Source organism: Leptodactylus fuscus, chromosome 2 (assembly GCF_031893055.1).
Source record: "Leptodactylus fuscus isolate aLepFus1 chromosome 2, aLepFus1.hap2, whole genome shotgun sequence".
NCBI lineage: Eukaryota > Metazoa > Chordata > Amphibia > Anura > Leptodactylidae > Leptodactylus > Leptodactylus fuscus.
In genome coordinates, this window is record NC_134266.1 from 210,843,562 (window position 1) to 211,131,919 (window position 288,358).

The following is a 288,358-nucleotide window of genomic DNA, read 5'->3' on the forward strand; positions in this document are numbered from 1 at the left end:
CTCCAATTCCGGTAAAGATCCAAGGGACATGCATTGAGATAGTCAGGACCTATAAGTATCTGGGTGTGCTCCTCAATAATAAGCTGGACTGGGCTGATCACCTGGAGGCGCTGCACAGAAAGGGCCACAGCAGGCTTTACCTGCCCAGGAGGCTGAGGGCCTTCGGAGTCCAGGGGACACTTCTTAGGGCCTTTTTCAACTCTGTGGTTGCTTCAGCCATCTTTTTCGGTGTGGCCTGCTGGGGGAGCAGTATATCAACCAAGGGCAGAAATAGACTTGACAGGCTGATCAGAAGGGCCAGCTCTGTCCTGGGGAGCCCCTGGACCCAGTACAGGTGGTGGGTGACAGAAGGATACTGTCTGTGGTGACCTCCATGCGGGAGAACAAATCCCACCCCATGTATGGGACCTTGACGGCACTTGGCAGCACTGTAAATGACCAACTGCTTCACCCCAAGTGTGAGAAGGAGCGCTATCATAGGTCCTTCCTCCCAGCCGTGGGCAGGCTACATAATCTACATCAGACCAAGCAAAGAGAGAGAGCTAAATGATCCTGAAGTCTTCTTTCTTTCTTTTCCTTAGGGCGAGTTCACACCTGCACCCAGTCTCCGCTTTCAGATTTCCGTCTTCTGCTCGAGAAACTGGACAGAAGACGGAAACCGGCAGTCACTTTTCAAACCCATTCATTTGAATGGGTTTACAAAGTGTCCGCCCGTGAGCGTCTTCTGGTCTCCACGGCAAAACCATTTTTTTTTTAACGGACACAAAGTTGGACATACAGGACTAAATAAAAACGGTTTTTCTGCGAAGACCACAAAACGCTCACGGGCGCACACTGACTGCAGGGTTTCCGTCTCCTGTCAGCAGAAGACGGAACCCACAAAGCGGAGACCGGGCAATAGGTGAACCCGCCCTTAGCTGCTTTTGGTTCCTAGTATTTTTCTCAGCTTATGTGTGTCACCTTCTGTAACATATTACTGTTTATCATCCTGTATCTTTAAAACAGAAAAAAGTTGTATACTCCATTATTTTCTATGGGGCTGTGTCAAACTAAACTGCTAGGACATTGCAGTCAAACCTTCTGTGTGAATAAGCACTTATGGAGAGGAAACCTAGAAAACTCCATGTGCTGACAGGAGCTAAGTGGATGAAGTGAAGGAGCTCTCCCTACTTACATTGGATTTGTGCACTGTGACTAGTACATAGAAGCTCACAGCCCTCTCATGTAGTGGTCACTGAGTGTCAGGGCACAGTGTGGATGGAGGGGGAGACTGGCAGGAAAGCGGGCAGACAGTGGACGGGACTGGAGCTGGGCGGGGAGGAAGAGTAGGAGGGAAGAAGCTGCCGCCGCCGCTCAAGAGTAGGGAAGATGAGGAGAAGTAGTGTCACTAGTACACTGGAGGAAGCTGCGGAGGAGCGGGAAGCACGGAGCGGGGCTGTGATCACCCAGGAGGGGACTGAAGGAGCGCTGTGCCCGGCCGGCTCTGCCACCAGTGCTGTGTCCAGCTGCAGAGAGCCCGGGGCGGCATTAGGGATTGTGCCTACACGCAACCCGGGACCATCGTCCTATCCTTGCTTCTTCCTGACATCTTCGGCGACTTCCTGGGGAATGATGGAGCACACATATCCTTCCTACAGCGGCCGGAGCCCGGTGTGGGAGGAGATGGTGGGTACGAGGGCACGGGATGGTGGAGGAGTGGGGTCCGGCTGGAGGAACTTCAGGGGCCGGGGTAGGGAGGTGGGCAGCTAGTGCCAGGCTGTGGGGTACGGGGCACCTACTTGTATGAAGAGTGGCGGATGTGCCACTTCCTATGTGCCCCAGCTGTGGTACAATGGCAGGCATGGTGCTATGTAGTAGTGGTGATCATGCTGCACTATATGGGGTATACACTGTGTACTGTGTATTCACATGACTGGGCTGTATATATCCAAGGGAAATCTATTTTCAGGATCCTTCATAGACATGGGTCAACTGAGGGATTTGTAATAACGGCCTGTGAAATACCGAGTGCTGTTATGTAACGGAATAGTCACACGGGCAAGAAGAAGGAATGGTTGTGTGGATAGATCCATTATCTTATAAGGAGCCGTGTGCTGTCCATTAGGTCTAGGACACAGCCGTGAGAGCCTGTTGTGGGAATAAACTCTTACAGTATTGTTTATTGCTCATACTGGACTAGTACACTATATAGATTGTACTTTAGTTATATGGCTATTCCATATTGGTTACGTTACAAGTATTGTGCATGGGTTACACTGGACTGGTACAATATAGCTGTGTCTTGGCTACAGTGGACTGATAGATACAGTATGGCTGTTCATAGGATACGGCGGACTGGTACAGTATGGCTGTGCCCGGGTTACAGCGGACTGATAGATACAGTATGGCTATGCCTGGGTTACAGCGGACTGATAGATACAGTATGGCTGTGCCCAGGTTACAGCGGACTGATAGATACAGTATGGCTGTTCATGGGATACGGCGGATTGGTACTGTATGGCTGTGCCCGGGTTACGGCAAACTGATAGATACAGTATGGCTATGCCTGGGTTACAGCGGACTGATAGATACAGTATGGCTGTTCATGGGATACGGCGGATTGGTACTGTATGGCTGTGCCCGGGTTACGGCAAACTGATAGATACAGTATGGCTATGCCTGGGTTACAGCGGACTGATAGATACAGTATGGCTGTTCATGGGATACGGCGGACTGGTACAGTATGGCTGTGCCCGGGTTACAGCGGACTGATAGATACAGTATGGCTGTTCATGGGATACGGCGGATTGGTACAGTATGGCTGTGCCTGGGTTACAACGGACTGATATATACAGTATGGCTGTGCCTGGATTACAGTGAACTAGTACAGTATGGATGTGCCCGGGTTACAGCGGACTAGTACAGTATGGCTGTGCCCGGGTTACAGCGGACTGATAGATACAGTATGGCTGTGCCCGGGTTACAGCGGACTGGTACAGTATGGCTGTGCCGGGTTACAGCAAACTGATAGATACAGTATGGCTGTGCCTGGGTTACAGCGGACTAGTACAGTATGGCTGTGCCTGGATTACAGTGGACTGGTACAGTATGGCTGTGCCCGGGTTACAGCGGACTAGTTCAGTATGGCTGTGCCCTGGTTACAGTGGACTAGTACAGTATGGCTGTGCCTGGATTACAGTGGACTGGTACAGTATGGCTGTGCCCGGGTTACAGCGGACTAGTTCAGTATGGCTGTGCCCTGGTTACAGTGGACTAGTACAGTATGGCTGTGCCGGGTTACAGCAAACTGATAGATACAGTATGGCTGTGCCTGGGTTACAGCGGACTAGTACAGTATGGCTGTGCCTGGATTACAGTGGACTGGTACAGTATGGCTGTGCCCGGGTTACAGCGGACTAGTGCAGTATGGCTGTGCCCTGGTTACAGTGGACTAGTACAGTATGGCTGTGCCCGGGTTACAGCGGACTAGTACAGTATGGCTGTGCCCTGGTTACAGTGGACTAGTACAGTATGGCTGTGCCCTGGTTACAGTGGACTAGTACAGTATGGCTGTGCCCGGATTACAGTGGACTGGTACAGTATGGCTGTGCCCGGGTTACAGCGGACTGGTACAGTATGGCTGTGCCCGGGTTACAGCGGACTAGTACAGTATGGCTGTGCCTGGATTACAGTGGACTGGTACAGTATGGCTGTGCCCGGGTTACAGTGGACTGGTACAGTATGGCTGTGCCTGGGTTACAGCGGACTAGTACAGTATGGCTGTGCCTGGATTACAGTGGACTGGTACAGTATGGCTGTGCCTGGATTACAGTGGACTGGTACAGTATGGCTGTGCCCGGGTTACAGTGGACTGGTACAGTATGGCTGTGCCCGGGTTACAGTGGACTGGTACAGTATGGCTGTGCCCGGGTTACAGCGGACTAGTACAGTATGGCTATGCCTGGGTTACAGTGGACTAGTACAGTATGGCTGTGCCCTGGTTACAGTGGACTAGTACAGTATGGCTGTGCCCTGGTTACAGTGGACTAGTACAGTATGGCTGTGCCTGGGATACAGCGGACTAGTACAGTATGGCTGTGCCTGGGATACAGCGGACTAGTACAGTATGGAGTGCCCTGGTTACAGCGGACTAGTACAGTATGGCTGTGCCCGGGTTACAGTGGACTAGTACAGTATGGCTGTGCCCGGGTTACAGCGGACTAGTACAGTATGGAGTGTCCTGGTTACAGCGGACTAGTACAGTATGGCTGTGCCTGGGATACAGCGGACTAGTACAGTATGGCTGTGCCTGGGTTACAGCGGACTAGTACAGTATGGCTGTGCCCGGGTTACAGCGGACTAGTACAGTATGGCTGTGCCTGGGATACAGCGGACTAGTACAGTATGGAGTGCCCTGGTTACAGCGGACTAGTACAGTATGGCTGTGCCCGGGTTACAGCGGACTAGTACAGTATGGCTGTGCCTGGGTTACAGTGGACTAGTACAGTATGGAGTGCCCTGGTTACAGCGGACTAGTACAGTATGGCTGTGCCCGGGTTACAGCGGACTAGTACAGTATGGCTGTGCCTGGGTTACAGCGGACTAGTACAGTATGGCTATGCCTGGGTTACAGTGGACTAGTACAGTATGGCTGTGCCTGGGTTACAGTGGACTGGTACAGTATGGCTGTGCCCGGGTTACAGCGGACTAGTACAGTATGGCTGTGCCTGGGTTACAGCGGACTAGTACAGTATGGAGTGCCCTGGTTACAGCGGACTAGTACAGTATGGCTGTGCCCGGGTTACAGCGGACTAGTACAGTATGGCTGTGCCTGGGTTACAGTGGACTAGTACAGTATGGCTGTGCCTGGGTTACAGTGGACTGGTACAGTATGGCTGTGCCCGGGTTACAGCGGACTAGTACAGTATGGCTATGCCTGGGTTACAGTGGACTAGTACAGTATGGCTGTGCCTGGGTTACAGTGGACTGGTACAGTATGGCTGTGCCCGGGTTACAGCGGACTAGTACAGTATGGCTGTGCCTGGGTTACAGCGGACTAGTACAGTATGGAGTGCCCTGGTTACAGCGGACTAGTACAGTATGGCTGTGCCCGGGTTACAGCGGACTAGTACAGTATGGCTGTGCCTGGGTTACAGCGGACTAGTACAGTATGGCTATGCCTGGGTTACAGTGGACTGGTACAGTATGGCTGTGCCCGGGTTACAGCGGACTAGTACAGTATGGCTGTGCCTGGGTTACAGCGGACTAGTACAGTATGGAGTGCCCTGGTTACAGCGGACTAGTACAGTATGGCTGTGCCTGGGTTACAGTGGACTAGTACAGTATGGCTGTGCCCGGGTTACAGCGGACTAGTACAGTATGGCTGTGCCTGGGTTACAGCGGACTAGTACAGTATGGAGTGCCCTGGTTACAGCGGACTAGTACAGTATGGCTGTGCCCGGGTTACAGCGGACTAGTACAGTATGGCTGTGCCTGGGTTACAGGGGACTGGTACAGTATGGCTGTGCCCGGGTTACAGTTTTCAGGGTACATACTAACCACAGGTTATTTTGGGCTGATACAGTATAGATCACTTACAGAGTACACGGGTTCTTAACTGAATACCAATCTTTATGTAAGTATCACATATCACCCAGGTCCCTCAGGATGTTTAATGCTGTCAACACGGGTTTTCTTCTTTAAACTGGCTGTAGAAATACTGGAGAAACCTTCCAATATATATTTTTTGAAATGTCTTATTAATGGAGTCTGTGCACCTGCACCACCACTTATTTCCAGAAAAAAGGAAACCAATGGCTATAAAAAATCTGTATTATATAAACTGTATTATAGCCACATATCCTGTCCCAACCATGGGTCTAATGACCCCAACTTGCAGAATGATAGATCGCTATGTTGCTGTAACTTTGGCTCATTAGACCTGCAGCCAGGATAGGATTTGCTGCTGTAATAAGGTCCAATCCTCGGACATATTACAGCCCTGTGACTTCAGCAGAGGGATACAATAAGCATACAGACTAGTATACGATCTGCAGACACATCTGTATGGAGTGTCACATCTGTATGGTATGCTAACACATGTTTTAGGTGGATTTTTCTAATAATAAACCAAAAAGATTGGCAACCAGCAATTAAAAACTGGAAAAAAAATATGAAAATAAACTGGATTCATGTTAGAACTTAAGAATATGTTGCATATGAGGAGCTGCAACGTGTGTTATTACATTACATTACATATCCATATGTATTTGTTTTCATATGTTTTTCCACAAAGTGCAGTAAAATCACTGCAAAAAAAATCGATACACCCTAATGGAATTTATTGCTTTGAATGATCTTAGTTTTTGGAATTGTTTATTGAGAGACCACATTTAATGGCTAACAAAAAAATGCAGTTTTAGTTTTGTGGTGATGTTTATGTTGGATCTCATTGTCTGTTGGGTTCCACGGTTTTCAGAAGAGTAGCAAGGATTTTCTTCCTGTCAAGTCTGATGGAATTTTACACCTTGAGGGGAGTTCACACGGAGTAACGTGCCGTGTGATGTGGCACGTATACGGCGTGTGAGACTTTGAGCGCCATATACGCTCCCATTGATACGATCCCGGCTCCCATTGAAATCAAAGTCTACGCCGTATACGTGCCACATCACACGGCACGTTACTCCGTGTGAACTCCCCCTAAGGCCGGGGCCCCACGGTCCAGAAACGCTGCGGAAAAATCACTGCGTTATACAGTACATGCAAAGTGGAAGGGATTCATGCGAATCCCATGCCCAGTTTGCGGTTAAAACCGCAGTGCGGACACGCTGCGACTTTCAAAACCAGCACAATTTTAGAAATCGCAGCGTGTCCATTATATCTATGGAAACACCAGCGGCTTCCCCGTAGATATAATGGTAACAGAAAGTCTGCAGAGGAAAACTCCGTGAACTTTCTGTTCAAGGCGCTGCGGGAAGAACCGCGATGCGTTCACACCGCAGTTGTTCCTGCAGTGCTTTAGCGCTGCGTTTTCGGCCTGTGGGGCCTTAGTCTAAAAGAGCCTAAGGTTGGGGTAGGTACTGGACTTGGAGTAGTTGCAGTGCACCAGATTATTTACAACTCAGTGGGGTAGATTTACTAATCCAGCCTAAACCTAGATTATGCAAGTTTAGACTAAAAGCATGCTAGGTTCATCATAGCGGATGATCAATTTGGGGCATCTTTAAACTTTCTAGTTGGTTAGTCCAAGCCATCTTTTAGCTCACTTTGCATCAAAGTTTTGGCACATATTTTCACATCTTCAACCATGCCCATTTTCTGGTATGGCAAGCCACCTTATCAGTAGAGCTGGAACAAATCTAAAGCTAGGGGCATATGGATTACTTTTGCAGCAGGTAAGTCATGGCAGCACAAAGTATATTGAAATGTTTTGAACCTGCAGCATGTTAGTTATTGCTGCAGGTTCAGCAGTGGATTTCAATCTGTAAAATCTTCATTTTACGGTACCGGCAATGTGAACAGGATTGTATTTAATTTCATACATTGCAGAAAAAATGTGCAATAAATAAACTGTGTTTTCGAGAAAACGCATCATGTTCATTTTAGCTATGGAATCACAAGCGGTCTTTCCCTATATATTTTAATAGGAGAATAAAAAAAAATGCAATGAAAATGCTGCGATAATATATTTATTTTTTCAATTTTTACTTCATTTATTTCCTCAGTGTTTCTTAGCTACATTTCACAATGTGGGAGCACTAAGCTGATCACCCACTTGTCCGTGTCTATGCCAGATTTACCATCCTGTGCGCTATATTGGGAGATGGACTCCTGGCATTATAGTTATCTATGATAACTGCCTGTAGACCTGCCTAACCGCTACGTACTGTTCTATTATGTAGTGGAGAGTCCATCTCCGTACTCGAGTAGTGTAAAACCAGCCTATGGGTGTGCTCACAAGTGGCGTATACACGGTGGGTTAATCACTGACTGTTTAACCTGGGGCCATATGGGGACATCATGGGCTAACTTTGTGTTTTCTACAGTAGCAGCATAATAGATGAAATTTATCCACATCTGCTATGACTAAAACCCGCAGTGCAAAGTGACCTGTAGCATGTATACAGCATTTGAGTTGGAGCAAAAGCCACACGATTTACGGTATGGGACATTATGTCGCTGGGAGGCAGGGACTCCTTTCACGGCTGAAACTCTGCCATGTGAATTAGTAGGTGTGCGATGCTATTATACGTGATTTAATCTTGACCATGATAATTCCATCATGGTCAGGAAAATATAAGCACGGCTGTAATATGTGACAAAAGCTCCTAACAGGCTTTAATGCTGATGTGTTTGATGTGTTTGATATATGTGGATATATTGTTTTAGGTTTCAAGGTGAGTGATATGAAAATAGGGCAGAACGTCAGAGTAACCCTATAGATGCGTACATATTTATTTATTTTTATTTTCTAATTTTTTTTTTATTTCGGATTAAATTTGTTTTTTTTTCTCCAGTTATTAATTTTTTTCTTTTAAAATGCATTCCTAGGATATTAGGAGTTTATCTATTAATTTTGCTTGCAGATGTTGTCCTTGGCTGGATTTGACCCTAGGATTCCAGTGCTGCCAGTCATCAGTGCTATCCACTGAGATTGCTTGCTTATTTTCTTATGGAGTATTTTTGTAAAGTTCAATTCCTCATGGTTTTCTAGATCTCTGCTTGTTCTTTTTTTTTTTTGTTTGTTTGTTTACTTCCAGCGGATAAAAAGCAGTCCATGGTCATGTGATGTACACCTAGGTGCATGGTCACAGCGCAGGAATTAGACATCGGTCTTGTAACTAGCTGTGCACCTGCGTGTATCTAAGACTGATGTCTGATTACTGAGCTGTGACTACATTGAGCCATGACCATAGATAGACTGTATATCACATGAAACTGGACAACACCTGTAAGGGTTTTCCATTGAAAGTGACAGAAAGTAAAAGACAACACATTTCAGACTTCAGCCCCCTAGACAATTGCCCAAAGTGCCATTCCTGGCAAGCAATTAACTTTTGTCTGGAAAAATTGTTTCTAGCCAGGTAGATCTCTTGCGACAGCCATTGCAGGGTAAATGTAGTATTGCAATACGTCAAGGTAGTGCTATGGGTAAATTTCTGTTTTCGACTAAGGAGGTCTCATTTGCATATAACTTACCCAGAATTCTTAGCAGGGCAGCGGGAGCCGAGACCGTGACAGTCGTGGCAGGTGGGTTTTGACTCGAGAGTGACGCGGCTCACCTGCCGAAATCCGCTATACCGCCCCCCCCCCCCCCCCCCGTGTGAACTTACCCTAAAGGGGTTGTTGAACAAATGATCATTCTCATTTCTTGTACTTTCTGTATCAATTTCTCCCCCCCCCCCAGTGTCATTGCTAGCTGTCATTCTGATATATATATATATATATATATATATATATATATATATATGTATGTAACTTTTTTTGTTGTTTATAATTTCCAATGGATAAAAATCAGTCTGAGTGGCCATGTAACCATGTGATGTAGACACCCCAGGGTCATGTGATGTAGACACAGATGCACAGTTTGTTACCAGGCAGAGGTCTGATTGCTGTGCTGTGACTGTAATGAGCTGTACACATGTGTGTCCATCACATCTGACCATGGACTGTCCTTCACATCTGACCATGGACTGTCCTTCACATCTGACCATGGACTGTCCTTCACATCTGACCATGGACTGTCCATCACATCTGACCATGGACTGTCCTTCACATATGACCATGGACAGAATTTTATCCACTGCAAGGAAGCAGAATGACAGCAAGTAGAGCTATAGAAAAAGGTGAGGGATTGATACAGAAATTATATTGGAATATTGTATAACTCTTCATTATACAAACAATAACATTTGTCTGACCCTGGCCATTCCCCTTAGGCCTTGTATAGTATGTTGGATGTTGACAGTTTGTCTTCATTTCCAACAAACTGAGGCTGAGAAACATTTGTTTGCTCCTCTGCTTCCAGGCAGCATGCCGGTGGTGACATTATGAGCCCTCTGCTATTCATGGTATTATATTGACTTGTTATATCCTTGTGATGAACGCTGTGTTCCTTGGCTTTCGGAACTAGAACAGTTATCTTTGTACTTTCGATAGGGATGTAGAAGATCACTAACTCCAGGAGAATAAACTGAGTACATGTTAGGTACGGCTAAGCTTCAATTTTCTTCCTTTGATAAGATGTATACAAGCCTCAGCTCTGTGCTTACTGACGGGTCAGAGTGAAATCACAAGAGGGTCTCAGGACTGTGCGTCATGTGGTCTCTGTATTTGGCAGGACCAGAGAGCTGCAAAGGTAAAATCTTTAAAGGATGAAGCCCATGTTAATGCTCCACATCCTCTATCTTTACATCTATGGCATATAACCATTAGCTTAGTGTTCCCAATGTAGGATGAAATTACGCATCTACATTTTTTTGGAGCAGTTGTCAATGCAGCTTTTTTTGAGCCAAAGGTAGAAGTGGATTGAGAGGGAATGGGGATTACAAAGGGAGGTCTTGGAGTCAAACGGTGGAAAATAATGAAGGAATTGAGGAGAACTTCTCTCTGATTCATTTTCCAGTCCACTGGCTCTCCGAAGCAAAATCTATTGCCTCGAAAAACTCTGTGAAAACCGTGTGTCTGATTCTAGTTAATAGAAGTGTCAACTGTAGGTAACTGAATGCAGAGTGTAGGGCAATTGGTTTTCCACTTTTTCTGATTTTGTACAAAGATTTTCTCCAACAATTCTTCTAAAATGACTTGAGATAAACTATATTGCAGAGAAATTATTTACACGTTAGAGGAGATATAGAACCCCTAAACTAAACCCCATGTGACCGCCCCAGGGAAACTAATAATCTGGTGACATCTTCCTGTCTGCTAGTAGTGGGCGGAATAGGTTAGCTAGGGTGACAGGGGAGGGGCAGGATCGGTAGGCTAGAGAGACATGGGAGGGGCTAGTAATGGGCGAGATCGCTAGGCTAGTGAGACAGAGGGGGAGTGTAACAGAGTGAGAAAGGAGGGAGGGGGTTGAGTGAGAGGGAACTAGTGTAGAACCTACTCAGGAAGCTACACAGCAGGAAGCTAACACCATGTAAACAAACGCAGAGGATAATAGCAGCTGCCAGAGACAACCTGAAATCACTCCAAACACACGAACCCCCAACCATGGCAATACCAAATGTTTTTCTTCGGTTATGGTAATAAAGCCCATTTGTATCTTGTATCATTGCTAAAGGTATATAGGTGTACTTATTAACCCATTACTAGCACTAACAGACCTTTCTTTTAAAAAAAAAAAAAAAAAAAAAAGCAAAAATAAAATAGATTTTCTGCCTGGAAAACCCCTTTAACTTTAGGCAAAACAATAAGAAACAAAATCCTGCTCATCTATGCAATTAACTAAACAGTAATTAAAGGGGTTGTCCCACGTCGCATACTTACTGATCTTCGTTTCTGTGAATTCTTCTGTCTTCCGGCTTTGTCTCGTCATTGGTGGGCGGGGTCACATATGCAAAGCCAAGCGGCGAGATGCCGCCGGCCCTGCGTGCGCGCTCATAGACCGTCTAGCCTTGTGAAGGCTAGACTGGTGTATGAGCGCGCAAGCTTGGCTTTGCATATGTGACCCCGAGCGGAATAACAACATCGCTTCTGCCGCTGCTGGCTTCATGCAGGGCAGAAGCATAGCGATGTTGCTGGCTCACCTGTGCCGGCGTAGTCCCCAGCATCCGCCTCTCTATTACAGCGGATGCTGGGGAGTGTTAGACGCTGGCACAGGTGAATCCAGCAACGTCGCTATGCTTCTGCCCTGCATGAAGCAAGCAGAAGCTTTTTCTTGTACAAACTGCATTAAATAAAGGTGTTGGCTGCACAAATGAATCAAATTGTAAAAAAGCAAACAAAGAGTAGTCTAGTGTGTCAGCGTACCGCTCTGATGGTTCTCATATTTGCATTTTACAGTATGATATATTCTTGGAAAGTGAATATATAAAGAGCCCGTGGATCATATTCTGACAATAAAAATAATCTGTAGAATAAAATACATGTTTTCTGTAAAGCAATATGCATACAGATATTTCTGTTAAAGGAGTATCATAATTATAAATGAACTTTACCTATGTTATTTTTTATATGATGCGGTCATATCTCAGGATTATGACTGTACTGTATGAATACATCCTACAAGTTCACCAGTAATAAACTATGGTGGTCAATCCCCTGACAGTACACCAGAGGTTCTAGACTCATCTGAGTATCCATGCATGTGCCCTGTTCACATCACTTCTGTTCTCCGTTTTCAACCATTGGTATTGGTACTTACACCATGGCAGTAGGAGAAGCCAAAGCACACTTTATTGGTTACATAGCACAGGCCTGGGCAGGTGTAGGTTGTAGGTAGAGGTTTGGACGCCACATTCTTTCTACTCCTCTTCCTTGTAGTCTTGGCTGCTGTCTGGCTTTATGTATTTGTTTAATTTTTAGTGTTGCGCAGTTGCCTGCGGCAAGCATTAGCCAGCCAGTAAAATAACGGAACAATATTATGCTGTGCTCTATTGCTAGGTGTTTCATTTGCATTGAGGTTAGACTTGTACAAGCCTGTTTTGGTGGAAGGTTTTCTTTCCAAGTCTTAGACACAATGGAGCTGCACTACAGTGTCTTGACTTGTTGAGCTTTTTAATGATGTCTAATCTTCAATGTTGTGAAATTCTTTGCTAAATCCAGTGTGAATGAGCCAATGTGTAAGTGCTCAAACACTGGGGCCTTTATTACTCAAATGCCATAATTTGTGTTTGAGCTATGTGTAAAAAGTATACTTCCTGTAGAGTTCTTGGATTATGATGAGAGACATTGCTGAAAGGGGTCTGTCCACAAATTTAACTTAAGCCTTATCCATAGGATATGGCCCCCATCAACCATGAGAATAGGACAGTCACATCATTCAATAGGGAGAACTGCTGCTTTATTCATTTTTCATACTTTGCTCCCAGCCACATGCGTTTACCTTTATTTGCCATAATGCTCCTGTAGTGGTAAATGCATGCAACTGGTTGCAAAGTGATGTAATACCTGTAGGATGGTGACACACTATGTCCCCAGATGCTTCATCCAGTCCACGGCCCCCAGTTCATTCACTTTTCTGTAAGTGAAACGTGGATTAATTTCGGCCACATTTAATTCCTGGTGGTGCGGTAACGGCAAAACCACAGCCAGTAATGAATGGGTGTCACACATACCCCAAAGTGACAGCACTAGTGCCTGGGTACTGGATTTGGCTATAGTCGCATTGGGGTACATAGTGTGTTACCACCCAAAAAGAAACACTCTAAGGGAACCTGCACACGGAGTTATGCTCCACTCATTTTGAACATAAAATTCGTTCAGAATGAGCGCGTAAAAACCATCTCCCGTTGATTTCTATGGGTGACAGCATACGTGCGTATCACATTGAAAGCAATAGGGAAAAAAGCTTCCCATTGATTTCAATGGGGAGTGCTCGTATGCTGGCACCCATAGAAATCAATGGGATCTGTTTTTTACGCGTTCATTCTGACTGAGTTTTACGTTCAGAATGAGTGGAGCGTTTACTCCGTGCGAAGGCTCCCTAACGGAAAGTGCTATACAAAAAAGTCGTGCTTGTCAAACCTGCTAATTCGGATTAATGATGCTAATTTTAGATGGACCTGTCCTTGTTAGTGAAACAGTTTTTGCTGCAGCGCTATTCACAGAAAGTCTGCAGAGGTTTCCGCTGTCCTTTACATAAGTAAAATTGACATGCTGCGATTTTTCAAGACTGCAACATGTCCGCTGCACGTCTTTTTTTTCGCAATGTGTGCATGGGGTTCGTTAGATTTTGAAGACTGTAAAACGCTGAGGCGATTACGCCATGTGGGGCCCCGGCTTTAACTTGCTTTTTGGGCAACAATGTAGTTTCTGTTTTTTTTAATGTACATCTATATCATTAGTATTACATAATGTTCTTATTACATCAGTTGAGAAGTCCATCATTTCCACTGCATGCTGGCTTGTATCAATTGTGTACAGCAATGTAGCTCTGACTTTCATCGTTCTATTAAACTTGTTGCTACTTGCTGACAAGAACTGTCATTCTGAAGTATTATGTTATACTTCATGTGTATACTGTGTAAATATACGTCTGTGTATATAGCAATTCCTCCTTGTCGCAGTGGCGTATGCTAATTAATACTGTACAAGGTGATCTTTACTGTTATGATAGTAAACCCCTGTTGTGTCAACATTTTCGGTCTTCATAATGCCCTGATCCTGTGTAGCACAAACATCTGTTACTGATCCATCTGTATCTTGTGCCTACTGTATACATAGTTTGCGATGACTGCAGTCATCTTTTTGCCCACACCCTTAAAAATATTTAAGTAATCCACACAGATGTTTATGGGATGAATACAGTTTTTCATGGGACCCTTCTTATCAGGTTTATGTGCCCTCACCCACTGGGTGCATGATAACAGAAAGCTGTGCATATTATGGATACACTGGACTCGCTTCAATGAAGAAAGGGGTTTTTAAGGTGTTAGTCACACTAAAATTGCAAAAACCCTCCTGAAAGTGTCACTTTTTTTTATTATTGCAGATTTTGAATTTATGACTAAAGTAAATATTATTGACACATAACGCCAGAGCCTTATGTGCATTTTAACCCTTTAGCGTTAAACCAGTAATATTTTATCCCTCTCTGCATTCCTATATTCAGTATAAGGAAAATGTTTGTTTTTGTACTGTGTTAGCCAGTGGGTAGAAAATATAAAAAACAAAAAACTTGAGAGTCTTCAGTAGTTGATACCTTTTTTAATGCCTAACTCATAATGATGGCAGATTACAACGTTTTGAAGCTCTCGGTTTCTTTCTCAAGTAAATTTATAAATTTCTGAAGGCTGCATATTTATGTACAAAAGGACACTGGGAATAGAATTTTAGGAGGGAGGGGGGAAGGGGGAAAGAAGGTTATTGGTACATACAAGTAAACAATTCCACAGTTCCCAGGTTCTTATCAGTTCACAGAGTGTCTTTATAGCTGTCTCAGTTCAGTGATTTCTGTAGGATGCCATGAACACGTGACAGATTCATCCTTTCCTCCAGTATTTGTAGCAGGGTCATTAGCTTGTACTCATAAATCCTCCTCTCTTTCCTTGATTTAAAATTCTCTCTTAAAACCAAAATTTTCATGTCATTGGTGATATTATCAACTACTGAAGACTCTCAAGTTTTGTTTTTTTTTTATTTCCTTCCTATATTCAGAACTTTTTACATTTTATTTCAATATAATTTTACAAGATCTTTTATTTTGTGGGTCCCTAAGATTTTTAAATCAGTATTTATTACTTTTAGAGAAGTGAAATGATCAAAAAAGATCAAATCTGGCATCTGAATTTTAGAAAAAATGCACTTGAGCTTCTGCATGAAATCTGAGGTAACTGTATAAGGGCTAGTTCACACGTGAGTATCAGGGGAGGTTTTTGACAGCGGATTTCGCGTCCAAAACCTCCCCTTATAATGGTGGTCTATGGAGACCGCCGGGCTTCGGTTCTCCGCTAGCGGCGAGCTGCTGCTAGCGGAGAAAAGAAAGGACATGTCCTTTCTTCAGGCGGAAGCCGCGCGGGACAGCGATGGTCACGGTGGGCGGGTTTTGACAAGAGAGAGACGCGGCTCGCCGCGTCTCTCTCTGTGTCAAAACCCGCGCGGGCAGTTCACGTGTGAACTAGCCCTAATAGAGGTGATATGTATATGAATTGGAGCACAGTTAGGGGCCATTCACACTATCATTGTTATCATCTGTCAGAAAATGTTAACAAGGGACACTAAGGGTCCATTCACACAGAGTTTGTTGGCGCTGATTTTGACGCTGAATCCGCATCAGAATACATGTGGAAAAAAGCCTCCCATTGACTTCAAAATCAGCACCAAAAAACTCTGTATGAATGGACCCTAAGGATAAGTGCATACGGAAATATTCACGCTGATTTTGACGCTGAACCACTAGCAGAAAAAGGAACCCATTGAAGTCAATAGGAGGATTTTTTTAATGTGGATTTTCAGCACCAAAAAAACTGTGTGAATGGACCCTTAGTGTCTCTTTTCACGTAGGCCTGGATCACATCTGCGTTCGGTATTCCATTCGGGGAGTCCACTTGAGGATCCTCCAAAAGGAAACCTATATGCATTATGCTTCGTTCACACTTGTGACTGGTGTGTGTATTCTGTCGGGTTTCCGTCTTCAACCCTGGCGAAACTGGCCAGGGGACAGAAACCCAGTGGACATGCAGGACTTTGTGTCCAGCTGAAAAAAAAACCTGGTTTCCCCACGGACTGGCTGCAGGTAGACACCGGTGGTCACCTTTACAAACCCATTCAATATTGAAACATATATGGGTGTATTTGTCTTTTCAGTGGTTACATTGTTTTTATGGAGGGCAGAGGAGGAGGATGAGACTCTTGTTCTTGACTTCACTGCTGTTGCTCAAATTCTGGGTCACATGACAGACTCCATTCTACTGAATGGATCTTTGGCCTGAATCACAGGGAAGTTTGTGATATCAGACTCTGAGTGCTTGCAATGAAGACTAAGGAACCAGTGTTCCAGCCCTCTAAAAATAATAAATGGAGATCTGGAAGATCAGAGTGTACCTTAATAATAAAGCAAATGCACTGGATAACCCCTTTTAGTGTACAGATGGATCCTGTCACAAGCTTAACGTCAATGGAAATGATCACATGCTACCAATGTGGGTTTTCCTTGACGGAAGCCCTCCATCAACACCAATTAAAAACAAGCACTTGTCTCTTTGCAAAAGGAAGTAAATAATTTTGTTGTGCATTGCAAAGGAACAGGAAATACTGTGTGCCTACATCAGAACAAAGCAATGCTTTTTACAAACTGCTCCATCTGTAGACTTGATAAACTATGAAAGAAAACCATAAAGAAACCTAGGTGAGCAATGACTGCAAACATGAGATGCACAGACATTATCTTTTCGTTTTTATGGGTGACTGCAATTATTCATTGCACTGTTTTTCTTTTTTTTTTTTTCTTCTTTGTTTTCCCTGTGGTATTCTATACCAGGCTTTACTATTTGGTCCTATGACCAAGTGGCTTTTGAGAGGAATTTATCAAGCCCTGCACTCCACAAGTCTGGGAACAAAAATGTTACAAAAATAGGGTTGTCCTCTTTATTTTTGCAAAAATTTTGAGACTTTTGCATGTATATACCAACCACTTCAGTTTGAAGATGGGTGAAATCGAAAAAAGGGAGATGCATCTGGGGACAGAAGTGTAAGGTAGGGTTCACACTACTGTTGGTGTCTGCTCAGAAGGTGTTTGTTTAAATTAAAAAAAAAAAAAAAAAGACTCCTATCATAATGGACACAAAAGGAAGTATATGTCCATTGCCATAGACCTCAATGTTAAAAAAAATAAAATAACTGACAGTTGCTGTCCGTTTTTTTTCAGACGGACAGAAAAGTCCTGCATGTAGGATTTTTTGTCTGCTTGAAAAAACGTACATGGTGGTAAACGGACACTAAAGGACACAAGATAAAATCCCATTGAAATGAATGGATATTGTAATCGGACCAGCTAGTGTCTATTGCTAAAACCTTGTACGGACAATAGCCACAGACACTGCTGAGCAGACACCAACAATAGTGTGAACGCCCCCTAAGGGTGAATTCACACTGAGTAAACGCTAGCTTATTTTGTAGAGTAAAATTACACTTGTAAATTTTGCTATCCCATTGACTTCAATGACATTTTACAGGCGTATTTTTACAGGCGTATTTTTTACAGGCGTATTTTTTACAGGCGTATTTTTACACTTGTAAAAAAATATCATTGAAGTCAATGAGATAGCAAAATTTACAAGTGTAATTTTACTCTACAAAATAAGCTAGCGTTTACTCAGTGTGAATGCACCCTAAGGGAGCATTCACACTAAGTATACGCTGAGCTGATTCTAAACGTAAAACACGTTCAGAATCAGCGCGTACAAAGCAGATCCCATTCATTTCAATGGGAGCCGGCATACGAGCGCTCCCCATAGAAATGAATGGGCTGCTTTTTCCCTATTCCTTTCAATGTGATACGCGCGTATTACATTGAAACCAATAGGGAAAAAAACAGCCCATTCCTTTCTATGGGGAGCGCACGTATGCCGGCTCCCATTGAAATGAATGGGATCTGCTTTGTACGCGCTGATTCTGAACGTGTTTTATGTTCAGAAAGAGCTTAGCGTATACTCAGTGTGAATGCACCCTAAGTCGTATAAAACAACTTGAGGCCGGGTCTCCACATGGTGTAAACCCTGAAACTCCACAGTTTGCCTGTGGCAGAAATGCCATGGGGAAAAAAAAAATGCGGCACGTTACAGTCACAACAAAGTGCATTAAAATACGTTCTGCGGACATGCAGCAGTTTTCAGAACAGTTGCAGTTTTGGAAATTACAGCATGTGAGCTATACCTACTGAAACGCTGGCCGTTTCCCTATAGGTGTGATTGAAGCAGAAAGTCCGCAAAGGAAAACATATACAGTCCTATGAAAAAGTTTGGGCACCCCTATTAATCTTAATCATTTTTAGTTCTAAATATTTTGATGTTTGCAGCAGCCATTTCAGTTTGATATATCTAATAACTGATGGACACAGTAATATTTCAGGATTGAAATGAGGTTTATTGTACTAACAGAAAATGTGCAATATGCATTAAACCAAAATTTGACTGGTGCAAAAGTATGGGCACCCTTATCATTTTATTGATTTGAATACTCCTAACTACTTTTTACTGACTTACTGAAGCACAAAATTGGTTTTGTAACCTCACTGAGCTTTGAATTTCATAGCCAGGTGTATCCAATCATGAGAAAAGGTATTTAAGGTGGCCAATTGCAAGTTGATCTCCTATTTGAATCTCCTCTGAAGAGTGGCATCATGGGCTACTCAAAACAACTCTCAAATGATCTGAAAACAAAGATTGTTCAACATAGTTGTTCAGGGGAAGGATACAAAAAGTTGTCTCAGAGATTTAACTTGTCAGTTTCCACTGTGAGGAACATAGTAAGGAAATGGAAGACCACAGGGACAGTTCTTGTTAAGCCCAGAAGTGGCAGGCCAAGAAAAATATCAGAAAGGCAGAGAAGAAGAATGGTGAGAACAGTCAAGGACAATCCACAGACCACCTCCAAAGAGCTGCAGCATCATCTTGCTGCAGATGGTGTCACTGTGCATCAGTCAAAAATACAGCGCACTTTGCACAAGGAGAAGCTGTATGGGAGAGTGATGAGAAAGAAGCCGTTTCTGCACGTACGCCACAAACAGAGTCGCCTGAGGTATGCAGAAGCACATTTGGACAAGCCAGCTTCATTTTGGAAGAAGTTCCTGTGGACTGATGAAACAAAGATTGAGTTGTTTGGTCATACAAAAAGGCGTTATGCATGGCGTCCAAAAAAAACAGCATAAGGGTGCATGCACACTACGTAACGCCGGGCGTGTATGAGAGCCGTACACGCCGGCGTTACAGCAGGGCTGCCGAACACTTCCCATTCACTTCAATGGGAGCGCTCGTAAACGCCGCTGTTACGAGCGCTCCCATTGAAGTGAATGGGAAGTGTTCGGCAGTCTGCCGTAATGCCGGCGTGTACGGCTCTCATACACGCCCGGCGTTACGTAGTGTGCATGCACCCTTACAAGAAAAACACATGCTACCCACTGTAAAATTTGGTGGAGGTTCCATCATGCTTTGGGGCTGTGTGGCCAATGCCGGCATCGGGAATCTTGTTAAAGTTGAGGGTCGCATGGATTCCACTCAGTATCAGCAGATTCTTCAGAATAATGTTCAAGAATCAGTGACGAAGTTGAAGTTACCCCGGGGATGGATATTTCAGCAAGACAATGATCCAAAACACTGCTCCAAATCAACTCAGGCATTCATGCAGAGGAACAATTACAATGTTCTGGAATGGCCATCCCAGTCCCCAGACCTGAATATCATTGAACATCTGTGGGATGATTTGAAGCGGGCTGTCCATGGTCGGCCACCATCAAACTTAACTGAACTTGAATTGTTTTGTAAAGAGGAATGGTCCAAATTACCTTCATCCAGGAACTGATTAAAAGCTACAGGAGGCGACTAGAGGCTGTTATCTTTGCAAAAGGAGGATCTACTAAATATTAATGTCACTTTTCTGTTGAGGTGCCCATACTTTTGCACCAGTCAAATTTTGGTTTAATGCATATTGCACATTTTCTGTTAGTACAATAAACCTCATTTCAATCCTGAAATATTACTGTGTCCATCAATTATTAGATATATCAAACTGAAATGGCTGTTGCAAACACCAAAATATTTAGAACAAAAAATGATTAAGATTAATAGGGGTGCCCAAACTTTTTCATAGGACTGTATTTTAAATTTCCGCTGGCCTCCACAGGAGTTGGCTCAATTCTTAGATAACCTGAACTCCTAAAATAAAAGATAAAAATCCACTGTAAAGATAAGTTTGGTAAGAATGTGCATGCAGGCAACCATATGGTGGCAGCACCGAGATCAGTTTCTTTCTTTGGTCATCTTACTTTCCTTTTTGGTTTGCTGTGTTACAAAGCAAGACTAATTTGTGAATTTATTCTCAAATATTATATCTAAAAAAATACTCCTTAAGTATTATACACACAAATCCTTATTAAAGGAGTTGGTCACGTTCGGATCAATATTGAGAGAGAAGTCTTATTGTTTGTATAATAGCAAGCAGAGATCTAGAAAACTATGAGGATCTGATACAGAAAGTACTCCATTTGGGGTTTCTGTTTCTGAATCCGCTTGAAAAATTTCTTTTCTTTCTGCATTTTTCAGGTGGAAACCCAGTGGACCTCATTTTAGTCCATTGGGTCTGTGTGCGCAGGTAACTGCTTTTTAAGCGGATTAGGTTTCTGTTCTAATGGTCCCCAAGTGGACCCAAAGAACAGAAACCCAAAAGCAAGTGTAAACCTACCGTTGTCTGTTTTTCAGAAGATGGACAGCGTATGGCTCTCTACTGTGGTGTTTTGCTTTGTGTTAATAATGTTGTATGCTTGGTCGATCTGTTTTTCACTTCGGCAAAATAAATATAGGTGGAGTTTTGTCTGTATGTGGGCCATGATGTCAAAATACTGCCGTAGAGTACTCTATCTCTTCTCGGGGATGTGGGGATGTCTACATGCAGTATGTGTAGAATTTGTATGGACATGCTAATAGGATTCTCATAAAAGCACAGGATCGTGTATGCAAATAGGAAGGGGGGATTATAAAGTTCAGCTCTGCAAAATTGTCGTAGTGTCATTCCAGTGTGGGGGGAGGGGGAGTGGCATACAAGTATTAGTAACTAGAGATGAGCGAACACTGTTCGGATCAGCCGATCCAAACAGCACGCACCCATAGAAATGAATGGAAACACCTGTGATGCCGGCCGGCCGCCGGCAAAGTCAGCATCACAGGTGCTTCCATTCATTTCTATGGGAGCGTGCTGTTCGGATCGGCTGATCCGAACAGTGTTCGCTCATCTCTATTAGTAACATTTCAGGATAGAAGCTCTAGATCAGAGGTGCCAATACGTCGATCGCGATCTACCGATCGATCGCAATGGACGTATGGGTCGATCGCGGGATGCAGCCAGGGATCCCCGGTGTGTGCATGTTCACAGTGCAAGCTGAGAGTCGACTCTCAGCCTGCGCTGTGAATAAGCACTGCGAACACTTGCAGGCCGCTCTTAGGGATGGAGGGAGCCGGGGTGCTGCTTGTTCACAGCGCAGGCTGAGAGTCATCTACGGACACTGGCAGGCGGGGCTGCCGCAGCCCCAGCCTGCCAGTGTCGAGAGATAACTCTCAGCCTGCGCTGTGAAGAAGCAAACAGCGGGGATCCCTGGGCGGCCACAGAACGCTGCTGTCTCCTGCTCTCACGATCCGCACGGCCCCGCCAACAAGAAGTGGGTTGTAGATCTTAGGGCTTGGTCATATTATGAAGTAGCTCACATGCTGACAAAGTGTGAGCACCCCTGCTCTAGATGGTTTAAGAGGAAGATGCTTGTATCCCGGTATCAGTATGCCTGATAACGGAACATCTGTCTTCAGTGTGAAGATGGTTAGAGCCCACACAAAAAACATAGAAGTCTATGGAGAAACTGAGGAGGAGCCCTGTAATGGAAAATCAAGCTCACCCAAGCTGCTACAGGAAACTAGTCCTAAGATCTCTAGCACTCTATAGTATGGATGGGTGATTATGATCTGAATAAAAGTTGCAATTAATCAGCCATTTTACCTTTATTCTGATTAATGGCCCCGAGTATAAGTAGTGCGCATTGAGCAAATGTTAAGAGTGAGAAAGTGTTAACTCTCCTTTCCTGTTCATCGGCGCTGCTCCAGACACCAGAGTATAACAGCAGCAATGGTTCACACGTAAATACAGTAATAAACTATAATGACCAATAATCATGTCTATAAGGGCGGGATCACATCAGTGCCCAATCTCCGTTTTGCAGGTTTCTGTTCTCTGGCTGCAGAAGACCGAAACCCGGCATTCAGTGTCCGCTGGTGAGCACCGTGAGCGTCTTCTGCTCTCCGCGACAAATTTTTTTTTTTTTTTTTTTTGACCAGACAAAGTCCTGCATGTCCGGTTAAAAAGAAGCAAAAAAAACCCAAACTGTTTTGCCGTGGAGAGCAGAAGATGTTCACAGGCGCTCACCGGCAGACACTGGGTTTTGGTCTTCTGCAGATAGAAAACGGAAACCTGCAAAACGGAGATTGGGCACTGATGTGAACCCGCCCTTATCTGGATTGACTGTCAGTTTTTGGTTATTGTTTGATTAATTGCTCCGCCCTACTTTATAGTGCTTATATAGCCGTTATTTAACAGGTCCTGGCAGGAGTTAGCAATAGAGATGTGAATAAGGCTCTGATGTGATGTAAGCCTTCCTATAATCTGCACCAAGGAACCAGTTTCTCTTCTGAAACACTCCTCTTCCTTCTTACCTTTTCCCTACACTTCTAGGAATTGTAGCCTGTCTTCAGTATAGACAGATCTCTCAGTGAATTTAGCAGTTCAGCTGGGGGGGAGCTGATAAGAGGAGACGGGAGGACTTTCCTCTGATAAGATATATTACAAAGGTTCTTAATTTCACTCTTTAGAGATGCACCACATCTATCAAACATCATACAAGATTTAGTTAAATTTAATGTAAATAATAGAAATGAAGACTCCATGTTAAAAAATATCTATGAAGATCAATCCCCCACAATATGTTAAAATGTAGAAAGTGTAGGGGTACATTCATACTACCATTAGTCAAGTCCTTTGTTCTGATCCATCAAGGGATCAGAACAACAGACTGGCACGCTAACAGAATGACTGACTGAAGAATCTTTATCTTCTGCTTGAAAATTAAAAAAAACTTCTGTCTTGTTTTATACTTTACAGTGAATGGAGTAGGACACAGATGGAGGGTGCACTATCTGCATCAATCATTCTCTCTTTGTTTCAGTCCATTGCTCTGATTCTATTATGGATCAGAACAACTGACTTACATGACAGCAGTCTGTACCAAGTCTAAGCAAACTTTTATATGCTGGGAGTTGTACTCTGTGCTTAGCAGCAAACAGTGGTCAGAATGTACTAAATCATTTAGGCCAGAAAACTGGCATAGATGGGTGTACATGTGGTACCTGTTTGTCACTTGCCTCTTTCTCGTGCCAAAGATGTGCCACTTTTACACCCATCTGTTCCAGGTTTTGTTCCTTCTTCATCCCGATTACCCTGCTGGAGTGAACTATAGTTGAAATTTACACTGGCTCCTGACTGCATAGCTTTTAAATCTGGACCTCGGAGAGTCTGAATTAAGAGGCCAGAGCCTCAAAATAATTCAGATGCATCTGGTGCCAACCAGGGATTTGATTAAGAATGGCATACAGAACGGTAGTTTTAATAAATTTCTCTCACTATAGGTGTCCATACATGTTAAACGATAGGCTTCCAACTTTCAGGACTGGTTGACTACTATGCATATTTCTGAATCCCCCTCAATGGCAAGAATTATGGGGGGGGGGGGATATTAGGGTAGAACAAAACATCCTGGCAAAGATGCATAGGAGCGTCCTATTCCCCTCTCCTCATTAATGGCACATGCATGCTCAGACAGTCCAGCGAAGGATTCTTGGGAAATGCGTGCAGTCTCGATGGTTGTAAAATGTATGGCCAGCTTTCCTGTACATAGCACATACCAGAACGCATAGCTGTTGTCTCATGTTCATTCAGCTGTGCAGCATCATGAAAGCTGTAATGTTTTCTTTATATTCTAGTAGGGTGAGGGTGAGCAAATAGTTTAGAATAGTAAGCCGTGTCCAGGACAATACATCCCCTGCCAGTAAAGATCATTTAGCCACCCTGACTATCTATCTGCCGTACAAGACATGTCCAGACTGCATTACAGCATGCACCCAAATCAATAGGAGATTTTACCAGCAGACATTACACAGGGCGAAATCAATACAAGAATCTGATAAAACTCTTATACATGTCCCATCCCAGCTCATAATCTAACCCTCTGAACCCACCACTTCGGAAATGACTGGTTTCTGCTAAAATGCTCTGTCTTCAGACACTGGAACGGAAAGCATACAGGATGATAATGGAAGTGGAAGCCGCGCAAAGTTATTAGCGGTTACATGATTTGTCAGAAACCATTGCATTGAAACCTTGTTGTGGTGCAGTATTTTATTCATACTGGACCGAACTGTGTGGTGTGTGAACCAGACCTGAGAAGGAAAGCCTTCACTTGTATAGTCAGTGTTAGGCCTCATTCACACATCTAACCCCCCCCCCCCCATATTGACATGAATGGGTATGTATGGCGTCCACAAAACCTGTGGATGTCATATGTACATGATATGCGGAGGTGTGAATAATGGCCAATTGAGATGTGTAGCGTTTTATTTTGTTACTAGCTCAGAAATGTCTTTGTCAGTGCTGTGTTAATAAGGCTTTTTACCTCGCTCCTTTTAGATTTCCTTTAAGCACTATGGGGGAGAATTACGAAGACTGATGTTGGGCGCCACATGGCCAAATGCTGTGGGGGGTGGGGGGGAGTGCTGCACTTCTGTAGCGTATTTCATAGAGTTTTCTGCAATTTTTCTCCCCCTATTAAATATATAGGAAAACCGCTAGTGACTCTACAGCTAAAATGAACATGCTGCGTTTTCAGAGGGCAGGTCTTTTCCTGAAACATGGATGAGGTTAAACAGAATCGCCTTCATTTTACTGGTACTGTGAAACAAAGCGTTTGTTTCTTTTCTACTATCAAGACAATGTATAAAATTCAAGCATCAAATGTAAAATGTAACTTTTAATTCTTTGTATAAAACATGTTTTTTGTTGATGTTTTATACAAAGAATTAAGTAAAATTTTACATTTGATGCTGGAATAGTGTCTGGTATTGATTCACAGTTTCATTGGAGAGAAGCTGCAATACCTGAAAGAAAGTAGCTGTGTTTTACTATAATAGCTAGATTTAGTATAGTATAGCTATTTCTGGACAAGAGCTTATTCCTTGCATAGAGGTGAGGGGATTTCTGGCTTCTTTCTTCAATATGGCTATAGTCACTTCATTGATGGAATGAGCTGTGACTAGTGTGTACATTAGTGATGTCTGATATGTAGTATCCCCTATAAGTGCACACTCGGTGTGACTGTGACTAGCCTGTACATTAGTGATGTGACATGTAGTGTCCCCTATAGGTGCACACTCGGTGAGCCTGTACATTAGTGATGGGACATGTAGTGTCCCCTATAGGTGCACACTCGGTGAGCCTGTACATTAGTGATATGACATGTAGTGTCCTGTGAGTGCACACTCGGTGAGCCTATACATTAGTGATGTGACATGTAGTAACCTATAAGTGCACACTCGGTGAGCCTGTACATTAGTGATGTGACATGTAGTGTCCCCTGTGAGTGCACACTCGGTGAGCCTGTACATTAGTGATGTGACATGTAGTGTCCCCTATAGGTGCACACTCGGTGAGCCTGTACATTAGTGATATGACATGTAGTGTCCTGTGAGTGCACACTCGGTGAGCCTATACATTATTGATGTGACATGTAGTAACCTATAAGTGCACATTCGATGAGCCTGTACATTAGTGATATGACATGTAGTGTCCTGTGAGTGCACACTCGGTGAGCCTGTACATTAGTGATATGACATGTAGTGTCCCCTGTGAGTGCACACTCGGTGAGCCTGTACATTAGTGATATGACATGTAGTGTCCCCTATAGGTGCACACTCGGTGAGCCTGTACATTAGTGATATGACATGTAGTGTCCTGTGAGTGCACACTCGGTGAGCCTGTACATTAGTGATGTGACATGTAGTGTCCCCTATAGGTGCACACTTGGTGAGCCTGTACATTAGTGATATGACATGTAGTGTCCTGTGAGTGCACACTCGGTGAGCCTATACATTAGTGATGTGACATGTAGTAACCTATAAGTGCACATTCGATGAGCCTGTACATTAGTGATGTGACATGTAGTGTCCCCTATAGGTGCACACTTGGTGAGCCTGTACATTATTGATGGGACATGTAGTGTCCCCTGTGAGTGCACACTCGGTGAGCCTGTACATTAGTGATGTGACATGTAGTGTCCCCTGCGAGTGCACACTCGGTGAGCCTGTACATTAGTGATGTGACATGTAGTGTCCCCTGTGAGTGCACACTCGGTGAGCCTGTACATTATTGATGTGACATGTAGTGTCCCCTGTGAGTGCACACTCGGTGAGCCTGTACATTAGTGATGGGACATGTAGTGTCCCCTGTGAGTGCACACTCGGTGAGCCTGTACATTAGTGATGGGACATGTAGTGTCCTCTGTGAGTGCACACTCGGTGAGCCTGTACATTAGTGATGGGACATGTAGTGTCCCCTATAGGTTCACACTCGGTGAGCCTGTACATTATTGATGTGACATGTAGTGTCCCCTGTGAGTGCACACTCGGTGAGCCTGTACATTAGTGATGGGACATGTAGTGTCCCCTGTGAGTGCACACTCGGTGAGCCTGTACATTAGTGATGGGACATGTAGTGTCCTCTGTGAGTGCACACTCGGTGAGCCTGTACATTAGTGATGGGACATGTAGTGTCCCCTATAGGTTCACACTCGGTGAGCCTGTACATTATTGATGTGACATGTAGTGTCCCCTGTGAGTGCACACTCGGTGAGCCTGTACATTAGTGATGGGACATGTAGTGTCCCCTGTGAGTGCACACTCGGTGAGCCTGTACATTAGTGATGGGACATGTAGTGTCCCCTGTGAGTGCACACTCGGTGAGCCTGTACATTAGTGATGGGACATGTAGTGTCCCCTGTGAGTGCACACTCGGTGAGCCTGTACATTATTGATGTGACATGTAGTGTCCCCTGTGAGTGCACACTCGGTGAGCCTGTACATTAGTGATGGGACATGTAGTGTCCCCTATAGGTGCACACTCGGTGAGCCTGTACATTAGTGATGGGACATGTAGTGTCCCCTGTGAGTGCACACTCGGTGAGCCTGTACATTATTGATGTGACATGTAGTGTCCCCTGTGAGTGCACACTCGGTGAGCCTGTACATTAGTGATGGGACATGTAGTGTCCCCTATAGGTTCACACTCGGTGAGCCTGTACATTATTGATGTGACATGTAGTGTCCCCTGTGAGTGCACACTCGGTGAGCCTGTACATTAGTGATGGGACATGTAGTGTCCCCTATAGGTTCACACTCGGTGAGCCTGTACATTATTGATGTGACATGTAGTGTCCCCTGTGAGTGCACACTCGGTGAGGCGCCTCACGGCTGTGACTCCTCTCAGACTATTTTTAGTCACACACTATTGACTTTTGCGATGCCGGATTCCGGGGATAGCCTCTCAATGGGAGTGGTGTCCACAGCGGGGAGGGGTCGTGCAGTAGGGGGAGGACAGTATGAGGATGATGGTAGGAGACAAGTGCTGGGTGGGGGTGACATTTGTCTCGGGTGCCGCTGTGTAGTATGGAGACAGAAGTGAAGTGGTCGGCAGACTCTTGCAGGGGCAGTCTCACAATGTGTAGGGGTGGTGGTGGGTGGTCGGGTGTGATTGTATGGGGAGGAAGGGGCGGGGCTGGTTGGTCGCTTGTGAGAGTACTGGGAGGAGGTCGCTGGACGGAGGGGCGGTGGTGGGTGGTCGGGTGTGATAGTACGGGGAGTAGTAAGAGGGGGCGGTGTCGGTGGAAGATGGCGGCCAGGCGCGCCACAGTGCCCGGCACCTCCACTCTACCCCCGGCCGGTAAGAGAGGAGTGGGCGGCCTGGCTGACACGGATTGGTTTGTTTTCCCCCAGCAGGAGTGTGACAAGATGTCCGGGAGCCACATGATGAGGGATCCTCCAGCCGGGACAACTTCAGGGACTGCCGCGGGAGACGAGTCCTCTGACAGCGAGGGCGAGCATGAAGGACCCCAGAAACTCATCCGCAAAGTGTCCACCTCCGGGCAGATCCGCAGCAAGGTGAGAGATGTCTGCCCGTCATGTCTCGTGTCTTCTCTGTGTGTGGTACCTGCATGGACTGCCAGCTGCCATCGCCACGTACAGCGTGTGAGCTGCCTGTCAGCTGTGCGTGGCATCACCTACTAGTCAGCCCGGGCTGTCACCATGTGCTGGCCACTGGACTGGTGACACCTCTACACTATTACTATATAGCGGGCACTGTGCTCTGCCAGCCTGGACTGACACTCACCTCTACACTATTACTATATAGCGGGCACTGTGCTCTGCCAGCCTGGACTGACACTCACCTCTACACTATTACTATATAGTGGGCACTGTGCTCTGCCAGCCTGGACTGACACTCACCTCTACACTATTACTATATAGCGGGCACTGTGCTCTGCCAGCCTGGGCTTACACTCACCTCTACACTATTACTATATAGTGGGCACTGTCCTCTGCCAACCTGGACTGACACTCACCTCTACACTATTACTATATAGTGGGCACTGTGCTCTGCCAGCCTGGGCTTACACTCACCTCTACACTATTACTATATAGTGGGCACTGGACTGGCGACACTCTCCTCTACACTATTACTATACAGCAGGCACTGTGCTCTGCCAGCCTGAGCTTACACTCACCTCTACACTATTACTATATAGTGGGCACTGGACTGGTGACACTCTCCTCTACACTATTACTGTATAGCGGGCACTGTGCTCTGCCAGCCTGGGCTTACACTCTCCTCTACACTATTACTATACAGCGGGCACTGTTCTCTGCCAGCCTGGACTGACACTCACCTCTACACTATTACTATATAGTGGGCACTGTGCTCTGCCAGCCTGGGCTTACACTCGCCTCTACACTATTACTATAAAGCGGGCACTGTGCTCTGCCAGCCTGGGCTTACACTCGCCTCTACACTATTACTATACAGCAGGCACTGTGCTCTGCCAGCCTGGACTGGTGACACCTCTACACTATTACTATACAGTAGGTACTGTGCTCTGCCAGCCTGGACTGACACTCACCTCTACACTATTACTATATAGTGGGCACTGTCCTCTGCCAACCTGGACTGACACTCGCCTCTACACTATTACTATATAGTGGACACTGTGCTCTGCCAGCCTGGACTTACACTCACTTCTACACTATTACTATATACCAGTGCGCTCTGCCAGCCTGGACTGACACTCACCTCTACACTATTATTATATAGCGGGTACTGTGTTCTGCTAGCTTGGACTGATATGTAGGTCTACACTATGACTATACAGCTGGCACTGTGCTCTGCCATTTTGGACTGACATTCGCCTCTACACTATTACTATGTAGTGGGCACGGTCCTCTGCCAGCCTGGACTGACACTCAGGTCTACACTATTACCATGAAGTGGGCACTGTGCTCTGCCAGCCTGGACTGACACGTAGGTCTACACTATTACCTTGTAGTGGGCACTGTGCTCTGCCAGCCTGGACTTGCACCCAGGACTATACTGTTGCAATGTAGTGGTGCAGTGCCACCCTGGACTGACACTAAGGAATAAACTATATTCATGTAGCGGGCACTGTGCTCTGTCAACCTACTAATGCACTTAGGTTTACATTGTTATGTTCTAGACACTATCCTCTACCAAGCTGGCGTGACACTCAGATCTTATAATGGGCACTGTGCTGTGTCAGTCTGGGCTGAGACTTTGGGCTACCTGATGTGTCAGGCACTATGTTCTGCCAGCCTAGACTGACAATCCAGACTGGCAGAGGACAGTCCCCACTACACAATGACCGTGTTGAGCTAACATTGAGGAATACATTAATAATAATTATTATTATTATTATGTCATGAAAACTGCGTGTTACCAGGCTGGACTGGCACTCAGGTGACCACTGTTATCATGTAGTGTGAACTGTGCTTTGCAAGCCTGGGCTGATTCATTTGGGTTATATTGTCATCCCTTCCTGGTCACTGTATACTCTGCCAGGCTGGACTGACACTGAGGTCTACTCTGCTACTGAACGGATTTCCTATCTGCTAAAAAGATGGCATTCTTGCTAGGCTTTATGATCAGTGGGGCTGTCAATACACAATTATGTCATTGAAGTGATGATCTGTCATGGGCTGGCCACACACCATTATCAACAGATAACCTAGCACCCAGGTTTGCCACAGCTGATTGTACTCTGTGAGGGCATAGTGACTGCATTCAAGTGAAAGGGGCCGATTGGTATGTACACTGCCAAGCAGCCAACGTGCTGACATGCTGGAATAAACCTAAAAGAGGATGCAAAGCTATACTCAGATCAGTAGTGGTCCCAAAGGTCAGATCTACACCCGCCATTGTAAATCATAAAGTGATGGCATATAACCATGGTATATATACATATGTATGGTACATAACCTTTACAAGATAAAAAGTATGCCAGCGCCGCACCTGTCTGCTTTGTGGCAAACATTGCCTGTTTTGGCCAATTGCCCTATTCATTTGTATGTAGTTGCATGTGACTAGCCTATGCCAAGAGTTTATTTGTACATGGTGGCTCGTGGTCAACTTGTGTGCTAGTGTGGCACTTTTAAAGGGATTATCTATCTAGCTACAGACCTTCCAAGCAGCTGATCAGGGGGGGGATTGCTAATAGTTGGATCCACACCAATTTCATAAAGGCCACTTACCCTAAGGGATAGGCATACAATTTTATAAAGTTGTATAACCCCTCTTGTTAGTGTTAGTTGACCTTTTATAATCAGTTATATGACAAGCCTGTTCCAAATCCCTGTATAGTAAAGTGTGGTAAAATCTCATCAAAGCTACACTTGGTTTATACTGGCAAAAGAGAAGTGCCATAGCTTTTAGATACTGGTAGGTGTCAAGTCTGTACCAGATCGTCACTCTTGTATAGTGGTACGTGGAAGACCTATGTATAGTACTAAAGGTGAGCCAGACTGGAGCCCATAGGTAGCAGAGTGTTGTAATAGAAGATTGACATGTTACTTGTCTGGAGGTAAGTGCGCCAATTTAAACTCTCCATGAGGGACAAGGCTGCAGCAGTCCTGGTCAGTGTTACCCCCAATTTCATCCTGCATGATGGTCCTTAGGCACTCTGGCATGTAATGTAGTAGTGCTGGTGATCTCTTCTCTGTGTGACGTGTGCTCTCTGGCCGCTGAACCTGTATTGTAAATGTTTGCCTTGCACTAGAAGTGGTACACTAGTTACATTATGTAAGTCCTGCTTTTCCATGCTCTGCAGAAGTTGCTTGTTTCATCGGGTTGTTTCCTGATTTCTGATATGTTGAGCGGATTACACACGCTGTGAAATCTAGCAGCAGGGCTGGATGCCCTTTTAAGCTCCGCACAGCATCCAGGGTTACAAGAATTAACGTAAGCTTGGGTAGCAGTGTTGATCCAGGAGAAAATCCAATTCACTGGATGATGGAACTGGATGATGGAAAGCACTTTGTGTTATTTTAAGTAAAATGTTTTGTTTTTTTCTTTTTCATAATGCTTTTAGGTGTTAAACGTAACAGATTAAATCTGCAGCATATTGATCTAAATGTTTATAACTAAAGTCTATACTATGTACGGTAGTATATAAATGGATATACTTTATGAAATGTACTGATGTTGAGTTACAGCACATCGTGTGTTCCAGAGCTGTATTCATAGCTCTTTTTGTTTTTGGAAACTATCAACAAGTTTGTTGAAAGACCCACTCCTTATTGTGCAGTGAAATGGTTAGTTGTGTGGTGGCGGAGTTTTTTTTTTTTTTTTATAGCTAGTTACTATCAAGTCTCTGGTATAACAATTGCGCTCTGCAGAACGTAAGGTAAGGTTCACGCTACTGTTGGATAAGGAAAATGTTTGTTTTTGCACCGTGGGTAGGTACTATTAAAAAAAACAAAAAAAAAAAAACCTTGAGTCTTCAGTAGTTGTTACCTTTTTTAATGGCTAACTAATAATGATGGTAGATTACAACGTTTCAAAGCTCCTGGCTTCTTCTTAAGGTATATCTAAAAACAATTGCATCCTTCAGAATTTGTTTTTAGATATACCAAGAAGAAGAAGCTGGGAGCTTCGAAACGTTGTAATCTACCATCATTATTAGTTAGCCATTAAAAAAGGTATCAACTACTGACTACTACTGGAGTTCGTTATAAAGTGTCTGTTTATAAAAAAACAAAACAAAAAAAACTGACACCAATCATAATTGACAAAAAACGGACGGTAACTGATGGCTATGGGGGCGTTCACACTACAGTCATTGTCCGACAGGTAGTGTCCGCTGCTAGTGTCCGTTCAAAATCTTGCACAGACATTAGCAGCGGACACTAGCTGTGTCCGTGACATTTTTCATTCATTTAAATGGCGATCGGGTGCGTTCTTTTGCACTCAGTACCTGTCCTTAACCCCTTCCCGACATTCGCCGTAATAGTACGGCGCTGCAGGGAAGGGCTTCCCGCAAACCGCCGTACTATTACTGCGGATGCATGGTGCGCACACAGAAACTGTGTGCGCACCATGCACAGCGGGTGACAGCCGTAATACACGGCTGACAATGCCCCGTAACACCCGCGGTCGGAACCGGGTCCGATCGCGGGTGTTAACCCCTGAGATGCCGGTGATCAACATGACCACCGGCACCTCCGGGGTTACAATGTCATATGGTGCCGATCGGCACCCCCCGCGCCGGTTTCGGGGGGTGCCGGTGTTCGTAGGGGGCAGCCCGGGGTCTGATCAGTGACCCCGGGTCTGCCCCTTCACTTACCCCGTCCTCGCGCCTGGCTGATCCTGCCGTAAACGAAGCTGTCAGCCTGTGCGTCTACACAGGCTGACAGCTTCCTATACTCTGCAATACACGTGTAACACGTGTATTGCAGCGTATCTCTATTGAAGCAGTGATCAGCCGATCACTGCTTCAATCCCCCCTGGGGACAGAAAAAAAAAGTGAAAAAAAGTCAAAATAAAAAAGTTTAAATAAGTTTAAAATAAATAAATAAAGCCCCAAAAATCCCTTTTTCCCCATATAAAATGTTTTATTATGTAAAATAAAGAAAAATAGAAAAAAAATTACATATTTGGTATCGCCGCGTCCGTAATAACCTGAACAATAAAATTAAAACATTATTTAACCCGAACGGCGAATGTCGTAAAAAAAAAAACGTAGAAAACCGCACAAAATAATGATTATTCACCACTAGAGATGAGCGAACACTAAAATGTTCGAGGTTCGAAATTCGATTCGAACAGCCGCTCACTGTTCGAGTGTTCGAATGGGTTTCGAACCCCATTATAGTCTATGGGGAACATAAACTCGTTAAGGGGGAAACCCAAATTCGTGTCTGGAGGGTCACCAAGTCCACTATGACACCCCAGGAAATGATACCAACACCCTGGAATGACACTGGGACAGCAGGGGAAGCATGTCTGGGGGCATAAAAGTCACTTTATTTCATGGAAATCCCTGTCAGTTTGCGATTTTCGCAAGCTAACTTTTCCCCATAGAAATGCATTGGCCAGTGCTGATTGGCCAGAGTACGGAACTCGACCAATCAGCGCTGGCTCTGCTGGAGGAGGCGGAGTCTAAGATAGCTCATCAAGCCAATACAATGCATTAGCCAGTGCTGATTGGCCAGAGTACGGAATTCGGCCAATCAGCGCTGGCCAATGCATTCTATTAGCCCGATGAAGTAGAGCTGAATGTGTGTGCTAAGCACACACATTCAGCACTGCTTCATCAAGCCAATACAATGCATTAGCCAGTGCTGATTGGCCAGAGTACGGAATTCGGCCAATCAGCGCTGGCTCTGCTGGAGGAGGCGGAGTCTAAGATCGCTCCACACCAGTCTCCATTCAGGTCCGACCTTAGACTCCGCCTCCTCCGGCAGAGCCAGCGCTGATTGGCCGAAGGCTGGCCAATGCATTCCTATGCGAATGCAGACTTAGCAGTGCTGAGTCAGTTTTGCTCAACTACACATCTGATGCACACTCGGCACTGCTACATCAGATGTAGCAATCTGATGTAGCAGAGCCGAGGGTGCACTAGAACCCCTGTGCAAACTCAGTTCACGCTAATAGAATGCATTGGCCAGCGCTGATTGGCCAATGCATTCTATTAGCCCGATGAAGTAGAGCTGAATGTGTGTGCTAAGCACACACATTCAGCACTGCTTCATCAAGCCAATACAATGCATTAGCCAGTGCTGATTGGCCAGAGTACGGAATTCGGCCAATCAGCGCTGGCCAATGCATTCTATTAGCCCGATGAAGTAGAGCTGAATGTGTGTGCTAAGCACACACATTCAGCACTGCTTCATCAAGCCAATACAATGCATTAGCCAGTGCTGATTGGCCAGAGTACGGAATTCGGCCAATCAGCGCTGGCCAATGCATTCTATTAGCCCGATGAAGTAGAGCTGAATGTGTGTGCTAAGCACACACATTCAGCACTGCTTCATCAAGCCAATACAATGCATTAGCCAGTGCTGATTGGCCAGAGTACGGAATTCGGCCAATCAGCGCTGGCCAATGCATTCTATTAGCCCGATGAAGTAGAGCTGAATGTGTGTGCTAAGCACACACATTCAGCACTGCTTCATCAAGCCAATACAATGCATTAGCCAGTGCTGATTGGCCAGAGTACGGAATTCGGCCAATCAGCGCTGGCTCTGCTGGAGGAGGCGGAGTCTAAGGTCGGACCTGAATGGAGACTGGTGTGGAGCGATCTTAGACTCCGCCTCCTCCAGCAGAGCCAGCGCTGATTGGCCGAATTCCGTACTCTGGCCAATCAGCACTGGCTAATGCATTGTATTGGCGTGATGAAGCAGTGCTGAATGTGTGTGCTTAGCACACACATTCAGCTCTACTTCATCGGGCTAATAGAATGCATTGGCCAATCAGCGCTGGCCAATGCATTCTATTAGCGTGAACTGAGTTTGCACAGGGGTTCTAGTGCACCCTCGGCTCTGCTACATCAGATTGCTACATCTGATGTAGCAGTGCCGAGTGTGCATCAGATGTGTAGTTGAGCAAAACTGACTCAGCACTGCTAAGTCTCTGCATTCGCATAGGAATGCATTGGCCAGCCTTCGGCCAATCAGCGCTGGCTCTGCCGGAGGAGGCGGAGTCTAAGGTCGGACCTGAATGGAGACTGGTGTGGAGCGATCTTAGACTCCGCCTCCTCCAGCAGAGCCAGCGCTGATTGGTCGAGTTCCGTACTCTGGCCAATCAGCGCTGGCCAATGCATTCTATTAGCCCGATGAAGTAGAGCTGAATGTGTGTGCTTAGCACACACATTCAGCTCTACTTCATCAGGCTAATAGAATACATTGGCCAATCAGCGCTGGCCAATGCATTCTATTAGCTTGATGAAGCAGAGTGTGCACAAGGGTTCAAGCGCACCCTCGGCTCTGATGTAGCAGAGCTGAGGGTGCACAAGGGTTCAAGTGCACCCTCGGCTCTCCTACATCAGAGCCGAGGGTGCGCTTGAACCCTTGTGCAGCCTCGGCTCTGCTACATCAGAGCCGAGGGTGCGCTTGAACCCTTGTGCACACTCTGCTTCATCAAGCTAATAGAATGCATTGGCCAGCACTGATTGGCCAGAGTACGGAATTCGGCCAATCAGCGCTGGCCAATGCATCCCTATGGGAAAAAGTTTATCTCACAAAAATCACAATTACACACCCGATAGAGCCCCAAAAAGTTATTTTTAATAACATTCCCCCCTAAATAAAGGTTATCCCTAGCTATCCCTGCCTGTACAGCTATCCCTGTCTCATAGTCACAAAGTTCACATTCTCATATGACCCGGATTTGAAATCCACTATTCGTCTAAAATGGAGGTCACCTGATTTCGGCAGCCAATGACTTTTTCCAATTTTTTTCAATGCCCCCAGTGTCGTAGTTCCTGTCCCACCTCCCCTGCGCTGTTATTGGTGCAAAAAAGGCGCCAGGGAAGGTGGGAGGGGAATCGAATTTTGGCGCACTTTACCACGTGGTGTTCGATTCGATTCGAACATGGCGAACACCCTGATATCCGATCGAACATGTGTTCGATAGAACACTGTTCGCTCATCTCTATTCACCACCTTTCCCTTACAAAATGTTCAATAAAAAGTAATCAAATGGTCAGGTGAAAACCAAAATGGTACCAATAAAAAGAAGAGGTCTTCCCGCAAAAAATAAGCACTCAACCAGCTCTGTCTAGCGAAAAATAAAAACGTTATGCCTTTCAGAAGATGGCGATGCAAAAACAATAGATTTTTTTCCCTGAATTGAATTCTATTCTGCACAAATAGCAACGCATTAAAAAATCATATAAATGAGGTATCGCCGTAACCGTACCGACCCGCAGAATAAAGGTAACATGTTACTTATAGTGTACGCTGCACGGGAAAAAAAATAAATGCTAAAAAGCAATGCCAGAATTGATGTTTCCTTTTACATCCCACCCAGAAAGAGTTAATAAAATGTAGTCAATAAGTTACAGGCCCCAAAATGGTGGCATTGAAAAGTACATCTAATACCGCAAACACCAAGCCCTCATATGGCCACATTGCCAGATAATAAAAATAAAAATCTAGCTTGTACAATGTGAAGACAAAAACCCCAAAAGTCGCCAAATCATTAGGACATAAGTGGCTGCTACTAGAAGGAAATGTGTAAGCGGTGCGAGCGTTTTCAGGGGACACCCCATATTTAGAGCTTATGAGAGATAATACAGCAGCGCTGATCCCCCAGAATGCCCCTCTTCCCCATCCGCGTCATAGGAGCTGGTGGGAAAATAGAATGGGATTTGGTGTACCCAATTTACTCCGCACAGCTTACATATTCACTTCGGGGTTACTAATGCTCACTACATCACTTGATAAATTCTTTGAGGGGTGCGGTTTTCAAAATGGGGTCACTTTCTAGAGGTTTCCACTGTTTTGACTCCTCAAGGGCTTTGTAAATGCGACATGGTTCCTGAAACTGATCACAGCCAGATCTGCCCTCTAAAAGCTCTTTGGCGCGCCTTCCCTCCTGCGTCTCGCTGTGCGTCCATATATTAGTTTACACCCACAAGTGGGGTACTATGGTAGTCGGGAGAACTTGCCTAACAAATTGTGGGATGCGTTTTCTCCTTTAACCCCTTGTGAATGTGCAAATTCTAGGGCTAAACGAAAATATTAGTAAAATAAATTCAAATTTGAAAATTTCACCTCCATTTTGTATTAATTCCTGTTAAGCACTTATAGGGTTAAATTACTAGGTATATGTTGTTTTGGCTTATTTAAGGGGTGCAGTTTTGAAAATGGGGTGATTTATGGGGGGCTTTAATACAAGGGTCTTTCAAAACGCTTTCATAACTGGATTAGGCCCTTTAAAAAATGGGTTTTGGAAATTTCTTGACAATTTTGAATATTGTTGTTTCACTTGTAAATCTTATAATGTCCGTAAAAATTAAAAGGGTGACTAAAGTTTGATGCCGACATAAAGCGGAGATCTGGGACATGAGATTTATGATATAATTTTGGCGGTCTGACTATCTGTATGTAATGTACATCATTTCAAACTTTATAAAATGCATATTTTTCAAAATTTCCACCAAATTTCCAATTTTTTTATAATTAAACACAAAACATATCAACCAAAATTTACCACTAACATGAAGTACAATGTGTTACGAAAAAACAATCTTAAAATCACCTTGGTAAGTTAAAGCGTTCCAAAGTTATTGCCACATAAAGTGACACATGTCAGTTTTGAAAAATCGAGCTTGGTCAGGAAGTCAAAAAGTGCCATCGGCGGGAAGGGGTTAAGTGTCCGTTGGTAAAGATTTCCAACTTTTCGAGCGGACAGCAAAACCCGACATGTAGGTTTTTTCTGTCCGCTCGAAAAGTTCAGCTAGTGTCAGTTGCTAAAATCTTGAACGTAAAATAGCCTCAGACACTGCTTAACAGACACCAGCGGTAGTGTGAACGCCTCCTTAAAGATTTTCTTGAAGTTTATATTAGAAGCCTCTCCTGGACTGTAGTATAGGCTGTGACCTAGGTTCTTTTTATGTAGGTCTTTTTTTGTGTTGTTTTTTTGCATAATTTCTTTTTTCTTCTTTTATTCCATTTTTCCATTTCCTGTCTTGAGTCGATTTTGGTCAAAACTCTGAAACTCCTTTCACACTCTAAGACAACCTACAGCTTGGCTGTTTCTAGCATTTCTAGGGGCTCTTTATAGTTTGTGACGGAGAATCTCTGGGAACTTTAACAAGAAAATCTCGCTCTTTAGGTAGATGGTTGTAGACCTATGTTATATCTAGTGTACATATATTAAGTTATTCCCCTTCCCATCTGTTTTCTGTAAATGCAAGTTTTCTCTTGCCTTGCTGAGCGAGTTATTCCTAGTGTTATGTAATAGATTAGTTATCCAGTCGTGCGGATATCTTTTTCTTGAGGTTATCATTGTTGTGTGCAGGTCAGACAGGGCACAATACTGGGTTATCACTCATGAGTGCAGTGCTTCATCAGAATTGACCTGTACTTGCCCCTATCCTGTCACCTGAGATTACTGCAGTCATATATACATTGCTATGTAATAGCGCTGATCGAAAAATAAAGCAGTTGTGTTTTTTTTTTTTTTATAAAAAGGTTAAACTCTTATTTATTGTTATACAAACTGTTCAGAATAAGTTAGTGTTATTAAAAGAAGCAACCCAGGTGCTGCTCAGCAAATGACATCTTAGTCAATCGCCGTCCACAGTACTGACCTGCCCAGCTTTGATAGTATATGTGTTGAGGTGACCTAGGAAATGGAGACCAGCAGGGGATCCAGGCAGCATTAGAACAAAAGCAATAGCGAATAAGGCCCGGTTCACAATTGCGTTCGGACAATCTGTTTCCCTCTCCATCCACATGAAAAATTACAGAGAGAAAAGTCCTGTAAGCAGCACTTTTCTCTCCGTATCTTTCATGTGGAAACCACTCGGACCCCCTTATAGTCAATGGGGTCCACAGGTTTCCTGAGGTAACTGCTTTTTTTAAGCAGATTAGGTTTCCTTTCGTGGGTGCCCAAGCGGATTTCCCAAATAGAAACCCATGTGAACATCTAAGGTGTTGCTTAACCCCCCCCCCCCCCCCCAACTTTTTCTGAGCAGTTAAAAACAAACAAAAAAAAAAACACCCTGGTAGAAAACTTTTTTTTTTTTTTGGAAGAAATGCACAATAGCAAGACCATAGTGTATTACGTCTAGTAAACTTGCCATGTTTTCTTGTACAATGCTAATCCTGTGGTGCACAATGACTTCTTCCAGGACTCTTCCATGTTAATAAGAATATCTTGTGGTATATAAGTTTTATTTGTAGCACGGATGAAAGGACTTCTTTTTTTTGCAGTTAGAGAAAATCAAGTAGTCTACCTGAAATAGCTGGTATTGATAACACATATGTTAGAAGGATGCACATCCTCTGGAATGAGGAATAAAGGAAGCAAAAGAATAAAACAGCAAACAAACTTCCTGAAAGTTTAGCTCCCTTCTCTCCCCCACCCCTCCTCCTACCGTATGTTTCACTGCACAGTTGTGTGTGCTAAAGGTTCACTCTCAAATCGTTCTTCATTTTCCATCTGTCTCCAAGTACTCATGTCTAAATAAATATTCCCTCGTTCTGTAAAGTTCCTTTTATTTTTCATTTTTTTCCATTAAAAGGATAAAGAATAAAATAGTTTATAAAAAAAAAAAAAGTTAAAAGCTGAAGAAAATGCTTATTAGCGGTGTAAGGGAAATTGCTATAACTACAGTAAGTAAAACCAGGACCTACAAATAAGCAGACTTCATCTATGTATAATGTATAACTATAGAAAATAAATATTCCAGACCTGGCCACTGTCCCCAGCCTGACTAACCCCCTCCCCACTGATTCACATTTGACTCTAGATATCTGTCGCCAGGTCTAATGTGACTTATCCCTAGTCTTTATACCATAAGACAGAGTATTGTAATTGCCATGTTACATTGCATTTGTAATTGCTTACCTTTTATTGCACTCAAAAAAAAAAAAACAGTTTTGAAAGAAAAAAATATTCTTTACAAAACTATAGTGATTCTATGTGAGATTGACAGGACGCACACCAATGGTAGATATAAAGTATCACAATATAAGGAGTTGTGGCCACACAATCCAGGAGGTGGGGAAGAAATTAGGGGGCGTTCACACTACCGCTGGTGTCCGTTATGAAGGTGTCCGTTTAAAAGAAAGCTGAGAGTGAGAGGGTGAGAAAGCTGTCCGGCCGTGAGTGGCAGTGAGCGTTTTGCGCTCTCCGCCGCGAAACCGGGTTTTTTAATCTGGACACAGAGTCGGACATGCAGTACTCTGTGTCTGGATAAAAAAAATCCGGTTTCGCGGCGGAGAGCCTAAAACGCTCACCGCCGCTCACGGCCGGACCCGGTCTATGGTTTCCGTCTTCTGCCATGCAGAAGACGGAAACCATAGAACGGAGACATGAACGCAGGTGTGAACCCAGCGTTAGCATCAGTTAGTGTCAGTTTTTTTATACTGTCCGTTTTTTCTTTTTGCTGTTTATGCTTTCTGAGCATGTGCAGAAAATAAACGGACAGAAAATAACGGACTGTAACTGATGGCCATCATTTACTGTCCATTATATGTCAGTTGCCCATAGACCTCAATGTAAAAAAAAAAAAAAAAAAAAAAAAAAAAAAAAAAAACGGACACTTTCTGTCCGTTTTTTCAAACGGACAAAAAAATCCTGCATGTATGATTTCTCTGTCCGCTTGAAAAAACGGACATGGTTGTTAACGGACCCTTAAGGACATAAACGGACAACAGATGAAATCCCATTGAAATGAATGGAAATTGTAACAGACACAGCTAGTGTCCGTTGCTAAAATCTTGAAGGACAGTAGCAACGGACACTGCAGTCGGACACCAACAGTAGTGTGAACGCCCCCTTATTAGTAATGCATGTATAAATATAAAGCATCAGTCGCTATACATATAAGGATATGTGTTATAAAACCAGCAAAAAAAGTAATGGAGAAGTCAAAAGCACCTGGGAACAAGAGTTTGTCCTGGGATAGCATCAACCCCAACACACATTTCGGTGCAGCCTTCTTCCTGGGGTTTGGTGTCAGCCCAGTACCACCAGCCCATTATACTCTGTGTCCACAATAGAAACCCTCATTGCCAGGGATTCGTAACACAGAAAAAAAAAAAAAAAGTGTTACACAGACTTCCCATAATAAGTGCTGCATCGTTATGTGTATGCGTCTGGTGTTGGACACGCACACAGGCGCATCGCCTCATTCCTACTGCAGTCACAGATTTAATACTTCAGGACTTCTAACCATCAAGATGCGCCCCCTATATTGTGTGCACTACCTACCATTGGTGTTTGTCCTGTGGAGGTCACCTATATCAGGCATGTCAAACATGCGGCCCTTTACAGGCATATCTGCGGCCCGCACAAAAGACTCAAACGTTGTCTCTAAACTTTAGAGACAACGTTTGAGACTTTTGTGCGGGCCGCAGATGTACAAGGAAAGTGAGCGGTGGATTGGGGCGGCCCTGCTGGACGCAGCGCTGCTCCAGCAGCCGCCCCTCACCCTTCGCAGAGAGCAGGTCTCCCTGCCCGCTCTGCCCCCTCCTCCCCACACGCCGGGTAACGTGGTCACGTAATCAGGCCCGCACCCGACGTGTGCCTGCGTCCTACGCGGTCTCACAAGACCGCTGCGCAGGCTGAAGAGCAGAAGCAGGTAAGCTTCTGCAGAAGAAATTGTGATTTTTCAAGTATTTAACCCCTATCCTACGGATTTATGATGATGGGGGGGTTGGAGTGCTGGGGGAGGGGGCTACTCAATGTAGCCTGCAATAGAAATGCCGGATTTTTGCGGTGCATGGTATTAGTGATCAGTCCCCTAGGCCCTAACCATTAGCTGCTGTGTGCGGCCCTCGCAACAACCTCTAGTTACTCATGTGGCCCTCGGGGTACCCTGAGTTTGACATGCCTGACCTATATCACTGTAGTTTTTATGTTTGTTTTTTTTATCTGTAATAATATATATATATATATATATATATATATATATATATAGATACTTCAGTCTAGTCTTAGTAACAAGTTTTCCTGGTTCATTCATGTATTCTGAGACAAATTATTGTTTTTGGGATGATTCTTTTGTATGATTCTTACTTGGTGTTAAATTGAGTAAATCAAGTAAATTAAAACCAATTGACCCCAGGTTTTTGGTCTACATCTTATTTATTTTTCTTACTTATATAGCACCATCATGTTCCGCAGTCACTGTCCCATAGAGGGCTCACAATCTACATTTCCTATCAGTATTTCTTTGTAGTGTGGGAGAGGTAACTGGAGTACCCTGGGGAAACCCATGGGGAGAACATACACACTCTTTGCAGATGTTGTCCTTGGCTGGAATTAAAAGCACACCATTATGTTAACACTATCAATACAAAAAAAAAAAAATCTCTGTAGTGTGTTTTACGTTTTTTTAAGCCTCTTTACTACCCCTATACAGCTCTACCCTTTCGTTTTATGTGAGAGTGTTACGTACTTATACCACGTTAGTATCACACATTTACATCTCCCAGGAGTACATGCCAGACGGGCTCTTGCTCTACGCCCAGTTGTGTGCTCAGTAGGGGAGCATGTAAGTCAATGTGATACATGGCAGCCATGTGTAGGGAAAACAGAGAGATGTATAAAATGTATCTACTATCACACAGCCACTGGTAGACATAAGGCTGGGTTGACACAGGGTTCTCTTTTGGACCGTATTTTGACGCAGGAATCTGCCTCAGAATCTGGTCCAAATAAACGCCTCCCTCGGCTAGTGCGACTGTCGCGGAATTCCGCTCCGGATTAGGCCCAAATGAATGGGCCCTGTTGGGAGGGAGTGTCGCGCCGCGGCAAGAAAGGGCAGCTCGCTTATTTTTTCCACGAGTGGGAAGAAACCGCTCGCAGAAAAAGGAAGTGAACGGCTCCCATTGAAGTCAAAATCCGGTCCAAAAACCCCCTTGTGAACCCAGCCTTACTATGGCAACTACAAATAGAAAGTACTTCACACCATGGTGTCATAAATTGAACTTAAATTTTGCTTTTTTTTTTTTTTTTTTTTAAATAATGGTTTATTGCACATTAATTGCTCTTTGACTGTTTTGAGCCACATTTCTTCATGTTGCGCCATTTCAACACTGTCTAAAATGACCCATAGTTCAGATTTTTTATTTTTCTCCACTGCGTGTCAAGAGTGAAATTGACTGCATACCCTTGAATTATTGTCCAGTTGGTGAATTGCTGCTCTTCCCTTGGTCTCACTTCATCAGTTCATTCCCCTTTTCTCCACTTCATTGTAAGCTGATTTGTCTGTGAATAGACTTCTGTGTACAGATCTGACCATTGAATTCAGCTATGACAGTGATCAGAGCTGGGGCAGGAGGAGGAAAACGCATATTACATATGGTATTCTAAAGAATAATATGTTTCTTCACGTTTGTTACCTTTACCTGTAGTATTTTAATGAAATTTAGTTCAGGAACTCTTTAAGCTGTTAATGCTAGACCCTCTCTGCATATCCTAGTGCACAAGCCAGTACCTAGTAAATTGTACCCAGGAAACTGATATTTAGATAAAGATCACGAAACACAGATCTCCTTTCATTTGGTGGGTGCTGAATGAATCCTAAGCAAACATTACCCTTCACCTCAGTTACAAGTTGTATCTTTTTCATGGAATTAATAAGTCTTGTAAATAATACACTTGCACTTTATTTTATAGCTGCCAATGCATTATTTAAGGATGTTTATTTTTAGGCTGACAGTTCCTGGTCATGGGTGGTGTATGTTTGCTATTGTAGCATAGGTGGATACACGAAACCACTAGTAAAACAAACTACGGAAGCCAAACAACATCTTCACTTTGTAGGTTTCTGAAGATCAGGTAACCACTTGGTAGACTTGTTTGGAACACTGTGCAAGAAATATCTTTTCGGAAGATTGCATGCGTAAATGGCTTGACTTGCTTGGGACAATTGCTCTATATATACCCTGTTGGGGCAGATTGACTTCATAAATGGGCAAGAAGGCTGGTTGTCCCTTGGATAAGATTAAATCAGAGGAAAACCAAAACGGGGAAATATTCAAATTCCATGTAGATGTTGTCCTTGGCTGCATTTGAACCCAGGGCATTAGTACTAACCACTGTGCTACTGAAATCTGTGTTCTACCTCCCATTGTTTTCAATAGCAATTGAATGAATTCATGATGTGAGAAATGTATTGACAAGTCGAGAAGTGGTTTCAAGGTAAAAATTGGGGTGGGTAGCCGTACGCAAATTGACCTTTACCAGGATGTAGATCTGTAGCAATGCAAACTGCAAATCCATAGCAGAAATCTGATGCTTTGCCTTTCACATCCGATGTCTGTTTTTTTAAAAAAACAGCCCTAAAATTTGGAGATGAGTTTACTATAAATTTTTTATTTTTGTTGTTTTTTGTTTTAAGTTTCCAGTCTAACAATTCTAATACTTTTCTTGCCATTATTTATGCTATTATTTTAACATGTTAAGCATCAAATCTTTTACTTTTACATATGGTCATGTTGGATGTATACGGGTAATAGACTGAGGACACTTATTGCATTTGATGGAGATAATGGGCTGTTCTGGCCAGACAGGCCTGCGGGTTGTCAATAGCGTGCATTAATCATTGCAAGTGTTTACTGTAGGCCAGCTCTTTAATAATTCAGTGTACATAGACGACATTCAAGTGGCTTGTGTATGAATAGTGCACTTGATGTGCTCTTTGCGTTTTATTTAGCGTTCATCCCCATTATTTTACCAGTAAGAGTTACATTGCCACTTCACACCATGGTAGCTGTGTTTAGTGTATGAAACGTGTGTGTCTATGTCCATTGAATGGTGGACACAAAAAAATAGGATAAAATAGGATTTATTTTTTTATTTCACTGAAGTCAGAGTCAAATCTACAGTGGTCTTTGTGATTTATTGATGTCTTATAAAACTCCATTCAGTTTCATTGTGCTTTGCTATTGTAATGTAGGTCGAAGGAGGTTTCATCTTAGATGTCACCTGGACAAGTTTTAATTGGGGAAGTTACTTTTAATTCTGTCATCATTTATGTTCTCTTTTGTCATAAATCACACGGTTTCAGTATAAAAACAGGAGAAACTGGACAGACCCTATTATAGTCTATGGAGCAAGTGTGAACCTAGCCTCAGCCATCGGTTCCTCTTTAGCCTCCTGTTATTGTTGTCTGACTCTTCAGAGCTCTCTTTACATTTTTTGGGACCCCAGTGGACCCTCTAGACCAGGGGTAGGCAATTAATTTTCCCATGGGGCTGCATAAGAAATTTAAACTTTTCTAGAGGGCCGCTTTGGCAAATTTAGCTCCACCCACTTCTATGTTGACTTCTCAATCATCTTTTCATGTGCCCCCACAAAGTATAATCCTCCTACAGTCACCCGTATATTATATGCCCCCACATTATAATGTTCCCTTCCAACTGCCCCACTGTATTACGCCCCTCTCCTGGTGCCCCAGTTTAAACTGGTGGTAACTAGGGGGGAACATTAAACTGGGGCAGCTGGAAGCAACAATTAAACCGTAGGTGTAACTGGAGGGTGACATTAAACTGGGGGCAACTAGAGGCAGACAGGTCCCCCTCCAGCTACCTGCACGGTTTAATGCCCCCTCCAATTGTCCCCAGTTTCATGTCCCCCCCCCCCTACATTTCTCTACCAGTTTCATATCCCCCTTCATCTGCCCCATTTCATGTCCCCCCCTCCATCTCTTTCCCAGTTTCATGTCGTCCCCCTCCACATCTACCCCCAGTATAACATTCCCCCTCCATATCTGCCCCAGTATAACATTCCCCTTCCATCTCTGCCTCTAGGTTACTGAGACACACGCACACATACTCTCCAACCTGCATCTCGCATCCCCCTCCCTCCCCTCTCAGTACGTTAGGACACACACCACACGTGTCCATCTTCTTGCACTGTTCTGCTGACAATAAGACTCCCTAGTCAAGCTATGCGGGCCGGACTGAATCGGTCAGGGGAACGGATATGGCTCGCAGGCCGTAGATTGCCCAGGTCTGCTCTAGACCTTTCACATAAAGTGTTCCTTGATCTTGCAGTCTCTTCTGCAGCCATTGTGTGTACCTCTTTTGGGATGGTTGGAGCAGCTCTCAGTTGTACTATGCTGGCCATAAACCTAACCATTATTATAAGACTCTAAATGATTTTACAGTAATTAATGGTATTTGTTTTGTCTATGATACTATTAATAACTGGTTCTTGTCAATGAAAATCTTCTCTGTTGATTGAAACTTTTAGGGCTATTTCATACAACAGTGAATAACAGGTATATGAACGCCACTTTTTTTGACCATCTCTTGGTCTATTCACATGTGCCATGTTTTTCTTGTGTGTGTGTGTGTTGTGTTTTTTTTTTTTTTTGCCTGTTTTTCACAGTCCTTAGCTAAAGCTAATCTACTAAAAATGGACATGTGAATAGACTCAAAACTGGGGGTTGTGGGTTTACAAACAGGCATCGGGCATGTGACATCGAGTCTGTGAATAATGGCACGATGGCATTCCTAAGGACTTGCTGATTATGCTTAAAAATTTTCATTAAAGGGTTTATCCATCTCCAAAAAGATTTTTCATACTGGTGCCATACAGTGGCTAGGTCATCAGTATGAAAAATAAAATTCCTTTAATAGTAAGTATTAGTTAAGTATAGAAACTTTACTATGAGCTAACAAAAGTGCATAAAGAAGGGTAAATGATATTCTCACCAAATTATATAGCAAGGAATCAAATTCATGCAGGTCTGAGAGCAGAACCTCGATATCCACAAGGTTTTTCTGCTCGCCACATTAACTGAATTTAGCCCATCTCTGCTTATACTTGCCGGATGAAAATTTTTTTTGCTTTTTAAAAACCATGATGCAGATACGTCCTATCCTGCAAATTTCAATATAACCCTTATTTTCTCATATACCGTACTTTGTAATATGGTCTTGCTGATCTGGATATGTCATACAGGTAGCTATTTGCTAATCCAGGCTTATGTGAATGGTGTCTCTTGTCCTGTTGTAAAGTTTGAAGTCCCAGCCAAGATGAGGCATGTTTCCTCCTTTCTTTGTATTTCTCTGAAGCTATGTAGTCTGCCTGATGTAAGCTGCCTGTATACAATAGATTTATAATGTCTGTATCTGTTTATCCTTGTGGGATCAACCGATCATCTAATGTGTATAAGGGCCTCCACACTAACTCCCCACACTGCAAATGTCGGGGGCAGAGAAGGATTGTGCTTTTGCATGTTAACATGCTCAATTCTTTTGTTCTTTGGGGGGTTTAAACGACTGCTAGAAGGCTTTAGGGCCATTGTACATGGCTGTGTCAGGGTTGAGAAACACTGCTGGTGTGACTGCTTTTTCGGATGGGCATTTATGTCCTAAAAATGGCGATTAGTCAGGCAGTTTACCTTGATTGAGATTAACGGTAATTATTTAGGCCATGTCCCTTTTAAAGTGTGAGTGTGTTGAGTGAACTAAAACTGCTATTATAATCTGGGGTTTCTTCAGACCCTAGAATATAATGAGTGGAAGCCTAGGGGAGGTGATCAAACATAAAAAAAACCCCCAAAAACCAATATTCCTTACCTCTACTGGGCTCTAGTGTGACTATCTGTCCTCTTCTGGCCTTCTCACTGACATCAGGGACCATTGGGGCCTGAAAATGGGCTTCTGCGATCAAGTGGCGTTTTGATGCATTAACGCCGTCGTCTCAAAGCTGTGTGATTCAAGTGACAGATGAGGTCCAATAATCTGCCTCAGTGATCCTTGACATCATTCTGAAGACAACAGGGATCTGCTGCAGAGTTCAGTGAGTAAGGGACTTTCACACCTGCACTCGTTCTCCGGTTTGTGCGTTCCGCCAGGTTTCCCTCCTCCGCCCAGGTGATCAGTTGTAAAACCTTTTTTTTTTTTTTTTTTTTTTTTTTTTTTTTTTTTTGTCTGACATGCAGGACTTTGTGTCCGGCTACAAAAAAATCCTGTTTCCCTGAGGACAGCCCGCAGGCAGACACCGACGGTCACCTTTACAAACCCATTCAAGTGACTGGCTTTCAAAACTGAATGCCGAGTTTCTATCCCCTGTCCATTTTCGCCAGGGCTAAAGACAGAAACTCCTGTCCTATCTGCTACTCATACTGTGGAGTCTGAAGAGACTATATATAATAATTAATTATCATAATAATAATTATTAATGATAATAATAATAATAATACTATAATAATCCTAGTTTTGTTTCAGATGTGTTCAAGCCAAATGAAACTGCAAGTGGAACCTCACAAGTACTGTCATAACTGAAATAACCATCATGAACAGTCACATCAGTTATCCAGGGTGACCGTTTCGGTTATTTTTAGGTTACTTGACCAGCCCCAGACTACCCTATTTTTGGTGATGATGATTAATATTTTTTATTTATATAGTGCCAACATATTCTGCAGCTCTTTACAAGTCATAGGGTTCATTTGTAGAGTGACGTATAGAGAAATGAATTGGTCACCAATTCGTACAATAGTTGTGAGAAACCTGCTCATAAGAGTTTGCAATCTGTTCATAATGCTAAGAGTTCCAGATTCGCTCTTGTTCTACTGTTGTGTAAGGCTTGCTTTCCTGTCTGGACCGCTGTTTAAAATGAACTTTCCTTTATCCTCTGTGCTGCAAAAAAGTAACTTAAATGGAGCCTTATAGATAGAGAAGCTTTCTGGTGCATGTGCTAAACTTAGTTGTTGTTTTTTTTTTTTTGTTTTTTTTTACTTAAATATCTTTTAATATACAGTTATGTTTAACATTTATGTCTTAGTATATTATGACTTGTAAATTAATTTCCACTTGTTTCTTGCTTGTACGAGACTATTATGAAGATGTATCATAATTTTTGTTACTTCATTGTCTTCAGAGATTTAGCATTTATTTGGTTAAGCATTTTTTTTTTTTTTTTAGGGGTCATCCACTTCTTAATAGTAATGGGCCATCAATATTTCATCTCTAAGCGTCTGACATCCAGATCCCCCACAGAACAGCCGCTCTGGGACTGCCCGGTTCCTGATAGCAATTACATATTGGGAGCCATGCTGTTTGCTCGCTGTACAAACTATAGCAGTGGCTTTTGGTACTGCAGTGCTGCCCCGTAGATTTCAGTGGGACAATGCTGCGAGGACTAAAACTGCTGCTACAGTTTGCAAACATTACCGGGTGCCACACTGTCCTCGAGCCGCTGTTCTGCTGGAGTCTCGGGTAGTCCATAGGGATAGGCCATCTATATTAGAAAGTGAATAACCCCTTTTATTTAAATTATGAGTTGTCTCCCGACACTGATATTGTGGTCACTTCATTGAGACCTAGTACCCCTTCTGACACACACCAATATCCTATCTAGACCCTACTGATTACTTACAAGAACCCCAAAACAGCTGTTTGCAGATGGATGTTAGTTTTTTTTTGTTTGTTTTTGTCTTGTTTTTTACCCACTCCCCTCGAAGACCCTTCCTGGTTTTGGTTATATTCCCATGTCTTGTCACAAATCTTCCCATGTCTTGTCACAAATCTTCCAGACAGTTGGGCATTCAATTATAGGGTACCTTCCAATAGGTGGCGATAACAGCATAGTTTTCCTTATTTGCATACTTTTTTCCCAGTATTCCTAGGTGAGCCTGTCTGGCTAATAATTCTCCTGATTCTAATACAGTGGAGACAGAGTACTCCTTCTGACCTAGTCTACAATGTTCAATCCGAGTAGCCATGCTGAAATCCATCCTTGTCTTTGTTCTTGTAGAAGCTGCACTGTAAAGCCTCTGGATTTGTTTGTGTCCATATAGCAGCAATGTTTGCTGAAAGTAGATGCAGACGCCCATCCATGCAAATGTTTGATAGCACTCTAAAATTATGCATATATATTGTACGTAAGCATATAGTGCCATTACTGTTAGGGCTTGTGTACACGGAGTTAACGCGAGCGTATTTTAGCATAATACACGTGTATAGAATACACGTGTAAAAATAACACTCCCATTGACACGTGTAAAAACGAGCCAAAAAACGCGCCACGTTTTTTGACGCGTTTTTTTTTACACGTGTGAAAGATTTCATTGAAGCCAATGGGAGTGTTCTTTTTACACGTGTATTCACTTTAACTCTGTGCCCCTTTTTTGGCTTCGAAACATACAGTTTGTAGATGTTTTTTAACTTGTAGTAGAGGACGTGTTCTGTATATGCAATGCTATGTTCACATTTGGGCTTCTTTCTATTGTACAGACCACTAAAATAGTGGACTCAAATGGTACAATCTTTTACGTTGAAGCTGCTGGATGAAAAAGTTGGAATTGCACAACTTTTTTGTCCAGTGATTTTTTTTTTTTTCCCTCCAATGCACACTGTGATGGTCTCCCCAAATGGAGACTCTAATGCAGACATTAACATAGCCTGAGTTTGCTGTCATTATTTTATTGCTCCAATTCCTCTAAATCAATAATGTAAATTTGTACCATTTTGAATTTACAGCTGCTTATAGATCATGGTTACAGACTACACAACACTGTGTGATGTGAACCTGCAATACTGCATACTTCTTTTCATGTTTCTATTACCTCTTGCTAGCAGGAAAATGTTTGTTTTGGTACCGTGTTAGCCAGTGGTTATAAAATATAAAAAACAAAAAAACTTTGCAAGTCTTCAGTAGGTGATACCTTTTTTAATGGCTAGCTCATAATGATGACAGAATATGACGTTTCGAAGCTTCCTCTGAACTTCTTCTTCAGATATAACTAAAAAACACTGTAGAGGCTGCATATTTATGACTGGGCACAGGTCTTCCCGTGCCAAAACACTTCTGCCAGGAAGATCACAACATCATCAATGACATGAAAATCTTGATCTTAAAAGGGAACTTTAAATCAAGGAAACAGCGACTGATTTATGAGTACAAGGCCATGGCCCTATTCCAGACATTGGACAATGGGATGAACATCTCACTTGGGTTTATGTCTTTTTATACAGATCATTAAGACAGCCATTAAGATAAGAACCAGGGATCTGGCAATTGATTGTTTGTTGTTATAAGTATATAGTAATAAGCCTCTTCCCCCCCCCTCCCCCCTCCTGTAATTCTAGCCCTGTGCCCAGTCATAAATATGCAGCCTCTACAGAGTGTTTTTTAGTTATATCTGAAGAAGCTCAGAGGAAGCTTCGAAACGTCATATTCTGTCATCATTATGAGCTAGCCATTAAAAAAGGTATCACCTACTGAAGACTTGCAAAGTTTTTTGTTTTTTATATTTTATTACTCTTGCTAGCATGAATTGGTTGGGTTTATTATAATAATAATAATTATATAATTTATTATACTTTTTTTTTTAAATTTATACCTTTTATACAGAAAGATATCTTCAAAAGTGTCAGTAGGGAAATCTCTTTTCTTAGTGATGGCTACATCAGCCATAAGTAGTATACTATTTTCCATTTCATGTCATCTTTGTCCTCGTGCACTGTTTGCAGATGCGACTGTCACATGTGAGTGCAGCGGATATTTGCCAGAAGACATGTTGGTTCGGCCTAGCCTTTAATCTTGGCTCTGCAGATTGCCCCTTCTGGTGAGCCCTTTATGTTTGCTTGTGATGGAGTAGAGCTGGAAAGGTTTGGGTCTGCAGATGGAGGAATAGATAAGGGCTGGAAAAGAGTTGTTATCTCCCTCATTTGCTGCTAGTTACAATTATAGCGGAAATGACAGGCCGTCTCTCTCTCACTAACAGTGCAATTTCCCATATTTCAGGATCGATCATATCTAATTACCAACACTGTCTGTCTGAACTGTAAATGGTGTAAAAGCTTGGTTAAGAAGAAGAGGTACATTAGGGAACTCTGGGTAAATTCAATTTGCAAATGACATTTACTGCGCAGATCAAATCTACACAGACCAGATCTAGACGTCAGATGGTGGCAAATTGGATTTGGCTACTTAAACAATACCCTTCTTGTGGGTAAAGCTACAGATTTGGGTTCAAGAGCAGAAACTTGGTGTTCCCCATAAGTTTCCCTCCAGATGAGTGTTTAGTATTCGCCTCTCTGCTCACGCTGTGACTCTAGTGCCTTCCCATCTTGGTCGTGTGCCAATAAACTTCAGCATGCTGGAGTCTCCTTCCCTTGTCTCCTCCATAAAGCACTTGGGCACTGACAAGAGTTCCTCATAGAGCTCCGACCCTGGGGCATGTGTAAATGTGGGATCAAGCTATACTCTTCTGGAATTCTTCCACCCAGACAGTAAATGTTTGTCTTGAGGTATGTATAGTGACTCGCTCTGGACCACCGATGGTTCTTTTACTAGATCTAGATATATTGACATGATAAATTCTATCTGGCTGGGGTGTTGTAGTTGTTTTCTTTGTTTGCATTACTGTAGTGATGCTCTCAAGTGGACTTAGTTGTGTGGATGGCGAGATGTCTGTTTAGATGTGCAGCAAACTGCTCTCATGCTGAACTTCTATGGACTATTAAGGAAACTATATGAGAGGAGGATTTTGTTGCTACTGCGGCTGTCATCTTTCCTGGAGCTTCTCGGGGAGAAACAAATTTGTTAATTGTATCCATCCATCTGTTACGTATTGTTTAGATATGTTCCGGCAGTATACAATTTCAGATTATTATTTTTTTTTTTTGTGAAGTTAATAGATTAATAGCTTATGCCCCATCCTCCTCTATTTTTCTAGAAGGTGTGGTTCAGATGATGAAAATAGAGAAAGATTGCCTTAGTACTGTATCACAAATCTCTGTAGAAAAACTCTGTTGAACCGTTGACTGTTTTACTGATATTGAAATTTCATCTAAGGTTCTACTTTGCTGGTTATTGGATTATATCCGGCTGTCATTGCGCGTGTATAAATCAATACTGTAATGTTATTACGCTCATGGATTCACTCTGGTATTGCTGCAGGACAGGCTGTATTGAGTCCCATACTACCACCCTGGATGTGGACCGTGTCAGGTTATAGATGGACCATGATAGATTTATATCGACTCTATTGAAATTTCAACTTGAATAGATCATACTTTTGTTGACCTAGAGGTTATAGTGCGTTTACAGTGTATAAGCTACTTGGAAAAGCAAGTGCAAAAAGCATTGAAGCTATTAACTTAGTTTTTATCGCAGGATTGTTCCATGTTTGGAAGTGTTTGCTGGGCGTATGTACTTATTTATTTAACTTAGAGCTTATTCTATAATCTATACATTTTTCACATTTTTACTCCTAAAGTTCTCTTTTTTTTAACAAATGGAGGCGAGTGATGAGAGGATTAAAAGTGGCCATAGAATTAGTTTGGGATGGCGGATGACAGCAACTGACATTAATAATGGAAGTGTGAATGTAGCCTTATACTCCCTGCTACTACTAGTGAAATTTTAACTTTGAGGCTATAGGTATTATGTGTTTAGTGACTTGAAATATATGTGTAGGTAGATAGAAAATGCCATATAAGATTCCCTTCACCAGCTGTGTCTCCTTAGGGAGAAGCATTGTTCCCTGAAATGAATATAAATTGTGAGAACTATTGTCATTTTTAGTTGATATATTGTGGATTTGCAATGTTCAGTACATGACAAGTTTATGGGGTTTTGCAAATAAACAGACTTCAGCTTCACAATAAAAATATGCAACGTTATAATATTGCACATCTACGTTCATAGGAAACTTTAGAAATTTAAACCCTACATTTAATCTTTTGCTACAAAATCTGATAACATCACAAAGTCTTAAATAAAAACGAAAATACAACTGAATTTGGTCTAGCTTTTCCAACTTCTGGAGAAAATAAACCCTATGATGCTGCTTTCAATAAGTATTTTGTAGACTTTTTCTATGTTGGGCTTTTTGTGTGATTTAAAAAAAAAATAAAAAAATCCATGTTTCCGTCGTCTTAGTGTGCTGTGATAAATACTGATGTATACTGTGCTTTGATACCCCCACCCCCGCCCCCGAACCCCTTGGATTTCAGCTACTTTCGGATAAACATCCAGATTTCTATTTAAGGAAGTAAATGGTAAAGTCATGGAAAACGACTAAAAATAGTAGCGACTAAAAGTTTTTCATCCAAATACAGATGAAGCTGAAAACTTCCTTTGCCTGGTGATCTATGGGAAACTAGATTTATTCTATAGTATGTTCATATATATTAGATAGATATGTTTAGTTCATTTTTTTTGGAGGGGGGAGGGTTAAATTAGAAAATGTTATGTAATGGCAAATGCAGATTTTTGGGTCGATGCCTGCGTGTAAATTTTCTCTTGTACTGTAATCCTATGGGACCTGCTGTGGTAACACTATCGATCTGTGCGTAGTAAGGTAACTTTATTAGTTTAAGAGACCGAATGACAGGCATTTCTATCATGTAAGCATTTGATGTACCGTATATACTCGCGTATAAGCTGAATTTTTCAGCACAGTTTTTGTGCTGAAAAAGTCCCCCTCGGCTTATACTCGAGTCAAGCAAAGGAAAAAAAAAATTATTTTTTTTCTTTCCGGGGGGAGGGGGGGGGGGGTGTCTATGACCAGCCGCAATAGTAATGTGTAGAATCTCCCGTAAAATAGTGAAAAAAATAAGTTAAATCAAAGTTCTAAACTTTCCCTAGAATACATATAAAAGTAGAAAATGACTGTGATACACATACACATTAGGTGTCCCTGTGTCTGACAGTGCTCCTGTTCCATCAGGAAGGGGTTAATAGGAGCACTGCAGATACCCTATATTCAGCTAGGCTGAATTTCACGTGGGGGAAAATAAACCCAGTCCTCAAGCTTAGGGAAGGGGCAGACAGACAACCAAAACACCCTTTCCCCTGTACCCAGCAACTACTGTACCCAAAAACTCCGACCATTTTAATTTTTTAAATTTTCCAGTAGCTGCTGCATTCCCCCCACCCCCCACGGCTTATATTCGAGACAATAAGTTTTCCCAGTTTTTTGTGGTAAAATTAGGGGCCTCTGCTTATATTCGAATCGGCTTATACTCGAGTATATATGGTATATATTTTTTTTCCTTTATTTTATCTAGTTAGATGATGGATGATGTTATACTGTAATATAATATACTGTAGTGAATGTAAATTTGCATGTGCAGAGGGGCTGAGTCTGATTTAATAGTGACCAATTGTAATCCATGTATCTTCAATTTATCAGTTTTTATGGCACCAAAGTGTGGCCACAGCTCTGAGTCCTTTATACACTGGTCCAGTTATGCCTGTGTTGAAAAGTTGACCTGGTACACAATCACTTACTGTGTCCTAGTATTTTTGGAGACTTTGGGGCAGTATTGTAGGGCTACAAAGTCACAAGGGGAGTTGATCATCAAGAAATCGGGTGTTTACAGCTCTTTTTAGTGTCCCCAATATAGTGGCACATTACCTTATTGGGGTATTCTTAAACACTTTTTTTTAATAATTATTTTATACTACTGCTGTGGGCAAGCCTCCACTCCCCTATCCTGGGGCATTGGTCTCAGGTGGTGGTGGGTCCATTTGTTTGTATGCAAGTCCCCTAACCATTTGTACCTGGTGACCACTGTAGCCATTCACAGGCCTCGCTAGTCACCTCTTCATAAATGGCACGTCACAGCAGTCTCATACCATTTGTGACGAGGCCACCACTGAGGCCAGAGATTGGCCCCCTCAAACAAACTGGAGGTCCTGTATACAGAAGAACAGAGCTCTTGCCGCTTTAAACCAAAGTTTGGGGAGAGGAGAGAAATGTTTTTGTATTGACCCCCAGCAGCAGTTTTAACTAATAATAAAGTCTTGAAACACCCCTTTAACTATGAACAGCCTAAGGTCACTTTCACATGGCTGAGTTTGGGCCATGTATCAAGCAGATTTACTGGCCTGAATGCAGATCAGTCAGACTTAGCATGTCTGAGCAGGGCCAGGTTCAGTAAATCATGCCGATATCAGCCATGTGAAACTGTTTTTTGCTCTTTTTTTTTAACATTGTTTTTTTTTTTTTTTTGGTTTTGGGTGTGATTTTTGTTTTTTAAAGCCATGGTTTTTCAAAGTAAAATTTGGCTGTTGTGTGGATTTTATCATCCATGTGATGGTCATTATAGTTTCATATTCCATACAACATATCTGTGTGTGGACGTACTGGCCCATCTGAAGCAGAAATCTGTTTCCACGTCAATTCAAATTAATGCTGCAGGTTTTTTTTTTGTTTGTTTGTTTTTTAAATCCATGGTAAAGACAAATTGGACCAGTGTGAACATACCCTTACATACCTATTGTAAAATTAGCTTATTGTTTGTTACCTGCTGACAAAAATGCTGTGACACTAGGAAATATGATAGACCCATAAACTAGACTAGACCTTCTGTTGCATCAGGCAATATTGGACTGTTTCTCTGATATCCCATTTTGTGTAGAGAAAAAAAAAAAAATCAAACCTACAGCAGTGATATCTGTAGAAAATGTGAAGCCTGAATAGAAGCATATGGAGCAGCCAGGGAACCATATTACTAGACTTCATTTGGTTTGGCTTCTCATGTTTGTTCCTTGACCTCGAGCCCTGAACTAAGGCTTCTTCTAATTTAATCTCTACTACCAAATGAATGTTTAGGGTTAATATACATTGTCTAGTTGAGCCATGTCAGTGTTCCAGGGGAATGTATTTTCTGCATTACACAAGCACATACGGTAATTACAGTAGTGGAATACAGTAGATTTCCATGATGTTTGCAGATGTCTTAAATAAAGAAAGTTGGTGATGTGCCTTTTCGTGTTTCCTTCCAGCAGTTTTATTCTCATGACTTATTTTTAGAATGGACTTGTTCAATACTTGCAAAATGGTTTAAATTAAATTCCTTGTGGTGGTTTTCTTTTTTTTCTCTTCCTTGGATTTTTAGTCACTTAGAAGAATATTCTTAAAGAGATCTTCCAAATCACAACTGAATACATGTAAGGCCCTATGTAGTGGGTTGCAGTGAAAAAGCACTGCAGGAAAAAAAAAAAACACGGCAGAAATAGATTGCGGTTTTTCCCACAGCGTTTCTGCAGAAAGTCCACAGAATTTTCCTCTTTGGACTTTCTGCTTCAATTATATCTATAGGGTAACCGGCAGCGTTTCTATAGGCATAACAGACACACTGCGATTTCCATAAACACAATGGTTTTGCAAATCACAGCATTTCTGCTGCATGTGTGTATGGGATTCGATAGAATGACATTCACTTTGCAGGGACTGTAAAATTCTGCAGCATTTACGCCACGTGGGGCCCCAACCTAGTGGTCCATGTTCGCAGAGTAGTAGCCGTACACTGCTACCAAGCAGGACATGACAGTACAGTATAACCATGCGTTCTGTGGTTGGCCATGCCGTGAGCATGCACCCTAAAAAGTGAAGGATATGCAAAGGTTTTCCTGGATGGGAAACCCGTTCCTATTCCTCTACTGACACCGTTTGAAAGGTTGCTCCCTATAAGTCCATAACAGATGTTCAAGAATCCATATGAAATGACTTTGGATATGAGCCAAAACCAGAAAATCCCTTCCAAAAAGAAGACCTCACAGGCCATCCACGGATAGCTGCTTAGACTTGTGTACACCTCATCTGTAGAAAGGTGGTTATTGGTTGGCTAGGTGAGAGGCTGTTGACATGCAGCAGAAGGGGGCGCTATGTCTTGTAGAGGCTGCTTTTGCAGATGTGTCAGATTATTCTTCTTGGCCAGTCTGGAGGGGACTGTTCACTGACTGCCATTGCACTCACCTAGTGTTATTAGGGCATCTGATCATATATAACTGATATATCCATCTTCCATAATCGGCCATGCTTGTGCGTATAAATTCTATTTGGTATGTAGAACTGTGTGTATTTCCAATCTTATGGGCAGTTCTTGATTTGTAACCTCAGTTTTTCTTGTCTTTTTTTCTTAATAAAAACGAAAAAAAAATTGAGTGAGCTGGCAAAGAGAGGGAGATGGATACATCTGATACAGACGTCCTTGTCCTACCACCCAAGTATTGACTACAATGAAGAAATTACTAAGCATAGCATGTGGCTGGATATATGAGACTTTAGGGCAGGGAGAAAACAAGAATCTTGCTTCATTGCAATGGGGGAACTAATTGATTTGGGTAATTGCACAGCCCTAGGACATATTGTATAAAGCATATACTCCCATTTTCATCTGTTTCATTATATAGCCTAGAATTTTTTTTTTTTTTTATATATATAAATACAAAGTGTTGGTTGCTGAATAAATCTTCAGTATAATAACAATGAGGCCGGTTCACACCAGAGTCATAAATTCTGCGGCAGTAGTTATTGCTATGACTTGCCTTCTGGTTTCTTCTGCAGATTCCCCAAAGTTTTCATCCTTTGCACTGCATTTCATGGCAGCTCATATGTTACACACTTTGTATGTGTATATCACGGACGGGTATTTACTCAATAGTATTGAACATATCACTGCAGGATGCGGTACTGTGTCCTACCAACAAGGGCGCAGGAAATGTGGTTTTAACTGCAGACCACATCGTCTCCCAAACATCATACTCCTGATGAGCTATCCATATACTAGAGAAACGCGTTGAGGAGAAGAATAGTGTAGGATCTATCCAGCGCACTAATTGGGACTGGTTACGGCGTTCATGCATTATCCAGTGAACGCCATAGGGACAATCGCATCTGATAAGCAGTGGGATTCCCCCTAGTTTTTACCACGCAATCTGTGGGGTCTAGTTATACTGCTATGGGCGAGCCATCCTATCAACTATTTACAATAGGACTGTAGGGATTATTATTAGTAGGTTGATCTAAGCCAAGAAGCAGGCTGATAATTGTGGATGTAGTGAGGAGATAAGATAAGATAAGATATTCCTTTAATAGTCCCACAATGGGGAAATTTCAGTGATACAGTTTCATAGATGGTACAGTAGTATATAACAAGAGAGAAACACATACAAGCTCATGGCAGATAGAGAAATCCTATGAATCATAGCAACTAAAACGAAAGAAACACAGACACACTGCAGGATCATTTAGTTCTCTGTGCGGAGTGATGTTAATAATACAGCCGAATGTGGTTGGAGGACACAAGGAGGGGGGGTCACAGCATGTAGATATAACAGGCAGAAAAACATTTTTGCAGAGGTGGGGGACATATGCAGCTATCATGATAACATGTGGTAGTTCTTTGGTACGTAGTGAGATCTCCTGCTCACAGCTGATAGTTCGGTATCTTTCATCAGCACTATTGTCCATTAACCACAAAAAAAAAAAAAAAAAAAAAAAGCCCCAAATGTCCTTCATTACAAGCCCTCCTCCTCCTTACCACTGTGTTCTACTTCCCTAAAGAAGTCTGAAGCCATCCAGGTATACATGGTGCTGTTCTCTTGTCAAGCTTCCATAACTCCTGGGGTAGGTGGGTGATGGTAGGTTTCCAGGCTGTAGCAGAGTCCCACGTGTACACAGTAATAGAAAGAAATACCAGTCAGCTGTAGGCATCCTCACACATCAGCAATAGACGCCAAAAATCATCTCCTTGAACGAAGAAGTCCACACTTCCATGTAGGTTTTCCTCCATGCCGCATGGTGTCCTGGGGGGATGGTAATAGGCACATGTGTAGACACAGGGAACCAACTGAAACCAGGTATTGAGTCCATGCTTTACAATAGAAACAAAAGGAACAAAAAACTCCACAGGGTCTTCCATTCGATTTATAGTTGCTAATTCATAGTGCTAGTTTTCTTGGTTACAGGATTTTTGAAGATACAGAGAAAAAGAGTGAGAAAGGAAAGATAAGGTTGCTCCCAGCTTGGAGCCCTGTATCGAGGCAGCCACTAAGGGCGCCAGGAAGAGGAGTGGAAGAGAGATCCAGCTCAAAGTAGTTTGAGCATATGAGACAATATATAATCATCAAAAAAACCCACGTCTGGTGATTATCAACAAAATCAGTGGGGTACATATATATGGTTACCGGCGGGTTGTCCCATCTACTTCCCACCACCTACTAGGCTGACTGTCCCACCAGCTCCCTATTACCTACTAACGCCCAAGAATATATGGATGATTAGTAGTGTTGTCCAAACCAAAACATAAGTGGACAAACTTTGGGAACTTATACTGTGGGTAACTGCATCAGAAGGGATCTTTTTGGTTATCAATTTAAGCCCTTTACCAGTGAGGTTTTCCTACAGTTTTTTTTTTATATTTTTGAATCTCATAGGGGTATTTTAAAGAAAGCAAAATAAAAGTTTTATAAATATTTATAAATAAATATTTATCTTTACTCTTACACTTTGTATGTGGATTCACGGAGTATTATGCCTGTGGTGTTTGTTTTTTGCTTTTTCTTTTTGAAGGCATTTTTATGGAAAATGACAATTGACTTTGTTTCATAAATGGATGTATGTTGCGTCTGTAATGTTTTTCAATAGGCCTCTTTAGATAGGTAATATTCTTGCTTTCCCCCAGATTATTGTCTGCAAGTCCCAAAATATTGCTCAGTTACTAAGATGTTGGCCATAGCAAGATGGACCGTGGAAACCATTTTTATTTTATTTTCTGAACAATTATTCCAGTATATGTAGCCCTTCATTATATTTAGTATTGCTTAATAATAAGGAAATGTTATTATTTGTTTGTACGAGAACCCTTACTCTTCGGGAACAGATGTCGAGCATTGCTCTTGCTACATCACGGTTGAGCTTTATTATGGTTAACTCTTTTATAATGGAAACAATGTAGGTTCTCCAGTTTATTTATAGCACTGTTTATGGCGGCATAAATTGTGTAATCCTGTTTATTTTTAGCAGCTATTATGACATTAAAGTAATAGAAATCTGCCGGTTCTGCTTATTCCTTGTCTTCCGACTGCAGGAGCAACTACTTTTATCTTCAGCTGTAGCCAGCTTTTCCGCCTGTTTCCTTTCTTGCAAATATGCCCAGGCAGTGTGACAATCTCTGACAAACATACATGGCTGGCTGGGTCCTCGGACTGAGAAAAGGCTATCTCTTGTAATGCACAATGTGGTGGAGGGAAAACACTCCAATGTGCTGCTTCTGTGCCCACAAAGAGATTTCCGCGTGTCAGGAGGCCGGCAGAATCGAGACCATTTTTAGGGATGTGTATTTTATCGCTCAGCCCCAACACGCCACACTTTGTGATTAATTTAGTTTGATGTGAAGGAAATTAATTGTACTACTTTTCCTTCCAGTTTCTCTTATTGTCAATTTGGCAGACTACCAGGGACTGAGGAAGGGAGGTTGCCTAGGAACAGGTTGCAAGCTGTAAATGTTAATTCTGCATTCTTAACCCTTTTCCGGCTGCTATATATTTTACATGAAGGTGGGGGAAAAATATATGTATATGTACATATGTAAGGCATATGTATGGGTGTGTATATATAGGGTGTATAATCAATAAATAACACTGCTCAAAAAACTAAAGGGAACACTCAAATAACACATCCTAGATCTGAATGAAATATTCTCATTTGTTCTGTACAAAGTTGAATGTAATGACAACAAAGTCCCACAAAAATCATCAATGGAAATCAAATTTAATAAACCAATGGAGGCCTGGATTTGCAGTCCCCCCCCCCCCCAAAAAAAAAAAAAAATAAATAAAAATAAATAAATAAAAAAAAATAAATAAATAAAATAAAAGTGGAAAAACACACTACAGGCTGATCCAGTGTTGATGTAATGTCCTTAAAACATGTCAAAATGAAGCTCAGTAGTGTGTGTGTGTGTCCTCCACGTGCCTGTATGACCTTCCTACAACACCTGGGCATGCTCCTGATGAGGTTGCTGATGGTCTCCTGAGGGATGGCACATCAAAGCGATCTGTGGAACGAAGGTTTGCTGTGTCTGTCAGCATAGGGTCCAGAGGCTGGAGGTGATATCAGGAGACAGGCCAGTACACCAGGAGACGTGGGGGGGGGGGGCAGCCGTAGGAGGGCAACAACCCAGCAGCAGGACCACTTCCTCCGCCTTTGTGCAAGGAGGAACAGGAGGAGCACTGACAGAGCCCTGCAAAATGACCTCCAGCAGGCCACAAATGTGCAGGCGTCTGCACAAAGACTATGGCAGAGGTATGCTCCTTTCTGCATCTAAATGGAATCCAGATTATCCCTTATCTGGAAGATTTTTTGATATCCGCTCCATCAGAGATCCAACTACTAACTCATCTGGATTGGATAAGGCAAATTTTTACAGATCTAGGGTGGTTAATAAACAGGCAGAAGTCCAGTTTGGTTTCCAGCAGGCAGAAGATCTTCTTGGGTATCCTCCCAAGAGACTTAATTTCTTCCCCAAGAAAAAAGGGCACCCTTCACGTAAGGATCTCCTCCTTTTTTTTTCGGCACGATCAAGTTTGGGAAATAATGCATTTTCTGGGTTCCTTGACGGCCACTATTCTAGCCATACAAGGATTTTGCAGAGGTTTCTTCCCTGGACAACAGGATTGTGATTCTGTAGAGAATCAAGAACTCTCTGTTGGTGGCAGGTATGAGAAAATCTTGAGAGAGAGGGGTTCTGTGGTGACCCCACAATCATATAATAGTCACCATTGACGACAATAGTCTTTGCTGGGGGCTGTTTCACCACAACATCTTGGGTGCAGGGCCGCTGGAATCTCCTCATGAGAAAGGTATCTTCCACCCTGAGGGAACTGTCAGCTATCCAGGAGGCTCTTTTGGCCTTAACTCCCTTCTTGCAGGATTGCCATGTAAGGATGCACTCAAACAAAACATCAGCTGTGGCCTACATGAACAGGCAGAGGGAACAAGAAGCCATTCCCTGTCTGAGGTCTCCTCAAAAACACATTGGCAGCAGTCCACATAGGAGTCTCACCAGGTCCTCCTCTCTCCCCAGGAACTGCTCAGGAGTAGGGGCCTGCCAACCTTTTATAGGCCTTTTAATGAGGCCCAGCTCCCACCAGTGCTTGAAGGCTCCTCCTTAGTAGGAGAAGAAAGGGTTAACAGAAGAAGGTTTCTCACAGCCAAGGTTTTACCTAAACTGTAACCTCACTACCACATGTAAGTGAGGAATCTGGGGGAGACATGGCAACCTGCCAGAATCTTACCTGTCTTCTTCTCAGAACTGGTAGAGCTTCCGAAGTTTAAGGGGTTCATTACAGGGGCTTCTTGGTTATGTCCCTTTTGTTTGTCCATCTGTACCTCCTTGAGACAATCTGGTGTTATCAGTTTTATCTGGTCCTCCTTTTGAGCCTCTCTCGGACATTGCTCTCTGGTGGTTGACTTTTAAAATTACCTTACTGTTAGATATAACCACGGGCAGACGTGTGGGGGGAATTTCAGGCCTTCTCCTATAAGTGAAAGAAAAAATATGTGTCTCAGCCCTACGGTTTTGTTATGGTCCTAGTGCAGACTACATACTTTTGTCCTGCTAATATGGTGCACGGAAAACTATATAATCCTGCCGGTGCAGGTACCAATACTAAATTCAAAAGACCAATAGTGATCCAGCGACCAAATATGCATTAAATTAAAACTTTTGTTTATTAGTCCATTTGTTTAAAATTTCTTTAGAAAACCAGTGAAAAAATATAAAACGGACACAGCACTTACATGAAAAAAACTGTTTCGGATTACATGGAACAATGGACACACGATGCTTTAACCGCCTATGCGTTTCAGGGTCAGAGCCCCTTCCTCATGGCGAAATTTTAAACAAATGGACTAATAAACAAAAGTTTTAATTTAATGCATATTTGGTCGCTGGATCACTATTGGTCTTTTGAATTTAGTATTGGCTTCTCCTATAAGGCCCCTTTTTTGACAATCTTGGATGACTTGTATTATCCTTAAACATCACCCTCCTTTTAAGTCTTTTAAGTTTCATTACCTTCAGGAGGTGATCCTTGCGTAATTAATTACTGCTGCTAGTAAAGGTTTGATTGCCCGATGGATTAGTCGAGCCATGTCTCCCTGTTATGACTTAAAGCAAATTCCAGTCCCGTCTGGTCTCAAGGCTCATTCTACTCGTGCAGTAGTCTCCACTTGGGCTGAGGGGGCCTCGACTTCAATTGAGCAAATTTGTCAAGCATCTACTTGGGCAAATACTTTGCTCGTTCTACTAACATTATAAATTGGGTGTGATTTCAAATAGAGATTTACCGTATATACTCGAGTATAAGCCGAATTTTTCAGCCCAGTTTTTGTGCTGAAAAAGCCCCCCTCGGCTTATACTCGAGTCAGCAAAAAAAAAAAAAAATTAAAAAAAATTAATCTATAGAATCTCCCATAAAATAGTGCAAAAACAAACAAACAAACAAAAGATAAAAATAAAGAAAAAAAGAAAATGACTGTGAAACACATCAGGTATCCCTGTGTCTGAAAGTGCCCAGTCTACCAAATATAGGGGATCTGCAGATACTCTATATTCAGCCAGACTGAATTCCAAGTGGGGGAAGAAAAAACAGTTCTCAAGCTCAGGGAAGGGGCAGACAGACAACCAAAACACCCTTTCCCAGCACCCAGCAACTACTGCACCCAAAAACTCCAACCATTTTAATTTTTGAAATTTTCCAGTAGCTGCTGCATTTCCCCCCCCCTCCCCACGGCTTATACTCGAGTCAATAAGTTTTCCCAGTTTTTTGTGGTAAAATTAGGGGCCTCGGCTTATATTGGGGTCGGCTTTTGCTCGAGTATATATATTTTTACCGCAAAGTACTCTCTGCTTGTTTTTCTCTGTGTGGAAGAAGTAGCTACTACTACACAGCACAAAACAGATTCTGCCCTCCCACTATGTCCTACAGCAGCATGTAATGAACAGTGTTGATGTGCACTTGTGCTTCCAGCGCTGTGGTGAGATAGAACTCTTAGTAGATGCTGCAGCAGTGTGTACGTATGTTTGTATGTGTTTATGCATACGCCCCCCCCCCCCCAGTACTCGTCTATGGACGAGTACTGTCAGGAGTTGGGGAAGTGGCCCTCACCACTCAGCATCATTGCTGGGCGGTAAGGAACGCCCCCCTCATTGTACAGCGCAATAGACACTACTCTGAGGAGGGGTGTTCCTGACAGACTGTCAGAAATGCCCTTCTGACACTGAAGAGCTACGGTAGCTGCACCGATAGCTCTTCAGCAGGGGCACAGAACGGAAAGCCGATAGTGCGCTGAATTCAGTGCACTGTCTGCTTTCTAGTGGTGTATTACACAGCATGTGCCTGAGAAAATGAAAGGTCCTCTTTAATGGCTGATCCAGTGTGCTGCCCATGTATTGCATTTTTAGGGTGCATTCACACTGAGTAAACGCTAGCTTATTCTGAACGTAAAACACGTTCAGAATAAGCGGCGTCTAAAGCAGCTCCATTCATTTCTATGGGAGCCGGCATACGAGCGCTCCCCATAGAAATGAATGGGATGCTTCTTTCACTCCGAGCAGTCCCATTGAAGTGAATGGGGAGTGCCGGCATATACGGCAAGCTCTGCTCATGCCGGAGCGTACACGCCGGCACTCCCCATTCACTTCAATGGGACTGCTCGGAGTGAAAGAAGCATCCCATTCATTTCTATGGGGAGCGCTCGTATGCCGGCTCCCATAGAGATGAATGGAGCTGCTTTAGACGCTGCTTATTCTGAACGTGTTTTACATTCAGAATAAGCTAGCGTTTACTCAGTGTGAATGCACCCTTAGAGTGCCTGGTATATGCCCATAGGGATCAGTATTATTTCTTAAGATAGAAAAGTTTTAAACAAGGCCAGATGTCATGTATGCAAAATCTCCAGTGTCTAGAATGTAGCACAAAGAAGGTTCAGAGTCCTTACTGGTACAGTATGACTATGACAGTGCATATACTATTCCTGTTTATTTATGGGGAGGCTTGGCACCAAACATTTGAGCCTACAGTAAACAGAGCCTTTTGTTCTACTTAATCTGCATGGACCTTTTAGGTAAAGCTGCTATTTATAGCTGTGAATTCCAATGACATTGGAATGGAAAGGGGTTCAGTAAAGGATATGATCCAGCAGAGAACGTTAGTCTGTTCTTCTTGGTTACACTGAACGCCTGCAGACTCTTTCCTGTCATTACGTTAGAACAGGCCCTTTGTAACCCTTCAATTTTCAGACCTCACACTGTGGGTAGGTCTTCAGTATCCAACTTTGCTAGGTCTTGGAGAGCCCTTAAAGTGAGTCTGTCAGCAGTAAAATGGTTATGGACGTAATCCTAGTAGAGATAATTCTACAGTTTCCATATAAGGGCTAGTTCACATGTAGTTAGGTGTCAAGGAATTTGGTCAGAAAAAATCCACTTCAGAATTAGGAAATTTGTTTTTTGAAGCTTTTTTAAATTTTTTATTTGGCATGAGGCATTTTTGGGAGTGTTTTTTGAGGCGTTTTTAATTTTGTTTTTTTCCTCCAGCACAGTGTATGGACCTTGAAAAATCCACTAACGGTTTTTGAAGTGGGTTTTTTGCCAAAAACCACGTCCAAAACTGCTAGCGGTTCTTCTGCCTCCCGTTGGTTTTTACAGGTGGAAGAAAGGTTGCTAGCAGAAAAAAGAATGCTAGCGGTTTACATAGAACTCTATCTGTGAGGAGGCAGATTTTGAGACTGATTCCACGTCAAAATCCGTGCCATTTTGCCCCGTGTGAACTGTAGATAACTAGGTATCTTGTAGCAAACATTATGGTGCTAGATTTCAGGACTGCATTTAGTTGTTTTTGTTGTTGTTTTTTTTTTTTGTTGTTTTTTTTCTTTCTCTCTTTTTCATTGCTATATATATATATATATATATATATATATATATATATATATATATATACACACACACACTCACCGGCCACTTTATTAGGTACACTTGTCCAACTGCTCGTTAACACTTAATTTCTAATCAGCCAATCACATGGCGGCAACTCAGTGCATTTAGGCATGTAGACATGGTCAAGACAATCTCCTGCAGTTCAAACCGAGCATCAGTATGGGGAAGAAAGGTGATTTGAGTGCCTTTGAACGTGGCATGGTTGTTGGTGCCAGAAGGGCTGGTCTGAGTATTTCAGAAACTGCTGATCTACTGGGATTTTCACGCACAACCATCTCTAGGGTTTACAGAGAATGGTCCGAAAAAGAAAAAACATCCAGTGAGCGGCAGTTCTGTGGGCGGAAATGCGTTGTTGATGCCAGAGGTCAGAGGAGAATGGCCAGACTGGTTCGAGCTGATAGAAAGGCAACAGTGACTCAAATAGCCACCCGTTACAACCAAGGTAGCCAGAAGAGCATCTCTGAACGCACAGTACGTCGAACTTTGAGGCAGATGGGCTACAGCAGCAGAAGACCACACCGGGTGCCACTCCTTTCAGCTAAGAACAGGAAACTGAGGCTACAATTTGCACAAGCTCATCGAAATTGGACAATTGAAGATTGGAAAAACGTTGCCTGGTCTGATGAGTCTCGATTTCTGCTGCGACATTCGGATGGTAGGGTCAGAATTTGGCGTCAACAACATGAAAGCATGGATCCATCCTGCCTTGTATCAACGGTTCAGGCTGGTGGTGGTGGTGTCATGGTGTGGGGAATATTTTCTTGGCACTCTTTGGGCCCCTTGGTACCAATTGAGCATCGTTGCAACGTCAAAGCCTACCTGAGTATTGTTGCTGACCATGTCCATCCCTTTATGACCACAATGTACCCAACATCTGATGGCTACTTTCAGCAGGATAATGCGCCATGTCATAAAGCTGGAATCATCTCAGACTGGTTTCTTGAACATGACAATGAGTTCACTGTACTCCAATGGCCTCCACAGTCACCAGATCTCAATCCAATAGAGCATCTTTGGGATGTGGTGGAACGGGAGATTCGCATCATGGATCCCCACCGGCCCCGTACCTGTGAAGTTGCAGGCCGGCTCCTGCGCGGCGATATCGCAGGAGCCGACCTGTTCGGGTGACAGCCGGGAGCCTAATGAGGCTCCCAGGCCTGTCACTGCTGTATTAGTATTGCGGCTGGTCTCTGGGGGGAATAAAATAGTAAAAAAAAAAAAAAAAAAAGCTTTAAAAATATGAAATAAATAAAAGTTCTAAATCACCTCCTCTCCCTAGAATATATATATATAAAAGTAGAAAATCATATATCATAAACCACTGGGGTTTTTTTTCAATAAAAGGTGATCTAAGCAATAGATATTCCCCAAAATGGTATAACTAAAAAGTACTTCTGGACCCGCAAAAAAAAAAACACTCTATGCATCCCCGTACAGCTGCAGGGTCTTGCAGCTGTTGCAAAACTACAACTCCCATATATTAAATATTTTACCAGTTTTTGCTTCAAAATTTTTTTTCCCTATTTTCTTCCTCTAAAACCTAGGTGCGTCTTATAGGCCGAAAGATACGGTGTGTGTGTGTATATATATATATATATATATATATATATATATAGATATATAGATAGATATATAGATAGATGCATATAGAACTGTGTATATATATATATATATATATATATATATATATATATTTTTTTTTTTTTTTCCGTAGGTCACATGCATATCTGTCTCTTTCCCGCGGTGAAAGGCTGAGGTAGAAAACCTAGTTCCTAATTATAGGTTTGATGTTAATTTTGAAGTGTGAAAATACCGGGTTGTCATGTATAGGTTACACGCGACACTGCGATCTGACAAGATATAATTGCTAACGTGGATTCTTGCTTTCAGCGATGAACACTCTTCACAATGTGTTTTAGGGTTGCTCCAGAGAATAGCGTCTTCTGTCAGATTCTGTTGTGTCATGGTACTTTTCAGGTTTGGCTTCAATAAATTTGGGAGGTAGGTGTGCTTACGTTATGTTGCCTTGCGATGTTACTTTTATGCATTGCTTTCTAACTAGTATCTTTTTTGCTAGAATACGTCTAAAACTTCTCATCCTTCAGTGGCATCACGTAGGTGATATGTTTCTGATTATTGCTGCAAGCAAATGATGTAGATACTTTGATAAAGGATAAAGAGCACATTTTGTGGACTAGAATTATTTCTATGGTGTTTTAGTTGTAATGTTTGTTGTATATTAGTAAATAATCACATCTTACGTGTACTGGTGTATAATGGTAGCAGTATTGGTATGAGTGACTGAGTATATGCCCCTGAACTACAGGAAACTCCGCTGAGTTAGGCTTTTAACTTGGTGCCTGTGGATGAGTGGGCATAGAGCAAAGTGTATTTTCTCTTGTTTACTATGGCATTCGGACTCCGAGTTGAAGCCTTGAGCATTCCCTGGAGTCCAGACTCCTTATAAATGCATACTCACTGTCTCATGTTACAACAGGTCACATTGCAACCTTGGCTCCCTGCTTCCTGTGACCGCTGTGACTTCAACAGCAAAGTGAGGATGTTTTATCATCCTGTCATATCCCTGCATTGCTGGCAGACCTCCAGCCATGAAGGATCTGCTTCTAAAAATAGACTTTGCTGGGGTTTGTTTCCCCCACCAGGATATGACAGCATCGGCTAGGTCATGCCAAGCTGTCACTCTACTGAAATGTTTTTATTCACATTGTCCTAATTAGAGGGAGACTATGGCGAGTCCTACTGATAAATAGCAGGATGCCACTCCATGAGCGCTGGCGGGGCTATTCTCCGAATTCCCTCACTCAATGGCTTACTGATATTTTCATCGCTAAACCCACCATGTCTTATGTATTCTCTTTTAATTACTGCTAATTATATATCCAGTGTACCAGATATAACATCAGCATTAAAATTTATTACCGTATATATGCTGTGAGCGCTAATGATATCCGTACATGGAGAGCACACGACTAACAGTTGTTTCCTGTGCAGGAGGCGAAAATAGACTTTTCAGCAGATCCTTGTATTTGTCATAAAGTATAGAAAGAACACATGATCTAATAATGGGTCACACATGTCTTATGAATAGCATTGCTCACTATATGAATGGACAGAACAGTGCTTGTGTAATTATAGATGGAGAATTCTCTGTTTACTTTTTATTTCTATTTTATGGAATTATATTTTCTCCTTTATTGAAAGAATGAAACTTTGGGGCGTTGTAGTAGTATTTGTTGTTGTTGTTTGCTGTACAAATGTTTCAGATTATTTAAGGCCCAAAATTTAGAAAAATAAATTGCCATAGCGCCTTTTAAAAAGGTTCCCTTACCATTAGACAGCATTTTATCTCACCAATTTTTTTTTTTTTTTTTAAATAAGTTTGCTTACAAGACCCCGCTATCATTGCAGACACGGCCTGCTACTTCCAGTTATGAAATAGGAAGTGCGTAAATTCTGACGTAATGTGGATCTCTTGCCACTGCTTGCTTTTGTATGTTTTTATTCGCCCCACCCACCCCCAAATTCAGTCTGTGCATATGCAAAGATGCTCTCTTGCAGAAAGTTTGAGTCAGACATATGGCTTACCAAATCCCTGGCCCTGTTTTCAAGAAATTCAATCCATAGTTTAATATGTAAGTATGTGATGTGCCTTCTAATATAATAAGATAAAGAAGTAGCACTTAAGGGTATGTTCACACATGAGCGCTATTTGAACATGGCCTACTGAAACAATACTGTGCAGTTATATGGACTACATTTTCACTCATGTTCAGTTGTCAATAACTATTGTTACACTGCTTTGGAAAATCTACTTTATTAAGTCTGTAGCTGATAGTATGGACATATATATATATATATATATATATATATATATATATATATATATATATATATATATTATATTATATTAGTAATTTTTTATTAAAATGTGTATGTTTGTGTGTGTGTGTGTGTGTGTGTGTGTATATATATATATATATATATATATATATATATATATATATATATTTAAATAATGAAATAATTTGAGCTTTTAAATGAACGTGACCTTCTGCAATGCTGGAGGAGGGAACTGTGGCAATATGCACGTTGCTTTATTTAGTATTCTATCCCTGTATCTAAAAATACGCGTAATTCAAAACATCTGCTTTTTCTTGTTTTTGTGGCTTTGTTTTCCAGATTTAAGCAGCTACATTATGTACAGTGGTTAAGGATCAAAATACCTTCCAGACACTGCAAGACTCCCTCCAGGGTAGACAGTGTTTATTCTTGTTTAAAATATTTCCTTTTTTTTTTTTTTTTTTTTATGCAAACGATTTATGCTGTTACATCTCTGGTTTGACCAATCACTGTTAAAGCTTTAAGGGAGTCTGTCACCAGGGTGAAGCTTATTAAAGCAGCTACACAGATAGTTGGGTCAGGCTCACCTACATGTAACTCCCTTCTCACTATAACAGTACATGTCTCTTTTGAAGAGATATTCATTTATTTCATAGCAGTCTGGAATCCTCAATGTCAAATCTGCATCAGATTCCTACATATAAACTCCCCTAAGGGTCCATTCACACGGCGGAAAATGGTGAGAAATTTGGAGTGGAATTTCAGCACTGAAAAAAAGGAAGCCGTTGCAGAAAAAGGAACCCATTGAAGTCAATGGGAGGCTTTTTTTTTTCCCAGCTCTGAAATTCCCCACCAAATTCCTCACCATTTTCCTCCGTGTGAATGGATCCTTTAAAGACGCAAAAGAATTGAGCAATATTCTATCTATTTGTGACTAGAGGTTGCAGTCTCTGCATTTTGTGACTTGTCTACTAACATTGGTGAAGGAGTTGCAATGTGACCTGGTGATCTTTTTAATTGAACGAAAGGAGTCTTGACTAAAGTCACTATGTAGCCCTAGCCTCATTCAGCACAGAGACACAACTGCTATACAGCGGATGATCCCATGTGTTTCCAGTACCGTCTCTTATATGGGTTACATGGGTTCTGATACCTGGAAGTGGCTCAGTGGTTAGCACTGTTGCCTTGGTTGAATCTGACCATGGACAACGTCTGTGTGCAGTTTGTATGTTCTTCCCGTGTTTGTGGGGGATTCTGTTTTCCTCCATATGCCAAAAATATACTGATAAGTAACTTGGCTTCTGGGAAAACAGCTGACCTTTGTGGGTGTTGGAGATTTGTGCCTGTATGGCAGCCATTTTGAATAGTTTGTTAGATATTTACCTTCATAGGAATCAATAGTTATTTTGTGAATTTGAGGAGTTTTGCAGCTTCTTTCCAGCCATTGCTGCCAGCAGGAGTCACATTGTGCATTGGTGGATTAGCCTACCAATTCCAAGACCCTATACCTACTCATGTTACCAGGCTGTTTAGTTGGACAAACCTAAATATACAGGGTCACTAAAGAGACCTTTTTCTTCCTTTTTACATAAGCATTGTTTCGAATACCTTTTTTTCAGGGAGCATTGCTTTTTATGACTATCTATGGCCTAAAGGGGATCCATTGTCCCGGGTTATAACAATAAATGTATTCCACTATTTATAAATTGTTATGGCTATGAGGACACATGACATGGCTGTGTTTAGTGATTTGCAACATTTAAGCACTTGAGGACAAATCCATTTTCCATTTGTACTTTGCCCTCCGTACATTCCAAAATCCAAAACTCCCCCCCCCCCCCCCCCCCCCGTGCAGAGTTGCATGAGGGCTTATTTTTTGCAGGCCAAATTGTACATAATGGCCTTTAATATTCCATATAATGAATTTGGAGTAAAATGTATTTATGTATGGTAAAAATAACACATTACCTATATTCTGCTGAACAGTATGACCGGTATTTTTTTTTATTTTTTTTTAAATTATAAACATTGAAGAAAAAAAAAATTCTTTGCATCGCCTTTTTTCAAAACCTAACCTAATTAAAATAATGATCTCAAATGCTTTGGTTATTGATATCTGATCACAGGCACTGCCGCTGGGTCCATGTGCCTGTGCAAAACAGCAGAGATCTGTTGGCCATAGTACCTGCTGAAATCTGGCGCCATATTTAAGACCTTGGCATCTTCTGTAATAGAATGGCCCATATCCTTAAATGGTTAATAAACCTTTATTGTAAAGTGTTTAAAAAAAAATTACAAATCTTAATGTACTGATATACTTCTACCTGTATGACTAAATATGTATGAGCAACCAATAGTAAGGAGAGCTTTTAATGGACCCTAACCTGCCTACGACTACCAGTTGTATCCCACAGACCCCTATGGATTTGCTATTAAATTAATTGGCACTGAGCATAAGAGCTATAAATAGTTGCACTATAAGTGGGTTGCTAAATATATTACAAGTCTCAATTCCTTCTTAGAACATTATATTTACAAAGTATATTCTTAAATTATCACCATTCTAGCGTTGGCAGTTTCATCCTGTGGCGTATAATATCTTGATATCCATCAAAATTCATATGTTAAGTTCTGATAACCTCATGGAACGTTACTTATCTGTGACTGTTTTGTGTAGTCAGTTTTATGTTAAATGGACTGATAAGTCCACATCTAGTTTAGCGCTATAAAAAATGCTGCAACATGGAAGGGATCTCCATTCACACATAGAAAAAAAAAAATCCACTGCTAACGTGCTGCTATTTCAAAAACCATCTTGTTTGTAAATCACAGCATGTCGGTCATGTGTATGGAAATACAGGCATTTCCCTTTAGGTGTAATAGAGGAAGAAAGTCCGCAAAGGAAAACTCTGTAGACTTTCTGTTAAAGAAGAAAGCTGTTGGGAAAAAAATCCTGATGCTTATCCGCATTATTTTTTGGCTGTGGCTTGCTATGTGGGGCCTTAACCTAAAGAGGACCTTTCAGTTACCTGAGTTTTGTTTTTCAGTTCCTGATCTGCTAATTAGACTTTCTACTGTCAAGTGGGTGGTCTTTGGCCGGAGCTGGCAAGGGGGCGTGATTCTGAGCTCTGACACCACTCTCTTTGATTGGATAGAGTCTGCTTTGGGCCACCTGACAGTTTTAGTGTTCTAAGCATATCAGGCAGCAAAACTAACAGCACTGATTACTCAGGAAGAGTGGAGGCTAGAGAATCAATATTAAAGGATACATACAACTGGAGCAACTTTAGCACAAGGTCTTATTATGCAATCGCCTTATTGAAAGTCTTAGACCCACATAAAAAAAAAAAAAAGTTTGGTATAAAGTCCTTGATAACGAAGCATGAATGTATAAGGTATGCCTCCACTTTTAGAGATCTAATGGATTCTCTCTTTACTTACAGCATAGTTTAGGTTTATTGGTCCTTTTAAGCACGGACAGCTGTCTTCTTAGATGTAGCCGTCAGCAGGCTATCCACAAGAATGACCAATGAGCGGTATTCCTAGTCTGAGGTTAATGTGTTACAAAATCTATGAAGTGTTTCTTTAAACATCCTATTACAATTTATTGGGCAGTCGTAGATCCGTGGACTCTCAGAACTTTGTGCCAAGACACTTCACCCACTGTTGACAGCTTATGCTAATAATATTTGACTGAAATTAAAACATTTATAACACTTGGGGCAGGGACAGTAAAGAGGCCTTTAATCTTAAAATGTTAGCTGGCTTCTATTCCACTCCTGTTTATAAAGGCGAGCATCAACACAAATTCTCGCACTAATGTCTCCCATGACCTGCTCATCACTTTGTTTGCCCAAACAGCCCTTCTTATCATGTGCTAGATGTAAGACTTTGGATGGAAACTGGGTAGATGGAAATATACCGAGGTTTTGCTTTCCCACACAGACGGCTCTAGATGAGCACCCGACGTTCCTAAACAATTGAGGTTCCCAGGTCAGCTTTTAAGTGTCTTTGTGTATCCTCTGATCTCCATCCTGAATGTTTTCCACGCTGGACACGTCTTCATCTTCACTTGGTTTATTTTCCTGTCTATAAGTTACGCTTGCACAGAAACACCTGCAACTTTTACTGTGGAAAGAAGTTGATGTGCACTCGATCATACCCCATCTTGTTGCTAGGGATACAGGGAATAATCTGCTTCTTGTCTGCCCGGTGTTTCTGCCTGGCAACATAGATTAAGTATAGCACTTCATTAGTACGGAAAGTTTATCCAGTTTGGAGTTTTATTAGCGGTACGAATTGTGTACGATCCTTATTAGAGATCTCATTGTAATTAATGCAGAACGTTGCGAGTATACATGACATGTTGCTTATGTTTGTGACAATTGCCTCTTCTGCTACCTAGTTACAAACTACGGCATTTAAAGGGGGTCTCTCACCAGAATACTTGATATCAAACCAGTCACAATGCTTTGTAGGAGACATTACGCTGAGCACCAGTCCAATAGATGCACCGTCTATCTGAAAATGCTGTTTTCTCAAATCTGTAGATGAGGCTCCAGTACTATGGATGTATGCTGGAGGCCCCATCTAGATAAAGACCCCTGGAGGCTCTGCCATGCTTGTATTACCCTTGAGCCTCATATGAATTTTTATAAAAATAGCTTGTACAAAGAAATGGCGCACCTATTGGACATTCTAAGATTGTACTCAGTCCGCTGATAGAAACTGACAAAATGGCCAATTTTTTTCACGACTGTTAACATCCGTCTGGGACACGTTTTCACCGATCACTTGAGTCTATTGATGGATCTGTGAAAACTGTCTATTTTGATGAAGTTGTTCATTAGAAGACATGGATTACAATGTGGCTATTCTCGGCAGCTACATGCAAAGCTGTCTGTTGGCCATTTTTGTCCTCCCCCTACAGTGCACTGTGGCTAGTGTAATACTGAATTTCCTGGTGACCGACATTTAATGAGTCATTAATAATGACATAACGTTGGTAAGCTACGATACTTATCACTATGTGCACAGAGTTTTTTGGCTGTTTGGACATATCATTTTGATTGAGACTGAATTGAGACAGATAAGGCCATGGTGATGTTTCCAGTTTTACGGTTCTCAGTTTTGCCATATTGGTTTGTAATAGTCATAGCACATGTATTGTGTGAATGTAGCCTTAAGGGAAAAGGAAGTGACAACAAATCTGTCCTTCTTTCTCCATCAGGAAAATAGTTGTCACATGGGGAGGCAAGCCAGTTGAAAACCTTCTTTTAATATGGCCGCCATAACTATGTGCACTAACTAATCTTCTTATCAGGCGACGGTTACGGTTAGGAGCGCGGGTTTTGTACTGAGAGCAATAGCCGTCTTTCCCTCTCTTTGCTGCCATTATTGAGCTGTCATTTTTTGTGTCTTTTTAGCATTCATTCTCTCTGTGTCTTGTTTACACTTGTACATGGATTGCCATTGCTAATTTGGCACAATATAGTCCCCGTTCTCCCACCCTGTTGGCAGTTATTGGTACTTGTTTGTCTGCGGGCCATTTCTAGAATGTTCTAGCCGACATAAAGCATGACTATTTTCTGCTTTTCTGCTCTGTACATTGCATGCATGAGGCATTTTCAAAGATTGCAGACTATGGCTCACACAAGAAGCAAGCCTGTGTGAACGAACACAAAGCTATCCCTGTGGTCATATGAAGTATTTAGTAATTAGGTGTGAAAGCGTCTGTCTCCCTCCATTCCTGGGACAGTCATGAAGGCCATTACATCTGGCTCAGGAAATGCGAATATCGGAATACGCTTAGAAGAGGCTGTGGTCAGACTGGATTTACTGTGGTTTTCTGACTGGTGGTGTTTTTATGTGAAATACCAGATCATGTTTGTGCTTAAGATGATTAATCTAGAACCAAGTGATTCCTGAGCTCTGATAAGTCAGAGGGACCCCTTGGACTATAGGCTCCATCCCAATGTTTTGCACTTTGGAAGTATTTAGTTCTGAGACTTGCTTTCTGGGAACAGTCTTGGCTTCGTTTGGAGTGGAATATTTTTGCAGTGTTAGCATTGGGGTCTCCACAGTCTTAACCATCTGGTTTATCTAAAAATGTTATTTAAAGGTAAGGACTTATTCACATGGCAGTTCTATCCCTGCTTTAGTATGGAAATGTAAAGGCTCTGTGCACTGTGTACTACCATAAGAGGTTATTTCTGCTGCTGCCATGTACTGCCAGGGTGCAGTCTGAACCATATTGTAACGAATGGTGCCTTACACACTTAACTCATTAACTGCCTTTTTTTTTTTTTTTTTTCCAATAATATGGGAACTGCACCATGAAAATGACCTCGTGTGCGCAAGGCAATGCATGCACGTGATCTGTTTAGGTTTTCTATCATGGGTGACATCCTGCTGGAGCACGTGAATGTCCTGTTTCAATTCCTCAATGACAGATGGCATTCGTAAGCGGGTTAAAGTACCCGATCCCCAATTGGGGATCATGGCAGTTAATGGATTAACTATGGTCCATGTGGGAAAAAAAACTACAAAAACCAAACTTTGAGCATGTCCTATTCAGTTTTGTTTTCCCGACCAGATGCCGGCATACTGACGACAAATAAACCGGTACCAAGTTTTTGATAGTTTTTTGTTACTGAATCTGGTAGAAGGAACCTCTGCTTGCCTCCCATTTCTTACATACAGAATATGCTTCAGGGACCTCTAGAGATGTCACGTTTACTTCTCTTTACGTGATGGAGCTGTTACCTGGCAGTGTGCATGAGGCTTAAATGTGCTGCAGTGTAACATTGTATGTATTAATGAGGACCTTTCTCTAACCTACTCAAACTCCAGATCCTTTCATCCTCTAATAGACGCCCTTCCATTGATTCGGCGCAGTTTCCTAGCCTGCTCCTTTCGCAAGCAATCTGTGCATTTAGATTTGGTGCCCGTTAACCCTTGTAGGACTCAGGATAGTTTGGACGTTAATGCTCGGTGGCTTTTTTCATATGCTCCTTCTGTTTTGCACTTTAAGAATAGTAAGGCAGCTCTGTCCAGCGGGTCATTACAATTACAGTGATACCACATTACATTGGTTGTATTAGGATTTACCATGTTTACTAATAAAATGTCATTAAAAATGAATGATTTTTCTGGCGTCAACTTTATTCTGATGCCTATAACTTTCTTTACTGTTTAGTTTACAAAGGTATGCCAGGACTCTTTATTTGTGCGGCAAGTTGTAGTTTTTTACCAATGTTACGTCCTTATGAACTTTTGATTACTTTTTTTTTATTGCTATTTTTTTTTTTTAAGGGGGGGAAGCGAGGTCAGCAAAATACATTAATTCGCATTGCCGAATATATACATACATATTTCTGAGGCTTTTTTTTGTTCCTTTTTAATAAATGCTATTTTGGGATATACGCACATGGGAATATCTAATATGATATATATTTATTACACACACATATGTACAAGATACCGCCGCGCAGGAGCCGGCCTGCAACTTTACAGGTATGGGGCCGGTGGGGACCGGCCCCGGGGGAGAAGAGGCCGCTGATACAGACTGCAGACCTGGCATCCGCCTCTCTAGTACAGCGGGAGGGATAGACGCCGGCACAGGTGCCGGGGCCTGAGACATCGCTGCGCTCCTCTGCCCTGCATGAAGCCAGCAGCGGGAGGAGTGATGCTATTCTGCTCCTCCGTCCTCCCGCCGCTGGCTTCATGCAGGATAGTGGAGCGCAGCGATGTCTCAGGCCCCGGCACCTGTGCTGGCGTCTATCCCTCCCGCTGTACTAGAGAGGCGGATGCCGGGTCTGCAGTCTGTATCAGCGGCCTCTTCTCCCCCGGGGCCAGTCCCCACCGGCCCCATACCTGTAAAGTTGCAGGCCGGCTCCTGCGCGGCGGTATCGCAGGAGCCGACCTGTTCGGGTGACAGCCGGGAGCCTAATGAGGCTCCCAGGCCTGTCACTGCTGTATTAGTATTGCGGCTGGTCTATGACCAGCCGTAATACTAATAGACAGAATGTCCCATAGACGGCAATACAGTTGTATTGCCGTCTATGGGACTTGCAATCAAGTGACCGCAGGTTCAAGCCCCCGGGGGGGGGAATAAAATAGTGTAAAAAAAAAAAAAGAAAATAAGAAAGCTTTAAAAATATATAATAAAAATATGAAATAAATAAAAGTTCTAAATCACCTCCTGTCCCTAGAATATATATATAAAAGTAGAAAATCATATGTCATAAACCACCGGGTTTTTTTCAATACAAGGTGATCTAAGCAATAGATATTCCCCAAAATGGTATAACTAAAAAGTACTTCTGGCCCCGCAAAAAAAAACAAAAACTATGCATCCCCGTACAGCTGCAGGGTCACCTGTCAATGTGGCCTTGCAGCTGTTGCAAAACTACAACTCCCATATATTAAATATTTTACCATTTTTTGCTTCAAAATTTTTTTTCCCTATTTTCCTCCTCTAAAACCTAGGTGCGTCTTATAGTCCGAAAAATACGGTATGTGTGTTTATTACCTCATACTCCGCAACGTATCAACTCAAACTGAGCCTTTTTCAAGCCTGTTTGCATGAGCTGAAACTACCTGTCACTTTTTCACTAGATCTACAGAGTGCTGCCTATTTTCTTTGATATTACTGGGATATAACCTATATCACGGGCTGGTTCCCGCCGTTACTGGTGCAGTCTCTATTTGGACATCTATATTGGCTGATCCTCAGTGCAATAGACTGCAATACATATGCTTAGTACGCAACAGTGAAGGGTTAATCTAAAGTGGTTGGTGTTGGTTGATAGCAGGTAAGGGGGGATCAAAGTTTCCTCCCCTCTCCACCTTTGATTGGAACTCCCACCCGCCTGCTCCAGCCCGACAACACCTACTTCACATTGACACTGGGATCAGTGGAGTGGGGCCTATTAAATGATGAGCAGAGCTTGAGTCGGTGAAGGAGGTGAAAGGTCCTCTGTAAAGGAGATTTTTAGTATATAGTTCCTCTTGTAATCGATTGCTATTGCACCTGCTGCATTGCCGCATGAATCCTTTTGTGTCGCAGTCTTTGGTTCTAAGTGTTTCTTCTCTCATGGAAAGCATACACTTAGCATATTTTTCTGGTAGAGGTCTGGTCACTTCCTAATGTTGAATCAGTTTTGCATGATTTTTAATTCATGTTAATGACACTTCTGTGTTTACGGCGGTAGAGTCTGCGCAGGCTAAGCTATCCTAATTCCAGCATCAAGTTATTAGAATGGAAATTGCCAGGACCATATATGTTTTACTAGTCTTTGTGTAGCCTGAAAAATACAAAGTAACGTTGCAAATCTTTAAAAGTTAAACAGGGATCTATAACGCTATTCTCTGTAAAGTTGTTTTATCCATATGTGATATGAAAAATGTATTAGAATTTTCCAGTCAAAACGACAGCTATATTTGGAATAATAAAAAAAAAAACCCTCCACATAGTGATATATGCACACTATACTGTTGCTAAGAGACAGAAAACGTTCCATGCTGGCTCAAGAAACATTTCATTTTTCACCAGCACATAGTACAAGTTCCAGGAGCTATTGCAAAAGTATTTACCTGTCCCAATTTCATGACAGGCTATAAATAAATATGATCTTTCACAATGACTCAACCCAACAATGGAAACTATCAGAAAGTTAGTAAAACTCCTCTCCAGAACTCTCTAGTAACCTCCTGAATTCTGTTCTGAAACAATACTGGGTAGCTAAATCTTTGGGCAAAATGTTTGCCGTAGAGTCTGTTTTAACTCCTTCACTTACCTGGCTGTGTAGAAGTCAACTTTTTAAGTTTAACATGGGCAGGAAAGTATTGTGTGTGGTTTTTTTTTTTTTTTTTTTTTTTTTTATTTACTAGTCTGCTATATGTAGGGTGTATGTATGAATATCATTACTAACTGATTTGTAGAAGGATAAGTATGGGTTAATACCATGATTCCTTTATATAAGCTATCAAAGAGATTCCTTTATATCTAACCTATTACACTTCAAAGGAGGAGAATCTGTAAAGCCATCTTATTAGTCCAGCGGATGGTTAATGAGAATTTGTTTTGCATCATGTGGGTGTATATGAGATGCTGTTCTGTTGTGGCCAAAAGTACCTGTTTATATGTAGAGAAGGTAAACTTCACATAGAGGTATGAGCAAAACTGAACGTTTTATTCTCTTAATTTGCTTCTTTTCCATGGTGTAAACCATAAGGCAAGAAATAACAAATATCCAGTGTCGATACTGTATCCAGTACTGGAAAATGTTATAAATATCAACTTTATCCCAGTACTTTGTACTAGTGAAATAGAGGGTTGTAATAGTGTGAAATGGAAGCCCACAGAGCAGGATGTTGTAGTGGTGAAGGTGGGACATGATGAGCGTACGTTCTACCCATTTTATTGACTTGGTTGAGGAAACAGTGGATTTGAAAAATTCTTTCAGGTGTAGGAAATGGTGAGGGTTTGGAAATTCTGTGTGTGTGAGAGAGAATGAGAGGGAGAGAGAGCGCGAATGAGAGAGGGAGAGAGAGAATGAGAGAAAGAAAGAGAATGAGAATGTATATCCAACTTGTTAAACCATCAATGGTAGGGTCTTAGCTTTAGGGTGCATTCACACGGAGAGAAATGGTGCTGAATTTGGCGCTAAATTCTCCAAAAAAAAAAAAAAAAAAAGGCGAGGCTTTTTTCCACACATTTTTTGACTGAGTTTTTTTTTTGCCTGTTTTACAAAAAAAAGTCAAACGCATTGTGCAAAAAAACGCACAGAAAATACGGCTCACATTTTTTCAGCACGTAAAATTCAGCGCCATTTTCCTCCATGTGATTAGACCCCTAAAGTGGCATTGAAATCAGTGTGACTCTATAACTGGAGAGTCTTCACCAACAGAGAAAGAAAGTGGTGGGTGGAAGACACTAAATGTTAGGTTAATAAGGAATGAGAGAAGAGGCATAATCTATAATGTCAAGACTGTAACGGAGGTAGAGATACATCTAGAAGGAGCCAGTCGGCAGGTTATAAGTGACTTTGGATTCCACCGTGCTACTGAAACCACCTAAACCAAAGTCAGATTGATGATGGTCAAAACCGTTTATAGTGAACATGCTCCAAGAGGAGTTTTAGTAATATCTGGTCAAAGAAAGCAAGACTTGGGATGGCTTCTTAAGAATGGGCTTGATGGTTGCCTGTTTAAATGTAAAAAGATAGATTCCAGTGGTTGGTTAAAAAGATGGCTTCATACTGGGATTAACCCTGTACTAATACTGAAACTGCCCGTATGTTTGTGTTGGACAGTTTATGGTGGATGAGCACTGAGGGCCTGCAGGTTTAAGCGTTCTCTAATGTTGTCAGTCTTGTATCTGAAATCTGTGGCGTCCCCGGTAAGATGAGAGATTTGGGAAGGAGTAGGTTGTTGAAAGCATTGAATAATTATAGACACAGACTATGACTGTAGCAAAGTCCTGTTTTGCAGAAGTGAGAGTAGACTTACAAATAAGCAGTTCTTGATGATATCTCATGTGATTTTGGTTTTGTAGATTTTGTTCCAACTTCTCTTTACTTTTTTTTTTTTTTGTCCATTTTCTTTTCTCTAGACTTTTTGCAGTTTCTTCATTAATATTTTTTTAATGGAAACTTTTAAAACTTTGCTATGAAGGTGGACAAAGCCTCTTGGGTCACAGAACTGACTTTTTTTTTTTTTTTTAAACTCGCTACCTTTTTACTTTGTTCTGTCATTAAAATCTCCCTGGTTTTATCATTTATGCATCAAACCTGTGTTGCATTTACGACCCGGGATGATCCATGCAGTGGTTCTTTTCATGAAACAATTGTGCACTAGTTCCCCTGTCCTTATTTACCCCAGTACTGAGAATGAGATGTTCTAGATGTCTTGTGAACTTTACCTTGTTATTAATGACCTGAAGCACCCAGGGTGCACTTTGGGAGTATGGTGAGGTTTATGTCTTTGTTTGGCTAGAAGTTTGCACAGGAGCTTTCCATTCTAGTTCATGGCTGTGCTATGTGAGCGGTGTGGCAGCTCCCCATCACTTATGTGAGCAGAATAAATGTTATGACACACTCCTATTTAAGCTAATTAGAAGCGCCGCTGTCGGCTCTGTTTTTAATCACAATGAATAATAAAATCATTCTGTTTGTGACGGTGCTACGTTTACATATTTGCTGTATGAGTTGTTTGATGTCCTGCACACGTTATTGAAATGTTATGTGCATAGCTTACTACTCTCTAAGGTAAGGACGGAGTCGTCTGCTCACATTGATTTATCTAGCTTTTTTTTTTTTTTTTTTTTCAAGAATTTTGACCTCCTATTTTCGGGCTTTGTTCTTATGGATTAGAGTTGTCTGCAAACCAGAGAAAGCCCATGGACCGGAATGATACTGTTTCATACCCAAAATGGTTTTAGTCATATAAACACCTTTTGGGCAAAAAATCCCTTGGCATCTGGTCTTTCACTAGCCTGGAGCACTCAGCACAATTCATGATAACATGATACAAACCTTCTAGAAAGAGATTCCACAATGGAGCTACAGCATGCGTTACATATAGTCTAATAAGCAACGTTTTCACTGTATAGCAGACTGCTTGGATCTTTTTGAGATCTAATTTATAGAATCTGCTTTTATACAGAAATGTATATTCCAGATAGTCGAAATTATGGCATTTTCAACAATTGGCATGTTTTTGCATAATACTTTAAGCATCAGTTTATATGTGAAGGCACAGATATGTGCATATAGCCATAGTCTACTTCCATGTACCTTACTTCATATAGCTAACACACTCCATTATACAGTATGTTACCATCCATTGTGATTATGGAGCATGGTGTTTCAGCAAAAAAGCACAAATCCATGTGATCTCAAAAACATTGTGCCCCATTGTGAATGGGAGCAAGGATGGGCCAGCATCCACCAGGGGTTTGGCTGCATTCACAGTCAGTGTAAAACACCCCGCTTTTCAGGATCGGTGGGGATCTCAGCAGTCAGACCCCTACTGATCAGCAAGTTATCGTCTATCCTAGGGATAGAGGATAAATATTTTTCTGTGGAATAACGTTTAAATCTTGTACGGACATGGGATGCCAACTATTCCACAACTACAGTGCTATTCCTATGAAATCAAAGAAAGCTGTGCCAAGATGCAGTATTGTAGATCACATAAACTCGTAACGTAAAAAAATAACCTATCGTTTTATCATTTACTTCAGTGAGATGTAAACTGTCTCTGGATGTGACTTGAGCACATTAACTGTGTGTCAGGAGCTTTATGAAATGGATTTCCATCATAGAGGAGATACATAAAAGTCTAATATTGCCATGTACAATGTAATTCAGTAGGCTGGAATAACGGACAACAACACTGGTCTCTGGAGCAGTGGAAATGTGTTTTGGGGTGACAAATATGGGTTTCGCGATGTCAAGAGAGGACAAAGATTTAAAACAAAAATGTATTCTTCCATCTTTTTGGCAACAATATTGGCAAGGTCCTTACCCTCGTGTCTAATACAACGGTTTTGGAAATGACTGACAGTTGCACCTAAAGTCTGTTTTGATGTGAAGGACCTTGAGTTGACCGAGCAAAGCCCTGACCTGAACACATTTTGGATGAATTGGAATAATGATTGTGAACAAACCATCTCTTCCTAAATGCACCAGTCCCTCAGTGACAAGTGCCTCAGTGAGAATGTGGGTAGGACTTAAAATGCGTCAACTTGTATAAAAAAAATTTGGCACAAAATAAGCCAAGAAATTTGGTACACCTTTAGTTAACATCTATCATCCAGCATCTATAGACAGACTGAATAATAGACGGGATCAGGAATTTACCCCATTGTGTATTCTAATGCTAATCTGGTCACCTATATTCCACTAGATGTATTGCAATCCAATATGCAAACAGTAGCAGAACATGTTCCAGACCTATTCTCTTATGTAGTGTATTTAAGAAAAAATAGTTTTGTGAGATGTAATGATGGAACAGGGTGACCTTAATAAAAATGAAAGAAAGAATACTTGTAGTTCTTTTGAAGGGATACCAAGGAAACAAGCCTTCCATGAGATATATATATATATATATATATATATATATATATATATGTATATGTGTATATATATATATATATATATATATATATATATATATATTTATACACACACACACACGAGTATATTTTCTTCCTATAGCCCTTTAAGCAAGCAATATTGTTGTGTTCACCATTGCTGTTCCAGTAAGGCTGGTGTTCACATTATTTCACAATACTAACTCAATGGAGGCAAAATGGACGCCAAAGGTTATGCCAGGTGTAAATAAACTAATTGGCATTCAAGGCATGACAGAAGTTGCGACTTTTTTCCGTTTTCAAGCCTGCTCACTTGTGAACAGAATGGAGCAGGGACTCTTCTGCTCAACAGGTACATTATAACTTGAGACAGAAATTGAGATCTATAGCTATATTTGACTAGTGTAAACTTTATTTTAGAACCATTTGATAAGAGGTTGGTGTCTGTTAATAATTCTGGCGTAACTCCATGCTTAAAGGGGCTCTATCAGCAAAATCATGCTGTATGAGCCCCACATATGCCTGAATAGCCTTTAAAAAGCCTATTCAGGCACCGCTAATGTTATTTTAAACATCCCCGGTATTAAAATAAAACTATAAAAACATATATGTAAATCATACTTATCGTGGGCGGTGATGTACGATCTGACGTCATCTTCTGGCACGCCTTCCTCTTCTTTTTTCTTCTTTCAGCGACGTCCTCCGGTCCTGGCTCTTCCCCGTCCTTCATCGTCATCTTCTTCTGGCGGTTCAAATCCGACGCATGCGCACTGCCATTGAGTAAAATGGAGCTGGAGCGTGCGCAGTAGCTCCGTAGGGAGCGCTACTGCGCACACGCCGGATTTGAACTGCCGGAAGAAAACGATGATGAAGCTGGGGAAGAGCCAGCACCGGAGGGCGTCGCCGAAAGGAGAGGAAGGCGTGCCAGAAGATGACGTCGGATTGCACATCACTGCCCAGCATGCACAATAGGTATGATTTATATGTATGTTTTTATAGTTTTATTTTAAAACGGGGGAGGATGGGGTTAAAATTAGATTAGCGGTGCCTGAATAGCCCTTTTAAAGGCTATTCACGTATATGTGGGGCTCATACAGCATAATTTTGCTGATAGAGCCCCTTTACTATATTAGCTCCTATGCTCCTTTGCTTGAACAAAGCCTAATCTACTACCTGAGAATGTCCAGTTAAATGTTACCTTTTCCCCCCATCAGATGTATGTACTTCTTGTAGAAACTTTCCCATTCATTTCTTTCATAATTATTTGCAAATATTTTTCCCCCTCCTTATTATATACAGCCTCTTTGTATATGAAGATTTATTCCTGCTTCATCTGCAGGATTCCCAAGAGAAGCATCTGAGCCCAGACCTGAAGTAGCAAAGATCCATTATGTGTCTTCCAGCATCCAGTAATGGATAGTACAGACTATATTTCATAATTAATGCTTTCTGTCATTAATCTTTATTTACTTCAGCCCTTTGATCAGCTGCAATAGCATATATGTAATAAAAATCTAGAAGAAGAAAAATACCCTAGTTTGTAAAGTATATGTGTAAAGATGTAAACAAGGTATGTTTCGGCATTTTCTTTACAGTTTATTATTAGACTGATTTATTTCTTAAGAGAGTCGTCCCAAAAAAATAAATATGAGCTCACCCCATCTTCTGTGCCCAGTCCTGGTTGTCATACATGGTCACTAGCTCTTGCAGATAGGTAATAGTGACCATATGCTGTTGTGCAGGCCAGGATTGGAACACTAGAAACAGCGTCTCTCCAACATTAGATACATCATGTGGTCTGTTCTGGGAGAAACTCAGCAGGGGTGCACCATATATATATAATATACTGTGACTGCTCATTACAGAAAGAGGAGCTATGGCACATGGTATAGCACCACCTGGTGTTCGGATTGTATAACAGTGAGCATAACCACCTCATAAGCTCCATGTTGGTGGACACACGTGCTCAGTGAGTTCTCCTCACAGTCTGGTCTCTGCATAGTGATCCTTTTTGTGGTGGAGAAAGCTAAAATAGCTTCTCGACTGCAAATTGAAATGCCAGGAATACATGTCACTGCGTTTAATATTTCTATAAGCTATCATTCCAAAGATGGGTGGGCTCACTTGTTCTAATAGGTTGTGTATTTCTGCTTTCATGACTCCTCTAACTATAGTTTAGGACAGTGGTTCTTAGCCCACCAGTTTCATATGCACATTCACCGAACCCTTCTTTAGTGATAAATCAAATATGATTTATTTTCAAATTCAAGACATAGGTATATGTTTTTTTTTTTTTTTTTTTTTTTACTGGTACACAAAATGAACCGTGCATAGGGCCTAGGGTTCGATCGAAACCTGGTTAAGAACCACTGGTTTAGACTATGGTCATCAGATGACACATGGATATCTCCATGCTCATGGACATCAGATGACTCCTCCATATGTCCATGCTCATGTTGAGATCTGGATGTGTCTCCTGACTGCTTGAATTGGTATACTCTACAAGAACTTCGATGGCATTGCTGAATGCAGAAAGCACAAAGTAGTTTTCTTTCTTTATTACATTATTTTATGACTTTAGAAGTAAAATAGGGGAAGAGAATATCATTGAAAACAGATGCTGTGTAAGTTATCTGAGCAGGCTGCTAGTTGTAGGGCAGTTGACCAGAATACTGGGCCTCTATCTGTTGCAGAGATATTGGAGGTTTTAAAGGCAGTCTGTGGGCAACAAAATGGTTATTAAACCCGCCTCACTACCTTAGTACATAGTGTTGATATGGAATTGATGTAACTCCTGCCATACCGGGCTCATTCTTTATCTGTTTTACTACATCAGACACAAATACCCTAGGTGAAAGCTAAAGGGGGCTTCTTGGTATGTGCAGTGGTATTTGTTCTTCTGACACATACAGTATTAGCAACTGCTTTGTAACCAGATTTCAGGGAATATGTGGAAAGTGTTATCTTAGATAGCGGGGAGCGCATACTATATGTTATAATACGCACTGACCACTCATGCTCTGGAGGCAGAAGAAAAATGTGCTCATTCCTTTTTGACAATTGTGTTTTTTTTCTGTTTACTTTCCAGACAAGTATCAAAGAAGGATTATTACTGAAGCAAACCAGTTCATTTCAGAGATGGAAAAAACGCTATTTTAAGCTCCGGGGCAGAACCCTTTACTATGCCAAGGATTCAAAGGTAAGAGAATTGACACTGAGTATTTTTTCCAATAAGCACTGTTTATACAGCGAGAACTTGGCTGTTTAATCCCATCGCTTTTTCAAGCAATTTGTCAGCTGCTTTTGTTAGAGCGTATTAACTTTTATTACATAGTTAAAATCTACTAAACATAAAAGTATAAATGATGGGGGGTTTAGCTATCTGCTTCCCGAAATGACACTATCACATTAACAATATAATTTATCTCTTTCGTGGCCGGAGGTGTTTTATTCCTTTGTGTCCTGGGAAAATGACACTATTTGGAATGCTGCATTGTAAGGGTGAACTTCTTCTTTCCTTCTTCTTGGGGCTGGGAGAACAACAAAATATTTCATATTCTAGTGTTCAGTCCAAAAATGAATTGTCAGATTCTTCCATGCGTAATGATGTCAAATATATGGGCATTGTATAATGGTTTATGGCATTATACCATGGAGAACAAGAACTCTATTGTAACTTTATATGTTTCTTCCTTAAAGGGATTCTACCACTAAAACACATTTTTTTTCTAGTTAACACGTCGGAATAGCCTTTAAAAAGGCTATTCGTCTCCTACCTGTGGAAGTGCTCTCCGCCGCGCCGTTCGTTCAAAATACTGGTTTGTACCAGTAGGCAAATTAGTTCTCTCGCAGCGATGGGGGCGTCCCCATCGCAGGAGCAGCGATGGGGGCGTCCCCATTGCAGCTCGAAAACCGACCGCAGCGCCACCTCTCTGGTCTTCGGTGTCCTCCCCTTGCTTCTTCAGCGTGTGTCGGACGCCTGCGCAGTACGCTCTGTTCGGCGAAGATTGCCGAACGTACTGCGCATGCGCGAAATTGCGGTCCCAGCCATAGTGCGGGCACCGCAATTTCGCGCATGCGCAGTACGTTCGGCAATCTTCGCCGAACAGAGCGTTCTGCGCAGGCGTCCGAAAGACGCTGAAGAAGCAAGGGGAGCAAGGGGGGAAGACCATAGAGGCGGCACTGCGGTCGGTTTTCGAGCTGCAATGGGGACGCCCCCATCGCTGCTCCTGTGATGGGGACGCCCCCATCGCTGCGAGAGAACTAATTAGCATACCGGTACAAACCGGTATTTTGAACGAACGGCGCGGCGGAGAGCACTTCCACAGGTAGGAGACGAATAGCCTTTTTAAAGGCTATTCCGACGTGGTAACTAGAAAAAAATGTGTTTTAGTGGTAGAATCCCTTTAAAGGGGCTTTATCATTGGAAAAAGTCATTTTTTACTAAGCACATACATGCATAGCCTTTAGAAAGGCTATTCCACACGTACATTTTGTATGTAAATTGCGTCAGTATCTTTTGAATGAGCCTGCTTTTATTCATATGCTAATTAGCTTCCAACCAGCACAGGAAGTTCCCAGCAGCCTCCTCTCTCCTATTATCTTCTATGTGTGTGAAGCAAACAGGAAGTCGTCATCAGCAGCAGCCTGTGCTGTACACATACATAGGAAAGAATAGCACAGAGGGTGCACAATGAGACTTCCGGGGTGCACCAAGAGGCTAATTAGCATATGAATAAAAGTGGGCTCATTTAAAAACCACTGAGGTGATTTACATACTAAAGGTAGGTGTGGAATAGACTTTCTAACGGCTATGCAAGGATGTGCTTAGTTAAAAATGACTTTTCCCAATGATAGAGCCCCTTTAAGGTGCATTCTACTTTTTTTTTTTTTTTTTTTTTTTTTTTTTTTTTTATTGTGGAACAGCTTACAGAAAACCCACAGCCTAAGTTTCCTGTTGTCCCCGCATACAGATCATTGAAGTACTGGTAGCTGCCCATTAGGTTACTGTTACCACAGATTTGTATACACAGACATGCAGAGAAGACCCACATGAATCCCCTTTGACATAATTACTGATGTCGTATGTAGTCCTTAGCATCCAACCTCATCAGAACCAGCACATTCACTAGCACATTGTTCAATATGAGCACTATGCTCATGTGATCCCCTGTCACAGCAGAGCGTTGGGCAATGTAGGAACCTTTCTAATAGTAATAGAAACCTAGCTTTGTGGTCAAAAATTGATGAAGTGATGCGGATATAATCACCTTATTATAGGTATACACATTGGCCTGCAGTGGTGTTCTAGATTTGTAAGATTTGCTTACAGACAGCTATATATAATGATGTAGACAAACCAGGGCCAATGCAATTGCAGCTTGATTTACATATCCATAAAAAACTTATTATCTCTGTATAGCTTCACCAATTTATGGCCATAAATCTATGTTTCTACCCCAACATGGCGCTAGTATTGGTTTGATGCCAGGAATGATTGTAGACTGACACAAAAGTATAGATGAAACTTAAAGGGTTGGTTCCATTACAAACATTTATGCCCTATCCCCAATAATATCCAGCAGCCCCATGGATGTGAATAGAGCACTGATCATGCTAGTGCATCGGTGCTCCATTGACAGGGAGGCGTCATGGGGACTTTCCGGTACCCCCATGCTCCTGATTGCTGGAGGTCTCTACAATCGAACCTGCCGCTATTTGACACGAATTTCCTATGCTATGAATACGGACTAAGTGTCTGCAATGGCACATCCCCTTTAACAATATATAATAAATACGAATATAATATATTTAATGAATACTAATTTAGACTCTTGCATCAAGCTTTACAATAGACTGCCTTCAGGCTGTTTTTATCTAGGATACTACTATAATATCACTATTGTGAACAGGAAGAAATAAGTCTTTGTTATATCGACTGGCTAATAAAAGTACAATCAAGTCTTAATAGCTCACTAAGAGGTGATGACTTTTTTGTTTGTTTTATTTTTCTTCTTCCTTTACATTTCCTTTTAGAGTTGGTTTGAAGTTTGTGTGGAATGTGTAATGCCAAGTGGGGAAGCTGTTTACATGCATTAAAACTAGTTTGGCGCTAGGTTCACGCTAGCGTTTAGATTCCCATTTTTTTGGATCTGCTTGGGCACACGCACAAAAAAACAAAAAAACGGAACGCTAACCCGCTGAACAAAAAACTGTTACCCGCGGACCCCACAGACTATAATGGGGTCCGCCTGGTTTCCACTGGAAAAATGTGAAGAGGGACTTTTCTCTCTGCATTTTTAAGTGGGTTCAGGGACAGGAACCCCGAACGGAATACAGGCGCAGGAGTGAAGCTAGCCTGATACCTCCTATAATTTTTGGAGCAAAGTATAAAGAATAAAAATAGATAACAGTAGATGATACCTTTTTAATGGCTGTTGAAACAATGGTAACAAGTAGCAAGTTTACGAGATGACTTAGTCTCTTCCTCAGACCTGGAGTTAGGTCATTAAAAATATATATAATTTTTTTTATTTTTTATGAAGGGAATCTGTGTATAGAGAATACACTGGAACTTTGTATACACAGTGTGACGTGGTGATTTGCTTGAGGCTGTGTTCACGGTGTCACACTTTAATATGATTTAGCTTCCACAATACTGCGGACATGAATATGCGCTGAGCATTCCAGTTTAGAATCGTCCCAGTTCTGGGAGGCTTGGAGAAGCCGCACATTTTTCAGGATTTCTTATTTTAGTATCTTTTTATGCAACTCCTATGGGAAATGTTATTTTGGCAGCACAATTGCAGATTACCACACACAGTACAGGGACATAGTGTTTTTTATTTGAGGCAGAAACCCACACTATTTTTATTCTCACTGTTTGACGTCAAACAGCACTGTAGAGCTGAATTTCGTTTCACAGTTTTTCAGCATTAAACCAAATAAGGCATTTTAACCAGTCTTTTACAGTGTGTCTGTACAGAGGGGCTAATCCCTAAAGATGTAAATGACGAGCTCTACAATCACCCCTTTCAGGACCACGTCGTCTTACCTTACAATTTCACGATTTTAGAGGTTCCTTTTGTTTTGGAAAAACTCTCATAATGTTGCTAGGTGTTTTAATACAGAAAGCATTTAAGTGGTTGTATTATATGAGAGGTTGGATGCAGTCTTCCCTTTTGTACCCTGTTCCATCTCCCGGTAGGGGGAGTCCAGATGCGATATCTATTCCAGAAATGCGCTATAGTTTTTTCATTGTAGTCAGCACTCACTTAATTTATAATGCAATCCGTGCGTCCTACACTAAAATGAATTGTTAGGGCGTGCGGTAAGACTACTTTATTTTTGTCTGACTTCTAGATGCTCTCTTCTATTGGATTTAGGGACAGATCTGAACCTGTAGAAAACTGGACCTCCAGTGAGGCTTTTCATACATACACAAGCACACACATAAAAATGCTCTTTAATACTAGCTTATTATATTAAATATACTAGCCTTTGGTTGCCAAGTGTACAGACTTACAAACAGTGCAAGACGACTATTTGTCTATAAGGAGCGTCAAAAAAAAAAAAGGGGGGAATTTAGCAAACCGTGCACTCCAGAATACTATTGTAAAAAGGCGACAATTGGGGATTTGCAATTTTTGACCTTACTAGCACAAATAGTTTGCAATGTTTTCCATTTTTATACCATTCACTTTCGACAGTGGATGGAACAGTGGACCTGGTTAGTCTATACTCCAGGCTTCTCAAGTGTAACCTTTTTTTTTTTTTTTTTTTTTTTTATATTAATAATTGATCCAATTTCTCTGTAATTAGAGAGTGACAGAGAGGTTGACTAATATCTTAGGACAGAAGTGTTGGGCTACTTGCACACTCATGATAAATCTCCTCCAACTCTCCTAGTAGCCAAATGCTCAACATTTTTTTGTTTTTTAATGTAGATTGTGAGCCCGTTATAGGGATCATAATGTACGTTTCTTTATCCTATCAGTATGTCTTTGTAGAATGGGAGGAAATCCATGCAAACATGGGGAGAACATACAAACACCTTGCAGATGTTCCTGGTGGGATTCGAGCCCTGGACTCCAGCGCTACAAGGCTGCAGTGATAACCACTGAGCCACTGTGTTACCCCTCAACTCAACATTTTTTGTAATTTTAACTACTATGAATTTGGGCTTATAGGTGTATATGGCACTACAAGAGTTTTATTATGCATTTGACAGGAAAAGTACTGAATATTTTCTGACCTATATTCACTGGGCAAGCACTATGTTGCCTCTATATATCCAGAAAAAAGCAGATAAAAGTGAAACTTGTCTACAGTATGGAAAAAAAAAGGGGGTCATGTCAGATTTGTCTTCAGCGCTGTTCATAGTTAGCTTAAAGACTAGAACAACAACCAATTCATATCTTTGACATGATTGATACCTATTTTACTGGACAACGTAGACCTGCATGGTGTAATATTTTGTCAGACATTAAGTACTGTAGAATATGTGACTTAAGCTTGTAATGTAGATGTGAATACAGCCTTATACTTTTATGGGACTTGGAAAAAAACTGAGCCATAGATCAATGTACCGTAAATGGAGGCTAAAGTCTATAATAAATTACTACCAATGCAGTTGTGTATGTATTATGGATGTCCACACTATTTCTGGAGGTAGAATAACGTAAGCAATCCGATGACCACTTTTTTGTAGCCATCAGAGCTGCATTTATTCACAGCCATTTATTATTCTTTTATACCGGTGAAGGGTGAAGAATGGGGAAATGCAATTCACATTCTACTGACTTGTGCGAGGCTGTGTTGTTCTTGGACGTACTTTGTGTGTTTGGTGCTATATTTAGTTTATTGCATGCAAATCCCTAACATACGTTAGATGTGTTATGTTTACCAGCATTTCTGATGTGGTCTTGTTATAATGTGAGGTTCCAAGCATCTTATTTAAAGAAAATATCTGTGCACAATACATATTAATAGGGATTCAAAGTACTGGCATGTAAAACCGGTCTATGATGGATTCGGACGAATTGCAGTCAGTATAATGAGTGTTTGGCTGATAGCTATGGATAAAGGTGTATGGCCGGCTTTATCCATAGGAGAGGCTGTTCTCTCTTATTTATTTTTTTAAATCTGAACATTTATACTTGCTTAGAGATGAGTCCAGTGAGCCTTATCGGACTCCTCTTTGGCGATCCCGGCGTCTGCGTTAGTTCTTCAGAGAAGTCAAGGATGTACACCCTGTCTTTACAGTGCAAGTGCCAGAGGTGACTGAAGCTGAGGTGTCCTCCTCTGGTGTCAGTATTGGACAGCTCCGGCACGGGGAGTACAGTGGCAGATTAACTATGGAACTTTATTATTCTTGAGGGCACGGATGGCTTTATTTCAGGACAAGTAAACCCATGGTCCATAAGGGCCTGTGGGTGGTTTAGTGTCCCAAATCTCCTTAACAGATTCCTTTTGAAGGGGATTTCCCTTGAACATAACCATATTTAAAAAATCTAATTGTCTGCAAAATATTGAAAAATCTCTATGTATAAATTTTTAAATACATTTTTCCAACCATCTTAGTAATGACAGTTCGTTATCTTTGTCAGTTACCAGTGGATACAACCATGAATGGAGGAACTTTCCATGGTTTGAAACTCAGCCATGATTTCCTTATTGCGGCAAGTTCTCTTTTAGAACATATAGTGTCTCTACCTGATAACTTATCAAAAACCAAGTCATGATTTCTATATTGTGACTATATTACCGGTAAGTATATTTCTATATTGTGACTATATTAAGTTCCAGACCATCGAAACCTCATGGTTGGATCCATTTGCAACCTATCAAGACAACAGACTGTCACCAATAAGATGATTAGAGAAAATCTGTGAAATGTAAAGTAAAAGGAAAGATGTCTCTTACTGTGACTTTGGCCTGGCCCACCTTCTGGATAAGTTCAGCTGTCCATACAGAGTAAATAATGATAACATCAGCTGATGGAAGAAAGGACTCTGCCTGCTAGGTGTTACATTGTAATAGGAGGAAATATTTTTTACCATTTCAGAATATGCGGACAAGCCATACTATGGATTTGCCCGTCCGTCCTATGTCACTTGATTATTGTTTATGTCTTTCTTGGCACTGTGGCATCAGGATACCATGCCTGAGCAGATCACAGGCTTGTGAACCTAAAATGCTACTTTTTTCTTTCTCTCCACAGTCTCTAATATTTGATGAGGTTGACCTGTCAGACGCCAGCGTAGCAGAGTCAAGTACAAAAAATGTCAACAACAGCTTCACGGTAAGATGCTACTGTGAAATATATGACACTCGAATCTGGGAACCTATTGGTATAAGCTTGTTTGTGAGAAATCTTATAGCTATGTCTTTTATATTGAGTTTTCCAGTATGCTGTCACACACAACAAAGATTTTCTGTAAGAATGCAAAAGTTAGTTACTGAAGGAAACATTTGAGGGCTGAACCTTGCTGTCTGTCATTTCCATAGACTTGGATGGGAATGTCAAAGAGCAGGCTCGACTGCCACTCCACTGAAACGTCTCACTGCTCGTCCACAGTTAGGCACATGGCGCCTGCTGTGCCACTGTTTAGTCGGTGTCCCACCAGTAGAGCCCTCTGCAATCTTTATTTTTACCCCTTTCTTCTAGATGGGTGAGAAGTGCTATTTGTGAGTAAGCCCCTTTAAGAGGTTTATGATAACATTGATGGGTTATGAAGCATAAATAATGTAATGGCTGCATCACTGATGATTGTGGACAGTGGAGAAGTATCTGTCAGGTCTCTAGCAGGAAGGTAGCTGATGAGGGTTTTGTACCCATACTGATCATAGGGATAAGGGCTGAGATAGACAGAGCACTTGTAAAGCCATACAATTCCCATAAGATTGGACTGGGCACTTTGGGCTGAGCAGGGAGAGCTCAGGGAGTGAGAGAGCAGACGTTATATTAGTGGGAGGGATATTTAGGGGTTTTATGCACCTTTATTAAATCGATGGCTTAGCATTAAGATAGGTCTTCAATTATAGATTTGCAGGGACTAACAGAGATCAGATGTTTTCATAGGCTAGTAGTTCCAGGCATAGTTTTACATGCCATGTTCTGCGCTGCTGACTGGCAGGACACTGCTGCAGTACCCACAAAAATAAGTCAATTGAATAGCTCAGCATCCAACTTGTGAAGAATACTGTGAGCTACAAACCCTGGAAAGTGGCTAATCTGCAGGGTCCTTATGGACAGAACCCATCAAAATTGATAAGCTATCAGTTTTGAAAAGGTGGATAATCCCTTTAAGTCTTCTGACTTTAAGGTGAACAGTGCAATAAAGAGTCTTTTTAGTGTTATTTCTTCAGATAAACCTAATACATTCACATTGACTTGCCTTAGTGATTATTGCTGATCAGTATGGACCTTCACTTATGCATAAAATTGTATTTTTTCTTGTTATGAAGTGTTTTAATGCATCTACTGTAAGTTTAACAAGGTGCAGTAAAAATGGAAAAATTGAGATGGGAGTAGAGGATGTGTGTGGGGCTTCTTTCCAGTGTCATTATCAGTTTAGTTTTGCAGCCTTTGACAGGCAAAAATTGCCTTTTATGTCTATGTACATCTGTCGATTTGTATGTAGGAAAGAATAACTTTGCCCAGTACTATTACATAACACATTATTAAATTGTTCCATGATTAATATAGTGTTTGGAGCTTTGTTTTTTGAGTAGTTAAAGTAACAGACCCAATAAAACCCGAGCCAACATTTACCCAACAAGGAATCTATTATAATAATCGAAGGGGGAAAACTGTGCTGTATATAACCATGCCTATAGTGTGTTGTGCCAAACTTACCGTGCCATGTGCCCCAGTTTGCACCATCTTAAACCACAACTGAGCCCTCTGACCGAAAACTATCCTACCATGACTGTATTAATGTTTATACATTTCTTTAAATAATGTCTCTTAAATGAAGTGTAATACCAATTGTTAGGTTAGGGGCTGTTATTTACCATGCAAAGTGAAGCCCTGACAGAAGAAACACCCCTAAAGACCTTCTCAGCTTATTTGAGTAAGAATAAAACACTGATTTACCTGAAAATGAAGCTACAATGCAGAATAAGAAAGGCATCTTTGGAAAGTGTGTAGGCTGCCTTAGGGCTCGTTTACATCTGCACCCGGGTCTCCGTTCTGCAGGTTTCAGTTTCCTGCACAAAACAGAGGAATGATACAGAAGCCTGCAGGACTCTTTCATATCCATTCATTTGAATGGGTGAGAAAGCTTTCCGGCAGTGAGCGTTTTATGCTCTCCGCCGCGAAACCGTTTTTTTTTTTTTTAAATCCAGACACAGAGTCGGACATGCAGTACTCTGTGTCCGGATTAAAAAAACAAACAAACAAAAAAAAAAACGGTTTCGCGGCGGAGAGCATAAAACGCTCACCGCCTCTCACAGCCGGACCAGGTCTGTGGTTTCCGTCTTCTTGCATGCAGAAGACGGAAACCACAGAACAGAGACCTGAACGCAGGTGTGATCCTAGCGTTAGCAGGTGGTGTCCTTTAGTTTGATGCCAATTTTCCTGAAGGACTCTCTTTAATATGTATTTATTCTGTTAAGTTGATCACAGCTTCATATAGCCTGTTCTTTTAGAGAACAATATACATGAATTTATTGCATACTTTAATATATGGTGGTCTCTATTTGTGGAGCCCCCTGCCAACCTGCAAATGAATATTAAATAAATTTTGTAGCTAAATTTGAGCGCCATAGTCATTTGTTTTGCGTCATTCCCATGGTGGCTCTGTGTTTCGCACTGTTACCTTGTAGTGGTTCGAATCCCGCCTTCAATGTGTATGTTCTCCCTGTGTTTTCGTGGGTTTCCTTTGGGTTCTCCAGTTTCCTTCCACACTCCAAAGCCATACTGATAGGGAATGTAGATTGTGAGCCCCATATGGGACAGTGAGGATTATATCTGTAAAGTGCTGCAGAATATGATGTCACTATACAAGTAAGCAAAATAAATCCATCTTCCTCCTATTGAATGTAGTCTGGAATTGCTAGTGGGGTATATATAACTTTACTAAACTAAGAGCTTGGAAATCCAGCTGTGTCACCCATGGACGGCATCCGCTGTTTCCTAGCAACACCCGACACATATTCACACCGTGCTCAGCAAATGGCGCAAACGACTTTTATTTTAGGAAGTGTAAAGGAATTATAATGCCGGGAACTGTGACTAAAATAGGGTTAATGAATCTTCCCTTAAAGGGGCACCGTACACACATAACATTTCTTGAAATCTATATGGCAGCCTTATGTGCAGCGATGCTCCTATATATTGCCAAGAGTTCATATTCTAGGGCATTGCTAAGGGTTTTCTATGTTTTTATCCATCCACTGTTGTCTTTGGCGACTTCAATTTGTTTTATGAAAACAGATGGACTTGTAAAATTCTCCCTCCCTGCCAGTTCAGTGGTGTAAATGCCTCAGATCTGCATATGTTGCTGTGTGATGGCAGACGAGATATTTTTGGAGCTGAGCAGATTGGGTAAAAAAAACAAAAAAACAAATCTGGAGTCTCATGACATCAGTTGGACTGATTCTAAAGGATTTTCATGTTAAAGCGAAATAAAAATGTGCCCATGGGAAAGCTGCAGATTGTACTGTAAGCGCTTCAGTCTGTCTTTCCAGGCTTATTACTCTCAGGCTGTGAATTTACATTTTACCATAGTCTATATAGTTGGGAGAACTCGCATCATCCATGGAGATTTAGGAGCGCTGCGAAGAGTCATTGTGTCAGGATAGACCGTAGAATAATAAACGGTCACGCGAATAATACGCTAAAAACTGTGCACTTTAGAGAAAGCTGCACTTATGACAGTCTGTTGAGGAATCTTTATGAAGTGTGAGTATTGTTTGCTTTCTGAATCTGTAAAATATCTAATAATTGTGGCTTTATTATGCGCTGCTCACATGACACTTTGCCTGGTAAGTCATATGGAAATCCCTAGCACGCTTGTCAGACCCCATTGACAATAATGGGGTTCTGTCTTGGCTTCCATCCTGTGACAGCAACAATACCACTGCACACTGTGTTGTTTCAGCCCTCACGTCTGTCAGCGCCTGCTACGCTAGTGCAACATATAATTTTTCCATTATAAACCATGCAGTTAAATAAATTGATCCTTCCCTTACATACTCCTTGACATAGTTTAAGACAGATGGAAGAGAATGCCTCTATGTGCGTATACAGAGGGAGTCTATAATATAAAGGAACATGGACATCCAATGTAGTTGTCTTTGTATGTAAAGCCTGTGGTTGAGGTTTGGGTTCTATTTGTTAATAAGAAGCTTGAGAAAGGGGTTTATTATGGAGCCATGTTATAGTTTCCCTCTGCATTTAGAATCAGTAGATTATTAGGATGTCTGTATGGTTACAGACTACATGCAAGCCCTGTGTGTAGTCTGATTCTGCAGACATCTGTTGTTCATTCTTATACCCGCTCTGCTACTGCCTGTAGGCTACAAAAAAGGAGGGCACGGACTCCGCATTAGGGTTTTGTATTATTCTTAATATTCTTAATTCTCCATAGTTACATCCTATAAACTATAGTCTGTTTAGGTGCTGAATACACAAAATGGTAGGGCACTTTAACCTATTATTTCTTTGTTATATTAGAAGCTATTGAAAGGGTTATGCCATGAAAAATATTAGCCCTTTATCCATAGGATAGAAGATGCATTACTAATCTGTGGTGGTTTGACCATTGAGACTCCACTGCTCCTGAGAATAGGGTGTTTTACCTTGCTGTGAAGGTTGCCATGCCCTGGGTAAATGCAGACGCCCTCTCCAGAGATAGCCAAAAGAGCAGCTGTGTCCACTTTCAGTGTCTGCACTCCCAATGGTATCAGCAATGGTATTTTTCATAGCATAACCCCTATAAAAGTGGTTAGAAAGATGGACTTACCCTTTTATTTCTTTACATTTGCTGTAGCAGCTTGACTTGCAGATGCTCAATCTAGTGGGTTAAAAGCTAATAGTTTTCTAAAATGTGCTAAACCACAGAGACCAAAGTGCAACGGAGTTAACCCCTCTGTTCTTACAAAGGTTTTACGCTGCTGAATATTCTTAGGTTTGTGTGTCAGCATTGCTGTATTGTGTAAGTGACTGCATAAATCACCACAAGCGAGCAGTTATGACATGGTGCATTTGGAAGCGGAGAGCAAAGGTTTTGGATCCACCTGTTTTATGCAGGTTTTACTTCCCGTCTTGGAGCAATGTGTATGTACATTTTAGATCTCTATCTTCTAGCCAATTTCTCGTCATCCTCTCTGTAAAGGTCTCATTATGGAATCCTAATGGTAATGGACGAAGTATGGGTGAAACCACATAGTATAGTGATATACAGTTTGGCAGCATGATTCATAAATGTCATTTGTGGCAATATAAACCTAGGTCTTTGCTGCCGTGCTTATGGAGAACGCTTCATGGCATCAGCTTCGTTCCTTGCCCAGCAAGTACGTAAGCTTATCTAGGTATTGGCCGGATGTTGGTTAAAAATAGTTTCGGTAGATCCTACATTGCAGGGTCAATTTGAAACTATTGATCTTCAGTACTTGTAGACAGTGGGACGCATTGCAAAGGAGTGCAGATGTCTGATTTCTTAACTGTTTCATGACCATGCCCCCCTGTCCCATATGAACCACTACATAAAGAAAAAAATTAATTTTGCTGCAAATTTAGCAATTGTGTAGAATTGTTTCTGGGTATAGATTTGGCTTGGTCCAGTAATTCCTACCAGCAGTGGACTACGTGTGGCGGCTGGGAGCCAGATTGTAAACCCCAGTATTAATGGTAGTGACTGATTCACGATGTCCGATCATCCGCTGTACTTATTTCTGCTGCTTTGATACAGGCCGTTCTCCAACCTGTCAATTGAAACCATAGCAGTGAATGTTAGTCACCAAGGAACCGTCATGCAATATAGCCGGCTGAACACTGTCCTTTAAAACCTTTGAAATGGAAATCCTTAAATTTGGCAGGATGATCTTGTACAGTACTTTGTACTATTTACATTTTAATGCCAGCTCCAAATAAAACACGCTTGTAGTATTACAGCTAGATCCCTATTTGGGCTGATAGTTCTTACAGAGCTATAAAAATGATTGTAACTGCACTTCATTATGTTATTATTATCGCCGCTAATATCGCCTGTCCTATTCCTAAAAAGAGATGGTTTCATAGTCCAGAAAATGTTTGAGAGGTTAAAGAACGAGAGGACATTAAATACACAAGAGAGTAAGCAAAGAGACCATTAAAACGGAAAACTTTAGTACAATGAAAATGGCGCAAATCGGTAATCATATATATATATATATATATATATATATATATATATATATATATATATATATATATATGTGTTATGTAGTCTTCAGCTGTTCTGTTGTTAAATGGTGATCTGCAGAAGGTTATGGGATATTTGACATGAGACGGGACAAGCATTTATGTACAGTTAAAACTGAGCACCACGTATGCCTACGGTAGACATTAAGTGAGCTATACTACCACCAAGATTGCTGTTGTAGGCCTATGAGTAACTTGGTGAAATATCATTTTTTATCGGTACAATTAAACTGTCAAGAAAATCTACTTCTGCGTATACTTATGGACCGTTTGGCGCACCAAGGATGCGTCTGCATCTGCTGGAGCAAGCGGTTTAGTCTGTGGTTGGCTCCCTTTAACTTACTCCATGTTTTGTGTCCCTGCCCTCACCCTGTCAGTAAGTTCTGTTCTGACCAGGTACAGAGGAGAGAGGTCCACAGTCAATCATTTTAGAAGCTGGTAGATTGGGGGCATTTTCTACCTTCAATTTTAACCCCCTATTTACTTGCAGATATTGTGAGATAGATGCACTTCATGGATATCTCACAACATTATTTTTTTTTTTTCCTGCTAATTTTTTTGTTGCAGGATTTGTTGCAGTTTTTTTAGCCAAAGCCAGGAGTGGGATAAGCAGAAGGTAGAAGTATTATATTTCCCATTCCTTTTGTAGCCATTGTTGGCTTTGACTCAAGAAATCGCATCAAAATCTGCAATAAAAAACTTCATTTCCGCAACATGGGGCTATGGCCTTAAAGTGTGCCTATCCACTTTCAGGCACCTTTTCAGGGTAAGCTCTTGCACTTACAGGAGGCGTAGCACTATATCTATATATCACTATAGTCGGAGGAGGCTAGATGCTATGATCTTTCTCATACACAGCACATGACGAAAACTGGAGATTCTGCTCCCTAGTTCTGTCAGTCAGAAGGATAGAGGACAGGGAAGTACTGAAAAAGGTTGATGTGATTAAAGAACCTTGGGCAATATAGAAAACTTACTGTTCACTGCAGCAACATATTTATGGATGAATCTTTGCTTCTTTTTCATTTTTTCCTTCTTCTTACCCCCTCCATGTCTAAGTTTGAAAAAGTATTGTGACCATTTAAATGTAGTCTGCCACCACTGAAATCACTTCTAGGTCACTACTATGCTTTTGTAGGGCTGGTTTTTGCAATGTTGAAAAAACCTTTTTGTCTCAAAGTGAACTCTTACTGGCAAGAATATCATTGTTTTTCTGTGTGAAAATTAGATTTTCAGTGCTAAAATGTGCATTTTTGTCTGTGGGCTCTACACGTAACTTTGTAAAGCATGCCAATTTGACACAAAATGTATGTTGACAAGTCCACTGTCCCATAACAAAATATAAGTTGCTTAGAAGTGATTTTGGTAGTCGACGTGCTGTAATAGCTTTGTTTTATTTCTTTTATTGTAAACCTGTGCTATTAAAATCACCTTTTGTGTATTTGTGACATAGGTAGATCTATCTATCTATCTATCTATCTATCTATCTATCTATCATGTATCTATCTATCTATCTATCTATCTATCTATCTATCATCTCCTTATACTGTAATGCTACAACATCACGCAGTGGTTATGTGTACTTTGATACTTTTTAGTATTGCTGTATACAGACTTGGGTCTTTTCAATCCGGCCCATGAAATAATAAGTCTGAGCCGCTGATCGGATCATGCAGCATATGTAATTTATTGCTGTAGCCCATATTTATAAAGCATAATGATAATGGTCTGTTTAGTGAGTGGATTCTCCCCAGCCACAAATAGAATACTTAGCATTGATTGTTTTGCATGTTGATTAATGAAAGTGGATGAACATGTCATTACGCTCTCTGCGGTAACTACAAGACGTTTCAGCCTCCGAGAGGAGAGTGACAGTATCGTAGGTCAGTGGCATCCACAGCATTTGCACAGCTCCAGCACTGTCAGAGCATTTATATTATTAACTTGTCGTAACGGTTGTTTTATCGGACAGATGAAATGCTTTTCTCTTGAAGATCATCTCAAAGGTGCAAATGACTAAGGTTTGGCTGCTCCTTTTCAGCCATTTCAGTGAAATAACAAACTGTTAAAGGGTTAACCTGAGCAATTAAAGGGTTATTCCTATAGTATTTCCGTTCTGAACATTGGTACAAAGGTGGGACCCAAATCTGCCTCTTATTTATGGCAAAACTGCAGGATGTGCCAGAGGTGTCAAAGATTGGAATAACTTACTTAACAGGAACGCATAAACAGAAATTGACCTATATATATATATATATATATATATATATATATATATATATATATATATATATATATATATATATATATCAAGTTTTATGTATAAATAAATAAACATTAATTCTATAAATAATAGCGGAAGATTTTAGAGATAGGTGCAGGTCGAAGAGGTGGGACCTTCATCTGTCAGCCATTTATGGCGTATCCTATGGATATATCACAAATGTCTTTTGTGTGACAACTCCTTTAAACCATAGCACTAGATTTCAGGATCTATAGGGAGCTACCTTCCAAAGGTTGTGGTGCTGTTTCAATAAGACAGCAGCAATGCATTTCTTATCCTGGTACAAATCCTGCAACCAAAAGCAAATGTGAAGACCACATCTGGGAGGAAAAATAAAGTGCAAATGCTTCATGAATCAATCACAGGACAAACAAAAACCACCGAAAAGGCGCAATTTACACCAAAGAAGTAGCTTAATAAATGTGCCCCGTTTAGTAGCATTGCGCTCATCTATAATGACCTGAGCAGTATACAGTCCTATGAAAAAGTTTGGGCACCCCTATTAATCTTAATCATTTTTAGTTCTAAATATTTTGGTGTTTATAACAGCCATTTCAGTTTGATATATCTAATAACTGAAGGACACGGTAATATTTCAGGATTGAAATGAGGTTTATTGTACTAACAGAAAATGTGCAATATGCATTAAACCAAAATTTGACCGGTGCAAAAGTATGGGCACCTCAACAGAAAAGTGACATTAATATTTAGTAGATCCTCCTTTTGCAAAGATAACAGCCTCTAGTCGCTTCCTGTAGCTTTTAATCAGATCCTGGATAAAGGTATTTTGGACAAACAATTCAAGTTCAGTTAAGTTTGATGGTCGCCGAGCATGGACAGCCCGCTTCAAATCATCCCACAGATGTTCAATGATATTCAGGTCTGGGGACTGGGATGGCCATTCCAGAACATTGTAATTGTTCCTCTGCATGAATGCCTGAGGATTTGGAGCGGTGTTTTGGATCATTGTCTTGCTGAAATATCCATCCCCGGCGTAACTTCAACTTCGTCACTGATTCTTGAACATTATTCTCAAGAATCTGCTGATACTGAGTGGAATCCATGCGACTCTCAACTTTAACAAGATTCCCAATGCCGGCATTGGCCACACAGCCCCAAAGCATGATGGAACCTCCACCAAATTTTACAGTGGGTAGCATGTGTTTTTCTTGGAATGCTGTTTCTTTTTGGACGCCATGCATAACGCCTTTTTTTATAACCAAACAACTCAATTTTTGTTTCCAAAATGAAGCTGCCTTGTCCAAATGTGCTTTTTCATACCTCAGGCAACTCTATTTGTGGCGTACGTGCAGAAACGGCTTCTTTCTCATCACTCTCCCATACAGCTTCTATTTGTGCAAAGTGCGCTGTATAGTTGACCGATGCACAGTGACACCATCTGCAGCAAGATGATGCTGCAGCTCTTTGGAGGTGGTCTGTGGATTGTCCTTGACTGTTCTCACCATTCTTCTTCTCTGCCTTTCTGATATTTTTCTTGGCCTGCCACTTCTGGGCTTAACAAGAACTGTCCCTGTGGTCTTCCATTTCCTTACTATGTTCCTCACAGTGGAAACTGACAGGTTAAATCTCTGAGACAACTTTTTGTATCCTTCCCCTGAACAACTATGTTGAACAATCTTTGTTTTCAGATCATTTGAGAGTTGTTTTGAGTAGCCCATGATGCCACTCTTCAGAGGAGATTCAAATAGGAGATCAACTTGCAATTGGCCACCTTAAATACCTTTTCTTATGATTGGATACACCTGGCTATGAAGTTCAAAGCTCACTGAGGTTACAAAACCAATTTTGTGCTTCAGTAAGTCAGTAAAAAGTAGTTAGGGGAATTCAAATCAATAAAATGATAAGGGTGCCCATACTTTTGCACCGGTCAAATTTTGGTTTAATGCATATTGCACATTTTCTGTTAGTACAATAAACCTCATTTCAATCCTGAAATATTACTGTGTCCATCAGTTATTAGATATATCAAACTGAAATGGCTGTTGCAAACACCAAAATATTTAGAACAAAAAATGATTAAGATTAATAGGGGTGCCCAAACTTTTTCATAGGACTGTATTTGTAACATTCATTTTCGCCTCATTGCGAAATTGGCTCCTAGAAGTGGGCAGGGGGTTTCTTCATGTGACCAGAGTAGGATTAGAGAGATGCAGGGATCACTCTAATAGAAGTCATTGTGAGGTTTTTTATAGGGACCTCTCACTTCGTTCCAATAGATATGTTGGAAAATCCCTTTAATTTTATTATACAATTTATATATATATATATATATATATATATATATATATATATATATATATATATAATTAATAGATGCATAGTTTGTTACATATTTACTTTTATAGGAATCCAATCACTAGCTTTATAAAGGATTTAAAGGGTTTTTCCTGCTTGTAACTGATCACGGCTGTCGGCCATTTATGAAGTAGTCGGAGGCCGTGCTTTGGCCTACTGAGCCCACAGCCCTAATTTGGAGGCTGATGGTAACCTAACAGGGTCAAGGTCCAGGAATCTTATTCTCAGGTGAATATGACGAGGTGTTTCCATGTCTGACAGTGATGTGTATAAGGGTGACATATTGCAGGGAATCCTTGGCATGATGTCACCGGGCTCCATTGTTGACAGTGGTAAACATCGCCTGCTCATTAGGGCTGCTGGGATTACATTGTGGTTAATGACTCTTCTGTCTTCTGCCTGATGTGCCATCCACTGGAAAAATCCACGACTGAAGTCATAAAGCTTGCATTTGGCTCCCAGCTAATGAGGAAAAAATGTTTCTGTGCATTAAGAATTTATTGGGAAGAAATACAATCCGCTGTTATTGAGCACAGCCACTAGCAAAACAGTGACTAAAAAAAGCCATTTTCTGACTTTACAGATGGAGAGAAGCCGCTTGTAGCCTGCATATGCTTTTGTTTTACAGCAGTGCTAAGCAGCAGGACATCTTAAATAATGTGTCTATGCTTTCCTGGAAATGCTGACCTTATTTCCTGTATCTTTAAATAGCAACCAATGTGTGCGAAATACAGCACTGAATATACCTGAAAACCACTTCTTCATACTTCAAAACCCACAAACCCAAGTACATTCAATAAAGATTTCTGTCCTTCCTGTATCAGTAGTAATGGTTATTTTTTTGTGCTTCCCCCACCATTAATCGCAATAACATTGCCGCTTTTGTTATGATGCACTCCAAACACTGTACTCATAGCATTGCTCATCCTGAGCTGACTGATTCATAACTGCATGCTTGAGTTACAGAATTCATGACATTCAGGAAATGCTAGTATAAAGAGGGGACGGTTAACCGTTTAGTAACCAGATTTGTGTGCCGTTTTAGTGTCTGAAACAGTGCTGTAGGCTTCCAGGTTATTTTCCCTAACATCTGTTTTGCATGATTCAGGTACAGCTGAAAAGTATATCAAGGCTTTTCACAACAGGATAATTCAGGGAATTGTCATCTTAATTTTTGCAGGCCTGTTATGTTAATAATGCAATGCAGTCTGCGGCCAGCAGGTTATAGAGCAAGACGTGCTGAGCAGATTCATAAATAGCTTCATAGAGGAAAAACAGTATAATGTATCACCTAGGCAGGGTTCACACTACTGTTACAAAATAACGGACAGTAACTGATGGCTATCAGTAAGGGCGGGTTTCCACCAGCGCCCGATCTCCGTTTTGCAGGTTTCCATTTCCTGCCCGAGAATCTGGACAGAAAACGGAAACCTGCAGTCAGTTTTCAAACCCATTTACTTGAATGGGTTTGGAAAGTGTCCGGCCGTGAGCGTTTTGTGCTCTCTGGCGAAATCAATTTCTTTTAACCAGACACAAAGTCGGACATGCAGGACTTTGTGTCCGGTTTTAAAAAAAGCGGTTTCGCCAAGGAGAGCACAAAACGCTCACGGCTGGACACGGTCTGCCAGGTTTCAGTCTTCTGTTGGCAGAAGATGGAGCCCTGAAAGCGGAGGCCAAAGCGCACACGTGAACCCACCCTTACTGTCTGTTATATGTTAGTTGCCCATAGACTTCAATGTTAAAAAAAAAATAACGGACACTTGCTGTCCGTCTTTTTCAAACGGATCCAATTGAAATGAATGGAAATCGCAAACAGACCAGCTAGTGTCTGTTGCTAAAATCTTGTACGGACAATAGCCACAGACACTGCTGAGTGGACACCAATGGTAGTGTGAATGCCCCCTTATTCATTAATATCTCTGCTCAACCTGGATTTAGAAGTCCAGTGGGCGGTCCTATCCAGTGATTGACAACTATCTTAGTGTGCACACATACAGGAAAGGCTGTCAATCACTGATTTAGGACCGCCCACTGGACTCCTAAGCCCAGAAAAGAGAGCTAAATGATCAGTTATGATGAATGAGACATAGCTTTTAATTTCGCTGCTTAGCTCCTCCTGTGCCTGCAGACTGCATCTTGCCTTCATTGACTCATTCCCTTTAAAGGAGAACTTGTCAGCTCTCCTCACATATCAGGTTTGGCAGATTCTTCCATTTGCCATAAAGTAATGATTATGGGACAGTTTTAGAACACTTATATGTGTATTTTCTCTGTTGTTCCAAGTGTTAACATTCCCCTAGTGACTAGGGCATGTCCCCTGTACACTCACATTAGGCTATGTAGGGACACACCTTAGGGGAAACTAGAATGCTCAGTCGTAGATTTTTCCTTCGTTTTCAGGAGGAATAGCAGATGAATGGGGCTGTTCTTTATTACTTTTGGAGTTGTGGATGGGTGTGTACTACCCTCTAGTTCTAATACTTGTATTATCTCTCATATCTCACAAATTCCCTTGATTTCTCATTCTGCCTGACAAGCTACAAGAACATAGCACATGAATGATCCAAATTTATCTACACGGCCGCAAGGATCCATGTAGCATATCGATGGAAACCTCAAAATCTTTTTCTTGATGCAAACTCAAGAGCCTCGTATATGTGTGTGTGTATGTATATATATCTCCTATTACGTTATCTGCTGATATGGAGGGATTTCTGAAGACCTGGCAACCCTCCATCTAATATGTAGATGTCAGAGCTGTCTACTCCATTATGCCCTGTAGAATGTACTGCCATGGCATCCATGTAACCCCTCTAAACAACCTGATATTCCTGGATTTTCTGCCCCCCCCCCCCCCCCATAGTATACTCCATTCCTAAGCTTCTTTTTATTGATCTTATCAGTTCACGTAAACCCCTTAGTACCCGTGCCCACCTCTCACTGTAAGAAGCTGATATCAGCCTGCTATACCTACCGTAGCTATTTGGTTTATGTACTGCTTCTTGTTCAGTATGGACTATGTGTATCTGACTAGGTATTGGAACCTGATGTTTTTCGGTTCCTTATCCCCGGCCTGGGTTATTTTATTGCTTTGGCCAACATATTAGCTTCTTTTTTTTTTCAATAAAAATAAATAAATGACACTGCCAGGATATTTAGTGATTTCTTGGCTCTTTGCTTATGATACTTCCTTGCGATTTAGCTGATGCTGAATTTTAAGTAACTTTTTGTTGTGTAAACTCTTGTAAATACGTAAAATGCAGAGAAGCGGTTTGTGGTGGTTCTCCACATGCTGACAGTTTTCCAGAGGAGTCTTGTTCAGCCGTTCTGCCACCCACGTTTCTGTGCATCTCAATTAACTTTTACATGATCTGCTTCCTGTTATGGCTGTAATGAGCTCCCAGCTCTTCACGTCGCAGTGCACACTTACTGACTCTATTATTTCCGTTTCTTCACTTTCTTATAATAAAAAAAAAAAAAAAATTTGGTTCCTAGTCCAAACAGCTCTGCAATTTTAGAGTTAAAAATAACCGTGAATACAGTTATTATCATTGCGGAGTTTTTCTTGGCGTTTAAATCCTTTCACATTTTAGATATGGGTTGCCCCTTTTCTCCTTGGATTTAACTAGTTGTTAACCTCTACTGCATGCTCTACTTCGTTTATGTAAAGAAAATGGGGGTAATTGTTATTACCAGCTTGTAAGTCTTTGTTTTCGTCACTGATATTTTTAATTAAATGGGCAATTCCTTGTTGTAGTGTTGCCATCACCATGAAGGTATTGGCACCTATTAAGCTTCTTCTCTAGTGAGCTACCAGTCAGTGCAGCAATATAGGAAGAGGTCATTTTAAAGTTTTGTGGAAATGTTTATGGAGATTTTTCATGAAAATTCAGAATTGGTTGTCAAATGGTACCTGTAAATTCTCACTTATTTATAATTCTCCGATGAGACATGTAACACATTCAAGTATGGCATGGTCCAAATGAACCAGAACCTCCCACTGCAGATATTTTGTACACTTTGGTAGTGAAGCTGGTTAACCTACTCTCACACCAGAGTAACTTGGGGTCATAGGGATCAGTGACCTTTGTCTCTATGGTTGCTCATGTCTTCCCACAGTGATTCTTGGAGGCTGTGACCGCAACTACCTATGACGAAGGAACCACAAAGACAGTATTACTAGGATACATTAATCTTTAGCGCTATACACTCCTTCCATGCTTAACCAGCAGTGCTAATGAGGCACAAAACATCTAGATAAAAATGAATTCAAGTTGGAAAAACTAGTATAATATATAGCCATAAAGGTCACAAAGTGTTAGATTGTACAAACACATCTGAAATTTTGGGCTTTACTTGGAGTCTTCATTATCAGTTTGGACCGGAGGAGGAAGCACTATGTAAGAACTTAAAGGCAAAGAATCAGGTGCCCATTGAGTTTGTGTTATATGATAGGGATCCCTCATGTCCCATCAGCCTGATCCAGTAATGTAGTCATGCTGGGAAGGCAGTTTTGACACACATGGTTACCACCTCCAACACTGGATAACTCAATTTACTTTATTTAAAAACTGACACAAGCGAGTTCCCCGACTTGAGGACTAGGGCTCTGAAATCTGCGGAGAAGGTCTTCACCATAGGACCGGACTACAGGTTTACCAGTGGTTGGAGTAAACCCTATTGGCTTTAATCTGCAAGCTTTGTTATTCCTAAAACCATTCCACATGGTGATAATTCCTTGAACATTCATTTCTAGTTGGTTATGTGCAGCACAGACCTCTGACCATTATTTTAATGTTTTTGGTTCAAGGCAAATTTGAAGGTATTTTTAGGTGCGGTTAGTTTCTTAACTTTTTGGAATAGACTACAACCAATGGTGATTCTCGGGTAAAGAACGATTGAGTAGCCCTGTGTAGGGTTGACCTGATGATCACTATCATAAGAGTCCATCTCTGGTCTGGGTATATTGATGGTTTTGTGTAGTGATGATGTTACTGTTAATCCTTTTATGACTGACATATAATTGTATATACGTTGATGCAAGTCTGAGGACGATGTGCTTTTGTTTCTCAGTCTCGGGACATTGCTGAATGGACAGGGTCAGTGGGTTCTGTCTGCTTGGGTATATGAATTGCATATTTGGGAGGAATAACAATCCTTTGTATGAATATAGAAGGTGAAAACATGCTCATTTATTTTCCCCATTGCAGAATTTTGTTCCATCAGAGCTCTCCCACGCAGTTTCGATTCAGTCAGCCCCCCTTGCAGTAAAGCTAGCTCCCACATTTGATGTGCTTTATCCTGTAGTCGCTGACACAATGTGAAAACCCTTACTTTGTATGATAACAAGTATGGCACCTTTTTAAGTTTCTATTACCAAAGAATGTGTTTTATTGTCAAAGTAGGAAAATGCTGTTATATTCAGGTTTTTGTTTTATTAAATAGATGGTTTCGCTTCCTCCATTACTAAAATGACTGCATACAGTGAATATGATACTTCCTTGTTTTTCTTGAAATGATTTGACTGTGAGCACTAAATATAACTTAGTAGTGCAAAAGAAACCCCGGATGGATTATTGTGTGTGTGTCCCTGAGCCCCCGCCACATACACAAACACAAAAGAAGAAGAAATCACCAGTCATATCGGTTTCTGGAAATCCAAAGTCTGCCTACTCTTTGTGTCTACATTAGTTGGCGGAACAATATTACTACTTTTGTACAGATCGTGTTATTTTGAAAGTTGCGTGTGTGCGTTCTGTTTGTCTCCCCGCTTTTCTTATAAACAGGTACAAATAATGTTCTAGGACAGGGGTAGGGAACGTACGGCTCTCCAGCTGTTACAAAACTACAACTCCCAGCATGCATACTTGCTCTGCTGTTCTTGGAACTCCCATGGAAGTGAATGGAGCATGTTGGGAGTTGTAGTTTCACAGCAGCTGGAGAGCCGAAGGTTCCCTATGCCTGGTCTAGGACTTTAATATCTTGATACGGTAATAATGGTGTGGTGGGTAAATCTATGATAAATGCTCTGAGCACTAAACATAGATCCAGATTTATTATTGGTAAGACTAATGCAGTAGATTTATCATGGTGGATGATAAATCTGGTGCATCTTTATATTCTATAACGTTCATAACACTTTTTTTAGTTGGCTTACTTTGATTCAGTCTTATATGACGTAGTTTTATCGATGGTTTGGGGGGGGGGGGTGTTTCCCCATTTACGTTACATCCCCTTTTGTTATCTGAGAATCCACACCCACGTTTCTAGCAATTTTAGCCCAAACTAGATGGGTCATCATCTTGTCCTACAGCAAACAGGACAGGGGGAGAGGCTCCTGCTGAAGCCTGTTGTCTTCTAGTCAGACGTAAGACATGAGATGAATGGAGGATTTTCTTTATATATTTTTGTTCCATTGAGGTAGCGTTCCATTTATAAGTGAATATCACAGTGGTCTATGTGAATATGTAGTTATTTCTGTTGTGCGGTGTGAAGCTATTCCTAGCCAGGGAGCCAAATGACTACGCAGCCTTCCATCATAAACCTCCAGAGTTTAGCGAGGAAAGACTTTCTGCTCCTTCTTTCCCTTCTGTAACAAAATCTTGTAAATGAGTCTGCTGGGATCAGGATAAGTCTTGCTTGCGGTGGTTTACAATGAGATGAAAGTGGACTCTGCCCCCCACTCTCACACACCGTATTTTTCATCAAGACAGTATGCAAAGCTTAAATGATTATGCGGCTCTGAAGAACATCTGATCAGAGCAAGGCGAACGCGTTCCCTGGATATCTGCGCAGCTTTCACAGCTCTGCCACACTCTCTCTCAGTTGCTTAGTACACTTGGATCTGCAGCTTTATACGTTTTTTTTTTTTCCTTACTCCTTTTGTTTTTTTTCCCTCAGATAATCACTCCTTTTAGAAGACTGATATTGTGTGCAGAGAACAGGAAAGAAATGGAGGATTGGATCAGCTCATTAAAGTCTGTGCAATCCAGAGAGCATTACGAGGTAGGTGATGAGATGAAACTTGTGCGAGGTACGGAGCGGTGGCTTCAGATGGTAATGGTCGCCTCTGACAGTAGGGTGTTGGGGCCGTGACTCATCTGACCATAAAGTAGGACGTCATAATATTAGGACATTGCATTGTATATATGTGGACATTTCACATGGCAGATTAATATTCCTAGCAAGATTTTAAAGGTATATTCTTTCTGTCTGCAAATTTTGCTAGTTTGCTACTGTAATGGGGAAACTGGGAATGGTAAATTACACATCAATCTTTAACTCTTTAGGAACCCATGAAGAGATTTTAAGGGCAATTGAGTTGATTAAACTTTGTGAGCACAAGTCCTTCTAATAAAAAATAAAAATAAAATACAATTGCAATGCTTTGGTATTTTAAGTTGTGTTTTTCTGCACCACGTGGCAGCAGACTTGTTTTAGAAGCAATAGTCTGATCCCTCCTGTCCTATTCATGTCCATGTCATATAAATGAATACTTAGAAATTCACCTGCACTGTAAATACCATCATGAAAGATATAAAGCTTGTTCAAGCTAAACTCTACTTTATAAGCAAATGGTCTATGGTTTTAAGGACATACCAGCGGTAGCTACATTGGTCTAATAACATATATGATATTTTACATATGATGTTGGTTTAGCCATTAATGTAATGTTGTTAGTTATTCTTTGTTTGATCCTTAGATCCTGCTTTTGTGGGATTTTCTTCACCGTGTGCTTTTTTTTTTTTTTTTTAGTTTGTCAATGTATAGAACTGATTTAGCTGTAGCTGTACTGCCAAATTTTGTCTCAACTTCTCCCTTGTTAGACCGCACAGTTTAATGTGGAACATTTCTCAGGAATGCATAACTGGTACGCCTGCTCCCACGCTCGACCTACCTTCTGTAATGTGTGCCGAGAAAGCCTTTCCGGGGTCACCTCTCATGGACTGTCATGTGAAGGTATGGGGCAACTGAATTCATTTAGGTACTAAGTACAATTGCATTGCATGTATTAATCGACAGTACAGTATGGTTATTTGTACATAAATAATATGATGTAAGGTGCTTTATGAGTATTCTACATAGATCAGGCATATATATATATATATATATGTCCCTCTATATATAAATTTGCTGAAGTATGCTGCTATGTTGCTAAACTTGATGAAGTATGCTGAGAATCTGTTGTCTTTGTGGTCATACGCATGCGATTAGCAGACAATAATACTAAAACTGGATCTGCCTATGATGTGCAGATAAATATCGTGTGTGTGTGGGGGGTCTGTTTTAGATTAATTTCTCTCTAGTGTATTTGTAGCCATTACGTGATATTTTTTTTCTTTTTTTTTTTAAATGTAGATTGTGAGCCCCACATAGAGCTCACAATGTACATTTTTTCCCTATCAGTATGTCTTTTTTTGGAATATGGGATGGAAATCCATGCAAACACGGGGAGAACATACAAACTCCTTGCAGATGGTTTTTTGCCCTTGGCGGTATTTGATCACCAGGACCCAGCGCTGCAAGGCTGCAGTGCTAACCACTGAGCCACCGTGTGGCCCCTCATTACGTGATATTCTTCTCTTCCTCACTGTTGGTTCAGTCGTCCATATTCTATAATTGTTCCACCCATCCTATATCAGCCTATATTCAGCTCTACATGCAATGACTTCCTCATGAACATGTGATAGATGTCCTGTATGTTATAAGATATACACAGAATCCAAAATGTGCCAGAGCTGGTGGGGGAGTTGTAAAGCAGCGGCCTGAATCGGTGACCAGCCAGAAGGCGTGTTTCAGACTACCTCAGACTGTTTAAGAGCTGTAGCTAAGCTGTGGTCACAGCTCTTCCTTAATGTAGCTGATGTAAGGAGCAGTCCAGCAGTAAGATGTTTGGAAATTTAGTAGCAGGTAATTTTTCCTCTGTAATTACCTACAGTTACCTGGCCTCAAAGTGGTTTGTATATTGATGACGTATCCATAGGGTTGGTCATCAGTATGTGATGCGTGGTGGTCTGACACCCAGACCCTGCAGAAATACAGATATGTAGTGGTGGAAAGGGAATGTGTGCAGGCTCTCCTATCCAAGTATTGGGAGTGATGCTACATTTTCTCCTAACCACTTCTATGATGTGGCAGGGTGAGACAATCCAATGTATGGCAGATGAACACATGTCCTAAGTGCTGTATTTATTTATTTTGTTGTATTGTTCAGTTATTATTGGACCCTGCTTGATTTATGAACCATGTCGCAGAAAATTTTACTAAATTATTTTTTATGCTAGTGTTCATAAGAGGAATGCTACAGAGAAGTTTACTAAAAGCATGGCTTAACAAATTTTGGCTAATTTTCAGTAGGGTCCATGCCTCAGAATAGCAAATCAACACCAGGTTCTGTTGTAAATGTGGTCAACATGTACATCTGGTCAACATGTAAATCTGGTGTCCCGTTTTTGGAAAAGTTGTGTGAATGGCGATGGATAGCAACTTCCCAGCATTGCATTCAGTTATAAGCAGGACCAGAACAGATTTTGTTACAAGTCAAGAAAACTTACCAAGAGTAAAAAAAATCAAAACCTCCCACTTTCCATACGGTCACACGCTCTTGTATTGACGTGATTCTTGTAGGGTGTGAGTTGCAACTGGAATAAGAATTAGTTTATAATGGATTTTAAAAGTCAAAGCTCTCAGTGAACACAAGTATTGGACTTCAGAGTGAAAGTATTGAGTGGTTTTGCAATATTGGCAATTAATGGTCTTATGGTTTTAGAGAACTAACAGTTTCATGAATAAGTTGCAGGCATATTCCTGGCCAGTGGCTACAGTGAAGACCCCAGAGTATGGGTGCCAATTTATTTAAGTTAGAATTTTTCAGTCTTCTTTAGGCTTGGGACTCCATGAGTGGTAAACACAAGCAAATCAATCCACACATTGCAGGAAAATATGCACAGTGGACATGCTGCGGTTTCCACAAACGTTGCAGTTTTTGAAATCACAGCATGTAAATTATACCTAGGAAACACCAGCAGTTTTCCTATAGGTGTAATGGAAGTAGAAAGTCCTGTGGACTTTCTGTGAAAAGCGATGTTGAAAAAAAAAAAACGCAATGTGATGCCGACACGATTTTTCCCGCCGTGCTTTTTTTTTTTTGATGTGGCCAACTACCTGGAGTCTTAGCCTTAGTTTGTTTTGGCCATGGTGTGAACTTTTGATGTGGTAACTGTAGATCAAACCTATTTTAACTCTGTTTGCTTTGCTATTTTTGTCAGAGACTTATTCTTCATGTAAGTCATTGTTTGCTATAAACCTTGTTATTCCACATGTCCTACATAAACTCTGTTGTGTAAACTATTGTCACACAATTGGTAGTATTAGGGAAAGTCCAAAATACATAAATGTTTTACGTGGGAAAGCAATGAGCATAAGGTGTTCTCTTCTCCATGCACATTTATATTCTAAAAGTCCAGTACCCTGCGACTTATTTCCTGCTACATTGGATATATGAAGGATACCATGTAAGTCAAAGATGATCCTATACATGGAAAAATCTTATCATAAAAGATACAAGCTTGGCTCAAATGTCTGATTCCCTGGTAGTTCACGTAAGGAAAACACAAAGCCATAAGATGGGCGGCATAGTTTTTGGCCATTTCTAGGCAACATATTTGTTTTCTGCTCCGTACAGACTAGAACTAATGTAACAATACTTTTTTTTTCTTTTTTTCCCTGTTATCAAATTAAAGGAAATTTACTGTTCTGAAAACAACCTGTGATTCTTTTGTGTTTGCCATGGAAATAACCTACTTTTTCCAATGTGAATGATCCTTTCCGCTTTTGTGCTGAAAGCCCTATGGCTTTGATATACAGGTGAAGCACTCTTAACACTGCACTGTGTAAAAGACTTTAATATCAGTCTGACATTACCCCAAACATGAAACATTTCCATAGAGAAAATCTGATTTCCTTAAGTGTTTATTCTGTTGCCAGCAAATGAGAACGTGTTTAAAATAAAATCTAACAAGCTGCCGCTCGAGAGCGCCTGTTTATGTAATGATATGGGAATCAGTGAGGCAGGAGAGCCGCTATCTGTACGCAGCCCATTACTAACCCTGCCCGCTCCAGCAGATAGATCCTAAGTAATTGCTTGTCACTCCGTCTTCCTGATACATGTGCAGTGGAATAGAATTCCATCCTCACATAGTACTTCACCAGCGCATTGCAGTTTTGTAGTGCTATGTTTAGGTTTACTGACCATTTCAGCTAAGCCCCTACTAGATTTTGTAGTTTATATGGCAAATTTAAGGCATACAGATCCTTTAAGTAATAACCTGAGCACTGCTCTGGCTAGGCTGTGAAGCAATACCTCCTGGAAAGGGATTTCTGCACTTTGTCCTTGTACAGGGATTGTAGTGTGCTTGTTACATTTATCATTTGGTGTAACAAAATTTTCACGTCTTCTACATTATACAAAAGTAATTCCGTTTCTCCAATATGTCTCTACATAATACGACAGATTTGCTGTGCAAATGGATGATGATCATTAGATATGTATGCCTGGGGCAAATGGATCAGACGTGGCAGTAAATATTTAATGCTGAATTTAATGGCATTGATGTAACTGCACCCACTTGTACTAATATATATGTTTTCATGATTTTAGTGTGTAAATTTAAAGCTCATAAGAGATGTGCTGTAAGAGCTACAAACAACTGCAAGTGGACAACCCTAGCTTCTATTGGCAAAGATATCATTGAGGATGAGGATGGTGTGAGTATATAGAAGTGCTTGTGCTTTCTTCCTTTTTTTTTTTTCTTTCTTTTTCCTGCAAGATGAATCCATATGGGTTAGTTTGGGGATATACTGCGTATATGAGTATACAGTGATACCTCTCCAGAAAATCACCTCTTTGAGAAGACACTCTTATCTCCCAAAGACTGAAGTGCTGTGAGCCCAATGTGGATGCTGATTTGTGCTGCACCACTTGACTGCACTAGCAAGAAGGAGACTTGCAAGGAACATCAGGGGAGCGAGACTGCCTGTGTCACACTGGAACGGTGGAGCAGGAAGAGAAGCGTTACTAGCACCCCTGAGCATCTTAGGAGGAGAAGGGAGGATACAGTCAATGTTTATGCTGCAATGAGCAGCTCAAACAATTGCTGAACAAGAGAGCTCGCACACTGCAACTTAAGTGTCAGACATGCCAGTTTTTCCGATACAATATTTGGAAACGTTCCATAAAATGGGCAAGGATGGAATGGGCTTATTTTGACCAATAAAATGTAGAGGAGGGTCATATTGAGGTTTATAAAGGAGACCGGAACCATGTTAGAAGCCAAGAATGACAGGGGGAAGCCCTGCTGGATATCAGAAATAACAGAGGAGGCCATACTGGGGACCATAAATAACAGGGAGGCCATGCTGGGGACCATAAATGACAGGGGAGGCCATGCTGGGGACCATAAATGACAGGGGAGGCCATGCTGGGGACCAGAATTGACAGGGGAGGCCATGCTGGGGACCAGAATTGACAGGGGAGGCCATGCTGGCGACCAGAATTGACAGGGGAGGCCATGCTGGGGACCAGAAGTGACAGGGGAGGCCATATCGGGAACCAGAAATTGCAAGGGGGAAAGACATGCTAGGGTCTAGGAAGAAGAGGAGAAGCCATGCTGTAGACTGTAAAAGAAAGGGATGCCATCTTGAAAGAGGAGATATACAGGTCACTATGGGGACTAAGAAAGGGCCACTTATGGTTATGTGTGTTGAACGTGTGTAATGTGTATACTGTTCCACAACTATTTTATTGGTCATGGTCTATGCCCAGTACTATGTGATATGCTAATCTAACACTAATCATACAATATATGATTTTTGGCTCTTTCTTCATCAATTTTTTTTTTTTTTTTTTTTTTTTTTGGGGGGGGGGGGGGGCGCTGTACATATTTGCTCACTTTTCCATGCTTGAATCTGTATACTTTTTTTCTTTGAGCACGTCTCCCCGCCATAGTCCATTTTTTGTGTAGATTTGGACGGTTGTCTCTAAGAGGTTTCACCATATGTTTTTGGCTTTGTGTATAGCCAGCCAATCCAAGAAATTGAACAATGAGCCTGCTAAACATGGCAATTGCCCAGAAGTAGCTGTTGGCCAACAGCTATTCCTCCCTAACTCCATCACATGCATGGCTTAGTCAAGTGTTTGTATTCTCAATAGGTAAATGGGAATAAGCTACTGCCAGACAACTTGGTGGGTTTGACTGACATTCATCTAAAGTATGTGACCACTTCAGCATTTCCTTGTGAAGCTTTGCACACTAATACTTGCATACATAAAGCATGGGGCATTATGTATAGTTTATACAAACTATTGATAAAGCCCCTGAATTATGACCCTTTGATCGCCCTTATTCAATATATACTCCATTCATAGAGCTAAGAACTCGCAATGTCTAATTTATATCTGTGACCATTTCTATTTTCAGATAGCAATGCCTCATCAATGGCTAGAAGGAAACTTGCCTGTCAGTGCCAAGTGTGCAGTTTGTGATAAAACATGTGGCAGTGTGTTACGCCTACAGGATTGGCGGTGCCTTTGGTGTAAAGCAATGGTAAGAATCTAGGCTGCTTTTTGTTTCTTTGTCGAGCCCAGAAAAACAATATGGACAAGCAGCATTGTAGGTTATAAATAATAAGACCTTCTTACCATGGTGATCCCCTGCTACTTCCATTCTGATGCTGGACTTGCCATGGATTCCTCTCTTTATTTTGGGACAACCTGATCTGGAGTTTCCAATCTGCACCCAGTTTGATGTTTCTAGTGTAGATAACTTTACGGTCATATGCCGCTTGTTTGTTCTGCTATGTCCAGGATGTCGTTGTCTTCCCTAGCTCTCATATATAAGCAGGTTTCTCTTTTTACAGCTAGTAAGGGAACTCTCCTCCTTAGTCCTAACAGACAGTAATACTGAAGAAAGTGTGATCCTCACCCCCCCCCCCCGCCCCATGGACGCTGCTGTGTGTTCTCTCTCTTCCCTCCATACACTCTCTACATACTCTGCCTGTAGACTCATTTATGAGGAAAATTAACACAAGAAAAAAATCAATGTGAAGACTTCCATAGCTTTAAGTATGTCTTTTATTTTGTTTTGTTTTTTCAGGTACACACTGCATGCAAGGACCAATATCCTCGAAAATGTCCCCTTGGCCAATGCAAAGTATCTATAATACCTCCTACAGCACTCAACAGTATAGACTCTGATGGTATGTGCCTACAGAATGGAGTGTTTATTTTATCCTCCAATATATGCAGTGTTTAGGTATGCATCATTAAGGTCTTTCCTCTTACATTTTTTTTTTCTAGAACATTTGGTGCTCAGAGTATTTTCTGGCCTTGTAAATGACTGTACTAAATCTCACACAGGCTGCTGGGTAGCATTGTTTTTTTTTGTATTAACTGTATTATTTCAGAAGGCTGACAATGCATAGTCCTTCTGAATACCAAAGGACAATGTCTAGGGCAATCATGTACATGTAGGTTGTCTATATTACAGATACAAGTTTATTAGTCAGTGGCTCTGTATTGACAGATACATGGTATAACTAGATCCTAACCTTATTCTTGTGCCAGGGTTCTGGAAAGCCACTTGCCCCCCCTCTTGTGCCAGTCCTCTACTTGTCTTTGTAAATTCAAAAAGCGGAGACAACCAGGGTGTAAAATTCCTCCGAAGATTCAAGCAGTTGCTGAACCCCGCTCAGGTGTTTGACTTGATGAACGGAGGACCTCATTTAGGGTAAGACGCTACCGGTTTATGCCAGTCTTTTTGTTTCAAGCTAAAATTACACTTATTTTATTTTAGGCTAATAACGTTTTCTTACGTACCAAGTTCTTAAAGCTTTGCCCAATGTAGTAGGCCTAAACAAGCCTGGTTTTACGATTGCAAGGAGTCTGTTCATTGACCTGTGTCCTACTGATGTGTCAATCAATGCAATGGTGTGGAAACCCTTCAGATTTTTCTAAATGTCCCGTTTTATAGAAGTCTTAAAGGGAATGTGTAATCAGAGAACGACTGACTAGTTCAACTCAAATTTTTATCTTAAATATAATTTTTAAGAAATTTTGATGACTTTTGAAAATTTATGTCACCATCTATTTAAAAATTTGTATTTCACTGTGTCTACTGAACCCCAAAATATTTTTGACAGTTCCTCCATTGGGTAGGTTGATTTTATTTTTAACAAAGTACAAACCACACTGCCTCCCAGCATCTTCAGACATAGAAATCGGGAATACACATGCTTTCAGCACTTGCAGGAAAAGAGAACAGCAATAACCTCAAAACCTTTCTAATTGAGATCAGCAAAATATTTTGCCTTATTAAAAATGGATGATTTGCCAGCTATTATAATGCATTGGATGACGCGATTCCTCAGATTGAGAGAATTCATGTGAATAATGAGCAAAAGAATTAACCCATTGTATTATTTTCTTGGCAAATTTGTTAATAAAAATTTAGGTAAACCATTTGCTCACCTCTTCTTAGTAACATATCCCTTAATGTGTAATTAAGAGTTATATATATATATATATATATATATATATATATATATATATATATATATATATATATATTCATACCTTCACTTACAATCTGAGTTCAACAAACTTTGCAGCATATTTTATGGAAGAAAATTGCCTTTTTCTTTTGCTTATTTTCCTCATTCTGCCTGCAATTAAATCTGTACATTAGAAGTCTATGGAGAGGTGATTGGGAGGAAGAACAGAGCGCCACAAAGCAGAGACACATCTACACTGTAGAGAGACAACTCTTTTACACAGCTGGGCTATCTGAAATTACTATCCAGCTTTCTCCTGAAAGAAACTGGTTCAATTCTGTAAATTGCCTCATATCTGGGTCTGTCTCATCCCCTCTCCATAGACTGCTTTGTAAGCAGGTCTGCTTTGTATACAGAGTACAGACTAATAAGAAGCAAAGATTAGGAGTTAGACAGAGGCAATTTTCATCAGTAAAGCATATTGCAAAGTTTCTTCTCTTCATTTGCATTACTAACTTATTTTACTTTAAGGGTGCGACCATTCTTGCCCTTGTGCTCTGCTAAGTATTGTAGCTTACAGACACAGGCTGTGGTAGTGTTTTCCAACCATGGCCAGTGGTTCATAGAGCCCTTATTATGGGTTCCCCTGAACAAGCAACAACCTGTTTACAATTGTGTAGGTAAACTACAATAATTTTATCCTGTGCTAATATACCTGGCCAAGTGCTCAGCACGTCTGAGGAATATGATAGCACTGGATAAGAATTCTACAAGAATTGTTAGCCAGTGCACCAAGCTTCGAGCCTTGCAGTAATAAGGCTGGGAATTATTAGTCTATTAGAAATGTTTCACTATTGATGCAGACCCATTTATCTAATCTCCCAACATCACCTTTAAGTTATCCTGGCGTTGAATGAAAACCTTAGAAACGGATAAGCTTGGGAGATAAGCTTCATGACCTTTACCTTTCTTTTTGTTTCTTTTCACTATTTCTTAGTTTACGATTATTTCAGAAGTTTGATAATTTCCGAATTCTTGTGTGTGGAGGCGATGGAAGTGTTGGCTGGGTTTTGGCAGAGATAGATACGCTTAGCTTGCATAAACAGGTCAGTATGCACCTTCCCAGAATAATGCACCGTCTTTAATTGTTTCTGTTAGAAAATACCACAGGATATTCTAAGTGCTATATTATAACAGAACCCAAAATTACTCCCATCATAGCTTTTGACCCTTTTCAGGGCAAGTGTGTGGCTGTTTCAGCTTCAGCTGATATTGACATAGATTTTAGTATGAGAATCTTTATTGATCTGCTGTCAACAAGGGCATTCTACTCATGGAAATGGAAATATAACACCTTGAAGGAACGTGATCCTCTAATAACCTGTTCAGCAAAACTATTTTTTTTTTTTATGTATATTGTGAGCCCCATATAGGGATCACAATGCACTCCCCCCCCTCCCCCCTATCAGTATGTTTTGTAGAATGGGAGGAAATTCACGCAAACACAGGGAGAACATACAAACTCCTTGCAGATGTTATTCCTGGTGGGATTTGAATCCAGGACTCCAGTGCTGCAAAGCTGCAGTGCTAACCACTGAGCCACCGTGTTGCCCCTCATTTCAGTCATTTTTTGTCCCTATCTTCACTCCTTCCTTTTTGCGACCTTAACGTTGGATATTTTCATGAATATTCTTTGGTGAAATAAAATGAGGATAACCCAAGTGAAATTCGCGGATAATACTGAATTGACTGTTAACATTGATCTAGATGTAGTACTGCGGTTACAACTAGACACCGGTGTAAACGTGGCACATCTAGTTTGGTCTAAAAGTTTTCAACTTGCTTTGTTTGGATTTGCCGTCTCAGAAGATGGGTGAGGTTTGCTTGTGCCATATAATTCTTGAGTGAATTAAGCCAACTGACAGGGGGTATAAATTTAGACTAGACTAAAGATAGGCCAGATTTACCTTGCAGCATCAGCCACTGTGATAAATCTGGTGCATTTTCAGAACTCCTGTCTAAGTTTACACTGTCAAATTTTAGTAAATCTGGCCTGTTGACAGTAAATAAAATGCACCTTCTATGTATTTTATAACTATAGTGTCAACTAGGAGTCCTTCCTCTGGGTACTGGAAATGACTTAGCACGGGTGCTTGGTTGGGGTGCTTCCTGTGATGACGATACACAGTTGCCTCAGATATTGGAGAAGTTAGAACGTGCAAGTACTAAGATGTTGGACAGGTAAGATTTCCTTAGGGATCAGAACCAATGCCCATTTGACATGCTATCTTAAAGAACAATAAACAACAAAAACAGAAAAAAAGCTCCTGTCTGTTTTACTATTAGAGTGAATGATGACAGATGCAAAGGGAAAGTGCTCCATCTGCGTCCACCATTCTATCAAAAGTTTTATCTGTTCTGATCCAACAACTGATCACAACAAGAGACTGAAAGTGTGAACCCAGCCTTATAAACCCACAAAATAATTCCATGAGTAGATTCATTGTTAGATTATCTCTAATTATTGTTCTGCCAAATAAAGTAATTCAGATTTTGTGCAGAAGCTTCCTGAAAAATCAGTGTCAAGGTTATTTGGGCTTAGGTTTAGGATAAAGTCTTATGCACATGAATGCCAGAAACATATACTTTGATCTATTTGACAAAGTAGTAATTTCCCATATCCAACAACTCATGGCTGTCTTCACCATGTGTTTATTTATAGATAGATGGATAGATAGATAAAAACATTTTTAATATATATATATTACTACAGACTAGAGATGAGCGAGTACTATTCAAAACGGCCGTTTCGAATAGCACGCACCCATAGGAATGAATGGAAGCGGCCGGCACGCAGACTTTGCTGGCGGCCGGCCACATAACCCCCTGTGTGCCAGCTGTGTCCATTCATTTCTCTCAGTGTGTGCTATTCAAAACGGGAGTTTCGAATAGTATTCGCTCATCTCTACTACAGGCCCCATTGACTATAATAGGGTCCGTTTTTTTATAACAAATTTTAGATGGACGCTGTGAACTCTAAGGCTTCAAACAGCCTGCGAGTCATATGTGAATGTTGCAACATACATTTGCCTCTGCTAGTCTGTACACCATTTTAAAGGAAATATGTATTAAATACCATTATCATTGGACACAATTTATTGCAGGTGGAGTATAATGTCATATGAGTTGAAGTTACCGTCAAAAACCTCAATACTTCCCATATCTCCAGAAGAGGAGTCGGAAGAGTGCCAAGTGAGTGTTCATCTACCCTTTCTTATTTCTGTTGTGACAACAGTGTATCAGAATACTAAGGCAAATTCATTTGTAGTTCATCTAATATGTTTTAAGCATCATTAATGTTTGTTTATATGGATTACAGCATTTTTCCAGTGAATTTACTAAGAACTAAATTTTTGGACTTTAAAAACTGCCTTCTCTCTATCTGATGAAATTCTGAGCCTTCCATATACTTTACCACTAAAGTTTCCATTTGTATTACAGATATGGATTATTCATTGCATGCATTTTCAAATGTCATTTTCTCACTAGTTTCAGATATCTGCATATGAAGATTCAGTGGCTACTCACCTCGCCAAGATTCTTAATTCAGACAAGCATTCTGTAGTTATATCTTCTGCAAAGTAAGTTGGCTCTGCGTTTACTAGTGTGGTAAAGTGTGCACTTAACGGTATGTTCAAACAGAGTTTTTTGCAGGCAGATTTTGACACAGAATCCGCCTCAAAATCCGCCTGCAAAAATGACTCCTGTTGACTTCAATGGGAGCTCTTCGTTTTTTTGGTTTTTTTTTTCCCGCTAGCTAGTAGCGGAAAAAAGAAGCGACGTGACTTATCTTGCCATGGATTCCACAGCTATGTCAGCCGCGACATCCACGGCTTGAGACAAGCTCCTGTTTAGGCTCATTCATTCGGCCTTAATCAGGAGCGGGATGCTGCGACTGAATATGTGAACATACCCTTAGTGTCACACAGGTAAGAGGGTTGCGGTAGGAGTTGTAATGGTGGTGTGAGCGTAGGGGCCCAACCTAACTTGATCATCAGAAATGGAACGTCACACAAAAGGTTGTGCTTCAAAAATCTTTCAGTGTTTTATTAAGTGTTTCAAGCAGAGCTTTAGGTGAAACGTTTTTCGGTACGTACAAGTACCTTCATCAGACTCTACATACAGAAAAAAATAGATAAAAATACAATCATGTGAGAAGAAGTGCACATAATTTACAACATATACAACTTATATACATTTCAAGGCCCAGATGTGAACAGGCAGGGAATACGATGGTAGATTTCCACATATTAATAGAACTGATACAGATGTTCTAGAGTCAATGTAATACAGGCAAAACTAAGTGACAGGTAGTGAGGTATGCAAAAAATGAACCATGTTGGACAAAATTAAATAAATATTCCGGAAATAGTATTGTAGTCTGGTTCTTTTTGTTCTTTTTTGTCCTGAAACTGATATCAGATTAAGGTAAAACAAACGAGGCCTGGAGTAATTAGAAAACATATGATAAGTACCTTAACAGAAGGGTAGAGTAATATGCACGATATTTCAAACTATAGCCACTGGAGCCACTGGATTCTGTTAACAAACAGGAAATCACATCAGTAATGTATGAACATTATAATAAATGGTTGGCAGAGTACGGACTGTTGGCCATATATATCTAAAAAGAACCTTCCACATAGTTGTGGACATGTACTGATAATGCACTGATTGGTACAATGTAGCCAATATGTAGGCTATAATGCATACAACACACTGGTGAGTGGGTACAGTGTAAACAATATGTAGGCTATGATGCATACAACACACTGGTGAGTGGGTACAATGTAAACAATATGTAGGCTATGATGCAGACAATACACTGGTGACTTATAACAGCTCATTGCCTAGGTGACTTACCTCCGCTCGTTCGCCCGCAGGGTCCGCTGGAGTCAATACAATTGGTGGTCAGTAGCAAAGGGTGGACGCGGCACAAAGAAATCAGCTGTAGCGCTGTGGGAAAGGGCGTGTACAGCGAGTGCCGTAGGTCCGGTATAAACTGGCCGAACGGCCAATAGGAGAGGAGCCGCGGCGTACGCTCAGAGTGAGCGAGTGACCTGGCCGTGTGTAGTGGAGGATCGCGCATGCCCAGTGCGCCGCAATGATGAATTGCAACGGCCGGCACTGTGGCGCATGCGCGGAGAGCGGAGCTTCCGTGCAGAGACTCAGACTGTGCTTGTGTTCACAGGGAAAGATGCAGTGTTATGCTTTAGAGCAACCCCTGGCAACCCCTTAGTGTCACACACATCTTCTAGTTGAAATCTGTCATATCAATTTGTATATTTATTGTCATTATTCTTAAAGCGTAACTAAGTTTTCAGACAACTTTTGATTTCCTGGTAGCTTTTGTGTCATCATATAACTATATTATAATAATAATAATAATAACAACACCACATTTGGGCTCCTTTCTGTGAAATCCTGCTTCTTTCACTATTTCCCTTGCTTCGCTATTGAGAACTGTTCCTGGCTTTTCGTTGTGCTCATTGCACAGGCCGTGTGAAAGTAAGACAAAAATAAAGGTGAGGAGGGTCGCTTCCAATGGCTATATCTCAAGCATTATTAAATACAGAATCTTGCTTTTTGTGTCGTATGAAGGAGGAGATTCTTTCATATTATACTAAGGTTATCTGATATGATACTGTAGTTCTAGCTGTATGTTTTACTGAGATATCATTGGTTGAAAACACAGTCTGGATTAAGATATTTTTATGCAGCTGCATAAAATATATATTTTATAAATATCACAATCCCACGGGAAAGAGTAAAAAAAAAATGCAGGATTTCACAGAAAGGAGCCAAAGCTATGTTTTCCTGTATTTACATTTAAAACTTAATAATAGGTTCTAATCTTTCTATAATGTAGTTTATTAACTTTTACCTTATTTTATTCTTCCCCATGCTTTTATATAAAGATCCTACCAATACACTTGCTCAGCTACGTTTCTCCTTCAAATGGCTGCACAGTTTATTTCCATACTTCAATATGGCTCATCTACTGAGCTATGTAATACTCTGTTATAGATGTAAAATATTATAAAGATATAAAATGTTTGTGGTATTGTAGATACAGAATTCTGCACCTAGATAAGGTCACCTAGAGAAATGGTTTAATGAGGATTTTCCCTCATTTCTACTAGGATTTGTCAAATAACAACATAAAATAGATAAATATATCTCGCGTTTGTTACACCATGATTTTGGTTGTCATACAGAATACTTTGTTTTATTTGTCAGCTACCAAAATGGTGATTTTTATACCCCTCCCCCATACATTCTTCTTGTTTGAACCTCCCCTATATTACTATTAATGCCTATCTATTTTTTATTGCTTATTTTATAGGTTGAAATATCAATAAAGATGTAGATATTGAAAACAGTGCTCTTATACTTACCTAGTGCTCAGTACCATTGTATTTTTTAAGTTGTTTTTTGTTGTATTTCTTCCTCAAGGGTTTTATGTGAAACTGTAAAAGATTTTGTGGCAAAGGTTGGTAAGACATATGAGAAACCATTGGAGAATTCAGAAGAGGCAGAAATGATGGCAATGAAAGTAAGTTTTTATTTTTTCCCCATAAGTTAGTCCTTCTAATACCCCTTTAATTCACACTTCATCCTCAATATTTCTTTGCTCCACTGCTTTAAATTGTGTTATATCTATTTGACTTATAAGTCTTAACAAGATCCCATAATCTTGTTAATGCATTTCTCAGAAAAGGGACTAGTACATATCCTACTAATGTTATAAATGTGAAAATTTTTGTGTTTGTTACTCTTTCACTCAAAAACGGCTGAGCAGATTTGGATGAAATTTGGCACATAGATAGTTTGTAACCTCGATTAACCCAGTAAATGACATGGATTCACTAATGTTATGAGTTTATGTTCACATACTATATTACACTGCTCTTGGCAGGAGTGTAGCTCAGTTAATTGGTGATTGTTTATAAAGCCAGAACTGTTATCTTAATAAGTAATCACACCGCTAACCCTCAGTCCATTGTGTACAAGCATTTGCATATTATTTGATCTGGTCCAGTGCTGACACACTGAGATGGGAAAACACCTTTAATCCAAATTGGCCGTTTGCCAATTTTAAACATCTAAACATTTAAAATCTAATTTGTTGCAAAATTCTAGAACAATGAGAGCTATGAAGGTTGCTAGATGTCAACAGCTTTCTCCTCAAGCAGAGCTGAGGAGGATCATCAATGCCAACAACACACTCATTATATGGTGTCCCAACAAGCTGTTGAGATGCCAGAACAATCAGAGGCACAGTGCGAGAAACAAGTTCAGCGGCAGGCCAGCTTGACAGCTGCCAAAATGCCGGAGCATGCAGATCAACAATACGCTCATTATATGGCTTCCCAGCGAGCTGCTGAGATGCCGGGACAATCACGGACACAACGCGAGGAATGAGTTCAGCAGCATGCCAGCTTGACAGCTGCCGAAACCCCGATGCACGCGGATCAACAACACGCTCATTATATGGCGTCCCAGCGAGCTGCTGAGATGCAGGAACAATTTCAGGCATGGTGTGAGGAACAAGTTCAGCAGCAGGACAGCTTGAGAGCTGCCGAAATGCCGGAGCAGGCATACCATCGACAGCAGCAATTTGCTGAATATAGGCTGAACAACAACGCCAACATCCCACAGACCAAGTCGTGGGCAAAGGCTAGTAATGAAAATAAAAAAATAATTCGGTCCCGGCAAGACTTCCTCTCGTCATGATGGGAATTAATCCTTGTATAGACGACCTGAAACTGACCATCCACATTAGATAGGTCTTCTCTGAGGGCTATTCCTTCATTCTCATGCATGTTTGATGTGTGAATGGGGAGAGGGGAGTAACCCACTTTCAGACTAACCTCTGGCTGCAGCTTATTTACTCTCAGAACAAAAAGATCAGGCATGTTGAAAGCCAACAGCCCAATCCTTTCTCCATCTGTCATCAGGTGATTGCCCAGTTCAGTAGACCGTGGTCAGTATAGCCTGCTTAAGTCCTGTTATTTACTGTCTGTGGTTTTCTGCTTGTAGAGCAGTGTTAAAATAGTTTTGAATACATGCCTAAAAAATAACAGCTAAATAAACAATTGCTATTTTAATTAAAATGTTTCCATAGTTTATTACCGTATTACAATATATGAACGGGAACGAAAATGCCAACCAAGAGGACAAGCGGTGTATTCCAGAACTATCACGTACTTGAGTACCCTCACTATTTCCTGGAATGTTGGGTGAAATATTGGCATGGAGAGACATTACTGCAGTTTGTGCAGTTCACATTAGTGACACCTCACCATTGTAGATGTGACTGTAGCCTTACTAGGCCAACCAATTCCTTGAAAAGGCAGTTTTTAAAAATATGCAAAGGAGACTTCAAGCACTTCGTATTAAGGGTTAAAAATCTGAGGCTTTGGCAATATACAGGACATAATTTGCATATTTATAAAAAATGTATTTTTCCAGAAAATCATTCATCTGTTAGTTTTCCTAAAGGTATGATGGTTCAATGCACAGTGACTGCTTTAATATCAAGTTTCCTGGTGACAGACTCCATTTAAAAAGAAAGGCATATCGGATCAGGTTTATGTAATGTAAAGTACAGTAACAAGGTGCAGAATACTATATTGATAAGGGTGAAGTCTCACATAGTGCTATCAGGTGCACTGTACAATATAAAATCAAGTGCATATATCACATAAGATCAGACTATTTTACTCCTCACATTCTGGTCTGTTTCAGTTTGTAGTCTTAATGTGATATTTGTGTTTCAGTGTTCCACGTTGAATGAAAAGCTTGATCTGCTACTTCAGACCCTTCATGCAGAATCTCAGGCAGCGCCATTGTTGGCACACTTAACACCACCTATTGTGGAAGAGGAGGTAGAAGAAGAATTCTCCAGTGAAGACTCCCTTTCTGAGAGCAAGGAGCAGTTAACAGACAACATTGCAAAGTCTTCCACGCCTAAGCTCTTCAAACCGCGGGAGCAACTCATGCTGCGAGCCAACAGCTTGAAAAAAGCAGTCAGGCAGATCATAGAACAAGCTGAAAAGGGTGGGTGTTTTGTTGGGTCTAGATTAATAGAACGAAATGTGTCATGATTCAAGACATTAGAAAAGCCTGGAAATGTATTTTAAGCTTCTCTAATACTGATATTTTACTATAATTGTATGGAAATTGCCAAGACAGATCACTCAAGCATCCTGTAATTTTCCAGAATTTCCTGAACTGCATAAAACAGAATGCTTTGGTGACATGTAGACTACGTTGAAATAGTGTTGGTTCACCCATATTATCTTATCACGTAGAAGTGATGATAATGTTCGTAGCCCGAATTATTCTCTGAAGCTGAGCTCTAGACTATATATTGTTTCTTGACAACTGTCTAGAAAACTAAACTTTCAGACAACCTTTGAATTCCTGGTAGTATTTGTTCTGAGGATAATATTACTCCCTAAGGAGAGATCACCTTCTCAGGTGTATGGAGTCTTATAAAAAGCATTTTTAGCTCCATTGGGGGGGATTATGGGAAAAATATGCAAATCTGTTTCCCAAGATGTAAATAGGAAAACAGCGCAAGTGAAATGGCTATATCTTGGGCATTATAACACGTAGAAACTTGACACTTTTGGTGTTCATATGATACTAAGGATGCAGACTTATCACTGGTTACAAACACAGTCAGAATTGGGATATTTATATGCATCCGGAGCTATACATATCCCAATCCCAACTCTGTTTTCAGTCAGTGATATCTCTGGAAGCCATACAGGTAGAACTGCGTCTTTGCGTCAGTAGTTTCTACATTTAATAATGCCTGAGTTATAGCCATTTGAAGTGACCCTACCTTTATTTTCGCTTCATTTCACCCAGCCTCGTACTCCATACATAATGAGTAATTGAGCAGCAAGGGTCATCTCTCAAAAGGGGAGCAAGGAATAGAGTATAAAAAATGCAGAATTTCACCGAAAGGAGACTAATATGTTGGTGCTATATAAATAAAGTTGGGGTTGTTATGATTATTAATTGTTATTGTTAATTATCAAAATTAGTACATTTTATTACGAAATTGCCAAAAAATCAAAAGTTGTCAAAGTTTAGCTACACTTTAATAGACTTCTTTTACCGTAGTATACTAGTTGTATAACGTTATCATCTTACAATGTCAGTGTCAGATGAAGATAGATCACAAAAAGACGATTCAGCAAGTTGCTCACATTCATATGTCATCCATTCCTATGCCACAGGGTTCGCACAAGACATTGGGCATTTATCTATGGGTCCCACCATAGAATGCTATGAAAACAGAGTTAAATTGATCCCTTATATTTTGATCTAGCCCTAGGGAAAGGAAAGGGCCCCAAACTGTGGTTCTGGCACGATACAATGGCAGCTGTTAGTGCTCCTTTATGTTAGTCATGTTAGCACTCAGTCATTTCACCCCTCAAGCACCTTTGTTTCATCACCTTGCTGAGATTTTTAGTTAATATATATATTTGTAAAACTTTACAATGCCTACTATTGTACAATCAACAAATGCCAGTCATTGCATTTCTGTTTTCTGTCTGGTCTTGCGGGATTGTACTTGCCTGTTCTCTCTGTGAAGGATAGTAAAATAGATCTCTGTGTTCTAGTGGTGGATGAGCAGAATGCACATACTGAAGAACAAGAGAATCAGACTGCAGAGGAGTACAGGAAGGAGTTAGAAGAGTCAAAAGAAGAGGAAAAAGACGAGGACACCAAGGAACTGGATTCTCTATCAGGTGTGAACACACATACGTAGACAGGGATACTAGTCAAAGACATTAATAAAGTCTTTAGTGGATACATATTGGAAGTTAACTCAGAAGCAGGTGACTTACTTCCCAAGGACTCTGTATCTGGATGGTTGTAACATTTCATTTGTAGAGCGGCATGCTTTGACAATGTCTCATTACAACTATTCATCTGAGATTTTGTAACCCATTTCTGTGAGCAAGCGGCGGCTTTCATCTTCTCCCTCTGTGATCTCAACACACAGTCCCTGTACTGCTGACCTTTTTGTATTTGCTCCACTTAAGAAATGATAGAAGAGCAGCTTCCCCTTTTTCAGAGCTGGGAACAGTATAAAGCTGAACTCCTATATGTATTTGTACACATAAGTGCTGCCAGTGCAGGCTGGTGCTCCAAGAGGAATAATGAAATATGAAGTCAGGTACCTGCAACAAGACATCATTTATAGTCATTAGGACTCTGTTGGTTTTTATCAGAGCATGAACAGCAAAAAAAAAAGGTTATTTTTAATGTAGCCTAGCCCCAGGAGTCCCATCTGTCATAATAAAGAGCAGCTGTTATACAGCGTACGCTTGTTTTGTCACGGAGTACAGATGAGGCAAAAGATGGCACTTTCAGATCCTGAGTGACAGAGTAGTACAAAGGTTACAATGTAAGTGAATGATCACGTTAGTGTTTCTTTCATGTATTTTTCACCCTAGTCACAATACAGTGACACAGTTACAAAAGTGCCATCGCTCTCACTTCATGGGTTCACTAGGGCTGCTTGCCCTTGCCCACACTTCATGGGTTTGCTACAGCTGCTTGCCTGTTGAGTGTTAAATACTTTTTACTGAACCTATAAATTGCTGGCAATCTTTAGCCATATTTTCCAGCCCCTTTCTCCTTCAGTGTTGCTTCTTTTTGTGGATAGCTATCTTTTTATTAATATGTTGTTAAATGGCTGTGATTTGTTGTAACAGGCTATGTGATAGCAAGGCGAGCACCGGGTCAGTGCACACAGTTCAGGGTGATGTGGGTACAAAAACTTTTGTGCCGGCACAGATGATTCTTCCTTCCCCTTTTATTCTTTTATGGTAAATGTTGAGAAAAAACAGGCTGTGTGGCTCAGAAAATTTGAAAAGTGGGTATTTTTGTGAAAAATTAGATATTTTTGATCTAAAAGGAAGTAACCTCAGAAAGAATGGAAGTAACCTGGTGGTACCTGAAAAATTCCCTCCAATGAAGAATTGATAAAATTATTTTGTAAAAAAAAAAAAAAGTCAATTAAATAATTGTAGAAATCCTACTGCTGGCCATCAACCCCTTCATGCACTGCACCATCAGTGTATGCCATTGACAGCTATGCTTTAATGCACTTGCCAATGCCAAAACCAAAAATAATAATACTACTGTTCTTTTAACATCTCAGTCTGCATACTTACCCCTTGGCATACTCTAATGCTTTTTTTTATTTGCTTTCAAGTCCTGAATAGAGATGAGCAAATAGTATTCAAAACTATAGTTTTGAATACCTCGCTCCATAGGAATAGATGGAAGCAGCTGACGCCGTCGCTTAACCCCTTGGTGTTCGGCTGCTTCCATTCATTCCTGTGGAGCGAGGTATTATTCTATCATCTCTAGTTCCGAACCATCATTTATGTAAAGGAGGGTTCACACTACCGCCGCTGTCTCCCTTGGGATTTCCGTCCTAAACCCCGGAGAAACCGGACAGGCGGCGGCTTGCCAGCGGTCTGCTTTACAACCAATTCATTTGGATTGTCCGTATGCGGCCTCTCCACCTGGATAACCGTTTTTTTTGCACGGACAATCTGGCGGGGCCAGATTTACTGTAGATATACCATTTTGGGGAATGTCTATTGCTTAGATCACCTTTTTTTTAAAAATCAGAGGCAAAACAGTGAAAGAAAAAGGGAGTTTGGCACTTTTGATTTTGACATTCACCGTACAGAAAAAATATTTTATAAGTAGTGCGGGCATTTTCGGACATAGGGGTAACTAATATGCATATGTATCACAGTAGTTTTCTGCTTTCATATGTATTCTAGGGAAAGGAGGTGATTTAGAACTTTTTTTTTATTTTTTATATATATAGTTTTATTTTTTCAAACAATTTTTTTTTTTTTTTTTTTTTTTTAACTATTCTTATTAGCCCCCAGCTAGGGGGCTTGAACCTGCAATTATTTGATTGCAAGTCCCCATTGCCGTCTATGGGAGATTCTGTACATTACTATCATGGCTGGTCAACTTTAAAGATATGGGGCCAATGGGGACCTGCCCCAGGGGTGTTTTTGCACTTTTGGGGTGGGGGGTTAAGTTTTAATGCCCGCAATTAGAATACATTCTGATTGCGGGCATTAGTATCGGGCCTCTGCGTTAAGCGGAGACCCAGTTGCTATGGCGACCGCTCTGCAGCAAAGCCATCGCCATTAGCTTTACATACTCGGTGGAGGCCTGGGCCACAGCATCGCTTCATTCCTGCCGCTGCAGGAAGCCAGTGGTGGCAGGAATGTTGCGATCCCGCTCCTCCACCCCCTGCCCCACCGTATACCCGGCGTATAAGACGACCCCCAACTTTTCAGAAAAGTTTTGGGGGTTAAAAAGTCGTCTTATACGCTGGAAAGTACGGTACATATTAGATCTTTTGGTAACTATCAGTTTTACATAGGCATGTACGATATATTATTATTCATATATATCGTGAGAGAGTGAAGGGCGTGGTGTGGGAGGACAAGTATTCCCCAGCCAGGCAGCTAAAGGGTGTATGGTAAAGACCCACACCAGGGAGGTCAGCTGACTAATCAAGGCCTGATATTAGGTTGTGTGTAAGTCCTAGGAGCTGTGGCACCACACTGACAGAGCTGACCTGTCCAAACAGAACCCACAAAGCAGGTACTGTGCCACCCCTTGTTACCAGAGCGAGATCCTGGCAGCCAGCCTCCTGTATAGTCAGAGAGCAGTTTCTTATGTTTAGTTAGTACTCAGCTGAGAAGGCTTTTGTTTTGTTTGTTGGTGCCTTTGCAAAGGCAGTTGCTGCACCGCAAGTGATTAAAGGCTGAACTTTTGTGCAACCTAGTGTCCGCTTCCCTGCACTGTCGTTTCCTGCACTGCTACTGTGTATCTACCTGAGCAATTCCCCACATAAAATATATATACTGTGTGTGTGTGTATATATATATATATACACATACACTCACCGGCCACTTTATTAGGTACACCATGCTAGTAACGGGTTGGACCCCCTTTTGCCTTCAGAACTGCCTCAATTCTTCGTGGCATAGATTCAACAAGGTGCTGGAAGCATTCCTCAGAGATTTTGGTCCATATTGACATGATGGCATCACACAGTTGCCGCAGATTTGTCGGCTGCACATCCATGATGCGAATCTCCCGTTCCACCACTTCCCAAAGATGCTCTATTGGATTGAGATCTGGTGACTGTGGAGGCCATTGGAGTACAGTGAACTCATTGTCATGTTCAAGAAACCAGTCTGAGATGATTCCAGCTTTATGACATGGCGCATTATCCTGCTGAAAGTAGCCATCAGATGTTGGGTACATTGTGGTCATGAAGGGATGGACATGGTCAGCAACAATACTCAGGTAGGCTTTGACGTTGCAACGATGCTCAATTGGTACCAAGGGGCCCAAAGAGTTCCTAAGAAAATATTCCCCACACCATGACACCACCACCACCAGCCTGAATCGTTGATACAAGGCAGGATGGATCCATGCTTTCATGTTGTTGACGCCAAATTCTGACCCTACCATCCGAATGTCGCAGCAGAAATCGAGACTCATCAGACCAGGCAACGTTTTTCCAATCTTCAATTGTCCAATTTTGATAAGCTTGTGCAAATTGTAGCCTCAGTTTCCTGTTCTTAGCTGAAAGGAGTGGCACCCGGTGTGGTCTTCTGCTGCTGTAGCCCATCTGCCTCAAAGTTCGACGTACTGTGCGTTCAGAGATGCTCTTCTGGCTACCTTGGTTGTAACGGGTGGCTATTTGAGTCACTGTTGCCTTTCTATCAGCTCGAACCAGTCTGGCCATTCTTCTCTGACCTCTGGCATCAACAACGCATTTCCGCCCACAGAACTGCCGCTCACTGGATGTTTTTTCTTTTTCGGACCATTCTCTGTAAACCGTACAGATGGTTGTGCGTGAAAATCCCAGTAGATCAGCAGTTTCTGAAATACTCAGACCAGCCCTTCTGGCACCAACAACCATGCCACGTTCAAAGGCACTCAAATCACCTTTCTTCCCCATACTGATGCTCGGTTTGAACTGCAGGAGATTGTCTTGACCATGTCTACATGCCTAAATGCACTGAGTTGCCGCCATGTGATTGGCTGATTAGAAATTAAGTGTTAACGAGCAGTTGGACAGGTGTACCTAATAAAGTGGCCGGTGAGTGTGTGTGTGTGTGTGTGTGTGTGTGTGTGTATATATATATATATATATATATATATATATATATATATATATATACATATATATATATATATATATACATTTTTATTTTATTTTTTAATACTGATTTTTGCGTTTCACCAGAAAATCTAAATCTACTATCCATAGTAAAAGTTATTGAATAAAAGTAAAGATGGGAAAATCATACGTATACTATATAAATACAATATGTAATTTACTGACCAGGAGATCAAAGGTCACATGACAAATTATACCACGTGCCATATATTGGCTGCATCCATATGAGGTGATAGAAACCGAGTGGTCACAACTGTTGTTTTAGGGCAATAGTCAGGGTACCACACATAAGCTTTTACTGTCAGGATCTTTCCTGTGGCTCCCTGGCAATTATCACAGCTGTATTGTTGGCATCTGGCTATGTAGTATCTACACTGCTTGTTTTTATTCTCCTGGAATACTATTCTACACCCTTCTGTATAAATTCCTGAAACCTGTATGATCCTTAGTCCTGAAGGTGGCATTGCTTGGTGGAAATATCTGGATTATTACTTATTAAAAGATACGATCTGTTCCTTTCACCAACAGTAAAAGCTGCTCCACGTTCTCCAGACAGACGTGCAAGCCGTAGTGCTCACTCCCAAAGTGGCTCCTTCTCCAGCCCCCCATTGGCATCCAGTAAAGAAAATCTCCCTGTGTTAAACACTAGAATTATCTGCCCAGGTAATAAACCCAATCCATTCTGTCTTTTTCATCCATATTCCTGTATTTAGAGCGGTTTCACTCCTGCGCCCAGTCTCCACTTTAGGCAATCCAGTGGGTTTCCGTCTTCTGCCCTGAGAAACTGGACAGGAGATGGAAACCCGGCAGTCAGTTTTCAAACCCATTCACTTGAATGGGTTTGCAAAGTGTCCACCCGTGAGCATCTTGTGCCGTTACAGCAACTCTGAGCCCAGGCTAAGAAAGTCTCATCCCTGCTCCAGCTGGTCTAGTGGGTTTAAGGCTGCAGAGACTGAAATTCCTCCTTCAAAAAACTCCTCACCATACAGTCCTATGGTGAGGTGTTTTTAGGAGGAGTTTGAGTCAGTTTCCTGACCAGAAAACTCCGTGTGAATGTAGCCTAAATGTTTCCTAACAAGTTATATATTAGACTGAAGGTTACACAACACTTTTTATTTTAACAATTAAAAATGACAACAGGCATAAAACTCAACCAAATTACTTTAAAGTATTATACCTTCTGCGGCCGGTCTCCACTTTAGGCAATCCAGTGGGTTTCCATCTTCCGTCCCGAGAAACTGGACAAGAGACTGAACCTGGCGGTCAGTTCACTCACTTTAATGGGTTTGCATGAGCGTCTTGTGCCTCTCTGCGGCAAAACAGGTTTTCTTTTTTTTCTTTTTTTTTAACTGGACACAAAGTTAAAAAACGGTTTCGCCACGGACCAGCACAAGACGCTCATGGGTGGACACTTTGCAAACCCATTAAAGTGAATGGGTTTGAAAACTGACTGCCAGGTTTCCGTCTCCTATCCAGTTTCTCAGGGCAGAAGACAGAAACCCGCCGGATTGCCTAAAGCGGAAACCGGGTGCAGGTGTGAACCCACCCTAATCTCTACAACTGTATATTTCTAAGTATAAAACCTTAAAGTAATTTGGTTGGGTTTTATGCCCGGTGTCATTTTTAATTGTTAAAATAAAGTGTTGTGTAACCTTCAGTCTAATGTAGAACCTGTTAGGAAACATTAAAACCCACTAGACCAGCTGGAGCAGGGATGAGACTTTCTTAGCCTGGGCTCAGAGTTGCGGTCATGGCTACATGCTGCGCCAAAGGCAGCGTCTTTTTTCAAAAATATTATCTCTTTTCTTGGCAGAAACCATGCAGCCATTTGCCACCACGTGTGGATGGTGTTATGGCTTCATGCCGCTTCCACAGCATGGAGACCTGCCATTATGCTACCATAGAGAGATCTGGAATGTCTTACACCTATACCCTGTGTTTCTCTTCTCCTAAAGTGAACATCGGTCAACATTTAGTACAGTTGAACATCTTGTTTTTTGGCTGTAGTGGAAGCCGGGAGGTTTATGTGTGTTTTGGATATTCCAGGTTAAAGTCATTGTCATAAATGACTGGTATATGTATAATGGTATATGTGTGTGTAATTAGTCCTCTTCGTAGCTTTAATATAGCTTTAGTTCTCATTTCTTTTTGCTACATATGTCTTCTGTTTATTCAACAGGTTTGAGAGCAGGACTGGCGGCTTCCATTGCCGGCAGCTCAATTATTAACAAAATGCTACTGGCAAATATGGATGCAATTGGTGCTTCACCTTTTATCGATCCTGATTCAGACTCCTTGTAAGTAATATTTATTACAGTTCTTAGAGTCATAAGTGGGCGCTATCATATGTACATATAATTATTGTCTCATGAGTTCTAGTGCTGTAGTATTCAATACAGAGAGGCTGCTCGATGTGCCTGTACTACTGAAGCGTCACACTCAGCTCATGTGTAGCATATGTCTGCTCCTTTTTTACTATAGTATGACAGTACATTTTTATTGCACTATAATGTACTTTCATAGTGTTGAGAGCAACATCAAACAACGAGACTCTACAGTGACATTGTATAATAAGTGACGTTATGTAATGATTAACAGTACAAGTCAGTTGACACAGCACATCTTCCATATGTTAAAAAAATATATACAGTTCCCCTGCACTTGAGTGCAATGAGTGTATAATATACCTCATTAAATTGGGTGGGCCATTGTGGTCATAAATCTACCCAAATAGGGGCTTGTGATTAGCAGCTCAACTGCATTGTCTGTTGGAATCTGAGGTTGTCTGAGTTGTATATTTTTGGTTCATTGACATCTGAGATATCACAGCAAAACCACATAGAAAGTTCTGAATTCTAATTTAGTGTATGTGAATGGGTTTTTATAACCTATTACCATGTATGAGAGGAAAATAAATATTTTGTATGTTACAGGATAAAAAATCTATGAGAATAAGTATGATGCTGTTGGTATGCTACTTATTCTGACAGCTTTCACACCGAAAAAAAAAAAAACAAAACAGTTGATAATCCCTATTGAGCAGAGTTAATCCCCACACTCAGATCTTCCCAAAAATGCACAGGCATGTGTCAGTCTGGAATTCTTTCCACACATCCCATAGTAGCTACATGTCAGATTTGACTTAAAAAATCATAGATTTATGAACAATAATATCCTGATCCTTATAAGAAGCTTATGCTGCTGCTCTCTTCACCATGCTTTACACTGCTGTTATATATGCTGAAACTGGATTTTGTGTATAAGTTATTTGTTGGCTTCAGTTCAGATTGAATAATTATAACCTATAAGTAACTAAAATACTCGTTATAAAAAAGATAATTATTGGGTAATAGCCCACACATATGGAGGTAAATGATGGCACATATACGCTGCTGTGTTCTCAATTCATGTGTTGTTTGCTAAAAATAGCAGTGCAATTTATCAGAGGAGAATGGGATAACTATTAATGCTGATAGATTCAGTTCATTGTTCATGGGATTTGCCAGAAACCTACTGTATGTTTCCTTACATAGACACTTAATTGATTTTTATATTCCAACAGAATTGACTGGCTTTGTCAATAATTATAATTATATGGGCCAACTTTTAGGATACTTTTTCTTTTAAGATCCACTCCTGTTTTTCTGCAGAAAAAAAGCTGATATAACATCAGTACCAAAAATCTAGCCTCCTTCAAGGTTTAATTTTATCTTCAAATGTTATGGCTTACAGCTAGAATATGACAGCACCCTTAGCTGATCCAAAGAACAAAAAGACCTAGGTCCCTACAGCAGGAAACCTACATCCTATTAGGGACTTCTGAGTTAGTCTCTGGACCAGAGTGGAGAGCATTTAGAAAGAGTGTCTGGCGAGGTAAAGCGACAGAACCGTCTTCCATTACTCAGACTACCATTGATTTGAATGGGGACAACAAATGCCTGATTCCCCAGTGATGTAAGCCGAACACTTACTGCTAGGTTTCTCTACCAATTACAGCTGATTGCTAGGAGCCCAGTAGGGGACGCTATGTATTATGCATATTTTCAAAGGAGCCTTCTAACAAGTAGGGATTTCCTAAAGCTGAAAATCCCTGTACCAAAGGAACTCTCTACAGCAGTTCCCCATCATTGTGCTTTGAAGATCTATGAAGGAGCCGCAGCACTCATCCAGTGCTGTGGCCTCTTCATGTTCATATCCCTCTTTCTCATTTTTCACGTTTGTAAATAGATTATATCAGTCATTGATTTGAATAGGTTTATTGTTGCAATCTGTTGAATATAGAGAGCTAACATATTAGGCAAATGCTCATGCTTTAAAGAGTAACTAAACTTTCAGACAACTTTTTATTTTCTAGCAGAGTTTGTGTATTCATAACACATTTTTGATCCTTTATGTGAAATCCTGCACCTCTTTATTCTCTTCCCCTTCCTTCTGTATTGAGAGCTGTTCCTGCCTCTCACTGAATGTTACTGTGCATGAAGTACAGGCTTGGAGGAACGGACTGCGTAAAATGTAGAGAAAATGAGGGAAGGGGAGGGTCATTTTAAACAGTTACATCTTAGACATTAGGAGGAGGCTGCAGTGTTATCTATATTATTTCCTAAGATTTCACTGGTTGAAAACATAGTTGAGAGTAGGATATTGCAGTTCCATAATATGTTTTTAATAAATATCCCAATCCCAACAGTGTTATCTCTGAAAATATAGCCAATACAGCCTTAGTGTCATATAATATGTTTCATATGAGACCAAAAGGAAGTTTGTATGATTTATAATGTCCGAGATATAACTGTTTGAAGTCACCCTCCCCTACCCTCATTTACTGGTATACTCCAAGCCTCTATTTCATCCACAGTAACATTCAATGAGAGGCAGGGACGACTCTCAATACAGAAGCAAGGGGAAGAATAAAGAGGATTTCACAGAAAGGAGCCAAAATTTGTTAATAAAGTATATTGCAAAATCTATTAATGATACAAATACTGCCAGAAAATCAAAAGTTAGTTACACTGTAAACTTGTCCAACATCTGCACATACTACATGGACTGCGACTGCTAATGTGAATTTTATGGGGTTTTTTTCTCTTAAGAATAATTTTTCTGACCCATGGACATGGCTTTACTTTCAAAAGTATCTATTTTTACTAAATATTGATTATATTAAGTAATTTCTCTCCTTCCTTCAACAGAGAAGGTTATTCTGAAAAATGTGTAATGAACAACTACTTTGGTATCGGTTTAGATGCAAAAATTTCCCTAGAATTCAACAACAAACGTGAAGAACACCCAGAGAAATGCAGGTACTAAATGAATTGTTTCATGTAAAGCCATTGTATGGTAAATTATTGTAAAACTGCTGATTTTATATAAAAATACGCAAAAATGTGTTTTCTAAATAATTATTTCTAGAGATGTGAGAAATGTTAGTGACACTAGCTTATTAAATACAAGACATCTTGATTTTTGGAGATGGTAATGTTTTGTTTCCCTGTTGTACTTTACTAGTCCGTTCTGAGGCGAGTAGACAGATTAAGGTTACTAACTAAACCTACCACTAAGAGAGATTAGTGTAACCAAGATGCAATACAACATAGATAATAAACAATCCATATTTATTAAACCATAACACAAGATCATAAAAATGAAGTACGGACAATCAACAGAAAAATAGACAACTCCGTGTGGGCTGAGAGTCAATATATATAACTATATACACTGAGTAAGACACAAAGACGCAATAAATATTCCACATAGAGAAATAACGTACATGTTATATATAGAGAGGCCCACAAATTAATTCGGGCTCACTGTGTCGTATTACAAGTTAATTCACAAATAAAGGCCTAAGTCCATTAAGGAATGGACAATCCGATTAATACTTAGCAACAAATCAATTCATTATCAACATATTACCCAAACACTCGGCCGTATAGGATGAACCTGCAGACTCCCCAGTCACAGACCTCGACATGTGCTTCGTCAGCAGGAACCTCTTGGCACAGTCCGGTCTTATAACCCTATATGAATTGTATGCAAGTTATATATTTAAAGGGTCTTAGTGTATATTATTGTTTATTGTGCCTTATGATTGGTCAGTCATGCCATCTGACATTCTTTAGTGAGAGGTCTCACTGGAACGTTGCAAACTTGTTCACATACAAATCATCCCTTTCAGACACATAAGTGGCCCCTAACCCTCCCTCTAATTTGTGTCTGCAGCTAAGTAAAGTCTGTCTCTAACAGACTAATCCGAGATGGATAATAGGTGGGGCGGCCTTGCTTTTCATAGTCACATTCTGTGCTCTTTTCTTGTGCGAGTCCTTCCTTCTCAGAATGCACAGGCTATTCTTTATTATACTGGCTCTATCTGCAGCCACAATTATCCCGTGTGTCCTAGACATGCTATACACATTATACTGACATTAACATTACTTATATCTTCATCTATGTACACAGCATTGCTACATTGTATCGCAGCTCCACACATGTGACGCTATACAGAGTACATAGATTTGTATATTTTTTACTAAGCTATACAGAGTAGTAATGGTAAAACCTGTATAATGTCCATAGACTCTGCAGCAGGAGAGAGGAAGGGTTGATATTAGAGTCAATACAGTGTATCCAACTGACAATGTTTGTAACTGGGAATTTGAGGACAGAAATCCCCAGCTACTACACCAATGCCAGCCTCAAACTGTGGACATATCCTCAGGAATAGAGTGGATAGCTATAAAAGTGTAACAAGATTGGGGCTTCAGAGGGGAAAAAAAATGAAATCAGTGAGTCAGGTGTAAGCAACAACGCCATGCATTTGTTTTTAGCTATGAGCAAAATGACATGAACCGTGTGCGCTAAGAGATGCTGAAAAAAATAACATGTAATTTATCTGAATGTCCAGAAGAGGATATATTATAAACTATTCCACCCCACAAAATTGGTGAAATACACTTTGTTATACAGATTTCATGTGCTCTTTATATAACTGCATATTTAATGTTTTATTGTTTATTGCAGAAGCCGTACCAAAAATATGATGTGGTATGGAGTCCTTGGAACCAAAGAGTTACTGCAAAGAACCTACAAGAATTTGGAGCAAAAGGTTCAGCTGGAGGTAATCTGGCGCACATCAGTCTTGGGCTGAGGCCCCAAGTTGTGGAAACACTGGGTTTTTTTTGTTGCAGATTTTGCAGCAGTTTTTTTGAGAGAATGTCAGGATTGACTACAAAAGGAATGAGAAATATAAAAGAATCTCTAATACTCCTGTCATTCGCCCAATCCACTCCTGACTTTGGCTCGAAGAACTGCAGCAAAATCTGCAACTAAAGCTGTGTAGTGTCCGTATAAAATGTATCTGTAGTTTATGTACTCTAGCTTGTAGCAGCGGGCTAGTTTAAGTGGTCTATTTCCTGCCTACATATTCTATACATATTCTGTGCCTTACATTATACACATTCTGGTCATGCTAACGCCTCTGGATGTTTTGTTCATTATTCTCCATTGTTTTATTCTTGGCAGTGTGATGGTCAGTACATCCCCCTTCCAAGTCTCCAGGGCATTGCGGTGTTAAACATCCCTAGCTATGCTGGCGGCACCAATTTCTGGGGTGGAACTAAAGAGGATGATGTAAGTTAAACAGAACAGAGGAAGACTTTATCTTTACGTGACTTATTTTTCTTGCTTCGTCACATGAGATCTGCTTACACTTTCCTTTCCTTGTGGTATTCTTAGTCCAGTGGTGCTATTTTAGGCATGGGAAATTCTATGCATTTAATGTAGAAATCTTGTCAGACGAGAAAATAAAATAACAAAAGACTTCTCCTGGACTCATAATGACTTGGTAGTTTCATGAGAAGATTGCACAGTGAGATAAGAAAACTGAATTCCACATAACCGGTGGCTCATTCAGTCTCATTACTCTAGTTATAATATATTGCTTTTAGACTGTCACATTTCCCGCAACAACCGCATATTAAATTAGGTAAGTTTTTGGACAACTAGTGGAATTTTGAAATTAAGTGGAAATCTTCAGGATGGGCCTACTTTGGCCTTAGTGACTCAGACTTTTTTTTTTTTTTCCATTTTAATCCCCCTAGAACGGCAACTTTTTGTTTTTACATGAACGTGAGGAATGAAAATTATACAATTCTGCCGTAGCTTTTTTGCAGTATAAATTTTGCGCCTCTAACCGTGGAACATATGTATAATATGTCAGCTTTATTCTGCAGGCCAGTATAGTTGTGGCGACACCCAATATATACAGGTTTTTATGGTTTTGAAGTTTTGGTTTTTAATAATTATTTCTAAGTCACCGTTCTCTAAGCATAATATATATATATTTTTTTTAATGGAGTATATGTGGTGCTATGATTGAAAAAAGGAAAAAAAGATGTTTGATTAAAGAAAATTTTTACGCTTCCCCAAACTTAAACGTATACTTTCTAACTTTATATGGGAGGGTAAGAAATCTAGAGTCCAATTTAAAGTGATGACCAGACCTTGATCTGGGAGGGGGGGGGGGGGGGGGGGGGGCGGGTGTTCCGGACGTTAGGAAGTACTACATGGCATCTATCCTTGAGCAACTTAAGGTTGGCTGGGATGAGACCTCTAAGATGAGACCTATACGCCCCTCCCCTGGCCCTCTGTTTCTTGGATACTGGTCTTTTCCCTTCGGGCACACAGGTCAGATAGTGCTGGTGGCTCGGTCCATGATCGCTCGTCAGTGGAAATCCACGCTTTGACCATTAACGAACTGATTCACCATGTCGACCTAGCCTTCACTTTGGAGAGGATGCTGGCTAATGGGAACCATGCCTTCCCCAGTTTCCTCTCCAAATGGTCTCTCTGGTTCTCCTATATGGAATCTAGGAAGACGTCCTCCCCTCCCCAGCTCCAGCCTGATCCCATCACGACTCCCTAATTGGTGTTTGGTATCGGGTGGCTCCTTTTGCTTTCTACCTTGAGACCTGGTGGCTGATGTGCATCTGCCCTATGTCTCTTTTACATCGTATTTCGCATGCCTTTCGTGGCGCAAGAATTTTGTCCAGGTGTTCTGCTTTAACTGTGTATTTTGTTTTCTCTTTTTGTCTTTGTTTGGTTACTTTACTCCTTCCCTTCCTTGTTTCTCCCTTGGATTTCCCCCTTCCCCTACCTGCTCCTGCTCCCACCTAAGCTCCCTACCATGACTTAGATAGATGATGCCTGGGAGGCTCATGTGGGTCCTGCTCTTGGTTTTCCTGTACATTTTCTCTCTTCTTATATGGGTGAACTTCGCATCTTGAATATTGTATGGAGCAATGTTTTTTATATTTGTATTGGTTTTTACGTAGTTTCTCGATGTTCTTTTTCTCTGTTTCTTATACATTGTAAAATCTTTCTTTTTTTCTTCTCAATAAAAATCTAATTTAAAATAAAGAAAATTTTTACAATGTATATTTTATGCTTACTGTGTAGAATAGTAAGCTACGTGGTTTTCTGTGAAATGGGACCACCGTGACAGTGAGGTTAGAACTTGGGGAGGATACCAGGCTGACATCAGACAGTGAGAGACATATCAGTCACACGTAACAGCCCAAGATTTAGCGCCAGTGACTAGAGGAAGCTGCTCCTGGACCCCTTTGTCAACTTTTCAGCAACAGAAATGTTTGAGAGGGGGCCTCATAGGAAAGATTGTTGCTTGATACTGCAAAAACTGGGACCAGTTTGGAGGAAAAATCTACTTGAGATTTTCCCTTTTTTAATGTTGTCGCGTTTCTCTAAAGGCAAATTACGTAAATGTGGGAGTTTTTGGTGATTTGTGCTTTCACAATTTACCTTTCACGGGCGCCCTCTAATGTCCGCATTCAGTAATGAGATCTACAGTAATGAGAGAGTGCTTTATGCTGAGGGATAAGGTTGGCATAAACAGACTAAATACCTTTTTGGCTTCTTAGTTGAATGTTTTTGGAAATATACATTTTAGTTTATATATCCTATTAATATTATAAATGTGAAAGTTTGTGAGTTTGGATGTTTGTGGGTTTGTGTGTTCGGATGTTTGTTAGTCAATCACGCAAAACTCGCTCGACCGATTTGGCTGAAATTTTCCACAAACATAGTTAATACACCCCATTGCGCAATAGGCTACTTTTCGTCACAATAGCGCACATACGTTTTTCCCAGGACCCCCACAAACCCCAAACTCACATCACCATCTCTGCAATCTCACACACTTTGGACCATAGCAAGCCACAAAATTCATATTGCCCTCTGCAGCCTCGCCCCTAACCCCACACAATCACATATACATATACTTTACCACTTTGCCCCTCACCTTAACGATACTCCAGGAGGCTCTCTTTAACGCTCCGGAGCAGCCATGTTTGCCAACCCCCACCGCTCTGACAATCCGCAACACCGCCCACCCATGTCAATACCCCTAGGAGGTCTAATAAATGCAAAAAAAAAGTTTAAAAAAAAGTTAAAAAAAATATTAAAAACAAACAAAAAAAAGGATTAAAAATTCAAATCACCCCCCTTTCCCTAGAACACATATAAAAGTAGTTAAAAACTGTGAAACACATACATGTTAGGTATCCCCGCGTCCGAAATCGTCCGCTCTACAAAGCTATACAAATATTTTTCCTGTTCGGTAAACGCCAAAGCGGGAAAAATGGTCAAAAGTGCCAAACCGCCATTTTTTCACTCTTTTGATTCTGATAAAAATTTGAATAAAAAGTGATCAAAGCAATAACATTTCCCAAAAATGGTAGAACTAAAAAGTACACCCGACCCCGCAAAAAAAGACGCCCTATACATCCCCATACACGCACGTATAAAAAAGTTACGGCTGTCGGAATATGACGACTTTTCAAAAAAAAATGTTTTAACACAGTTTTGGATTTTTTTAAGGGGTCAAAATGTAAATAAAACCATATAAATTTGGTATCCCCGGAATCGTAACGAAACACAGAATACAGGGGACAGGACATTTTGGTTGCACAGTGAACGCCGTAAAACCAAAGCCCCTAAAAGTCGCAGAAATGCATTTTTTTTGTCAAATCCACCCCATTCAGAATTTTTTCCCTGCTTCCCAGTACATTATATAGAATAAATAATGGTGGCATCATGAAGAAAAATTTGTCCCAAGAAAAATTAAGACCTCATATGACTCTGGGTGCGGAGAAATAAAAAAGTTATGGGGTTTAGAAGGAGGGGAGTCAAAAATGAAAAACCAAAATCAAAAAATGCCATCGACGGGAAAGGGTTAACTTCAAATACTTCTGTCCCAAAGTCACTATGTAAAGTTTCTCACAACACCGTATATATAGCAGCTCAAATACAAATTACCTTCAACACAAAAGTCTCACGTATTCTCTGAATTACAGCAAAAACAAGATACAAAGTTACATTTCATATCCCATACCTTATACACAGTACGAAAACCTTACTCACGCCTGTATATACCCACTGCTACAATAACCGCAGACGAAGTCGCGGGTACCAGCTAGTATATAATATTTGTACTTAGCTGTTACTTCTCATTCCAGATATTTGGTGCTCCTTCATTTGATGATAAAATCCTGGAGGTGGTGGCAGTATTCGGCAGTATGCAGATGGCAGTTTCTAGGGTGATCAAGCTTCAGCATCACAGAATAGCTCAGGTAAGAAGAAGAGTAATTTATATGGTAATTCGGGGATCTCATGTGGATTGCAAAATTGCCGCAACTTACATTTTAAAGAGTCTGAAGCGTAATGTGGATGTTATACAATATAAGTTCGTAAGCTCTGTTTACCGCAAAAAAATAAAAATAAAATAAAAAATATATATATATATATATATATATATATATATATGATAAAACACATCTTTAAGATGGGTGATCTCTACCTACATCTGGATTTTGGATGCAACACCTGAAAACCCTCCCGCAGTTCTAAAGACTGAAACCTAAGTACTACATTGAGGGAGGTAATCTAGTAAGGGCTGGTTTACATGGACAAATTTCATGCTGATGTTGTCAGGCAGAAAATTTCTGCTTCAAGACTTTTGGAAACTGAATTTGGTGTTGATTCTGAAAATGTACTCCAAAATCTGCCTCCAATTAATTTCAAAGGTAGTCTCAGGCAGAAGAATGAGCAGGATGCGTAAAAATCCGTCTCTGCCTCTCATTGAGATTTTAGGCAGAATTTGTAGTTGGTTGTTGAGTAGAACCTGCCCCCAATATCAGCTTCAAATTCCTCTTTGCGAATTTACCTTATGGGGCGTTTACATCCCTCCCAGATTCTGCTCTCCATTGTTTTCAATAGGAGACAGAGATCGTAGGACACTTAAAAAAAAAAAAAAAAAAAAAAAAAGCATTCTGCTCGATTTTGCCCCTGATGCCGCGGTTGATTCAGCTGTGAAGTTAGCAGTTTGAGAATCCCAGCTCAATAGGCCCATTCATCTGGACCTAATAAGCAGTGAAGAGCCACAACTGAATACTAAGGCCCTGCACCAGCATCTCGCTGCGTGTAGCCGGCGGCAGAATTCCTATGGCTGTATTCACACAGCAGACTATGCCTCAAACTCTTCATTTTTTGCTCCCCGCAGAGCTTTGACTTTCTACCGCTGGTTCGGCTCAGATGAATGGGCCTAATGAGTGAGTGGCCTCGAGCCCAGAACGGCTGAATGTGCTGCAGAATCCATGGCAAGATCAAGCAGAATGCTCATTTTTTTCAGCTTCCTGCCCCAATCTCTGTCTGCTGCTGTATTCAGGGTAGAATTTGCCACAGCTTCAGGAGTGACATCCTCCTTAGAATCTGCAGCAGATTCCACTGTGTTAATGGGTAATAAATACTCTTATGTGAATGACACATTCAGGCTCCATCATATAGTAATATTACAGTTCCATACAACCTCTGAATATGTGTCCTTACTGCACCTCTGTTCTCCTCTGATTTCATATAGAGACTTATCTGTGTTCTCTGTTGGTAAGAGACCTATGGCTCGCTGTAATGGATTTTTGGTGTGTGCAGAGATTGTCTCCTAGAAGTATTTTTTCTATGAGAGGATATCTTAGTGCTAGGGGGCACATCATTTGACTTATTCTTATTGTGTTCTTTCTCCTTCCAGTGTCGATCTGTGAAGATCACTATCCTTGGAGAAGAGGGGGTTCCTGTACAGGTTGATGGTGAAGCTTGGATCCAGCCTCCTGGTGTCATAAAAATTGTGCACAAAAACAGGGCTCAGATGTTAACCAGAGACAGGGTAAGTCTACATGGGCTGCTTTGTCAATTTTGTTTTATGGTTAATATTCTTTCCCCGTTCTTCTTGGCTAAATCCTCTTAATTTTAATATTTCTGCAATTTCTGTTCTCATTCTAATATACAGGTCCCATAATTCATGTAAAAATGTAAATCTGTATCAGTTTTATGTATTTGCTGCAAGAAGTGTCTGGTTCTTTTTGTCATGCCTGTGTGTATTGGAATACAGCATTTGCCATGTTTTGGTATCCTCTCAGTGGGTTAGTCTTTGGCGCCTGTCCCAAATCTACAACTTCTTACCTGTACTTGACAGGTGGTCAGTATTTTAGATGTTAAAGGGGTCTTCCCATCTGGGCCCTGCACCAGTGTTTCTGACAGGTACATTTTTTTACCAAAAGGCTCAGAATGGGTTATATAAAGCAATACTAACATCATTATTCCCTGTTGCCCCTGTTCCTACCAGTCCCTGCTTTCTGGTCCATCTTGACACACAGGAAAATGCTAGTTAATGGATGAGGTCGGTCCCTGTTGTGGCCAGTGATTGGCTCTGGCTTGGTTTTATCTGTGCCAGGTGCCCGTCCATCGCAGACTAAAATCATTGGACGAAAGCCCTGCAATTCCAGGTAAAACAGAGAGGGATCAGTGAGGGGAATATTGCTGATTTTTTTTTTTTTTTATACAGATTTTGAGTAGTTTTTAAAAAAAATAAATAAAATAATCCAACTGTGAACCCCTTTTAAGATTTAAGAAATAAATGTAGCATTGTGCTGCTAGGGGTGTAGCACAGCTATAATAACCATGGCCTAGCACTGCCCGCCTTTGGCTTCGATTCAGGCTGTAGTATGGTAGTTTGACATATCCACTAAGCCGTTTTCTAGAATTTGGAGTCCGCTTGCCTGTGTGCGATTCCAGTAATTGAATCTTGCAGCGCTGTCATCAATCAATGTGAGATGTTATTTTCCCCTCTGTGCGGTTATAGACTGCTGAGCAATGACATCTGTCACAATGTGTTCAGTGTAGTGACGTCCTGCGTCATCGTGGATGTGTGCAGAACTGACATTCTCTATACGTTTCATTGAGGGAAAGTTATGAGATAAAGTGAGTCTTGTGGATTGATGCGGCGAATATGAAGGTAATATCTTTTGGTTATCCCGAGTGATAAATAAGGGGAGGACAGCATTGTGTGTGTTTTCTATGTGGAGGATAAACATCAGACAATTGGTTAGACTCGTGCTTCAGGTCACAGTAACACACTGTTCTTTCTGGACATTACTTCCACCACTTGGGCATAATAAATGTGTTCATTCTTTTTGGGTTGTGGTATTTCAGAGGTATTTCAGAGGATTCTTCTCCGCAGTGTCTCTCTTGGATGATAGGATTGCATCTCCCAGGGTTGTTGGTTGTAAGTGGTACCCACAGTGATATTTGGCATATAAATCATATATGGTAAAAAGCACTAAACCTAAGCTTTGTATACAGTATTCTACTCATAACTTAGACTTATTGCTATTACTGCTATTCTCTGCTTTAATGGATTTGGGCACATGCGGTGTTATGTACTGCTGGAAAGCCGACAGTGCGCTGAATTGGGGGGGGGGGGGTGTTTCTGGGCAGTTTACAGCGGCATTAGGTGTAACAAACATGGGCAAGATTGCATTGGTTGGGGGGTGTAATGTCCATGATTTTGCAGTTAATTTTCAGCCACGTTGTGTGGTAACACACATGCATGCATTCCGTCTAAGCTTATGGCGGTCAATGTGGTCACTTGCTGGAAGTCAGCCATCCATTGCTTTCTCGATGAGACCCTGTATATGGTGCAGACATTATTGGAATCGCTGATGGTTAATTAATGCCAAGTATTAGGCAATATGTACAGATCCAAAGGGTCTGTTTTCACTGATGGAGTTGGCATATATAGATAGATCTCAATAGTGATGAGTTTTTGTGTTCACTACTCTCTAAACAGGCTTTTGAAAATACATTGAAGTCCTGGGAAGATAAGCAGAAGTATGACTCCTGCAAGCCGGCCCTTCGTCCCCACCTGTACTCTCCACAAGCAGTAGACTTGGCTACAGAAGAGGAGGTTTCACTAGTTAATCTCTGCTCACAAGCGGCAGAGGAACTCATTTCAAGGTAGGTACCTTCCTAATAATAATAATATGCCATGTTTGCCTAGACAGGATCCTCTTCTCTCAGCGTGAATAAGAACAGATCAGTAAGCTAGTCGCTACAGTAAGCAGTAATTGAGAACCCCATAATTTGGGTGTAGTTTGCGGTGTGGAAGAATGACGACGGATTACAGCTAGACAAATCCCATGAACATGGTAGCCAACCACCGCGCATTAGCTTTACTTTTTCTTTTTCTTTTGAATGTATAAATAAAAAATGTCTTTCATATTTTGTTATACAGTACAAACAAAAGAAAGTAAGGGTTTGTTGTAAAGCTGAAACACGTAAGCAAGTCCTGCTAGTGTCAGGTCTTATCTAGATTTCATGGCTGGAGCCCTTTGTTCAGAAACAAAAGAAAATAATCACCCATAGTCCAGAATCCAAAGAGATTAAGAATCTGTTAAGACGTTTCTGTAACTTCTGTAGATGTAAATGGAATTGGTTGCACACAATTCTAAACCAGCCTGTCTTCATCCAGGCAGAGGATAGTCGGTCACAGAATGGGGCCCCATTAGAGAGATAGATAGATAGATAGATAGATAGATAGATAGATAGATAGATAGATAGATAGGAGTCTTAGAGCAACATTCTACACTTTCCTTTACATAAAAAGAAAAGCCAACAGCTTCCATTTTTATATAGCATTGCTGTTAATGATGATGAATGCAAATGAAGTGTTTTGTTATATACATCAAGAAGGCGGTTTATTTTTCTGTTATTCTAATCCTCTGATGGGTCAGAAAAAACTGAAGTGAGAGCAGCCTAATAGCGCAGTTGAATATTTTATCTATAAAACAGTGAGGACATCTTGTGGACAATTTTGGTATTGCCAACTAATATAAACAGACTGCCTTCCGTTACATTCCTTTGTTCTTGGGTGCTGGAGTTACAATGTGCAGATTCTATGTAACACTATTGCAATTCCAGTTTGATTGTTGTGTTCCAACAATAGCTGACGCTATTGAGAACTGTTGATAACTGTATGTTCTATAATTATGATTCAGGTCAGTCTGAATGTTGTCACTGCTAAGTATACTTATTTTTTTGTTTTTTTCTTTCCTGCAGAATATGTGAAGCTGCAAAAACATATAGTTTACTGGAGCAAGAGTTGGCACATGCAGTAAATGCCTGCTCACATGCACTAAATAAAGCCAATCCCAGGTTTCCTGAGGTAGGTCGCTTGAGGCTGTAGAAGGACATATGAGCGGGGGTGTAACTTGAGGGGGTGCAGAGGGTGCAGTCACACCGGTGCCCAGGAGCCTTGGGGGGGCCCATAAGCACTGACATCAGTATCGAGATTGCAGCTTCCATCTGGCGCATAAGCCAAGGAGACCCGCAGATTTCCACAACCACACTAAGGTGGATTAAACTCCTTAGCACCTGTAATCATCACTATCAAGAATTTGCTACAGGGATGAGTTAGGAGGCCCCAGAGAAAAGATTGCATTGGGGCCACAAGACTTTGGTTACACCACTGAGTCTGTTTTGTATAAAACCAATCCTTGAAAACTCTGAAACTTCAGCTTCCAACAGGCATTCCCAGATGTCCAGCCGTGTATGTAATGCTTGCCTGCTATGTCTGATAGGCTCAATTTTTCAGCCATTCACTCTCTGCCTCCCTGCATGTATTAAAGGCTAGGAGTACATAGTGTTGCTTATGTTGCCAGTCCAGGAAACCCTGTGAGATTGATATTTTCATTCGATCACAAGAAAAAAAAAACATGTCCCTTTTGAGACTAGCGTTATTAAGACTTGCCCCATTTCAGTGGCCTGCAAGCAGCAGGGGTTCCCACAAGTCATCGCTCAGCAAACGCTACTCTGTAGCTCCTGCAGAAATACATAAAAATTATTTTGGAAGAGGTCATGCGCCATTTTTAATAAACTGCCTGTGTAAATTAGGTGAATTTATTAATCCTCTAATTTGTATGTGACTTTCATAGCCCCCATCCCCATAACAGAGATCACATGGGGACAGGAACATTAGACCTATCCAGTCATAAAAGTGAGATAACTCACCGCCACAGAGGGGATGTGTTCAGTATAAGGCCAGCTTCACACCTGCGCCTGGTCTTCGCTCAGAGATTCCGTTCTCCATTCCGCTTTAAAAATGCGGAATGAAAAATAGACCTTTTCTCTCAGCATTTTTAGGACGGAAATTGGACAGAAACCTAGCGGACCCCATTATAGTCTGCGGGTGACCGCTTTTTAGGTTTCCGTTCCTCACGAACAGGAACCTGAACGCAGGTGTGACTCTAAAGGTTGGCATGTCGTTTGACCTTTATTTCTATAAACAAGCAGCATGTTTCTTTTTCTGTTGTAGAATCTCACTAGGAACACTGCCATAGAGGTCGCGGTGAATGTGAAGGCACTGCACAACGAGACAGAATCTCTCTTGGTTGGAAGAGTTCCACTGGTAAGATACTTCCCGCAGTGTTCACACAGTCAGCCATTCTTTACTTAAAAAATAAATAAATAAATCATTGTGTACTCACAGCCACAACCAACTTCTGCCTAATACTACATCTAAAGAATGTGTCAGTAAGCCACTGTCTTTTGGAGAGCCATATTCCATTATATTGCTTACTGTTCAATTGATTTAAAGGGGCTCTATCATTGGGAAAAGTCATACACGTACTTGCAGTTTTCGCCTCCAGCGTGCACCCCTGAAGTCTCAGCGACCACTCTTTGCTGTGTGTGAGAGCAGGGAAATGAGTCAGCAGCAGCCTCCCTTCTCTCACACACAGCAGAGAGTGCTCGCTGAGACTTCCGGGGTGCATGCTGGAGACTAATTAGCATATGAATAAAAGCAGGCTCATTCAAAAACTACTTAGGGGATTAACATATAAAAGGTATGTGTGGAATAGCCTTTCTAAAGGCTATGCAAGTATGTGCTTAGTTAAAAATGACTTTTCCCAATGATAGAGCCCCTTTAATTATAATGCCAAGATACTACTATCAAATTTGTAAGATAATGTTGCAGCTCCCTCTTGTGGTACATTTTACAAAGGAGATGTCCAGGACAGGTTCTGTGACAAATTAGATGGTTCTAGCATTCACATGGTGACACATTAAAACAGTTGCAAATTTTGCATTGTGTATTAAAATTGCTTTATTCTTGCTTGTGTTACTTAATTGGGTATTCTTATTTACTTTAGAAGTCCTGTAGAACAGAATGGAGAGTCATGGCACCTCATCAGGCAGTAATTTATTTACCTGTTACCAGGGATTGCTGATGATGGACTCAAGCGTTCCAGCAATGTCCTGACCCCTGGGTCATGTGAACTAACGCAGTGTTCTTCCCTGATCCAGGGGGGTGGGGGTGGAATGCGATGGCTCGGTGATATTGCCGAAACTCCCTGGTCCATTATCAGTCCCTCCCCGGGTAACCCCTTTTTAAGATAGTTTTCAAGCCTGTATATTAAATGATCTGTCCAGTACCCCTACTGGTCAGCTTACCTTGGCACAGTCTACGGAGTCAGAACCAGACTGATCCTTGTGTATTGGCTGTGGTGCTCTGTTGCTGTTCAACTCCCTTTCAGATGCATAGGAAGTGAGGTACAATAGTACACCTCATGCAGAGAAACATGATATACATATATATATGTATACGTGTGTATGTATGTGTATATATATATATATATATATATATATATATATATATATATATATATATATAAAATATAATTTGTACTATTTCAGTAGTTTTAATCCTTCAGTTACAGGGAAATCATTTAGCAGTATACAGGCCTCATTCACTTTTGTATACATCCTAGAGTTTGCTGTGATGATACAGACTGAGTGAGAATGGGTTAAAAGGTTATTCTCGTGATGGCATATCGCTAAGATATACCATTGCTTTAGGCTCCGACCTCTGGGACCACCACTAATACTGAGAATGAAGACTCTGCATGCTGTGTCATAGACGTGCAGGAGCTTCTGCCTGCACTATTCTTGAATGAAGTTTTACTGCAGGTCCCCTCAAATGGCGTGGCAGGGGCGCTGCTCTGCAGACTTAAACTATAGAAGAGGGCTAAATCAGTCTTGCAGGATCAGTGGAGGTCCCAGAGGTCATAAAGTGCCGTGCCATAACTTTATAAGATAGAAATATCCTTTCTCTTCTTTTATACATGTCTGACATTTCTTGCACATTTTGAATGACTTTTTTGTTTTGCAGCAGCTGGAAGCCCATCACGAAGAACATCTGTCCAATGCACTGCATGATGTGGAAGTAGAGTTAACTAAGCTAGCGGAGACTCCCTGGCTTTACTATGTCTTACAGCCAGATGAGGAAGAGGTACATCCCTGGCATTTCTGAAGTGTCTATGAGACCTTAAGATTTCAGAAATGGCTTATTATGAATTGCTATTGTAATGATGGATCTCTGTGCTTTCCTTGCTGTAGAGTCCTAACTATTACTTACTTTTATTACATATAGGATCCTCCTCTGGAATATACAAAAAGGAACAGTAGAAGCACAGTATTTCGTATAGTGCCAAAGTTTAAAAAGGAGAAGGCTCAGAAGCATAAGGCCAGCCCTCAGCCTGGTATGTGTCTGCTGGTCCTGGCAGAGTTGGGGCAGATGGCACATTGGTTTTATGTTGTCTAACCTGTTATACAACGTTCTTTGATGAGTCACAAAATGTTTCTTTTCACTGTAAATTGTGGTTAAATCTTAACCTTTAATACTCTTATGTAGTAAGTGTAGTTGACACAGGTATCTTACTTGTATAATATATCTGGTGAGTTTGTGTGATCCAAGAACAAGTTCTATTCAAGTCTTTTCGGTGAAACTCTAGCAGTTGGTTACGTGTGCAGCTAGCTGCATCTGTAGATTTTCTGTAAGTTAAGGGTGCCAGCAAATGTAGCCTGTTAGGGGTTATGTATAAGGTACATGAGGTTATAGTATCAATAAGTGCAAATTACACATGGTAAGTTTACACCATATTGGTTCATATTAAAGGGTGTTGTCCCAAAGTGTACATTTATCCCCTACCCTATATCTGTCTGCTGGGGTGTTTGTAGTGGTATACGATCTTGCACATTCAGTGTGTGGCTCTAATCAATGTCTATGGGGCTGACAGAAACTGGTGAGAGTACAGCTGTTTCCATCTGCCCCATGGACATTTCGGCTAAGGTCAAACAGTGGTTTGTGGCGTAACAAGTAACCCTGGGGCCCCGTAGCAAAACTTAATACATAATAAGGCCCCGCTATACAGTGACCACCTGAAGAAGCAGGTTCAGAACTGAAAAAACTGTTCGGTTATTTTGGTATCATTCACACCCAGAGATAAAGCAGTTAGTGATTTTACACTACACATAATATACATAGTGATGTCACAGTACAGAGATAATGTACACGCAGATAACAGTATATTCTATGGCTTCACAGCATGGAGACATTAAGATGTGCCAGCAAAGTAATGGAGGCACATTCAGTTTTCCATATCCCCATCTATTATTCATTGTTATTACTATTTACACACTGGGTATCAGTGGAAGTCGGACCCTTAGGTGTTATTGACAGACAAAGCAGCTGCTGGGGCCAAACAACTATGGTCACAACACGTGTCATATTGACAAAAATCGCAGTGTAGCATTATCTACTAATGAAGGAGACTGCTAATGACGGAGACTGTGGTCATGTTGTGACTGGCAAGTAACATCAACACAACAATCATCAGAAATCCAAATTAGAATTCTGTCTTCGTGTGACCCAGTTGCACTGCTTGTGGGTCACAACTAGTGTTGAGCGAGTAGTATTCGATCGAATATCTCGCCGGCATAGGAATGCGTGTAATCGGTTGAACACCAAGATGTTAATCGCTTCGAATATTCAATGCGTTTAGCCCCTTGGTGTTTGGCCGATTACACGCATTCCTATGCCGGTGAGGAATTCGATCGAATACTACTCGCTCAACATTAGTCGCAACACTTCCACATTCACCGTCACTAGCTGCGATGCAGGCAGCGTTTCTCTGCTATGTGACTTGTGTTGGGGAGCAGCAGGGCACATGCTAAACGCTCACCTTCAAAAACTCCTCTCTGATCATTGGGACCCTCAGGGACTGGACCTTTATTACTTACCTTGTATTTTAATAAATGTCCTTTTTGTGTCAACGCCTTTTAAGGGAGTATGCCAGCAGGACAATTCGATATCAGACTAATGATGGTACCTTGTAGAGAGACTTCTGCACTTTCCAAAGATACCTTTCTTCTTCATTTTATTTTATTATTGCCAATCCCAACTGTAGACAAAGTTGGAGATGTCACTGAAGCAATGGAGAAGGAGCTGGCTGGCTGTCCGGTGCAATTATCTATAGCAGAGACTGAATCCTCGCCAGGAGAAGAAATCCCCATAGACCCTTTTCATTACGAAAGTCATCTTTGGAAAGTGTATCAGTAGGCCTACCAGGTACTGTCATTAGTTTGATAGACACGGCCATAATCTCTCTGCACATGTCTTCACACAGTAATAAGTTATGTCTTAAGTGATAAGCTAATTGTCTTATTCATCCAGTGAGTGCAGCTAGCTGCATATGAGGTAACATGCTTCAGTTTTACTGTCTTTATGGATATCCTTTAGGATGAAAATGGTAGATAAATGCAACCAATCCCTAAAATAACTGCTACTTAGTGTTACCAACCTGGTGGCAGGTTGTGTTTTGACAGATACTGATATTCTGAGTATTGTACAGACATATGAAATGGCAGCACAGTAAGTGTAACCTTGATACTTCCGTTTCTCCTTAGAGTGGAACGTGTATATTCCTTGTTATTACTATGTCCCAATTTCTCCCTGTGTAGGCCATAAACCTTAGAGATGAGCCACTAACCCAGCCTTGCTTTCAACCATTATTTTGTGCGAGGCTGGGACATGTTGAAGGTCCCCACTTTCTCTATACAGGCTATTGTCTTAATTGATTATCAGGACATAAAACAAGTATGGAGAAGCCCCCTGCCCATTATTACGGGGGTTTTTTTTTACATGAAGAGGCACCATATCCACTTTACTAGGGGACTCTTCTGTTTTCGCCTTTCCCTTGGTCCAATGTCTTCATTCTGTTCCATCGGTAACATTCCCAATGAAGGATTATGTGCTGTCTATGAGCAGGCATACATTTCCCTTGTTTTTCCTGTTCCATTGTATTCTAATCGGTCCTTGGCATCCATTCTCTGAAACCTCACAGGACCAGGTTTATCAAGGCACTGGTGTGGAAAATGATTTTTCTATCTGGTAAATTCCACATAATAAGTTTTCGTTCATTCTTTTTCATTCCAGATTTTTAGCCTCGATAAATTTGGGTTTAGAACTAGATGTATTCTGAAACTGGAAATAGCCAAGAGTCTTTTGTGAGTAGAGAGAGTATACGTAAAATCTAAACTATTACCGTATTTTTCGGACTATAAGACACACTTTTTTTCCTCCAAATATGGGAGGAAAATGTAGGTGCGTCTTATAGTCCGAATGTAGTGCTGAGTCCTGAGTTTCAGAGCCGCGTGGCACAGGAACAGGTCGGCTCTGCGGGAGCTGGCCTGCAGCATTACAGGTAAAAGTTTCTGGCCGCTCTTACAGAGAGATTGCAGTAGCCATCGGGTCTTCTGTACAGCGGAGACACGCTAGCTATGGTAATCGCTCTGCAGGAGCGCCGGCCATCTTTTAGACCCGACATCTTAGTACAGGTATCATGGGCACTTTTTTAGCTCTCTGTGGGACATTATCTCTCACAGAGAGATTGCCATAGCTATCGGGTCTCATGTACAGCGGAGACCTGTTAGCTATGGCAAACACTCTGCAGGAAGGGCCTTCATAGTACGATAATATACTGAGCCTCTCCCATAGACTGCAATACAGTTGTATTGCAGTCTATGGGACTTGCAATCAAATGATTGCAGGTTCAAACCCCCTAGGTGGGTGAAAATAAAATATTAAAAAATTTTTTTTATAGCTATGAAAAAAAATATATATAAAAAAAAAAAATTCAAATCACCCCCATATCCCTAGAATACATATAAAACAAAAACATTACTGTGAAACACAAACACATTAGGAATCCCTGTGTCCAAAAACCCCTGATCTACAAACTTATGAAAATATTTTTCTCGTATGGTGACTGCTGTAGCAGAGGAAAAATTGGTACTATTCCATTATCGGGCCAGCAGAGCTGTTCAGCACCAGCATCGGGACATGCTGAACTGCTGACTGCTGGCCCGATGCTGGCTGGCACTGGAGCTGTGTAAAGGAGCAGCGGATCACAGGACGCCAGAGACTCGCACCCAGACCCTAATGGTTGTTAATGCTGCTGTTGAGTTCTGTTTACATTGGTGAAATAATATGTTCTGTTATTAAATATTTTACAATTTTTTTGCTTCAAAATTTTTTTTTCCTATTTCCTATTTTTCCTATTTCCGAAAAATACGGTATATTAATAGGACAGGTCTTATTTGCAGTAATCTTTACCTTGTCCTAGTTGACATAAACCTAACTTTAAACATTGAAAATAGAGATGAGCGAGTACTGTTCGGATCAGCCGATCCGAACAGCACGCACGCATTGAAATGAATGGACGTAGCCGGCACTCGGGGGGTTAAGCGGCCGGCGTCAAAGCGGAAGTACCAGGTGATTCCATTCATTTCAATGCGCGCGTGCTGTTCGGATCGGCTGATCCGAACAGTACTCGCTCATCTCTAATTGAAAATATTTATCTGCTTTTGCGTAAATTTAACAGCTATTGGAATTTTACAACTTCAACTTTTGCCCTAAGGCCTCTCTCAGACCCTAAACATCGAAAAGGTGCACCCCCACTAGAACAATTGTGCGGCTGCCCCTTATCGTTGTTTATAGTTTATATTAGGTAGCCCTTGATCCAAAGCTTGCTTGCTCTCTCAGACCCTAACCCAAATAAACCTACTTGGGTCTGTTATACAACTGCTGAGTTAGCTTAGGTACACCTAAAATCTCTGATATTGCGCACTATGGTCTGCTGTGATCCCCAACTTTCTAAGCACTTGTTAGCTTTCTTCTTGAATGTTATTACATCTGAGAATTATAATTTGTGTCACCGGGCATTAAAATGTTATGGAATTAAACTACAGCCAGAATTTTATAACTGAAACCTAAAAAACCACAGTCTTAAGCTGGCTATACACATGAAATTGCTATCTGTGTTACACACCTTTAGTTGACTGTTGTAATATTTATTTCTATGGGCATTGATGAATCTCCCTTGGGAACAAACTATCAGTGTGTTAAAATTCAGTATGACCCATTTTTCATTTCCATGGTGGTCGGGGTAGATTTGGACCCAATACACAATTTGGGGGGGGTCAGCCAAATTTTTTCTTTTGTGTATGGCCAGCTTTATAGTAAAAATACAGTCTTTTTTCTCATAGCAGTAACACTGCAACTTGTGTATGGATAATGTATGTTATGCGTTTGAACTGTGTGCTGGAACCTGCTCAATCCAAGTTTGTACGAGACTGTTCTTACTGGTAGAGTCTTACAGCAAATGTGTACCTTGCACCACTGATCCTAATCTGTAGAGCAAATTCTCTGTTGTTCACGGATGGTTTACCATTAGTAGACAACTTGTTTTAGTGAGAGATGAAGCTGAAGCACGGCTGCAAAGCAACGAACCCAGTCCTTGTACAGACATTTGTTTGAGTTACTGTTGATTTTAACCTGCATGCACCAGAAATCAAACCATTAGATCTGTTGAGTTGATACCTTTTCTCTTTTCCCTTTGCTAGCACTGCATTTCTGTTTTCCACTCTTTGGCCTAACCTATGCTTGTTATGCATTTGTGCATGTACAAATTAAGGGGGTTTTGCTCTTAACTTTGTTAGTTCAAAAATGGGGCACCGATGAAGTTGCAGCTTGGCTGGATCTGCTGAGTTTGGGAGAGTACAAAGAAATCTTCATCCGTCATGACATCCGAGGTTCAGAGCTAGTGCATCTGGAAAGGCGGGATCTTAAGGTATTTCCTTTGTGCTACTTTTTCCGCTCTCTTAAGATTTTTTTCCTTCTTGTGGGAATTTAACCTCTTTCCTGTCCCCTTCTTGTTTTGTGCTTGTAGCTTGGCTTAAATGACAATCTCTCTGTAACTAATCTGCACTGTTCTGTGGCCTGCACTCCCTGTGTGTTACACTGCCATTGCAGCCTACAACATCAGCATTACTGGTACCATGAATGCAGCCTTCATAACCTGGCTAAATAAATCTACAAGATAAAATCCTATAGAAAAATAAATTTGAACAATTTCAGATAAAGTGGGATCAGTGTGGAAGGTGAAAAATCATGTTAGTCATTTATTGCAGTCTTTTCATCTATGCAATGTGGCAAATTTCTCCATTGTCAACTAATGCGTCCACCATGTCTCACTACATATTTAATCCACGTTCTCCATCTCATAATGTTGATTCTGGTCTGGTGGTGTTACAGAACTCTTTTATGTTTTACTTTTTTATTGCCAGGACAGGATATTGTACACGTGCACTGGTGATATGGAATTCACAGAGTTCTTTGGCGTCCACTAAATGGCTTTCTAGCTGAGGTGTGGATAACATTCTGCTCTGTGGTCTAGTCCACAGACACTGTTCACACCACTGTACTGGTCTCTTTTTGTAACTAAGCCATGATAGCTATAGTATGCCAGTTAATGTTTCTGTTGCTGGTGAACTTTCACAGGACAAATGCACTTTAATGCGAACTGCCTGGGTTCTTTCAAGGGTCTAGTATTTTTGAAAAAAAGGAATAGCAATGAAGACGCCATAAATAATAGTTATACAACTGCAGAGACCTGATATTTTATAAAATAACTTAGATCAATTCTCTCCTGAAAACTGCAGGAAATCCAACAAGTCTGGTACTTGTGTGTGCTGAAGTAATACATCAATTTTCTAGCCACAAGTAACACGAGATGGTCCACTCCAACAAAAGCGTCATTCCAGTATTCCAGCAATCACCAGTTATCCCTTGTCCACTGGATTAGGGGTTGATAGATAGATAGATAGATAGATAGATAGATAGATAGGGAGCCAGATAGCTGGGAACCCTTCCAATCACAAAAATGGGGGGCCCATGTACACCGTAAGAATGAATGAGCTGGTCAAGCATTTGTTGCTGCTCCGATCATCTCTGAGGCACTCCTGAAGTGATCCATTAGTCCCATGGAACTGAATTAAGTGGCAGCGCACACGAACATCTTCCAGTTCCATTCATACTGGGAGACTTCAGTGGGAGTCTGACCTGCTGCATCCTCTCTTGTACTTACCAGACTACTCCTATTAATAGCCAACCTTAGTAGTAGGTAGTGATAGACACCAAACTTCAATAGTGTTTATCTCAGCTCCCTATAAATAGGGCGGTCACTTCCTTCACAAGGGAGATGGCACCTGCACAATAGAACCCAACAGAAGCAATAAGAAGCAGCGTTTTATTGCACATGCGTGGCTTCTGCCAGCATTCTATTGCGCAGGTGCCAGTTCCAGATCCCAGGTGATGAGGCAGAAGAGGGGACAGCGGCACCCCAAAGTCATCTCCAGGACTATAAGACAGGTAAGTATGGTGGGGAGGAGGTCGGGGGGCTAAATTAGGTAGGTAGATAGGGCTTGTAGTCCGTGGGCTAGCTAGGGAAATGGGGAAGGGGAGTTGTGAGGAGGGGGGGGATATGAGTGAACTTCAATGCATCATGGTAATTGTAGGCTAAAACAGCAGGAAGCTACCCATTTAAAGGGATTCTATCATTAGAATACCCTTTTTAAACTAAATTGACATAGGAATTACCTTTATTATTCTGATCCACACCGCCATTCCTGAGAAATACTTTTTCTTCCTTATGTAAATAAGTTTTCACGCAGCAAATCCCCAAGTGCTGCTTGAAAACTCTCCAGCAGCGGCCTCTGTCGTCTTCTTCGCTTCCCAACCGCACTGAGCCTGAGATCATCTGACATAATATAACCACCAGGCTGCCTGTGCTTCTGGTTACCCTGTCTGCAGACAATCATCTTAGTAAGTCCCACTTACTAGCACTTCCCTAGCCATTTAATAGGTTATTTTATATAGAGATATTCACTTACCTGGAACATACTTAGAGATGTTGCACAGAAATTTGAGTCTTGAAGCTGGCTACATCCCTCTGAATTATACTCTATAGTGATATATTCAACACCCAGCATAGAAATGAGGAGGGTATTCATGTATTGATTCAGTGGATTTCCTTTATCTGGGGCTGCTATAATATTCATAGCTGGTGGTTTTATCATTCACTATTGGCTATGGGCTGAGAATATACAAATTTAGATTAATTAAAGTTCATTTTTATCCTTTTTTTAATAATAATAAAAATGTATCTAGAACTGGAGAATTCTGCCTTGTCTGTATATTGTTTTTTTCTCCTAGTTTACCTTTACTAATTCAAAGAAGGGAAAGAAGTCTGAAATTTTTAGAGCTTGTCATAGTACCAGTATTTCTTTCTTTTGCAAATATGCTTCTATGTCTGAACCTTTTATGTTTCCAGATTTTATAGAGAACTTTTTATGTCCTTTAACCCCTTCCCGACATGTGCCGTAATAGTACGGCGCATGTCGGGTCTGTAACTATGGTGACCGCCCGGGAGCCGGGCGGCCGCCATAGCCGCCGGGTGTCTACTGCTTTAAGCAGTAGACAACCGGCTCTGATGCCTCCAATCGGGGGCATTAACCCCTCCGGTGCCGCGGTCAAAGGCGCGGGAGGCGCCATTTTCCCGGCGGCGCATGGGCGCCGCCATTTTGGCCGGGATCGCCAGCTCCTGGAGCATGCTCCAGGGCTGACGTCCCGTTGCCATGACAGCCGGGAGCCTTGTACAGGCTCCCCGGCTTGTCTGCAAATCCTCTCTTTTGCAGGCTGGTCTATGCAGCCTGCAAAAGAAAGGATGCTTTTTTGCAATGCATTAGTATTGTAATGCATTGCATTAGTGATCAGACCCCCTGGGGTTCAACACTCCTAGGGGGTCTAATAAATGCAAAAAAATAATAATAAAAAAAAAAAGTTAAAAAAAATATAAAAAAATATAAAAAGAATTAAAAGTTCAAATCACCCCCCTTTCCCTAGAACACATATAAAAGTAGTTAAAAACTGTGAAACATATACATGTTAGCTATCCCCGCGTCTGAAATCGCCCGCTCTACAAATCTATAAAAATATTTTTCCTGTTCGGTAAACGCCGTAGCGGGAAAAATAGTCCAAAGTGCCAAACCGCCATTTTTTCACTGTTTTGATTCTGATAAAAATTTGAATAAAAAGTGATCAAAGCAATAACATTTCCCGAAAATGGTAGAACTAAAAAGTACACCCGGCCCCGCAAAAAAAGACGCCCTATGCATCCCCGTACACTTACGTATAAAAAAGTTACGGCCGTCGGAATATGGCGACTTTTAGAAAAAAAATTTTTTAACACAGTTTTGGAATTTTTTTTAGGGGTCAAAATGTAAATAAAACCATATAAATTTGGTGTCCCTGGAACCGTACCGAAACACAGAATACAGGGGACATGTCATTTTGGCTGCACAGTAAACGCCGTAAAACCAAAGCCCATAAGAAAGTCGCAGAAATGCATTTTTTCTTCAAATCCACCCCATTCTGAATTTTTTTCCTGCTTCCCAGTACATTATATAGAATAATTAATGGTGGCATCATGAAGAAAAATTTGTCCCGCGAAAATTAAGACCTCATATGGCTCTGGGAGCGGAGAAATAAAAAAGTTATGGGGTTTAGAAGGAGGGGAGTCAAAAATGAAAATCAAAAAATGCCATCGGCGGGAAGGGGTTAACACAGGACATATTAAACACGTGGACAAAATTGTTGGTACCCCTTGTTTAATGAAAGAAGAACCCACAATGGTCACAGAAATAACTAGAATCTGACAAAAATAATAATAAAAATTCTATGAAAATTAATAAATGAAAGTCAGGACATTGCTTTTCGCTTCAACAGAATTTATTTTGAATAAAACTCATGAAACAGGCCTGGACATAATTGATGGTTCCCGTAACTTAATATTTTGTTGCACAACCTTTTGAGGCAATCGCTGCAATCACACGATTCCTGTAACTGTCAATGAGACTTCTGCACCTCTCAGCAGGTATTCTGGCCCATTCCTCATGAGCAATCTGCTCCAGTTGTCTCTGGTTTGAAGGGTGCCTTTTCCAGACAGCATGTTTCAGCTCCTTCCAAACATGCTCAATAGGATTTAGGCCAGGGCTCATAGAAGGCCACTTCAGAATAGTCCAATGTTTTCCTCTCAGCCATTCTTGGGTGTTTTTTGCTGTGTTTTTTGGGTCATTATCCTGTTGTAAGACCCATGACCTACGACTGAGTCCAATCTTTCTGACACTGGGCAGCACATTTCTTTCTATAATCCTTTGATAGTCTTGAGATTTCATTGTACCCTGCACAGATTCAAGACACCCTATACCAGATGCAGCAAAGCAGCCCCAGAACATAACAGAGCCTCCTTCATGTTTCACAGTAGGGACAGTGTTCTTTTCAAGATATGCTTCATTTTTTCATCTGTGAACATAGAGCTGAAGTGCCTTGCCAAAAAGATTGATTTTTGTCTCGTCTGTCCATATGACAGTCTCCCAGAAGCTTTGTGACTTGTCAACATGTAGTTTGGTTATTATTTCTTTTGTCAAATTCAAGTTATTTCTGTGACTATTGTGGGTTTTTCCTTTCATTAAACAAGAGGTACCAACAATTTTGTTCACATGTGTATATACTGTTACAAAGCTGTCGGTGTGCTGAATTCAGCCCACTTTCATCTTTGTTGGCATCGTTCCCTGTTGCGGAGATATCGGTGGTGTTAATTTCGACTACAGATATCACTTCCAAACATTGCAGATTCATTTATAAGAATCAATGTATATAGATCATGAAATAAGTCCTTAATCATAGCTGCTGATATCGCTGTACTTTTGCGGCCCGGTTACGTAGCTCACTGTCATCAGTGGGCAGTAGGGAGCCCCTTCCCCTGGAATTACACTCATATAGTCTTGTACAGTGCAGGCGGCGATGATGCACAGGTCTAAGACTGACTATATGAGCCACCGACACAGGGCGACACACACTTCCTTTGCTCTCTTTTCCTGTGACTTGCGACCATGGGAGAGGCTTTGGAGTGGCTAAAACATCATTTACACTTGGTCATTTGTTCCACTTGTCCATTTGGCTTATGTTGATCGATCTACATCGAACTTAATAAAACATTGAGTGATCATTATGAAAGAAGGGGAGTGCTGTATTATACATTCCTGAGTGCAACTCCAATTGCATTTATTCTAATAGAGTATAACTTGCCCTGTGATAGTTTATTTACTGTATTACAATTTGTCCCACTACTTGGGTTTCTGCTGAAGATTTTGGCACTTGTTAGGGTCCCTTTTGCCAGAGCAACCCGCATTCACGTCATGGTGTTGTTGATGGGCTCACAAATAGAGGGACCAGTTAGGTGTCAGTGTAAGAGTTGACTGTGGTTTACAGATTACTGTACCGTACATTGCAGAATACTGTATGGAAACTTATTTAGTAATTGACACTAGTTTCCATTCTGCACACTTGTGATATAGAAAATAGTTTACTTGCTATAGAGCTTATATATATATTTTATTTGATTTAACAAGGAATACTTAAAAATAATGTATTTAGAATGAATAGGATTTTGTTATTTTTTATTATTTAAAGGAAATGAAATAATCGGGTCATGTTTCATAGTCTGCAGACATTGATTCACTCAGACTTGGCATTGCATAGTCTGAGATTCCGCCTCAAAATCTGTTCCAAATTCCACCTAAAATCAGCTTCTATTCATTTCATTGGCAGGCAGATGCTGAATTTCTTCTCAAGATGGCTTTTTTTTTAGTTAATGCAAAAAATAATAACATCATACTCAGATTCCTCCTGAGAAGTCCCATTGAAATGAATGGAAGATGGAAAAATGTTTGGCTGCCATGAAATTTGACACTGAATTAGCAAATCTCTGCAGCAAGTTCCTACAGTGGATTTGGTAGAAGAAAGTAGAAAAAATCCTGAAGCAGATTTTGTCAGCTCGTGTTCTACTGTTTGAACCTAGCTTTAAAGGGCAAGGACCATCAATATTAGATCTGTGAGGGTCTGACACCTTGAACCCCCTCAGATCAGCAGCTCTGGGACAGCATGGCTCACAGTTATATTTAAATGCTGGGAGTCACTGTACTTACTTGCCTACTAACTGTAGCGGCGGTGGCTATACAGTAGGTACTGATGGACTACCTCATAGATTTCAATGGGTCAGCCCAGCATTACCTAAATCCAGAGCTCAGGAGAGGGGAGTAACTTTTATTTATTTATTTTTTTTATGTATGTTCACCTTCCTTGGGCCTCCAATTATAATATTCTTTAATCTAAAGATATCCCAGAGTACAATAGTAGTTGCGGTTCAGCCATGTGTGGTCCGAACGAAACCACTAGGTGAACCTCATGAGATGAATCTTGTGAGGTTTGGCTATCTTAACGATAGGTTGTTAACATTAGAACGTGGATAACTTCTGTAGGCTAAGGCCCCACGCTGCGAAAACACTTTTTTCTTTTTTTGTTGTAAACTTTGCTCTTTTCTTTTGAGCCAAAGTCAGCAGTTGATTGCGCAGATGGGAGAAGCATAAGAACCTCCTATCTATTTCCCATTCCTCACTGGCCAGAAACGCCGCGATTTGGCTGCCGCGGTAAAAATTGCTGTGTTTTACAGTACTTGCAAAGTGGATGGGATTTATGCGAATCCCATGCTGACTTTGCGGAAAAAATCGCAGCGCGGACACGCTGCGATTTCCAAAACCGTTGCGGTTTTGAAAATCACAGCATGTCAGTTATATCTACGGAAACGCCGGTGACTTTCCTATAGATAACAGAACATATACACTCACCGGCCACTTTATTAGGTACACCATGCTAGTAACGGGTTGGACCCCTTTTGCCTTCAGAACTGCCTCAATTCTTCGTGGCATAGATTCAACAAGGTGCTGGAAGCATTCCTCAGAGATTTTGGTCCATATTGACATGATGGCATCACACAGTTGCCGCAGATTTGTCGGCTGCACATCCATGATGCGAATCTCCCGTTCCACCACATCCCAAAGATGCTCTATTGGATTGAGATCTGGTGACTGTGGAGGCCATTGGAGTACAGTGAACTCATTGTCATGTTCAAGAAACCAGTCTGAGATGATTCCAGCTTTATGACATGGCGCATTATCCTGCTGAAAGTAGCCATCAGATGTTGGGTACATTGTGGTCATAAAGGGATGGACATGGTCAGCAACAATACTCAGGTAGGCTTTGGCGTTGCAACGATGCTCAATTGGTACCAAGGGGCCCAAAGAGTGCCAAGAAAATATTCCCCACACCATGACACCACCACCACCAGCCTGAACCGTTGATACAAGGCAGGATGGATCCATGCTTTCATGTTGTTGACGCCAAATTCTGACCCTACCATCCGAATGTCGCAGCAGAAATCGAGACTCATCAGACCAGGCAACGTTTTTCCAGTCTTCAATTGTCCAATTTCGATGAGCTTGTGCAAATTGTAGCCTCAGTTTCCTGTTCTTAGCTGAAAGGAGTGGCACCCGGTGTGGTCTTCTGCTGCTGTAGCCCATCTGCCTCAAAGTTCGACGTACTGTGCGTTCAGAGATGCTCTTCTGGCTACCTTGGTTGTAACGGGTGGCTATTTGAGTCACTGTTGCCTTTCTATCAGCTCGAACCAGTCTGGCCATTCTCCTCTGACCTCTGGCATCAACAACGCATTTCCGCCCACAGAACTGCCGCTCACTGGATGTTTTTTCTTTTTCGGACCATTCTCTGTAAACCCTAGAGATGGTTGTGCGTGAAAATCCCAGTAGATCAGCAGTTTCTGAAATACTCAGACCAGCCCTTCTGGCACCAACAACCATGCCACGTTCAAAGGCACTCAAATCACCTTTCTTACCCATACTGATGCTTGGTTTGAACTGCAGGAGATTGTCTTGACCATGTCTACATGCCTAAATGCACTGAGTTGCCGCCATGTGATTGGCTGATTAGAAATTAAGTGTTAACGAGCAGTTGGACAGGTGTACCTAATAAAGTGGCCGGTGAGTGTAGATAACTTGTAACAGAAAGTCTGCAGAGGAAAACTCAGTGAACTTTCTGTTGAAAGAGCTGCGGGAAAAACCGCAATACGTTCAGTGGGGCCTTAAGCTACCTAAACCACAGGAAATTGTCCAAGTAACTTTACAAAGCTGTAGAATCATTTTATGATTTAAATTGCAAATCATCATTTTCTCTTTTGTGTTGGCTGTGTAGAACCATCTCTTTCCCATGACACACTTGATGTTTTTTATTAATTTGCTGTAACTTTATAATGTTTCCTTGTACACTGCCATATTTATATCCATTGAGTGATCTATCGTCTCCATTAACTTGCATTGTGTCATCACCTTGAAGTGACCATGTACACATTTTGCTGAGCTAATGTCCATTGAATAATGTTCTATGCAGTCTCTTATGCCATACATAATCCAGGCTGCTCACTTCTCAGATGTTGTCAGGAAGGAAAACAATGCAACAAAATTCCTGCACACAGATGCGAGATACAGTATTCCAAGGTGATGTGTTTGCCTCTTGCAAGTATTATTGGAAAGGCAATAAAAGTCTTATGGATCCAGTGTTCCTGTTACATTACAGTGCTTAAAGGGGTTGTCTCCTAATCACAATTTATCAAGCATAGGACAGGTGACAAGTGTCTTATTGCTGGGGGTTACACCACTGCTATGCCAAGCAATAACAACAACTGGGTTCTCATGTCCCCAGTTTGAATAAAGCAGTATTCATTCTCCGTGAGACTGACTGAGATAGGAGAGTACAGGATAGTCTTTGAATAGAACTCCATTCAGACTGGGAAACATGGGACTCCTGTTCATGGGACCCCCATTGATCGAACACTTACTGCCTTTCCTATGAATAGATAACTTGTTTTAGATTATATTATTCTCCAACGCTGAGACACCACATTGCAGGGATGCAGGTTTTTTTGTTGCACATTTTTGCTGCTGTTTTTTGTGAAATCTATAGAAAGTATTTATACTTCTACCTACTGCTCACTCTACCCCAGGCTTTGGCTCAGGCAAAATCTGCAACAAAAAAGCGAGGCCTTAGCCTAAAGGTGTATTCATGTTTCAGACTTCTATTGTCTATTACTCGGATATGTCATGTCATTTTGTTATGATCAGTGAGGAGCCCCACTTCTCGGACCCCACTGTTCCTGAGAATGAAAGGACCCCTCTGGGAGACTTATTCGAACAATCATGCTTCTATCCAATCCTGATGCATGGAAACTGCAACACAAATCCATTGACTCGATGCTGCTGTTCCCTGCATCTTAGAGTTTACCTAACACTATCACTCCTTCATTCTGAGGATCCATAGGTGTTGCAGCAGTCGGACTTCACCGATCATGGATATGCCATTACTTTCTATGGTGGCAAAACATATAGAAAACAATTCTCTAAGGTTCCAGTACCCGTTGTAGTTTTTATATGTAATGCCTTTGAGACTCACAATTAGTAGTTTGTGGCATAGTAGCTGAGATAACAACTTCTTTGATTTTCCTTGCAGGATCTGGGGATAATGAAAGTGGGTCATATGAAGCGAATTCTACAGGGAATTAAGGAACTCTGCAAAAATACATCTTTTTCTGAGGTGTGAAGGCGCTGCTGGTGTCCCTGCATGGAGCGAGGCTTGGACATTGGCTCAAGTTGTTTCCAGGCACTGTGTAGTATACTGTTTCAGTAAGAGATTGTATACAGCTGGAGGGGAAATGCCTGAAGTATTGCAAACTTGGTTTGGAGTTAGCAGTTTGTGCCAAAATTAAGAGGTTTGGTAAAGTTTGGATCCGCACTTGAAACATATGGCTTACCCAATTCCAAGAGACTGTTGGTTAGACAGAAGCCACCTGGGGTTGTGTTGGCACATTTCTAAGCTACCATCTGCAGTCTGACAACATATCATTTTATGGCAAAACGTCAACATGCTAGCATGTATGAGGCCCAGACTTTCAAATAACAGGGAAGGCCAAAATGCAAGTGGGCCAAGCCTATATGGTTAGCCTTGGTTCACACTGCCTCAGGTACTGCTCATTCACTGGCCAAGGAGTTTGTCTAGAAAAACACTTTGTATAAAGTGAATGCAATCTAAATGCATGGAGTGCCTGTTGAAATTGTATTACAGTTGCATGACATATCTGATACAAAAACAGAAAAAAAAAAAAAAAAAACTTGAACAACTTTTATATTGATTTTAATATGGATTAATTTATTACTACTGATGTGTCTGTTGGTTCAAGGCACTTTTCTATTAGTTGTTGTATATTTTTGCATGACTATGTTCAGTGGCCGGGGGATTGTGGATGTGAACATGTAGCCTATGTGCCATGTATCCTAAGAAAATGATGTGCATTATGTATGTTCTACATATTTATTCTAGCTAGTTAATATTGTTTAGTAATTATTGCTGATAAAATTAGGTTATTGCAAATTTTCATTCTGCAAAGATGGTTACCTCACAGAATAATTTCTCTTGGAAATCCATGGGGACTATTTCCAATGCCTTATATCCTATTAGATTTATAGTTGAAATATTGGGGAGGTTAGCATCCCGCCTAGGGTCATAATCCTCAATGTAGCAATAGAATACAATGACAGTGGTCTTCCCACCAGCTTTATGGTAGCATATATAGAACATCCATCCACAGAAAAGGCCAGGGCGCCTGCTCATTTGCTGCTTCCACCACATTTCTCTATCACAAACTTTATATAGCTTTGTATGGACAAAAAATATTTTATTTAATTTCCAGATCCCATTTCACCCCTCTCTTCCTAGTAAGGTGCTTCTGTAGAGGTCTGAACACCGCCCACGGCATAATCCAATATGTGTTGCGTTGCCCTTTAGAAGGCTGATGCCAGAGAGTTGCTGCTGTTTACAGTTCTATGATACCTATTGTCCACATAATTTCCATTTATCATAGAGTCACATTGCAGATGTATACAACTTAGCAGTTGTACACTTGGGACATGCAGAACGTGTGTGTCTGACAGACCCGTATGCTTACCGGAGGACTCTTTCAAGTCTGAATTGACTTTTTCTCTTATGTTTTCTATATCATTTAGGTCAGGGCTGGACAGATTCCTGGAGCCCTGATAACTAACATGTTTAGGAATTTGCTAATGACACACGTTTTGGCTCGCTTTCTATTGAGATTTAGGAAAGGTCTTATTTGTGTCTCTAAGAACCTTACTGGCTTCTTTTACCATTTCTGGACACTCCACAATTCTGGTATTTGCAAATTGATAGATCACAGATTTATTGCATGGTTTCATCTGGCTACACATATTGCATTATTTTTTATTTTTTGTCTGGATTCATATGTCAATATCACAAGATGTCTTACATTTTAAACCTAACTCTCTATTGTACCGTTCCTCAGTTATTCCACCTATAAATGTGTGAAGTGACAACTGTATATTACCATTCTCCTTGTCAAAGGGTTGTGTTTCTACACACTTTGATTCAGCATTTATTGGACAGTGTCAGTCTGTACACTTAGTCTCACCCAGTTGTCAATTTATTCATAATTTCTGGCAGGAATAACAAGAACTGTACAACATATATGTAGAAGAGAAGATGCTCCAGAATCGTCATATTAAGGGGCTATACCATTATTTACTAACCACAGAGTACGGCATCATTATGTGATCTGTGGGAGTCCTACACCCGCACATCGCACAGATCAGCTGTTCAGCAATGTCTAGGTGCCAGAAGCCATAGCAGTGGAGCTTGTGTAGATTTGCCTATTTTAGTAGTGGGGTTGGCACAGCAGCCCCTTCCACTGTATGACAGTGGTTCTGGTGAATTGCAGCTCTACTCCTGTTACCTGAATAAGAGAGCTTGTACAAACAATGCTATATCTTCTGGCGACCAGACAATGCCAGGACGGCTGATCTGTGCAGGATCAGGGTACCGACACTCCCACTGATTACATACTGATGACTTATGCTGTGGGTGGGTCATCAGAATGAAAAATTGATTTGGGGCTGGACAGCCCCTTTCATAGCTATGGACAGATTAGCTATAGAGTCTGATCTTCTAGCTGTCACACCATCAGATTCACAATCCTATAAGGATATCTCTATGTGTGAGCGAGATAGAAAATGGACAAATAGCCTCTGTAGCTGGGAACTATTTGAAGTACATTGCTCAATCTATGGCCTGCATGACAGTATTCGCCTTTTTTTGTAACTGGTATTACAGACAAATGACCAATTTTGTACACTGATTCCATGATTTTTAGATTCCTTTGTATAAGACATTAGTGATGACTTTTAAACCCTGTTTTTCTATATTGCCTTTTTTCGGAGAAGTTCTGTCCACAATAGTTTCTTTGTCTGGACAACAAGTGCACTTTAAGTGGTCGCTGTAACACTGCCAGTGGAAGTGTGAGTCTGGGCACCTGAGCGGGTACAACTTTGTACAGTATTTTCCAACCAACTAGTCATTACAGAAATTATTAACAGAGGTGGATACAAAGCTTGATGTTGTCTACAAAGGTCATTGGTGGCTCCACAATTCTGGAATCACTATGTGGACATTATAATATACAATACAGGAAACAATTCAAGATGACATGTTCTTACAGCCTTCCCCTATTCACCACCTCCAGCCTAAGTCAGCTATTGGCTTTTACATTTCCATACAGATTTTGGAAGTTTTGCGTATTAGAACATCCCTGTTTTCTGGAAAAGCAGGACAGTCTTTGATGTGCAATATTTCTACTTTAATGAAGCGCATGTTATGTTTTTGTGGGGTAACGTATCACACAAAGCCTATAATAAAGAGGTTACAAGTGCACTACTTTAATACTGTATCTGTTTGGAACCTAAATATCTCACTGTTATGCAGTTGACCTGCATATTTGTATATTATGTTTCAGCACTGTATTGACATATATATAAAGTTTTATGAAGCTATGTGTAAGTAACATTGACTTTTTTTTTTAAATTTGGATGTTCATTTTCAGTGTTAAGAGATGTGAGCATTTTGCTTCTATCCGTTTTACTATAAATTAATATTGCCTCACTAAATATGATTTTACTGGTATTTATTCTGAATGGTTCCTGTGACCATGTCATGTAATGGTTTCATCGGATTCTTCCTCCTGCAGGCTGTATTTTATAGTGTGTTCAGTGGAGCATTATGCATTAGGCTCACAAATCTCCAACGCTGGCAGTAAAATAATCATTGTATGACCACCATCACGAAGCTTCATTGCAATTCTCACTGCTAACATATCTGAAAAATTCCCGGGGTGCCTTTACTGTTACACATTGGTTACATGAAATAGATGCTATGTATTATTATATCCTTATTGTGCATTACAAAGACTTATTAGTAAATTCTTCATATTGTAACATGAATTGCTTGGCCAGCCCCAAACTGTGTCTTAGTTATTCCAGTAACCTCAAATACACTTTTACATGCCCACTTGGTGCATCTCTTGGAAATGCTACTATTTATTCATTGAATGTTAACATCTGATCAGATCCTTAAAAATCTATTTTATCAATTTGTTTACATCTAGTGTAAGTACATTAAAAATACAGTACAAGGACAGAACATAAAGCAAAACGTGTTAGAGGGCAACTCCTTTACTAACAGTCCTCTAGCTGGAGGAATAATAGGATTATTATATAATTTACAAGACTATATAATGTACTAATATTAAAATAAATTTCCCTCTATGTATTGCCAAGTGCAGGGACTGTGGGGGCTGCGTATAACACAAGTTCACAGAAGACTAAAGATAATCCTAGTCAGGCTCTACCCCCTGGCCTTGCAGTAGATGCATCTTCCAAGATTGTTCATTTTAATACAATGTTACCATTGACCTATTTCTATACTACTTGTGCAAATCAAAATCTGGAACGTAGTGTAGTCAAGCATCAGTGTATAGACCGAACTAAAGAGCAACGGAAAAATATAACCTAATTCATCTGATGCTTCACAATCAGCAGGAGGTGCATATATGGAGGAAAACCTGCTAAGAGGGTGGGAGAGGCTTACAGCACACATGGCAGCCGGAGGTGATACATCATGTGATCTACCTCCCATATAAGAGATGTTTTTACACTACTGCTCTACAATTTTAAGACAAAATCAGTTCTAGTCTTTAAATATTTGTAACTACTAAGGGTAGGATTATACACAAATAGATTTTGTACAGCTTGTATTAAAGGGGTTGTGCAGGATTAGAACACATGGCTGATTTCTTTTCCCCAGGAAGTGACATCACATCTGTTGGTCACATGGTCTTATTACAGTTCTTTCTACAACTGTACAGTAACATTGCCAGGTCGAATGTGACATGAGGTCACCTTCTGAGAAGAAAACATCCATGTTTGCTAATCCTGCACAACTCCTTTAACCTTGTGTTCCCAGGAAACGGACGGTTTACTTTTTGTAGTAACATTTCTTATATATTGCTTTAAAACTTCTTCCATTGTAACAGCTGCATTCCTGAAGTTCTGGAAAAATTGTAAATTTCACTGTAAGGCACATGACTTGTATACAATGGATTGTATATCCGATCTGTCAAGATTTACAGCTCTACACTAGAAGTTTTAGGATAAAGCAGTTGGACACTTAGTAGGTAGTAATGTGGACAAACATTGCGTGATATGGAAGTTGCCTTTTAAAGGTTTTGTCACAATTTTATGGTTTCTGTAAAGATTACGTTTTGCATAAAGAACTGAGTAACCTTGTATATACATTGTATTGCATACCCAGTTTGGGTCCTGTGCAATACTCTATTAAGGGCCAGTTCACACTGAGTTAATGCACGCGCATTCTGGCACGTATACACGTGTCAGAATGTGAGCGCTCAAAACAGAATCACATTCATTTCAATGTGTCGTTACGGTCGTATAATACGCGTAATTTTGCAGCACGTTATACACCCGTAACGACACATTGAAATGAATGTGATACTGTTTTGGGCGCTCACATTCTGACACGTGTATACGTGCCAGAATGCGCGCTTGTTAACTCCGTGTGAACTGGCCCTTAGAGCCACAAGCTGCCTTCACAGTTCTACAGGCTCTCAACTTGAAACCTTACAAAATTCCTTGCTGGTTCAGTGTCAAAATAGTTTTTTCTGGTGTAAATTAGGATATCATTTTTACATTGGGTGGTTGATGTACATAATTATGGAAGCTGCTCTTTTTAGGGGCCCATCTGTCAACTGTACCCAATAAAACCAGCAGATTTGTGAATGCAGCTCTAAACTATGATATAGGTCAGGCCTCGTTCACATCTGCGTTCTGTAATCCATTCGGGGGAGTCATCATGAGGACCCCCCAAATGGAATACCAAACACACTGGCAAGCGGTGTGCAGTGAAAGCACACGGACCCCATAGACTATAATGGGGTCCGTGTGCTCTACACGCGCTGCCTGCACGGTATATGTGGACAGAAAAGTAGATTGTGATCTACTTTCATGTCCACGTGATTTGTGCGGGCAGTGTGCGGCAAGCACACAGACCTCATTATAGTCTATGGGGTCCGTGTGCTTTCACTGCACACCGCTTGCCAGTGTGTTTGGTAGTCTGTTCAGGGGTCCCCATCCCGACTTCCCGAATGGATTACCGAACACAGATGTGAACCAAGGGTAACTGAGGATCAGTGCAAGATGAGTAAATTATTCCAGTCATGGTAATATTTTTGTGATGACAGAGTACCATTAGTCACAAAACATGAAGGATTAATGAAAAGCACATTTACAAAAGGGGTATTACAGAATGTACCATAAATGTCTCAGAATTGCAGATTCTACCTATGGAACCTACTGCAGCCATGAGTCCAGGTTTGGGGCCCTCATAGTGAACATAGGTCCCAACATCTTGTTAGATCATTGGAGTGTGCCTAAGAGCTCCCTCTACAGCTGCCTCTCTTAAACACTATTACCCTCTATGGACAGCTCCAGATCATATGAAGGTGCCCTGGATCCATCTGACAGTGCTTGAATGGGCACAGGATTGTGAGGAGCACACATGTTTAGGTCGAAGGCATTGATATCACTGTATCACTGGCCTAAATTGTCAATCTAAGGAGTTAGTACTGCCCTGAATAAAGTCTGATAAAACTTATAGCATCATGTCAATGCTCAAAGGAGCTCTGGCTTCGCTTGGCTCTCCTGCACACAGTGCTGTATATGTGCTGTATGGATCTATACACTGCCCTGTCCAACCTTCAACCAATAACCCAAATTTCTCAGGATGTATAATTTGGTTTCTTTAGCCAAATGAATCTGCCAGTATGGCATACTCAGCTATTTGTAGTGGTTGGTAACTAAGCCTGTCATAACATTTCAGAGTAACTTGTGCATTTCCTTACATCTTAACTAATATATGTCTTGTCTGACCAGCAAGGTAAGTAAATTTACATTTGTCAATTTGGCTATTACAACAAAAAGCATTCCCGCTATATAGATCTAGATTATATGCAACTGTTCTTGCTTGACTAGAGCTTCCTACTATATGTCATGACTGTTAATGTTAAAGGGGTTTTCCGGGCCAGTTATATTATTGGGGCATTGGTATCCGTTCAGGGGAAGTCCAGTACCCAGGACCCCTGCTGATCAGCTGTTCTCACCAGTTGCTATACAGAGTTCAGAGCCAGGAGTAGATACGCTTCTCCTTGTAGTGGCTGTGCTGAGTTACTGCAGCCCACATCCAACATAAGTGAATGTGAGCTGAGCTGGAGCAACTCTGAATGGCATTTTCATGGAGAATTGTGCTGGCTGCTTCCAGCTTTGTTCTCTGTATATTGACTGGTGAGAACAGCTCATTACTGGGGGTTATAGGTCGACCAGAAAACACTTTAACTGCATGTAAAGTTTTCTTTTCCCCAAAAAACAATAATATACATGTATGTCTAGAAACTGTAGTGAGAAGTATTAACTATTTGACCCACTCCTGGCCAGTAGGGCAGCCAGTTACTGCTAGGCCTCAAGGACGCAGCCATATTACAAATCTGTATTACAGGAGTTTGTAAACCAACACCTATACACCATACCTGCTTGTGTTCAATTGCAAACTTCTATATGTTGAACAACACGGGACACTACTACATTCCTTTCATTGTTTGCCAGGCACATTTAGTAGAGGAAGCCTGGGATAAAATCTGAATAAATCCAACAAGTCTAGGTCTGTTGTATGATTCCACTTCAAACGGAGGCGTCCAGGTTTTCCTAAGGTGTCCTTTACTAAAACTGAAGGAAAAATGTAGCACTGCATTCTATTGGAGTTTTATAATGCTTCACTGGGCCGAAGAAGGTATATCACAGAATCAATGAACTTTAGTCTGTTACCTCCCTACGTACATGAGAATTAAAGGTGAACATTTATGAAAGGTGTGAACCGTCCATTGAAAGTACATGGGTTTACAGTAACATAACTTGCATACTTACAGAATATACACACTCTGATATATTGCGTGTAATAAATTCTATATGGGCTGGAGGTTTACTTCGTGTGGTGGAGACTTCTATCTGTTAAACAAGCCATTGTCCTTACTAGTGTGAAATGCTCCTGTATTGTTATAGGTTGCGATAGAACTTAACAGTCCTCATTTACTAAGCTCTTGTGTACCCCACTGATGCTGGTATTCTTCATACAGTATAACAAAATAACCAAAATTCTCTATTAATGGTTGCTTTCTATTGCACAATTGCAAACCAAATTTGCCAACAGTATAATAAAGCATATACATTTGTACATTTTTTTGGCTTTACTTAGATACGATGTTCAGAATAACGTGAGTCTTGTTTGTTTACATGCTGTTTACAATGGCACAGTTTTTATTTTTTATTATAGACTGTATACAAATTTAAGATATTTATTGCATACAATGAAACAATGTTTTGTGGTTACACCTTTGGAATATGTTACATTTCCCTGTACAGATATTGGGTGGCTTTGTAAACATAGTTAGCAATTTTTATGACTACTAAGTGACCAGTTTTCTGTGCCTTTTTGTTGAATGCATCATAACCTATTTATTATTATTGTATGGAAGTCACTGAGATGTGTATTTTTGTAAATCGATGGAGGCAATGATTGTTTTCTTTTTTTTTTTTATTTAGTTTTTTTTGTTTCTGTGTTGTAACCAATTGAGCTGCTGCCTTTATTAGGCACTCAGTTGAGAGATCTTCCTTCTCAAATAAACATAATACATTCACTGTATGGAACTGAGCCCTGTGTTTGTTTGCGCCTGGATGTTGTCTTGGTAGAGAATTCATTAAAAAAAGGCTCACTCGCATTTTTAATACACCTTGTAAGTAAATAAAACATTGATACAAGTACATACTATTTACAGTACAAGGAACACCACTAAAATGACGTGATGAATTCTAAAGTAAAATGAATATAAGCAGCGAATATATACAATTATCACACAACTATGCTTCACATGCATAAGCAGTAGGAGGAGTACAGGTATATGAGTACTGTATATGTGAGCTTCAAATTTCAAGCCTGGTATATGGCCGTAACTGGACTAGACTGCTTGTGTGTTAGGGTAACACACAGCAAATTCCCTGTCTACTGTGTGTTCCCCTGTGGCAAAGAAAAAAAAAAAAAAAAAAACTCAGGTGGCTTTTCCCATAGCTTGCATGCAGGTTTTTGTGCAGGATCCCTGCAACTTTTAATCTAATGGTTGAAAACTGCACGTAAAATCTGCAGCAATAATTGACATTTAGGCCGGGCCCCATGGGACAGAATCACCACAATTTGACTGCGGCAGAAACACCTTGGAAAAAATCGTGGCGTTTTACAATATGGGCAAAGTGGATGGGATTCTCCTATGCCCACTTTGTAGTAAAAACCACCGTGCAGACACGCTGCGATTTACAAAACCGGCTTAATTTTGGAAATCGCAGCATGTCAATTATACCTACGGAAACGCTGGTGGTTTCCTCATAGGTATAATTGTAACAAAGTCCGCAGAGGAAAACTCAGTGAACTTTCTGTTTAAAGCGCTGCAGGAAGAACCGGGATGCGTTGCCGCCACAGTTTTTCCCACGGCGCTTTTTTGCTACGGCCTTGGCATTAATCTCATCCATTGAGCTACTACCATAGATCCCAGCAGGTTATCCACCAGTGACGAACCAACAGCCAATGCTGCATCTCTGGCCCAGCCTTTACGGAGTTCTAATTTTTGGATTGCCTTTCCCTGATATTACTAAACTTCTTTTACAGCTTTATCTACAATTGCTACAAAGTGATACCTGAGAAGGAAGATTTGGCATCAAAGTAACTATTACCTGCATTCATGAAAGTACATATTAAATTCGGAGAAACAAAGTCTACTTATACTAGCAACATACCTAAAACAGCCACCCAAAAAAGAATACCCCATTACTGGTCTGGACTAAGGACTAATCTCTTGTATTCATCAGTTAGAGTATTTGTGTGGTTTTATAGAACGCAGAATGTCTGAGAAGGGGGCTGCCCATGGCTTTGATTCTAGAGGACTACTTTTTGTTGATGTGGTATGGGATGTTTTTACTTATGAGCTAATATCTTGTAACTAATCCATTTGGTTACAGAAAAGGCTTGTACTACATTTTGGCTTAGTGCACAGAAAAAAAAAATTGACTTTTAGGCCTATTCTTAAAGGGCTTATCTCCAATTATTAAAACAAAAAAATACAACACTTTTCAGAGATTAATAGTACAGAAATAAGAAACTTTGTGGTATATTTAACAAATGTTTCCTTCTCCATTTATTGAGCGGAGTTACTTTTTACATATGTGTATGGAGAAGGGAGGGGTAGAAGGAGGCTACTGAAAAACAGACAAGGGTAACTGCTGCTGCTACACTCTATTCTATATTCTCTACTGGGGTAGAGGTAAGAGGCAATAACTCAAATAATATTCATTCCCTTCCCATTATTCATTTAAGAAAAGTTATTTATAACGGGAGGTATGCTTTAAGGACCGTCTAGTTGTGCAAGCATAAGGGGATATATTAAGGTTTTGCTTAACTATCATGTTCACAAGATTAATATTACCTATTTACAGGTAAGTAGTAGATGTGTGCCCCAAACATGGACATTCTGTCCTTGTTTCTGGATGGAGAATCCCATTGACTGAAGACCATACTCCGCATGTATTTTTACTTATCATTTGACCTGATGCTTAGCCTAACTTCAAGTGATGACAGATGTGTTTGACTATAGAGGTTATACTAGATTGTTATCAAAAATAGATTGTACACATAAAAAAAAATCAGGGTAAATTATATGCACCATCCAAATTACCCAGGTTGTCAAATCAGTAGTTTCCAACCATATGACACAAGTTCATGTACACAATACAACCTTATCTCATACAGGCAATATGATCTTCTTTATGAATATTCACATTATCAAAGTGAATGTAGCCTTCTATGTACAACATAGTTACATACACACGTGGACAAAATAGTTGGTACTTCTCATTTAATGAAAGAAAAATCCGCAATGGTCACAGAAATAACTTGAATTTGACAAAAGTAATAATAAATAAAAAATTCTATGAAAATGAACAAATGAAAGTCAGACATTGCTTTTCGCTTCAACAGAATTATTTTTTTTTTAAAATAAACCTAATGAAACCATCCAGGACCGAAATGATGGTTCCCTTAACCTAATATTTTGTTGCACAACCTTTTGAGGCAATCGCTGCAATCAAACGATTCCTGTAACTGTCAGGGAGCATTCACACGATGTTGCACTTCGCTCATTCTGAACGTAAAATTCGTTGAGAATGAGTGCGTAACGAGTAGCTCCCATTGATTTGAATGGGTGCCGACATACTGTACGTACGCTCCCCATTGAAATCAATTTGAGGCTTTTTTCCCCTATTGCTTTCAATGTAATATGCACGTATTACATTGAAAGCAATAGGGAAAAAAGACTCCCGTTGATTTCAATGGGTAGCGCACATATGCCGGATCCCATTCAAATCAATGGGAGCTGCTTGTTACGCGCGCATTCTGAACGAATTTTACGTTCAGAATGAGCGGAGTGTAACATCGTGTGAATGCTCCCTCAATGACACTTCTGCACCTCTCAGCAGGTATTTTGGCACACTCCTCATGAGCAAACTGCTCTAGTTGTCTCGGGTTTGAAGCTGTCAGTGGCGGAAAGCTGGTGAGTCGGGGCAGAAAATTAAGATAAACCCAAAGCAGATGTCCGCCTCAGACTCTTCTTCATTTTCCAAAACCTAAATAGGGCCTAAAAGATGTTAACATACACAATGGAAATCTTGGACTGGCATGAAACCTTCAGATTTTTAGGCAGAAATCACAAAATTCTGAAAATGAAAATCAGTTTTTATAATATAAATAGGATGTTGTGCAGCAATTGCCTGGATTTCTGCAACCTCAATTCAGATGATTGGAATACGCTCAGAAATTCTACAACAAATCTGCTGTGTGTGAATATACCATTACATCTACCTGGTGTACTTTATTTTGCCAACTATTTTGCAACCTAGAGCTGTTCCTAAAGATATGAGAAAAGCAAAGTACACCTTTTTTTTTATTTATTTTTTTTATAATAATTTCTATGGTAAAACATAGCAGGATATTACTAAGTGTGTTGTAAAGTCTAAGGGGGCGTTCACACTACCGTCGGTGTCCGACATGTAGTGTCCGCTCCTAGTGTCCGCTCAAAATCTGTCACGGACACTAGGAGCGGACACTAGATGTGTCCGTGACACCTGTCATTCAAATGAATGGGCATCGGGTGCGTTCTTTTGCACTCCGTGCCCGTCCTTCCCTGTCCGCAAGAGAAGATGTCCCACTTCTCAAGCGGACAGAAAAGCCCTGCATGCAGGGTTCCTCTGTCCGCTTGAGAAGTCGGACATCTTCTCTTGCGGACAGGGAAGGACGGGCACGGAGTGCAAAAGAACGCACCCGATGCCCATTCATTTGAATGACAGGTGTCACGGACACATCTAGTGTCCGCTCCTAGTGTCCGTGACAGATTTTGAGCGGACACTAGGAGCGGACACTACATGTCGGACACCGACGGTAGTGTGAACGCTCCCTTAAAGTTATCTAAATACAACCTCAGATAAACAACAACACTTCTCAAATAACATGTCATTATTTAGTACACAAAATCTAGCTCACAATGCAGAATCAGGGTCCATTCACGTGGAGTAAACATGCGCTCATTTTGGCAAAATACATATGTAAAGAAAAGAGAAACCTTGCTGCATGTAGGCTTGCATTTTCCTGCAGAAAAACACCAGTTTGAAGCCGTGAATTGTCCTGACTCGTTAAGCTGAATTCACACGGACAAAACGCTGTGCTCCAGCATCCAGTTGCACACTCTGCTCCGGATTAGGCCCAAATGAATGGGTCTAGTCGGGAGGGAGTGTCGCACGACGGACACCCGCAGCTGATTCAGCCACGGAATCCACAGCAAGATAGGGCAGCTCGCTCGCAGGAAAAAGAAGTGAACGGCTCCCATTGAAGGGAGGGCGGTGTTTGGAGCCAGATTCTGAGACTGATTACACGTCAAAATCTGGACCAAAAAAACTCTGTGTGAACTCAGCTTTAATGTCTTTTGTATCACTTCTAGGGATGATAGACTGTCGTATGGTTCTCCACATACTAACTGCACTAACTCCCTCTTCTCTCACTTCGTTACAAAACCCTCCGTCTCACTAGCCTAGCACATCTCACCCTGCCTGTCTCACTAAGCCTAGCCCCTCCCACTCTCAATGACTAGTGATCCCGCCCATTTACTAGCCACTCCCACTCTCCCTGTCTTACTAAGACTAGCAATCCCACCCATTACTTTCCCCTCCCACACTCCCCGTCTCCCTAGCTAAGCTATTCCGCCCACTACAGGAAGAGGGAGAGGACCCGTTCCCTGGACACAGGAAGGCTTGGTAAGTATTGATGGAGAAAGGGGAGGGGGAAGAGTGTTGTGACGTTCTTTTTCGGAAGTGGTGAAACAGAACGTCACTGGATTATCAAAAAGTATCCCTGGGGTGGTCACATGACTTCTCCAGGGATATAGGTAATTATGGATTTTTTTTTTTAATTGATGTAAACTAGAAGTTAGGTGGGGCGAGGGAGTTTAGTTTAGGGGTTAATTATCAGTTTATCCTGGACAACCCCTTTAACCTTCCCGATATCCGTTGTAATAGTATGGCGGATGTCAGGTATTTAAATACTGTGGTAGTCCAAGAGCTGAGCAGTCACCATAGCTGCCAGGTCTCAGAGACCTGCGCGGTTAGTGCTCGCACGGATTGCGGGTATTAAAGGGGTTGACCACTTTCAGACCAATATTGACAAACAAATGTACAATAAAAATATATACAATTTTCCAATATACTTTCTGTATCAATTCCTCACGGTTTTCTAGATTTTGGCTTGCTGTCATTCATTCTGCTTACCTCTAGAGCAGGGGTAGGGAACGTACAGCTCTCCGGCTGTTGCAAAACTACAACTCCCAGCATGCATACTTGCTCTGCTGTTCTTGGAACTCCAATGGAAGTGCATGGAGCATGTTGGGAGTTGTAGTTTCACAGCAGCTGGAGAGCCAAAGGTTCCCTACCCCTGCTCTAGAGGATAAAAGTCTGACCATGGTCATGTGATGTACAGTCCATGGTCATGTGATGAGGACACAGGTGCACAGCTGATTACCAGGCAGATGTCTGATTACTGGGCTGTGACTATAACGAGCGGCACCTGTGTGCTCATCACATGACCATGGACCGTAAGTCACATGACCATGGTCAGAGTTTTATCCTCTAGAAGTAACAGAATGAAAGGCAGCAAGCCGAGATCTAGAAAACCGTGAGGAATTGATACAGAAAGTATATTGGAATATTGTATATCTCTTTATTGTACATTTGTTTGTCAATATTGGTCTGGAAGTGGCCAACTCCTTTAAGGCCCCTGTTGCCTCAGTCAAAGCCATTTTTCAAGGGATCACCAGCCCTTGGGGTGAGATTCCCTATGGTAAGGCATAACCTGCTTCATGGAAAAATCCTTTTAAGGCTAAGGCCCCACGTAGAGGGCTGCGGGAAAGAACTGTGATGGCAATGCCTTGTGGTTTTTCCCTCAGCGCTTTTAGGGCTAGTTCACACGTGAACTGCCCGCGCGGGTTTTGACACAGAGAGAGACGCGGCGAGCCGCGTCTCTCTCTTGTCAAAACCCGCCCGCCGCGACCATCGCTGTGGCGGCTTAACCCTCTGCTGTCGGCTCAAATGAATGAGCCGACATAGGAGGGAGCTGCGGGGGGCGGAAGCCGCGCGACTGAGACAGCGCGGCTTCCGCCTGAAGAAAGGACATGTCCTTTCTTTTCTCCGCTAGCAGCAGCTCGCCGCTAGCGGAGAACAGAAGCCCGGCGGTCTCCATAGACCACCATTATAAGGGGAGGTTTTGGACGCGAATTCCGCTGTCAAAAACCTCCCCTTATACTCACGTGTGAACTAGCCCTTACAGAAAGTCTGCAGAGGTTTTCTTTGCAGACTTTCTTCTTCTATTATACCTATAGGGAAACCAATAGCATTCCGTAGTTATAATTGACGTGCTGCGAATTCCATTAATTTCATTTCAATGGGTGTGCTGAAGATGGCCAAAGGATAGCACTCAGCTATCTCCAGTTTTCCCCAACCACTGCTCCATTTAGAACTGTGGGGACAAAAGCCCCCACTGATTTGCAAGTTATCCTCTGATCTATGGACAGGAAATAATTTAGTGGGAAAAAACCCTTTAAGTCCGTTGCTCTCATCCGATGACCAATGAGAGAAATGGTTTATAATAATGTTAGTGTGGACCCACCCTTATAAAAGTGAAAACACACAAAGGCTCGGATGTGTAACAAACTTTAATGAACGACAGCATGCTACTACTCACGGTGGTTATTAAATGGGCATTCTAGGAGAGGAAAAAATTGCTCAAGGGGTAAAATGGTGTAAAATAACGAAAGGTAATACTTATCTACTAATTGCTACTGTTGCTCCGACAGTTTCTCTGGTGCTCTGTATCAGGCCTGGTTCACATCTGCGACGGTAATCCATTGTGGTAAGTCAGCATGGGGAGCCCGCAGAACGGACTAACAAACGCATTGGCAAGCGGTGTGCAATGAAAGCACACGGACCCCATAGACTATAATGGGGTAAGTGTGCTTTCATCACGGAACATGCATACAGAAAATTAGTTCACGTTCTACTTTCCTGTCCGCATGACTCGTGCGGAAAGCACACGGACCCCATTATAGTCTATGGGGTCCGTGCGCTCTCACTGCACACTGCTTGCCAATGCGTTTGGTAATCCGTTCAAGGGGGTCCCCATGCGGACTCCCCCGAACGGATTACCGACACAGATGTGAACCAGGCCTGAGCCTATTTACTTGGCTGCATTGATGATCACATTTATGACACATCTACTGGTCTATGGCCAATGATTGGCTTAAGTGCCAAGTGTAACTAGGCCAGGCGTGAACACAGGGCAGCGCTTCTAGAACTGCACAGACATTTACTAGGTGTGTACTACATACTTTATTTTATGACATTCTCTCACCATAGGCAAATTTTTCTCCATATTTGATAATTTTCAGGAGGCTCTCACAAAAAGGGGTGACTTCCCGGAGTCCCAAAAGAGTGGGTAAATCTCCTGTGCCTGTTAGAATCTCACATTCTATGTAGATGTGCCAACTCTGGAACTGGAATATCTAGGGAGGCTCCCAAAATAAGGGGACCTCCCAAAAAAAACAATGTTTGCACCCTGTTACTCCCAGATGTCCAATGCCGAATATGATTTTCACCTATCTTGGACAACCGCTATAGGGTATGTCATGTGGCACTTACATGCATAAAAAGACCAAATGTAAGGATCAATAAAACCTCTACAGTAGACTAAATATCGCCCCCTGGTTGCGTTATTATAGGCTCGTGTATACTGCTTTCACAGAGTTCCTGCTGCCAACCATGTATTCTTGCCAATCAATGCGACAGGGCCTTTGCGCCGGCTGATGACGTAAGAGACGTCAGTGTTGGAACCACAACAGCTCGTCAGCTGCGCAGCGGAGCCTGCACGGTGTCGGTGTCCGGGCACTGCTGACGATGATGCCGCTGACCTCACGAGCTCCGACCCCCTGAACTACCGCAACCCTGGACAGGGACAGCAGGCGACAGAGCTTCACATCTGCCGGGCCGCAGCTGTCATCGAGCACCAGGCGGAGAAGCTGTGGGGGGCCTGACCCTGAGCGGATCATCCCCTGGTAATGCTGATGATGATGAGATATGATAATGATACTACTGTCACTTGTTACCTCCCTCTGTCCTGGCCTAGAGGCTGCAGTGACCCGATCACCTGCGGCCCTGTGTGGGGCCCATTCATATGTATGGTGATGGGGTGTGATATCATCCAATGTGGCTGCTGGTACAGATAGCTTGTGTGTATACATGTATAGTGACAGACAGGGACACTCTGTTCTCTGTCAGCAGCCACTTCTTGCTAGGGAGTAGTTGATTGTCATATTTTTCATTGGGCTTAAGTGCCCTGATCCCTGCTTTATTACTCCAGTCTTAAGCCCCTCCAGGTAGACTTCTATGTATGCTGCTGTCACGTCTATGTGTGGACTTTAGCTTAGCCCTTGTAAGAACTGATGATGTCATACTGTAAAATGATAAAGCTGTCACCTAGATATATGGGGGGGAGCAGTCTGTTCAGCATACAGTGATCAGTATGATGCTACATTGTATATGAGTACTGTGTTTGCTGTTAATATATAAACAAAATGCTTTTATCTCACTGGTAATAGTTGTGTTTACCACTCCCTGTCACATACAATAAGTGTATAGATAGATATAGATGTATAGGTCATGTTTAGTGCCTCCATCAATACAATGGACAGGAATAGCAGCAAGGAGTGTGTGTTCTCACATGTAGACATCCATAACACTCCTTAGACTGGCTTCACCCTGTTTTTTTGGAGCTGATTTTGTGGCATTTTCCACCTCAAAGTCTGCTCTATAAAACTGCCCCATTGTGTTTTCCATGGGAGGCAACGACAGACGCTTTTTATTCCAGTGTGCTGAGAAAACATATCTCCTGCCCTATCTTGCCACAGCTTCAATGTAGTCTCAGACTGGCATGGCCACCTAGTGATCAATGCCTAAATCAGAAGTGAATTTTTAAACAAAGCCATCCTAAATTTCCAAGCTCTGACACTGTTCACCTCTGGTTGAAACTCTGCCTTGCCTGACACTACTCACGTGACACTTTCCGGTACAGAGCCTAAGTGCAGTAGCATATGGGGTTAGAAAAGAAATTCCAACTACACTGGAATAAATGAAACAGCCCCTATTATCAGATGCTAAGAACTGGTGCTGGTGGAGAAAAGGTATCATCTTCCTAGTATGCTGAATTTTCATGTGACAGGTTCCCTGTAAAGCAGTGGGGCCTGACTGCAGTCATATAGAGAATGTCTCTGGTTGTGTAGGGCACTAGTATGAGGAGTGACTGTACAGTATGTCACCTGTCCTGGCGGCCTGTAGTTAGATATCCTTTATTACTGACAGGTCTGCAGAACGTCTTATGTAGGACACTCCATGTTTGGTGCTATGAATATAAAATGAATTTATGTCAGGTTCTTACATTCAGTTCTGACCAGTCAGAAAACTAGGCCAATCCAGCATCAGTGCAGAGATCACTTACCGGATTAGAGATGTGTTCCTCTATAGTCTCACATCTTTCATATTTCTTTGTTGAGACCTTCATATTTCTGCATACGCATATTAGGTTTTTGGGTTTTTTACATTGATTTAGCAGGGCCCTTAAACAGATGTAAAAAGGGAAGCAAACGGAAGGCCAAGTTTTTACATAGAGATCAATGTAAGGAAAAAAAAGGATCCTTTCCATCTTTGTTTGGGTTTTTTTTTTTTGGATTGGGACACAAATATATTTTGCTACACTGCGGACAGAAATGGACCCAATTTTTTTTTATTTTACCATTGATCCCTAAGTAAACGGATGGCCATCTGTTTGTATCAGGTTTTTTTTCATCCGTTAATTAGATCTGCTATACAGATGTAAAAGATGATAATTAATAAACAATTATTCTAGGACACTCCCCTTATTTATGTGCCATGTCTTTTGGTTTTGGCTACTCACATATCAGCATTCCTGACTGGATAGTGTGCAGTGAGTGACGTATCCTTTAATGGCAGTGTTTTATAGGCTGGATTGGATGCAAAATAATTAATATTGATATCCATAAATTCACATCAATTAATTGAGATTTTGATTTTAATGCCCTAGTCTGAACATGGCCTTATGATGCACATCTACAGAGGGAACTTTATTTCAGTAAATCAGCAGTGCCTGGCATGAAGTCGCCCTCTCCTAGATCTGCAATAAATCTATGATACGTTACCTTGCGCTAGGTTCACGTTAGTGCTGGCTCTCTATTGTTTGGGTCTTCTAGGTCCACACCATTGTTTAAACTATGTTCAGGTTTCCGTCCCCGAATCCACTTGAAAACTGTGGAGAGAAAAGTCCTGAAAGAAGTCCTGACGTTTCATACTATCTGCTAGGTGAATGATGACATACAGCGACCAGATAAGTCAGGGCAGCCCCAGGATATCTGTCTGGTGGCCTAGGCTAGTAAGTATAATATAACACCTCCATTGTTCCTGGCTAGTAGAGCAGTAGTGTTTCATAACTGGTGTCATGCGGATTACTTGCTTCTCCAGAACTGTATTCAGATTTATCGTTCTGCTTTTTCTCTTTGATCACTGCAGAGCAGACAATATAGAGTACTGTCCTTCTGTGATACAGCAGTCACATAGACGTATATTCAGCTACTGGGCTACTGAATACATATTGGACCATTCTTGTGATCCTCAGGGATCTTTGTCTTTGGCCACTTGAAGGAAACTAGAATATCTCAGTATAAGAGGAGGTGATAGAAGAGGCTGGACTGCCTGATCTAATATTAGGCCTATTTCTTCTGCCAGATTTATCTATTCCTTGCAGATTTCACTTTCTTACCATAGAGGATAGTAGTATAATGTTATGTTCTCTGCTAATGAATAATGTGATCTTGGCATCGGGCTAACACGCTGGAGGCCTCACTGCCATCTTAATTGCTCATCAGGGATAATATTTCTGCTCCCTTGCTATGGAAAGCTCTTTATATATCTGAATAGAGATGCTAGAAACAAAGTAACCGTAAGGGAACGTCACAGGTCACTATGTGTACATTCTACGGTATATGAAAGCCATGTGATGGCCATACGTCCAGCTTCTCCATCCTCCCTTCTATCCATGTGTGTCTGTTCAGTGATGCTGTAAAGTACGTGAGCTATTATTGGGTTATTTCACTGGAATCCTGTCTTAAGACAGGCTTGCACATTCCATTGAGCGCCCTCTATTGGTTTGCAACAATAAGGCAGCAACGGTCTTCCTAATTACATCATGGAAGGCAGATTTGCATATTCTTCCCATAGTTCTATTACTTGTAGTCATTCACTTGGCTGTCTATGTAATGCATGAATGGCTCAGTTACACCACATAGAGTTCTTAAAGGGTTTTTTCCAGCCCCAAATCCACTTTTCATACTAAATATCTATAGACAGGATGTTCTTTACATCTTTTTAGCAGATCCATTCAACGGATTGAAAAAGTGTCTAAAATCTATTTACGTAGGCATCAATGTTTACAAAAAATATATATATAAAAACCAGAAATTTACATACACTATATAAGAAGACACATATGCATATGTAAAACTTTCCCATTCTAGGTCAGTTAGGATAACGAAAATTATGTATATTTGCCAAATGCCAGAATAATGAGAGAGAATTTCTAAGGTATTTTAATTGCTTTTTGCAAAGTCAAAAGTTTGCATACCCTAAGGTTACTAAGCCTTTAAACAATTTGTACAGCCCATATGATGATGTCATGTCTTCCAATGCTTCTGATAGGTTTAGTGGCAACATCTGAGTTAGAGACACACACACTGTTTTTGTGTCCTTCAAAAAAAAAAAAAAAAAAAAAAAGGATGTACAAAAATGTGATGTGATCAGAGCCATATATATATCTATATCTATATATATATATATATATATATATATATATATATATATATATCATGGGAAGATACCACATGCGCCGGTAATAGCAGTTCGCCCCTCGTTAGCCCTGATAACTGCAGCAAGACGACGGGGCATGGACTCCATGAGGTGTCGGAAGAGTTCTGGAGGAATATTGATCCACACAGTCTGTACTGCAGCCCACAATGGGTCCTGTGTAGTTAGTGTTGGGTCCATGGAGCAGACACGTATCCACAGCATCACATAAATGCTCTATGGGGTTGAGGTTGGGCGAGCGGGCAGGCCAATTGAGGATTGTGAGGTCACTGGTGTGTTCATTAAGCCAGTCTAGTGCCACCAACGAGTTGGTACACAGCATCCCCATCAGGGAACTCCAATACCAGAAAGGGGTTCAGATGGTCTGCCATAAGTTGCACGTATCATGCATCGGTCCTTGATCCCAACATCCGGACAGTGAGGTACAATTGTGACCATGTGAACATGGCCCTGACCATGACGGCGCCACCTCCTGCGTGGACACGGCGCTGTTGGCATGCAGCATCCATTGCTTCATGGGGCATACGCCACACTCTCAAATGCCGATCGGCTCTGTACAACTGGAACCGTGACTCATCAGACCATGCCACATGCCACCACTGTTCCATGGTTCAATGACGATGGCCGCGGGACCATGCCAGAGCAGCATATCAACCAGGGACAGAAATAGACTTGACAGGCTGATCAGAACCCTCCAGGTCTGTCCTGGAGAGCCCCCTGGACCCAGTACAGGTGGTGGGTGACAGAAGGATACTGTCTATGGTGAGCTCCATGTGGGAGAATAAATCCCACCCCATGTATGGGACCAGAATCAGTAAAGAAGGAGGAGATGTCTCGCAGGAAGAAGCGTGGAAGGTAAGTATATAATGGGGTAGGGGTTGGGCTGAGTAGGTAGGGAATGGTGGGATAGCTGGAGAGACAGGAAGGGGGTGTATGGGAGAGAGAGAGAGAGAGGATGAAGGGGGAGTGAGTAAGGAGTGGCGGAGTAAGGTGAGAGCGGTTAGTGTGGAGTTATATAGTAGGGTGCTACACCAGTAAACAAATGCAGAAGATACCAGGAGCTCCCAGAGACACCCAGAAATCTCTCAAAACACTGCTAAAGGTATATGGGTGCATTTATCAACCCACTAATAGCACTAACAGATATTTAAAAAAAAACATTTTTGCCCGGAAAACCCCCTTAATGATCATCATTAAGTGTGTGTAAGTAACGAATCATTCCTTGTGAAAGTTCAGTAGTCTGTAGTATGAGCCATGCAGAAAGGCCCCCTTTAAAGTTATCATGTATTTGACCATTTTTGGTCCTGACTTTCTATATATGGACAGCATATACTGAAAGGCCACTTTATTAGAGACACCCATATAGTAGTGCATTGGATTTGGCATGGCATACTCCTGTTTCATCTATAACTTTTAGAAGTTATTTCGTGGACACGCTGATAAACCACTAGGGGACTTGTGAATAGTGTCTCCATCACAGCTGAATAAAATACCGTCACTCGCTATGTTATTGTGTGATCTCCTAGTGAACACATATTGGGACATTTCTCTGATCTCCAGGGATCTTAGTTTCTGGCCATTGGAAGGAAAATGGAATATCTCAGTATGAAGAAGCGGGACTGCCTGGTCTTATATTAGGTCTATTTGTGCCGCATGATGTAGTAGAATTGTTACCTATCCCTTACTTTCTTACCATAGAAGATAGTAGCGGGATATTATGGTTTGTGATTCATCCTATCAGTTGACCCTCGGTGTGCCAGGACAACTTTCACCTGCCTGAAGTGTTCACACCTAACAGGAAGGGTTCATCGATTCTCACTGCTTACACCAAATGTAACTTTCCCACAGAATCTGTAGCAGAGGGGTCTGTACACTGTACAGTATCCATACTGCATGTTTGTGGTGGGTATACTGGGTGTTGAATCCCCAATGATTCAATATTAATGACGTATCCTAATGATAGACACTAAATAGCTGATATTTGACAGCCCCTTTAATACTAAACTCTATTATGTATTTATCTTTTATTACAGATATGTGGACTGTCTAAGAATCCTTGACCAGTCATCATGGATGCCTGTACTCAAAGCCAGGGTTGCCAGATGAAGCCGAAATTATCCATGAAAAAAGAAGTAAGTTTCCGATGTGATTGTGATGCGCAGCACTGTGCTATCCTCCATACACACAAAGGAGGAATTCATTCTGTGCACGGGAATAGGGAGTGTTCAATAACCACCAGTACAATGATGGGTCTGCTGTAAGGGAAAGCTCCATATTCCACCCTGAATTACATTCCTGTAAAAGTATTGTTCTGCACTCCGCTATATATTATTAGAATGTACTGTATATTGTAGGTCAGGTCAAAGGAGAGACCATAGTCATGTAAAAGACGATTGCCTAGAAAATGGTAAGAACAGTATGAAGATTCATCTGGGTTTGGGTTGTAAACCAGAGTGATATACAGTCCATGGTCGTGTGATATGTACAATCCATGGCCGTGTGATATGTACAGTCCATAGTCGTGTGATATGTACAGTCCATAGTCATGTGATATGTACAGTCCATGGTCGTGTGATATGTACAGTCCATGGTCGTGTGATATGTACAGTCCATGGTCGTGTGATATGTACAGTCCATAGTCATGTGATATGTACAGTCCATGGTCGTGTGATATGTACAGTCCATGGTCGTGTGATATGTACAGTCCATGGTCGTGTGATATGTACAGTCCATGGTCGTGTGATATGTACAGTCCATGGTCGTGTGATATGTACAGTCCATGGTCGTGTGACATGTACAGTCTATGGTCGTGTGATATGTACAGTCCATGGTCGTGTGATATGTACAGTCCATGGTCATGTGATATGTACAGTCCATGATTGTGTGACATACAGTCTATGGTCGTGTGATAGGTACAGTCCATAGTTGTGTGACATGTACAGTCCATGGTCGTGTGATATGTACAGTCCATGGTCGTGTGATATGTACAGTCCATGATCATGTGACATGTGCAGTCTATGGTTGTGTGATATGTACAGTCCATGGTCATGTGATGTAGACACCACAGTAATCAGACATCTGCTTGGTAACAAGCTGTGCGCCTGTTCAGACCAGAGTTGGAACTTGTCCTTCACATTCATATGAACAAGGATGGTTATGAGTTCCTGGGCCGAGTCCATGCGGAGATTATGTACAGAGGATATAATCTACTATTTGCTGTGTAAAGTAGAAATAGAAGAAATGAACGCCGAGTGAATATTACATGTTGTATCCTGAGCAGCAGAAGCAAACAGGTCAAAGCTTGGAAGTCATACTTTAAGGCCTATTCATAATGAAGTGATGGTGGCAATGTAGCATCGGTCTTGTCTGGGCTCTTGCTTCAGACTGAGCCCGATAAGAAGTTGCAGTAACATTGCATGCTATTTGCAGATTTACTTAAATTAAATGATAGATTTAACATGAGAAGAATTTACTGCCTGTGACATAATCCAAAAATGGAATTGCCTTAAAGGGGTTGTCCAAGACTTATATATTGATGGATTAATCTTGGGAAGCTCATTGGTGAGGATGCCAAGTGTCAGCCCTTGCTGATGATTTGTCCTAAGGATACGCCACTCATAAGTCTTAGACAACCCCTTTAAATCAGTTAGTCTCTGTCCAAAATTTCTGTAGAAATGTGGTGCCAGGTACAGTAAATAGCAGCGCACGTATAATGACCACGTAGTAGTCACCGCTCCAGGCCCTCCTGCCAGGTAGCAGCCTTTTAAGTAACTAGTGAATACTTCTGGTTGCATTATTCTTGCTTAACATAATGAAATGGATACAAGCCGAGAACACTTATCATCTGACTGACACTGTGTGTGCTTTCTATCCAGCAGGCGTGGTCTATGACCGCCTGTGCTTCAACATCTGAAGCTTATTTCATAGAACTGCCAGCACTTTCTAGTTGATCTGGCTGTCAGCTGCTACATTGGGACCTTTGTCTGATATTATGGATAACAAAGGATCACATCACATTAAATCCGTTATTTCAACATAAACCTTATCCACAAGATAGGGAATAAATTGCTGATCTGAGTGTCTGTCTGCAGGGACTTACAAGAGCTGGGGTCTTGGTTACCTGTGTCAATGGATTTGCAGGTTTATTTCCTATTGGACTGTTGGATATAACCAAATACTGCACATGCACTTATTTATTTAGCGATTCAAGGGACCTCTGTTTTTCAAACTGTGGGGATCCCAACAGTCGGACCCCGTTGAACAACAAATTCGGCAAGAATACCCCTTTAACAACTTCACTGATACTTTTTATGATGTATACCATGACAGTTGTCACTTAGGATCTTCTATAAGGTTTCGGTCACCTGTCCCATACCCACTGTGCAAGTGCAGTGATATCTTGACGTTTGTATTCAATACCCTAAAAGGTTTGGGGTGTGTATCTTTGTTCCCTGGTATTATCTGTGGTTGGAGCAGCTGCCACGATGAAGTATCCCGCCATGATAGGTTGCATGTTGCTTAGTTTCTATATTGTTAGACTTCTTCAGAAGTTGCACACTTGGTAGCGTGTTCTACGTTCATGTTCTGCTTGCCCTGGCTTCTTTCACTTCACTTTTCTTTTCACAGAATGTCAGTGAGGGTCTGCTGAGTTCTATGAAGTCTTTACTACAAAGCAGGAAGGAGCTCTGCACCATCACAGACTGTGTGAGGAGTAACAAGACAGGGGATTTTATTGAGGTCAGTTCTTTCCGCAGTCTTCAGCTTTAACCACACTTCATAAATAATGGAACTGTCTACAGACTATGTAGCTAAGAATGATAAAGCTTGCTGGCTTTGTGCATAGTTTAACATTTTACATAAACCTGTCAAAGACATGTTCCCATGGCCAAAACTGTATTGATTTGTAGTCAGTTAAAAGATAAACTTTTTTTTTGAAAATATAAATAATTTAAAATTTTGCAACGTTTTAAAAATTTCTCGTTCTTTTTGTGACAATTTTATGTCCGGATTGGTTGGCAATGGATACGAATTCGGGCACTTTCTATGGTCCGGTACTTGTCTTATTGTAGCTGAGGCATCATCTTATACAACAGGTAGTATTACCTGATAATCAGTCCACAATAAGGAAATCATAGCTGACTATCTAACCATAGAAAGATGATACCCCAGCCACAATAAGGAAAGTGCCAGACTATAGAAATTCCTGCATCCATGGACGTATCTAGAGATGAGCGAGTACTGTTCGGATCAGCCGATCCGAACAGCATGTACGCATTGAAATGAATGGACATCGCCGGCACGCGGGGGGATAAGCGGCCGGCGTCAAAGCGGAAGTACCAGGTGCTTCCATTCATTTCAATGCGTGCATGCTGTTCGGATCAGCCGATCCCTAGTTGTATCCATTGGCAGCCGATCAAGACAAAAGACTAAAATAGTTAGAGAAAATCTTTCAAACTCCACCAAATTTTAAATTACTTATATTTGCAGAAATGTTTTACTCTTAATAGTCTACAAACTCAATATGGTTATGTTCATGGGGAAACTCTTTTAACTGGATTAGAATAGTCAGGTGTAAAGATCTGATCCATTCAAGGCTAATCTGAAAAATAAACCAAAAAAGACTTATTGTGTACATGTCAAACATCCAGCTAGTAAATTATAGCAAAAATTACATTAATATTATTGCATTATGCTGCTTTGATATGTTTTAGCATATAAACTAGCAAAAACCACAGTGTCCCCACATACATTGACTGTGCCCCTTAGTGTTGATGTGTGTAGAAATAGAAACGCACACAGCGCCCACAGCCATGTTGTCATCACATACCTGCTGGTTGGAAATGCTCTTAGAGAAGTTATGGTCTTATTACAAAGTAGTAATTTTATAAAATCACAGTTTTTAACCAAAATGCCTGTAAGGGATGTGACACATGGGCCCAGTACTCGCCCATTATATCTAATGTGCAGTATCCTATACACTTATGCCTGCCTGAAGAGCTGACTACTGTCATGACGGGCCCTTTCCTGGCACCTGTATCCTGTTGATGGTGCCCAGGAGAGTTCTGGAAATCTAATGTCCTCTTGCCTTATTTCCTGCTACGTGCATCGCTCCCACTCTTGTAAGGAGAGATTCTAGTAATAGCTGTACACTAGGGAATGGTCGTACAAGCAGTTCTCTTATGTATCAGCAAACCCTCTCCAAAAGTTCGCATTGTGGATTTATCTTAAAGTACCAGATCTTCTCTAATTCTGAGCATATGACTCTTGGTGGCGCTCTTGATCTATTCTAATTTTTCTGAATGTGTGTTGCAATAAAGACTTGTAAGTTTCCTTATGCAGTGTGCTTTATAATCTCTACCTCAAGATGGCGCTACATATCTATTTCTAATTCTATATTGATCATCCGTTGCAATGCATATTCATGTAGCATGGTGTCGGTAGTTACTGCATTTGTGCAGGCCTGTAGATCGTTGTTTCAAAACTAAATATTCCATTTTTACATTTATAGCTCATGAATGTATTACCAAATTGCTCTTGAAACTGCCCATAAATATAAGTGTATGTCTATGTAAAATAAATTTACACCCTAAAACATTGTGAAATTAGCCGCTAATCTGATTAATAATCCTGTTACAGGTTACTTTCCTTGGTCTTTCAGAGGAATCTGGAGCAGGAAATATTCAGGTACTGTATCATGTATTAAATATGTATAGTAGCTGTATATACGTCAGTGTAATGGCTGCCTTGTGGTTTGTTAGAGAATATAATCTCTCATTTCCATCAGCTCTAGTTTAGCACCTTAAAATCTTGATAATACCTTTCACCTGATGGGTTTGTTACGTCTATGTAGCTATACCTGACTGCTAGTACATTTCTGTGCTGTATGCGGCTCTCTGTGTAATGTTTTAATCATATTTTACATAGGGCGTTGCATCTTTTCACTTGGACATTCCAGAATTGATCAAATCTCTTCATCTGTGCAACCTAAATGAAAATGAAGTCATTCTGTTAAAAGAAGGGAAAGAAGCAACTAAATCAAATGCATCACCGGTAAGTGGCCAACACATCAGTGCTTTTTATCTATGTCCTCCTGCACACAGGGAAATCCAGACCATATACTGCCCACATTTCCCTGACTGATTCCGGGGACTGGGATCAAAGTGATCTATGATGCTACATGTCCCTGCCTCCCATCACTTTACTGTTCCATAGTATATACTGTGAGGGACAGTAGAGCCATGGGAAGGCAAGGACTCTTAGCATCGTAGATGCATTTTGATGCAAGGATTCCCTGTCCTCAAACCAGATTCTGTCCAGGAAATCTGGGCATTATTTAGACTCTCACTCAATGATAGCCTTCACTGTGATCAAGGGAACAGAGGTATCTATATGAGGGATCATTGGAACCCTAAGGCCAAATAAGCTGGGATTGAAATGGATGATGACTCTCTTCCTTGAAAGTTTATATTCACCTGCTCAGCTCCTCATGCTATATAATGCTATTCAGACATGCCTGCTTACCTGACATCTGTTTTCGCTAGTACTAGTGAACTCCATGATGCTGGTTGATAACTATTATGCTATATTGTTACATTATCTATGTTAACTTTACACCTCCTTTACTCACGTGTGTGTGTGTTGATATCAAACTACCTATACATATACAGTACACAAACTCACATCAACGTTTATTATTTTTTTCCTTTGTTCCATCGTAGGAACAGAAGAATGACGATTACCAATAGATCCCAAGAGGCCCCATAGACCATAATGAGGTCTATTGGTATCCACTATGTTCACTGTCATTTCTCTGGAAAGAAATAGTTCTGCATGCAGGACTTTATTGCCTGTGATATTAGGCCTTGTTCATATAACAGCACTGCTTTGTCACTGACCTAACTTCCATGAAAAAGGACCATGTTGGTCTGTTGAAGCCCATTGAAAGTGCTTATTCATATATTTTAAAGTCAATGGTGGTCACTTACTAACGGTTTACAATAAAGGTAATAGTGGACATACATATGTTCTGTATAGATAGACGGACAGCAGTCACAATTTTTTCCTCTGGTGGACCCCAATCTGACCCTATACTTTATCACATATTGTAGTAATAAAACAGTGATGTAACATACTGTATAACAATCATGCTTCTCTATATGACTGTACATTTTTATAAGATACTGAATGTGAATTGCATAGGAATACATAGAGAAACTGACTTCTGGTCCACACAGTAGAGCGAATCTATGAATCAAAGTGTGAGAGTTCATTATTTGTGCATATAATGAGTGAAACCCCCATGGTTATTTTTGGTTTTATTCCTCCCCCCCCTCAGGGTCTTCTTCCTGGAGCAGTGTGTATCATGAGCACAACATCCTTTCCCTTTAAAAGTGATGCTCTGTTTGTGATGCTGAGCAAATATACATCTGGTGTAAAGTATGCAGTGGAGCAAGAATCCTTAAAGCGATTGAACAAGAAGGCAGAGCACCATGAAGATGATGATACGAATCACTCCGTCTCCTCTATTGAGGATGATTTTGTTACTGCGTTTGAACATCTGGATGAAGAGGACCCTGCAAATATAAATGATAGCCAAGGTACTTTACCATTCTAACTACTATCTCACTGCACTAAACTTTACCTATACTTGTGCTACTTGCCAGGCATAGGTGTGTTACTTTATCATGTATTTTAATTTCAGAACTGCTGAGATCTGTTTTTCCATGATATAGAGCAGTGATTCCCAACCAGGGTACTGACTTCTTTTGACCACATCGGCATCCATTTATAGCATATACAATACGAATAGAATGGGACAAGTGCTATGACACAAACAGCGTACAACATAAAGAGTGAATGGGTCATGGCATTGGTATAAGTGAGTGCTGTGCCACTTTCAAACAGCTGATCAGTGGAGGTCCCAGCAATATTAAAGAGGTTTTTAATGAACATAACCATATGTCATTTGTAGATTTTAGTGGTGACAGGCTTTTAGCTTGTTGGGTTGCCAATAGGTATGAATAATGCAGGAGCTTTCTATGGTGTGGCAGGTATCAGAAACCCAGCCATGATTTCCTTATTACAGGTTATCAGGCAGGGACACTACATGTATGAGAAGATAACACGGCCACAATAAAGAAATCATGGCTGGATTTCTGACAAGTGCCAGACAATAGAACGTTCCTGCATTCATGGTTGTGTCAAGACAAAAGACTGTCACCACGAAGATGGTTAGAGAAAACCTTTAAATCTCTGAAAAGTCTTTAATTATATTTGCAAAAATTTTTAATTGTCTACAAATTTAATTATGGTTATGTTCATGACATACCCCTTTTAAGTGTCATAGGGCCACTGTGGAACCATATATTCTGCATTGAACCAGTAGGCAGCAGGATACTATGTAGGCTCCAGTAAGGGAGCATGGTGATTGTTAAAGGGTGAGTTTTTGTTGAAAAATGTTAAAAAAAAAACACCCAAAAAGCCTGTGAATTAGTTGAGAAGTGTCATACTGCTCTGATTTCAGTGAAGAAGAATGATGTTGAGAGACTAGGGTGGAGGAACACTTCACATGCCAATGTGTTGCGTTCTGGTATAGTTTTAAAGGGGGATTCTGCTTCTATATGTTACAGAAGTGAAGTTACAGGCAGTTAAAGATACATGTCCACCTTGAAGTATCCTCCCATCTCATCCAGCTCTCTCTTTGGCAGACGACAGTCAGGCTTCCAACCCCGTCATTCCACTGAAACCTTCCTAACCAAAGTTGCAAACAACAAACTGCTAAAGTCAAACATCACTACTCTGTTCTCCTTCTAGATGTTTCTTCCACCTTTGACATAGATGACCACTCTCTCATATTACAAATGCTGTCATCCTTTGGAATCACAGACGTGGCCCTCCCATGGATTTCTTCATACCTCATCAACATTTAGCATCTCCCACTTTAACAACACCTCCTTACCACACCCTCTTTCTGTAGATATCCCTCAAGGCTTTGTCCTTGGACTCTGACTGTTCTCAATCTACACACTTGGCCTGAAACATACTGGATAATATGCCAGAAAAATACCTTAAACCTTTAGGAGCCAAAATATTTTTAGTCTCCAAACAGTATAATGGTCTACCCAATGGCTCCCTTACAGTACAATGCTATCTATACCTAATGCCCTCTTCCCCAGTGGAATAATTCTCTCTCTAGTGCCCCCACCAGTAGCTATGACTTCCCAGTGGCCACCATCCTTTTTTATAATGCTGTCTCCAGTGCCTCTTCTTTATAATATGGTCCCTGGGTGCCCCTACTCTTTCTAACACTTTCAACAGAGGCCCTCACCTTCTAATAATGTTTTCCCCAAAAAAGTCTTGACACCATTTGGAAATTTTTATTCGCAATAGTGACCATTTTGGTCACTGTCTGGCGCATTGCTCTGTTTTCTAGATTTCCAGTGTGTCTAGTAGTCATAGCCTCATTTTTCTCCTCCTGCTTTCACAAACTTAATTTGTAGAAAACAGAGTTAATTATTTTTCCCTCCCCCACCTCACACAGCCCTTCATCTCATCTATTTATCGAAGTTAGTGGGACCACACCCAAATCTTACTAATCCATGCCCTCATCATCTCCTGCATAGACTACTATAACACTGCTCTGTATATATCTCTACTTGCTGTCATTCATTGTTTACTTCTAGAGGATAAAATTCAGTCCATGGTCATGTGATATACAGTCCATGGTCATGTGATATACAGTCCATGGTCATGTGATGCACACACAGACGCACAGCTCGTTACAGTCCTAGCACAGCAATCCGATATCTACCTGGTGTCCATCACATGACCATGGGCTGATTTTCATCCATTGGAAGTAAGTTGAATGAATGACAGCAAGCAGAGATCTAGAAAATCACAAGAAATTGATAAAGAAAGTGTATTGGAAAATTACTTAACTTTTTTTTTAAGTAGTTTTAAATAACATTTATTTACCAAAACTTGCCAACTTCTTTTAATGTTTCTCTAAAAATAAATGATAATAGTAAGGGCCCGTTCACACGGAGTAAACGCGTGTGTATTTTGGCAAAATACACGTGTAAAAAATATACTTGTAAAAATAAGACTCCCATTGACTTTAATGAGATTTTACACATGTATTTTGACTTGTATTTTGATGTGTATTCTGACGTGTATTTTGACGTGTTTTTTTTTTTTTTTTTACACGTGTAAAAAAAATGTCATTGAAGTCAATGGGAGTCTTATTTTTACACGTGTATTTTATACATGTGTATTTTGCCAAAATACAGGCACGTTTACCGTATTTTCTGGACTATAAGGCGCACATAAAATCCTATGATTTCCTCAGAAATCGAAAGTGCGCCTTATAGTCCGGTGCGCCTTATATATGGATGGAAGCAGCATACGATAACTTGCGGTAACTTCTTACAATTGAAGTTAGAGATGAGCGAATACTATTCGAATAGCACGCTCCTATTGCAATGTATGGAAGCGGCACACGGACTTTGCTGGCGGCCGCCGCTTAACTCCTCGCGTGCCAAGCGCTTCCATTCATTTCAATGGAAGCGTGCCATTGAAATGAATAGAAGCGGCTGGCACGCGGGGGGGTTAAACGGCCGCCGGCAAAGTCTGCGTGCCGCCACTTTCAATCACATATAAGGCGCACCGGACAGCGCTGCGCCTTATAGTCCGGTGCGCCTTATATATGAACCTAGACAGGACTATAAGGCGCTCATGGGTAATGTGCCTTATAGTCCAGTGCGCCTTATAGTCTGCAAAATACGGTACTCAGTGTGAAGGGGCCCTTAGACACCACTTTGGAGCTGTATCTGCAGCTTTCATTATAAACTGTGTCTTTAAGGCTTAGTTCACATGGGCTCGTAATAGCGTATTTTGGTCCTGATTTTGATGCGGGAAGCCGCTTCAAAATCGGGACTAAATTACGCCTGCCGCGACTGTCAGTTGCGGCTTCCTGCTCCGGAATAGGCCCAGAATGAATGGGCCTAGTCCAGAGGGTGCCGCCGCGAGGCGGATGCCACGACTCAATATGACGCGGAATCCGCCTGAAGAAAGGGCAGCTCGCTAGCGGTCTCCATAGACCACCAGTGTGAGGGGGCGGATTATGACGTGGATTCCGCACCATAATCCGCCCCCTCTGTGCCCGTGTGAATGAGCCCTAACGTTCAGTGTTTTCGATGTATCTGCTATAGTTGCACCCCAAATATCCATGTTTGAGGAGGTGGCAGATTATTTTTCTGTATTAAATCTTTGTTTCTTCAATTAGTTCATGATAAAAATGTGACCATTTTAATTTCCTTTCATTCTAGGACTTGGATGGGAAACTGTGAAAAATCAGCGTGATGCGTCTTCCCAAACTCAACCTACCCATTGTCTCGACATCAGTGGATCGAAAATCATATTCAGTTCAGTGCGCCGTAGATCATCTATCAAGTCTGCAGTTCTGATGGGTTACTTAGGACTTCCAGAAGTGTCATCGTCTGTTAAAAATACAGTCACAACATCAATATGTAATACCTGGACACAGAGAAATGTTTCTGCCCATGAGAAGATGATATTTTCTCCTTCTCCTGTAGAAACCTCAGAATCCGAGTGCTCAAGTCCAAGTCCTATCATTTTTTTAGATGAAGAAGGTTACCAGAAGAGCTTAAGAGCAAAGCTTAATCTGCCAAAGATCCCTGTGGGCAAAGATGGCATTGAGGACTCTGACTCTGAATTAAGTGAATTCTTTGACAGTTTTGATAGATTTGATGAACCAGAAACATCACTAGAAGATCATTTTCAGAATAACCGGAAAGCTGTTCTAGCCAACCCGCCCAAAAAAAGAAAATGTGCCAAAGGAAGCATAAGTACTGTGTGCATGAATCCTCAAAAGTTTAAATTTGATCTCCCCACTCTCTCCGCCAGTGTCAAAAAGCCCACTCCTCGCAAAGCAGAATCTCCTTTTAGTGGTATGAGTGATGTACCAGACTCCCCTCGCCCAACAAAGACTTGTTCTGAGGATAACGGTACATTGTTCAGTCCTATCCGATCTTCAGCCTTTAGTCCCCCTGGAGTCCCCCCTACAACAGAGTGTAGTTCTCATTTCGTTGGTCATAGTGACATTCCTCCATTTCGGGATGGCTCTTATGACCGATTAAGTGAGTATGCAAATAGAGTGTGTAGTGACATGTTTGAGACTGTCTTAAGTACCAAGCAACCCTCAAACAGTGCAAAAAAAGAACAAGAGAAAACTCCAAAAATCAGGCGTAAATCTCATGGCAAAGATCTGGAACGGAAGTCCAAGTCAAAACACAAATCAATTAAGGGAGGCATTCAGAAATTTGCAGCAGACCTGGTAGAAAAGAGTTTAGGCAACGCGTTTAAAGACTTGCAGAGAGGCGTTTCGTCTTGCACCAGTGCTCTGTGCCATCTGGCTGCAAGGCTGACCTCATATGTTTTCCAAATGGCATTCTATGAAATTGGAAGGAGGCAGGCATTCTCAATTAAGAAAAGAGCCATTAATAGCCTGGCAAACCTCATGGTGAGTGAAGTCATTACAAGTGCTCTACAAGAGCTCCGGTATATAAAGAAGCAGATGGTCACCAATGCTGTAACCCGTTTTGCTGCAGACCTGGCCGAGGAGCTGGTTTTTGAAGGAATTATGGAAGTGTGTCAGTTTTCCCACCCGCCAACTCCAAGTGTTTCTTACTGCCAGACATTTGACTATGAAGATGTAATAGTTAGTTCTTATGCTAAAGACTTATCAGAATCTGTAATTCAGGAAGCTTTTATTGAGCTTTCTCAGGTGAATGTGGGTTTTACCCCAGAAGCTGCTATAAGTGTTTCAATGGATAACCTCAAATATGTAAGTTCTGAGGGTATGACACAGGCATTTCCCATATTCCCTGCTCCTAAGACTCAAGAAGTTTCACCTGTGGCACAGAAGTCTAAAAAAGACTACACAGTTCAGTATGCTTTGTTCTTCACATCCGGTCTTATGAGTTCTGTTCCTGTACCTGTAGCCGCTAAAGTCTTGAGCCAGCAACCAATATCAAATGATCAAACCGATATCTCAACAAGCAAGAACCTGTGTGCAGACAGTGCAAAAAATTATCATATTTCTTCAAAAAGCATTGCTGATATGTCATCTGACCGAAAGATTATACTTGCTAATAGTCAGCCAGATGGAGACGGAGTTAAAACCTTCTCTGTAACTATGGTGGATATGATTGTAAATGAAGCATATGATGTCATAAAGTCAGCCAAAACTGTGGACGATTACGCCGACATCATGACCAAAAAAATAACTGGCATGCCTTTTCTGGACGCTTCATTAGATGGAAATGCCTCACAAAATCGTGCTGAAGACTCCGGCAAAATGATCTTTAAACATTCTGTAGGTAAGAGCACGCAGACGTCTTCAAAGAAGGAACTGAAATCCAACAGTTTGGTTGACTACAATAAAAACCTGACACAAGAGACTGATATGATTTATTATTCTCCAAAATCCGAGCAGCAGAGAAGGATTTTTAGATGTCATCAAGCAGCAGACCATGCCACTCCAAGTCCATACTCTATTGTTAAGAGGATGGAACAGGATTTTAAGTGGGATCCAACAGAGAAGCCTTTAGGTCCATGTCCAGGAACATCATATGCTTCATATAATAAACCCGAGACAGAGATGGTGATTCCCAGGAGGAATATACATAGTAGTGATGGTGGTGACCCTTCATTGTTTGGTCTTCACAGCTGTCTCCCTCATATTAACAGTTTTTCCTCAGTGATGTGTAGTTGTGGTGATAACTACTTTGCTGAAGAAAAAAATAATCCTAAAGACACCTCTAATCTGTCTACACTGCCTGGTACTCCTCCTCCAACACCTCTAACAACCTATGACGTAAGTCCAGAAAGGAGTATGCGAAAACTGAACAAGAGACTTAAAGGACAGCTGGCAAAAGAGTTCTACCCCGCCACGCCACCGTCTACTCCTCATATGTCTGTAGTCGAGCAGGATAATGGTAAAAAAGATGATTTTATGCTTAGACTCATGAGATCGCTGTCTGAAGAAGTTGAAAGCTCTAGCAGTGATGAGAGTTCTGAAGAACTTGAGATATCAGAAGAAACAAGCAGATATGCCGACTACTTATCCAGTAACATCATATCTATTGCCACTGACATGGCTGCTTACTCTTTAGATGAGGACCCTTCACAGGGCGCAGCACCAAGGAACCTGTCACAGCTAAGTGTGCTGAGCGATAAGTGGGGCTATCCTGCCTATATGAGAAATATTACAGAGGATCTGTTAGAGACTTTATGTAAGTACGCCAACAATGTGGCTGGTGAAGTTATCAGCGAGGCAAAGGAGACCATAGGAAGCCGGAAGAACTCTCTGTGTGACGTAGATTATGGTAATCCGCTAACATCTGGCATAGATTGCAGACAGAAAGAAAGTACCTCCAGTTATGTAGGTATGACTTACAAGGCGTCTGATCCTAGCACTCTGTCTCTGCCTCACAATAGCTGTGGTACTGGATTGACTTCAAAGTACCCCAGTTGTGAAAGTGTGACCGAAGAATATGCCGATCACCTCATCAGAGTATTAAAGATGGAAGGAGGCAATAATGAGTTAATTTTAGATCAGTATGCGAGCAGGTTAGTTTATAGGGCCATGAAGTCTGGCCTCCAGCAGGCCTCTAAAACCATTAAGGTAAAATGTAACCGTAAGATTGTATCTAGAGTAAAGCCGGAAGCAAATAGTAGCAAAGAGATTCTTAGATTGTTAAATAGGACCCACCATTCGGAGAGAGAAAAGCGTAGGCAAAGTAACGTTACCCTTCATGCATTTACTGAGGACTCTGTACAGAAACCTGAATTTACTGGACTGCTTCGTTTTGCAGAATCTCTTGCACAGACTATAACATGCGATGTAAGGAGAAAGCTCAAAATGTCCGCCGTATCTCTTCCCAAATCCCTTACGGATTCTTGTCTCTACTCTAAATCGAAGAATGATTATGTTACCGGTGAACTTGTGAAAGCCTCATTTCCCAAGTCTCTCCTTCCCTTACCTCATAAGCAGAAGCTCTACCACAGCACCAGCAGCTTAAATGAGCATGGTCTAAATGATGGCATCCTGAAGGCCATTGAGCAATATGCTTGCAAAGTTGTTGACCGGACCTTGGAGGTTAGCATGGAAGCAGCCAAGCTACAGGCTATGGAGAATAAGAAGAAAACCGATAAGGTTCCTCAGGCTGGAAAACTAACCCACTCTTATGGGACTGCATGCAGGTTATGTAGTGCAATAGAGCAGCATGGCAGCTCTGTATCATCATGTCACTTCTTACTGGGACATGATAGCTCCAGAAAAGCTAAACCCTGCTCTAAGCCCAGGCAAAACGCTTGCCAGAAATCAAGACTGTTTCATCTGAACATCCCTAAGATCCACATTGACCTTGATAAAAGATCAGTGTTTGCTGATAAAATAGTAAGCGCAGCACTTGAGAAAGCAGAACGTGAGCTGAGCACCACAAGTCTGGGAGCCGACAGCGGCATCGGACACAACGGCATGAGCTTTGCTGAAAATCTTACTGCAGAAATCCTGATGTCTGCCATGAAGAATATTGGCCATGTCAATATAAGGTAAGGTGGCACAATAATTGGTTTATACCACAGGGAACTTGTCAAATTTGTTGGGCTTATGAAAAGGGGCAAGGGGTTTAAAAAAATATCCAAATATGAAAGCATGAATATCAAATATCTGCAAAAACTACAAATATTGTTATATTAATAAAGGAGCCCTCCAGGTCAAAAACTCAACAACAAAAAAAAAAATTAACCCCTTGGTGATCACCAATATGCCTTCTTATGGCGGTCATTTTATTCTGATATATATGGTTTTTTAAGTTCCATATCGAGTGAAGCTGGTGCTTGGGTGTGAACTCACAGACGAGAACCTGCTCTTAATGGCCAGGATTGAAAAAAAATGCTCATCCTGAATGTTTAACTATTATAGATGCTGCGGACAATAGTGATTGTGGTATTTAAATGGTTTTGGAGGGAGAGGGGTCCCTTTCACAGGCATCGATGCCCAACAGTTTGCTGTTACATGGCAGCCGAGGACTTAATGAAGGCCCCCAGATCTGCCTTCAGTATATTCCTATTCGGCAATGTAATACACTGCCTGTTAGACAACATAATACATTGCATTACATAAGTAGTGCACTGTATTACTCAAGTTCTAAAAAATTGTATAAAAACCTTTTATATAAGTATAATAAGTTGTATATATGTTTAATATTAAAAAAAACAACACTATAAAATGATATAAAATATTTCCTCTTCCTAAATAGATAGTAATGCTTGACTTGCTGTTTTTGTCTATTTACCACTAAAAGAACAAAGATCAAAAAGTCGTATGTTTGCAAAAATGGCACCAATAAAAACATCCTCATGTGGAGACTTTTCGCTTCATATGCGAAAAACACATGGACTTTATTATAGGTAACTGCATTTTTTACGCGTATAGGTTTCCATTCGGGGTATCCCCAAGCAGACTCCCGGAACGGAAACCTAAACAGAGATGTGAACTAGGCCGAAGTGGCTGAAGTGAAGCAGTATTGTGCTGTAAATATATACCCTACTCATTCAGAGACACCTTGATATTGTATTGACCCAGACAAGAAATTTACTATGTTATTTTACCCGCACCAAATTCTTTAGATAGGTCATCAGTTGAAGATCAGCTCTGTTCCGATACCTGGGACTCCCGCAGATTAGCTGTTTGAATCAGCATTGGCTGAGCTTCACAACCACTTCTCAGTCAGTGGCCACAGGGCCTTTTAGCCCAGTCCCATTAAAGTGAAAGGGGCTGAATTACGATGCCAAACTCAGTTGTTGTAAAACGTGCAGTGCTGTGCATGGTTTTATGTGACGTGGGCTGTTGTGCTGTTCTGAATGCTTTAGTCTCTTCAAACAGCTGATCAGCGGGGGGCCCAGGTCTCTGTGTCTCTGGCAATAGGGCATCAATTGATGAAATCCTATCTAATAAATTTGTATTTATGTAGTTGAATGTAGTCTGTATTCCTGTATTTAGTTCCATTGGCAAAGATGGCTTCCAGTCTGTGGACTCTGTAACCAGTCAACATACCAGTGTCAGTGTGGGGGATGACAGCACGGGCAGCTGGTCAAATCTGAGTTTTGAAGATGAACACCAAGATGAATGCAGCAGTTTTCTTCATCTTAGTGACAGGTAAGATAAATGACCGTATTGAGAGAACATGGATATAACCTTATTATATATACATAGTGTATAAACTGCATTATCTTGTGATTTTACTAGTTACAGTCTGCATTATAGTCCAGAGCAGCATGCAAAAGTCTGCTTCATTCTCTATGGGATTGTCAAGCAGCTTGCAATGCCGAGACTAAATTTCAAAGTCCACAAATCCCTAGGAACTCTGTACAGACCTCATACTGGCTACAAATGCTAGGACATTTCTGCTCTGAATGTTGCAGAATTGTGAGTACAGGTCTGGACAATAATGTAATTTCCAGTCTGACCTGACTTTATATTCTGCTCGCTATCTTCTAAGCCAGAGGTATCTTCAGCATTCCAGCTGCTGTGAAACTACAACTCCCAACATGCTCCATTCACTTCCATGGAAGGTCCAAGAACGGCAGAGCAAGTATGCATGCTGGGAGTTGTAGTCTTACAACAACTGGAGTGCCGAAGGTTGCCTACCCTTGTACTAAGCTGAACTCTAGTATTTGCCGACCTAAAAGCTCACACTGGATCAAACTGAGACATGTTCTTCTTGTCACTAATATGTCTATGCACAAGGGAAGACAAGTAATCTCGTATTTGAAGTCCCATCCTGTTTGTTGGATGAAATGTATTACTTCAGTACCTCTATATTAGTAGCCACGGTCAGAATTGGGGTATAATGATTTGAGGAAAGGGGCCCATTTCTGGAAACCTAATGATGAACGTTATCAGGGCAGTGGTACAACTGAATTCCAAAGGTAACAAATCTGAAGGGATCATCTAGAAGAATCTGATTGTATTTGCCATTACTGATTGAACAACCACTCGAGTCTTATCATGAACAATAGGCTTTTCAGCAAATATAGTTCATTCAGAAACTGAAAAGTTATCCATTTTATAATATCAGGTTATTTTCTATCTAAGGTCTGTGCTTGTAGAGACTGAATGGAAACCTTTGCTGCTTATCTCCAGAGGATGTGCATCAGTCAGGACAGCTCAGTAGACTTCTGCTATATGGCAGGATTGTACAATACATGTGGATGGCCTTTTTTTTAGCAGTTTTTTCATATTCACAGAATGTCAGTAATGTCAGAGATTTTTCATTCTGGATTTCGTACATTTAATGTAACAAGCAGAATTCCACTTTCAGTTTTTAGGGTATGTCCACATAATGAAACCCACATGTGAAACCTGCCTCCATTAATTTCAGTGGGAGTTCTTGTTGTAGTATAGGGCTTCTCAAAGTTTTTGGATTTGAGCATCACCAGGCAATCTGTTGTGATGCTGGGAAATAAACACTAACAGAGTGAAAAGCAACCAGTAGTGCCAAGTGCCAAAAACACCACAGTATAAAATTACTGGTAGCAGCATTGCCCCCCCCCCCACCACCACCACCACCACCAACCTTCCCCTATCCAAATGGCAGGTACAGTCTGCCTGTTTATACTTCTAGCCAATTGGTAGCAGCATTCTCCCAAATTCAAACAAGTCCCCCATTCCACTATCAAGAGATAAGACTACCACCAGTACCAGCCTATGCTGGCTGCTGTAATCTGACTGGACTGCTCCCAGGTAAAGGACTCTTGGTGATTATGACATCACAGATGCTTCAACCTCTCTAGCCATGGAGACTGCAAGTCTGGCATCATGAGCGCAGTTTCTGCTTTAGAACCCCTGCTTTGTGCTGACATTGGGAGGGACCTGTCCCTCATCACTGCTCCAATCATTTTACAGTGCATTTATAAAGTCCAGACCATTTCACCTTTTTCACATTTTATGCTGTGGCCTTCTACTAAAATAAAAATTAATTTGAGTTTTCTATTCTGCACTCAACACCCCATAATGAGAATGTGAAAACAGAAATCTTTGCTAAATTATTGAAAAGGAAAAACTAAAATATTGCAGTTGACAAAAATATTCAGACCCTTTACTCCATGCTTAGGCTAGGTTCACATCTTCGTTCAGGTTTCTGTTCGGGCGGTCCACTTGGGGACTCCCCAAACGGAAACCTAATCCATTTAAAAGAATCGGTTACCCGTGGAAACCCATGGACCCAATAACGTAGGCCGCGTGGTCTCTGCTCGGTTTCTGCCCAAAAAGGGCTAAAAATGAAGAGAGAAGAGCACTGATTGCAGTGCTTTTCTCTCCACATTTTTCATGCGGAAAGGGGAATGGAATCTGTTGGGAGAGCCAACACTGGTGTGAACCCAGCCTTAGTTGAAGCAGCTTTGGCAGCTCTTACAGCCTTCAGTGTTGTTGTGTATGATGCCACAAAGTTTGCACACTTGGATATGGGGATTTTTTCTGCCATGCTTTGAACATCCTCTAAAGCTCTGTCAGGTTGAATGTCAGTGGACATCCATTTTCAGGTCTCTCCAGAGATATTCAATTGGGTTGAAGTCGGGCACTGGCAGGGCCACTTAAGGACGTTCTTAGACTTATCCCTAAGCTTCTCCTATATTGTGTTGGATATGTGCTTAGTCATTCTCTTGTTGGAAGGTGGAACTTCGGCCCATTTTGAGGTCCTAAATACACTGAATCAGGTTTTCATTTAAGAATATCTCTGTGATTTGCTCCATTCAGGTTTTACTCAACCCTGACCAGTCTCCCTCCCCTCACAATATGATGCAGCCACCTCTATAATTCAATGTAGGGATAGTCAGGAGAAATAATGAGCAGTGTCTGGTTTCCTCCATACACCATACTTGAATTGAGGTCAAAAAGTTCAAATTTGGTTTAATCAGATTTTGTTTTTTACAATCAGAAAGTTGACCTTCTGGAAGTTCCTTGCATCTGCACACAGGATCTTTAGAGCTCACCTAGACAGTCTATTCCCTCGATTACTTGGTGGGGCAACTAGTTCTGGCAAGAGTCTTGGTTGTTCTAAACTTCTTCCACTTAAGAATTATGGAGGCCACTGTGTTCTTGGGAACTTTTAGGCAACCAAAGTTTCGTGTACCCTCCTTCAGATCTGTGCCACCACACAATCCTGTGTCTGAGCTCTACAAGCAGTTCTTTTCTCCTTGGCTTGGTTTTTGCTGTGATATGCATTGCCCTTATATAGACGGAGATGTTTTTCAAAATTATGTCCATTCAACTAAATTTACCACAGCACTCTACAGGTACTCCAGTCAAGGTATAAAACATCTCAAAGACGATCAAGAGAATTGAGGAGCCACCAAAGCTAAATATTAAGTGCCATTTCGAATGGGAAACTTGCAAAATTTCAGATTTTTCCTTTCTACTAAATTTGGGGGGGTAGGGGGAAGCGAAAATTTTGTTTCCACATTGTGATTATGGGGTATGGACAGCAAATTGATAGATTAGCTCAAATTTTTTTTATTGTAGTGCAAGATTTCGAAACATCAACAGGTCTGTAGACTTACTGAATGCATTATATATATGTGGATTTAAGATCCATGTCAGTGACTCATCTATGTGGAATCTGTGTAAAAACTGTTGTGGATCACCACATCAGGATCAAGTTTTTCTCTTTGAGTAATGACCGCTTGACCTGAGCAGATTTTCATCCTCTGGAAATAGGTGGTGACCATTTTTCTTTAATAAATTGGGGATCATGATTTAATATACAAAGTGTATCCGTAAAGCGGACCTTATATAATTCTATAATAAATATAATTTATATCCATAAATCATTAAGTTTATCTAAACATTCAAAAACTTTTGATCTTCTGGCATCATATGTAACATTAATATATATTGTAATATGCTTTATTAACACATTTTGGCTTCTTCTGTGAAATCCTGCACTGAAATCCACTTTGTTTCCTTGTATCTGAAACCTGTACACTGTACACTAATACCTCTAGGAGAGTAATTTGTTAATAAAATCTGTTTAGCTTAAGTTTCATAACAATAAGCTAAATAAATATATATATATATATATATATATATATATATATATATCACAATTTATGTATTGTGAGAAGGTGACAGGCAGAGTGCTGGAATGACGCTATATCTCCCTCAGGTTTTTAACTTATGTGTGGCCCAGTGCGGGTCTTGAGTAGGCTTCAGCTCCAGGTGTGAGTCCTTGGCACATTACTGGGACAGAAAAAGGCTGCAGATCCTGCACTCCAATGCAGATTCATGGAGTGAAAGGAGGCGCCTGGGTCTGTCCTGCAACCCTGAGTCTGGTGAGACAATATCGTGCTTGTTTTGTTTGTATGGCTGGTAGTAAGCCACACGTATAGTTAGGTTATCATTTCTGTTTACGCTAGGTTCACACCTGCGTTCTACTCTCCGTTCTGTGCTTTCTGTCTTCTGCATGCCAGAAGACGGAAACCACAGACCGGGCCCGGCCGTGAGCGGCGGTGAGCGTTTTATGCTCTCCGCCGCGAAACCAGATTTTTTAATCCGGACACAGAGTACTGCATATCTGACTCTGTGTCCGGATTAAAAAACCCGGTTTCGCGGCGGAGAGCGCAAAACGCTCATCGTCGCTCACGGCCAGACACCTTTCTCACCCATTCAAATGAATGGGTGAGAGACTCCTGCAGGTTTCCGTCTCCTGCTCTGTTTTATGCAGGAAACAGAAACCTGCAGAACGGACACCTGGGCGCAGATGTGAACAAGCCCTTAGTTAGTCGTTCAGACGAGCAGAGTTCTGTTTCGTTTTTGCCTGAAAGTAAGGCTGTATTTTATTTTGCTCATCTTGTGCCTGAAGTGAAGGTTTATTTATTTTCCTTTTTTTTTTTTTTTCTAAATAAACCTGTTTGCTGCATATTTCCTGCCCCTGTCTTTGACTGTTTGGGTACACACCAGTTGCTGCTACCGAGCTACCTTCCCCACATATGGCTTTTTGCCTCTGTGCCTCAGGACGGGTTCACATCTGCGCCCCGGGTCTCCGCTTTGTTTCCATCTTCTGCCCAAATAATTGGACAGGAGAGGGAAACCGGCAGTCATTTTTCAAACCCATTCTTTTGAAACAGGTTTTTTTTTTACTGTACACAAAGTTGGACATGCAGGACTTTGTGTCCGATAAAAAAAAAAAACCAGTTTTACCGCGGAGACCACAAAACGCTCACAGGCGCTCATGGTCTGCCGTGTTTCTGTCTCCTGTCTGCAGAAGACGGAAACCCCAAAACAGAGAACTGGGTGCAGATGTGAACCCGTCCTCCGCTTGTTGCTGCTGTAGGATGACCTGCACAAATTGTTTCACAAAGTCCTCCATGATGGCAGTCTACTTTTTAATCTCTCCTGCAGCTTTCACCCAGGATATAGTAGAGGCGAAAAAATTGTATATGTATCTTTAAGGGTGCATTCACACTGAGTAAACGCTAGCTTATTCTGAACGTAAAACACGTTCAGAATAAGCGGCGTCTAAAGCAGCTCCATTCATTTCTATGGGAGCGGGGATACGAGCGCTCCCCATAGAAATGAATGGGCTGCTTCTTTCACTCCGTGCAGTCCCATTGAAGTGAATGGGGAGTGCCGGCGTATACGGCAAGCTCTGCTCATGCCGGAGCGTACACGCCGGCACTCCCCATTCACTTCAATGGGACTGCACGGAGTGAAAGAAGCAGCCCATTCATTTCTATGGGGAGCGCTCGTATCCTCGCTCCCATAGAAATGAATGGAGCTGCTTTAGACGCCGCTTATTCTGAACGTGTTTTACGTTCAGAATAAGCTAGCGTTTACTCAGTGTGAATGCACCCTAAGACTGTTTAAACACACCGTCTGATTGACTAAACAGAAATGATAACTTGCCTATATATGTGGCTTACTACCAGCCACACAAACAAAACAAACACTATTATTTCACTGGACTCGGGGTTACAGGACAGAGCCAGCCATCTCCTCTCACTCCCTGGATCTGCAGCCTTTTCTGGCCCAGTAAGGATTCACACCAGCCAAGGAGCCAAGGATTCACACCAGGATCTGAGGCCTACGCAAGACCTGCCCTGTCCAACACATAAGTTAAAAACCTGGGGGAGATACAGTGAGATTCCATCACTCTGCCTGTCACCTTCTCACAGTATGTATATGTTTTTATTATTTTTTTATTTTATTATTACATGAAAGGGTGGTTCTCTCATAAATATTCATAGTGAGTGCTGTAAATAGGTTCTGATGCGCCATGTGATTTGCATGTGACCCAGACCATATTGTCTTCTTCTGGTAGTAATGGTAACAGCAGTAGCTGGAGCAGTCTGGGATTGGAGGGAGACTTGTGTGAAGAGAATTTATCCTTCCCACCATCAGACAGGTTGGTTTAGTTAGAAGCTGTGCATGAAATAGATTATTTATTTCTAGTATACGCATGGAATATCATGTAACTGCTATGTAATGCATGTATCCTCTTTCCTTGAAAATAATACTGTGCATGCGTCCTCCTATTTATGTGTAGCTGAGCTAATTCTCCTATAGTTTCTTTGTAGAACTAGCATGTGTATAACTATTTTATTACTATGAATGGGGTTACAGTTAGTGAAGCATTACATAAAGTATATGCATAAGGGCTGACATTGCGATTAATGTACAGTTCATAACCTCACCGACTTGAGATGTGTATGAATATAGCCAAATATTGAAACTGAGACCAGGGTATTTACTTTCATCTGTAATAAACCAGCTCCTGATCCTTCCCCAGCTAGGTCTAGCTCCTGATCCTTCCCCAGCTAGGTCTAGCTCCTGATCCTTACCCAGCTTGGTCTAGCTCCTGATCCTTACCCAGCTAGGTCTAGCTCCTGATCCTTGCCCACCTAGGTCTCGCTCCTGATCATTACCCAGCTAGGTCTAGCTCCTGATCCTTAACCAGCTAGGTCTAGCTCCTGATCCTGGCCCAGCTAGGTCTAGCTCTTGATCCTGACCCAACTAGGTCTAGCTCTTGATCCTTTCCCAGCCAGGTCTAGCTCCTGATCCTTACCCAGCTAGGTCTAGCTTCTGATCCTTCCCCAGCTAGGTCTAGCTTCTGATCCTTACCCAGCTAGGTCTAGCTTCTGATCCTTACCCAGCTAGGTCTAGCTTCTGATCCTTACCCAGCTAGGTCTAGCTCCTGATCCTTCCCCAGCTAGGTCTAGCTCCTGATCCTTACCCATCTAGGTCTAGCTCCTGATCCTTCCCCAGCTAGGTCTAGCTTCTGATCCTTCCCCAGCTAGGTCTAGCTTCTGATCCTTACCCAGCTAGGTCTAGCTTCTGATCCTTACCCAGCTAGGTCTAGCTCCTGATCCTTCCCCAGCTAGGTCTAGCTCCTGATCCTTCCCCAGCTAGGTCTAGCTCCTGATCCTTACCCAGCTAGGTCTAGCTCCTGATCCTTACCCAGCTAGGTCTAGCTCCTGATACTTACCCAGCTAGGTCTAGCTCCTGATCCTTGCCCACCTAGGTCTCGCTCCTGATCATTACCCAGCTAGGTCTAGCTCCTGATCCTGGCCCAGCTAGGTCTAGCTCTTGATCCTGACCCAACTAGGTCTAGCTCTTGATCCTTTCCCAGCCAGGTCTAGCTCCTGATCCTTACCAGGCTAGGTCTAGCTTCTGATCCTTCCCCAGCTAGGTCTAGCTCCTGATCCTTCCCCAGCTAGGTCTAGCTTCTGATCCTTACCCAGCTAGGTCTAGCTTCTGATCCTTACCCAGCTAGGTCTAGCTCCTGATCCTTCCCCAGCTAGGTCTAGCTCCTGATCCTTCCCCAGCTAGGTCTAGCTCCTGATCCTTACCCAGCTAGGTCTAGCTCTTGATCCTTACCCAGCTAGGTCTAGCTCTTGAATGAAACAAACTTTGCTGGATATTTTTTTTTATCAATTGATAACTGTTTTCCTGTTGAAACTTAGTGACGGCACAGAAGATAAAGATGAAGACCCCAAAATAACTGCACAAGGTAATTTATATATTCTCCTATATATTATTGGCTACATCATGAAAGCTGTCTTTGAGGTCTTTTAGTACCTTGTGCAAGAAATATAATAAAGGTTTAAGGGAGAGACGATGGACTGTAGTATGGATAAGCTTTTTGAAGATTCAGGAGACAGAGACTGCCTATGTAGTATATGTAGAATAATTTAACTCTGCTTTGAGATATTAAAATATGTTCACATGACATATATTTTACTACCTGAAATATGGAGTTGACTTTACCAAAAGAACATCTAGAGGTTGATTTGTTTTGAAATATGCTTTAAAAATTACCAGGTGTCCATACCTTTAAAAGGGTTGAGAGAGGGGTAAATGACATCCAGTTTTTGACCATGAATATGGAACCATGTCTGTGACTTTACATTTAACTAGGAAAATTGGAGAGCGAGAGAGAATTTTGACAAATGTGCAAATGTTTTAGGCAGGTTTGGGGGGGAGAAAATGCTGGAAAGTGGAAGTGTTAATTTTTATCATTTTTACAAAATTGAGTAAACAAAAGCAAAATCTAAATCACATCAATATGAATGTGACCACCCTTTGCTTCTAGGTACACTTGTATACAGTTATTGTAGGAAATCGGGAGGGAGGTTGTTCCAAGCATCTTGGAGACCTAACCAGAGATCTTCTGTGGGGATGTAGGCTTCTGCTTCTTCATGTCATGCCAGACAGTCATTGTGTTGAGATCAGGATAACTTATACCTTGGTTTAAAATATTCAATATAAAGGAAGCACTTGGAATCACATTGTAGTAGTGACAATAGTAGTAAATGGAATACATCAAGCCTACTTTCATTACTAATTTCAGTATAGTCCTGAAGAAGCCTGTTGTAGAATGACATCCACAATTGTTGGCTAATACGCAGCTTGCTGAAGTCTTATTAGATTTGTATGTACAGGAGAAACAAACCGTCTCTGTCATTTTATTCCAGTTGTAAATCAGCAGTGTAAGATTCTGCACATCAGAAATGTGGACCTGGGACCAAGCTCAGTGGAGTCACAGCTCAGGACATTATTGCAGTGGATCGCTGCCTCAGAGTCTGGCATTTCTGAAATCCACTTTCTTGACCACAGCAAACAAGAGTTATTACTTGTAAGTTTATTATATCCAATCTTATTTTGGTGTATACTGCATTTTTAATTTAAAAAAATGATGGCATACCTCTTTGTATGTATCTGTACATACTAGGCAGTGTTAAGTCATATAGGGATAGTTCACATGGAGTATCTTGCAGGCAGATTTTGACGCGGGATCCGCCTCAAAATCCGCCTGCAAAAATGGCTCCTATTGACTTCAATGGGAGCCATTTGCTTTTTTTCCTGCTAGCTAGTAGTAGAAAAAAGAAGCGAGATGCCCTATCTTGCCGCGGATTCTGCGGCTGATTCAGCCACAGCATCCGGGGCCTGAGACACGCTCCTGTTTATACTCATTCATTCGTGCCTAATCAGAAGCGGGATGCTGCGACAGAATGCCGATGCTGCATTGGCATCCCATCGCGGCTAGCCATGCAGAATGTTCACATGATGGAAAAGGTTTCCGCGACCTTTTCCTCCGTGTGAACATACCCATTTGACTATTTGAAGCATTACAACCCCTACAAGTGTGTCTCAGATCTGTAGTCAACCACTCAAAGCTTCAGCAAAAGATAAAACGCCCATATGAAACCCTACTTTACACAAGTGGGATTTTGGTCCAACCAAAGAGAGAACCAGGACCCAGACTCCCAGCATCAAACTCATAGGAGCTCCTACCTTCCCATGGCTTTACTGTTATCCTGTTTATAGTACGTGAAAGTAGTCCCAAGAGCAGGTAGGACTCCTACCATCATAGATCACTATAGTGCTAGGGGTTCGGGTTCGGGTCCCGGCTCAGTGTTTGGTCTGGGAAATATGGCCCATATGCAGTCAGTATCTTATGACTGAACCTGCCAATGTGAAGCAAACTGCTAGTTTTTCCTGTGTGTGTTCTTGTATATGAAGACCATACTTGAGATTCGGAGCTCTGAATTAGTTGATCATAAGTACAATTCTTACAGTCCATTTGTTTTTGCCAATCACAAATTCTTCTATAGGTTCAAAAAAGGGGTGAGGCCCGACATTCAGATACCAATATCTGAGAAGACACAGGCATATCAGTACATTGAGCTGCCAAAAACCTTTTCCATATAATCTTTGTCTACTCTTCAAGAAGGTGTTTCCTGTGACATATATCAGCTAGAATCTAGAATGGGTGATAAATGTCTAATTTCTGGGGGTCTACCAGTGGGGTCTTGAGAATAGGGATCCTGAACTCTGTTCCTCCTCACTGGATGACTACAGTGGGTAGATTCTGAATGGAGCGTTGGTTGAACTCGTGCCCTGCTCCATTCAGTGTCTCTGAGGATGACTGCTATAAGTGAACACTCAACTGGACTGCATGTAAAAGTCCCATAGACTTTGAATGAACTGACACATCACATGCTCAGTTTAGACCAGCAGTGAATCCAAGTTCCTGATCTCTGTACAACCTCAGTTTAACGATCTGTGGGGGTCACAGCAGATTAGGGAATAAATGATTCTGAGTCAGATCTGATTCAGATGATTCCACTTCATGTGTTTCTGTGGTTTGCCATTGGAGCGTACAAAGTTACTGTAAGTGAACTCTTCGGATGCACAAAAAAGAAAAAAATCTTGACGACAGATTCATCTTCGTTGTATCTAGAGAGTGATTGACTTTCCGTTCAAGGGTAGAAATTGTGAACATCGCTGGTTACAAAAATGTAACCTCCTCACATCATTAGATATTATTGTTTGTAGGAAACGCACAGAGTGTGAAAAGCTAATTCCAAAATATACAAGATATTTTAGTTTAAGGTGGAGCAGTAGCCACAAAAACCACTCTGTGCCACAATAGGAAAATCCACATCAATAATTAGGCTTGTGTTTCTATGTGTGGTATTAGGGTGCGGAGACAAACCTATTACCTTCTTCAAAATTTCCTGTTTTTACCCTATTTTGTTAAACCCACAAACCACTAGATGGTAAAGGGTTTCTATGTCAAAATATTTATCTTGTCAATTAAAACCCATTCTGTCGAGGAGAAGACCTAGGTTAGGTTGACATTGAGTTTAATGTGTGTTTTCATGGTTAGTATCTGCTTGTGGGATCTTGACATTTTTCTTCTTTTTCAGCTTTTTAGACGTGTTCGAGAAAAAGGCTGGAAAATCGGTGACCTCTTCCAAGCTGTTCTGCAGTACTGTGAAAACTCTGACCTGTCCTCGGATATGCCCAGTCCTTTGTATGCTTGGCTCTTGGAATATTGTTAACAGGCACTTTATTACTGAAGAGAAGAGACAGATGTGAATTTATCTGCAAATGGTTATTTTAACGATCAGCTTTTTCTGTTCAGTTACTTTACTGTAGCTTTGCATTGTCCAATATGTCTTTGTACACACTTCTCACATATAAATGAAGCATATCTATGTGAATGGTACCAAGGCGTTTGAGTACCTGTAGTGTTCTTGGCATAAAGTGAAGAGATGTTTATATAGCACTTGTTGTATTGGCTGCAGGACGCTATTTCTATGTCACATATCTGTATCTGATAATTGCTTTGTTTGTTTTTTTTTAAAGAAATTTTAAAGTCACAACATAAGTGAAGTTAGATTGCAGTTTGTTCATTTAGAGAACATGTATGCACACACACACACCTTGTGAGACACGTGATTGTATACTGTATGATTTCTCAGCACTTCTTTCTGTAATGTAATGTACCTGATGTGTATCACAACTCTGTTCACTACTTTATAACAAAACTGCCCTGAGAAAAAAATTGGACAAATAGGACTGACATACATCAAAATAGAGGCCGATTCTGATATATCCTATTAATATTATAAATGTGAAAGTTTGTGAGTTTGTGGGTTTGTGTGTTTGGATGTTTGCATGTTCGGATGTTTGTTCCTCAATCACGGAAAAACCGCTCCACCGATTGTGGAAAATTTCAGCCAAAACATAGTTAATACACCCGATTAAACAATAGGCTACTTTTCGTCACAATAGCGCACATACGTTTGTGCCAGGACCCCCACAAAATCCAAACTCACACCACCATCTCTGCAATCTCACACACTTTGGACCATAGCAAGCCACACAATTCATATTGCCCTCTACAGCCTCGCCCCTAACCCCACACAATCACATATACATATACTTTACCACTTTGCCCCTCACCTTAACGATTCTCCAGGAGGTTCTCTTTAACGCTCCGGAGCAGCTATGTTTGCCGACCCCCACCGCTCTGACAATCCGCGACACCGCCCACCTATGTCAATACCCCTAGGCGGTCTAATAAATGCAAAAAAAAAAGTTTAAAAAAAGTAAAAAAAATATATAAAAAAATAAATAAAAAGGATTAAAAATTCAAATCACCCCCTTTCCCTAGAACACATCTAAAAGTAGTTAAAAACTGTGAAACACATACATGTTAGGTATCCCCGCGTCCGAAATCGCCCGCTCTACAAAGCTATACAAATATTTTTCCTGTTAGGTAAACGCCGTAGCGGGAAAAATGGTCAAAAGTGCCAAACCACCATTTTTTCACTGTTTTGATTCTGATAAAAATTTGAATAAAAAGTGATCAAAGCAATAACATTTCCCGAAAATGATAGAAATACAAAGTACACCCGGTCCCGCAAAAAAAGACACCCTATACATCCCCGTACATGGACGTATAAAAAAGTTACGGCTGTCGGAATATGGCGACTTTTCAAAAAATAATTTTTTCACAGTTTTGGATTTTTTTTAAGGGGTCAAAATGTAAATAAAACCATATAAATTTGGTATCCCCGGAATCGTAACGAAACACAGAATACAGGGGACATGTCATTTTGGTTGCACAGTGAACGCCGTAAAACCAAAGCCCGTAAGAAAGTCGCAGAAATGCATTTTTTCTTCAAATCCACCCCATTCTGAATTTTTTCCCTGCTTCCCAGTACATTATATAGAATAAATAATGGTGGCATCATGAAGAAAAATTTGTCCCAGGAAAAATTAAGACCTCATATGGCTCTGGGAGCGGAGAAATAAAAAAGTTATGGGGTTTAGAAGGAGGGGAGTCAAAAACGAAAATCAAAAAATGCCATCCGCGGGAAAGGGTTAACTTCAAATACCTCTGTCCCAAAGTCACTATGTAAAGTTTCTCACAACACCGTATATATAGCAGCTCAAATACAAAGTAACTGCAACACAAAAGTCTCACGTATTCTCTGAATTACTACAAAAACAAGATACAAAGTTACATTTCATAACCCGTACGTTATACACACTACAAAAACCTTACCCACGCCTGTATATACCCACTGCTACAATCATCGCAGACGAAGTCGCGGGTACCAGCTAATATATATATATATATATATATATATATATATATATATATATATATATATATATAAGCAGCCGTGTGTAATCCTTTACTAGCAGTCCCCATACACCAATGCTTTTCATACTGTAAGGTGGGTCTTGTTGATAAAGGACCCTTAGTAGTTAAGTACACCTGGTTAGGTGGTTAGGGGTTTTGGTTTTTTTTTTAAAGAAAAGTGATCTTAAAGGACTCATACCGGATTATAGTCTTTTACTAAAATAGTGCCACATCTGATAACGCAGTTACGTTTCAGTGAATGTAGCCGAGCTGCAATACTGCACACAACCAGTGTCAGGCGTGGCACTATTTTTGGAAGAATGCTTTCAAATCCTGTGAATCCCTATCTAAGGCTGCATTCACACAGAGTAACGCCAGGCGTCATTTGTGTGTAATTTGTGTGTTTTTTACGGCCGTCATAAAACGTTTACATAGAGTTCTATAGGAAAAGACGTCCGTAATTTACTGCCGTCATTTACGGCCGTCATTACAATGACGGCCGTAAATGACGGCAGTAAATTACGGACGTCTTTTCCTATAGAACTCTATGTAAACGTTTTATGACGGCCGTAAAAGACACACAAATTACACACAAATGACGCCTGGCGTTACTCTGTGTGAATGCAGCCTTAGGGTGCATGCACACTACGTAACGCCGGGCGTGTATGAGAGCCGTACACGCCGGCGTTACAGCAGGGCTGCCGAACACTTCCCATTCACTTCAATGGGAGCGCTCGTAAACGCCGCTGTTACGAGCGCTCCCATTGAAGTGAATGGGAAGTGTTCGGCAGTCTGCCGTAATGCCGGCGTGTACGGCTCTCATACACGCCCGGCGTTACGTAGTGTGCATGCACCCTTAGACTGCACCAATGTCTGGTTCTGCAATGTGATTGACATTTTTGTGCACATTTTAGTTTTTTAGATATTTATTGAATGAAGTGACAAAATGAAGGATGGAGTATGTATGACAAGCATACATGATAGAGGAGTGGCAATGGTTGTGCAGTAAAGAGAGTATTAGAGGGGGTATGTGTATACATGTATTATGGGTCCAGGTTTGGAGGGGGCATTTGTAATCGCAGTAATTCACAAGACCTCTTCTGAGTTCAATGTACCGTACGTCTCTTCGGGCTTCAGGAATGTTTTTCCATTTTGTTCTGGCCTTTGAACACTGTTGAGGTTCAGATGTCACATTGTCCAAACTAGCAGAACCTCACTAGAGAAAAACATTTAAAAAAAAAAAAACTCTAAACAATAGCTTGTTAGCAAAACAATAGAATGCATCTGTAGAAAGCTAATTTCTATGGCCATGATAAAGGTCTTTCTGGGAATAAAATATTGATAACTGTAGGATGGGTCATTATTTTCAGATTTGTGGGGTCCAATCCCCGGCACCCCCACAGATTAATTGTTCAGAGCTATACACAGGTGAGCGCCACTTCTGCTTGACAGGTTAATGACTTGTCATTCATTCAGTACAATATATAGCACTATACTTGGCAAGTAATGAAGAGTTCACAGTGGTTGTCCAAATGCTGGAGTCTCTCGAAAAAGTTGAATGGGTCAAACTCACATTATCTGATATGTATTATCTATCCTAACAAGACGTCAATAATATGTTAGTCTTAGAAAACCTTTGGGTTTTTTTATCTTGCAGATTTTGCTGTGGTTTTTGAGCCAAAGCCAAGAGTAGCTTTAACAGGAATGAGAAATCTATAAGAAAAACACTGATATTTCTCGCTTCTGCTAGAGTCACCGCTGCCTTTGGCTCAAAAAACTGCAGCAAAATGTGCAACAAAAAATCAGCTATTTTTCAATCTGCCATGATCCTTCTTTGTTATTCAGGCACTAACACCACAGGAATGTCACAGTTTCTAACTATACATCATAAGGAGGACCTTTCACCTTTCTGTCTTGCACACAAGTCCTGCTTATACAGACCTTGTCCAGTGTATGTGCATTGAAAGTGACTGCAAGTGTTGTGTAATAGTGATATGTAACCAAGTACCACCATGGACATCATTTTCAGAAAAAGAGAAAAGTAAATATTGAACCACTGTTAAAAGATAATGCAAAAAATGCAAGGTGATAGGTTCTGTAGAAAGAAAGAAAATGCAAATGATATTTCCTCTTTAACCTATGAATGATGCTAATCTGTCGTTTTTCTCTACAATGGCCAGTGACTACAGTTAGGGGTCGTTCACACCACCACTCGTGACCGTCAGCAGTGTCCGTTACAAGATTATAGGAACGGATACTAGCAGAGCCATCACAAATTTGTAAAAAATTCCATCGATTTCAATGGGATTTTATCTGTTGTTCATTAGTGTCCATTTATATCAAATCTGTCACATCTCCATATATTCAGTGACAAAAAAAAATCCTGCATGCAGGACCTGTGTCCGTATAAAATAACGTTTTTATGATGGACGTCAAGTGTCCATTGTTTTTTTTAATATCAAAGTCTATGAGTATCAGACAGACATCTATTATACTGTCTGGGTTTTTTTCTGCACATGCTCAGAAACCAGGAAAAAAAACAAACAACCAAAACCGAACAGTATAAAAACAAACTCTAATTGACGCTATTGTGTCCGTTTTTTTTAACTGATCCATTAATTAGTGTCCGTTCATGTTATGATGTGTCCAATTTTTTTTTTCTTTTTTTAACGGGCACTATCAGAACGGACATCCATTGGTAGTGTGAACCCATCCTTAGTTTGAAAGACTGAAACCCATTCCTTGTTTCACCAATGCTTTGGGCTGCTGCTCTCCCCCCGCTGTAGCTTTGCCTATTAAAGGGCGTTTGTCTCCAGAATCCAGCCCTAACCCGGCCCCCCAGATATATAGGTTAGGGTCACCTGAATCGGATGGCGTTCTCCCTTTTGTGACTTGGTGCCTTTGTTACTAACATATCGCTGTTTTTGTCAATATGCAAATTAGCTCTTTGGAGCAATGAGGGTGTTGTCATTGCTCCAAAAAGGTAACCAGTAACACCCTTACCCAAAAAGCTGATTTGTATGTTGCCACAACAGTGATGTCTCTACAACAGAACAACCAATTCACAAGTGGAAACACCATTTGATTCAGATGACCCTAACCTATCTGTCTGCAGAGCTGGGTTAATATGCTGGGCTCTGGTGACAGAGACTCCCTTTGAGATTAGCTGCTGTATATATTTGGTTTTTGTCAGGGTAGAATAATTCTAAAGTATAGACTACTAACCCACCAACGAGAAACATCCAGTAAATACCAAACCCAGAAAAAAAAAAGGATATTCTTGTTGGCTTCTGCTTTTACCCCTTTTTATTTAAGGTGAGCACATTTTATCCTGTTACAGGAAATCCTAACCATAAATTGTCAGATACATTTCTTTGAGTAAACCTTCCTTGTTATTTCAGGAGCCTTACATCGATTGCGGTCTCTTTAGACACTGATATGTGCAGTATATTAACAGTTGTTACATATTTTGCGTGTACCTTTGCACAAAATGTACATATTAATTAATATTAATAAAGCTATTATTGTAAAGATGTTTCTTCAAAATTTTGTTGTTGTGAGTTCAGAAAATAATTATAAATGGATAAATGGAAAGCCATGCTGTGACTCCAGGTAGATGGAAGAGGAGCCTGACTGTTATTAATGGGCAGAGTGAGAAAGGGAGAAGGGTCATTGAATACTGGGGAAGGGGTGTCCTGTTGTGACTAATACGGAAGGAAAAATGGATTACCAAACGCAGATGTGAACCAGGCCTATACTTATATGAATGTATGGATACTATATATACATACACTCACACAGTGGTGTAACTAGGAATGGTGGGGCCCCGTGGTGAACTTTTGACATGGGCCCCCGACCAACGCCGAGGACCTCAACCTTGACTGACCCCCTCCTACGCATTCCTGCGCACTCTATTATACCCCATAGTGGTCCCTGCACACAGTATTATCCCACATAGTGGCCCCTGCACACAGTATTATGTCCCACTGTGGACACCCATAAACAATTAGACCCCAGAGTATAATAATCGGAGACCCAGGGGGAGAAAAACATAAAAAAAACTCATGTTACTCACCTATCTGCCGGCTCCTATGATGCTGACCTCCGAAGTAGTCCATCTTCAATGACATCAGACGTCACATGACTTGGGACGCAGGCCGGGGTCATGAGATGTCAGACTAGGCCGAAGCCTGCCCAGATCATGGAGAGGTAAGTAACAGTGTTTTTTATGTTTCTTACCTCTCCCGGGCCGCCGATCATTATACTCGGGGGTCCGAAAAGACCCCCGAATATAATGGTAGCAGCTGTCACCGGGCCCCTAATGTCCCGGACCCTGTGGCAGGGCCTCTGCTGCTATGGCGGAAGTTATGCCACTGCACTCACACATATACATTATTATAGCATAATGTATATACTCACACATACCTGCATACAAACATACAGTACTCACACAGTATACAAGACACATACATTAAACAAATGTATACATATGCATATTAACCCCTTAACGCTAAATCACGTACCTGTATGTCAGAGAATGTGGTTAGTTCCCGCATTCCCACGTACCTGAACGTGATTGAGATTGCACGGGCTCAGAAGCAGAGCCCGTGCGATCTCCACGGGAGGCCGGCTGTATCTGACAGCCAGGCTTCCCCTGTAGCAGCAGGGACGGTGATTGCACCGACCCCCCTCTGTTTAACCCTTAAGGTGCCATGATCCATAGTGATCATGGCACCCTAGGGGTTTGGCCGGGCTATAAAGCATGGTGCCGGCAGCATCAGTAGTCTGTGTGAGCTGTAATTTACAGCTACACGCTGCTCCTTAATCCCTCCCCCCATCTGAGCGAGCTCCGATGGCATACCTCCCAACCGTCCCGATTTCCGCGGGACAGTCCCGATTTGGGTGACATGTCCCGGTTGGAGGGAGGTATGTCCCGATTTCAACTCAGATCTGCGTCCAGAGGACGCAGATCTGAGTTGAACACATATGCGGCTGAAGCAAGGAGCTGACACAGGTCAGCTCCTCGCTTCGCCGCTGCCCGCCTCTCTCCCTGACACACGCGGCTGAAGCTGCTCGCATGCTCGCTTCGCCGCTGCATCTCTCTCTCGCTGACACATGCGGCTGAAGTGAGGAGCTGACCTGTGTCAGCTCCTCGCTTCGCTGCTGCCGCCGGCTCCTGGTTTGTAGACGCGATGTACAAGCCAGGAGCCGGCGGCAGCGGCGAATCGAGGAGCTGACACAGGTCAGCTCCTCGCTTCAGCCGCATGTGTCAGCGAGAGAGAGAGACGCAGCGGCGAAGCGAGCACGCGAGCCGCTTCAGCCGCATGTGTCAGGGAGAGAGGCGGGCAGCGGCGAAGCGAGGAGCTGACCTGTGTCAGCTCCTTCCTTCAGCTGCATGTGTCAGCGAGAGAGGCGGGCAGAGAGCGGCGAGGGAGCGGAGGAGAAGGTAAGTTTAATGTGGAGGTGGAACGTGAATCTGGGGGCAGATGAAGGAGAGGACGGCATGACACTGGGGGCAGAGATGGAGAGGACATGAATCTGGGGGCAGAGATGGAGAGGACATGAATCTGGGGGCAGAGATGTGGGACATGAATCTGGGGGCAGAGATGGAGAGGACATGAATTTGGGGGCAGAGATGGAGGGACATGAATCTGGGGGCAGAGATGGAGAGGACATGAATCTGAGGGCAGAGATGGGGACATGAATCTGGGGGCAGAGATGGGGGACATGAATCTGGGGGCAGAGATGGAGGTACATGAATCTGGGGGCAGAGATGGAGGGACATGAATCTGGGGGCAGAGATGTGGGGACATGAATCTGGGGGCAGAGATGGAGAGGACATGAATTTGGGGGCAGAGATGGAGGGACATGAATCTGGGGGCAGAGATGGAGAGGACATGAATTTGGGGGCAGAGATGGAGGGACATGAATATGGGGGCAGAGATGTGGGGACATGAATCTGGGGGCAGAGATGGAGGGACATGAATCTGGGGGCAGAGATGGAGTGGATATGAAACTGGGGGCAGAGATGGGGGACATGAATCTGGGGGCAGAGATGGAGAGGACATGAATCTGAGGGCAGAGATGGGGGACATGAATCTGGGAGCAGAGATGGAGAGGACATGAATCTGGGGGCAGAGATGGAGGGACATGAATCTGGGGGCAGAGATGTGGGACATGAATCTGGGGGCAGAGATGTGGGGACATGAATCTGGGGGCAGAGATGTGGGGACATGAATCTGGGGGCAGAGATGGAGGACATGAATCTGGGGGCAGAGATGGGGGACATGAATCTGGGGCAGAGATGGAGAGGACATGAATCTGGGGGCAGAGATGGAGGGACATGAATCTGGGGGCAGAGATGGAAGAGGGACATGAAACTGGGGGCAGATGAAGGGTGTATATGAAACTGGGGGAGAGATAGAAGGGGGACATATAATTTACGGGTGACTGTAGGAGGAATATACTGTGTGCGGGCACATGAAAAATTAACGAGTGGACGGAGTCAACACAAAAGTGGGCGGGGCTAAATTTACAGCGGCACGCTACGCGCGCCGCACATTTTGTCCCTCTTTCGGTTCTTCAAAAGTTGGGAGGTATACGATGGGGGGAGGGTTAACCCCTTGGATGCCATGACGAGTGGAAGCTAGTCTATGCATCTGCATAGCTGGCTTCCTCTATAGACTGCAATACACGTGTATTGCAAGTCTATAGTTAGTATAGAACCAGTGATCCTCTCTGATCGCAGGTTCTAGTGTGCTTACAGCACAAATGTAAAAAAGTTTTTTTTTGTTTTTTTTTTAAATAATAAAGTGTGTAAAACAAACAAAACAAACATAGTTACATTTCTTGTAAATCTGGAAAATCGCTGTTACACTTGTAAGCCTTGTAACGTTCAAAATAAATTAAAATACAATCAAAAGATGATGCCGATATAAAGCAGAGATATGGGAGATAATATTTATTACTATATTTGGGTGGTATGACTATCTGCCTGAAAAGCAGAGAATTTCACATTTTGAAAATTGCAAATTTTTCCAAATTTCCATCAAATTTCCTATTTTTTTAATAAGTAAATACAAAAATATTGATTAGTGTTTACCACTAACATGAAGTATAATGTGTTACGAGAAAACATTCTCAAAATCACTTGTGTAAGTTAAAGCGTCTCAAAGTTATTGCCATTTAAAGTGACACATGTCAATTTTGAAAAAACAGGCCTGGTCCTTAACATACTTTTGGGCTGTGTCCTTAAGGGGTTAAATACACATATTTTACCAAAAGAATATACTCACGTTTTCCAGAAGTGAAGCATCGCAGCAGACTGCTCCCTGTCCCCACAAGCTACGATCTCAGACTAATCCCTGTGAGGAGGAGGGGGAGGGGGGGAAGTCCGGGCAGCACAGACACGACCTCATAGGAAAGCAGCGATAGCTGCAGCAGCTAAGTGAAGGAAGGTCCATTAGCTATTGCTGAAGCTGCACATGGTGTCCTCCCAATATATACTTTCCCTATATATTGGGAGGACACCATGTATAGCTTCAGCATCAACTAATGGGGGCCCCTGTGTGTTGAGGCAAATGCATTGGTCAGGTCCTGATTGAGCCCCTGACCAATGCATCTGCATTGGCAAAATGAGGACTTTCAGCTGGGGCTTGGAGCCCATCAGAGGATTCCCCGGTGGGCCAGTCCGACCCTGTAAGTGGCCACAAAAAAAGAAAAAAAGGCCATGGGTATGTGCAGTTGGCTCTGCCCAGGCCCTATGGCAGAGCCGAATGTGCATGACTAGAAGATTGAAGCCCAGCGCCAGAAGAAGATGCGAAGAGAGAGGCATTCCAGACGAAGATAGAGGGGTCGCTGGAGAGTTCTCTTTGCAGCACTGGGGACATCCTCAGTGCTGTTTGAGTGCTGGGGACCGCCCCCAGTGCTCCGAGAGAACTCATTTCTATCAAACGGCAGCACGGAGCATGGAGAAGACCTCTAAATAGTGAACATTAATTGTTCAGAAGTACTAAATGCAGAGACCTTTACATTTCAGTACTAAGTTGTTTGTATTATTGAAAGCTCTGTAAAGCCCCATTCACACGACTGTATTTGTGGGCTGTAACTGGCTGCAGTTGTGGATCTGCACAGTATTAAGGTTAAATTGCTGTATTGGCACTTTGCGATAATTTAGTGGGTTTGCGGTTGCAATTTGGGCACTTGGTCTCTAAAATGTTCACTATCACTGCCATAGGGTATGAGGTGCCAATGCTTTTCTAGCATTCCATGTACCATATGGTTTGTGTGTTATGCCACCCTCACCACGGCCCATGTAATAAAGTTAATGTTATATAAATATTTGCAAACAACAGTGAAATTGCTTTTTTCTATAAATGTGCTATTATTTTCCATAGTAGTGAGCCATATGTATCAACAGAATTGTACTGACTCATTGAATAAAATGAAGATGTTAGTTATAAAGCAATGCCAAATATAAGATGCAAGAGCAATGGTGGCAGTTTATCAGTAAGTACAATGTACCTGATCCTGCAATATACAAACCCCTGTATATCAATGTCTATGGAAAATTAAAAAGGCCTTTTTGCTAAAATAGTATCGGCACATAAGGGGTTAAATCCTCCGCTGCATCTGTTACCATGGTAACTGCAGCCACCAACCAATAAGATTGCTGGATCTGAATTTCAAAAAGCAGTTGGTGCCGTCAGTTACTGCAGTGATGGAGGAGATGGACGGTGTGCGCGCGGCTCTGCAGAGGTGATCACTGTACGGGGACGTCTTTGGTAAGAGATCTGATCATATTGCCGAGGAGGATCTTAAGACATGACCGATCATTAGACAGCACATATTACACATAACAGCAGGGGGCGACTCTTATTAAGGGTCCATTATTAGTCTCAGTTCACATGAGGTTCTCTCTACATTATTCTGCTACATCATTTATATAACATAAGAAATATTTCCATTAACGTCTTTGCTTATTTTAATAAGATTTCTTCTTGTGGCCAATGGCGTCAATTGTAATCTGTTAGCTTGTTATGGCGCCGGCAGGAGAGCGCTGTCAGCTCTGTTATTCCACATAGTTATACAAGTAAGAACTTTATCATTTCTATTATATCAATATGAGATCTATAACATATCAGATGTATAACAGATAACATGATGGACATGACAGAGAGATCTTCTGATTATAAAGCAGCAATGTACATTGTTATTGGACCACTGCTCTGATATTGGGCAGAAAATAGCTGTTTAAACTAACTGATCACAGCTCGTACCGCGAGACACCGGAGCTTAGGTGACAATAGTGGCGTCCAAAGTGCCATAAACCAGAACAGGTGCAAACAATACAATAGTATAGTACAATAATGCAGCAGTATCTGTATAGTATAATATATATATATATATATATATATATATATATATATATATATATATATATATTAGTATAGTACAATAATGCAGTAGTATATGTATAGTATAATATATATATATATATATATATATATATATATATATATATTAGTATAGTACAATAATGCAGTAGTATATGTATAGTATAGTACAATAATGCAGTAGTATATGTATAGTATAGTATATATTTATATTAGTATAGTACAATACTGCAGTAGTATATGTATAGTATAGTACAATAATGCAGTAGTATATGTATAGTATAGTATATATACAATAGTATAGTACAATAATGCAGTAGTATATGTATAGTATAGTATATATTAGTATAGTACAATAATGCAGTAGTATATGTATAGTATAGTATAGTATAGTATATATTAGTATAGTACAATCATGCAGTAGTATTATGTACAGTGTATAGCATAGTATAGTATATATTAATATAGTACAATAATGCAGTAGTATATGTATAGTATAGTATATACATATTAGTATAGTACAATAATGGAGTAGTATATGTATAGTATAGTGTGTGTATATATATATACTAGCTGGTACCCGCGACTTCGTCTGCGGTGATTGTAGCAGTGGGTTAATACAGGCGCGGGTAAGGTTTTCGTACTGTGTATAAGGTATGGGATATGAAATGTAACTGTGTATCTTGTTTTTGCTGTAATTCTGAGAGCACATGAGACTTTTGTGATGAATGTAATTTGTATTTCAGCTGCTATACGGTGTTGGTATAATCTGTACATAGTGTCTTTGGGACAGAGGTATTTCAGGTTAATATACTTCAATATACGACATTGTATGATTTGTTATTTTCCGCCAGTACATGTACGTTTTGGGCACAGGATACTCTTGAGCAAGCCACATAAAGTCTGGCCCTGTGCATTACAGTTTAGTAACTCCATGCGCCTCTTAGTAATAGCAATTAACCCCATCATGTCCCTCACATTAACCCTTGTGTAAGAGTTACTGATATGTGAAAGACTTGGAGGTAATAATTAAGTATCTTCATTATTGAGGTTTTTTATTAGTACCTCCATATGTCTCACATATTAGTAACCCTTATATGGGGCCTACAGGGGTTAATATGAGGGACACGATGGGGTTTATTCCTATTAATATGAGGCACACAGGGGTTAATATGAGGGACATGATGGGGTTTATTCCTATTAATGTGAGGCACATGGAGTTACTAAGACTAAACTAATAACCCCAAATGCCTGACATTAATGAGAACAGTAATCCTATGTACCTGTGTGTTTTTCAGTGTCACTTTGCTAGCAGCTTCCTCTCCTCCTCGGGGAATGATGGCAGGATGCAGACCACTATAGCAGGCACAGACCTGAGCGATTAAGCTCCACCCCCTGGGTTTCCTGCACCCCTCTCAAAGGGGAGTGTCCTTATGCTTGAGCTCTAGCAGAGCACTTAAGGGACTTCATTTAACTCTTGCAGGTCCTGTGCTGCTGGTGTGCCAGTGAAATATGGCAGGAGTGCCACTCTTGGCATGTGTGCCAGGGGTTGCTGACCTATGCTGTAGAGGGTAATATGAATTTTGTGGCTTGCTATGGTCCAAAGTGTGTGAGATTGCAGAAATAGTGATGTGAGTTTGGGTTTTGTGGGGGTCCTGGGAAAAACGTATGTGCGCTATTGTGACGAAAAGTAGCCTATTGCGCAATCGAGTGTAGTGACTATGTTTGTGGAAAATTTCAGCCAAATCGGTGGAGCGGGTTTTGCGTGATTGAGGAACAAACATCCAAACACACAAACCCACAAACATCCAAACTCACAAACTTTCACCTTTATAATATTAATAGGATATATATATATATATATATATATATATATATATATATATATATATTAGTATAGTACAATAATGCAGTAGTATATATATAGTATAGTATACATGTATGTATAATGTATATATATATATATATATATATATATATATATATGTGTAATAGTATAGTACAATAATGCAGTAGTATATGTATAGTATATACAGTATATATATATTTATTTATTTATTTATTAGTATAGTACAATAGTGCAGTAGTATATACAATAATAAATAACAATAATACAATAATAAAAGCAAAGAACAATAATGTAAAAATAGAAGAGTATAATAATGGTAATAGTGACGTCGGCAATAAGATTAACAATAATTATGATTTCCTGACATCTACCATCATTACCCCTAGTGCTGACCTGGAGGGAAGTAAATGGAATAAATAAATAAATAAAGTAAATAAAATAATAATTTAAAATAAATAAAATAAAATATAATTTTTTTTATATGTAAATCTATGTCATGTACTGTATATATTCATGTATGGTATATCTATCAAGGTGCCACATGTATTATGTCCATGTGTGATATATGTAAATTTGTCATGTACTGTATATATTTATATGTTTAGATATATATGTAATAATTAGTGACCGCATGTAATGAAAATATATCTATATACTGAATGTGTACTGTGTGTATACATACTGTATAAAAATATCCGTTTATATTGTATATAGCTATATCTATGTATATATCTCTATATATCTCTGTATAGTTAGAGATGTCTGTAAATAGTGTACACATATGTAATACAGATTTCTAAGTACATTATGTATAAGGATAGGTTCATATCTGGGTAGAAAAACATAGTAACACACGTCGCAGAAGTGGACACGTCCAAACCAGACATCGCAGATTTGGACACGCGGCTGAGCACACGGAACCAAACGTCGCTGGATTGGACAGACGGCTGAGCACACGGTACCACACATCGCAGGATTGAACACACGGCTGAGCACAGAATACCACACTTCGCAGGATTGGACAAGCGGCTGAGCACGCGGTACCACACGTCGGAAAATTGGAAATGTAGCTGAGCACGCGGTACTACATGTTGCAGAATTAGACACAAGGCTGAGCACGCGATACCACACGTCATAGGATTGGAAACGCAGCTGAGCACAGTTAGAGATGCCTGTAAATAGTGTAAACATATGTAATACGTATTTCTATGTATAAGACTTGGTTCATATCTGGGTAGAAGCATGTGGTTACACACGTCGAAGGATTGGACACGCGGCTGAGTACTCGGTACCACATGTTGCAGGATTGGACACGTGGCTGAGCACGCGGTACTACACGTCGCAGGACTGGATATGCATTTCAGCATGTGGTTCTACATGTTGCAGGATTAGAAACGCGGCCGAGCATGCGATACCACACGTCGCAGGATTGAAACGCTGCTAAGCACATGGTAGAACGTCTCAGTATACATACTGTATAGAAATATCCATGTATATTGCATATAACTTTATCTATGTATATAGCTCTATATATCTATGTATAGTTAGAGATGTCTGTAATTAGTGTAAACCAATGTAGTACGTATTTTTATGTATAAGGCTAGGTTCATATCTGGGTAGAAGCATGCTTTAACACACGTCGCCGGATTGGACACACAGCTGAACATGCGGTACAACAAGTTGCAGGATTGGACACGCGGCTCAGCACACCGTACCACACATTGCAGAAATGAACACGCGGCTGAGTACGCAGTACCACACGTCGCAGGATTGGAAACACGGCTCAGCACGTGGTACCACGTCGCAGTATACATACTGTATAGAAATATCCGTTTGTATTGTATATAGCTAAATCTATGTATATATCTCTATAGAGCTATATATAGTTAGAGATGTCTGTAAATAGTGTAAACCTAAGTAATATATATTTCTATGTCCATTATTTATAAAGCTAGCTTCTTATCTGGGTAGAAGCACACGTCACAGGATTAGACACGCTGCTGAGCATGCGCTACCAAATGTTGCTGGATTGGACACGCGGCTGAGCAAGCAGTATTACATGTCGCAGGATTGGACATTCGGCTGAGCACATGGTACCACATGTCTCAGGATTGGAAGTGAGGCTCAGTACACGGTACCTCACGTTGCAGAATTAGCAATGTGGCTGGCTGAGTACGCGGTACCACACGTCGCAGGATTGGAAACGTAGCTGAGCACTTGGTACCACACGTCGCAGGAATAGATACGTGGCTGAGCACGCGGTACCACATGTCGCAGGATTGAAACATGGCTGAGCACTTAATACCACGTCGCAGTATACATACTGTATAGTAATATCTGCTTAGATTGTAAACAGCTATATCTATATATATATATATAGCTCTCTATATCTATGTATAGTTAGAGATATCTGTAAATAGTGTAAACATAAGTAATTCATATTTCTATGTATATTATGTATAAGGCTAGGTTCATATTTGGGTAGTATCATGCGGCACCACACATCGTAGGATTGAAACGCGGCTGAGCACGTGGTACCATATCACAGTATACATACTGTATAATAGCTATATCTATGTATATATCTATGTATATATCTCTATATATGTATGTATAGTTAGAGATATCTATAAATAGTGTAAAAAAATGAAATATACCCATGTGAAGCGAGGTCCTCCTGCTAGTGTATATATATTTATGTGTATGACTTGAGAAATGTCGCACATGCAATACAATATTGAACTATTTTTGGAGTGTTGCCTATTTCTATATATTGATATGTATGTGTGTGTATATATATATATATATCTTGTACATATCCATATGTACAAGAAGTGTCGATAATGTCATAAGAATTTTAGTATATGTTTATAGAACCCATCAGTCACTCAGTGGCCTTATCACGATGGGTCCCTACACTAACACTTTATATATAAGACAGGAGATAGACTTTTTATATTCTCACAGTTACAGTGCAGTCTATAAGAACTTGATCTCTGGGGGGTCTTGTCTACAGGGGAAGTACAGCATTTTGTATTAATAAAAGTAAAGTCTTAGAGTAGGGACCCATCTGAATGAGGTCGCCGTGACGTGGCAGATGGGCTCGCACAATTTATCAAACTGTGCGCTAAGAACCTCACATTTATAAGTGTAGTCAGTGACACATGAAAGTGTAGTTGAAGATTTTCACGAGAAGTAGAAACTCACTTGTCAGAACTCTGAATGGCTAAAAACTATTCTGGGTGCATCAGTCCTCATCTAATTTACCTCGTCTTTTAATCTTCCACATTTAATTTACTTCTTAGATTGACTCAAAGGGGCATTCCAGCAAGAAATATTTCGGAACTACCCACTGGGTAGAGGGCAAATATTAAATTGGTTAGTATTTCATTTCAACAAACCATATTAAGTGCCGGTAATTTTTAGAAAATATTCCTTCGATATATAACAACACATCTCGCTGCTGTTACATAGGAGAGGTTGTAAGAGAAGCGTTACTGCAGCCTCTAGTAGTATAGAAGTTTTGGGATTGCAAAGAGCAATTTCATTGTTTATCATAAGGGTCACTATTGGGGCATCATAATGTGTCGGTGACACTATGGGGGCATTATATTGTGTGGGAGACACTAAGGGGGCATTATACTGTGTGTGAGACACTAAGGGGGCATTATACTGTGTGGGTAACTAAGACGGCATCAGCATTATGTTACAGAAAGAAGGGACTATAAATATGTGGGAGTAAAAAGGGCCTGAGGAGGAATGGGCAAGGTCATAGGGGGCATAGGCAGGATTTAAGGCTTGGCTTAAAATACAAAAAAAAAAAATTACTAATTTTTTGCTCTTTTTATCAGGCTATGTGTGCGTGTGAGGAGGGGAAACTCATGAAACCTTTGCACTGGGGCCAACATTGTATTAAATCGGCCTTGAATTCACCTGTCAGTAAAGTAAAATGGAAGTTAAATGCCCAGGATCAGAGTCATCTTTGATCACAGGCAATGCTGCCGGGTCCCTGTGTGTGAAGCAGCAGCACAGACCTGACAGCTAGTGCGTCCTCTCTGCTTCAGAGTCAACGCCAAATTTAGTCATATACACCAGGACATACATCCAGGGCACATAGGGGGTTAATATAGAGTAGATCCCCCTTTGTAGCTAAAACAGTTTCCTCTCTGAAAGGCTTTCTACAAGGTTTTAGGTTGTGTTATGTTTCTGTGATTTTTTTCACATTCCTCCAGAAAAGTAGTCAGACATTGAAGGTGAATGAGAGGACCTAGCGTACACTCTCCATTTTAGTTCAAGCCAAAGGTGTTCAAACAGGGTCAGACTGGGGTGTCTAAGGCCCACCAGTGGAATTGTTTTTAGGGACCCACCGCCAGGACCCCTGTAGATGAGCTGTACCGAGACAGGGCGGCTAAAAGTAATAACACATGACATCATCACAGGTCCTGCAACTTTCTGCAGCATGGAGTGTCTCTTCCTAGCACCTCATACAGTCAGCACCCGGCAGCACAGTAGGGTAGAGGACTTACCGAACCTCCACTGCCTAAGGCCCCTATAATGAGGACTAATAGTCAAGGCTCGGGGCCCACCGGGGGGTTCCCCCAATCCCCTGGTGGTCCAGTCCGACCCTGTTCCTATATATTTCCAATTCCTATTGTAGACAATTTTGGCTTTGGCTCAAATAAACGTAGCAAAATCTGCAACAAAAAAAGAGTTGTGTTTCCACAACATGGGGCTTCGGTCTGAAAGATTTTTTTTTCCCCTAATATGTCCTGCTGAATGACAAGATCATGTTTTGGACATATATAAATGGCTATTAGAAAACCCTAATAAGAAGTTGTAAATGTAGCCTAAATGTATGCCTTCAAAGTTAACCCCCTTGTAGTACATCATTTACTGACAACTTATGCTGTAGGTCTGTGTTGAAAAATGGAAAATGCGTTTACATCAGACTTACTAGATGAAGACAAAGCATAATAAATATTTTTGAGAAGAAACAGCACTTCCAGTAAATATGTATTTACAGAAATAGTTCTCTAGATTTCCTATTATTTTATCTAGACATCAGACTGCTGCCGTAGTGAAATAATACAGTTTCCAATAAATCCTCTTCAGGGCCAGTGAATGTGTCTTGTAATCTGTCATAAGCAGAAGTGACAATGATTCATCATACACATATATGTGGGAGACTTGTGAGAGTGGTTTCACTGCATATTGGCTTTATTTGCATGATATTACCATATGGAGAACTCTCTCTGCTTTCCCATAGACAGTAAACAGAAAACCTACATAACACATACTCATCACAAATTGCATGTCATAGAGGTAGAACTGCTGCTTCAGATATCCATCCCGCTTCATCCAGCACTACTAATGGTGGTTTATTGTTGGTTGTACATTTGGATCAGGCATAGTTTTTAAATCTTCGTCCAGTCCTATGTAAACAAAGCTTAGTAAAATGTATTTACAAGATTTGGTATGGACTACCGAACACACTGGCAAGTGGTTTGCAATGGATTCACACGGACCCCATGGACTATAATGGGGCTACCCGCACAAATCATGCGGCCATGAAAGTAGATCACAAAGTACTTTTCTCTCTGCATGTTCCGTGTGGGCAGCGCGTGGAGAGCACACGGACCCCATTATAGTCTATGGGGTCCATGTGCTTTCACTGCACACAGCTTGGCAATGTGTTTGGTAGTCCGTTCTGGAGGGTCCCCATGCGGACTCCCCGAATGGATTACCAAACGCAGATGATTAAATGATTAAATCTGCTGTGAGAATACGTTTCAATCTATACCAGGTCTGCACGAGTTCATTAGAAATGACTTAGTGACCGTTTATGTATTGAAGCAGCCTTTTATCGCTTCAATCTGATGCTGTTTTGTGAGTACTTGCACTTCTTATTTATAAGCCATAAAGGTCACACCAGGTATGTTCTTCACAGCCCATGTCTGCCATGCTGTATGCTATAAAGAATCAACCACCTGACTTGCAAATTAAGGGGTTCTGAAGATCTGACCATAGATCATATGTTTCCATAGCTGGTGGAGAGTAAGGACATAATGGCTGAGAAAAGGTAATGTCAGTCCATTTTCCAGGTCATTAAGGCCCCTCACATTTAGAAAGCCAAAAAAGGACTACAGGGTCCATCCTACGACATCAACAAAATATTTCAGATGACATATAAAAAAAGAACACAACTTGAACAACAAAAAGATATTAACTGCAACATGGAGCGTGTTACGGCTAAGAACTCTATGCCCTGTTTGTGGTTTGGGACAGGATTTTATGGCTGCTGGTTTTCAGGTCACATTGCACAGGACAGCCTGAGCACTGTCACACAAGCACATATTTTGCTGTCCTAAAATAATGCTGTTAAAAATAATGCAAACAGAAGCGGATTGTATATTCCTACAGTAATTGTGGCACCAAGGATGAAATCATACAGAGAAGTCTCAGAATCTTGTCATTGCATTGGAAAGTAGGAAAATGTCTGAAAGATTCAATATATGTCATTAAATAACAGAAAAAAGACATGAAACCAAGTTCAGCCATCCGTCATATAGTATATATGGCTTTTCATGGACATAAAATGTGGAAATCCAATACAGTCTACGGCCTAGAAAGATAGTCCATACAAAGCCCACGTAATACTACACAGTGCTTAGATAATATCTGTAGCCCAGTCGTAGTCTCAGTACAGTAGTCACTTGGCTATCTGTGTTCCTTTGGTTAGCCTTTTCGATGTTATGTGCGATGTGTGTTTAGCACTAGATAAGTAATAGGAAAATACAGGGATTTCCCATGAATAATCTTTCTGTGACCATTTAGAAAAATAGGGTCTGTGAGGTCATGGTCATGTACAATCTGTATATGGAAATCTACTTGTTAGACTCTAAGTCATATACGTATGTATGTTTCTGATGCATCTTGGACATGAAGCATGCAATGGAAGTTACAGTAAGTTTTGTTAAGGTAAATATATATAAATATGCATATAGTGACTCACTGCTTGTGGCGAGCACCATCCTACACAGAAATTTCATTAAAGTACCGGATACCTTATAGTCAGAGGAAAAGACACTTACACTGCATTCCTCCATGTTTATATGGTTATTACAAAATATATGTTATTGCAAAGGAAAGCATTCACCTACAAATTGTTCTGAGCACGAAGATGTTTGATCTAAGGAAGAAGGCTATGCTTTGAGACACAAAGCTGGCAGGTTATATTACTTTTTCCACAAGCTTGGCCTAGTATTGAGGTCAGTGACCTTACAAAATCTGATAACTACAGAAACAGTTCTCCGTATACAGATTTTTTTTTTCTCTAGAATTGCAACCTTTAACTATGTATTGGAAATATAATGATACAATGGCTGGATTCTAAGATTGTTCCAGCTTTATTTATCAAAACTGACCCTGTGGCCTATGGCAAGTGATCAGAGGCCAGTTTCCATTTCTTGAACTGCTATGGAAGAAATTAAAACTGCCGTATAGTTCATTCCTATCGGACATAAAGATAGTGTGGAGCCTAGAAAATGCAATCGGTCTGTCTCTGAATAAAGTGAGGTACAAAGTACAAGGGATTTTTACATCCTTTATCAGGGACTCCAGCAAGGAAGCAAGGGCTTAGTAAATCAGATCCTCAGCAGAGGGTTTTCCCAAAAATTTCAGAAGGTCTGGGGTCTTAGGTGCAGTTCACCACTGACCTTGTATATTGTTCCATTGCACAGCCCTTCACTCATTCATCACTTAGGTTTATTCTTATTTATTTCTAGAGTGCCATTAATTCCATGGTGCTGTGCATTATTATATTAATTCCATGGTGCTGTGCATTATTATATTAATTCCATGGTGCTGGTCATTATATTGATTCCATGGTGCTGAACATTATTATTTTAATTCCATGCCCACAAGGGCTTACAGTCTATGACATGGGAAATGCTACTGAGAGTACTCACAACTTCTGTTACCACTTTAATATTTACAATATGATTGTACCTAGTACATTATTATGTACAGTTTAATTGGATTTGCAATTTTGTTTGATTTCCTTTTCCTTTTCATACCCTATACCAGACCTGGGCAATGTACGGCCTGCGGGCCATATCCGGCCCTCTGACTGATTCAGTCTGGCCCCCATAGCTTGACTAGTGAGGCGTGTCTTAGTGCCGGCAGGACAGTGCAAGAAGATGGAGACATGTGTGGTGTGTATCCTAAGGTACTGAGAGGGGAGGGGAATGTGAGATGCAGGGTGGAGAGTGTGTGTGTGTGTGTGTGTGTGTGTGTGTGTATGTGTCTGTCTGTGTCTCTGTGTGTGTGTCTCTCAGTAACCTAGGGGCAGAGATGGAAGGGGAATGTTATACTGGGGGCAGATGGAGGGGGGAACATGAAACTGGGGGCAGATGGAAGGGGGAACATGAAACTGGAGGCAGATGCTGGGGGGACATGAAACTGGGGGAGAGATGGAGGGGGGACATGAAACTGGGGGAGAGATGGAGGGGGGACATGAAATGGGGCAGATGAAGGGGGATATGAAACTGGGGGAGAAATGGAGGGGGTTCATCAAACTGGGGGTAAATGAAGGGGGGCACTTAAACTGGGGGGGCATTAAACTGTGGAGGTAGCTGGAGAGGGACCTGTCTACCTCTAGTTGCCCCCAGCTTAATGTCACCCTCCAGCTACCCCTACGGTTTGCTTCCATCTGCCCAAGTTTAATGTCCCCCTCTTGTTGTCCCCAGTTTAATGTCCCACTTTATCTACCATTAATTTGTTGTTCCCCTCCAACTACCCCCACTGTTAATGTCCCCCTCCAGCTGATCCAGTTTCATGTCCCTTCTAGTTTCCACCAGTTTAAACTGGGGCACCAAGAGAGGAACTTAATACTGTGGGACAGTTGGAAGGGAACATTATAATGTGGGGATATATAATGTACGGGTGACTGTAGGAGGATTATACTGTGTGGGGGCAGATGGAAAGATGATTGGGAATGGGCAGAGTCAACGTAGAAGTGGGTGGAGCTAAATTTGCCGCGGTGCGCATAGCCCTCTAGAATAGTTTAAATTTCTTATGCGGCCCCATGGGAAAATTAATTGCCCACCCCTGCCCTATACAGACCTGAATGACATTCCATCTTCCTGGATTCTTTTGCCTCAACTTCTTCTTGGGATAATTACTTCATGCATTGTTTTAACATGCACTTTGTAGCACTGTTTTTTCTGTTCTTTATGCTCATTTTTACTCCATTTTTTTTAAATTTCCTTGTATGGCATCTGAGATAAGACTTTTACTGTCTTCTTGATACTTGCTTTTATTGTATACCATTTTGTACAACTTTTCAATATCATCATTCTTCCCTGGGAGCTGCCGACTCGATGTGATGATGTTACTTACATTGTGCCTGCAGTTCCATGAAGACTCCAGACCCAAGACAGCAAGGAAGAGGGGAGAAGTGAGTATTAGTGGGTTTTTTTTTAAATTTTTTTATTTCTGTTCGGTAGGAGAGGTATATGTGTGTCCCCAGCTTATGGGGACAACTGCAGGGCTATGAAGATGACATTGAATTCATTTTAAAGTTGAGAATCTCATCTTTAAAATGATACCAAGATCATCCAGATAGCCATTACACATCCAGGGCAATTCTCTGGTGAAAACAAAGTTCCGCATTGAGATCCCAACAGCGTTCCTGTCAGCATTTTTAACAGCAAAACACTCCGAAACTTTAAGGGATAACATGACATTCTCATGTTTTAAATGAATCCAAGTTCATATTCATAGCTCTAATGGATCCTTAGAAATGGGGCTCTAAAGTATCCTTCCCCCTCCTGCCTCAGGCAGCATCTTTGAGCTGCCGGAAGGAGAAGAGCAGCAGATTGCAGAGACAATCATATTGTCTGTGCATAACCAGTATGTGACCGTAGGGGGAAAGAGAGGACTGCTGTCCATATTATCTCCTCTCCTATCAATCAGAGAGCATACTATACTTATACATATAGGGATGGATGTGTAATACCCATCTGGTCATAGCCGGAAAGTTTATCGTCTCTGTGACCCAGACGTTTACATCGTTGGTGTCGAAGCACCAACAGAGTTGCGCCAAACACTTGCACAACACATGCACAAAGTCATCAATAAAGTTTACATTATTTCGCTGTCCCTGTCCTTTCCATACCTGATCTTTGTAAAATACGCCAGCTGGCGCTCTAGTGATATCCGTTACACACTAACATAATAGCAATAATAATAGTAAAGATGAAGGTAAAAATATTTCTGACAGGCAGAAAAGATCCATCAGTCAGATAACACATTGAATGTCCTCATATAAAATCTAAGTTTTTGACATGTTTCAGCTGGGTATAACAGTGGGTGTTGATGGCAGGGGGGTCGGGGGGTGGCTACTTATGAAAGCTGTGCTCTGGGCCCACCAATGTGTTAAATCGGTCCTCACATCAAGCCATTTTCTATACTCCCTAGTTTGTAGGTCTAAAGTGCCCCCAACTTCAACAGCATCTATGTTTTTATATTCCAGAGCTATTATGTGTTGCCCAACATCATGCAATTATTTAGAGAAACTTGAAAGCTGACAAATGCCATAATGAAACTCCTTTGAATTGAAAGGCCAATGGTGGCAGAGCCCAATAGTTGTGCATCCTTAGCACCTTGATAAGAGACTCCCGAGATTACCATGTGACTGCATGCATAGCTCCCAACTGTCCCTAATTCAGCGTGACAGTCGCGATTTTACACTGCTGTTCCATCATCCCGGATAGCTTACAGTTTGTCCTGCAACACTCAGGAGGGCCAGGGCTAGTATCACGGTAATATATCAGATGTGGCCGGCTTGCGGGGAGTCCCTGGGTCCCGAATGTGCACAAAATTTCCCTTTTTGATGTCCCCGACTACCCTCCCCTGCGTGATATCTGACAATGACAACAGACAACCAGGCTTCGGGGGTAATCGTTGCTTTTCTTTTTACTAGCAGGACAAAGTAATACACATGTACATATGGAGGACTTCTTCACATACAATACAGCGATCTTTGCAGGTAGTGTCCAATTAGCAGAGGATGGGGCAGAATGCTTTGGATAGTGGTTGCTTGGCAGTTAACTTGTATATACTTGTAAAGATGGCCTGTATCCAGGGGGTTAGTCCTCAACAAACTGGGTACACGTATGTAGAAGAACAAATACAATTTTTCTTAGCAGCGGGAGATTCTCAATTTCTGCCAGACTAGCTATGGGCTTCTTTAAATATAGATTTGTCCCAAAGACTTACTTGGATAGAGATATACGTGGGGGGTCCCAGATGTATGGATAACCAGGTCCATCAACTTCAGCACTTGTAAGATTAGAGCTTCAGAGGAAAACACTCTCTGAGAAGGGCCTTGAAGATAGGGAAGAAGACATCTCTGCTTGGTGCACCCTGATAAGTCGGAAGCCATTATCCATGCTCCATGTGCTCTGTCTCACAGCTGTGTCTACACTTGTAGCCCCACACAAAAGACATCAGCCAAAAAACGTCCCCAACCCCCTCTAGAGAGGGTGGTCACTCAACTCTCCCTCCAGGCCAGTCAAGGGAGCCTCATTGGTCCTGGAGGTCAGCTAATCATAATGGACACTCCCTTTACAGTTACAACTCAAATTACAATGGCAAAGTATAGGCAGGTGCAGTTCACAAAAACATCCACAAGATGGCGCATTAATAGACCCCCTGTGTGCTGGCTCTGGAAGAATAGAAATATATAGAAGGAATGAAGGGGGAGGAAAATATTTACCTTATATGAAAATGTCCATGCTATCTCGGTCTGCATTAGAGGGAATTGGACTAGCAGTACCGGGACATTACATACACCCCCACTAAGAAAAGAGCCGTCCTCGGCGACTAACTAGCGCGGAGGAACCTAGAGAGATGGGATGCGCACAGGTAGTAGGGCTGGATACCTGAGAAACAATAAACAGAATAATGGCAAACAACAATGTGACATGACTTATGTACAAGAACGATACCCCGTGATTATATGCAAAACCAAAACATAATAAACAGTAGAAACATAATGCCAATAGGTGGGTAGAGTCTCTTTCAGCAATAGGGCATTGTCCATGGAAAGGCTCAGGGTAGGCACTATGTGGCACAAATACAGTCCTCAGTAGTCCATAGGCTGTAGAGAAATATGTAATGCAAAACAAGAACATAACAAAATGCTTGGGATTACCCAGGTACGGAGGCTTAAACGGTTGCTAACTAACTAATTAATAAGAACATAGGTATATGAAAGAGGCAAAGTATATATATACATGAAAGGATATGGTTGCTCAGTCTCTATAGCGAGCTGGGGGAGTTCCCTTGGTACTTCGCTCTGATCGCCTCAGCACTTGGTCTTCTACTTGCGTAGGAACACTGGAAACTGGAACTCCATCTTGTGCTGGTTCAGGAGCAGCAACACTGGAGTCCGGAATTTCATCTTGTGTTGATTCAGGAGCAGCAACACTGGAGTCCGGAATTCCATCTTGTGTTGGTTCAGGAGCAGCAACACTGGAGCCCGGAATTTCATCTTGTGTTGGTTCCGGGGCAACAATTGGAACCGGAACATGAGTCGGGATAGGAACTGGAACAGGGACAAACTGGTAACAGCCGGGGATAAGAAATTGAGATCTAAAGATCGATTCATCTACAGAAGGCTGTCTTGGAGGAGTTGCCATCACAGGAACTGGTTGGTAGACAGTTGTAGCTTGTGGTGGTGCTGACATCCTCAGTGAGTCCTCTCTGGTGCACAATTTGATACAGTTCTGATGCACTGTTTGTGGAGCCATGCCTGGTTTCTTTACTTCATAAACATCGGACTCTGGATAGGGAATGGCTGTAATGGTGTAGGGCTCCGCTTCCCAAAGAGAATCAAGTTTTCCAGTTCTGTGGTACTTCTTTAACCATACTTTGTCACCAATGTGTAAAGGTGTAGCATTAGCTCTTTGGTTGTAGTTCTCTTCTTGTCGTCTGTGAGCTTCCTTCATGCGACAGTCGACTATCTCTTGCGCTTCTTGCATTCGGCGCTGATGTTCTAGAACCCAATCAGTCTTTGGCAGAGGGTTGATCACATCTGGTATCTGAATTCCTAAAGCACGGTCTTTTGGAAGTTGACCTTGTCTTCCAAACATTAAGAAGTATGGTGAATAGCCTGTAGAACAGTGGGTAGTGTTATTGTAGATCTCCACTAATTCATCAAGTAGTTGAGGCCATTCTGCTTGTTTGGTGACAGATGCTGTTCTCAGCATGTTGATGAAGATCTGGTTAACCTTCTCACAAAGTCCATTCCCTTGGGGATGGTAGGCAGTTGTTCTCAGCTTTTTGCATTCATGGAACTGGCATAGTTCTTGGAAAAGCTGTGACTCGAATGCAGGTCCTCTGTCAGTTAGGACTGCTTCAGGACACCCGTAGTGTCTCACATATTCGTGGTAGAATGTGATGGCTGTGGTACGTGCGGTGAGGTCTTTAACTGGCACAACGACAACCCACTTGGAGTAGTGGTCCACCATGGTAAGGGCATATGAGTAGCCTGAACGAGTCGGGGCTAACTTCACATGGTCAAGAGCAACTAGTTTGTTTGGTCTCTGAGTATGGATGGGATGTAGTGGTGCTCTAGCATCCTTCTTACCAGTCTTTGTAAGGTTGCAGGCTGGACATTCACTACACCAACTCTCAATGTCAGCACGCATTCCAATCCAATAGAAGCGTTGGCGTATCGTGGCTTCCGTTTTCTGCACTTCAAAGTGTCCAGATTGATCATGGTAGGCATCAAGAACGATCTTGGCATCCCGCCTAGGAATGAGAATTTGGTGCAACCTCTCACCTGAAACAGGATTTAAGGTGTTGCGCAGAATCAAGCCTTTCTGGATGAAAAGTCTTTTGCGCTGCCGCCATAGGCGTTTGAGCTCAGTATCTGTATACTGTCTTCTGAGTCTGACAGGTATTCTTCCAGTGATTAGGTAATCATAGATTTCACCTATGACACGAGATTCTTTCTGGAGGGTTTGCCATCTAGATAGTTCTTGAAGTGGGTCAGATTTCTCTTGAGGACCTCCTTCAGGCTGTGTAGCAGCAATGACGTTCTGCGTAGCAAACTTCTGATAGAAGGGAGGCATCTCAACATCTTCCCACATGTCTTCTTCAGGAGGTTCTTCTCCTATAGGCAAACGGGATAAAGCATCAGCGTTTACGTTGGTCTTACCACTGCGGTATTTGAGGTCAAAACAATAGTTCGCCAATCTGGAAGCCCATCTCTGTTCGAGAGCACCTAGCCGTGCTGTGTTTAGGTGAGCTAGAGGATTGTTGTCTGTGTAAACGGTAAATGGTGTAGCTGCAAGGTAGTCTTTGAATTTCTCTGTGACGGCCCACACAACACCAAGCAGCTCTAACTTGAACGAACTGTAATTGTGATCGTTCTTCTCAGCCCCTCTCAAGCTTCGGCTGGCATAAGCGATGACTCTCTCTTTGTTGTCCTGGACTTGTGACAGTACAGCTCCTAGGCCTTGATAGCTGGCATCTGTATAGAGACGGAAAGGATGGCTGTAGTCAGGATAAGCCAGAATTGGAGGAGAAGTCAATAAGGCTTTCAAAGTCTGGAATGCAGTTTCTTGTCTTTCAGACCAATCAATTAGGAGTCTTCTGTTTGAGTTTTCTTTAGGACAGCCACGTAGCAATTCTGTCAGTGGTTCCGCTACCTGTGCAAAGTGAGGTATAAAGCGTCGGTAGTAGCCCGCGAATCCTAGAAAACTTCTGACTTCCTTTACTGTCCTTGGAGTTTCCCAGTCTTTGACAGCAGAGATCTTGTCAGGGTCAGGCTGGGTACCTTCAGCACTGACTACATGGCCTAAGTAATTGACCTTTGGTTTTAGCAGGTGGCATTTTGAAGGTTTTATCTTCAGGCCGTGTTCAATAAGAACCTGGAACACTTCTGCTAGGTTGTTCAGATGGTCTTCATAAGTGCGAGAATACACAACAACATCGTCAAGATACAGCAAAACACTCTGGAAATTGAGGTGGCCAAGACATCTCTCCATGAGTCGCTGGAATGTTGCTGGGGCGTTGCACAACCCAAAAGGCATGCTATTAAACTCATAAAGTCCCATCGGGGTGGTAAAAGCTGTCTTTTCTCTGTCCTCAGGAGCCATGGGGACCTGCCAGTAGCCACTGGTTAGGTCGAGAGTGGAGAAGTATGCAGCTGAACCAAGAGCAGTGAGGGATTCTTCAATCCGTGGAAGAGGATAGGCATCTTTATGTGTGATGTCGTTCAATCTTCTGTAGTCAACACAGAATCTGATGTTACCATCCTTCTTTCTTACCAAAACGATAGGTGCTGCCCAAGGACTTTGACTTTCTTTGATGACTTTGGTGTCTTTCATCTCCTTTATCAGCTTCTTTACTTGCTGGTAGTTAGCAGGAGGGATTGGACGGTATCTTTCCTTGATAGGAGGATGATCACCTGTGTTGATTTTATGCTGGATCAAAGAGGTTTTCCCAAAATCAAGTGGATGCTTGCTGAAAGCTTGGCTGTGCCGTTTCGCAACTTTGATGACACCATTGATGTGTTCCCTAGGGGTATTCGCATCCCCAATGTTGAGTTCATTCCACCAGAAGGTAGTAGGTTTGTGAGTACCTCCGGCAGGGACATGAATTGACTTTTGATAAGCAAGTGCTTCATCATCTAGGATGTCTTCTGAATCGAGCTGATACAGCTGAGCAACGGACTTAAACTTGTGAAATTCAATAGGTGCATCACTTAGGTTGACTAGCCGTACTGGTACTTTACCGTTGGAGACGGTGACGATGCTTCTGGCGGCTTTCACCAGCGGCTGTCCTTCAATCTGAATAGGATCAAGAAGAGCTTCGTAATCTTCGTTGTTAATGCCTGGACGAACTCGGCACCAGATGAGAGTCTCACTGTTGGGAGTCAGAGTAACGGGTCGGGCATCCTGGATACGGACACGACAGATTTCACCATTACGGTTAGCAAACTTCTGCTGGGCACAGAGCACTCTGATGGTACGTTGTACAGCTTGCCTGTAAGAAAGAGTAGCAGTAGGGAGAGAAGCATGCAAAGCATCTAGCAATTCAGTGAATACATGACGCATAACATTCATGCCTAATACCACTGGTGTAGCCATTCCCTGAGACTCTGTAACAATTACACCTTGTCGTGGTAATTCACGATCACCAATACGAATGGTAGGTTCCCAGTAACCTAGTTGGGATATAGGCTGACCATTACTTGCAATCAAACGTAACTTCGCTTTACCCCCAGAATTTAGTATGTCAGAGTCCCAATATTTCTCAAAGGCTTGTTGCCCAATCGTTGTTACTTGTGACCCAGTGTCCACTAAAGCTTCTAATGGTACACCCTCAATCCAAATAGTTATGTACTGGCACTTGGAGACGAATCTGGATGTCCATGGCGATTGTCCCCCTGGGCCTTTGGATTCACCTCCCGAGGGGCGGCCCTTGGCCTCGGTGGTGTCCCGTTTAACTTAAAGCACTGGTATTTGTAATGCCCAACACGCTCACAGTAAGTACAATAAGGACGTTCACGTGGTGAAGACCGGTCAGGAGGAGGCCTATCAGGACTTGGGCGGCTAGAGTGAGGCTCTGCAGGCAACGTTCTAGATAAAGAGGGCTCACATGATGCAGACTGGCCTTTTAATTCCTTTAGGGCTTGGCAAAGAGATTCCACTACCTGAGCAAGAACATCGGTGGTAGAGGGTATAGTGGCAGGAGTAGGAGCCTGTACAGTCTGAGTGGCCTGCATGGGCACAATAGGAGGTAATGGAGATGCAGCGGAGATTCCACCAGCCAGGTCTGGGGAATATGTGGCAGAGTAATAATTAGCACAAGGTGAATCAGTCCCCACTATTCGTAAGGCCAAAGTCTTAAAATCTAGAAAAGACATGTCTGGATTTTGGGCTGCTAGCATGCGGAGTTGACTCTGTATTAGTCGTGAGTCCACACCTTCTATGAACCTGTCTGTAATAATGCTTTCTGCAGCAGTAGGATCAATGTTGTCAACTTGGCGCAGAGCCCTATATGCTGACTGGAGGGCAAGTGCATAGTCTCTGAGGGTCTCACCTGGTCTCTGACGTCTGTCATAGAATTTAAGACGAACCTCAGTTGGTGATTGGACTTCGAATTCTTTTCTCAGACGAGTGAGGATCTGGTCAACGGTGGTCTTTTCTGTTGGTGGCCAGGAACGAACTTCCTCAGCAGCTGGACCTTCAAGTTGTCCTAAGAGAAGCTGTACCTGCTGCTTGAGAGAAAGTGATACAAGTTCAAGAGTACGCAATATCTTTTCCTGAAACTCAGCAAGGGTATGAGGATCCCCTCTGTAACTTGGAAGACTGGAGGGTCCTATAAAGAAAGGCAAGCCTGTCGCTATAACAGGAGTTGAAGCAGAGATGGTAGCTGTCTCCTGAGGTGCAGGAGAACTGGAGGATGATGTTGTATGGTTATCTGCTTCAAGCAGGTCATCCTGAGACGATGTAGACATTTTTGCAAAGATTAGGATACTGTCTCTTTAAGTAAAATAATAAGGCTTCTGTCCCTTTTATGAAATGCAAATCTCAGCAAATACAAAGTCACTTTATAAAATGCACTTATCTGTATCCCAGGAATGGCAGGTAACAGCAGACAATGGCAGTGGAGGTTCTGGCAGAAGCTGCAGGCAGGATGATCACTTTGATCCTTGAAGAGATAAGGAGTCTTTGCAAAAAGAATTGGGGGCAGGGGATCTGGAGTCCTGTTACAGCTTAGATGGATTTGGATTCAGTGCTTTAGTAAAGATGGCAACACCCAGTTTTGGCACCTGGGGGAAGTTTGGTGGGGGGAATTTACTCCTGCTGAATTGCTCAAGAAGCTAGTGAATCCAAAATGGTGGAATATGCAGTCACACAGCATGGCATACAACAACACAGTCTTTAGGCAGGCACAGAGAGACAATGCTTTAACCCCCACTTTGCAGAGAGTATCGGTTAGTCTTGGAGCAGTAGTTCTCCAGAAGCAACATACAGTCCTTAGGCAGGCACAGAGGCACAATCCTGTTCGTGACGCCACAAAAAGGGGTTTGCAACACTCAGGAGGGCCAGGGCTAGTATCACGGTAATATATCAGATGTGGCCGGCTTGCAGGGAGTCCCTGGGTCTCGATTGTGCACAAAATTTCCCTTTTTGATGTCCCCGACTACCCTCCCCTGTGTGATATCTGACAATGACAACAGACAACCAGGCTTTGGGGGTAATCGTTGCTTTTCTTTTTACTAGCAGGACAAAGTAATACACATGTACATATGGAGGACTTCTTCACATACAATACAGCGATCTTTGCAGGTAGTGTCCAATTAGCAGAGGATGGGGCAGAATGCTTTGGATAGTGGTTGCTTGGCAGTTAACTTGTATATACTTGTAAAGATGGCCTGTATCCAGGGGGTTAGTCCTCAACAAACTGGGTACACGTATGTAGAAGAACAAATACAATTTTTCTTAGCAGCGGGAGATTCTCAATTTCTGCCAGACTAGCTATGGGCTTCTTTAAATATAGATTTGTCCCAAAGACTTACTTGGATAGAGATATACGTGGGGGGTCCCAGATGTATGGATAACCAGGTCCATCAACTTCAGCACTTGTAAGATTAGAGCTTCAGAGGAAAACACTCTCTGAGAAGGGCCTTGAAGATAGGGAAGAAGACATCTCTGCTTGGTGCACCCTGATAAGTCGGAAGCCATTATCCATGCTCCATGTGCTCTGTCTCACAGCTGTGTCTACACTTGTAGCCCCACACAAAAGACATCAGCCAAAAAACGTCCCCAACCCCCTCTAGAGAGGGTGGTCACTCAACTCTCCCTCCAGGCCAGTCAAGGGAGCCTCATTGGTCCTGGAGGTCAGCTAATCATAATGGACACTCCCTTTACAGTTACAACTCAAATTACAATGGCAAAGTATAGGCAGGTGCAGTTCACAAAAACATCCACAAGATGGCGCATTAATAGACCCCCTGTGTGCTGGCTCTGGAAGAATAGAAATATATAGAAGGAATGAAGGGGGAGGAAAATATTTACCTTATATGAAAATGTCCATGCTATCTCGGTCTGCATTAGAGGGAATTGGACTAGCAGTACCGGGACATTACAGTCCCACCATGCCTCTGAAGTCCCACTATGCACCTGAAGTGTTTTGCTGTTAAACTTTGCCCCAACCACCAGCTGTCATCTCAGGGTAGGGTAAAGGCTAACTGGTAGATGCTAAATCCTAGTGGGCTAAAGGACCTTTGATGACGTTATGACCATGTGATCAGACTCTTGTGTGGGCGAAGCTATTCTGGATTGTACAGGTCAGTGTGGTGTTACACAGAAAGAGGAAGCTGCTGGGGATGGAGAATAATGAAAGGTAAGGAGAAGAGAAGAGACAGCAAGTGTGAGCAAGAGGGGGGCGGGGAACCGGGACAGATTAAGGGGATAATTAAACTGAAGGTAAATGAGGGGGGCAATTAAACTTGGGTAGATAAACTGGACATTAAATTGGTGTCAGATGAAGGGGGATATTAAACTGGGGACAGATTTAGGAGTGGACATTAAACTGGGGGGTAGATGGAGGGTGACATTAAACTGGGGGAAACTGGAGGAGGACATTAAACTGTGGTGGGTAGCTGGAGGGGGACATGTCTGCCTTCAGTTTAATGTCCCCCTCCAACTACCCCCACTGTTTAATTTCACCCTCCAGCTGCCCCAATTTAATGTCCCCCTCTAGTTTCTGCCAGTTTAAATTAGGGCACAAGGAGAGGGACTTAATACTGTGGGGCAATTAAAGAGGAACATTTTAATGTTGGGGCATATAATGTTAGGGTGACTGTAGGAGCATTATGCTGTGTGGAGGCGCATGGAAAAATAGATGAGAATGGGCGGAGTCAACATAGAAATGGGTGGAGCTAAATTTGGCCTCTGAAATTTGGGAGGTATGCTGTACGTCAATAATACAGAAATGTATTGTAAGAATCTTATATTTAAGCAGAAGGTCCAGTCATGTTTGGAGCTAGTCGAATCTGATGCTTTAGCCTTTCAACTAATACTTGTCCAATATTCCGGCACCCATTTCATGCTCACTAAAAACATCCATCATTCTACATATTTTGGAACAAAATAAATAGAAATATTACAAGATGAAGAAATTGTAAATCTGTGTGTGGCATTTTCTACCAAAATTTAGTGTTGCCACATTAAAAACAAACTCAGATTAAATACTTCTGACATAAAAATAGTTGGCAATGAAGTGTCTGGGTAATGCTGAAACGATAGCACATACAGTGAAGTATTTGGCAGTAGAAAATGTGCTGAAGAAATAGGGCGCTTCGCAATCTCTGACATCAATGACTAGTGGGATGTGGTAGAGATTTACTGCCGACTATAAGTGACTATTAATATTTCCAAGTAGTAAAACCCAAAACAGAGCTGTAGGATTGCTGAACATATGTGATACAATGAGTCAGAGAATTGTTACCATGGTACAATCCACCGGACATGAGTAACCGAAATAACAGTTTAGGAACCCAAATGAATTAATGCCAAATCTCTTACATGTGAGGTCCTGTTAAAAAATAATAAGCTGCAAGTACCAAAGGGTTCACCTCATGACAGATTACCTACTCAGATGTTCTCAACTTTGCTGGGTTCCTTATTAACCCTTTTTAGTTCAATTTACTATGCTCTGAACCTAGCAGGTGCGAGATTGCCAAGAATGTTGAGATTGCCCATCTAGAGTCCACAAGGGGGCTCCACATGGGCTGTCCAAGACTAAAATGAATAAAATAGATTAATTTGAGACTGGTGGGGTTGGGAGGGGGGAAGGGCTGATACTTGGCACCTGCACTGGTCAACTATTCTGAGCATAGTATATGGAGCCAGAAGCAGGGAGCTCAAGTGCAATAGCGCAGCCAAACCAGTATACAGTTTATATAGCCATCTACTTCTGACTCTATACTCTGTGCATATTGTAAGTAGGGTTGAGCCGATCTTGAGATTTCAGGATCGATTTTGAAATCCGATTTCCGATCATTTTCCATTCGAACCCGATCTCGATCCCAATTCCGATCCTAATGCAAGTCAATGGGATTTTTTTTTTTATATAAGATCGTTTTCAAAAGATATAAAAAGTTACCAAAAATACATACAAGATCTTAGAATGCATAGAAAAAGCAAGGGAAAACTTAAATGGCCATGAAACATTGTTTTTTAATCACTACGTGAGGACGACGAGGCACTCGCCATATAATAAGCCATGGCTGAAGTTCGCGAGTAGATAGATACTATCTACTCTTCTGTTTCCTCCCTGCTGTGCCATATACTGGACTCTGCTACATCTCCATTACTGTACAATGTAGTAGTAGTAGTAGATAGAGATGAGCGAGTACTATTCGAAACTGCTGTTTCGAATAGCACGCTCCCATAGGAATGAATGGACGCAGCCAGCGCGCAGAGGGTTAAGCAGCCGGACGCCGGGACAGGCTGTGTGTCGGCTGTAACCATTCATTCCTATGGGAGTGTGCTATTCGAAACGGCAGTTTCAAATAGTACTCACTCATCTCTAGTAGCTAATATTGTTAGCTTTTCCCACAATGCTTGGCCAGTAGCAAACCATTGTGAAAAATAACCTCCGACCTCGATCCCACCTAAAAAGATCAGGATCAGAATTCCGATCACGATTGTGAAATTTACTCGATTGCCAATCGGAATCCGATCTTTTCCGATCCCGATCGCTCAACCCTAATTGTAAGTGATTGATGTGGGACCAGATATCAGTACTCCACCAATCTCAAACTAACAATCTTTCCAAAGGAAATGCTATTATATTTTAGTTTGGGATAGGCCCCTTTAATTCAAAGCTAAAAGGCAGAACCTAAAGAGGGTTTTTGTTGTATTTCAAAATGCATATGACAAACTGCTACAATATGAAGATTTTTTATGACAGTTGAAAAAATGCAATTTTTATTTACATTAACACTAACCAACCCCCCCCAAAAAAACAAACAAACAAACAAAAAAAAACCAACAACAACAAAATGCCATAAAGCAGAACACATTAGGGTAGACTTACAAACCCTGTCTATTTTGTTAAACTGGACAATCTTAAAACCAAAACAAAACTCACTATTGACTTACAGAGGGAAGTAGAAGCAGGTAAAAAAGTCGTACAAGCACAGGTCAGAACCAGGAGTGGATGTGAGAGACCAAATCAGAAGACAATTATGAAATCTGTAAACAGGTCAATGGTCAAAATCCAAATGGAAACATCTGACAGAATCAGTAGAAATAAGAGAATTCAAAATTAAACCAAGGGGTCAGTATGAAGCAAACGAAGACAACAGGATATGGAGCCAAACCAGAAATAGTACAACAATTAGTCGGCATCTGTGTCAGGAGGGAGGGATTTTATATAGGCCTCCTCAACTGCTAAATGGATCAACCCAGGGAACTTCTGAAACTGTAGAAGCTTCCCAGGTTGGCACTGTAGCCTTAAAGGTGAAGCAGCCGGATTGAGAATCTTGACAGAAGTTAAAAACGCCCATTGGGATGATGCCAATTACCCCATGTCAGGGAAAATTCCTTCCCGACTCCAAGTCCAGCAGTCAGTATAAAACCCTGAATCAACTTCCCTTTACCAAAATTTTAAACCTGTAATCTGTACTATTTTTAGAAATACGAAATGCTCTTTCCTCTAGGTGTAGAGGATGTTCCCTTGCCACTGTCACTGGCCTAGAATTATAAAAATCAAATGAAAGTTCTTTATACTGTCCCTTCATGTATTTGTTCAATTTGATTAGATCTCCCACAGACATCTTTTTCCTAAACTGAATAACTCCAAGTTTGCTAATCTATCATTGTACTCCAATCCTCCATTCCTCTAGTTACCTTGATCACCCTTCCCTGCACCTATGCACTCTCTCTGGTTCAATTATGTTCTTCTTGCGCACAATATTCTAAGTGTGGCCGTACCAGTGATTTGTATAGAGGCATAACTATTTTCTTGTCATGAGAATCTATACTTCTTTTGAAGCATCCCATAATTTTATTTGCGTTGGCAGCAGGTGCCTGACACTGGTCACTAAAAGTAAGCTTATTGTCCACCAAAATCTCCAAGTATTTTTCATTGGTAGTCTTAGACCTGGTTCACATCTGCATTTGCGTTTTCGTTTGGGAGTCCGTATGGGGAGCCCCTGAATGGAAACCTATGGTATTCATATTAAAAAGCGGTTACCTAAGGAAACCTGTAGACCCCATAGACTATAATGGGATCTGTGTGGTTTCCGCATGAAACATGCGGAGAGAAATGTGCTACTGTGGAAACCACACGCACCCCATTATAGTGTATGGGGTCCGCAGGTTTTCCAGGTTATCGCTTTTTAATGCGTGTAGGTTTTCTTTTGGGGGGGAAACCTGAACGCAGATGTAAACCGGGTCTAAGACTGCCAGTGAAAAAGACTTGGGTAGTTTGGTGGACAGTAAGCTTACCTTTAGTGAGCTTTCATTTACCAGATCACGAATAAACATATTAAAGGAGAGGACCCCACTGGTGACTGTGACCCAGTCTGACTTTTTACCATTAACAAGTACCCTCTGTTTCCTATCAGTGAGCCAGTTGTAAACCCAGTGCATGTTTCCCCCAGTCCCAACATTCTCATTTTCTATACCAACCTTTTATGTGGTACAGTATAAAAAGACTTTGTAAAGTCCAGGTACACCACGTCTACTGCATTACCCATGTCCAGTCTAGCATTGACCTCCTCATAGAAACTGATCAGATTAGTCTGACAGGACCGATTCCTCATAAACCCCATTCTGATTGTTTACATTTAGATACTTTAGGATATAATCTCTTAGGAAACCTTCAAATATCTAAATCAGATAAAACTGACCAGCCTATTCCCATAAAATATATATCTTTTTTACTGGCCCTATTTAGGATGTTTTCGGAAACCTCCCATTACTTTGTGTCCCTGTCACTTTGAGGACTTTCTCCCAGTTTATGCTGCTAAACTCGTTCAGATGCTGAAATTGGCCTTTCTGAAGTTTAGTGTTTTTGTTCCTCCTCTACTAAACATTTTATCCAAGTGTACATGAAAACTTATGTTGTGGTCACTATCTGCTAAATGACCCCCGACCTTTACATTTGACAATCGGTCAGATCCCTTGGTTAAAATTAGGTATAAAAGGGCTTCACCTCTTGCTGTGTCCTGCACTAGTTGTGATAGGTAACTGTCTTTTATTCCTGACAAGAACCTATTCCCATTGCTGGACCTGCAGGTTTCTGTCTCCCAGTTTATATCTTGGTAGCTGAAATTTCCTGTAATTATTACTGCATTATGTTTTTTCATAGTAGATTTTTTTACTTCTTCCGTTATATTTGGGGACATGTAACGGTAATATTATTCTTTGTCTCCTCTCCACATATTAATTTTCCTCCCTGATGTCATCACTGAGGACTGACATAAGGCAAACCTCTCCCCTACTTGTACGCTTTGTTCTAAACATACTTCACCACTGTCTATTTACACCTCAGTCATAGCTAGAGTCCTGCCATACCTTCCTTATCCCCACTATGTCATAGTCTTCTACCAATATTTTCAATTCTAATCCCCCCATCTTGTTAGTGAGACTTTTTGCATTAGTATACCTGCACTTTGTGTGTTTATCCTTATCCTTACTCTTCCTCTCCCTACTGGTTGTTCTTACCCCACTCCTAGTTATATTACTTAGCCCTTAGGGCTAGTTCACACGTGAGTATAAGGGGAGGTTTTTGACAGCGGATTTCGCGTCCAAAACCTCCCCTTAATGGTGGTCTATGGAGACCGCCGGGCTTCTGTTCTCCGCTAGCGGCGAGCTGCTGCTAGCGGAGAAAAGAAAGGACATGTCCTTTCTTCAGGCGGAAGCCGCGCAGGCTCAGCCGCGCGGCTTCCGCCCCCGGCAGCTCCCTCCTATGTTGGCTCATTCATTTGAGCCGACAGCAGAGGGTTAAGCCGCGACAGCGATGGTCGCGGCGGGCGGGTTTTGACAAGAGAGAGACGCGGCTCGCCGCGTCTCTCTCTGTGTCAAAACCCGCGCGGGCAGTTCACGTGTGAACTAGCCCTTATTCTCTGTATATCTTGCCCTCTACAGCTGTTATTGCCCTCCCCCCAGGTCCCTAGTTTAAATACTCCTCCAATGGTCTAGCCATCTATTCCCCCAGCACATGAGCGCCCTCCCCAGGTGAGTTAGTTAACATTTCTTGCCATTACAATTCATCTGCCATGTTCTTGCCCATGCTCCCAGATTGATCCCAAACTCTATAATATACACAGAATAATGTTATCAAAAATTGTGAACTAATTAATGTTTTTTTCTGTAAATCTTCACAATTGCTGTGTAGCCATAGATTTATTGCTGAATGATTTTTTAGGTCATGCAAAAATGTGGAAATAATCTGTAGGTAAGAGGATATTCTGTGTCATACTGTAAAACACAGTGGGTGAGACAGTGACTAAAGGAGCTGCTATGTGGTTGACAGTGAAACCCACATATTGGTGCTTATGACCCATCCTATAGTCAAAAACATAGAATGGCAAAAACATGCTGCAGATACCGTCTAAGGTTCTCACAATTTGACTCTTGATATCCGCTTATTTATTTCTAATATCTCAGTTCCTTTAGAAAGAAAATAAACAATAGCAGGTAAATCTTCTTGTAAACCCCTGTGCTAGGGGGACTCCCCCGCACTGTATATGCCATCCCTCCTTAAAACAAACCTAGACTACCCAGTTTTATTATTATATACCAGCATCAAGAAAATAAATAAAATGTAACTTTTAATCTGAATCATAATGTAAAAACATCCAAGTTCACAGATCCATAAAAAAACATACAGGTAAGTAGCCTAAGCGTTTGGCATATGCATATATGAGTAAGGGGCTACACAATGAATATTTTCTGCCATTTTTCCATGCAAACAGTTAACAAATTGAAATCAAATTATAAGGCAAAATTGTATTCAATGTACCCACATGTAACCTATGTATATAGATAAATATATCTTTAACAAATTTAGATATTGCATTGTTCATTGTTTTATAACAGGACCCTCACCCAATGTCCTGGGTAAGCTACATTGTTAATGAGAAAACATCTGAAAGTACAGGAAACGTCTGTTGCGTTGGTCAGCTTGATGGAGTAATTGTAATGTGAATCATGGCAAGACTGAGAGTTGTGGCCTGTGAAGTCACCACATTAAGTACAATTATTACATCACGAGGTTACTGCCCAGGGGCTTACACAAACACAGTTGTTTGGGCCCCAGTCAGCAGACAATATTGTTTTTCACATGGCGCAACTGAATGCTATTCATTTTACTATGTTACATGGCATGGGATTGCCAGCTGCCCAGAGGCTTGTGATAGATAGTTGGGTAGATAAGTATGATAGATAGATAGATAGATAGATAGATAGATAGATAGATAGATAGATTATAGATACATGATAGATAGATAGATAGATAGATAGATAGATAGATTATAGATACATGATAGATAGATAGATAGATAGATAGATAGATAGATAGATAGATACCATATATACTCGAGTATAAGCCACATTTTTCAGCACAGTTCAGTTTTTGTGCTGACCCCCCCCCCCCCCCCCCCCCCGGCTTATACTCGAGTCAAGCAGAAAAAAAATATTTATTTATTTTTTTGAGGGGGAGGGGGGGGGGGGTCTATGACCAGCTGCAATAGTAATGTATAAAATCTCCCATAAAATAGTGAAAAAAAAGAGGCTTCAAAAAAATATAATAAAAAAATAAAGTAAATAAAAGTTCTAAATCCCTCCTTTCTCTAGAATACATATAAAAGTTGAAAATGACTGTGAAACACATACACATTAGGTATCCCTGTGTGTGACAGTGTCCGGTCTACTGAATATAGGGTATCTGCAGTGCTCCTGTTCCGTCGGGAAGGGGTTAATAAGAGCACTGCAGATACCCAATATTCAGCCAGACTGAATTCCAAGTGGGGTAAAAAAACAGTCCTCAAGCTCAGGGAAGGGGCAGACAGACAACCAAAACACCCCCTCCCCTTTCCCATCACCCAGCAACTACTGCACCCAAAAACTCCGACTAATTAAATTTTTGAAATTCTCCAGTAGTTGCTGCATCCCCCCCCACTTGCCTTATACTCGAGTCAATAAGTTTTCCCAGTTTTTTGTTGTAAAATTAGGGGCCTCGGCTTATATTCGGGTCGGCTTATACTTGAGTATATACGGTAGATAGATAAATAGATAATAGATACATGATAGATAGATAGATAGATAGATAATAGATACTAGATAGATAGATAGATAGATAGATAGATAGATAGATAGAAAAATAGGTAGATAGATCTTAAAATATGCTGCCAGTTACGATTTTTAATGGCAGAGATTATTTCCACTTTTTCACAAGAATGAACTTTCTACCACATTTGCCAAGCTTCTGGCGTCATTGTGTGGTTTTCTGTTTGTAGCAGTGACTGTGCCAGATTCCTATTTGTCCATGTTAAGTGAGTACTTGTGGTTGGGTTGGCACTTTCAGTTCTAGTAGAAACCCCTTCATTGTGTTAGAAAAGTTTGTAAAAAGTGGGAGGAAGGTGTCAACTATCATCTTGTCAGCTATAAAGTTTGTATCTAGGATTATTTCTTTACAATTAAATTGTATACTGCAAGCAAACTGCAGACCAACCCATTAAAACTGAGATTTTAGTTTCCTAAAGCAATTTACAAAATGAATACTGACCTGGTTGCTGGATACACAAGATTTCATCTGTTCGTACCTTCAACATAACAATTTTTCTTTAAGAATAAAGCCCCAATTTACGGAAATGCAGCAATGTCAATGAGATTTCATTAATCCCATTCGTGCAATCTAAAAAAAAAATGTGATGCAGAAAAGTGTGTGTATTTTTGAAAAAAAATGCCGAGTATTAATTTTAGCTACGGAATTCCAAGTGTTTTCACTATAGATTTAATACGGGAAGAAAGAACGCAGAGAAAAATTGTACAAAAACTCAATGAAAACTACTTCGTCATGAATTAAATAGTTATTTAACCATGATTTTTTCCATAGACTTCTGGGAAGGTATATATGTCCTGTAGTAATTAAAGGAAATGTGCCACCAGAAAATAACATTTTTTTTAATTAAATAAAGTTTTATGTTGAATATATTTTTCAAGATTTTTTTTCCCATGTTCTTATCTATATTGTAAAAAAAGAACCTAGAAATCTTGCAGTTCTGACTCTAGTCACTAAAACTGTTGGAATAAACCAATTAAACAAAAGCCACCCCTAGTTTATGTCAGGAGATGCCAACTGAGACTGTTGCATCAGGTCACGTCATAGTACGGTGGCGCAGTCCATGACCCATAGTCCATCTCCAGAAAACAGAAAGTCATAGTAGACTTTGGCAAAACTTGCATTTGTAAAATTATTAAGATTTTTTTAAAAAATATAGTCAATATCATGGAACACTGTAAATATCACAAAAAAATCTTACAAAATATGTTTAACCTAAAAATGTGATTCAAACAATAGGTAATTTTCTCATGCCACAATACCTTTAAGGGAACAGGCTTGCAGTCATGAAGGTACATAGTCCAGATAAGGCTACGCAGACTAAGATGACAGAGGTCCTACATGTTACAACATTCAGTTTATAGCGGTCTCTGTTACCATAACTTGAACCACATTCAAATGTCGCACATCTGATTGGTAGAAAAATTACTGCTAAAGCTTTGTTCACATCTGTTTTGCATATATTGTCGAAAGAACTGGAAAAATAGTGCTAAATGGTAAAATTACGGAGACTATAACAGTAGACAATGGACTAGCCAAGAATACTGGTCAGGTATTGTTGGTGTGTGCTATGTAACAGATCTATCCACAATTTGAATTTTATTTTGATGCAAAAAAACTCAAAACCAAATAAAAAGCACTGAAGAGCAAGTGACCACAGTGAGCAGCCAAGCTATTGGCTGTGAAATCTGCTGCAGTCCTGTATAGATGCGCTCCCTGAAATATGTTTTTAGATAAATCCCACAGAATTAAAGAGACGCCGTCTGTCACCTCTCCTGACATATCTTTATTAGTAAATTGTATTTCTCATAAAATCACAATTTATACAGATACACTATATGATCAAAAGTATCCGGACACCTGGCTGAAAATGACTTACAAGTTGGTGGCGCCCTCCATAGGTAATGCTGGAATTCAATATGGTGTTGGCCCACCCTTAGCCTTGATGACAGCTTCCACTCTCGCAGACATACGTTCAATCAGGTGCTGGAAGGTTTCTTGAGGAATAGCAGCCCATTCTTCATGGAGTGCTGCACTGAGGAGAGGTATCGATGTAGGTCAGTGAGGTTTGGCATGAAGTCGGCATTCCTAAACATCCCAAAGGTGTTCTCAGGGGTGAACCTACCTTTTCTGCCGCCCGAGGCGGACGACAGAAAGCCCCCGGGGAGGAGGGGGCGGAGCGAAGGGGGCAGGGCGGAGCGAAGGGGGCGTGGCAGAGCGGTGTTAGCAGGCAGAGAGCAGGCAGGGAGAGGACCTGCTCTCTGCCTGAGCGTGAGGGGAGGCCGCTGGAGCAGCGCTGCGACCACAGGGCCTCCCCAATCCACCGCTCGGTGACGCTAAGCCAGTCCAGGACAGCTTGTCCTGGACTGGCTTAGGTAAACAAAAATTCCGCCCTCCCCGGGGCCCTGGCATAGCGCCACCTGAAGCGGTCGCTTCAGGTCGCCTCATGGGAGGCGCTGGGTGTTCTATAGGATTCAAGTCAGAACTCTGTGCAGGCCAGTCCATTACAGAGATGTTATTTTCATGTAACCACTCCACCACAGGCCGTGCAGTATGAACAGGTGCTCGATCGTGTTGAAAGATACAATCGCCATCATCGAATTGCTCTTCAACAGTGGAAAGCAATAAGCCTCATTCACATCTGCATCGGTAATCCGTTCTGGGGAGTCTTACATTGACAATCGGTGTGCAGTGAAAGCAACACGGACCCCATAGACTATAATGGGGTCCATGTGCTTTCCGCACGGTCTCCGCACGGAACATGCGGACAGGAAAGTACTTCACAATCTACTTTCCTCTCCGCATGACTCATGCAGAGACTGTGCGAAAAGCACATGGATCCCATTATAGTCTATGGGGTCCGTGTGCATTCACTGCACACCGCTTACCAATGCATTCGATAGTCCATTCAGGGGGGTCCACATTTGGACTCCCCCGAACGGATTCCAATGCAGATTTGAACCAGGACTGACCCATTGACTTTCCTTGGTGTGATACATCTGTGAAGTATCTGCATCAGTGAAAAGAAATGAACATGCTGCTGTATTTTTACCTCAACCTATGTAGGGTCGGTGAAAAAACACTGATGTCTGAATAAGTATATTGAAATAAAAGGAAACGTTTGCTACGCGTGAAAAATGCAGACGTATTCATATGTGAAATGCAGACATATGAATAAGCCCTAAGGCTGGGACCACACATTGTCTGGGTAAGGTCAACAGGACACAACCCCCACTGGTAAAGGTTGGCAATTTATTCATACATTTATAGGAGGAATATCAGGGAAGCTGCACAATTCTGAGTTATAAGAAAAGATATTCTTGAGTTGCCTTAGAGGAATTCAATTATTTACTAGAACAGATCACTTTACATGCCTCTATAAAACAACCTTATATAGTATATGTTACTTTGTAAAGAGATTTGATAACCACTATCACACTTCAAGCCTCTTCTGTTTTTGAATATACCACAAGATGGCAGTATCTCGCTCAGAGAATCTCCATGTATATTTTCAAGTGTAAATAACATTTATTTATGCTTCCATATTAAAGAGTATTAATCATACTGACGTCGAGAGAGATCTTCTATAATAAATATTAGATATTTTGCGTATTATACAAAAAGGAGAAATTACACTTATAAAAACATTAGACAGACATATTAAGGTAACGTTCACATGCCCCCACATAGTATAACTCCAGTTCTGCATGGTAATGTTGGAAGTATATGGAAAGTATAGATTTCACCAGTACTCACTCCTCGGGCTCCATCCTTCCCCTTCCCTGTACAGGTGCTGGTGCACATAACACTTATCATTGGCGCATTAAACAGGGAAACGGCAGTGAGTTTGGATAGGTAAGAATGGTGAGTACTGATGATGAAATATGCACTCACTGCTAAACAGTCCATTGCATGTCCAATGAGCACTTCCATCTGTACTGAGCACTCACTAGGGGCTTAGTGGGCCCAGGCACTTGTATGGTTTGGCAGGGTGCCGCAGTATCAGTGGCATAACAAGACTCCTACTGTGGACTAGTCCCATCCCGGTAAGAGGCTTATACAATAAATATCAGCCACTGCCTCCCAGCGACATACTGTACATGTACATTGTACTATTTATACATTGATATATTTTTTTAGACTTTTTAAAATGAAAAAATATAACATCCAAAACTGGAAGCAAATGCTTGTGGGTGTTTTTATACACACAGTGACATCAGTAGAATCAATGCCTTTTACAAGAGCTCCAAAATGTATTTCTGTTGTCGGGGTAGCAAAAGATTTGGTGATTGCAAAGTGAAGAAACAATTGCCTTACGGTTAATGAAACAGGACAGACAAGGCAGGAGTGGTTGCCTGGCTCTGTGGGAGTAGCAGCGGCAGTAGCCATAAAGTGGTAGTGGTATTATTGTACTGCTGATAAATATCCTCAGCTCCTGTGTCAGTAATGGCAAATCTAGCCAGTGGCACAAGTCATGTGAGAAAATCCTGCTGGATCCAGGAAGATAAAATCGAGACATTGCACTCCTATACACTAGTAGATATCAAGACAACAAAATATTGGTAAATGCCACTGCCTATCTGTATACCAAAACTGCATCACATTGGCATTGTGGATGAAAAATCAACTGGTTCATCAGGTTGTAGAAACTGTTTCTAGTACAGCTGCTTACTGTAGTAGCCCTGGCGGAGGCGGTGCGGCAGTGACTCACTGCAGAGGGGCCTCCTGGTAATACATGTGGCCAGCAGATGTGGAGAGCTGGCCACAGAGCATTTCCATATAATATGCCAAGAAAATAAATGATAAAATTCTCCTATTTTTCCATAGTGATGGCCTAAAAACATACAGTAGATATCCAATAATTACTCTTTTCCTTGATGCTAAAGATAAACACCTCCTTGTGCGTATCCTCCATTGAGGTTGAGCATATACTGTACCATCAGTTGCAAAAATAGTACAACAGCGACTGCAGCTTGGCCAGATACATTGTTTCTTTGATACACAAGTGGATGACTGGGTGAATACTGTTTCCTGGCCAAGAATTCAGAATGACTGATGATGGAAGTGAGCAGAAGAAGCACTAGGAGGAAAAGAAAGTCATATGATTATAATGGCAATTATGAACTAATTGTAGATGTGACCTGGCCCAAGATTGACCATGCTCACTGTCAGTTCGTTTTTTTCTATGTGAGCTTGTGATGTTGCAAAATGTAGAACATGTAGCTCCTCCGTTTGTATCTAGATGACCACAGCTTGATTTCTTCCTGCAAATCTTGCACAATGCAATGGTTTCCCATAAGGCAATGCTGAAGAAAACTCTCATACTGGAGATGCCCACACAAAGCCATCACTAGCCTTCTTGCCAGTCTGATATAATTTAGAGGCCTAGTAATGGGTTTCTTGCCTTCAGAATTATTTATACTTCTAGATTTCCTTATAGTGCCCCTACCAGTAACACTACCATCAAGTGCCACTACTTCTACCAGCAATACCAGTCATTCCCTCACCTTCGCCTTGCCCCTTCTCTATGTCACAGTCCAAATGCTAACTGTTTTGGCTCATCAAAACTTGGAACAATATCTCGAGGAATATCTTCACCTTCACCTCAACATTTTCACAAAGATTCCTCACTAGAATGAAGAAGAGGGAGATAAAATAGAAATGCCACTTAGGCTGAGGCCCCACATTACGGAAACGCAGCTTTTTTTGTTGCAGATTTTGTTGCATTTTTTTGAGCCAAAGCCAAGAATGGCTACAAATGGAATTGGAAATATATAGGAAGTCTTTATACTTCTAACTTCTGCTCAATCTAGTCCTGGTTTTGGCTCAAAAAACCGCAACAAAAAAAGCTGCATTTCCGCAAGGTGGGGCCCTGGCCTTAAAGAGATTTTTCACTATTAGGGTCCATTCACAAGAAGGAAAATGGCGAGGAATTTGGTGTGGAATTTTCCACTAGTGGAAAAAAAAAGGTAGCAGAACACATTGAAATCAATGGGAGGCTCTTTCTTCCACATGGAAAATTCCACACCAAATTCCTCACCATTTTACTCCGAGTGAATGGATCCTTAGACAGCTGTAGCAGCTACTACAACCAGCTGGATGGCTGTCATTCTTACTGGCACTGCTTGACAAATCCACTTCTAGAAGATTAGGCTACCGCTAACTATAACTTTCAAGACCAGACCCATCACAGGGGTCTAAAAGCCCCAGTGATTCCTGGGCTTCCTATGTTCATGTGTGTCCCAAACAAATAAATGAAAGGAGTGTTGACCACAGGGAACTTGAGACGATCCTTTCTTGTGATCACAGATGGTCAAAGTGGTCAGACACCCATCTCCTGTACACAAACTGGTGTTAATGGTACAACCTCTTCAAGGATCAAGAAGGGTTTTTTTTTGTCATTTTATGCATGGTCATGACTTTACTTTCTCATCATTGAAATTTTATTGCTGTCTATTTTTATTTATTGATTATCTTTTATTCATTTTTGTGAGATGCCCAAACCAGGAGCTAGTCAAAAGCACACAAAAGTCCAATGTTTCCCATCATACCTTATCTTTGTGTAGCCTCCAATCCTAGTATTTACTCATAATAACTGATGGAAATCACTGATGTGTGAATTAGGGCTTATTCACATGTCAAGTTCTGCCTCTGGGTCGGTGAAAAATGGATGGCATGGTCACAAGCAATATAGAACACATCTCTGTTCCTTGGTCTGCAAACCATGTGTATGTATTTTATTATACATATTATATTTAGTAACTGATTATAGAAAAAAAATACATCAATTTTACTGATTCAAAGCAATGTCCTCAAAATTCTTAGCATCAGCTCTTTGTCCAGTTACAGTTGTGTGTACCTATACACTGGTGGGGAAGGAAAGTTCCCACACATGGCTGCAGTAACCCACACTACCACAAACATTCAGTTATTTCCTTTTCACATGGATGGATGTCTCCCACATGCTAATAGCGCACCACTTCATTTCCATACCAAAATAAGCATGGAAGTGGAATGACCTTTGCATGTAGAGAGCTAAGGTGAGCCAATGGTAAATATCCATATCTCTTTTTATAAAGTAAAAACAGACTGATTATAAATGAAAATTTAAAGAGCTAGTCCAACCATGGACAGGAGTGTTTTGTTATGTGTTAAAATGCTAATTTATTAAACATTTCATAGGCATAGATTGTATTATGCTACAGTTTTAGCCCCCACTGGGACTAAATGAGAATGGAAAAAATTAAACTAAAATATTTTAGAACATTTAAAAAATGACAAAATGCCACAAAAATTAACCTTTTCCCTTTAAACTTTGTTTTTGTGCTAAAAAAAAATAAGCCACAGCAAATTTAGTATCAATGTGTCCTTTGCCCATAATATAAAAATAATGCAATAACCTGAAAGAACAAATACAAAGTATTTGAAATGTTGCATATAACCCTTAATGGTATTAACAGCTCATCTCACAAAAAACAAGCCCTCACTCTGTGCAAAAGTAGTGCAACAATAAGAGTATGAATTTGGCACCTTTCACCCCGAGAAGACTCAATGAACACAATGTCTGAGGTGGAGGTCACTTCCATAAGATATGGGTTTGTACTGTATAACAGTATGTAGTATTGTATTTAGACCATGTATTGGCATTATTGGAAATCGCAGCATGCCAATTCTAAGTACCGAAACGCTGGCAGCTTTTCCGTAGATATAATTGTAACAGAAAGTCCACAGAGGGAAAACTCCTCAAACTTTCTGTTCAAGGCGCTGCGGGAAGAACCGCGATGTGTTCCCACCTCTTTATAGCTGCAAATTGTCCAGTGGGGCCTTAGCCTAAAAGTCAGTTTCACCTGTCACACCCTCTCTGTACAAAAGTTCTTACAGTAGTTCTTTAGTGGCCTGTATAGGTATACCAGTTACTACTGCTTTTACTGTGTACCTGACCCTAGCTTGTGTTCATAGTTATGTTCCTTGACGTCTAAGTTATAGCACCACTCTGATAATTCGTTGTTGACAGTCTTGACCTTGAATTGTATTCATACACTGCCTTTACCTGATTTCTTGGTTACCAATATCTGAACCACTCCATGAAATAACAGCACCTTTAGGAAAGACCTTAAGCCAAATGAGTTCAGTGACTTAGTGGGTCCACCACCTGCTCCCTGATATATCCATTAGTTCTCATCTCAGCTGTATATAGATGCCATCCTGATCCCCAGGCCCTAAGTCTGATATCTCTTTACTACTTCTGTCTGAATATTCAAGGTCCCAGATTGGCAATCCCTAGACAGATGGGAAGAAGACATTGGTACTGAGCTCTTGGATGTTTTTTTCTTGTTGCTTTTTTTCTTGTTTTTTTGTACATTAAAAGTTAAACTCCTCAGCGGTCTACCGGGATTGCTCATGTTCTGCCAGGTTATCATCCTAGTTGTTGCTCCTAACCAGGTGCTCTACTTAAAAGGTCAGATGTAGGGGTTCATTACAGCTGACAATAACAGATATATATTTCTCATCCTTATAGTAAATGGTAAACAAATCTTCGCACAATGTTGAAAAGAGCAGGAGGCTGAATTACTATATGGTAAACCAAAAATCTGCTGTTCTTGTAAGATAATATGAAACCATTTGATAAACCATGGAAGCCTTGACATCCCTAAATGTTCCAAACGTCCTGGACCCTTTCATGACACTTTCATTATTTTAGCAGCCCCACCTGATCCATCCTCACCTTGTTCGCTTGCCTCACCTTTGACTTACACACGGTTGACTTTCACTTATTGTTTTCTGGGCCTATTTAGCACTAACGTTGAGGATTAGAGTTGATACACCACCACCATCTGTTACTGTTCTTTGCTGTAACAACTGGTGACCTGCAGCGCATGCTGCATACTCCTGGAATGTACACTGTTTGCTATGTGCAGCATCCCAGAGTGCTCCTGCTTCAATTGTGTTTGTCTTTGTGCCGCTGGGTGTGTTTGTATATCCAGTTTATATGTTTCATGTTATGTGTCATTGTTTGCAGCTCTCCCTACTGTATATATTCCCCTTTTTGTTTCCCCACCGTTCAGTCCCCCACACTTGGTACAGCCCTGGCCTATCACACGTCACTGGGCAGGGTCTGGGAGACTTCTGTCTCCAGGAAAATGTTGGGACCTCAGAGTTGGCCATTAGTAATTAGTAGTTGGAGACAGAGTAAGCCAACTCTGTGTACTGAGACCCAATGGCTTGCACACAGCCCCTGAGGGCTCCAGGCTCATATAAAGAAAGCCCTGAGACAGGGAATTCGACTGTCCATTACTAGGACATTGTGCCAAGAGGTGTTTTCTGGGACCTGCTATTACAAGGTAACCAGACCCCTGGAAAGACTACCTTGGAGTACAGATCCCAGTATCCTCTGCTGGAGGTGATTGAGATTTGGAGATAAAGTTGTTGGAGTGGCGTACGGTACTAGAGCCTTATTATAACTGGGTATTCTCTCAAGACCAAGGATCAGATTACTATATGGTGGGAGGCTACTACCCCCATTCGGAAACTGCAAGGTTTGCAGTTTACAGTTTTCTGAGTAAACTCAAACCTGTTTCAACTGCACTGCTCAGTGGTTACTGCATTACCATCAAGGCCCTTCCGAACATCATCACACCTGCACAGGGTAAGAGAGAACCCTTCTCCAAATGGAAGCGCCCTGGGAGAACTACTACCACCACCATTCGGTAGCACCTCTGCTGATCAGCTGTTGAAGTGGTCATGTAGCTTGGACAAGCATTTGCAGCCCCTTCATTGTTTCCACTGCTTTACCCTGTGCACTTTTCAAGGTGCCTGTTCTTGATACTGAAGCTTTGTCCCATTCACATTCCCTAACAGGGAATATAAAACTGGACACTACTTTAAAGTCAATTATCCCACTAAGGCAAGGATTAGGGGGGTAACAAAACTTTCTCTAACCTCAGTATTAATTGACACATCAGTTAATTCTGGAAATAAAGTACATGACTTAAAAGGAAATAGGCTCTGCTTTACCACTTCCACCAATTAACATTACCAAACCACATGCTTACGCACAGATGAAACTTTGCAGCCAGTGAGGTAATGGCTAGAATCCAAAAACCAAAAGAAAAGTACTTGAGAAATAACCATATATTTACCTGAAACTGAGGAAATCCCCCTGTCTTTCTACTTATTGAGAATTTCCTCACTGACCGTTCTAAATAATTTTCGGTGCTGAATTTCCTCCTTTCTATAACATTTGCTAGGTTTCAATAACAAAGATTAGAGAGTAAAGTGGTTTATCAGATTTTAGTAGAATTTACCAAGTTCATAGAGAACTTTCTCTCTAGAAGTCCTATGCGGAATTTCAGATTCTTTGAAAATGTGGGTATTCTGCTCTTTGTAATACTATCTACCATTGTATATACTCATCCTCCTCCATAGATGAATATATCTATATAGTACATACTGTAAATCACACTGGATTAAAAAAATGCAAATGGATGTCTGTTTTTACATAGGGGCACACAAAGAATTCAGTAATAAGCAGCATGCTATATCAAATGCGGATATGGTATTTATAACTAGAACCTTTGGGTCTAAGACAAAATACTTTACCCCCAAGAAGGTTCTATATGGTAGCACAAAGGGTTCCTGCAGAAAAATAATACATATAGGGTCTGTACACATAACAATGCCATGTGCTTGAGACCTAGGGCCTCATGTACATGTAGACCCGTATGCACAGATACACAGTGTACCTGCTGCTCTGTACTATAGTTTAGTGCTCTGTACTGTGCTGTATTAAAGGGGACCTGTCACAGTAATATTCACTACAATCTACAGGAATCATTTTGATACTTGCCAACTGTCCCAAATTTGCAGGAACACAAAGCCTCACCATAATGTGAGTGGGCCTGGCCAGTTTAAGGACTGACCCACTCAGTTTAAGCGCAGAGCTAGTGGTCCAGGGAGTGGGACCAAAGTGTTACTTATTCATCCCTATTTTACCAACTTCAAAGTTGGTAAATATGCATGTGGTAGGTCTGGAGAAGCTGAGTAGATTGGTATATACAGTGAAACCTCTATGAGCTGAGCACCCAAATTGTGCAGAAAAATGTTTTTTGTTTTTTTTTAATAGGGGTGGTACTGTCAACAAAAAAGTATACAGAATGCAGGTTAAAGTGTCTAGTGGAGTCAGTCATTGGAGTCTCCTCAAACAATGATGAAAGCATATTACTAGAGATGAGCGAGTAGTATTCGATTGAATACCTTGATCCCATAGGAATGCGTGTAAGCAGCCGAACACCAAGGGGTTAAGTGCATCAAATATTCACTGAGCTTAACCCCTTGGTGTTTGGCCACTTACACGCATTCCTATGGGAGCGAGGTATTCGATCAAATACTACTCGCTCATCTCTACATATTACACATAAAGGGCTAGTTCACACGTGAGTATAAGGGGAGGTTTTTGACAGCGGATTTCGCGTCCAAAACCTCCCCTTATAATGGTGGTCTATGGAGACCGCCGGGCTTCTGTTCTCCGCTAGCAGCGAGCTGCTGCTAGCGGAGAAAAGAAAGGACATGTCCTTTCTTCAGGCGGAAGCCGCGCTGTCTCAGTCGCGCGGCTTCCGCCCCCCGCAGCTCCCTCCTATGTCGGCTCATTCATTTGAGCCGACAGCAGAGGGTTAAGCCGCGACAGCGATGGTCGCGGCGGGCGGGTTTTGACAAGAGAGAGACGCGTCTCGCCGCGTCTCTGTGTCAAAACCCGCGCGGGCAGTTCACGTGTGAACTAGCCCAAAGAGGTGTTACATCAGTATATTACACAGAACTAGGCTTAGACCTTGACTAATAAAACAGCCATGTTATAGTATGCAAGTCACTCCAACCCACACATATAGCCATAGGACCCTAACTATTTCTTACTCCCCTAGTGACCGGCACATTTTCTAGTTCAAGATGGCCCCATCATTCTTGGTTCCCAGCACGGCTTTCCTTTGGGTCCTAATCGCCAGCACAATATCCCTTTAAATGGTGGTCCTTAGCATTTTTCCTCTATCATTCATAGTGCACAATGTGGTATCCCTTTAAATCATGGTCCTCAGCATGGTCCTCCTTCTGAACCATTGCATGGTTACCCCTTCTCAATCTTGGTTGTTACCACGGCTCTTCTATCGTTCCTAGCAGGGCCGCCATCAGGAATTATGGGGCCCCATACAGCCTAAGTGTCTGCTCCCCCCCAAGCCATTTTAAAACTACCTTATTTTGCGACATACTAATTATGTATTACATTTCCCTTTATTTAGCAGCATTACAAGGCTTAACCCTTTCATTGGCAGGCACGTAGCTATACGTGCTCCCAAGGTGGCACTTCAGTAGCGGAGGACGTAGTTACTACGTCCTCCCTACTAATGCCGATATCTCTGGACTGCATCAACATATCTTGATGCTTTAAAATGCATTTTAAAGAAGAGACTCTCATACCAGGAACTTGATGATTTTACTTACAGTTTTGGAGTGATTCACTGTTGAAAACACTATTTGGCATTGAGATCCAACTGCAGATCTCAATTCCCGACAGCGTTTCAACAGTGAATCGCTCCAAAACTGTACATCCAATCATCGAGTTCTTGATATCATTTTAAAGATGAGATTCTCCTCTTTCAAATGCAATTGAAAGCATCAAGATATGTTGATGCAGTCCAAAGATATAGAGCTCCAAAAATGTCCCCCTCCCTCCTGTCTAAGCAAGCAATTTGCGATCTTTAACAAGAAAGGAAGAGGGACACGAGCAGTTCAGCAGAGAGAGAGAGAGAGACAGAGAAACAATCTGACTTTCTGCATAACTTGTATGTGACAGCAGGAGGGTGGTGGCAGGGACTCTATTGTCCCTATTAACCCTTCTCCTGCCAATCAGAGCGTATACTATACATTTGTCTCTGATTGTCACATACAGTTATAATGTAATTCCCCCTGAGCTTTACTAGTGGGGTATTCTTATGTTATACCTCCTGAACATAACCAGGAAGTTTATTGGCGCTGTGACCCAGACGTTTACCATTGTCCAGGTCGCAGCGCCAAAAAAAAAGTCGCACCAAACACTTACACAACATATACATAAAGTCGCAAATAAAGCTTACATTTCACCCAATCCCTTTCCTGTCTATACCTGAGCTTTCTACAGTAAAATACGTCTCTAGTGATATCCGTTACACACTAAAATAATAGTAATAACGATTATCACTAGAGATGAACGTATAGATTGCTAAAATTTTTATAGGGGGATGGAAAATAACATTTTTATGTAAAGTCCTATTTAATTTGCATGTACAAAATGGGATGGCATTTCTGCGATTTTGGTGATTCTTTAACACCCGCCCCTGTAAATATATACATGTGTGGTATGTATGAACTCCTCACATATTGCAGTTTTATGGACAGTACATTATGTTTGCAGAAAGGGATTTCTTGAGCCGCACTTTAGTGGCAAATTTGAATTTTTGCGCAATTTTTGCTAGCAATCTCTGTTTGCCGCAAAGTTGAATGAAGGTGCTTGTATATATAAACTATTAAATTGTGTTTTTATATACGGTATGCTGTGTACTCTGAAAAAAGTTAGATTTTGGTATCACAGTCACAGTTTGGTAGGTACAGTATAGCTTTTTAACATATTAGTGAACAACAGCAAAATCCTGCTTGTCTTCTGTATTCGTGTTTTTGGGAGTCCGCGCTCTTGTTGTAGTTGATGTTTGCGGTACATATAGTATATTTACACATTGTATACACCATAAGCTATTATTTTAAAAGTATTTTGTATATGAATCTGAGATTGAACACGAGTTTTAGGTGCAAATATGTGTTTTAGCGTATTTTTTTAAAAAATTATTTGTGTTGGTCGCAAAGTTGCATGAAGGTGGATGTGGCTATCGATGACCCATGAAGACATTTGTAATCTTCAGGTTGTCTACTTTCAAAAAATATATAGGGTTTAGGGGTTCACTTACGTTTCATGGTGTGTAATCCCTACATTTTATAGGATGATACTTTTTTAACATTTCCAGCTTCAAAGCAGATTTTTGTTCCTTCCAGTTCTAGCGATTTTCTGAAGACACGTGCATGCGGGTTCAGGCCATAGTGATATGTATGAACTCTGCACATGTTGAACTCTTATTTTTAGGAGGTTTGGTGCATTTAATTTTTTTGTTTGGTTTCCGATTTTAACAACTAATATACATTTATTAGCATTTTTTCATAAAACATTCACTTTAAATCAAAATTGCATGAAGGTACCAAGTGGCATTCTGACAATGCTGCAGGTGTCTACTTTAAGAAAATATATAGGTATGGGGGGTTGGATGCTTCTTTAATGTTGCAATTTAGGTTTGATTTTCCCATCTCAAAACTGTGAAAATTGCTCTGGCTACTGGAGGTGCAAAATTTCCAGAGACCCTTGGCAGCGAAAAGGTTAATCAGATTCTATTTTCAGGTAAAATCTGCTACGTGTGACAGCGCCTAAAGAGGGCCAACACCATTTATAAGAGCCCTCTTAATAAATCCTCAGGGCTTATTCATTAATTGCGTTTTTGGCCTCCCTTGCCGGGATACGTTGGTAACCAGTCAGAATCAGCTGTCAACTTATCCCTGCACGAAGAACTGGCCATTAAAAAAAAGAGAGGCCTGCAGTTCTCCGTGCAGGGATAAGTGGGTAGCTGATTGTGACTAGTTACCAACATATCCCGGCAAGGGAGGCTAAAAACGCAATGTGAACACTCCTTTAAAGTGAAAGTCCCACCCCCAAACAGGCTGCTATGCTAGTAGCATAGCGGCCTACATCATTATTAATACAAAGCACACATACCTTTGTGTGCCTTGTAGTTCTCCAGCTAAAAACTTATATATTATTGCCCCAGTTCCCTCTCTGCAGTGCCGCACACCCGATGCCCCAACAATCACCCCCCCCCCTGTCCACCTTCTAACATCTTTCCATTGCCCCATGTACCCATGCCTCCCAACTTTTGAAGAACCGAAAGAGGGACAAAATGTGTGGCGCGCTCTGCGTGCTGCGGCAAATTTATCCCCGCCCACTTTTATGTTGACTCCGCCCATTCTCATTAATTTTTCATGTGCCCACACACAGTATAATCCTCCTACAGTCACCCGTAAATTATATGTCCCCCCTCTATCTCTCCCCCAACTTCATGTAGACCCTTCATCTGTCCCCAGTTTCATGTCCCCTCCATCTCTGCCCCCAGTTTCATGTCCCCTCCATCTCTGTCCCCAGATTCATGTCCCCCATTTCTGCCCCCAGTTTCATGTCCCCTCCATCTCTGCCCCCAGATTCATGTCCCTCCATCTCTGCCGCCAGATTCATGTCCCTCCATCTCTGCCCACAGATTCATGTCCCCCCATCTCTGCCCCCAGATTCATGTCCCCCATCTCTGCCCCAGATTAATGTCCCCACATCTCTGCCCCCAGATTCATGTCCCTTCCCCATCTCTGCCCCCAGATTCATGTTCACTCCATCTCTGCCCCCAGATTCATGTCCACTCCATCTCTGCCCCCAGATTCATGTCCACTCCATCTCTGCCCCCAGATTCATGTCCACTCCATCTCTGCCCCCAGATTCATGTCCCCTCCATCTCTGCCCCCAGATACATGTACCCCCATCTCTGCCCCCAGATTCATGTCCTCTCCATCTCTGCCCCCAGATTCATGTCTCCACATCTCTGCCCCCAGTGTCATGCCGTCCTCTCCATCTCTGCCTCCAGTGTCTGGACGCAGATCTGAGTTGAAATCGGACATATAATGACTGCTGCGGGCGCCAGGGGTCGGCACACGGTGGCGTTCCAAAACCGGGCCCCCCCCCCATTTTTCAATTTGGCCGGGCCCCTGACGCCAGTAGCAGTAGTACTGGCCTATCGGTGGCCCTGGTTCCTAGAACCCAAATTGCATTGCCTGTGACATGGACTCTCTGCTCCAGCATGATGCTAATAACTTTTCTCCTGTAATGTCCCTTACAAGTCTCTATAACTTATACTCTATAGCTTTTACAATGTGAAGACAAAAACCACCAGATTTAGATCTAGAAAAGAAAAGCAGAGGGAAAAGAAACCAGAAGTGACTCCCCCCCCCTCCCCCTGTATGTATTCACTCTTCACCATCCACTGTGCATTCATTTCTGATTACTAATACTCACTACACCCCTTGATAAGTTCTTTGAGGGGTGGTTCTCAACATTACTAATGCCACAACTCTTTAATACAGTTCCTCGTGTTGTGGTGACCCCAAAAACCAAACTGTGGTCCAAAAACAATGATAGCTCTCCTTCTCTTCTATGCCCAGCTGTGCGCAAACAGAAGTTCATACCCACATATGACATTGTTAAGTATGTTATCCTGGGAATAACAGTGTCATACAAGTGAGCATAAACTGCTGTTTGGAAACACAGCAGGACACAGATTTGAAGGAGTAACGTGCTTTTGGAGCGCAGATTTAGATGTTAGATTTTGGACGCCATGCCACGTTTTGAGACCCTAAAAATTGAACTTCTTGGGGAATTCCAATTTATGGGTATCTCCAGGGATCTGCATAAAACAACATGGCGTTCAGAAAGTCTCTCTAAATCTATACTCCAAAAGCTAAAAAAATAAAATAAAAAATAAAATCTGTAAAACAGAGAAGGCATACTTTTGATCTCTTGCATGAAACCTCTGTCAGTTTCCGCTACCAGGATGACAGCTACAAAATCCTGTCCTGTTGGTATAGGGTCCCCACAAAATTACACACAGACCTTGTTGTATTGTTATAAAATTGCAATAAAAATGTGAATTGAAAAAAATTATGTGATTCCTTCTGTATCACCCTGTAGATAAGGGGTGGGACCCAGTGGAGATGTAGCCCTCTCTTTATGTACCCCATTGCAGTAGAATGGTCTGCCTCTATTGTACAGTATGCTTTTGTTTTACTATGTAAGGCAAATATGATCATTAAACTTTGCCCACTGCTCTAACTTGTGATATACTCTAATGTTCTTTTGGGTGGAAATCAAAAATTGCTCATATGCAATAAACAATTCTTTGGTAGTTCTATGTTGAAATGTTAGTTCCTTATATTGTTCTATTTTAGTAATCTATAGCAAATACAAGAAAAATAAACTTCTCTTTCTTAATGTTTAAAACTGTGTTTAATTGAATATAATCTTATGATCAATGGTATTCATGTCTGAATAATAATATCATAATTTTAGTATTTTTGTAATTAAGGCATCCTTTACCTATGGATTCAAGTGATAAAACCTTATTTATTAGATATACTAGGGCTATATGAGCTACATCTTGCAGCCAAAGTTTGCAGTACAGTGTTTCCTTCTTCACAAATTAATGTTGTCACATTATGATTTGCATATTGCGTTGAGAGCAGCACGTTGGTTGCACGAAATCCAAACCTGGTGACTGTTGTGTCAGGGCAGTCACAGCAACTTGAGTCACAATGCGACTACATTGTTTCATTAGCTGTGACGACGACAGTGTTACATAGGAATCTTTGTCCACACATGTCCCCATATTGCCCTAACTGGACTAAAAATGTGATTTTAGCACATAGATAAAATGACCCTCAAAATAAAATTTTTTAAAAACATTTTTATGTATTAAACCTAATTTTTTTTAAACAAAAAACAGAGCATTTTTTAAAATTCCACCATGCAAATATTTTTTTATGGTTTCTTTTCAATATATGGAATATTAAATGGTGTCATTAACAAAATACAACTCATTTCACAATACACAAGCCCTACAGTACAAAAGGCTAATGACATGCATCATTTGATAGCCACAATGCCCCTGAACAATTTGTCTTTATTTTTCTTTTAAAATTATCCACCCATTTAAAGCATATGACCCCTGAAAAGTTCTATGTAAATCAGCTCTTTTTTACCCAGGGGGAAGGGGGACTTATTTTCTCAATGACTCTGATCATTCTCGATCAGGCTTTCCCGATCTGTGCCCTGGGTAAAAAGCTTTTGGTCCCGGTACCGTAGCTCTTTACAGTCAGAAGGGCGTTCCTGACAGTCAGGTATGTATGTCCTTCTTCAAAGCAGCGCCTATCGCGCTGTACAGTGTGAGCGGGGAGGAACGCCCCCTCCGTCTGCTCACAGTGCTCGTCCATAGACGAGTATTATCAGGAGGGGAGGGGGCGTTCCTCCTCGCTCACACTGTACAGCGTGATAGGCGCTGCTTTGATGAAGGATGTACCTGACAGACTTTCAGGAACGCCCTTCTGACTGTAAAGAGCTACGGTACCGGGACCAAAAGCTCTTTACCCAGGGCACAGATCGGGAAAGCCGACAGTGGGCTGAATTCAGCAAACACACGGCTTTCCAGCAGTATATAGAACTGCCTGTGCCCCAAACCATGAAAGGTCCTCTTTAACTACTCATATGCCATGCTCAAGTGCAACCATGGCATCTGAGCGGTTACTTTCACTTCCCCTATGATGATCAGTAACGGGGCGCACCCCTGTTGTGCAATAGAGTCATCCCATTCCCATGGCAGCCCTGCCATAATAATGTAACTACTGAAGCCTCCCTGGACCAGGCTTCAATAGTTACATAGTGAATCTGCCATAGACTGTAATACAATAGTATTGCAGTCTATAACACAAGTTCTCTAACGTGGCCTAAACAATTTTTTTTTTAACAAAAGCTTTTAAAAATAGATTTTTTTAAAAACTATAAGTTTAAATGACCCCCTTTCCCTAGATCATATAAATGTAAACACAATAAAACACATTATGTAAAAACAAACACATTAGGCATCCCCAAGTCTTAAAATGTCCAAACTTAAAATATAAAAACATTTGTCCTACACAATAAACTTCGTAGCAGGGAAAAAATTAAAAATGGCTGACTTGACGTTTTTTCGCCAATTTGCCTCCATAAAAAATGGAATGAAAAGTGATCAAAATATCATACATTCCCCAACAAGGTAATAAAGACTAAATACTGTCCCACAAAAAAGACACCTTACACAGCTCAGTCCACTGAAGTATCAAAATATAGAATCTTTCTAAAGTTATTAAAACATGAAAATAACTACCTACTGTTTCCCTGAAAATAAGACAGTCTCTTATAATTAATTATCTAACGAAATATATGACCTTTCTTATTTTTGGGGGATGTCTTATGCAGCGGCTGGAGCGGGGAACAATCGGCAGTCATGCTGATGCTTGCTTAGCGGAGCGCCGGCATGACTGCTGGTTGTATGTGATCCAGAAGGTGAAGGGGGGGTGTCTTATTTTCGGGGAAACAGGGTATATGAATTTGGTATTGGTGATCATACCAACTCAGAAATTAAAGCTAAAATAGCATTTTTGTACAGAATAATAAATGGTACCATTTTGAGGTACAACTTGTCACTGAAAAATCAAGCTCTCATATGACTATGCAGTCCGTTTGGTTCTACTTACCATATTTGGTGGACTTGCCCTCATGCCCATCACTTCGTTAGCCATTCATAGAATGACACAACATCATTTTAGACAGTCTTTTCCAATGTCAACCCCTATTTTTCTTCCTAATCTTAAATCTTAATATTCTCAAATATGCCAAATTTAAATTATTCCAATACATTTTCATGGCTGCCCGGATCCACATTGCTTTAAACTGGAGGAGATCTCTTCTCTCGTGACCAATTTTGTTCAGCGCATTGATACTGTCATGCGTCACGAAAAAATGAATGCCACTATCTCTGATACTCGTCCACTCTTTGATAAAATTTGGGCACTTTGGGTTAATAGGTCTGCCATCCCAGGTTTGCCATACTGTCTTCAGCTCTGATTGAAAAGTAGGATTGAGTGTATTTCTGCCTCCCTCTTTCTCAGGCAGGGACCCTTCCCCATCCATCTGCATTTTAGCGCTACAAACGCCTCTCATCCTCTTCCTTATGTTGATTTTAGTACCTTTTTACAACCCCTCCTTTCTTTATGCCTATGCTCACCTTGAATGTATAGCAGTTTCTGTTTTATATTTTCACTGCTTTCCATCTATTGTATTTGTATTATGTACTAGCTGGTACCTGCGACTTCGTCTGCGGTGATTGTAGAAGTGGGTATATACAGGTGTGGGTAAGGTTTTCGTACTGTGTATAAGGGATGGGATATGAAATGTAACTTTGTATCTTGTTTTGCTGTAATTCAGAGAATACGTGAGACTTTTGTGTTGAAGTTACTTTGTATTTGAGCTGCTATACACTCACCGGCCACTTTATTAGGTACACCTGTCCAACTGCTCGTTAACACTTAATTTGTAATCAGCCAATCACATGGCGGCAACTCAGTGCATTTAGGCATGTAGACATGGTCAAGACAATCTCCTGCAGTTCAAACTGAGCATCAGTATGGGGAAGAAAGGTGATTTGAGTGCCTTTGAACGTGGCATGGTTGTTGGTGCCAGAAGGGCTGGTCTGAGTATTTCAGAAACTGCTGATCTACTGGGATTTTCACGCACAACCATCTCTAGGGTTTACAGAGAATGGTCCAAAAAAGAAAAAACATCCAGTGAGCGGCAGTTCTGTGGGCGGAAATGCGTTGTTGATGCCAGAGGTCAGAGGAGAATGGCCAGACTGGTTCGAGCTGATAGAAAGGCAACAGTGACTCAAATAGCCACCCGTTACAACCAAGGTAGCCAGAAGAGCATCTCTGAACGCACAGTACGTCGAACTTTGAGGCAGATGGGCTACAGCAGCAGAAGACCACACCGGGTGCCACTCCTTACAGCTAAGAACAGGAAACTGAGGCTACAATTTGCACAAGCGCATCGAAATTGGACAATTGAAGATTGGAAAAACGTTGCCTGGTCTGATGAGTCTCGATTTCTGCTGCGACATTCGGATGGTAGGGTCAGAATTTGGCGTCAACAACATGAAAGCATGGATCCATCCTGCCTTGTATCAACGGTTCAGGCTGGTGGTGGTGGTGTCATGGTGTGGGGAATATTTTCTTGGCACTCTTTGGGCCCCTTGGTACCAATTGAGCATCGTTGCAACGCCAAAGCCTACCTGAGTATTGTTGCTGACCATGTCCATCCCTTTATGACCACAATGTACCCCACATCTGATGGCTACTTTCAGCAGGATAATGCGCCATGTCATAAAGCTGGAATCATCTCAGACTGGTTTCTTGAACATGACAATGAGTTCACTGTACTCCAATGGCCTCCACAGTCACCAGATCTCAATCCAATAGAGCATCTTTGGGATGTGGTGGAACGGGAGATTCGCATCATGGATGTGCAGCCGACAAATCTGCGGCAACTGTGTGATGCCATCATGTCAATATGGACCAAAATCTCTGAGGAATGCTTCCAGCACCTTGTTGAATCTATGCCACGAAGAATTGAGGCAGTTCTGAAGGCAAAAGGGGGTCCAACCCGTTACTAGCATGGTGTACCTAATAAAGTGGCCGGTGAGTGTATATACGGTGTTGTGAGAAACTTTACATAGTGACTTTGGGACAGAGGTATTTGAAGTTAACCCCTTCCCGTCGATGGCATTTTTTGATTTTGGTTTTTCATTTTTGACTCCCCTCCTTCTAAACCCCATAACTTTTTTATTTCTCCGCTCCCAGAGTCATATGAGGTCTTAATTTTTCTTGGGACAAATTTTTCTTCATGATGCCGCCATTAATTATTCTATATAATGTACTGGGAAACAGGTAAAAAAAATTCTGAATGGGGTGGATTTGACAAAAAAATGCATTTCTGCGACTTTCTTAGGGGCTTTGGTTTTACGGCGTTCACTGTGCAATCAAAATGACATGTCCCCTGTATTCTGTGTTTCCTTACGACTCCGGGGATTTATATGGTTTTATTTACATTTTGACCCCTTAAAAAAATCCAAAACTGTGTTAAAACATTTTTTTTTGAAAAGTCGTCATATTCCGACAGCCGTAACTTTATTATACGTCCGTGTACGGTGATGTATAGGGCGTCTTTTTTTGCGGGGTTGGGTGTACTTTTTAGTTCTACCATTTTCGGGAAATGTTATTGCTTTGATCACTTTTTATTCAAATTTTTATCAGAATCAAAAGAGTGAAAAAACGGCATTTTGGCACTTTTGACCATTTTTCCCGCTACGGCGTTTACCGAACAGGAAAAATATTTGTATAGCTTTGTAGAGCGGGCGATTTCGGACGCGGGGATACCTAACATGTATATGTTTCACAGTTTTTAACTACTTTTATATGTGTTCTAGGGAAAGGGGGGTGATTTGAATTTTTAATCCTTTTTATTTGTTTTTATATTTTTTTTTTACTTTTTTTTAAACTTTTTTTTTTGCATTTATTAGACTTCCTAGGGGTATTGACATGGGTGGGCAGTGTCGCGGATTGTCAGAGCGGTGGGGGTCGGCAAACATGGCTGCTCCGGAGCGTTAAAGAGAGCCTCCTGGAGTATTGTTAAGGGGAGGGGCAAAGTGGTAAAGTATATGTATATGTGATTGTGTGGGGTTAGGGGCTAAGCTGCAGAGGGCAATATGAATTTTGTGGCTTGCTATGGTCCAAAGTGTGTGAGATTGCAGAGATGGTGGTGTAAGTTTGGGTTTTGTGGGGGTCCTGGCACAAACGTATGTGCGCTGTTGTGACAAAAAGTAGCCTATTGCGCAATCGAGTGTAGTGACTATGTTTGTGGAAAATTTCAGCCAAATCGGTCGAGCGGGTTTTGCGTGATTGAGGAACAAACATCCAAACATCCAAACACACAAACCCACAAACATCCAAACTCACAAACTTTCACATTTATAATATTAATAGGATTATTATTGTATCTATTGTATTATGATTATTGTATTATTATTGTATCTATTGCATTAAGATTGCCTTGATGTTTACTCTGTTTTATGTTACTGCAATATTTCAATAAATACTTTTGAAACTGAAAATTAGGCAAAACACACAGAAATGTAACAATAAAAAGTACAGCTAATCCTGCAAAAAATAAGCCCTCAACCGGGCTGCTGACAGAACCTTTCAGAACAAAACGGAGCCTTCTTCCATTATGATTTTTACTTTTCTGAAGGAAGAAAAAAGTCCTGCATGCAAGACTATTTCTTCTGTTACAGAAGTAGACAAACATAATGGAAGAAAGGTTATGGAATGGAAGATTATGTAGATAATCTGTTTTCCCTTAGCCCAAACAGCAGCACAAGATGGGGTATTCCTGCCCCTGTGTACTGTTAGGACAGGTGGAACTTTTAATAAACTAACTAGTTACCCTCCCATAAAAGGTCCAGGAGACCTCCCCCTCCCTGTGTTAGTCTCCAAGTACCATACCGACTATAATAATTTATCCTTTAACAAGAAAGGGAGGGAGCTTTGTGCTGCTGTTTGGGCTAAGGGAAAACAGATTATCTACATAATCTTCCATTCCCCCTACGCCCAAACAGCAGCACAAGATGGGGATTTAACAAGTAATACCCCTTCTAGGGAGGGCGATCCTGACAAGCAGAGGTCAGGATAGAATAACCAAAAGATTTTGCCTTGGAAACATGCCAGTCTAACCTATAGTGTCTGGCGAACGTCAAGTGGGAAGACCTAGATGCAGCCGCACAGATTTGGTCTACTGAGAGGGACTGCCTCTCTGCCCATGATGCAGCCACCGACCTGGTAGCGTGGGCTCGCAAAAATTCCGGAACCTGCAGCCCTTGTGTCTGCAAGGCCACTGAGATGGCTTCTCTGATCCACCTTGACAGAGTAGGTTTGGACGCCTTAACACCTCTGTTGTGACCAAAAAAATTGATGAGCAGGTTTTCTGACTTACGGAATGGGCCTGTTCGGTCCAGGTATATTTGCAATGTTCGCACAAGATCCAGACTGTGCATCTTCTCCTCCCACTCCGAGGAAGGAGAGGGGAAAAAAGTGGGCAAGGTTATAGTCTGGTTTATATTTTCCACTGACGGAACCTTGGGCAGAAAACCTTGAACAAACCTAAGCTGGACTCTGTCTGGAAAAAAGACTGTGTATGGCTCTGATGCCGCCAAGGCCTGGAGCTCACCCACTCGCTTGGCAGATGTGATTGCCAGCAAAAAGGTCACCTTCCAAGAGAGGTACTTGAAGTCCACTTCAGCTAAAGGTTCAAATGGAGGGCCACATAGCCCTTGCAGGACCGCAGCTAAGTCCCATTGGGGAGCCGGGGGCCGAACCGGGGGTCGGAGCCTGGAGGCCCCTTTCTGGAATTGCCTTATAAGAGGATTCTGAGACAGTCTAGTCCCCAATAGAGCGGATAACGCCGAGACATGTACTCTCAAGGTGGCTGGGGACAATCCCTTGTCCAACCCTTCTTGTAAAAACTCCAGGACTGATTCGATAGATGTTGTATCGCACTGCCTCCTGGCTCCCCAATCGTTAAATACTTGGGCGATCCTCTGGTAACTACGATTGGTTGAGTCCGCTCTAGAGTGGGCCAGTGTTCTTAAAACGGCCTGGGACAATCCTCTGTCTCCACGTACGGTGCGGTCAACCTCCAAGCAGTGAGGTTGAACCTGTCCAGATCCTGGCAGAGCTGACTGTTTAGAGTTACCAGGTTTTGGACACACGGAAGCCTCCAGTAGGTCCCTCGACTCATTAACATGAGGTGGGTAAACCATGCCCTTTTCGGCCAGAACGGCATGATGACAATGGCCGATGTCTGGTCCTGCCTGAGTTTTGCCAACACCCTGGGAATCATTGGAATGGGAGGAAAAACGTATACTAGTTTGAAGCTCCAGGGTATTGACAGGGCATCGATCGCCAAGGGATTGCCGTCCCGGTACAGGGAGCAAAACCGTCCCACCTTGGCGTTGTGTTGGGTGGCCATCAGATCCACCTCGGGGAGACCCCATATCCTGGTAAGCTGTTGGAAAATTTCCGGGGACAGGGACCATTCGGCTGTTGTCACTAGTCCCCTGCTTAGTTGATCTGCCAGGACGTTGAGGTGGCCTTTGATATGTACCGCTGACAGCCGGGACAAATTCTTCTCCGCCCATGAAAATATCAGGTCGGTCACCCGCATCAAGGAGGGGGACCTGGTGCCCCCTTGTTTGTTGATATATTGGACGGCTGTAGAATTGTCTGTTCTTACTCTGACAGCCTTCCCTTGGAGATGGGGAGTCAGAGTCCGTAGTGCCAGAAAAATTGCCGTAAGTTCTCGCCAATTGGAGGAGCGAGTTCTCTCCTGCGGGTTCCATGTTCCCCGTATTAGGGTCTCCCCCAGATGCGCTCCCCAGCCTGTTAGGGAGGCATCTGTGGTCAACAGG

The 288,358-nt window shown here is 41.5% G+C and overlaps 2 protein-coding genes across 6 annotated transcripts; both read left to right on the top strand.

The window, feature by feature from the left end:
• Positions 1-1,325: 1,325 nt before the first annotated feature.
• DGKH (diacylglycerol kinase eta) lies at positions 1,326-173,012 on the top strand. Of its 4 annotated transcripts, none has more exons than XM_075265451.1 (31): positions 1,326-1,665; positions 28,431-28,595; positions 88,490-88,600; positions 95,624-95,704; positions 113,313-113,417; positions 114,239-114,371; positions 118,072-118,178; positions 119,891-120,016; positions 120,566-120,668; positions 121,036-121,198; positions 122,959-123,067; positions 124,063-124,202; positions 125,126-125,213; positions 125,511-125,602; positions 128,478-128,577; positions 130,805-131,084; positions 132,665-132,793; positions 137,818-137,952; positions 139,469-139,586; positions 142,479-142,589; positions 144,307-144,403; positions 144,808-144,915; positions 148,818-148,931; positions 150,383-150,517; positions 152,480-152,646; positions 153,748-153,853; positions 155,003-155,095; positions 156,857-156,976; positions 157,118-157,226; positions 162,526-162,656; positions 172,340-173,012. In XM_075265451.1, exons 1-31 carry the CDS (start codon positions 1,369-1,371, stop codon positions 172,427-172,429), a joined length of 3,963 nt encoding a protein of 1,320 aa, XP_075121552.1. In that variant the 5' UTR covers positions 1,326-1,368; the 3' UTR covers positions 172,430-173,012. The 4 variants fall into 4 exon arrangements, with proteins under 4 accessions (XP_075121552.1, XP_075121553.1, XP_075121554.1 ...); XM_075265452.1 differs by having other exon boundaries at positions 28,434-28,595; XM_075265453.1 differs by lacking the exon at positions 162,526-162,656.
• A 15,785-nt stretch (positions 173,013-188,797) lies between these two features.
• AKAP11 (A-kinase anchoring protein 11) lies at positions 188,798-224,897 on the top strand. 2 transcript variants are annotated; one of them, XM_075265449.1, is made up of 12 exons: positions 188,798-189,065; positions 194,973-195,071; positions 197,566-197,676; positions 199,576-199,623; positions 199,864-199,989; positions 201,275-201,536; positions 205,266-209,574; positions 211,028-211,183; positions 217,344-217,427; positions 218,986-219,032; positions 219,997-220,157; positions 222,235-224,897. In XM_075265449.1, the coding sequence occupies exons 2-12, from the start codon at positions 195,009-195,011 to the stop codon at positions 222,367-222,369; spliced, it is 5,502 nt and encodes a 1,833-aa protein (XP_075121550.1). In that variant the 5' UTR covers positions 188,798-189,065; positions 194,973-195,008; the 3' UTR covers positions 222,370-224,897. The 2 variants fall into 2 exon arrangements, with proteins under 2 accessions (XP_075121550.1, XP_075121551.1); XM_075265450.1 differs by lacking the exon at positions 217,344-217,427.
• Positions 224,898-288,358: the final 63,461 nt, after the last annotated feature.

What these genes read in the sequence shown, in the direction of transcription:
- DGKH (XM_075265451.1), top strand. Translation starts at nt 1,369, where the DNA reads ATGAGGAGAAGTAGTGTCACTAGTACACTGGAGGAAGCTGCGGAGGAG. An exon ending in GCCTTTGGTGTAAAGCAATG is followed by an intron (nt 120,017 to 120,565) that starts GTAAGAATCTAG and finishes TTGTTTTTTCAG; the next exon opens with GTACACACTGCATGCAAGGA. An exon ending in GTAGTTATATCTTCTGCAAA is followed by an intron (nt 125,603 to 128,477) that starts GTAAGTTGGCTC and finishes TTCTTCCTCAAG; the next exon opens with GGTTTTATGTGAAACTGTAA.
- AKAP11 (XM_075265449.1), top strand. Translation starts at nt 195,009, where the DNA reads ATGGATGCCTGTACTCAAAGCCAGGGTTGCCAGATGAAGCCGAAATTA. An exon ending in AGACAGGGGATTTTATTGAG is followed by an intron (nt 197,677 to 199,575) that starts GTCAGTTCTTTC and finishes ATCCTGTTACAG; the next exon opens with GTTACTTTCCTTGGTCTTTC. An exon ending in CTAAATCAAATGCATCACCG is followed by an intron (nt 199,990 to 201,274) that starts GTAAGTGGCCAA and finishes CCCCCCCCTCAG; the next exon opens with GGTCTTCTTCCTGGAGCAGT.